General features: G+C 47.8%; 1 pseudogene; it reads left to right on the top strand.

Moving 5' to 3' along the window:
* The first annotated feature begins 212089 nt into the window (after window positions 1–212089).
* Window positions 212090–213887, top strand: LOC147114997 (uncharacterized; annotated as a pseudogene).
* The last annotated feature ends 74471 nt before the right edge of the window (window positions 213888–288358 follow it).

Here is a 288358-nt window from a genome sequence, read left to right as displayed (position 1 = left end):
AGAGCTGCTCTTTGGTTATAATAAGGATCCATACTGAGAACTGTGCTATGTCGATCATTTGCTGGTACCTTAGATAAAGACCTACGTATTTATCCTCCAAGAGAAGTCAAAGATGTGAGAGCACAGAACAACTTTCCCATGTATCAGTTCAGCCAAATAACCAATAAGCTGCCATCCCTCTCTTTACATGTATATTTGCACTGGCATGCATTGCCTTAGTACTTATGCAGCACCATTTGCAAAGGGTGGACAGAAAAATAATTATTAAACTCAATTTTATTTTTCAGAGATGAAACCTTTGCACAATCTAATATATTCTGTGGCTGTAGTGCATGAGAATTTGTGATGCTCAAGAAGCATTAAGTTATCAAGAATTTAGAATTAGCAATCACATTGTGACAAGAGAAGCAGCTCTCTATTTTATTTCCTACAGTATTAAAATGGCTAGAGTTAAAATTAAAGTTGTCCTTCATTATGCAATTTCAAAACAGAGTCCTGGAAATGAATTGTCTACAAGCTCAGGTTGACTAATCTGAAAATTAGTTTGGATACAATAGCCCCGATTCTACCTCAGGGCTGGAATTTGGGGGGTGGGGGCATCAAAGGCAGGCAGAAAACCACCCTGATCTTGTCAGCATGAGGCCCAGGCTATTTTAACTCCCAGGCCTCATCGGTATGCTACTGGTCAGATTCCCACACGAAACCAATGGGAAGCAGCAGCTGGCCAGTGGACGGAGCACAATGTTGGGCTGTAAAGGAAAAGCCATAATTCAGAAAGATACACCATCCTATGAACAGATTTCTGATATTATTAATACATGACATGCTGGGTTTAAAAGTCTAGAAAGTCTTGGCGACACAGGCTGTGTCAATGCAGGCTTCTGAGATAAAATGAAGTGTTAAAACAAGTAGTAAACACCACACAAGCTTTTGAAATGGGAATTGATTGTTAATACTAAGACAATGGCTCTATTGAAACAGCAAGTTGCAGCTTCCAGAATGTCTGCAGTTTGGAACCAGCACAATAGCTATGCCCAAGTAAAGTGTTAAAAACTGACACTTTGAACAGAAACACAGAATATTAAAAAACCATGTGCCTTTGATATAAGTAACATCAAATGAAAGACAGGAAACATAAGTCAGTAATATAACCAACTAAGGTGGCTAGGAAAACAAACACCCAAGTTGAAGTGTTTTTGATTTACATGTTGTAAAAGGTGCAAACAGAAAACTTTGAAAATATGACTTCAATAGATGACACCAAGCAATCACATGGTTTTTGTATTGAAAATGGAATAGTTAGTAGACACAATGGGCAGGATTTTCATTGGGCCGTGGAGGCGGGATTGGAGGCGTGTGGGGGGTTAAAATCCCAAAATCGGGGAGCATGAACCCATCCCGCCCCCAACCCGCCTCCATGCCAGTTTCAAAGGAGGCGGGTACCCGACCCGTACTGGGACCTGCCTCCCCGAGGGAGGAAGGGGATTAGTGCCAATTAACTGCCTGTTAACAGGTAGTTAACAGGCAGTTTTTAGCCTAATCCCTATTTTCATTGGTCAAATGTGGGATTCCCGACGGCTCCAAACCACGCCAAGTTAGCGAGGCGGGCCGTCGGGATGAAGGGCTTGGAGGGGTCGAGATGTCCGGTGTTCATGTGAGTGATGGGTGCATGAGTTCAGAAGTAAGTGTGTTTGGTGTGTGTAAAGTGTTTAAAGAAGTTTTATTTACCTTTACAGCCTTCCTTCCTTCAGGTCTCGGGAGTCCTTCATCTCACCGGCACAGAAAGCAGAATGGCCGTGAGCTGTCAAAAGTTCCAGCATTCAGCTTTCTGTTCTGGGGAGATCTCTAAATCATCCTGAGAGGAAGGAATTAACCTGGAGTACAGATTGTCAGTGTTTGACAGCTTCAAAGAGATGTCAAACGCTGATATTTCATCTGTCAAAAGCTCTTGACAGATGAAATATCAATCTGTGTCGTCACCTGTTGCCGGGTGGCCCTTAATTGGCCTGCTGAGCCCGCTAGGCGGGCTCAACAAGGTCAATCAAGTCAAAATCGCGTGGGTTGGCTAGAACTCGATGGAGGTGGGACTACAACCCCGAAAGTTGTAGTCCCACCTCCTACCCGCCTCCTCAATGAAAATCCAGCCCGACGTCTGCTTTCAAACAGCAGAGCTGATTTAGAAATTGAATGGAAGACCTTCGATAAAAATGACATCAAAGAGATAAATCTATTGTAGCCATTTTGATACGTTTTGAAACATCTAAACAACAGACTGCAAGCTAGCAGCTAAATTAACAGTAAGATAAAAAAGAGTCAACAGAAAGAATGACTAGAGATAATTAGCTTACATCAGCAGAAAACTTCAAAGGATAAACCACTAAAAAAAGGTATAAAAATAGAGCTTTTCAGATGGAAAGTCAGAAGTTGCTGGAAAGGGCAAGCGATTATCAACTTCAAAGGTATGCTCTGTAAGTTTTTAATTCTTTGAGTCTCGGGGATCAAAAAGGTACTTTTAATTTGATTTTGTGGATATTCTGGATTAAGAATAATAGAAATGTAAAAATGTACGAAGTTAAGATTTAAGAATAAGGATCTCTGAGAATAAGAAATGTAAGCTATTTGTATTTTGAACTGTTAAAGTTGCGATTGACTCAACAGCTGTTAACTCTATGTCGGCTCTTAAATAAATCTATATATTTTTAGAATTGTCTCAAGTAGTATTTCTGTAGCAAACTCACAAACTCAATTTCTGTACACGCTTTTGTAAGGAGCTGCAGAATTCTGGGGGTGGGGGGGGGGGGTTCCGGACCCTCATAATAGCCAGAAGGTTACAGTCTAGTTAAACTTATTAAAAGTGCTATCTGGAGGACGGTAACATCTTTACATCATTCCTTTCCTTTAGCGAGAGATAGCCTGGACCTTTAGGCCCAATTAAGCATCTTAGGGAATTCAGCTATCTCTAACTTTAGTTGAAGGTGAACGTCTGGGGAATACGCCTGGTCTGGGGTAGCCCAAAAAGGGCTAGGACTAGTTTATATCCCTTCAGGACAGCAGGAGGCCACCAATGGGGATCTGCAGGAAAGGGGTTTTGGGGGGGTTTCTATTGATCGGCGGGGACCAAGGGCGAGCCAGAGCAGGGGATGTCGAAACTTTCCTTGTGGGACACAAAGGAGCACTCCTGCTCCTCTCACCCTCACAAGGTAAGTTAGAAAAAGTTAAAAAGACTTATCTCTTTTGGGACCCTTCTGGCTCTGGTTTCTCTTGCCACTAGCTTTACCTGGCTGGAAAATGGTTTCTCCACTCAGGCCCATGGTTACAATAGCAGTCGAGTCCTGATGACATCAGCATTCCCCACCCCAAATGCAGCTTGTGGGTATTGATGGTACCTTTCTCTGACACGCCATGGAAAGAATAAAAAAGAAGATACAGAGAGAAGAGCATAAAGAAGAGTTCAAGGGAGAGAAGCAGCAGAGAAAAGAGACAGTAGCATTAGAGGAAAGACAGAAAGAAACAGCAACACAAAGACATGCGAGAGGAAGATAGCCTAGTACATATGATAAATAATAGTAAATGCCATCTGATTGTTGGTAGTCTCATGCAGGAAGGGAGATATAACCTTATAGCTGTACCATGGCCATTGTTTCTTGGTAATGTTGAAGATGGTTCTTGGTAGTTATGGTGGCCTTTAATATCCACTGGCATTAAAACTCATCCAATACTGGGTAGTGCAAGAATATGAGTTTATGCCCTCAGAAGTATTTGCTGATGCTCATGCTCTCTCAACTGTTAGTGATGCTGCAGTCCTTCAATGTCACTGTTCAAGTTGGCCATAATTTGTGCCAGCATTGGAAAACCTCTTGAGTACTGCTGCTGTGTCCCCAGATAACTTGACACTTGAGCTGACCAAGTGCTTGTTTTCTACTAGCGTTTTCCCATTAATTGGATTTCGGCATCAATCAATGCTGGCTCACTCTTGGTAGTCTCGGAGTTGGTGTTGAAATCCACTCGGCATTGCTACATCTAGCTTAGAATCCTAGAATCCTAGAAATTTACAGCACAGAAGGAAGCCATTTGTGCCGGCCGGCCGACAAAGAGCTATTCACCCTAATCCCACTTTCCAGCACTTAGTCCGTAGTCTTTTAGGTTACGGCACTTCAAGTGCATATCCAAGTACTTTTTAAATGTGATGAGAGTCTCTGCCTCTACCACCCTTTCAGGCAGTGAGTTTCAGACCCCCACCACCCTCTAAGTGAAAGAATTTCTCCTCAAATCCCCTCTCAACCTCCGACCAATTACTTTAAATCTATGCCCCCTGGTTATTGACCCTTCTGGTAAGGCCCCTCATAATTGTATACACCTCAATTAGGTCTCCCCTCAGCCTCCTCTGTTCCAAAGAAAACAACCCCAGCCTATCCAATCTTTCCTCATAGCTAAAATTCCCCAGCCCAGGCAACATCCTTGTAAATCTCCTCTGCACCCCCTCTAGTGCAATTACATCCTTCCTGTAATGTGGTGACCAGAATTGCACGCAGTATTCTCGCTGCGGCCTAACTAGTGTTTTATACAGTTCAAGCATAAGCTCCCTGCTCTTATATTCTATGCCTCGGCAAGTATCCCGTATGCCTTCTTAACCACCTTATCTACCTGTCCTGCTACCTTCAGGGATCTGTGGACATGCACTCCAAGGTCCCTCTGATCTTCTGCACTTCTCAGTGTCCTACCATTTATAATGTATTCCCTTGCCTTGTTAGCCCTCCCCAAATGCATTACCTCACACTTCTCCAGATTGAATTCCATTTGCTACTGTTCTGCCCACCTGACCAGTCCATTGATATCTTCCTGCAGTCTGCAGCTTTCTTCTTCATTATCAACCACACAGCCAATTTTTGTAACATCTGCAAACTTCTTAATCATACTTCCTACATTCAAGTCCAAATCATTGATATATACCACAAAAAGCAAAGGACCCAGTACTGAGCCCTGCTAATCCCCACTGGAAACAGCCTTCCAGTCACAAATGCACCCTTTGACCATTACCATTTGTTTCCTGCCTCTGAGCCAATTTTGGATACAACTTCCCGTGGTGTATGTAACCTGTTCCACCTTAAGAGAACTACCTTAAGAGATGTACTACTTTCTCTTGGCTGCTGTATACTGTAATACCGGTGGTGACCACACCGGTATATAAACGTTGTGTAGGGATTTGCTGGGCAGTTCAGCCCTGACCTCCAAATAGTAAAGACCTGTTAAAAGTTATTCTTGTGGTCTGTGTCCAGTGATTTATAATAAGCATAACTGGGACACACAGACTTAACACTTCCCACTTTGCCTTGGATCCCATGGGCTTTTACTTTCGTGACCAGTCTGCCATGCGGGACCTTATCAAAAGCCTTGCTAAAATCCATATAGATTACATCAAACGCACTACCCTCATCGAAACTCCTTGTTACCCCCTCAATACTTCCTTCTATTGTTTGTAGACTCAAGTTAAGTGCCGTCTGATCTGAACGAAGCTCACAGGTCTCCAATCTGTGGCATTTCCTTGATGGAATGGCTACAACTTTAGGCTTTACTGCAGAGGGATCATTTAAAAAATGTCCTCTTCTGGTTGGGAAGTCACAGGCAGCATGTGACCGAACTTCTGCTATGTGTGCCTAGAGAGCAAGGCACTACATTAGGAGCATGACTTCAACAAAATAGCCCTTAGACATTTCTCTCATGCTCAGTGCTAACAAGCACTTCCATAACCAAGCCCTAACTCCCTAGTGTGACCATACAAATTCAATGTCTGATATAGTAGCATTGTCCCGAAACCCTTACCATAAGTATTTAGTTTACTAGATATCATATGAGTCTTTGCACAATTTCCTAGATATTGGATAGTAGTGTAGGAATCAACGGATTCCTATCTAAATCACTGAGGTCGAGTCAGTTCAGTAAATTAACCAAATTTAATTAAACTGGTGAACAAAACAAAAACATGCAGGAGCAACAGCAAACAGGTCTATACAGTAGCTTGTTCCACGAGGTCTGAACCCAGAACCTCCCACCTCTGACGTCATGACGTCATCACGTTTCCCACCACTCGGGGCACCACGTGACCAACGTGATGACGTCATCGCGTTGTTTCAGGGTTTTTACAGAAAGCTTGTTTACACTCAGCAAACGGACATAGGTGCTGTAACATTGCTTTAAAGACAGTTATTCATTTGTACAGGAGTTCATTGGTGGTTTTACCACAGTAGAAGAATAAACATTTTATTGGACTGTTGCTTAGGGTTTAAACTGGAACAGGATTATCAAAATAACAAATAAGCGATAGCAAACGACAATATTGCATTTTTTTTAAAGAACTTTTAGTTCATGCTCCCACTTTGGACACAAAAATAACAAAATATGTGACAGTTCACTAGTTTGCTGATAATACTAAACCTACACTAACATCTGTACTGAAATTCTTAAACATGGGGATGCATAATAACTCACAAAGCTTCATGAGACCATCTCTGTATGAGCTGCAGTATAGTGATGCAAAAGAACTGAGGAGCAGGGACTCAATCTCAGGAGAAAATAGGGTGATTGACAAATAACTGTCATGCACATTTGAACACATCGGGCACGATTTTCCCATTGGAGGCGGGTTGGAAGCAGGTTTCGGATTGGATGGGTTCCAAACCCGCCTCCACTGTCAGGTGGGAAAAAATTGCGATTTTCCCCTAATTGGCCAGTTACTTTCAGAAGTATGGGTTCCCCTGGGCCAATTAGTGTTTTGGGACTGAAACTCACCTCTGCTGACGTCACTTATCCAGCTTCATTTAAGGGCTGCTTGCTGCCTTGGCTCTTCCACTGTTTTTTGGTTGATGCTGCACCACCTCCAAACTGTTATCTCCCTGAAGAATGGCCAGCTCCAAGGCAAGGGCCTCCCCGAGGTTCTTGGATGAGGTGCTGGGTATGCTGGTTGAGGGAGTGCGAGCCAGCAGAGAGGTGCTCTTCCCCTCATCTGGGAGGAAGAGGCCTCCCAAAGAAACCAAGGCTGTCTGAGTACAGCTGGCAAGGGATATAACCTCCAGATCAGTGTGCAGCAGTGCAGTAAAAGATTCAATGACCTTGTAAGGTCAGGCTAAGTGAGTATACCTTCAGCTTGACCCTCCTTCTGCTCCCTTTCTCCTCTCATCACCAGCACTCTGCATTGTCAACCTCCTCCTCTACATCCCACTTTACCCTTGCAGCCCTTGCACCCTTCACCATCCCTCTCACTCTATGAACCCAATCACTTCACTATTCGACTATGCTGCCCTCACACTCCCTTTCAATGTTATGCAATGACAACGACTAACAACGCACAGGGAGGACCCTTGGACATGGAACCTCACTCCATCTTTGTCTCCTTCTAAGCATCTATGTTCTGGACTCTGCACTCACTCCATCATTCTCACTCCAACTCCACTTGTCTCCCTCACTGCAGGAAAAGAGAGCCCACAATAGAAGGGAAAGGGCGAAGACAGGAGGAGGGCCACCTTCCCTAGCCATTCTCACCCAGGCTGAAGAGACGGCCCTGGACATCGCCGGCGCAGAGGTGGAGGTGGAAGTGGGGGACGGACAGATGGGCAAGGCAGAGCAAGCTGGTGACAGAATAGTTTTGCCTCTCTCTCATTTACCCTGCTTGAGTGACTGAAATGGCTGCTGGTGTACATTATTAGAATGCCACTTGAGCATCTGCACTATTGCATGTGCATGCCACACTTCCATCAAATGTCTAACCCATGCCTTTACTCCCCAACAGGACCATCCACGGAGCCCCACCCCACTGTCAACGAGGAAGAGGCTGAGCAGCAAGACTCCTCAGGGGAACCTGCAACCTCTGAGGACGCAGCGTCAGCAGAATTAAGCGCACCCAGCAGCAGCGCAGATATGCACAACTCGGTGGGACCTTTGGGACATAGAGTAGTGTTGTCACCATGTATCACACCTCACAGGTGAGCATCAGCAGGTGGTCAAGACAGGGACAGCAGTGGAGAGTCCTCGTCGGAGGTCGCAGGACTCTCCTAGCATTGCTCTGCTGCATGTGGACCCTGTGCCTCTGGGTCCATCGAGAAGGAGAGCGGTGCTGGAACTCCAGGAGCAGGTGCAGGAGTTTCTGACAGGTTTTGTCTCCAGGGTCACTGTGAGTGTGGAGAGGATGGAGGAGTCCAACTCTAACATGAGCAGTGCCTTTGTGGAGGCAATGGTGCATCAACGCACCACCACGGATAGGATGGCAACCTCCGTGGAAAGGCTGGCTACGGCCATGAAGGAAATAAGTCGCCAGAGTCAGGAAAACATGGTGAATGTTCAGAATAGACTGACATCTCTGGAGGAGTGATGGGCAGCGATTGAGCAGAGAAACCAAAGCTTCATGGAAGTCCTTTTGAGTAGGACTGCCAGTGCAGATACGGGCCCCCATGGCCCCCCTGATGTGCAGCAAGGTTCTCTCAAGCCATTTGCAAGCGCTGAGGTAGACCTGACCCATGAGAGGGAAGTTGGTGACAGAGTACAAGGAAGTGGGGGCTCCTCTCCAAGCACTCACACTTCCATGCCACTGCGTAGCCCTTGGTCAGAGCCCCACCAGAGTCCGTACCTAACTGAGATGGGCGTCTCAGCACCTGCACTGCCGCAGGATGAGCAGACATTTGGTGAGTCCTCTCAGAAACCCAGAGGATGCCCGCCAAAGGTATTGAAGCAGGAGCAGCATGAAAGTGAGCAAGGGGCCTCCAGTTCTGCTGAAGCCACAGGGGGAGCACCATGTAGGAGCACGCGTAAGAGAAAAATAAAGCACCATTAGTCATAGGGGTAGACACTTGGGTGATTGTTTCTGTTTATTGATGAAATGCCATCCCTGTCTGAATATATTAAAATGAGGTGATGGCAAACTGTTGGCATAATGGCATCTGTTATTTTGCCTTAGGCAGCTCTACATTGCGGGGTCCGCGACACTTGCATGGTCAGGTTGGTGGTCAGAATGAAAGGAGGCCAGAGAGACATGTCCATTTTCTATCATGTGTTAAGAAGGAGCCAAGCACATGTGCACATTGGGCAACCTATGCAAATCTGACCAGGATGAGTGCATCCCTTGCATCACGGGCAGCCATGTGCTCGCGTGCTGCTGCTGGTCGATACGCTGCTGCTCAGTCCTCCTCCTCCTCGTCCTCCTCCTCCTCTTCATCCTCCTCCTCCTCCTCCTCCTCATCTGAGGAGGCTATGAACTGAGCCATTTGCACATCAGGAAGTTGCAAGCCACGACGCTGTGCCATGTTGTGAAGTGCACAGCAGACCATGATCATTCTGGAGACCTTGGCTGCTGAATACTGCAGGGCTCCGCCTGATCTGTCAAGGCATCAGATTCACATCTTCAGCAATCCAATGGTTTGCTCGATGATGGACCTGGTCAAAATGTGGCTGGCGTTGTAGCTCTCTTCAGCCTCGTTAGCTGGCCTCCTATTCGGTGTCATTAGCCACTTCTTCAGGGGAAGCCCTTGTCACCAAGGACCCATCCGTTAAGTTGGTTTGGCGGATTGAAGAGCAGAGGAACACTAGAGTTCTGCAGGATGAACGAGTCATGGCAACTACCACAGAACTTGGTGCAAACATGCAACATCCCCTTCTTGTGGTTACACACCAGCTGTACGTTGAGGGAGTGGAAGCCCTTGCAGTTGACAAAGATAGCTGGTTTGTGGTGGGGTGCCCTAAGGGCCACATGTGTGCAGTCTATGATGCCCTGCACCATTGCCAAGCCTGCCTATTTGCAAAGCCAAATGAATGCGTGGTTACACTTGCTTGATCCCTTGAGAAGTGGATGTAATTGTGCGCCTTTGCGAAAATCGGTAACCTGTGTGATGCAACTGTGGGCGGCCGACTGAGAGATGCCGCTGATGTCTGCTGATGATCCCTGGAAGGAGCCTGAGGCAATAAAGTTGAGTGCGGTGGTGACTTTGACGGTCACTGGTAAGGGGTGTCCACCAACTCCTCTGGGCTCCAGGTGTTGGTGCAGCAGTGCGCAGATGTCTCCGACAACCTCTCGCGAAAGTCTCAGCCTCCTTTGGCACTGCTGCTCACTCATGTTGAGGTAGCGCATCCTCTGTCTGTAAACTCCTGTATCTCCTGTGGTGACGTGCTTCTATGCGCTGGCGACTTCTGCCCTGTGCAGCATCAGGTGGGTGAGCAGAAGGTTGGCGCTCCTGCTGCTGTTGCTGCTGAGCTGCCTGGTTCTGCTGCTGCTGTGGCTGCTCCTCATCCAAATCTGAGGTCCATGGTGAAAGGAAATAAATGGTTCCCATGCTGCTGGCAGATACCTCTGTTGGGGAAGCGCTCAGTCCAAGCGGGGAGAGGGTCTTCCAAGGAGGTCCCACAGTTGAGAGATAGAAGCTGCAGCACCTCTGACTTCGGTAGGCCTGCTAAAAGTGCTGAAAGACCTTTGGAACAAAAGTTCTGCCACCTGCAACTGCTCCCTGATGAAAGCTCCATTTTAATGGTGGAGCTGCAGCTGTGAGGAGGCCACCCACTTGTCAACCCTCCAGGATTAGCTGGCGTGGTTTAGGAGGGTCGTGCAACATGCACAAAATAACAAAGGCTTGTCAAAATAGGATTATAGAGGCCCTTAACGGCTATTTAAGGGTCTTAACTACCTCTCCTGACTGATGGAGGCGGGACTGAATTGCACCCATGAAACCCGCCTCCGGCAAGATTGCGCGGAGACTGGTTGGAGGCGGGTTCCGAACCCGCCCTCACTTTTTGCGATTTTGCCAAATGTCCCACCTCCAAACCCGCCTCCTCGGGCCTGGGAAAATCGCCCCCATCTATTCAGAAAGAAACACTTCCTAAAGTACCTATTTGTAGACTGATAGCTAAACAGAAGATTATCAGGGAGAGTTTTGATTAACACTGATGGCTTTGCAATTAAAAAACATTAACATATTAAGACCCTCTGGACTCTGTCTGGCTCAACTGACCATTCATAGAACGAGATAAGTAACCAAGGTTGCAATTAGCACAGCAAGTTATGAAGTTTTCCATTTCATCATATTTGCTTTTTGAGTTTGCTGGCAACTTTGTATAATCAACTAGATGAACATTCCCTCTTATAAATAAATATTAAGAGAAAATGTTGACTTTCTTATGATTTGAAATGTGATGATCTCTTATTTTCATCATAGGGACCTTAACACATACCCTAAGCAGTTGCCATGTTATTGTAGTCCACACTAACTCTAACAACTAATCCCTTACCCTTGTGGTGTTTTTCCTAACCTGGAGAAGTTGAAGGGAGAGTACCTTCAGTCCACGATTTTCACTCTCTCAACATGCACTTTGTTTAGGCTTTTTAACAAGGTGGCAATTGTTGGATCCGTGGTTCAGTGGATAAATAATTACACGGATGCTGTACATAAACAAATAACAGGTCTTTACTGGAGGAGGGTAATCTCTAGACTGGGGTACAGAGGCATGCGCACAGCTTATATACCGGTGTGGTCACTGCCGGTACTACAGTATACTTGAGCTGTAAAAAGTAGTTCTGACTTAAAGCACATACACTACAATTCCTCCCTTTTTAGATTAATAATACCCCCTTACTATTCAAATAACAATTATATTTTTACATGTACATTCAATAACAAAAGTCCATTTATAGATTCAGTCTTTGGGGCAGCTTCCTGACCCTTTCGGGATAGCGCCTTTCCGGAGGTTCTTGTTCTTGGTGCAGAGGCGATTCTGACCCCCTTTCATCGGGTAGTTCATCGGGTTCCACTGCTACTGGGTCTGAAGTAAATGCTACCGGTATGTCGGGTTCATCCCCAGGTACTCGAGACATGGGGTTGACGCATTCCTGTGATGCTAAGATCTGATCGACGTGGCGTCTCACAATGTTCTCCCCGACATCCACTGTGTACATTAATGGCCCCTGCCTTGTACATATCGTTCCGGGTTGCCACTTCTCTGTTCGATAGTCCCGGGCCAAGACTGGTTGCCCTACATTAAAGCTCCTTGTCGGCTTCTCGTTGATGTGCTGGAATTGTTTGTCCTCAACATTTCTTCGCACATTTGGTCTAAGCAAGTCCAGACGAGATCGCAACCTTCGGTTAAAGAACATCATGGCCGGGGTTTGGTTGGTAACTACATGTGTCGCGTTTCAGTAGGCTAATAAGAAATTGTCCATCTTATGCTGTAGTGGAATTTCCTCGTCGCACATGGCCTTTATTGCCTTCTTAAAGGTTTGTACGAAACTCTCAGCCAATCCATTGGTGGCTGGATGATACGGGGCGGATGTGTAATGCCTTACCCCATTCCTTTTCATGAATTTTTGGAACTCTTCGGATACAAACTGTGGTCCATTATCAGGGCAGATCGGCTCTGCCAAACCGTTTCTGGCAAATATGGTCCGTAGGACTGCGATCGTTTTCTCTGTAGTGGTTGAAGACATCTTTATCACCTCAGGCCACTTTGAATGAGCATCCACTGCTATTAAGAACATTGAGTTCATGAATGGACCTGCAAAATCAATGTGCACCCATTGCCATGGAGAGGAGGGCCACTCCCATGGGTGTAGAGGGGCATGTGGTGGTGCATTTTGGACCTTCTGGCATCCTAAGCAGCTCTTAGTTCGGTCTTCGATGTGTTGATCGATTCCCAGCCACCACACATAAGCCCTAGCTAGGCTTTTCATTTTCACTCCCCCCAGATGACCTTCATGTAGCTCATTTAGCACTCTCTCCCTTAACTTGGGTGGAATCACCACTCTGGATCCATACATCACTGTCCCCTGGCATACTGACAGCTGTTCTCTTCTGGATGAGAATGCTGGCAACAGTGAGTCGCCATGTGTTGGCCATCCCCTCACCGTCAATTCATATACCCGTGACAGCGTCGGATCATTGCGGGTCTCCTTCTATATATCCGCGTTTGTTACTGGCAATCGTTCAATTATCGATGAATAGAATATCTCGATAGGGTCCACTGCTGGTGCTTCCTCCACAGTAGGCAGTGGCAGGCGCGATAGCCCATCAGCGTTCCCATGCTGTCTCGTGCCTTTATATTCTATTTCATATTGATTCGCCCCTAGAAACAGGGACCATCTTTGTAACCGCTGTGCAGTCATTACTGGCACGCCCTTCTTAGGATTAAAGAAGGAGACAAGTGGTTGGTGGTCAGTCAGCAAAGTGAACTTCTGTCCATGCAGATAGTGGTTGAATTTTTTTACTCCCCATATTAGGCTGAGGGCCTCCCTGTCAATCTGGGTGCAGTTGTGCTCGGCTGAGGTTAGTGACCGAGACGCAAAGGCTACTGGCCTCTCCAACCCATCTGGGAATTTGTGCGACAGCACCGCTCCAATGCCGTAGGGTGATGCATCACATGCCAACCGAATCGGTAGTGCTGGGTTGAAATGGGCCAACACCTCTTTTGATGTGATCAATTCTTTACACTTCTGGAAAGCTCGTCTATGTTCGTCATCCCACTTCCATGGTACCCCTGTTTGCAGTAGGGTGTTCAGCGGGTGTAATACCGTAGACAAATTTGGTAAGAACTTGTGGTAATAGTTTACCAGCCCGAGGAACGACCTCAGTTGTGACACATTTTCCGGTGCTGGAGCCTTGACTACTGCCTCAATCTTGTCAGGGGACTTATGTAACCCCTCTTCGTCGATGACGTGGCCGCAATACGAGATCTGTTTCTGGAAAAACTCGCACTTGTGGCGATTAGCTCGTAGCCCATATTCCTTTAATCTGGCGAGCACCTTCTCCAAGTTAGCGAAGTGATCACCGTCATTTTCGCCCGTGACCAAGATGTCGTCCAAATAACACTGGGTCCCTGGAATCCCTTGCAGGACCTGATCCATCGCCCTTTGCCAGATAGCCGGAGCCGAGGCTACTCCAAACACCAGCCGGTTTTATTGATAGAGACCTTTATGGGTGTTGATCGTAAGGTAATGTTTCGAAGCTTCTTCTACCTCCATTTGCAAGTACGCCTGGGCTAGATCAATTTTTGTGAAGCGTTTACCACCAGATAGCGAGGCGAAAATATCCTCAATTCGTGGAAGCGGATATTGTACCGTGTGAAGGACTGGGTTCACTGTCACCTTAAAATCCCCACAGATGCGGACCTTCTTTGGTTCCCCAGGCGTATTACTCAACGACCTCTTCATCACAGGACCAATGGGTGTAGCCCACTCGCTCCAGTCCACTTTGGACAGTACTCCTGAACGTTCCAACCCTTCCAGCTCTGCTTCAACCGCTGGTCTGATCGCATAAGGCACTGGTCTGGCCTTCAGAAACTTTGGGCTTGCATTATCCTCTATTTTAATTGTTGCTGTTATTCCTTTTAGTGTTCCTAGTCCCTCCTGAAACACTTCTTTTGTGTCAGTTAGCATTTTTGACAGTCGTCCAGGTGTGATGTCGTCATCCTTTTTGGCCTCCACCTTCAGTGCCTGTATGGAATGCCAATCTAAATGTATCTTCCAGATCCATTCACGTCCTAGCAGTGGTGGTCCTCCATTTGGCAATACATATATATCCATTTTAGGTATTTCCTGACCTTTATATGTCACTTTCACCCTTATTTTTCCTTTGGGGTAGACTTTTTGCCCCGTATATGTCTTCAGGACAATCTCTGTAGCTTTCAAGGGTATATGTGAAAATAGCCGCTTGTAGTCTCTTTGATTTATGGCTGTTAGAGCTGACCCTGTGTCGAATTCCATTTCCACTTGGACTCCGTCTATCTTGAGTGTAACCCAGATAGTCTGGTGATCCTCCATTTAGGTTACATTATGTAGTTTCAGACAACCCAGCTCCTTGCTTCCGGAGTCTGTGTCACTTTTCTGTTCGCCTGAACTACTGTCCATCACCTGGTGTACCTTTTTGTACTTCTCCTGTGGCGATTTCTTACTGTTGGTTTTCTTCCCAGACCTGCAGACTCTTGCTATGTGTCCTGCTTTCCCACACTGTCTGCACACTTGGTCCTTGAACCAACAATCTTTCTGGTCATGTGTTGTTCTGCCGCAGCGATAGCACTTCCCTTATCCATAGGACATTTCATTGGTGCCATATTCTTGCGGTCTCCGTTGTATCTCTGCAGCGCCCCTTGCGGCTGCTTCGTGTGATACTGCCATACTGAAAGCTTTTGTCCAGCATAAGATCCTTTTCTGATAGAAGCCGTTTCTGGGTTCCTTCACTTTGTAGCCCACACACAAACTTGTCCCTTAACGTATCTGCTAGTCCCGCTCCAAACTGGCAGTATTTCGATAGCTTGCGCAGTTCCATTAGGTACTCAGCATTGCTTTCGTCTTTGTGTTGGTTCCTTTTATGGAACTTAAATCGTTCTGCTATCAGCAGCGGTGTGGGGTTTAAGTGGTCCTGTAGGATTTCTACTATGCTTTCAAAATTCTTGTTTACCGGCTTCTCTGGGGTTATTAGATTTTGCAGTAACCCATAAGTTTTTGCACCCATGGAATTTAACAGAACCAGGGCAGCACGGTGGCATAGTGGTTAGCACTGTTGCCTCACAGCGCCAGGGACCCGGGTTCAAATCCAGCCTCGGGTGACTGTCTGTGTGGAGTTTGCACATTCTCCCTGTGTTTGCGTGGGTTTCCTCCGGGTGCTCCGGTTTCCTCCCACAGCCCAAAGATGTGCGGGTTAGGTTGATTGGCCATGATAACAAATTGGCCCTTAGTGTTAGGGGGGATTAAATACGTGGGGTTACGGGGTTACGGGGATAGGGCTTGGGTGGGATGGCTGTCGGTGTAGGGACCGGGTGCTAGGGTTTGGATGATCAGCCACGATCTCGTTGAATGGCGGAGCAGGCTCGAAGGGCCGAATGGCCTACTCCTGCTCCTATCTTCTATGTTTCTATGTTTATTAGCATCTGGCACTTCATTCGCCCTGCAGTACACCTCAATACGTTCCACATATGTCGCCCAATCTTCGACTTCATTGTCGAACGTAGAGATACTGCCACTCTTCGGCATCCTTGGTTGTGCGTTAACTATCACCAATGGCACCTCCCGCGCTTCCCCTTCTTCTCCGCTGCGGCTTCGCAAAATGGCGTCTCCCGCGTTCTTCCTTCTTCTCCGCAGCTCAATGGCGCCTCCCGTGCTCTCCCTGCTTCTCCGCGGCTCAATGGCGTCTCCCGTGCTCTCCCTGCTTCTCCGCGGCTCCATGGCATCTCCCCTTGCTTTGCCCCGCAGACCGTGATCCCTGACTGTGCTCTGTGCGTTCTTCTCTTGATATTTGTCGACGCCGCTCAGTCTAGAACCCGACTGTTTATTACCCTCTCTCTCTCCGGTTTGCAGTATTTTTCCTCGGCGCCGCTCGGTGATCAGCCCCCGGCTGCGCCCTGCTCTCTTCACCCTCTTTCTTACCCCGTCGACGCTGCCCGGCTCTCTCTCTCTGCCGTCGGCCGGCTCCAGCCGCCGCTGCTCGGGAAGGGTCTGCTCTGGACCTGTCGTCGGTCTCTTACTGCTCGTTGTGGCTGGGGAACCAAGCCCGGCTCTCTACAGCCTCCCCAGCAAAGTTGGATCTCTGCCTGACTGCTGGGCGGTTGCTCACGGTCGACGCCCGTGTTCCTGGACTCGACTATTTTTTTTGTTGTTTTTTTTTTGTTTTATGTTGCAGGTAGATTCGCATCAACACTCGTCGCCACTGTTGGATCCGTGGTTCAGTGGATAAATAATTACACGGATGCTGTACATAAACAAATAACAGGTCTTTACTGGAGGAGGCTAATCTCTAGACTGGGGTACAGAGGCATACGCACAGCTTATATACCGGTGTGGTCACTGCCGGTACTACAGTATACAGGAGCTGTAAAAAGTAGTTCTGACTTAAAGCACATACACTACAGCAATGTTAGAATAGAAAGATTCTAAAATTGATTTATCTTTCTTGGTCAAGTATGTTTGTTTACTTCTTTCTTTGGCCTTCATATTCAGAGAAAGTAAACGTACTGGTAACAAAAAATAAATTATCATTGGTAAATAAACTCACATATATGTTATATAAAAATAACAGTTGCTGCTCAACCTAGTGCTATTTCTTAACCTGCTTAATGTTTTACTGGTATTTTTGGGATACCACTGATTGTACAACTGGACAAAATGAAGATATGGGCAAGACTAAGAAAGTAGGACTTATTACCTTATGACAGCTGTGGAGGATTTCGGTAATAGTTAAGAATTTATGTAGAGATTTCTCTTTTAATCATTTTGTTTATTTAATTTTGCAATCTAATTCTTCATCTATTAAACAAATCTGTCTTGCTATAAAGTTCATTCAACATGAGTTACAAATTTTACAAATTGGACAGTTATAAGGAACATTGGTGAGTAAGATTAGTGTCAATAAATTTCATACATAGTAAGCGTGGTTGTATCATACAGAAATTTGTTGATTCAAAAGGGGTCACTGACTAGAATAATTTGGAATTCAGAGCTAAAAATCCAATATTAATGTCAACATATATTCAACTTTTCATTATTGTTTAATAGTTCTGGTTTCCTATTGTTAGAGTTAGTGAGGACTACGCTAACATGACAACTGAATAGGATAGGTCAGGATCCACATGTACACTGGCGACACCCAGCTCTATCTCACCATCACCTCTCTCGACGTCTCCACTGTCTAATTTATCACATTGCTTGTCTGACATCCAGTACTGGATGAACAGAAATTTCCTCCAGCTAAATATTGGGAAGACCGAAGCCATTGTTTTTGGTCTCCACCACAAATTCCGCTCCCTAGCCACTGACTCCATCCCTCTCCCTGGCAACTGCCTGAGGCTGAACCAGACCACCTACTCTCACCTCTGTAACATTGCCCAACTCCGCCCCTGCCTCAGCTCAACTGTTGCTGAAACCCTCATCCATGCTTTTATTACATAAGAACATAAGAAATAGGAGCAGGCCTATTTGGCCCTTCGAGCCTGCTCCGCCATTCAATAAGATCATGGCTGATCTTCTATCTCATCTCCAATTTCCTGCACTATCCCCATATCCCTTGATTCCCTTAATATTCAAAAATCTACCTCTAGACTTGACCAATCCAACGCACTACTGGCCAGCCTCCCATGTGCCATCCTCCATAAACTTAAGCTCATCCAAAACTTTGCCGGTATCCTAACTCCCAACAAGCCCTGTTCACCCATCACCACTGTGCTTGCTGACCTACATTAGCTCCTGGTTAAGTAAAGCCTCAAGTTTAAAATTCTCATTCTTGTTTTCAAATCCCTCCAATGCCTCACCCCTCTCTATCTCTGTAACCTCCTCCAGCCATCGTCCGAGATCTCTGCACTCCACCAAATCTGGCTTCTTGAGCATCCTCGATTTTAGTTGCTCCATCATTGGCGGCAATGCCTTCAGCTACTGAGGCCCTAAGCTCTGGAATTACCCCCCTAAATCTCTTTGGCTCTCTACTTTTACCAAGCTTTTGGTCATCTGCCCTAATATCACCTTATGTGGCTCGGTGTCACATTTTTTTGATAACGCTCCTGTGAAGCACCTTGGGATGTTTTACTACGTTAAAGGTGCTATATAAATGCAAGTTGTTATTGTTGTAGTTGACTTTTTTAACTTTGACAGAGTTGACCATAAACTACTACTCAAGGAGCTTAAAGATCGATTCTCAGGCAGTCTTTTAAAAATTAAACAGTTACAAAGAATGATGATTATAATACAATTTTTATTTGTGTTAAATGTTTGAACAATTTTGCTTGAGCACGGAATGCTGATACCAGAGCAACAGGCTTGATGACATAACTGAGCCCAACATGGTAGACAAACAAGGTTAGAGATGACTGTTATTGTTTAAAATGAGTAGGCTAATGCCTCCATTAAAATAGTAGAGAGGGAAATTTGATAAGCATTCATGTGATAACATCAGCCACAGTCATTTCCAGGCCATGGTCATTGACATTGTATACTTCAACAATTGTTTTGTTTTGTCTATGTATGCTAATTAAACGCTATTGCATGGTCAGACTCGGAGACTACCATAAGGATGTCATCAGCAGTGCAACAATGGCCCAGAAATTCCGTTCGCAGCCCTCCCACGGGCAGAGGGCTGCGATTTGGAAAAACCTCCACCTGGACCGGAGGGCTCCCGGGAGGCGCAGAGTTCCATTGCTGTGCCTCTCCAAACTGCCGGTGTGCAGGGCACGCGTATCCCAGGGGCACAGGTAGTTCACAGTGTCCCTGGGATCATGTGGGCCATGGGGAGCCAATCAGAGCAGGGAATCTCCATTCATAGATTTGACAGGAAGACCTGTCAAATCTATGAATAGAGATCACCCCCAAAACATAAGTAAAACTTCAAATACATTTAAAAAAAAAACACATTTTTAAAATGACTATAAATTACATAAATTAACTATTTCAAACAAAAATTTAAATTTTTGAAAAAAATAATTAAAGTTTTTAATGGGGCTAAAAATAAACTTACCTTTCTTTAAAGTATTTAAAAATGATAAATCAGTGGAAAAACATTTTTTTTACCTTCTTCAACTCTTAGCCTGGTAAAAGCAAGCTTTGCGCCTGTTTTTACAGGCACAAGAATTGTAAATGTTTTCTGCAGGCGGAGGGTCTCCAAAAAACAGAACTCTCCACCACAGAAGCCCTGCTCCAGGGCAGGTGTCTGATCTGTCAGGAGCTTTCTTGACAGATTGGAAATGCCAGTTTCCAACGCATGCATAGTGCATGCCTGAAACCGGCATTTCCGATGTCCCTACGGGTGTGTACACAGCGCATACTCACCCGTAGGGATCGGAATTTCTGCTTCATAATATGACAATAATCACTGATATTCTTGCAAATTATGTAAGTGTTCAAATATGTATATTTCAGAGGTATAAAGCATGCGGATTTGAGGGCCTATATGAACTCATGGAGGATAATGTGAATTCTAAGTAAATATAGAAATATATATGCTATCCATCGCTTAGACAAATATTATGGTCTAGTGCGTCATCAGAGCTCACTTATTATTGAAAGTGAAGTTTGAGTCTAGGCTCAATTATATTTTGTGTGACATAATATTCTCTTCCATTCTCCTGTTCTGTTCCTCAGTAACATCAACAGTGTTTCACAGAATCACAGAATCACAGAAACCCCACAGTGCAGATAGAGGCCATTTCGGCCCATCGAGCCTGCACCGACACATATCCCACCCGATCCCTGTAACCCCTACACCAACACATATCCCACCCTATCCCCGTAACCCCACGTATTTAATCCCCCTAACACTAAGGGTCAATTTATCATAGCCAATCAACCTAACCCGCACATCTTTGGACTGTGGGAGGAAACCGGAGCACCCGGAGGAAACATACAACCCATGAATGTAGAACTAACTGTTACTAAAAATATTATATTGCATCCATGATTTTCTCAGATACTGCAGTATCCTCCAATGCTTTGACCTACTGATTGTCATATTAGTCTGCATCTGTTTCTATAGCACTGAAATGCTTCCCAGCCACACAAAACATGAAGCTATAGGCTTTCATTTGCAGCTAGTATATTGGCAGGCCAGGTGAGAGCCACTGTGTACATTGGAATTGCACAAAGACCTCAGTGTTAAAATTCAAATGTTCCATTTTGATTATATTCCTGAAATGTTGACTGTTTTGTTGCTTTTCTAGCAGTTATTTGGGATTGTTGCATCTTCAAAGTGAGGCAGATTTGTGAGGCATAATATGTATGCTGAACAATAGTGAATATTCCCTTTCTAACTCTACTGTAGCTGGAAACTGAATGGTCATAATTACTCCCATTTCTCACCCTTTAGAGCCTAGTGAAGATCAGGTTCCTGTGACTGATGAATTGATAGAGCCATCTGAATTAAAAAGTTGTATAATGGAATAATAAGTCATTCACATAATTTTTGATCTGAAGATGAGATTTATGTTGGGTGAGGAGTTCACAGAATCACAGAAACCCCACAGTGCAGATAGAGGCCATTTCGGCCCATCGAGCCTGCCCGACACATATCCCACCCGATCCCCGTAACCCCTACACCAACACATATCCCACCCTATCCCTGTAACCCCACGTATTTAATCCCCCTAACACTAAGGGTCAATTTATCATAGCCAATCAACCTAACCCGCACATCTTTGGACTGTGGGAGGAAACCGGAGCACCCGGAGAAAACCCACGCAAACACGGGGAGAATGTGCAAACTCCACACAGACAGTTGCCCCAGGCCGGATTCGAACCCGGGTCTCTGGTGCTGTGAGGCAACAGTGCTAACCACTATGCCACCGTGCTGCCCGAGTTGAAGAAGTTTATCTTTATTGGGTTTGTCAGGATGAAATGCTACAGCTAGATAAATTTAGGAAGGTCAGTTGGTGGGAGCTGGTAGTTATTCCATGGCTGGATTACAGTGATCCAGAGAAGTTACATTCATTTTGACTTGTGTTATGATAGTACTGAGGTTTCCCTTTGGCCAGCAATCATTGATTTCACATGGCTAATAGTAGGATCTCCTTTTAGTCCTATTCAACTTTTATCCAGAGTGAGTCCATATTATTCTATATAGTGTTGAATATACTAAGAAATTAGACCAGTGATTTATAAGATAAAATATTGCTGGGTAGAGGTGCATCTCCTGCTTGCACTGGATATCTAGTAGCTCAACTGAGCAGGATGAGGATAGGTGAAAATGGATACCCTCTGTCATGAACCCCTTTGAAGAGGAAGCCAAGGCAGGGGAAGTGCTGCAAGATCCATCACCAATACCAATAATGTAGATTTGTTTTAACAATTGGTAAATGATCTCATAAATGCTTCTCTCAGACCGTTTCTTTCAAGTACTCTTAAAAGCACCCTGGGAATATATTAAGTCAGGCATTTTGTTTACTGATATTCAAAAATATATATAAATTATGTATGGGCATGAATAGAGCCTGTTTGATCTCAGTAATTAATTATGGGAGGATATTATCTAAGCACAATTTTGGCTGGAACTTTACAGTCCCAAATTATCATGGAACTTTGTACAGGGACAATTTAGGAAATTTGCTATTTTAAGATAAGGGAGATTTAAAATTCCTGCCAAGTATTCAGAGTCATCCTCACTGTATCATTGAAAAAAAAGCTACATTAGTTAGGGAGGAGGAGTTTTTAGACTGAAGGTTTTATGAAGTTTAATATGAAAGCTAACTTGTTCTGGAGCCTCCAAGGTCTAGGAGGAAAGTCATGAATGACCTGCTGTAGCGAGACCTATGCATGCACTGATATGTGATATGCTTCCATCTCACAAAAAAGCACAAAAATGTGGTCTATTTTTGAAAATTCAGCAAAAGTGGTCAAACCCATCCCTAAAAGATTTCTAAGTTAATTTTGTCTTTACGATAGTAAGATTCATTGTTTAAAGATTCAAAATTGTCTGATTTGGCAGAATCATCAAATAAAAATCTCCAAAATGTATAATTTGAAAATGGTGAAAGGGAGTGATTAGTGGTGCTGTCAGTTTGATCTTCATGTGGGAGCGAGGGGTGCTAAGCAGCATTCTGATCTTATGGATAGATCTTGGACAGGGGGCTGTGATTTCTCTGCCAAGAGGAGCGGGTACAAATTTTACTAGTTGGCAGGTAGGCAAGCAACAAATGGATTCTAGCCCTCTTATCCTGTTGGAGAATAAAGATCAGTACAATCCTTAGATAAACTTTTGTTCCTCTCCTGCTAAACTGGTAATTTTAAATAAATGTTCCACAGGAGTGACTTGAGATTGTGAGACTTGAGTGTGAGGGCTGAAATTTCATGAGTCTCACACAAAACAGGTAGTATTTGACAGATACGCCATTGGGGAGGGCAAGAGACAGAATATTTATAGTGACAGCTTGGAGCAGCGTAAAGCCATCCAAAAAACAAATCTTTTTAATCAGCCACTCATACCTTTGACTTGTCATTATTTGTTTTAAATGCATTTTTAGCAACTCATCGCAATTCCAATAAAATATAAAAGCACAATAGCTTGGCAACATAATTTTTATGCTTTTCCTCTGGTAATATTCTCAATTTGGTCAGCCAGTCCGCTATTTAATGTGCCTTTCTTTACTGTAGCATTCAGAAAATAAAACTTAATGTAAAAGTTGGAGAAAATGGAAGGCAAAAATAAAAACCTCCTTCTCAGCCTTTTTTTCAACAGAAACTCTCAATATGAAACAAAGATAATGGCCTAGAAATTCTGTATAGCCACTTTTGGGACGGTAAAGTCGGGCGGCCGCTAAAGTTTGCGCCCGGCGCAAAGTGGAGGCCACTTCGCCGATATTCAGTAGCTTTGGCCAAGGAGTTTGCTCGAGCGCTAAAACTGGCGATGCACGGCTATCTTTAGGCGCTAAGCCGGCGGTGCAGAGTGATACCGCCGAGGCCGGGCGCAGCGCAGGTGCGGTCATTTCTTGATTGACAGCAGACACCCTGGCGCCGGCCAGCTCTTAAAGGGGGAAGGGTCGAGTTCGTCTGCTGCCACGCCCTGGATACTGCAGCCCTCCAGCTAGGCCTAAACACTGCTGCTGGAGAGAAATAGCGCCAGGAAGGATGCAGAGGGTCCGTGAGTGAGCGCAGCGTTTCTCTGCCCATGATTTAAAGGTGCTGGTTAGGGCTTTGGAGAGGAGACGCCATATCTTGTTCCCGGACAGTGGCAAGAAGCCTGCCACCAGGGTGTACAGAAAAGCCTGGAGGGATGTCGCCCAGAGGGTCACAGCCACCTGCGATGTCCCCAGGACTGGTGTCCAATGCCGGAAAAAGTTTAACGACCCCACTCGGATTGTCAGGGTGAGTACCCTTTCCAGTGTCCTCCTCATCCTTGCATGTGCACCTCACATTATGGGCAAAGGGACCTCAAAGCCCTAATAGCCAGCCCTCATCCAGCAGCTATGGCACTGGCATGAACATCAATTGCACTTTCTGCACTTTACACACTGGCCAAGCTATTCGACCATGGGAGGCAGTGCATACAGCAACAGGGCACCACACTGGCCAAGCTATTCGACCATGGGAGGCAGTGCATACAGCAACAGGGCACCACACTGGCCAAGCTATTCGACCATGGGAGGCAGTGCATACAACAACAGGGCACCACACTGGCCAAGCTATTCGACCATGGGAGGCAGTGCACACAACAACAGGGCACCACACTGTAATTAGAGGCCGTCCTTTCTCTTGCAGGCCAAGCTGGCCCAGAATCTGAGGAGCCGGACTGACACCGGGGGAGGCCGTCCCCATTTCCAGCAGCTCAGTGACCTGGAGGAGTGCATGGGTCGACTCATGGGTGGCCGGCTGATTGGCCCCGTTGCATGTGGAGATGCCGACCCTGTGCTGGGCCCCAATGGTAAGGACATCACCTTTTGGACCTCTCTCGTTCCCCTTGGGCTTCAGATCTACATCCTTTGCCACTGTCCGACCAATGCGCTGAATGCCACCACTCATGCCTCCCTCGCTGACGCCCTGTCCTCACTCTAAAGCTACTCTTGTGCCTTCCTGCTTTCAGCTGGTGAGGAGGAGGTCCCTGAAGCTGCCAGTGACAGTCCCTCGGAAGAGGAGGATGAGGAGGGGCAAGAGGAAGGCGGCCCATCGGGGGAACCTTCATCCGCGCCAGGGGATGGCAATGGAGGGGACACGTCTTCCCTGGAGGAGAGCCAGGGGGAAGTGTCGGAGGGGGGTGTAGCTCCTGTGCCCAGTGGCGTCCAGCAATGCAGGAAGGGTCGGCCAGCTCGGCGGCCTCCTCCCCAGAGGGGGGAGGTGTTGCAGGGGAGTGTAGTTGCTGGGTCCAGTGGCGTCCAGCCACGCGGGAAGGGTCGGGCAGCTCGGCAGCCTTCTCCCCAGAGGGAGAGTCCGGCCTCCAGTCTGGAGACGGTCCTCGCCCAGGAGGTGCGCCTCCTCGATAAAATGTCCGCGGACTCGGATCGCCGGCACACCGAGTTCATGGGGGTTGTGGCACGGTTGCCTGAGGCCATCGAGTCCCTGGCTCATAGTGTGTCCGATTTCGGGGCCTCACAGGCCAGGGGTTTCAAGCAACTCGGGGCAGCACAGGCCAGGGGTTTCGAGCAATTCGGGGCAGCACAGGACGCAAGTCGGGCCGAATTCAGGGCAGCACAGGACGCGAGTCGGGACGACTTCAGGGCAGCACAGGCAGTGAGTGGCCAGTTGATCAGTGGTGCCGTGCAGTCACTGGCTGGTCTGATGTGGGCACAGACCAGGGCAGTACGGGCACTCACTGCTGCCACACTCGTTGTGTCAGCCAGGCATCGCCAGGGCACCCGCCGCGCTGCAGCAGCACAGCGGTCTGGCCTTCAGCAGATTGCTGCGCATGCTGCAGTGCCAGCCCGGCCGAGTGCCAGTGTCTCAGGCGAGCAGAGAGCGCCTGGCATCAGCCAGCTTGCCCCCATTGCTGCAGCCGCCACTGCCACTCCCCCAGTGAAGCTGCCACGAGCTGCTGGAGAGACTGATGCTGCCCAGCCACAGCTGCAGCAGTCAGCAGCCGGCCCCTCGAGGGCCAGAGCTCGTCTAGGCCGACCCCCAAGGGCATCTGCCATCACGCCATGTGCCCCTCAGGAGCCTTCCCCCAGCCTTGCAGCACCCACAGGGCCCAGGTTGAGGCGGAGCAGCAGGTCGGCCAGGGGCCGGAAAAGGCTGGACAAGGACTCGCCCTCTCGGCACACAAAGTAGCGGGTGTTGCCAAATGTTTCTTTATATGGGGTGGTTGTGTTGTCTATGGGGGTGGTTGTTTTGGTAAGGCTGAGGGTGAAGGCCATTTGGATGGAAAAGTTTTGTTATTCCTCCCCAGGTTGTGGGAGTGAGTCATGTGTTTGACTGTTTTTTGGGGGTGTTGTCTGTTTTTGGGTTTCATGTGGGAAGGGCCCTGAGTTTGTTCAATAAAGCTTTTTCTTTATTCAGCTTGTCCATGTTTGATGTTTGAAGTGGTTGTTGCGTTAACCGGCTGAGGGCTTGCGGAGCGGCTGCATTCATGTCCCTTCATTGCCACAAGCCATTCCCTGACAGGGGGCCTAGAAGTGTCGTTCAATAAGCCGCCGACGGACGGCCCTTGGACCTTGTGGCTCCCTCCTGGGCTGGTACTCCGCCTCCTCCTCCTCCTCATGGTCCTCCTGCTCCTCCTCCTGAGGTGGTGGTCCAACGTGAGGTGGCAGTGCCTGAGTCCTGCGGATAGCCAGGTTGTGCAGCATGCAGCAAACGACGATGAACTGGGAGACTCTATCCGGCGAATACTGCAGAGATCCGCCGGAGCGATCCAGGCAGCGGAACCGTTGCTTGAGGACGCCAATCGTTTGCTCTATGATGTTCCTTGTGGCTTGATGGCTTTCGTTGTATGCCTCCTCAGCAGGGGTCCTGGGCGCGCGGAGCGGGGTCATGAGCCATGTACACAAAGGATAGCCTTTGTCCCCGATAAGCCATCCTCTTGGGGGAGGCTGTGCCTGGAACATGTCAGCCACAGTAGTCTGGCGCAGGATAAATGCATCGTGGCTGCTGCCTGGAAAGCGGGCATTGACAGCTAGGATGCACTGCCTGTTGTCACACACCAGCTGTACATTGAGGGAATGGTAGCCCTTCCGGTTGCGGTAACCCTCGGCATTGTCGATAGGTGCCCGCAAAGCCACATGCGTGCAGTCAATGGCGCCCTGCACCATGGGGAAGTCCGCGATCCTTGCAAATCCGACTGCACGCTGCTCCTGCCTCTCCAGGGTCATGGGGAAGGAGATGAATTGGTGTCTCCTTGTGAAAAGGGCATCGGTGACCTGCCGGATGCAGCGATGCACGGCGAACTGGGATATGTTAGCTATGTCCCCAGCAGCGGCTTGGAAGGAGCCGCTTGCATAAAAGTTCAGAGCCACCATGACCTTCACTTCCACCGACAGAGACGTCCTGCACATCAGCTGTGGACGCAGATCTCTGTGAAGCAGCTGGCAGATCTCTGCAACCACCTCCCTTCTGAAGCGCAGCCTCTTAACACACTGCGCGGCAGTCATGGTGAGATAGGACACCTGCTGGCGGTATTCCCTGAGTGGGTAAGGCCTACGTTGCCGACGCCTGATGCCCCCTCTGCGTCTAGGCATGGCTGCCCCTCTCACACAGCGTCTGCGAGCCCTTCGCACATAATGCTGGAACTGAGGGTTGGCACCCCATGCAGCCCCCATAATATACTGGCAAACAATGAAATCACAATGAGGCAAATTGCCAAGCTCTGGCCAGAAGCTAAAAATACCTCTCCTATGTTGGGCCAAATCAGTAAGGTCTCTTCCTTGGTCTCTGTCCAGAAATCCGTTGCACAAAAGTCATTGCAGCAAAATGGCTGGCCTTTATAGTTCAGTGTAAGTGCCCTTTAATTAGCGCTCCCCGAGGCCCGCAGGGCCTCTGCTGCATTCCACTTCACAGTTCTTAGCTCCGCCACGCCCACATTGGGCGGGCGCGACTGAAGTTCCGGTTTGGGGCGCACAAAGGGCGTTGCATGACGAAATGACGTCATAAGCTGCGCGCGCAGCTGAGCGCGCGCAAACACTTTGCGCCAGCGCTAAATGTCTACTGAAGTTGGGCGTAGGCGCAGATCGCGCTGCGCCCGGCCGCTAAGTGCCTAGCGCTCGAAGTCTACTCCTCTTAAGGCGCTAACGGCTGGCGCACGCAACTGAATTTCTAGGCCAATGTTTTTCAAGTGCTGAGCTGTTACTGTGATGACAGGAGCCAGAACAATGGAAGTGAAGATTTAAAAATAATTTTATTATTAACATTTTACTACAAGACCATGATTGGAATGACATAGCACATTTCTAAGCCCTCTCTAGGGACCTGAGCACGTAATCTATACTGGCACTTCAGCGCAGTACTAAGGGGTTGCTGCATTGTCAGAAACACAGACTTTCAGATAAGACATTAAGGCCTAGAAATTCACTGGCGCCCCTGTTGGGGCGCCAGTCTCGCCAGGGCGCCGGAAGTACCACCCCGGAAGGAGTCGCGAATGCCCGCCGGAAATTCAGTTTCAGCGCCCCAAACGGAAGCGCGGCACTACTCGAGGCGCCCGCATCCCTCTTGGGGTGCTGCAACTGAAAATCGCAGCACAATGTGCCGCAGCGCCACATGCTGAGGCACGGCGCGCTGCGGTACTGCAGGCCTTCCTCCCCTTCTTAAAGGGGAGGGGCCTGCTGCAGCGCGATCGGTAATCGCGAGTGCTGGCAAAAGAGCCTGGCACCGAGGAGAAGTGCCCGGCTCTTGGGACACAGCCGGCACAATGCGGGGGGGGGGGGGCTCAGGAGGCCGGGGACGGCAGCGCGAAGAGGTGCTGGCAGGCGGCCAGCAAAAAAAATGGCCGGCGCGCACCTCAGCGCCTCTACCGCCGCAGGTAGGCCCCCCTGAACTGGTCGCAAATTACCACCGGTGTTAAAGCAGGGGGCGCTACCAAATTTGGCGATCGGGGCGGCAGCGGCAGTGGTCATCGGTGGCGGCGCAGCGCTAACGGCTAGCGCTGCCATTAGCGCCCCGCTAAATTTAGCGGGAGGCGTGGCCAGTGGCGCAAAACCCACTAAGTGCCCTCTTTGGGCGCTAACGGGTAGTGCAGCCCACTGAATTTCTAGGCCTAAGATAAGGCCCCATCTGTCTACTCAGGTCAACATAGAAGATTCCATGGCACTATTTGAAGAAGAGCATGGAAGTTCTCCTGTTGTCCTGACCAACATTTATCTCAAACCAACACTACAAAAAACAGATTAACTGCACATTTATTTAATTGCTGTTTGTGGGACTTTGCTGTGTACGCACTGGCTGCCATGTTTGCCTACAAAACAACAGCGACTACACTTCCAATAACACTTTATTGGCTGTCAAAAGCTTTACTATGCACAGTGCAAGATTGGGGCGAGTGAATCGGCAGCCCACTTTACACTCTGCTCACTTTACACTCTGCCCACTTTACATTCAGCCCATATTACACTCCGCCCACTTTACACTCTGCCTACTTTACACTCAGCCCATTTTACACTCAGCCCATGTTACACTCTGCCCACTTTATACTCCGCCCATGTTACACTCCACCCACTTTACACCCTGCCCATGTTACACTCCGCCCATGTTACACTCCGCCCATGTCACACTCCACCCGCTTTATACTCCACCCATGTTACACTCCACCCAATTTACACTCTGCCCATGTTACACTCCGCCCATGTTACACTCCGCCCATGTTACACTCCGCCCATGTTACACTCCACCCACTTTACACTCCGCCCATGTTACACTCCGCCCATGTTACACTCCACCCGCTTTACAATCCATCCACTTTACACTCCACCCACTTTACGCTCCGCCCATGTTACACTCCACCCGCTTTACACTCCGCCCATGTTACACTCTGCCCACTTTACACTCCACCCATGTTACACTCCACCCACTTTACACTCCACCCACTTTACACTCTGCCCATGTTACACTCTGCCCACTTTACACTCCACCCACTTTACACTCCACCCACTTTACACTCCACCCACTTTACACGCTGCCCATGTTACACTCTGCCCACTTTACACTCCACCCACTTTACACTCCGCCCATGTTACACTCTGCCCTTGTTACACTCCGCCCACTTTTCCGTCCACCCACTTTACACTCCACCCACTTTACACTCCACCCATGTTACACTCCACCCACTTTACACTCCGCCCACTTTACACACCACCCACTTTACACTCCGCCCATGTTACACTCCACCCACTTTACACTCCGCCCACTTTACACTCCGCCCATGTTACACTCCACCCACTTTACACTCCACCCACTTTACACTCCACCTATGTTACACTCCACCCACTTTACACTCCGCCCACTTTACACTCCGCCCACTTTACACTCTGCCCATGTTACACTCCGCCCACTTTACACTCCACCCACTTTACACTCCACCCACTTTACACTCCACCCACTTTACACTCCGCCCACTTTACACTCCGCCCACTTTACACTCTGCCCATGTTACACTCCACCCACTTTACACTCCGCCCACTTTACACTCCGCCCACTTTACACTCTGCCCATGTTACACTCCACCCACTTTACACTCCGCCCACTTTACACTCCACCCACTTTACACTCCACCCACTTTACACTCCACCCACTTTACACTCCGCCCACTTTACACTCCACCCACTTTACACTCCGCCCATGTTACACTCCGCCCACTTTACACTCCACCCACTTTACACTCCACCCACTTTACACTCCACCCACTTTACACTCCGCCCATGTTACACTCCGCCCACTTTACACTCCACCCACTTTACACTCCACCCACTTTACACTCCACCCACTTTACACTCCACCCACTTTACACTCCGCCCATGTTACACTCCGCCCACTTTACACTCCACCCACTTTACACTCCACCCACTTTACACTCCGCCCATTTTACACTCAGCCCACTTTACACTCCACCAACTTCACAGTCCACCCACTTTAACATAAGAACATAAGAAATAGGAGCAGGAGTAGGCCAATTGGCCCCTTGAGCCTGCTCCACCATTCAATAAGATCATGGCTGAGCTGATCCTAACCGCCAATCCACTATCGCCACTATCACAGAACCATCTCCTGAATCTAACAGAATTAGACACACGAAATAGGAGCAGGATCAGGCTACACGGCCCCTGGGCCCACTCCGCTACCCACAGGGCCATGACCGATCCGAACCTAGACTCATGTCCAAATTCCTGCCCGCTCCCCGTAACCCTTAATTCCCTTTACTTCTCGGAAACTGTCTATTTCTGTTTTAAATTTATGTAATGATGTAGCTTCTACAGCTTTTTGGGGCAGCATATTCCATGGACCTACCACCCTCTGAGTGAAGTAGTTCCTCCTCATCTCAGTTTTGAAAGAGCAGCCCCTTACTCTAAGACTATGCCCCCTAGTTCTAGTTTCACCCATCATCGGGAACATCCTCCCCGCATCCACCCGATCCAACCCCTTCACAATCTTATATGTTTCAATAAGATCGCCTCTCATTCTTCTGAACTCCAATGAGTAGAGTCCCAATCTACTCAACCTCTCCTCATATGTCCATCCCCTCATCCCCGGGATTAACCGAGTGAACCTTCTTTGTACTGACTCGAGAGCAAGTATGTCCTTTCTTAAGTATGGACACCAAAACTGTACGCAGTATTCCAGGTGCGGTCTCACCAATACCTTGTACAACTGAAGCAATACCTCCCTATTTTTATATTCTATCCCCCTAGCAATGAAAGCCAACATTCCATTGGCCTTCTTAATCACTTGCTGCACCTGCATACTAACCTTTTGAGTTTCGTGCACCAGGACCCCCAGATCCCTTTGTACTTCAGTACTTTCCAGTTTCTTGCCATTAAGATAATAACTTGCTCTACGATTTTTCCTGCCAAAGTGCATAACCTCACACTTTCCAGTATTGTATTCCATCTGCCAAATCTCTGCCCACTTACTTAGCCTGTCTATGTCCCCTTGCAGGTTTTTTATGTCCTCCTCACTCACTACTTTCCCTCCCATCTTAGTAACATTACACTCCGCCCACTTTACACTGTGCCCACTTTACCCTCCCCCTATTTTACACTCTGCCCATGTTACACTCTGCCCACTTTACACTCCACCCACTTTACACTCCACCCACTTTACACTCCGCCCACTTTACACTGGCCCACTTTACACTGCGCCCAGTTTACACTCAGCCCATGTTACACTCCGCCCACTTTACACTCCGCCCACTTTACACTCCACCCACTTTACACTCCCCCCACTTTACACTCCATCCACTTTACACTCCGCCCATTTTACACTCCACCCAGTTTAAACTCCGCCCACTTTACACTCCGTCCATTTTACACTGAGTCCATGTTACACTCTGCCCACTTTACACTCCACCCACTTTACACTCCACCCACTTTACACTCCGCCCACTTTACACTGCGCCCACTTTACACTCCGCCCAGTTTACACTCAGCCCATGTTACACTCCGCCCACGTTACACTCCACCCACTTTACACTCCACCCACTTTACACTCCGCCCACTTTAAACTCCACCCAGTTTACACTCCGCACACTTTACACTCCACCCACTTTACACTCCGCCCACTTTACACTCCACCCACTTTACACTCCACCCACTTTACACTCCGTCCACTTTACACTCTGCCCATGTTACACTCTGCCCACTTTACACTCCACCCACTTTACACTCCACCCACTTTATACTCCACCCAGTTTACACTCCGCCCACTTTACACTCTGCCCACTTTACACTCTGCCCATGTTACACTCTGCCCACTTTACACTCCACCCACTTTACACTCCACCCACTTTATACTCCACCCAGTTTACACTCCGCCCACTTTACACTCCGCCCACTTTACACTCCGCCCACTTTACACTCCACCCACTTTACACTCCGCCCATTTTACACTCCGCCCACTTTACACACCACCCACTTTACACTCCGCCCACTTTACACACTGCCCACTTTACACTCCTCCCACTTTACACTCCGCCCACTTTACACTCCACCCATTTTACACTCCGCCCATTTTACACTCCACCCATTTTACACTCTGACCATTTTACACTCCATCCACTTTACACCCCGCCCACTTTACACCATCGGCAAAGACAAATTTCACCCCAATGACTAATTTGTCTGTTTACCAATATAATTTCTTGCTTGCAACCATTATGGTCAGAATTTTTACCTTGGAGTTGGGTTGGGTGCGTGCGGGCTGCATAGCGGATCAGGAATGCAATGTTCTGAGCAGCGCATTGTTCAGAGCGCCTTTAACTTAATGGCCTCAATTGAAAGACTCATGCATGTTTCCCAGCCCTATTAAATGATAGGGGTCTGATGACATCATTGATGACTCATTTCCAGCACTGATATTCAAAGCAGCCTTGCACTCAAGTAATTTGAAGGTTGCTAGAGCAGGGTGGAACCTGACAAAGGCCTGAGTACAGTTATAAAGTAGCAAGGATGGACAGCCAAAGGCAGAGGGGTGCACCATGCTTCTGTGATTCATCGCTGCATACGCTGGTGGAGGCAGTCAGAGCACGCAGGGAGGACCTCTTCCCTGCTGATAGGTGAAGAAGACTTCCACAAGAGTCCAAAAGAGCTGAGGAGGTCAGCAGCAAGGATGTGGTGAGGAGGACCTGGATACAGTGCAGGAAACAAATCAATGATCTCATGAGGTCAGGAAAGGTCAGTGCAAGGCCACACTCACCTTCATCCTGATGTGCCTGTCAACACATCCACTTCACTCTGCCTTCCCAAGCCTACTCCTGCACATCATTCCTCACACCAACATACCTTACACGTCCACCCATCCCTCTCTCTCTATGTACATACTCACATTCCCATCTGACTAACCACCCCTCACACTCACCCTCATCCTCATCCTAATGCAATCATAGCAAGTAACACCACAGAAGGAGGCCATTTGGCATTGGCAGCCCACTCCCTCATAGTCACCCTCTACATATGTAATCTATCCATTCCTTACACTCGTTCCATCACTCTCACTCAAACTTCTCTTCTTTCCCTTCTTGCAGGAGAAAAGAGCCCAGAACACACAGGAGGGACAGAGAACATGCGGTGGCCCTCCAGTCTTCACCCAACTAACAGCAGCAGAGGAGGGGGCTCTGGAGATCATGTGAATTGGAGAGATGATGGCAGAATCATATCTCATACAGCCACATGGTATACAACAGTCACTCATATGGTGACTGATGCCAGCAACCAGTGAAATACTATCATGTGCATAATGGTAACATTACCCATTCTTATTATAACACCTCTAATTCATCTCTTTACTCTCCCACAGGTCCATCAACTGCCCCACCCCCCTGCCCGCTGTCCAGCTGGAGGAGGAAGACAACTCCTCAGAGGAAACTCCAGCCTCTGAGGGTGCATCAGCAGCAGACCCAAGCGCACCCAGCACCAGCGCAGATACGCACACCTCAGTGGGTCCCATGTGAGATAGAGTAGTGTTGTCACCTGGTGTCTCACAATTCTCAAATGAGCAAGAGCAAATGATGTTGACAGGGACAGGAGTGGAGACTCCTCGCCAGGGAGCGCAGGATGCTCCAAGCTCTGCTGAGCTACATGCAGACACTGAGCCTTGGGGGCCACCGAGAAAGAGGGTGATCTTGGAGGGGCAGCAACAATTGTAGGAGGCTCTGGCATCTTTTGCAGCTGCAATGTCTGCAAATGTTCAGAATATTGGAGGAGTCCATCTCCAACATGAACACCACCATGTTGCAGGTGATGGCGACAATGTTCTCCTCCATGGAAAGGATGGCCACCTGCATGGAGCAGCTAATGCGCCAGTCACATGAGCACATGCTAGCGGTGGACAACAGATGGTAGGCGCTCATAGACTTCCTCTCGAGGAGGTATGTAAACATTGACTTGGGCCTTCATCGCCCCACTGATGTGCAGCAAGGTGCGCTCCAGCTCCTTGCTAGCATGGAAATGTGGGTGGCCCATGACAGGGGACATGGAGAGGGGACATGGAAGTGGGGGCTCTTCTCAAAGCACTCACACTTCTCCCCCCCATTGTCTACGCCCTCAGTCAGAGTCCCACATGCTTCCTCAGATTCCGATGGTCGAGTCTGCCTCTGCACAGTTGCAAGAGGAGCAGACTTTGACGGGGACCTCACAGGCTCCAAAACCCAGAGGACATCCGCCAAAAGTGTCTAACCAGTCACAGCAGGGAAGTGAGCAACCTGCCTCTACCTCAGGGGTTGTACCTTGTAGAAGCACTCAGAAAAGAAAAATGACACGAAAGAAGATGCACAAGGGTATGCACGTATGTGTATCAAAAAATGTTAGTGGTAAGTTTCAGTTATTTTGATTACACACATAAATGTTTTTCTTTGCACCACTTTCTGATCTTGTCCATTTTTGCCTCAAACCTTGGAAGTGGCTTTGTCACTTGTAGTGAATGGTGAGACATTACTTAATCTTGAGCATTGGGGCTTTGGGTGAGAGGAATGGCTTGGTGATTGTAGGGATGTTTCATGGTGTTGTTGGGCGGGGGGTGGGGGGTTCGTAGTACAGCATGTCACAGCCATGTGGCTGCATTGGAGCAAGTTAAGTAAATCTGGCCATGATGAGACCATCCCGGGCCTCCCGAGCAGCAATGTGTACCACTGCTGGTGACATCTCCACCTGAGGTTCCTCCTCCTCCTCCTCCTCCTTGTCTTCCACCTGTTCCTCCTCCTCCTCTGAAGATGCTGTGTGCTGTGCGTCTTGCTTCTCCTGCAGCTCCAATCCTCACAGCTGCGCCATATTGTGCAGTGCACAGCAGACAACGGTGATTCTGGAGACACTGGCTGGTGTGTATTGAAGGGCTCCTCCAGATCTGTCAAGGCATCTGAAGCGCATCTTCAGCATGCCTATTGTTTGCTCTATGACACATCTGGTGGAGATGTGGCTCTCATTATAATACTCCTCAGCCTCAGTACTTGGCATCCTCAAGGGTGTCATGAGTCACATTTTCAGTGGATAACCCTTGTCTCCAAGCAACCAGCCGGTAAGTCTGTTTGGAGGTGTGAATAGCTGAGGGAGGGTGGACTGGTGCAGAATGAAAGAGCCATGACAGCTGCTAGGGAATCTGATGCACACTGTAGAGGGTGGCGTGTGGTGGTGTTTGGCGCGTACACCCAGTCAGTTATGCCTCTGACTGTTTTGTGAGCGGTTCGAATCGCTCCCACGCCCCTGGGTTCTAGACACCGGACTTAGGTACAAGGCGGCGGTACAGAGAAGACTCGAGTAGACAGGTGGTTGGATGTAAGCAAAAACCAAGATTTTATTGAAGAGGAAAAACTGATACAACCTTATGGAAAAATTACTAGTGTACACTTCTACAGGCAAAAATACAAAAGAAGAATATACAGGGAATGGGGAACACACGGCACATCGAGGGAAAACAACTATCTTAACAATCCCCTTATCTTTATCCCACCCCCTATACCTAACTATGTTAAGCTATGAGGGGTCAGAACTTCATGCTCACCAATCAAAAGGGTTTGTTGGACTCAAAACAGCAGTTGGGTTCCGGGTTCGCTCTTGGTGCTTTCTGGAGCCTGCTTTCGTCATGTGGCCTCCGAGCGCTGCAAGGGCGTTGTCCAGGTTCCAGTACCCCAAAGTTAAAGTCTCTGTTTGGGTACTTTACCTTGCAGGGATGATTCTTCGTCGCCAGCCGACAGATTGAGTTGGTGTGCAGATATTCGAAGGTCGGCTGAGGCTGAAGGCCCGATAATTCGAAGCCTCCCCTCAGTTCGTCTCCTCAGTTCGCCTTCTTCAGCCGGTCTTCCTCAGGTGGCCTTCCCTCCGGTGGTCTTCCCTCCTCCCCTCGTTGTGTCCTGCCTCGCCTGGCCTGAATTGTCCGTGTCCGCCCGACCCGGTGCCGGGGTGATTCCAGATGAAGTGGGGAAAGGCACGGGCAAAGGCCAGGGGGTAAGCGCGGGACAGGGGAAAGAGCAGCAGCCACGAGGGCGAGGGGCCGAAGAGCAGCAGCACCAGGACAGCACAGCACACCACCCAATACCGATTGCTACCCGGGGGCCTTCAATTATACCTTTTTCGAAAACCCTTATCTGCGCGCCAAATCAGGTTAGTTCTTTGTCTTAATTTTGGCGGGCTATTTTAAATAATGGTAGCAATCCATACTAACTGTTTTTAGATGGCCGGTAATCGCATCTACCGGCCCGATAATTGACTTGTATTGTCATGAAAGTTCCTTGATGGGCCTGTCCAGCCTCGATGGCTCTGTTAATCTGTTTCTGATAATATATGTAGACTGCTTGATGGCCTTAACTATAGGCCTAAACTGAATTTAGATTTGTCTCCAATTCGATCTATGCAGAATTCAGTGTCCTGTCTGGTTCCAAAATACAAAGTCTCTCTTCACAGAAACCTGCAGCTTGGGTTTCGATCCACAAGCTGTCTGCGTTGCAGAGTCCATTTTAAAATCCCACAGGCTTTCTGCCACGAGGCACGGACGCCATCTTGGGTACCCATTTTTGATTGAAAATGTCCACGCAGGGTCCCGTTTATTAATAACAGCCTTCGGGGAAATGCAGAAATTTTGCAAATCTTACTTTCCCCCCGTGATACTAAAACTTGCTTGAAGTATCATACTTTTAAGGTGAGCAAAATTTTCCTGACCCGCCATAGTCAACCTTCCCCTGTAATTACCTATCTAATATACCCACGACCAATGCACTTCCCATTCCGCGAAAATGTAGTGTACATCAGCATACAGAGAGTAAAATTACAGACTTTACAAGTATGGAGGGGGTCCAACACCCCTGCACCACTTGGTACACATATCTTTATTAAACCGCGTCGCAAAAAACAACAAAAAAAAACCTTTATTAAAAATAACAAACACAAAGAAACGACAATCATTTACTTATAATACAGGCAAAAAACTTAAACCGGCGTAACTCCCTCCACCTTTACATAATGTTCCTTTCAAATCCTCTGGTTTCGGAATTCTGACCACCGACCTTTTCCCTTACACTGGATACAAACTAAATACAACACTACCCCTAACTGGCAAACCACGAGAATGTGGGAAGCCAGTCTGATCCACGAAGGGACCTCGATATTGCTGAAAATGTTCCACCAGGGTGGAGTCACAATATCCAATATCTTAGTCCCTATCTCTACTGTTTTCTGTTCGAGTGTATAAAAATGTTTCAGCGAAACTATAACGGCTTTGAGTATTTTGGTCAGATGTTCAGGGAGAGGGGGAATTTCATAGTCAAAGTGCGCTACGTACTTTTGCAAATTCGTAAAATTCTCCTTCACAGTGAGGTGAACAGTGGAGGGTTCAGGAATGGGGACAATTCGCTCCTGGGCCACTTGAACTTCTGCCTCGGGTTTACAACAAAAACTGCTGTCACTAACCGGACACCAGCTATGCTGTCCATCCTGGTAGTGGGACGCGCTGGTGGTGACACAATATGTCCCACCTCCTATATATGCTACCTGCGGGGGAACATGGCCTTGTGTCATTGCCTCCATGATACAATTTATAGGCTTCACGTCAGCAGCTCTGAACCCGCACTGCGGTTTTGAAAAGGCATTCAAGTGCTGGGGACACAGGATTATGTGTGCTCCCCGGCTCCGGCACCCTGAGAGGTCAGTACCTGTCATAGCGTGCTCCCACTTAATGACGTAAGGAGGTAAGAGCCCTAGAAGAATGGTGCAAGTACAACAACCTCTCCCTCAACATCAGCAAAACAAAGGAGATGATCGTGGATTACAGGAAGCGGCAGGGGGAGGGACACTGCCACAGGCCGCAAGGCTCTACAGATGTGAAAGCTGCACAACACACTATAGGAATTAAACTACCTGCTGTGCAGGATATCTACCCCGAGAGGTGCCGGGGGAAGGCCCTGAGAATCATTAAAGACGTGAGTCACCCCAGCCACAACCTCTTCGCCCTGCTCCCGTCCGGTAAGAGATACCGGCCTAGAATTTCGCTATCGCCGCGCCAGGTCTTTAGCGCCCGAAATTTAGCGCTCGCCCGGATTCCCGTAGCGCCCGCCTGAAATTCAGTTGCAGCGCCCCAAGACGGAGGCGGGCGCTATTGCAGGGTTTGGCCGCCTCGCTTGGGGCGCTGAAAGTCAATTTCAGGCGTCCAGCTGCCGCTGCGCCACCCGATGTGGTGCGGCAGGCTGGGGTACTGCAGGCCTCCTCCTTCTCTTAAGGAGGAGCTGCCTGCAGCCGTGAGATCGCCGCTGGATTCCCCCGGCAAATGAGCCCGGCACCACGGAGAAGTGCCGGGCTCGCGGGGGTCAGAGACCAATGCCGCGGGGGGGTGGTGTGGGAGTCCGGGGAGGAAGGAGCGGCCAAGCGGCCGCCGGGAAAGCGGCCGGCCGCACCTGCACCTTAACGCCCCTGCCTTTCGGAGCTGCAAGGCCCCGTTTTACAAACGCTCCTTGCGCCTGCTACGGGTGAGGCGGCGGCAACTGAATTTGGGCATTGGGCCGGCATCGCGTTGGAACCGGGGCGCTGCGCACACCGATGACGTCATCGGTGCCGGCACAGCGCTACCGGCTAACGCCACCATTTGCGCTACACTGAATTCCAGGCTACCAACAGCGCTGGCGCTAAAGTCCTCTTTAGGCGCGAAGTGGGCGCTAACACCACTGAATTTCTAGGCCACCGAAGCATACGGTCTCGTACCAACAGGTTTCAAAACAGCTTCTACCCGCAGGTCATAAGACTCATGAACGATTAATTTATTATTATTTATTACTGTTGTTTTATTTATTATTACTGTCTTTCTATTAGTATTTCTATTAGTATTTTTATCATTGTTATGCCATATTTATTCCAATGTTGGGAGGACTCGTAAAAATCAACATTTCATTGTGCAGTACACACGTCTGCTGCACATATGACAAATAAAAATTGAATTGAACTGATTTGAATTGAATTGTAAGGTGGGACTGCTGTGAAACGAATGTGTGCACCCCCTTGAATGACTCCAATGTTCTCCACCCTGTATACCGGTGCAGGTCGCGCTGTCCTACCCATGACCGGCATCCTAACTACTACTCCCATGATTGTGTGGTTGGACCGCCCACAATCCACGGGGACTGGGTAGGCTTCGGAGGCTAGCCGGAGTTGGCACGGGCTCAATGCATTCTCAAAAGGGTGGAGGGCTGCGAGGTGCTTGTTGCTAATCCAGGAGGGGACCAAACCCTGTTTTAAATCCTCCAGATTACTGCGACCCTCGCCCAGCAACCACGCCCCGTATAACACGCACACCTCATTCTGCGCAGCCTGGTCAGAAGCATTTCTGTCCTCCCTTATGAGAGCATTTACCGTCTTTGCGTGCTTTTCCAACTCGACTATGATCTCTTTTAAATGGACCGTCATGGCCTGGTCCTCATGCAACTCCGAGCCCACTACCTTGTTCTCATCCAGTAATATCCTTTTTAACTGTGTTTTTAAACCGTTTATCTGGGTCTGTAGCTCTATGTCATCCAAGCTGTTGATGACAGAGGACCCAGTATTAAACGCAGTAAAAACATCATTCCATACTCCTCTTCTTTGCCTCCCTGCATTACCCAAAAACTCTCTGTGTGTGGTGTAGAGTTCAGCCTTGTCCACGTGGGCAAAATCAAACTCGTAAAACTTCTTGGACATGTCCTTTAATAGGGCCTGGTATAGCTGCTCTGTTTCTTTGGGGCACCACTCCGGTAAATGTACCTCTGTGAGATTCAAAATCACGGAGGCTACCGCGTAGTGTACCCCCTGGTACAGCATCTGATCGGTGGGGACTAATACCAACCCATTCCCCGGTCCCTTGGTGGTGGTGGGGCAACCTTCCCTGGGTAACCTCGCCGCCTGCGCCGTGGGCAAGGGCTTACGGGGGCGGGTTACCAGCTCAGTGGCGTTGACTGGGATCTGGGAATATGGGACCGCACACACCTTCCGGCTGGCATCCCACCTTATCCCCTTCCCGGTGTCGTGCCACTGCCGGTGGAACATAATGGATACGCCTGCGGGGCAGACCGTCTCTGACCCCCGCATACAGATGTAAATCCCTTGACCCGGTTCCCACCACTTGTCCCAACACATGCTTAGTCCTCCATGAGTCCCGGTAATCGTCCAATGGGTGTTGTTTCCCAACCGTTCCCACTCGACTTCAGGGTTCCTCATGTCCTTGCTCAACTTCCTGAGCCACCACCACCTATCCAGTGGAATGTGTCCTTTACACGTCAAACATATTCGCTGTCCAACAGTGACGCTGACCCTCGTGGTACCGACTCGTACCCTGGGGCACAGGAGGGAGGCTTCACCGTACGTGAATCCGGTTTGGCTGGAGTACTGAGACAAATTGGACCCCAGCTATCCTGGCCACCTTCCCTCGTGGAAGTAAACGGCGGTCTCCTCCGCATCCCGTTCACCGCTCCCATCGATCACCAGGGGCGCCTTGTCCCCCGAACACCCGTAGATGTGGGAGTCCTGGACGTCGCCCCTCCTCTCCACACTCATCCCGATCAGGGCGAATAGGATCACGATCCATTCCATTCCGAAAATCTTTCTGCAAAAAGATGTAAAAGAACATGCAGCCAGGTCCCAAAGAGATTCTCTGGCTTGGTGAAGCATGGTCGGGTCCCGCGACCTCGACCCAAATATACACTCTTAACAGATTACTTAACTTAAAACTACCCATCACCTTATTTAACTTAAATTATAAACACCCAAAGTTAAGCTAAATAATCACACTTTACTTAAAACTTAAACTGAACCTAAAACTATATACATGCGCCGCCAGTCTCCGGGCGGCCAGGCTAATCCCTGGTCGGACTGTGGCTCGCCGCTACCCCCGGTGTGACCGCACCGTCCTTGACTGTTGGTCACTCGCAGCCCGTGGCTGCTGGCTGAGGACCTGTGTCCTTCGACCTTTCCCTGACTCGAGGGGCGGCCCTTGGTAACTGGAGAGCTGGTGACCATGGCTTTCTCGGCTGGGGCGTCTGTGGGGACCTTCGAGGGGCTTTGACGGGTGGGGCTTTCTGGCCGCTGGGCCTTTTACCCGAACCGCTGCTCCCCCAGGCTTGACCCCTCCCGAACCTGGGCTGGGGGCAGGTAACTTTTCGCAGCCTGCTGCCGCGAGCTGATAGTCTCCGCCCCCAGGACCCATGGCTGGGTCCGGGGCGGTGTTTTCGCCCTCAGGTCCCTCCCCCTCGTCTGGATCCCAGAAGAGTGGGGGAGTGTCCCATCCGATGGGCGGGATGGTCCCTCCCTTTAAGCAAGCCACAGCGCCTGCCTGTGCAGTCTGTGAACTCGCTCCTGCTGCAGGCTGAGGATCTTTATCCTCAGACCTTTTCCCAACTGGCTGCTTTCCCCTTTCAGGTGTAAACAGCTTACACTGCTTTCTCGGCTCGAGCAGCAATCGGTTACTCCGATGCTGCCTTCCCATGTTCCCAGCCGCCTGCCCATGGACCTGCTTCAGGTGCTCAAAGAGGTTTCGGGCGAACCTGTCCCGGTTTACCTCCCTGAGCTGACCCTCCGTGAGCACCGGGGCTAGTACATGGGTGGGGGTCCACATAACCCTGCCAGTCATTAGCTCGTACGGGGAATACCCCATGCTTTTAGACTGGCTGGCCCGGATCCCCATCAAAACCAACGGTAGGACTTCGGCCCACTTACGGGGTGAGTCCACCGTTTCCTTTCTTACCTTTCTTTCAGGGTCCGATTCATGCGTTCTACAATCCCCGATGACTGGGGGTTGTGGGCCACGTGCCATTTTCCTTCAATGCCTAGCAGCATCAGGGTGTTCTGCATCACATGTCCGGTGAAGTGACTCCCATGGTCGGACTCCACATATTGTGGTAGCCCCCACCTCGAGAGCACTTCCCGGACCAGGATCCTGGCAGTACCCAGAGCTGTGGCAGTTCTGCAGGGAAAAGCCTCTACCCACTTGGTGAACACGTCCACCAGAACTCGGCAGTACTTATAGCCTCCCTGGGCGGTGGGCAGGGGCCCGATATAGTCGACTTGTATCGACTGCCATTGTCCCTCTACCCTCCTGACGTGTCCCATAGGGACCTTCCTTTTGTGGGGGTCAGGGTTGTTCGCAGCGCACACGAGACAGCCTGCACAGAACTCGCGGACATCGTCCCTGAGTCCCGGCCACCATCCCTCCTGTTCCACCCATTGCCAGGTGGTCTCAGGCCCGGGGTGTCCCGCTCCTGGACCCCCATGGGCCAGTTGAAGGAATTCCCTCCAGTGCTGCTGCGGCACAACCCACTGTTCCCTCTGGAACAGCATACCCTCTTAAACGGAGAGAGTCACTGTGCCGTACGGACCTTCTATCTCCTTTCCCTCAGCTATGGCGCCGAGGACTGCTTTGAGGGCGGGGTCTTGGGCTTGGACCGTCTTAAGGTCCGGGGCTAACGCTACTCCTACACTCCCTTGGGTCCCGTCCCTACCTCTGACCGCCACCATGGGTCTGGATCCAAATGGGTCCCAGAAAATGCCTGTGCGGGCACCCTCCTTGGCGAGCATGTCAGCCTGCTGGTTGCCTTGGCCGCGGGGTTCTGTGGAGCAATGGGCCTTCACCTTGTGGATGAAAACCTCCCCTTCCTCCCCCACTGCTGCCAGGATCTTTTCCAGCAGGGGCTTTACTGTGAGGGGTCTCCCGTCAGCGGAGGTATATCCGCGGCGGGACCAGATGTCCAGGTACTCCGTGCACGAATTGCACGTGAACATGCTGTCCGAGCAAATCGTGTAGGGGGTGGGGAAGATTTCGGGGTTTGTAACGACGTACACTACCACGGACAGTTCAGCCTGCTGGGCACTCATGGTGCTGGAGAGCTTAATCGCCAGGGCAATGTTTGCCGCTGGGTCGTAAACTCCACATCCCGTGAGACGCTCGCCAGCAGATACCATGCTGGAACCAGCTACATAGATCTCGCGGCCTGTGGGATGTATCCCGGCCCGTAAACCTATGTTTACTTCCCAAACCCCTTCAATGGAACACCGGTGGGCTGTTCCAGGATATACCATGTTGGCTGCGAGCTTTGGCTCACAGAGACCCTTCACCTTCAGATCCATCTGTGAGAGGAGCAAGGTCCAGCAGGCAATGCGGGCACTGCTCACTGTCCCATCCTTGATCCTCCCATCCAGAAGCATCTGGGTGGGTGTGTGATGGGTGAGGAGGGTGATGGGAGAGGTGCCTGTGAAGATCAATGATCTTTTCACAGCCCAATGTGTGGCCAAAAGATGCCGCGCATAATTGGAATAGCTCCTTTCCACATCTGTGAGTATCCTGGAGGAGTAGACCACCGGCCGCAGCCAGCTGTGCCGTTCTTGGAGCAGCACAGCAATGAGGCTATCCCCGCTGGCTGCTACCTCCAGGAATAACTCTTTCCCCCCATCTATGGCCCCTAAAGCTGGAGCGGTCTGCAAGTCCTTCTTGAGCCTGACAAATGCTGCCTGGCAACCCTCATCCCAAAGCCACTCCACTCCCTTGTGTAGGAGTCGGAGCAGAGGGGCTGCTGTGGCTGCATCGTCTTCAATGAAGTCTCTACAGTACCCGGTTAGCCCTAGGAACGACCTCACACCCGTTACTGTGTTAGGGACCGATAGTTCTTGTACTGCCTCCCTCCTAGCCTTATCTATGGCCCTCTCTCCAGCACGCATGGTCAGACCGAGGAATTTCACCTCTGGCTGGCCGATCTGCAATTTCTTGGGATTTACCTTGAAACCCTTCTGTCCTAACAGCTCCAGCAGTTCGGCCAATAGTGGGCCATGCTCCTCTTTCGAATCAGTGAACAGGAGCAGGTCATCCACATATTGAACCAACTGTCTAGGCTGGCTAAAATCCTTCAAACTGTCGGCCATGCACTGATGGAAAATGCTGGGGCTGTTGTGGAAGCCCTGTGGCAAACAGTTCCACGTGTACTGTTGCCCTTTAAACGTAAAGGCAAACTTGTACTGATCCTCCCTCCTTACAGGGATGGACCAAAACCCATTGGAAATATCCAGCACCGTGAAAGTGGTCGCGGATGCTGGAATACTCCCGATGAGGTCAGCAACTGCTGCTACTGTGGGTGCGCAGGCTGGGATGTTGCTATTGAGCACCCGATAGTCCACCGTGGCCCTCCAGGAATTGTCTGGCTTTCTGACCGGCCATAACGGAGAATTCACGTGGGTAGCTATCGGTCTCAGAACTCCCTGCTGTACTAACGAGGACATGGCTGCTTCCATGTCTGTTTCTGCTTCCCTGGGGAAGTTATACTGTTTCTGTGGTCGGGCCATGGGGTCCCCGTCTACGCTGACCTCAAACCCTGTGACCCTCCTGCAGTCGTGTTTGTGATTGGCAAATGTGGGCAGGTGGGCCTGCACAAATGCCTGGAACTCTGGTGGGGTGTTGCTGACCATGAGCCTGAGGTTATAATCCTCTTTGGGCTTCATGGTGCAGAGGGTCCCCTTCCCTTCCTTTCCCGGGATTACTACGATCTCTCCGTTCTTTACTTTACCTGCCCCCCAAAGGCAGTAATTCCTCAAATCCACCAGGATCCCGTGACCTACGATAAAATCAGCCCCCAGGACCCCTCTTCCATCCTGCACGTCCATTTCATCAGGACACACATTCACTTGGAGCGGAGCGGCCCTATCCAAATGGCGAGCGGGATGGAAACTGAGCCGGCCTGTTCCCTACCCGTGAACCCCGATAGACTGTATGGGACCCCGCTGGAGAGAGGTGAGGTGATGGGGTTAGCTGAGTAGGTCACGGTGCGCGATGCCCCCGTGTCCAACAGATAGGTCCCCGTCACCTTTTCCACTTCCATCTCCAAAAGGAGTCTTCTCCACTCACCATATCAGAGCGAACACAGAAAAGCAGGCAGCGCTGGCTCTAGTCACGGCTGTGGGTTGGATGGGGCTGATGGGGTGAGAGCACCGGTGGCGGCTGCTACTCTCCCCTGGCCAGTCAGTAAGGACCTCATGGCATCCAAAAGTGACTTGACCTCTGCGGGAGGGATCCCTACCCCCGCCTTTTTGGCTGGGGCTGTGGGATGCTTTCCCTTGTTGTCCTTCCAAGCGTTTTTGCACTCCTTCTGCCAGTGACCATCATTCCCACACCCGTAACAATTGGTCTTGGAGTTGGGGGGTTACTCCCTTCCTGGTGCCACTCTTTCCTGCTCTGCACTCCTGGTTTTATCTCATGCACCTTCTCCTTGGGTGGGTGTGCATCAGCTCCCCTACCGTTCTTGTAAGCCAGAGTGAGCTGCCTAATTACCGTGGGTTCTGTGGTTTGGGGATCTTTGGGGTCGAACCAGGCTTCTGCTTTGGCCCGGACCTGTGGCAAGCTGTTCACCACCAGGCAACGGAGCCAATGCGTCAGGGAATCCCCGTTCAGGAACGTCCGGCCTGGCATCCCCGGGCAAGCTTTCCGGTACACCGGCCACAGCCGGTCCGCAAAAGCCTGCGGAGTCTCCCCAGAAAGCTGGATCGTCTTCTCCACGCGGGAGCAGGGACTTCCCTCATCCATCCCCATGGCCTCTAGAACCGCATCTCTAAGCTCCTCATACCCGCTCTGCCCCCTTTTACACTTATCAGAGAGGGATTGGAGGAGATTACTCTCCAGGGAGAATAGCAGCACTTTGGCCTTCTCAGCGTCACCGCAGTCATTGATGCTGGCGGTCTGCTCTATTTCCCTGAAGTGGATCGAGGGGTCTCCCTTTGCAGAAAGCTTCAGGACATGGTTGACCATAACCCTGAGCTGTTGGGTGTCGAAGGGTAATACGAACTGGTTTTGGAGGGGTCCCTCAATGTTGCCATTAGCGGGTGGGCCGAACCTCCGATGCCGCGCTGGGCACATCGGTCCTGGCTCCGGCCTTTCGGGCGGGGTTTGCTCTACCTCCGCCTCCAACTCTGGCTCCACTTCGGGTTCCACCCCCGGTTCCACCCCTCCTTGCTGCCAAACCTCGCTGAAACTTGGCGCTTACGGTTGGTGGCCGTGAGGTCTCCTCTCTCTCAACCGGGTCATCCCTGGGCACCACCGATGACATTGGGACTGTCTTCCCCTCGTTCCCCATAAAATCTGCCTGGCCTGCCTTTGGGCTTATGAAGCATACCATTGCTTTTGCCTTCAGGAGGGCCCGGCTCAGATTTTCTATCCTTTCTCTACAGGGGCCGTGGTCTGCCTCCTCAAACCCCTGTTCACTTGCTAGCTTGTAAGCAGCTTTTACCTCCTGCGCTTTCTCTTCCTGTTCCCTAATCTGCCTTGCCAAGCGGGTGTTTTTCTCCTGCAACCTTAACTCATTTCCCTTGGCCTCGGTGACTTGGCACCGTAGGTATTCCAACTGGGCCTTGTGTTCTCCTACTAAATGTACTCTCTCTTGGTTCAAAGCTTGCAAAGCTACTAATAACTTCTCCCCTGCAAGAGCCTTATCCTGGATCTCCAGGGCTGACTCCCTTAACTCGACTGCTTGTGCTGCAACAAACCCGTCCAAGAGCTGGACCTGCTTTTTAAAGCACATCAGCCAAACTGCCTTCTCTAAGGACTTCTTGTGTTCCTTTCCCTCTGTCCACTTAGCTGCTGCATCTATTGGACGTCCAGCCCTTAACAGAGTGGTGATCCACTTCTTAGTGACATTCACCTTGCTAAACACATAATCAGAAATCCTTTCCTCCATCACGGTTCGCTCATCCGAACCATTGTCTACTGTATCGCAACATTGTTGCCGGTGTCCTGCCGCGGTCACCATTTCTGTAGGGGGTGGCGTGTGGTGGTGTTTGGCGCGTACGCCCAGTCAGTTATGCCTCTGACTGTTTTGTGAGCGGTTCGAATCGCTCCCACACCCCTGGGTTCTAGACACCGGACTTAGGTACAGGGCGGTGGTACAGAGAAGACTCGAGTAGACAGGTGGTTGGATGTAAGCAAAAACCAAGATTTTATTGAAGAGGGAAAACTGATACAACCTTATGGAAAAATTACTAGTGTACACTTCTACAGGCTAAAATACAAAAGAAGAATAACTATACTTATACAGGGAATGGGGAACACACGGCACATCGAGGAAAAACTATCTTAACAATCCCCTTATCTTTATCCCACCCCCTATACCTAACTAGGTTAAGCTATGAGGGGTCAGACCTTCATGCTCACCAATCAAAAGGGTTTGTTGGACTCAAAACAGCGGTTGGGTTCGGGGTTCGCTCTTGGTGCTCTCTGGAGTCTGCCGTCGTCACGTGGCCTCCGAGTGCTGCAAGGGCGTTGTCCAGGTTCAAGTACCCCAAAGTTAAATTCTCTGTTTGGGTACTTTACCTTGCAGGGATGATTCTTCGTCGCCAGCCGACAGATTGAGTTGGTGTGCAGATATTCGAAGGTCGGCTGAGGCTGAAGGCCTGATAATTTGAAGCCTCTCCTCAGCTCGTCTCCTCAGTTGGTCTTCTTCAGCTGGTCTTCCTCAGGTGGCCTTCCCTCCGGTGGTCTTCCCTCCACCCCTCGTCGTGTCCTGCCTCGCCTGGCCTGAATTGTCCGTGTCCGCCCGACCCGGTGCCGGGGCGATTCCAGATGAAGTGGGGAAAGGCACGGGCAAAGTCCAGGGGATAAGCGCGGGACAGGGAAAGAGCAGCAGCCACGAGGGCGAGGGGCCGAAGAACAGCAGCACCAGGACAACACAGCACACCACCCAACACCGATTGCTATCCGGGGGCCTTCAATTATACCTTTTTCGAAAATCCTTATCTGCGCGCCAAATCAGGTTAGTTCTTTGTCTTAATTTTGGCGCGCTATTTTAAATAATGGTAGCAATCCATACTAACTGTTTTTAGATGGCCGGTAATCGCATCTACCGGCCCGATAATTGACTTGTATTGTCATGAAAGTTCCTTGATGGGCCTGTCCAGCCTCGATGGCTCTATTAATCTGTTTCTGATAATATATGTAGACTGCTTGATGGCCTTAACTATATACCTAAACTGAATTTAGATTTGTCTCCAATTTGGTCCAATGCATAATTCAGTGTCCTGTCTGGTTCCAAAATACAAAGTCTCTCTTCACAGAAACCTACAGCTTGGCTTTCGATCCTCAAGCTGTCTGCGTTGCAGAGTCCATTTTAAAATCCCACAGGCTTTCTGCCATGAGGCATGGATGCCATCTTGGGTACCCCTTTTTGATTTAAAATGTCCACGCAGGGTCCCGTTTATTAATAACAGCCTTTGGGGAAATGCAGAAATTTTGCAAATCTTACAACACATGTATAATCATCTTTCTTTGGTTGCAGACAAGCTGCACATTGAGGGGGAGGAAGCCCTTGCAGTTCATGAACACTCCTGGGTGATGAGGGGGTGCCTTCATGGCCACATGTGTCCCACATTACAACAGTGACTCCACTTCAAAAGTACTTCATTGGCTGTAAAGTGCTTTGAGACGTCCGGTGGTCGTGAAAGGTGCTACATAAATGCATGTCTTTCTTTCTTTCATGTGTGCAGTCGATGACACCCTGCTCCTGTGGGAAGCCAGCCAGAGCCGCAAAGCTGAGTTCACACTCAATAACACTGGCCTCATCAGTGGCAAAGTTGGTATAATTGGTTGGCTTGTGAAACGTGGCATCGCTCACCTAGCTGATGCATCTGTGTGCAGCCAACTGCGAAATCCTGCAAGTGTCTGGTGCAGATCCCTGGAAGGAGCCTGAGGTGAAGAAGTTGAGGGCAGTGGTGATTTTGACAGCCACTGGTAAGGAGTGTCCACCAGGACCTCTGGGCAGCAGGTCTTGTTCCAGCAAACTACAAACGTCTGCGATGATCTGATGCGATAGCCTGAGCCTCCTGAAGCACTGCTGCTCAGTCATGTTGAGGAAACTCATCCTCTGCCTGTATACTCTGTGTTGGGGGTATCGCCTCTGGTGCGCTGCAGCCCTGTGATTACCCCTCACTCCTGTGGAGCATCAGGTAGTTGAAGAAAAGGCTGCTGTTGTGGTTGTTGCTGTTGCTGGTGTTGATGATCATTTTGGTGGTGGGTCTCATCTTGGTCCGATTCTGAGGACCAAGGTGAGACAGTATAAGCAGCATCCATGCTGATGTAGTAGATGGCAGATAAAGTGGTGATCAGAGGGCCAATCCCTCAATGTTGTAATAGTGAGTAGCAATGTGGTGAGAGTGGCTTCCGAGGTTTCAAAAATGGCCTGCAAGCTGCAGACACCGAAATCTGTGGACAAAATGAAGTGAGCAAGAGCTTTTCCATGAGGCAAGTAATGAGGTGTAATGTTGCAGTATTTAGGTGCTTTTCCCCGCTCTCAATGAATGAACTCGCCAATGGCCACTGAGCTTCCGCTTCCCCTTCACAGGTGAGGTACCTGAGCTTCGTGAATCCCGTGCTCCTGCAGTTAAAGTCAAAAGTTGGCGTTAAAATCACTCTTAAGGGTCTCTCAACAAGCACTTAATGATTTCAATGAGTTCGCCCACCTCTGCCGATTGGGTCCTTATCGTGCCTTCAAAGCCGCGAGACGGCGGGATGATGGTGGGTTCCTGATGCACCTACTATTTCTGGGATTTTTACTGCTGACCCACCCCCAAACCCGCACACTCGGCAACAGGAAAATTCCGGCCTAAGTCTCTGATAATACTGGATGGTAGAAATTACTGTAGGTGTTAGAGTTAATACCTGCAATATTTCAGCATTAATAAACAACAACTTTCAAGTGCTCTAAAGCACACAATTAAATCTTGTGTTGCTATCGCGACCAAATTGCTGCAGTGAGGAAGCGGATGCAGTCATTGTTACACTCAAATCATGCATTAAACCAATTTAATGGACTAAAGCAGGGATTACTGCTTGTTGTTCACTCACAATAAAAGCCCTTGCCAACCTTATTGTGGATGATTGAAGTGACATCCTGGATTTGACAGAAACCTGACTCACAGGTGGTGACATGTTACCTTTACCGAAGCCTCTCTGCCTGGCTATGCTTTCCAATACCTCCCCCGGCCAAACCACCATGGTGGTAGCGTGGCCCATATCATCAGCTCACTCCTTGGTCCCCTACTCCACTTCTCCTCCTTCAAGTATCCCACTCTGTTCCACCTCTCTTGCCTCGACTTTACAATTCTCATTGCTTGGACTTCTCCCAGCCTGATCCCAACTTCTTCACTGAGATATCCTCCTTCAACCTTTGCACTGAGCAACTCTTCAACCTCAATCATTTCAATCTCTATCTCAGCAGCCCCTTCCCACTCTCATCTGAATACCTGTCGTCTCTAAACCTCTTTGTCAAAATAAACTCTCCTAATCATATTCATGGTGATCATCCCACCCTTGACATCTACCATGGCCTCACTACTCCAGGGAGGAAAAATTGAGTCGTGCCCCCTTTGGGGCGCTAACTTCGCCGGGGCGCTACTTTTAGTGCCACGGAAACATTAGCACCCCCACGGCCGAAATTCATCGGTAGTGCCCCAAGAGGGAAGCGGGGCGCTACTGGAAGCGCACCACCTCCCTCTTGGGGGCGCTACAAGGGAATATCGCGGCACTATGTGCTGCAGCGCCATGTGCTGTGGCACGTCGCGCCATGGTACTGCCGACCTTCCTCCACTTCTTAAAGGGGCGGGGCCTTGCACAGAGTGACCCGGGGCCCTGCTGGGCCACCAGGTATCGGAGTGCCGGCAAAAGAACCTGGCACTCAAGAGAAGTGCCGGACTCACGGAACGCGGCCAGCACTCCGCGGGGGGCGCTGGTCAGGAGGCCAGGGACAGCAATGGGGGTAGGTGCTGGCAGGCGGCCAGCAACAAAAATGGCCCCCCGACACCTCGCCTTTAATTAGTGCTGCCCTGGCTGCAGGTAGACCCCCCTGACCCCGCCGGACATTATGTCAGGGGCGCAACCGAAGATCGCGGCCTGGGCCCGAGAGGGGCGCTGCATATGGCGATGACGTCATCGCCGGCGGCGCGACGAGGCGATAACAGTTATCGCCGCCGCTAACCTCCTGCTGAATTGCAGGAGGCATTGGCAGCACCGTGCCCGGGCGCTAGTTGCTTTCCACCCCGTTACCGCCCTCTTAAGGTGCTAATGGGAGGCGCAAAGCAACTGAATTTTTCCCCCCAGTAGTTTTAATCACTGACAAGACAATCTCTGACCAATTTGTTGTATCCCTCACTACCTACATCCTACCCTCTTCCTTTTGTGTCCACCTCAGGGAAAAACTCCGTCCAAAGTCTGTTACAACTGTATTTTCATACACCCAAATAACTAGCTTTTAGTACTGCATTCACCACGATACTTCTGGAGCTATCAATTTGCTCAACCACTCCCTCACCTTCCATGTTGTTGCCCTTGTCTCTAGAAAAACCTTAACTATCTCCCATCCCGATCATTCCCCCTGGTTTATCCCCCTGTCTTCACTCTTTAATGACCAATGGGTGCAGACTTGAGCATACCTGGCTTAACTATCCATCACCAGATCTGGCAGGACCACAGGGTGCTCTATCGGGCCTCAGTCTCCTCTGTTAAAAACACCCACTACTGTAGAATCATCCTGGAGAGCAAAGATAATCTCTGGACTTCTTAAATCCCACCCCCCTTGCTCCCCCCACCCTCACCATAAACAATAAGCACGAGGACTTGAAATGTTAACTCTGTTTCTCTCTCCACGGATGTTGCCTGGCCTGCTGAGTTTTTCCAGCGTTTCCTGTTATTATTTCGGATTTCCAGCATCCGCAATATTTTGCTATCGCTTGGAGTTGGTTGCTTGGCTACCTGCTCAGGCTTCTTTTATGGTGAATGTGTTGATCGGCCTTAAAGTGGCAAAAACCTAACTGAAGAAAAAGAATGAAAGAAACTTAATTATTAAATGTTTATTTAGATGTAAGTTAAAATTCACGTACTAGATAAACAGGCTGTAAAACATGCACCAAAAATTATTGATTTAAATTAATTAAACTTTTGGGCAACAGATCAAAATCAGTAGTTGTTTATTACTTTGATTACTTGAATTTACAGATTCAAGCCAAGCCAAGCATCCTTAAAACCACTGACATCCCTTTTAAACATACTAAATAGAGCTCTGATTTATCACTTTGGAACCAGTAAATAATTTCGCTATGGAGCAGATCTGCGGGTATCTCCGTGTAATCATCTGCAAATCTTGCCCTTTATTTTCACTGTGAACCAGCACATGACTGTAGCCTCAAGTGTTACTGCCATTAATACTGGCCGGGAAATTGCGCCAGCCGTTAAGGCCGGTTTGGAAGAAGAAATGGCGGCCGCCTCGCTTCCGCCCACTTCTGGCGGGTCCTGCGGCGGCCATAATTTTGGGCATTGCCAGCACTGCCATTGCCAGCGCTTGCTGCAGAAATGGAAATGAAGCAGATCGTGACTCACGATCTGCCATGTTTGGACATCGCCACTCCATTTATCGCCCTCTCCTAATCACAAACAGCTGTACATGAGTTTGGCAGCAGGAAAGACCCCCCCACCAGCGTTATTTAAAGGTATCACCAACAAGTTGCAGCTGACTTGCTTTTTGATTTCTACTGGCTCTGTGTAAGTTTGTGTAAATGTTTGGAGCTTTGTACGGTTATTTAAAGTTGCTGAGGTGACAGGGAGTGTTGCTGCTGTGAAGGAATAAGCAATATACCTATTCAGAAAAATACACCATTCTATGAAAAAATTCTGGCCATATTAAAACGTGACAAACTGGGTTTGGGAATCTGGAAGCCTCAACAATCTAAAGCTGTAAACAGCATACAGGCTATTGAGATAAGATAACTTGTTGACACTGAATCAATAACCTTGTTGAAACAGGAGGTTTGGAGGCTCCTGATGTCTGAATCTTTGGAAAGAAGACAATGGTACACCCTGTTAAGGTGTTTTAATTTACACGTCGTAAAAAGACACAAACAGAAGATCTTGTTAAAAATGACATCAAATGAAACACAGGAGATACGATTCTGTGTTGCAACCAGCTGAGGTAACTAAGAATTGCATAGATCACCCTGGTTGAGGTGTTTTAATTTACATGTCGTAAAAAGACACAAACAGAAGACCTTGGTAAAAATGACATCAAATTGATGCACCCGCTGTTACACCGTTTTTTATGATGAGCTTCGAACACCTGAGGTAGAGACATAGGAGGAGAAATTCGGTTGTTAGCGTTACCCGTTAGCACCTTAAGAGGGCGATAAGTGGGGCGCGAAGCGGCTAACGCCCAAGCGTGGTGAGACCTGCGCCTCTCGCGAAATTGAGTGGACATTTAGCGGCGGCGCAAAACCGCAACACCAGCTCAGCTGCGCGCGCAGATCCTGACGTCATTTCATGGTACAACGCCCTTGGGATGCCCCAAACCGGAACTTCAGTGGTGCCCCCCTCCTTTCCACCTGGCGCTCCCAGCGACTGGTTGACTGGAATGGTTCCCAGTCGCTGTGGGGCTGGGGGTCGTTATTTAAAGGGGGCTCTTCCTGGCTTCTTTGTGGTAGCTGTTTTTGGACCACTCCTTCTGTGAGAGAGAGAGAGATTTGCAGAGAGACAAAGGGAGCGAGCTTTCTGCATTGAGTCAGCGCTCGCAGAGGAACTTCTGGCTTCGGGCCAGAACTTTGTAGTTGGTTTGATTTTTCACTGACATAACCTTGAGTGGCCACATACTATGGGGGCTGCAATGGGTGGAAACGTTGGATTTCTCCATTGCATTGAGAGGGCTCAGAGACGCCGAGAGAGAGTGTCAATCATGGCCAGACGGAGGAGGGCCAACAGGCGTCGGCACAGGAAGCCTTACCCTCCCAGGGTTTTCCGCCAACAGTTCTCCTACCTCAACATGTCTGAGGAGCAGTGTTTTCAGAGGCTTCGATTCAGCAGGGAGGTGGTCACTGAGCTCTGCCACCTGCTTCAGCCAGATCTGCAGCCTCAACTGAGGAGCAGGACGTCTCTGTCGGTGGCAGTGAAGGTGACAGTGACTCTCAACTTCTATGCCATTGGCTCCTTCCAATCCGCTACTGGGGACATTGCCAATGTCTCCCAGTTCGTGGTGCATTGCTGCATCCGTCAAGTCACGAATGCCCTCTTTAAAAGGAGACGTCAGTACATTTCCTTCCCCATGACCCTGGACAAGCAGCAAGAGCGCGCAATGGGATTTGCAAGAATAGCGGGCTTCCCCATGGTCCAGGGCGCCATTGACTGCATGCATGTGGCTTTGCGGGCACCGCAAGAGAATGCTGAGCCTTACCGCAACCGGAAGGGGTTCCATTCGTTGAACGTCCAGTTGGTGTGTGACCACAGACAGCTGATACTAGCTGTCAATGCCCGCTTTCCAGGCAGCAGCCACAACGCCTTCATCCTGTGCCAGACTTCTGTGGCAGACCTTTTCGAAGCCCCAGCTCACCCAGGAGGCTGGCTTCTTGGGGACAAGGGCTATCCTCTGTGCACCAGGCTGATGACCCCGCTCCGTGCACCCAGCACCCTGCTGAAGAACGATACAATGAGAGCCATCAAGCAACCAGGAACATCATTGAGCACACAGTCGGCATGCTAAAGCAATGGTTCCGCTGTCTGGACCATTCCGGGGGAGCCCTTCAGTACTCACCTGAGCGAGTCTCCCATTTTGTTGTAGTGTGCTGCATGCTGCATAACCTGGCAATCCTCAGGACTCAGCCAGTGCCATCAGACACTGGAGCACCAGCAGAGGAGGAGGAGGAGGAGGAGGAGCACCAGGGCGGGAGGGAGACACAAAGTGCAAGGGCCGTCCGTCAGCAGCTTATTGCAAGTCGGTTCTAGGCCCCCTCTGAGGGAATGGCTTGTGCCATTGAAAGAACATGAATGGAACCATTCCGCAACCCCTGAGCCAGTCAAGGCAACAAATAGTTCAAAGAGCAAACATGCACATTATGAATAAAGTCACTTCTTTATTTAACAAACTGTGTGCCCTTCCCGCATGACAAAGTAATAGAGAGAAACCCCCAAAAAAGCAGTCAGACACATAACTGGCTCTCACAACCTGGAGACAATGAACAAAAGAGTAAACAAAAAATGACCATGATCCTCGGCCTTCACTAAAAAAATTAACAGCATTTTGCCACACCCCCTACTTTTTGCCCTTCGAGGGTGATCTGCTTTGCTTGCGAGATTGGCCCCTTCCCACCCTGCAGCTCCTCCGCAATGGGACCCCAGTGGCTGCAGCAAGGCTGGGGGAAGGCTGCTGAGTGTCAAAAACTGAGTCGACAGATGCCACTGAGGGACGGCCTGGACCAGCTCCGGGCCTGGCTGCTGACTGCTCCAACGCTGCATGGGCAGCAGCAGTCTGTCCTACGGGTGCTGGCAGCTGCAGTGGAGAAGTGACAGTGTTGGCAGCCATCCTGACAGAGGACAGGCACTCCCTGGTCGGACGACACACTGGCACTTCCACGGGGCAGCACTGCAGCATGCAGAGCAATCTGCGAGGGCCCCGGCGATTCGTGCCCGATCCAGCGAGGATGGCAGCAGTCAGTGCTCGTGTGGTCTCAAACTGCTTCTGCATCAGACCAGCCACTGACTTCATTGCACCACTAAGCAGTTGCGTGGAAGCCGCCTGTGCTGCCTGAAACTCCTGCAGACTCCTTGCCAGTGCTGCACCGAAGTCCTGCAGACTCCTTGCCTGTGCTGCGCCGAAGTCCTGGACACTCCTTGCCAGTGACTCAATGGATTCGGGCATCCTTGCCACTGCAGCCATGAGCTCAGTGTGCCTGTGCTCCGCCTGGGCACCCATTTTAGCGAGGAGCCGCACCTCATCTGTGCTCACTGTAGCAGGACTGGATGCCAGACTCTCCCTCCGGGGAGAAGGCCGCCGAGCTTCCCTACGCCCCCCGCGTTGCTGCAGCCCTCTGGGCCCCGGAGCTTCACCCTCCTCAGACCCTTCCCCCCTGCTCCCCTCCAGGGAAGACGTGTCCCCATTATGGCCATGGGCTGCCTCGGCTGAGGGTGGCACTGATGGTCCAGCTTCCTCTTCCTCCTCGCCTTCAGAATCACTCACAGTGGCAGCTTGAGGGCCTGCCTCCTCACCTGGTGAATCAGCATCTGAAAGCAGGGAGGTACAAGAGTTGCTTTAGCGTGCAGACAGGGCGGCAGCGAGGGGGGCATGAGTGCTGCAATGCACTGTATTGGTTCAATAGTGGCAAAGGATGCTGGTGTGAGGCACAAGTGGAAGGAGAGAGTTCAAAAAGGTGATGACCTTACCATTGCTGTCCAGAATGAGGTCGGCATCTCCAGTGGTGACGGGGCCAATCATCCGGCCTGCCATAAAGCACTGGACTCGCTGCTCGAGATCGCTGAGGTCTTGAAGGTGAGGCCGGCCTCCCCCAGTCCATTGCTGCTGCCTCCTGTTATGGGCCAGCTTGCCCTGCAAGAGAAAGGACGGGCTCTGAGTACAGTGTGAAGCCCTGATGTTGGATGCACTGCCTCCCATGGTGGAATAGCCCTTACAGTGTGAAGCCCTGATCTTGGCTGCACTGCCTCCCATGGTCGAATAGCCCTTACAGTGTGTAAAGTGCTGATTGTGCGTGTCAGTTTCATGGAAGGCCCATAGGTGTTGGATGAGGGCTGGGTATTGGGGCTTTCAGGACCCTTTGGCCATAAACTGAGGTGCACATGCAGGGATGAAGAGGATACTGATAAGGGTACTCACCCTGACGACCCGAGTGAGGTCGTTGAACTTCTTCCTGCATTGCACAGGGGTCCTAGGCACCATGCTGCTGGAGGCCACTCTGTGAGCTACCTCCCTCCAAGCTTTGCAGTAGTCGGTGGGCAGCGGCCTCCTGCCACTGTCCGGAAATAGGATAGATCGCCTGCACTTGGCCGTGCCAACCAAAACCTGCAGGGCCCCCTCACTGAACTGCGCTCGCTCCCTGGCCCTCTCCATGGTCCTAGGCATTACAATGTGGCAGCAGGCCTGTCCAGGCCGAGAATCAGGGCTCCGATGTGCAGGGTGTGGCTGCAATCCAAGATCGACCCTCCCCTTTAAGAGCTGACCGGCGCCAGCGTGTCTGCGTGCAATCGCTAACTGGCCACACCTGCGCTGCGCCCGCCCTCGGTGGTAGCGCCTCACTTCTCTGGCTTAGTGCCTTAGGACAGTCATGCAGCGCCTGTTTTAGCGCTCCAAGCACCTTCTGGGGCGAAGCACGTCAATTTAGCTGTAGGTGGCGATAATTTGTGCTGGGCGCTAAATGTCGCGCCCAAACGTGGCGATATTGAATTTCTCCCCCATAATTCTTAATGCTACCAGCTGATCTAACTGTAAGAATAGCAGAAGTCAGCAGAAAAATGACTAGAGATAATTAGCTTACATCAGCAGAAAACTTCAAAGGAAAGACCACTGAGAAAGGATATAAATATTGAACTTTCAAATGGGATGATAGATTCGTGGTAAAGGGGCAAAGCGATTCTTGGCTTCAGAACTAGTTCTGTAAGTCTCCAACTCTTTGTACCTTGGGGATCAGGGTATCAAAGGTATTTGATTTTGGTGGATATCCTGGAATAAGACTAAGAACTTTAAAACTGTAGAGAAGTTAAGATTTCTAATAAGAATTGTAAAGCTTATTCTTTTTGGAACTGTTAATGTTGCGATTGAAACACCTACTGTAATTACATGTTGGTTCTTTAATAAATCTATATATTTTTAGAATTGTCTGACATAATACTTCTGTATCAAACTCACGAACTCAATCTCTGTACGCTCTTTGGTGAGGAGTTGCAGAATTCTGGGGGAGTTTTCAGGACCCTCATAATATCTGGAATGTTACAGTCTAGCTAACTTATTAAAAGTGCTACCTGGTGGACGGTAACATCTTCAGGTTGTTCCTTTCCTTTAGGGAGAGATAGTCTAGACCTTTAGACCCAATTAAGTGTCTTTAGGATTCAGCTACCTCAAACTTTAGTTGAAAGTGAACATCTGGGGAATACGCCTGATCTGGGGTAGCCCTACAGGGGCTGGGACTAGTAATAATCCCTTCACTGCAAGTGGAGAATGACTTGCTTCTGATTTAAAGGGTTCCGCTCACACCACTTGCTCCCAGTCATGGGGGCTCTACTTGCAGTCTCCCTCGCGCTCGACAGGGAGATGGAGCAGAGGCAGTGAAGAAGAGGACAAAAACGAATATTGCATGGTGTCTGCGCCACTTTGAACGGGTGCGGGCACATAGCACTTTGCACTGCCTGCACCCGTTTTCGGGCCTTATCCAATTTCTAGGCCACTGCCATAACTTTATTGGTTCAAACAAAATGCACAAAAAGCTATGTGGATATGGGCCATAAGAGCTCGATGTAGTTTCTCAGCAAGTGATTTTCTGCACGATGTATATTAACGCCCTTATTGTTATTATTTATTGAACAATATACGCAACTGCCACATATATGTGAATGTGTCTGCACTGAATTAGCTGATCTTAGTTCAGACAGCCACAGGGACACTATGGTTGCCCAAGCCCTCCTGGGTTAAGCAAGAGAAAATCAGCGGAGTTCCATTCCTGATTGGTAACCAATGATTCCTGCAGAGTTAAGAATCAATGGCTTCTGGAAGGGACATGAGTTAAGTTGCAGTGGAAAATGTGAGAAAAAGTGAACAGAATGACAGATAACTGTGGAAGTCAATAGCTGGCCTTCAAAGTGAGAGTGACTTCCAATGACTTCAGCCTGTAATTTAGGCTGGCATTGTTGTGCAGTACTGAACTGAGATATTGCTGCACTGTTGGAGATGAAGGGCTGGATTTTACTTACTGAGATGAGTTGGGGGCGGGACTGCTGCCTTCCGGGTTCTAGTCCCACCCCCAGCAACGTCTGATGAACAGACGCTATTTTTCCCTGATTGGCCTTGTTAAGCCCACCCTGCGGGCTTGCCGGGCAATTAAGGGAAAGCCGATGTCAGATGACGTCAGTTGATGACACTTCACCTGCCAGTTTGCTTAAAGGCATATGCACCACACTTGTTTGACAGATGAATTGTAAGATTGGGAGCCGAGTGGAAGACCTGCGAGAGGCACAGAATGAGTGAGAGGAGGAAAAAAGAGCGCGGAGAGGAGGCCTGGGACCGGAGCTGAGTGGCAGATCTGCGAGAGGCAGAGAGTCAGCGAGAGGAGGATAAAAAGAGCGTGGAGAGGAGGCCTGGGACCGGAGCTGAGCGGCGTACCTGTGAGAGGCACAGAGTCAGTGAGAGGAGAGAGAGAAGTAAAAAGTAATCAAAGTGTGACGTCAGCAGAAAATAGGTAAGTGATTGGTTGGTGAGTATTTTTCTCTTTCTCGCTTTTTACCGAACTTAAGTTTTGTGGTTTATAGTTGTTAAGATCTCTGTTGTGTAGCGGGGACTGCTGGTAAACAAGGGCCCTTGAGTATACCATTTAATTGTAGTGTAATTGGTGGGATTGATTTGATATAATTTAATTTGAATTAATTAAAGGGAAAGTCATGGCAGCACAGCTCGGCTCCATGGTATGCTCCTCCTGCACTATGTGGGAAATCAGGGACACTTCCTGTGTCCCTGATGACCATGTGTGCGGGAAGTGTAACCAGCTGCAGCTACTGGCAGATCACATTGCGGTGCTGGCGCTGCGAATGGATACATACTGGAGCATTTGCGATGCTGAGGACGTCGTGGATAGCACGTTTAATGAGTTGGTCACACCGCAGGTAAAGGCGGCACAGGCAGGAAGGGAATGAGTGACCGGCAGGCAGAGTAGTAGGCGCAGGCAGGTAGTGAAGGGGTCCCCTGTGGCCACCCCCTTCTCAAACAGATATACCGCTTTGGATATTGTTGAGGGAGATGGCTTATCTGGGGAAGACAGCAGCAGCCAACTTCCTGGAACTGTGGGTGGTTCTGCTTCACAGGATGAGAGGAAAAAGAGTGGGAGAGCTACAGTAATAGGGGATTCTATTGTAAGGGGAATAGATAGGCCTTTCTGCGGCCGCAAACAGCACTCCAGGATGGTATGTTGCCTCCCTGGTGCAAGGGTCAAGGATGTCTTGGAGTGGCTGCAGGGCATTTTGGAAGGGGAGGGTGAACAGTCAGTTGTCGTGGTGCATATAGGTACCAATGATACAGGTAAAACCGGGATGGGGTCCTAAAATCTGAATATAGGGAGTTAGGAGGTAAATTAAAAAATAGGACCTCAAAGGTAGTAATCTCAGGATTGCTACCAGTGTCATGTGCTAGTCAGAGTAGAAATAGAAGGATATTTCAGCTGAATATGTGGCTAGAGGAATGGTGCAAGGGGGAGGGATTCAAATTCCTGGGACATTGGAACCAGTTCTGGGGCAGGTGGGACCAGTACAAACTGGATGGTTTGCACCTGAGCAGGACCGGGACCGATGTCTTCAGGGGAGTGTTTGCTAGTGCTCTGGGGGAGGGTTCAAACTAAAATGGCAGGGGGTTGGGAACCTGTGCAGGGAGACAGAGGAAAGGGAAACAAGGATAGAAGCAAAAGACAGGAAGGAGAAGAGCAAAAATCGCAGTCAGAGAAATCAAGGGCTTAAATCAAACATGACCACAGTAAATAATAATTCTAAAAGGTCTAAGAGTGTTAAAAAACAAGCCTGAAGGCTTTGTGTCTTAATGCGAGGAGCATTCGTAATAAGGTGGATGAATTAGCTGCGCAAATAGATGTAAATGGATATGATATGATTGCGATTACGGAAACATGGCTCCAGGGTGACCAAGGCTGGGAACTCAACATCCAGGGGTATTCAATATTCAGGAAAGACAGGCAAAAAGGAAAAGGAGGTGGGGTAGCATTGCTGGTTAAAGCGGTGATTAACACAATTGTAAGGAAGGATATTAGCTCTGATGATGTGGAATCTGTATGGGTAGAGCTGAGAAATACCAAGGGGCATAAAACGTTAGTGGGAGTTGTATACCGACCCCCAAACAGTAATGCGGATGTTGGGGATGGCATTAAATGGGAAATTAGAGATGTGTGCAATAAGGGCACAGCAGTTATCATGGGTGACTTTAATCTAGATTGGGCTAACCAAATTAGTAACAATACTGTGGAGGAGGAATTTCTGAAGTGTATACGGGATGGTTTCCTGGACCAATATGTCGAGGGATCAAATGAGATCAGGCCATCTTAGACTGGGTATTATGTAATGAGAAAGGAATAATTAGCAATCTTGTTGTGCGAGGCCCCTTGGGGCGGAGCGATCATAATATGATAGAATTCTTTATTAAGATGGAGAGTGATGTAGTTGACTCAGTGACTAGGGTCCTGAATTGAAATAAAGGAAACTACGATGGTATGAGGCGCGAGTTGGGTAGGTTGATTTTGGAATGTTACTCAAAGGGTTGACGGTGGATAGGCAATGGCAAACATTTAAAGATCGCATGGATGAACTACAGAATTTGTTCATCTCTGTTTGGCATAAAAATAAAACAAAAAAGGTGACTCAACCGTGACTAACAAGGGAAATTAGGGATAGCATAAGATCCAAGGAGAGCACATATAAATTGGCCAGAAAAGGCAGTAAACCTGAGGGTTGGGAGCAGTTTAGGATTCAGCAAAGGGGACAAAGGGATTAATTAAGAGGGGGAAAATAGAGAATGAGAGTAAGCTTTCAGGGATCATAAAAACTGACTGTAAAAGCTTCTATAGATATGTGAAGAGAAAAAGATTGGTGAAGTCAAGCGTAGGTCCCTTGCAGTCAGAATCAGGGGAATTTATAATGGGGAACAAAGAAATAGCAGACCAATTAAATACATACTTTGGTTCTATCATCACAAAGGAGGACACAATTAACATCCCAGAGATGTCGGGGAATATAGGGTCTAATGAGAGGGAGGAACTGAATGATATCAGTATTTGTAGGGAAATGGTGTTAGGGAAATTGACGGGATTGAAGGCCGATAAATCCCCAGGGCCTGATAATCTACATCCTAGGGTGCTTAAGGAAGTGGCCCTAGAAATAATAGATGCATTGCTGGTCATCTTCCAAAATTCTATAGACTCTGGAACAGTTCCCATGGATTGGAGGGTAGCTAATGTTACCCCACTATTCAAAAAAGGTGGTAGAGAGAAAACGGGACAATTATAGACCGGTAAGCCTGTCATCGGTAGTGGGGAAAATGCTAGATTCCATTATAAAAGGTGGAATAGCAGAGCACTTGGAAAACAGTGACAGGATCGGACAAAGTCAACATGGATTTACAAAAGGTAAATTGTGCTTGACTAATTTACTGGAATTTTCGAGGTTGTAACTGGTAGAGTAGATAAGGGAGAACCAGTGGATGTAGTGTATTTGGACTTTCAGAAGGCTTTCGATAAGGTCCCACATAAGAGATTACCGTGTAAAGTTAAGGCACATGGGATTGGGGGCAAGGTACTGACTTGGATAGAGAACTGGTTGGCAGACAGGAAGCAAAGAGTTGGAATAAACGGGTCTTTTTCTGAGTGGCAGGCAGTGATTAGTGGGGTACTGCAGGGATCGGTGCTAGGACCCCAGCTATTCACAATATACATTAATGATCTAGATGAGGGAACCAAATGTGATATCTCCAAGTTTGCAGATGACACAAAGCTGGGTGGGCATTTGTGCTGTGAGGAGGATGCTGAGAAACTCCAGTATGATTTGGACAGGTTGGGTGATTGGGCAGATGCAGGGCAGATGCAGTATAATGTGGATAAATGTGAGGTTATCCACTTTGGTGGCAAACACAGGAAGGCGGGATTATTATCTGAACGGCAATAGATTGGGAGAAGGGGAAGTGCAAAGAGACCCGGGTGTCCTTGTGCACCAGTCGCTGAAGGTAAGTATGCAGGTGCAGCAGGCGGTTAAGAAGGCAAATGGTATGTTGGCCTTCGTAGCAAGAGGGTTCAAGTACAGGAACAAGGATGTCTTGCTGCAGTTGTACAGGGCCTTGGTGAGACCACACTTTGAGTATTGTGTGCAGTTTTGTTCACCTTATCTGAGGAAGGATGTTCTTGCCATGGAGGGAGTGCAGCAAAGATTCACCAGACTGATACCTGGGATGGCAGGAATGACGTATGAGGAGAGATTGGGTCGATTGGGCTTATGCTCGCTGGAGTTTAGAAGAATGAGTGGGGGTCTCATTGAAACTTATAAAATTCTAACAGGACTAGGCAGACTAGATGCAGGAAGGATGTTCCCAATGGCGGGGAGTCCAGAACCAGGGGTCACAGTCTAAGGATAAGGGGTGAGCCATTTAGGACAGAGATAAGGAGGAATTTCTTCATCCAGACAGTGGTGAACCTGTGGAATTCTCTACCACAAAAGGCAGTTGAGGCCAATTCATTAAATATATTCAAGAAGGAGTTAGATATATTTCTTAAGGCTAAAGGGATCAAGGGATATGGGGAGACGGCAGGGACAGGGTACTGAGTTTGGATGATCAGCCATAATCTCATTGAATGGCGGAGTAGGCTCGAGGGGTCGAATGGCCTACTCCTGCTCCTATCTTCTATGTTTCTATGTCAGTGTTTGACAGCATTGAGGTGTGTCAATCACTGTACACAGGTGAGCCCTTGAACCCAGGCTATCCAATTACTCTCTCCTTTGGATAAAACAGATGGCAGCTGCAGCTGAGATTGCAGAAGCTATCTGTCACTTCTCCTGATGAGATGAGGCCACACAAACACTTCACAGCTTGTCACCTGCAGAAATATCTAACCACATTAAAAATGACTTTCCCAACATTTCCTTACCTCTGATAGTAACCATTGTCCCATTGCATCCTTCACACCACTTCTGCAGCTGTCATCCAAACATCAACATAACAACAGACCCATGCCTCACTTACCCTGGCAGGGTTCTCCGATGTCGGGAAGCCCGCAGCAGCAATCGAAAAATTGGGAAAAGCCTCTTAACTGCCTGTTAACTATCTGTTAACAGGCAGTTAAGTGGTTATAATCCACTTCCGCCGTTAGGAGTCGGGTCCCTGTGCAAATTGGATCCCGACTCCTGGGATGATTGGTTGGAGGCTGGTTGGGAGTGGGTTCGGGATCTGCTCCCATTCTTTTTGACTTTCCTAGCAGTCGCGCCTCCAAACCTGCCTCCTCAGGGCTGGTAAAATCGAGCCCAAAATCTTTTAGATGAAATGTTAAACCAAGTCTGCTGCCTCAGGTGGATGTAAAAGATCCCACTATACCATTCGAAGAAGAGCAGGAGAGTTTGCCTCATGTCCTGGCCAACATTTATCCTTCAAGCAACATCTAAAACTGATGATCTGGTCATTTATCTCATTGCTGTTTGTGAGATTATGCTGTGTGCAAATTGGCTACCTCATTTTATGCATTACAATGGTGAATACACTTCAAAAGGACTTTATTGATTGTAAAGCACTTTGGGATGGCCAGAGGTCATGAATGGTGCTATATAAATTCAAGTTATTTATTTTCTTTGAGGTGAAACACAGAGGACATTTCCACAGGCATATAGACACAAGGTGAGAAGAAGTACATTTACTTAGAAAGGCTACAAAGCAAACTCAGTAGACACACTTAGCACTCATTCAATAAAGGGATCATTTTATTAATTTGTGTTCCTGGCATGGAGCTTTACCCACTGGGAGTGCATATTGGAAACTCAGCCATGCACCCACTCACAATTTTCTTTCCATTACAGTTAATAAATGGTGGTGCCCTGGGGAGCACGCACCTGAATTTCTGATAAACCATTTTTTTCCAGCCTCTTTTGCCTAGGCATAGAAGCAACAGTAGATTCAGGTCATGGCATTGGCTGCAGTGGTTATAGTTAAAGATGACAATCAAACTGCATGCATGAAGAGAGTATCCATCGACTGAAGTCCCAGGCCCAGCCTCAGTTCCTTTACTGAAAGCTCTGACTAGCCTTAAAGACACCTTGGGCTCCAATATACAGCAGCCTCTCAATATGCTGGAGAATCGGATTGAGAAAACTATAATGCAGGGCTTCAACAAATTCCTTTCTGCCCATTAGTCCACTCCCTCACAGATCACTAGGCATGTTGAAAGAGTCCTCAGCAGCAGAAGAATGGCAAGAGCTGGCATGGATGTTGGAACCGTCTCTCAGGGCAACACTACATCGCCCCACCCAGCCTCCCCGCTCAAATGATTCATGATGTGCTATGCTGGAGACAGTAGCATTAGATGTGACAGCAGCATTTGCAGGGCCTTCTCATGTCCTAGCACAAGGAGCGCCTCTGTGCTGAAAGGTGCACACTAACATCCAATAGCCAGCCAACACATTTCCTGCACCAGGGAATTGTTTATAAGCTGCACTAGGTTAGCTGGTAGGAGACATGCACCATACACTTTCACAAATGAAAAGTACTGGTGTAAAACACATTAAACACACATGCATCTCATAGTATAAGGGAGAATAAATGGGTTTATTTTATTTCAACTGTGTTCAGAGAGTTCACCTGGTAATTGCTGCAGCAAAACAAAATTCTACAGCTACTGATGACAATCCCCTTTCAAATAGCTGAATGTGCCATCAATGCAGTGTTCATTTTAAATGGGTGCTCAATGACTTTGACACATTCCTGGTACTAAACTTAGGAAGTGGTGCCCCTAGTCAATTCACATAATTTGTTACCTCTTAATGAGTGTAACACATGATGTTTGCGATCATCCTTTGTAGTATAATCACAGCCTGACCACCGCATATTGATTTCTGTGCATTGGACAGTAACAGGCCAAAGTCCTGCTCACTCGATTCTCCACTAGTGTTGCCAACCCTACAGGATTGCCCGGGAGTCTCTAGATATTGAAGATTAATTTCCTGGACTCTGCTGCGAGTAATCCAGAAGAAACATCACAGGGGCATTAAAACACTGTTTTTTTTCATTTTCTTTCAACATTTTTGTTTATTAGTTATAGAAATATTGGAAATAGGGAAAAAAGGTCGTTTGACTGGGCAGGCCGGTTGGAGGCAAGAGATCATCAGATGACACCTCCAGGAATACGTCCAGCCAGAGTTGGCAACTCTATTCTCCATCCCTATTCGCCCGATTGACATCAGTATTGCAGGAGCACATGACCACATAATTGGCTCTTGTGTAAAAAGTGAACATAATCGTGCTGTAAAGTGATTTGAAATGGCAGCACTAAATCTCAGACTGAAAATATTAAAATCTGTACTGCTGTATTTTTCACGGCTGGAACAGTACAGTACTTTAGTTTCATTTTAATTAGGATAATGCCATCTGTGCATTGGTTGATACTGTACAGTACAGCACTATAACACATTCATCATTGTTAGAAATGTTGCATTAATTTTGATCATGTTTATGATTTGGAGCACTATAAACAGTCTTAATATAGCATTCTGTAGTAGTTTGTGGAAATTTGTTTCTAACATTTTTGCTGTAGACGTTTTTCTGAGAAAATAGAAAATGTGATAACAATGAAATAAAACCTGCCCCCAAAAAAGTTCCATTTTACAGTCTATCTTTGTGCAATCTTTCATGTAAGATCAATAGAGAAAGTTTCTGAAAAGACCTTGATAGCTCCAGTGGGTGAATATTTGGAATAACATAACTGGATTCAGGAAAGAAAGGCAAGGCACAGAATTCCTGGGGTGGGGAGCAGGGTGTATTTGTGGCAAATTAGCGGTATGTCAGCTCGACTTTGGCATGGGATTTCCACCTTTTTTTGTGCACTCCAAAATTCTGCCAGAAGTGAGGCAGACACTTCTTGCATGCGCCCCCCTCCCTCACCATGCATAGATTTAAGTAGAAATTACAACATGGAAACAGGTCATTTGACCCAACTAGTCCAGTTTTTATCCTCCACAAAAGCTGTAGTCCTAATCACATGTGGCCACCCTGTTCCCATATCCCTTTATCCACCTTCCCATCAACCTACTATTTAACCTATTCGTAAAAGTTGGCATGGTATATACTCCAATCATTAACTCTGGAAGTGCATTGCACAACTTCAATTGATAGGCATCAGGCTGGTGGTGCCTGAAGCAGAGGTGTTCTCATATATTAATGCAGGCTGGATGTGAGACATTCAGGTCTAGATATAACAGATAGGTCAACTTGATGGATAAACAGCCCTGTCATTGTCAAAGATTACCTATACTGTTCCTCAGATGCACTTTCAGACACTTAATGGCTGGATTTTACCAGCCCCGAGGAGGCGGGTAGGGAGGCGGGACTGCCGGGAAAGTGGCAGAATTTGGGGGCGGGCGGCAAACCCTGTTGCCAGGAGGTTGTAAGCCGTCCTGCCCTGGGTCCCATCTCCTTGGAGGCAGGAAGGGATTAAAAACTATTAACTGCCTGTTAACAGGTAGTTAACAGGCAGAAAATAGGATTATCCCCATTTTTCATTCTGAGGTGCGGGCTTCCTGATCTGGGGGAACCCCACCAGGGTGTAGAAGGTGAGTAGGAGGTCTGCGGGGGTCAGAGGGGTCTGAAAGTGTGATGTAGAGGTGAGTGATGGGAGCAAGTGTGGAGTGGTAAGTACATGAGGTGAGTGTAAAGTGTTAGAAAATGTTCACTTACCTTTGTTTCTACCTGCAGTCTTCAGCCACTGTGGAGCCGGAGTCCCCTACATCTCCATTGTAGAGATCACAGGCTGGCTGTTGCATCCTCCGATCCAACAGCCAGCTGATTTCTGCGAAGTAGAAAGGTTTGATGAGACCTGAACACAAGGACTCATCAAACTACACAGAATGTCAGTGTTTGACAGCTTCACAGAACTGTCAAATGATGACATTTCTTCTTTCAAAAATTCTTGACTGATGACACGTCATACGTTGACGTGCTCTGTCACTGACTTCCCCCTAATTGGCCTACTGAGCCCGCCGGGCGGGCTTAACAAGGTCAATCAGGGGAAAATCCCACTGGTTGGCCAGAAGCTGATGGAGGCGGGACTGAAACCCGGCAAGCAGCAGTCCCGCCTCCAACACATCTCCATTGATAAAATCCAGCTCTTTGCTGCTAAAGGTGTCATTTTATTCAATTCATCCAGCATGGTACAAAGAAAATCAAACTATTAGATTATTATGTCAACAACAACAACGTATATTTATATAGCCCCTTTACCATAGTAAAACGTTCCAAGGTGCTTCACAGGAGTGTTACCAAACAATATTTGATGCCGAGCCACATAAGAAGATATTAGGGCATAAAAACAGAAAATGCTGGAAATACTCAGCAGGTCAGGCAGCATCTGTGGAGCTTTGTACAATCATACCTTTTGTCATTTAATCACTCCTGCCTTCCACCCTATCACAGAACTTCCATTTTGTTCTTTCTTCCCCTCCCTTCTTTCCCTGCCTCTGCACTTGCTTAAAATCTGTTACATCTCTAACTTTTTCCAGTTCTGACGAAAGGTCATTGACCTGAAGCGTTAACTCTGTTTCTCCCTCCACAGATGCTGCCTGACCTGCTGAGAATTTCCAGCATTTTCTGTTTTTATTTCAGATTTCCAGCATCCGCAGTATTTTGCTTTTGTAAGATATTAGGGCAGATGAGGAAGGTTTTAAGGAGCATCTTAAAGGAGGAAAGAGAGGTAGAGAGCTGAAGCGGTTTAGGGAGGGAATTCCAGATGTTAGGGCTTTAGTAGCTGAAGGCATGGCTGCCAATGGTGGTGCGATTATAATCGGGGATGCTCAAGGGACCAGAATTGGAGGAGCACAGATATCTCAGGGGGTTGTAGGGCTGGAGGAGATTACAGAGATAGGGAGGGGCGAGGACATGGAGGGATTTGAAAACAAGGATGAGAATTTTAAAATCGGGGCATTGCTTAACCAGGAGCCAATGTATGTCAGCGAGCACAGAGGTGATGGGTGAAAAATACTTGGTGCAAATTAAGGCATGGGCAGGAGAGTTTTAGATGACCTCAAGGTTATGGAGGGTAGAACGTGGGAGGCTGGCCAGGCGTGCAATGAAATAGTAAAGCCTAGAGGTAACAAAGGCATGGATGAGGGTTTCAGCAGCAGGTGAACAGAGCAGGGGCGGAGTTTGGCAATGTTACGGAGGTGGAAATCGGCGGTCTTAGTGATGGCGTGGATATGTGATCGGAAGTTCATCTGGGGGTCAAATATGATACCAAAGTTGTGAACTGTCTAGTTCAGCCTCAGGCAGTGGCCAGGGAGAGGGATGGAGTCGATGGCTAGGGAACAGAGTTTGTGGCGGGGACCAAAAACAATGGCTTCGGTCTTCCCAATAATTATTTGGAGGAAATTTCTGCTCATCCAGAACTGGATGTAAGACAAATAGTCTGACAATTTAGAGACAGTGGAGGGACAGTGGGGAAATAGGAAGGGGCCAAGGATAGATTCATGTTTATTAAGTCCCTCCGCAACATCCTGGTTCACTCTTCCATCACCCCCAACACCCGCTCCCCTTCCCACAGCACCTTCCCATGCAAGCACAGGAGATGCAACACCTGCCCATTCACCTCCTCCCTTCCCACCATTGTGGGCCCCAAACATTCCTTCCAGGTGAAACAGCAATTTACTTGTACTTCTTCCAATTTACGATATTGTATTCGCTGATCACGATGCGGTCTCCTCTACATTGGGGAGACCAATCGCAGATTGTATGATCACTTTGCTGAACACCTCCATTTAGTTTGCAAACATGGCTCCGAGCTATCGGTCACTTGCCACTTTAATTCTCCATCCCACTCCCTCACTGACCTCTGTGTTCTTTTCCTCCTACACTATTCCAATGAAGCTTAACGCAAGTTCAAGGAATAGCACCTCATCTTTCGATTAGGTACTTTATAACCTTTCGGCCTCAACGTTCAGTTCAACAACTTAACAGCAGGTGCTGGTGATGATTCTGCTATTCCCATTTACACCTCTTCTAGACGCATCTTTTATTTCTTTACTTGTCCCATTACCACCCTTTTTGCCTTGCACCATCATCCCTATTGTCATTTAATCACTCCTGTCTTCCACCCTATCATAGATTTTCCCTTTTGTTCTTTATTCCCCTCCCCCCTTTCCGTGCATCTGTACTTGCTTAAACGCCATTACATCTGTAACATTTTTCAGTTCTGATGAAAGGTCATCGACCTGAAACATTGGCTGCGAATTTCCCAGCGGTGTCGGGATGGTGGCGGGAGAACTGGTTTCCAGGATTCATTCACGATCCTGGCTGCAGCCGCTCTGTCAAAGGGATTTTCCCTTGATTGGCTTTGTTAAGCCCGCCCTGCAGGCTTCCCAGCCAAGTAACAGGAAGCGAGTCTGATGATGTCATTTGATGAGATGTCATCAGCCGATTTCCTTAAAGGGACCACGGCCACATTGAGTTTGACAGTTGTTCTGTCAGTGTTTGACAGCATTGAGGTGCTGTAAACACTGACAATCACTGCACAAAGGTGGATGCTTGCACCCAGGCTCTCCAATGACTCCCTCCATATGCTTATGGAGGGAGTCACAGCGCACAGGGAGGTTCTCTTCCCTTCCAAGGGTGGAAGAGACCTCCCCGGGACACCAATGCCGCCTGATTGCACATTGCACAGGAGGGCAAAAGCAGGGATGTCGTCAGGGGTCCATGGCTGCAGTGGCGCCAACCTTTCAATGATCTCAGTAGATCACGAAATGTTACTGTAAAGCCACACTCAAACTCACCCTGCTGTGCCACTCAACACATCCCCATCACTCTGCCTTCCATACCCTTCTCCTGCACACCAACTTACCTTGCACCTCCACCCAACCCTCTCTATCTCCATTATCACTTCCCTATCTCACTAGCTACCCCTCACACTCACCCTCATCCTACTGCAAGCATACCAACTAACAACACACAAGGGTAGGCACTTGAGAGGTTTAGCCAATGCCCATGTGAAGTTTCTGGTAATGTGTTGTCATACAGTGAAATCTATTTTTCCAACACTGCCCCTTATTGGACAGATCTGAGCGCACCTTGAGAAGTGTCTTACTGAGTTCCGGTGAATGTTGAGACATAACTTCTTCCCCCCCCGCCCCGCCCCCCGCTATAGTGATTAGTGTGCATGGAATGGCTTGGACATTAAAGGGATGCTTCACGGTGCTGGTGTGGGATGGTGTCAACCTGGCACATCATGTGGCAGCCAGGATTAACTGCATCAAGTGAAGTAAATTTGGCTATGGTGATGCCATCGCTGGCCTCCCGGGCAGCAATGTTGTCAGGGGCTGATGCCCTGTGTCCTCTGCAGCATCAGGAGATGGCAGAGAAGGTTGGTGATGTTGTTGGTGATGTTGATGTTGGGGCTGATCATGGAAGGAATCAAAGGACCAAGGTCTGATTTTTTCAAGGGCACTGATGTTGCTGGAATAGATGGCAGCTGCAGGTGAGATGACAGAAGCGATCTGTCAATGGTGAGAGAGGTTGTTCCAATGAGGTGACACTGGACATACAGTTGCCTCTAAACACTTGCAAGCTAAAGAAATCTCTTATGTATTACAAAAGAAGTTACCAAATGTTTCTGCGCTCTGATACTGACCATCTGCAACATGGCATCCTTTACACCACTTCTGCAGCTGTCAGCTTATCAGAAACATCAGGACAGACACTAATCACGCCAGGGTGAACATAACATAAGAACATAAGAAGTAGGAGCAGGAGTAGGCCATACGGCCCCTCGGGCCTGCTCCGCCATTCAATAGGATCATGGCTGATCCGAATCTAGACTCACGTCCACTTCCCTGCCCTCTCCCCGTAACCCCTAATTCCCTTATCTGCTAGGAAACTGTCTATCTCCATTTTAAATTTATTTAATGTTGCAGCTTCCGCAGCTCTCTGGGGTAGCAAATTGCATAGATTTACTACCCTCTGAGTGAAGAAGTTTCTCCTCATCTCAGTTTTGAAAGGGCAGCCCCTTATTCTTAGATTATGCCCCCTAGTTCTAGTCTCACCCATCATGGAAACATCCTCACCTCATCCACCCAATCAAGCCCCCTCACAATCTTATATGTTTCGATAAGATCGCCTCTCATTCTTCTGAACTCCAATGAGTAGAGTCCCAACCTACTCAACCTTTCCTCATACGTCAACCCCCTCATCTCCGGAATCAACCGAGTGAACCTTCTCTGAACTGCCTCGAGAGCAAGTATATCTTTTCTTAAATATGGAAACCAAAACTGCACGCAGTATTCCAGGTGTGGCCTCACCAATACCCTGTATAACTGCAGCAAGACTTCCCTGTTTTTATACTCCATCCCCCTTGCAATAAAAGCCAAGATTCCATTGGCCTTCCTGATCATCTGCTGCACCTGCATACTAACTTTTTGTGTTTCATGCACCAGGGCCCCCAGATCCCTTTGTACTGTAGCACTTTGCAGTTTCTCTCCATTTAGATAATAATTTGCTCTTTGATTTTTTCTGCCAAAGTGCATAACCTCACACTTTCCAACATTATATTGCATCTGCCAAATCTCTGCCCACTCACTTAGCCTGTCTATGTCCTTTTGCAGGTTTTTTATGTCCTCCTCACTCACTGCTTCCCCTCCCATCTTTGTATCGTCGGCAAACTTGGATATGTTGCACTCGGTCCCTTCCTCCAAATTGTTAATGTAGATTGTAAAGAGTTGGGGTCCCAGCACTGACCCCTGCGGAACACCACTAGTTACTGATTGCCAGCCCGAGAATGAACCATTTATCCCAACTCTTTGTTTTCTGTTAGATAGCCAATCTTCCACCCATGCCAGTATATTACCCCCAATCCCGTGATTTCTTATTTTGATCAGTAATCTTTTGTGTGGAACCTTGTCAAATGCTTTTTGGAAGTCCAAATACAGTACATCCACTGGTTCCCCTTTATCCACCCTGTATGTTACATCCTCAAAGAATTCGAGCAAATTTGTCAAACATGACTTCCCCTTCATAAAACCATGCTGACTCTGTCCTATTAAATTATGTTTATCCAAATGCTCTGTTACTGTTTCCTTAATAATGGACTCCAACATTTTGCCAACCACAGATGTTAGGCTAACTGGTCTATAGTTTCCAGCTTTTTGTCTACTTCCCTTCTTAAATAAGGGTGTACATTAGCAGTTTTCCAATCTGCCGGGACCTTTCCTGAGTCCAGGGAGTTCTGGAAAATAAACACCAATGCATCCACAATCCCTACCGCCACTTCTCTCAAGACCCTAGGATGTAGGCCATCAGGTCCGGGGGATTTATCCGCCTTAAGTCCCATTATTTTACTGAGTACCATCTCCTTAGTGATTTTAATCGTGTTTAGCTCCTCCCCCCCCCCATTGCCCCCTGTTTGTCCAGTGTTGGGATATTTTTAGTGTCCTCTACTGTAAAGACTGATACAAAATATTTGTTCAGCGTCTTTGCCATCTCCATGTTCCCCACCACTAGTTTCCCGGTCCCATCCTCTAAGGGACCAACGTTCACTTTAGCCACCCTTTTTCTTTTTATATAGCTGTAGAAACTCTTGCTATCTGTTTTTATATTTTTTGCTAGTTTACTTTCATAATCTATCTTCCCTTTCTTAATTAATTTTTTAGTTATTGTTTGCTGGCTTTTAAATGCTTCCCAATCTTCTATCCTCCCACTAGATTTGGCTACTTTATATGCCCTTGTTTTCAGTCGGATACTATCCTTTATTACTTTACTAAGCCACGGATGGCTGTCTTTTCTTTTATTCCCCTTTTTCCTCAGTGGAATATATTTACCTTGAAAGATGTGAAATATCTCCTTGAATGTAGACCACTGCTCTTGTACCGTCTTACACTTTAATCTGTTTTCCCAGTCCACTTTAGTCAATTCTACTCTCATACCTTCATAGTCTCCTTTATTTAAGCTCAATATGCTGGTTTGAGATCCAACTCTCTCATCCTCAAACTGAATTTGGAATTCAACCATATTATGGTCACTCATTCCAAGGGGATCCTTTACTAGGACATTTTTTATTAATCTTGTCTCATTACACAGGACCAGATCTAAGATTACCTGCCCCCTGGTTGGTTCAGTTACATACTGCTCAAGGAACCCGTCCCTAATACACTCTATGAACTCTTCCTCAAGGCTGCCATGCACAATTTGATTAGTCCAGTCAATATGAAAGTTAAAACCCCCATGATTATAGCTGTTCCCTTATTATAAGCCCCAACTATTTCCTGATTTATACTCCGACCAACAGAGTTGCAACTGTTAGGAGGCCTCTAGACTACGCCCACTAGTGACTTTTTCCCTCATTATTCCTTATCTCCACCCAAACTATTTCACTATCCTGATCCTTTGACCCAATATCATTTCTGACTATTGTAGTGATTCCATCCTTGATTAACATAGCAACCCCACCTCCCTTTCCTTCCTGTCTGTCCTTCCTAATTGTCAAATACCCTTGTATGTTTAGTTCCCAGTCATGATTATCTTGCAGCCATGTTTCCGTAATGGCCACCAGATCATACCCATGTGTAGTTGTTTGTACCGTCAACTCGTCAATTTTGTTACGAATGCTGTGTGCATTCAGATAAAGAAATTTCAAATATGTTTTCTGACAATTTATTCCTGCTTTTACCCCTTTTACTACTTTACCTTTACCATTATACATTCTGTCCCTTCCTGATATGCTCTGGTTTTTAATTCCCCCACTGCTACCTTGCTCTATTGCCTTCTCCGCTGTCATTTTTATTTGTCGCTCTCTTAAAACCTCCCCCCAACTAATTAGTTTAAAGCCCTCTCTACAGCCCTAGTTATTCGATTCGCCAGGACTCTAGTCCCAGCACTGGCCAAGTGAAGTCCGTCCCAACAGAACAGCTCTCTCCCGTCCCAATACTGATGCCAGTGTCCCAGGAAGCAAAACCCATTTCTCCCACACCAGTCTTTGAGCCACGCATTTAACTCTCTAATTTTATTTACCCTAGCCAAATTTGCATGTGGCTCAGGTAGTAATCCAGAGATTATTACCCTTGTGGTTCTGCTTTTTAATTTGGCCCCTAGCTGCTCAAACTCCCTCAGCAGAACCTTCTTCCTTGTCCTATCTATGTCGTTGGTACCAACATGGACCACGACAACTGGATCCTCCCCCTCCCACTCCAAGTTTCTCTCCAGCCCAGAGGAGATGTCCTTAACCCTGGCACCGGGCAGGCAACACAGCCTTCGGGACTTTCGCTCTCGGCTGCAAAGAACTCTATCTATCCCCCTAACGATACTATCCCCTACCACTACAACATTTCTTTTATCTCCCCCCACTTGAATGGCCCCCTGCTCCACGGTGCTGTGGCCAGATTGCTCATCCTCCCCGCAGTCCCCGTTCCCATCCTCACAGGGAGTAAGAGCCTCAAACCTGTTGGACAAGAGCAAGGGCTGCGGCTCCTCCAACACTACCTCCTGGATCCCCGTACCTGCCTCACTTCCAGTCACACCATCCTGACCCTGGCCACGGACTACATCTGAATTAATTAATCTAATTGGTGTGACTACCTCCTGATACACAGAGTCCAGGTAACTCTCCCCCTCCCTGATGTGTCTCAGTGTTTGAAGCTCGGACTCCAGCTCTTCAACACGGAGCCGGAATTCCTCGAGCAGCCAACACTTACTGCAAATGTGATCACCGTGAGCATCAATGGTGTCCACCAGCTCCCACATATTGCAGCAGCAACACATCACCTGATCTCCCATTCTATGTAATTAATTAAATTTATTAATATTATTCTTAAATACCCTCTGCCCCGATTCTAGATGATGAATATCGCACCTTAGAAACTATAAACCACAGAGTTTAAGCTTAAAAAGAGAGAAATACTCACCAACCAATCACTTACCCGCTTTCTGGTGACGTCACACTTGGATTACTTTTTACCTCTCTCCTTCGCTCTGAGTTCCAAGATTGGAGATTGGTCGGCCTTACCTGGTCTCTGGGGCCTTTATACAGCCGCTCAGCGCACGATTCCCGCCGATTCTCGCACTGAGGCCTTACCTGGGTCTCTGGGGCCTTTATACAGCCGCTCAGCTCGTGATTCCCGCCGATTCTCGCACTGAGGCCTTACCTGGTCTCTGGGGCCTTTATACAGCCGCTCAGCCCGCGATTCCCGACGATTCTCGCACTGAGGCCTTACCTGGTCTCTGGGGCCTTTATACAGCCGCTCAGCCCGCGATTCCCGCCGATTCTCACACTGGCGTGTTCCCTGAACAGTGGGTAACCCATGGGAGAGAACATAAAATTGGAAGGAAGCCTCAAAATAGTATTAAACTTGCTCTTAATAAGCCATTTAATGAGCTCAATTGTCTCCCTCGCTGCTTGGTGCCAGGCCAGTTCTCCGCCAACACCTGGGAGACTCGCATGGAGGCGGGTTGGCAGCGGGTTTCCTACCCGCTGTCAATCATAATGACTTTAACCTCTGACCTGCCTCCAAACCCACCCTCTGAGTGCCGGCAAATTCGCGGCCGTTCACGCTGTTTCTCTCTCCACAGATGCTGCCTGATCTGCTGAGTGTTTCCAGCGTTTTCTGTTTTTATTTCAGATTTCCAGCATCCGCAGTATTTTACTTTTGTTTTCGACTATTAGAAGTCAGCATTCTCCACTAAAACATTCAAAGCAATTGGTAACCAGAGAATAGCTGCTGCTCTGGTGTAAGTAAGAGAGATTCAGCCTTCTTTTGCCATTGGTTCTGTATACTTCAAAGGAGTGTGGATGATATTCCTGTGAAAAGGCTGTTTGCCTGTCAGCCTCATAGCCAATAGCTAAATTGTGTTTTTAAAGTAATTGCTTGTATAGCTGAGGAGTCAGGCTAGACCGAGTTTAAAGCTTATTTTTTGAGAGAGAATGTGTGGCTTCTTTGTTTTTTATGTACCAAGGAGGATACAGACAATTATATCTCACTGTGTTATACAGTTTACTGGTCAAGTATCGATCTTATATATAACTAAATTAGTGGGCCAAAGCCTGCATCTCCAGTTCTCTTTTCAAAGAAAGGAGAATCATGTGGCAGCACATGGTACATTCCTGTAAGCAGTGTGCAGAGTAATATTTCTTTGTTATAATCCCTGGGTCATGTTATCATTTACCTAGATATTGGAAAAGAAAGGTGCACTCTGGATCGAATGCACGATCAAATGGATTGAAGTCTGCTTACAGGAGCGACCATCAACACTGAATCCGAGAAAATATCTACTGTACAACCCAAAAGCATGACTGGGAGGTCCCCCAGCAGTTGGCCTTCGTACCCTTGTTATTCTTAATATCTAGTTGACTTGGAGAAGAATTGAGAGAACAAAAGCTCCAAATGGATAAAATACAAAGCAAGGCAAATAAGAAGGAATAATCTAACCAGATTCAGGAAGATTTACATCATTTAGCCAATCAATCCAATAGGGAGCACGATGGAATTTGGTGTTGTGAAGTGCAAAATAACTTATATGGCAGCAAAAAGGGAATATGTGTTAAATGGAACAGTGGTACTGTGACTGGGGTGCTTGAGGTGATTGTGGTGGTGGTGGTTGTGGGGGGGAGGGGTGAGGGGCGTTGGTATAGAATGCTTAATTCTAGGAAACCATCAGCACAGTGGCAGCTGTGGCGCAGTTGGTAGAACTCTCGCACCTGAAAGTTGTGAGTTCAAGGCCCACTCCAAAAACTTGAGCATAAAAATCTAGGCTGATACTCCAGTGGAGTACTGATGCACTGACAGAGGTGCCGTCTTTCAGATCAGATCAGATCAGATCAGATGTTGAACCGAGGCCCGTCTGCTCTCTCAGGTAGACTTAAAAGATGCCATGGCACTATTTCATAGGAGAGTTATCCCCAGTGTCCTGGCCAATGTTTATCACTCAATTAGCATCAAAAAACAAATTATTTGGTCATTATCACATTGCTGTTTGTGGGAGCTTGCTGTGGGATGTCTGGTGGTCATGAAAGGCACTATATCAATGCAGGTCTTTCTTTTCTTTTCACATTGATTAGCGGTAGGAAGAAAAATGTATAAGGTACCGGGTTGCTTTTACTCTGAAGAGGTGTTATTGGTGCATAAGGCATTGGTCAGCCCATATCCAGAATAATGCAATTTTTGTCATTTAAAAAAAAATCATTTATGGGATGTGGGTGTCGCTGGCAAAGCTAGCATTTATTGCCCATCCCTAATTGCCCTTGAGAATGTGGTAGTGAGCCGCCATCTTGAACAGCTGCAGTCCGTGCGGTGAAGGTACTCCCACAGTGCTGTTAGGGAGGGAGTTCCAGGATTTTGACCCAGTGATAATGAAGGATCGGCAATATACTTCTAAGTCAGGATGGTGTGTGACTTGAAGGGGAACTTGGAAGTGGTGGTGTTCCCATGCACCTGCTGCCCTTGTCCTTCTAGGTGGAAGAGGTCGCAGGTTTGGGAGGTGCTGCCGAAGAAGCCTTGGCGAGTTGCTGCAGTGCATCTTGTAGATGGTACTGCCTCATGGTACGCAGGTGGTGGAGGGAGTGAATGTATAAGGTGGTGGATGGGGTGCCAATCAAACGGACTGCTTTGTCCTGGATGGTGTTGAGCTTCTTGAGTATTGTTGGAGCTGCACTCATCCAGGCAAGTGGAGAATATTCCATTACACTCCTTACTTGTGCCTTGTAGATGGTGGAAAGGCTTTGGGAAGTCAGGAGGTGAGATACTCGCCAGAGAATACCTAGCCTCTGACCTGCTGTTGTTGCCACAGTATTTAAGTGGCTGGTCCAGTTATGTTTCTGGTCAATGGTGACCCCCAGGATGTTGATGGTGGGGAATTCAGTGATGGTAATGACGTTGAATGTCAAGGGGTGGTGGTTAGACTCACGCTTGTTAGAGATAGTCATTGCCTGGCACTTGTGTGACGCAAATGTTACCTGCCATGTATCAGCCTAAGCCTGAATGTTGTTAAGTCACACACCATCCTGATTTTGAAATATATCGCCGTTCATTCATCGTCACTGGGTCAAAAACCTGGAACTCCCTACTTAACAGCTCACGGACTGCAGCGGTTCAAGAAGCGGGCTCACCACCATCTTGTCAAGGGCAATTAGGGATGGGAAATATGTCCACATCCCATGATCGAAAAAAAAATTAGGGAAGGAATTGATAAAATTGACCTAAACAAATTGTTTACTATAGTGAAGACTTCAAATACCAGAGGACACATGTTAAAAATTAGGAAGATAAAATCTAAAAAGGAAATCTGGAGGAACTTTCTCACCCAGAAGGTAATAGAATTGTGGAATAATTTAGCAGGGAAGGCTGTTGAAGTGGGCAGTATAAATGGATTGAAGCGACAAATAGGTATCTTTCTTGAGAGAAAGTTCAAAGGGTCTCGTGAAGTAGTGGGCAAGTGAGGTTGGTCTGAGAAAAAGGTACAGGCTGGTTTGGGCCAAATGGCCTTTCCCTGTAAATACAATGGAGCTAAAATTCTTCAGCGTTTTGACCGGTTTCTTGCCCTAACTCAGGAGACCAGCAGAATCTTCTAGAAAATGGCATGGACCATGTTGCATCGGGAGTCCACTGTTTCTGGGAGCTTCCTACCCCTTACAAGGCAAATCAGAGAGAGGGGTGAGGCTAGGGAAAGGGGACTTCCTAAGGGGGGATTTCCCATTCCTTTGGCTTAGTCATGACCTGACATTTTAATGGAGGCTGCTATGCTGAGTGAGTTGAGGTGTACCAGCTTCCAGAAATGCAAATGTCGGCCCCACCAGAGAAATGGCCTGGACCCCGAAGAAAAAGATCAGCCCCTTTACATAGAGGGCTACAAAGACTGTAACCAGGGTTTGGGAAGGGGCAGTGGCAAGTTCTGCTGGGTGCCAGAGTTTCAAACTACCATAGTCAGGCCGGTGATAAGCCAGAAGCGACTTGCTCCCTGAACACACAGTAATCACAGACACGGTTAAGATAATTGCACAGTGCATAATCAAAGATGTAGGAAATGTAATGAGACAGGGCATTTTGAAATAGGCTGTTTAATATGGCAGTGATCACTAGTGATAAATCACATGATCAGGGGTCATTCTTCTTTGGATCAGTTATGTATGATAATGACACAGACAAATCATAACAGGTAAACTTCGAGACAATTGGTAAGACTGTAAATCTTAAGATTGATATTGGTGGACTTTGACAAATATAAAGCAGGTCTGTCTTGTTTTTGTTTGGTAGCTGTCTTTAAATCAGGCGTAATTAATAAGAGTGTAAAAGACACCTGCACTGCCCCTGCTATGTTATTACATATGTTGCAAAGTTTGTTGTTATCGTCTCCCTGGTAACAGGCTTGAGAGAAAGTCTGACACATAACTCCAATATATCTTCTTCTTCTTAGGCAGTCCCTCGGAACCGAGGATGACTTGCTTCCACACTAAAAATGAGTTCTCAGGTGACTGATGAGTCCAATATGGGATCTACAGTCTCTGTCACAGGTGGGGCAGACGGTGGTTGAAGGGGCAGGTGGGTGGGGTGCTTGGGTTGACGTGCGCTACTTCCGCTGTTTGCGCTTGGCTTCCGCTTGCTCCCGGTGAAGAGACTCGAGGTGTTCGGCGCCTTCCCGGATGCTTCTCCTCCACTTTGTGCGGTGTTGGGCCGGGGATTCCCAGGTGTCGGTGGGGATGTTGCACTTTTTCAAGGAAGCTTTGAGGGTGTCCTTGAAGCGTTTCCTCTGCCCACCTGGGGTTCTCCTGCTGTGTCGGAGCTCCAAGTAGAGCGCTTGTTTTGGGAGTCTCGTATTGGGCATGCGGACAATGTGGCCCGTCCATCGGAGCTGATCGAGTGTGGTCAAAGCTTCGATGCTGGGGATGTTGGCCTGAGCGAAAACACTGACGTTGGTGCGCCTATCCTGCCAATGGATTTGCAGGATCTTGTGGAGGCAGCATTGGTGGTACCTCTCCAGTGCTTTGAGGTGCATGCTGTACATGGTCCATGTCTGAGAAGCATACAGGAGGGCGGGTATCACTACTGCTCTGTAGACCATGAGCTTGGTGCTGGGTTTGAGGTCCTGGTCTTCAAACACTCTCTTCCTCAGGCGACCGAAGGCTGCATTGGCACACTGAAGACGGTGTTGGACTTCATCATCGACGTCTGCCCTTGTTGGCAGTTGGCTCCCGAGGTATGGAAAGTGGTCCACGTTGTGCAAGGCCTCGTCATGGATTTTGATAATCGGGGAGCAGTACTGTGTGGCAGGGGCAGGTTGGTAGGGGCCTTTTGTCTTACAGATGTTTAGTGTAAGGCCCATGTTCTCGTATACTTCGGTGAAGGTGTTGACGATGGTTTGGAGTTCGACCACAGAGTGTGCGCAGATGCAAGTGTCGTCTGCATACTGTAATTCGATGACAGAGGATGGGACGACATTGGATCTGGTCAGGATCGCAGCTTGCATGTCGTCATGAAGCAGGCGGAGGATGGTGACAAACTTTTGAGGGCAGCCGAATTTCAGGAGGACACTCCATAATCCCTCACAATTGACAGTGTTGAAGGCCTTTGTGAGGTCAAAGAAGGCCATGTACAGCGGTTGGTGCTGTTCCCTGCATTTCTCTTGTAGTTGACGCGCGGTGAAGATCATGTCCATTGTGTCCCTTAGTGGGCGGAATCCAAATTGCGACTCTGGGAGGAGCTCTTCAGCCACTGGGAGAAGGCAATTGAGGAGGATTTTTGCGATGACTTTCCCTGTGGCAGACAGCATGGAAACTCCTCTGTAATTACCACAATCGGACTTGTCATCTTTCTTGAAGATGGTCACGATTACGGCATCTCTGAGATCCCCTGGCATGCTCTCCTCCTTCCAAATAAGAGAAATTAGTTCATGTATTCATGCCAATGGTGCTTCTCCGCCATATTTTAGCGCCTCGGCGGGGATTCCATCTGCTCCTGGGGCCTTGTCGGTTGTCGAATGGCCTTTTCAACCTCATGCCGGGCTGGGGTTGTGCTGAGGTGGTGGCTTCCCGACGGCTCCAAACCACGCCAAGTTAACAAGGCGGACCGTCGGGCTGAAGGGCTTGGAGGGTTTGAAATGTCCGGTTTTCAGGTGAGTGATGGGTGCATGAGTGCAGAGGAAACGTGTTTGATGTATGTAAAGTGTTTAAATAAGTTTTGCTTACCTTTACTTACTAATGCAGGCTTCCTTCCTTCAGGTATCGGGAGTCCCTCATCTCACCGGCACAGAAAGCAGAATGGCCACGAGCTGTCAAAAGTTGCAGCCTCTGCTTTCTGTTCTGGAGAGATTTCTAACCGAGTCTGTGGAGAAGGACTCAAGTTAGAAGTCAGATTGTCAGTGTTTGACAGCTTCACAGAGCTGTCAAACGCTGATATTTCATCTGTCAAAAGCTCTTGACAGATGAAATGTCAATCCCTGATGTCACCTGTAACCGGGTGTCCCTTAATTGGCCTGCTGAGCCCGCTGGGTGGGCTCAACAAGGTCAATCAAGGGAAAATCGCGTGGGTTGGCCACAAATCAATAGAGGTGGGACTACAACCCAAAAAGTGGGAGCCCCGCCTCCATCACGTCCCTATTGACAAAATCCAGCCCAGAGTCTCAATTAAGGAGATCTTCGAAGTGCTCCTTCCAGGGGCACTGACTGCCTCTCTGTCCTTGATGATTACCTCTCCATTCTTGGCCCACAGTGGGGTAGGACCTTGGGTGCTTGGGCCATAAGTGGTCTTGACTGCGCTAAAGAATCCACACGTCGTGGTTGTCGGCTAGCTGCTGGATGATCTCCTGCGCTTTCTCCACCCACCATCTGTTCTTCAGGTCGTAAGTTTTTTGTTGGACCTCAGCCTTCACGCGTCTGTAGAGCTGCTTTCTTGCTCTCGAGCTCTGTTGCTGTTTCCAGATCAGGAATGCCTTGCGCTTGCGGCCTATTAGCTCCTGGATCTCCTGGTCATTCTCGTCGAACCAGTCTTGGTGTTTCCTGGTCAAGTGACCGAGCGTCTCTTCACAGGTGCTGATTATGGAGGCCTTGAGTGCAGACCAGGCGCTGTGGGCACTCTGGGTTAGATTTTTCCAGGCCCGAGGAGGCGGGATTGGAGGTGTGTGAGGTGGTAAATTTGCAAAAAATGGCGGGCGGGCCTGATCCCGCCTCCATCCCGCCTCCGAGCAATTTTCCCAAGAGGCGGGATAGGCCCTTAAGGCCCTTAACAACCACTTAATTGCCTCTATAATCCCATTTTGAGAGGACTTTCTGATTTCAACACTTTTCCCATGTGCTGTACGTCTCCTTTGGAACATGCCAGTGTATCCTGGTGGCATCACAAGTGGATTGCTTACTAACAGCTGCAGTTCCACCATTAAAAAGGAGTTTTCAGCAATCTTCATTTGCAGGTGGCAGAACTTTTTTGTCTCAGGTCTGGGGGAATTTTTAGCAGGTCTACTCATTGTTGTGGAAGTTTGGAGCCTGATACCCATCTCCAGTGTGACCTCCTGGGAAACCCCTCTCGCCACCTTGACTGAGCACTTCCTCAACTGAGGTATATACCAGAAGAATGGGGACCATTTATTTCCTTTCCTCCTGGACATCAGATTCAGATGATGACCAGCCGCAGCAGCAGCAGAACCCTGAACAACAGCAGCACCAACTGCAGGAGCAACAGCAGGAGCTCCAAGCTGCTGCTCACCCACCTGAAGCTGCACAGGCCAGAAGGCGCCAGCGCATGGAAGCACGTCGGCGCAGGAGATACCCCCAAATCAGGGTCTACGGACAGAGGATCAGTTACCTCAACATGACTGAGCTGCAGTGCCAAAGGAGGCTCCGACTTTCGCGAGAGGTAGAGGGTGACATCTGCGCAATGCTGCAGCAAGACCTGGAGCCCAGAGGAGCAGGTGGACACCCCTTACCAGTGGCCGTCAAAGTCGCCACCGCACTCAACTTTTTTGCTTCAGGCTCATTCCAGGGATCAGCAGCAGACATCAGTAGTGTCTCCCAGGTGGCCGCACACACTTGCATCACACAGGTAACCAATGACCTCGTTGCCATTGCGCACAATTACATCAATTTCTCCAAGGATCAAGCAAATGTAACTGTGCGTGCGGTTGGGTTTGAAAACCTGGCAGGCTTTCCAAGGGTGCAGGGCATCGTTGACTGCACACATGTGGCCCTTAAGGCACCCCATCACAATCCAGGTATTTTTGTCAACCGCAAGGGCTTCCACTCCCTCAATGTACAGCTGGTGTGTGACCACAAGAAGGAAATTTTGCATGTTTGCGCCAAGTACCCTGGCAGTTGCCATGACTCCTTCATCCTGTGCCAGTCTAGTGTGCCTCCGCTCTTCAGTCCACCAGACCAACTTTTCAGATGGCTACTTGGAGACAAGGGCTATCCCCTGAAGACATGGCTAATGACGCCGTTGAGGAGCCCATCCAACGAAGCTGAGGAGAGCTACAACTCCAGCCACATTGCCACCAGATCCATAATCGAGCAAACCATCAGCTTGCTAAAGATGCGCTTCAGATGCCTTGATAGATGAGGTGGAGCCCTGCAGTACTCAGCAGCCAGGGTCTCCAGAATCGTTGTGGTCTGCTGTGCACTTCACAACATGGCACAGCATCGTGGCTTGCAGATGCCTGAGGAACAAGTGGCTCATCACATAGCCTCCTCAGATGAGGAGGAGGAGGAGAGTGACAACGAACAGTTTGCAGAGGCGCATCAACCAGCGGCAGCAGCATGTGAGCACATTGCTGCCCGGGATGAAAGAGACGCACTCATCTTGGCCAGATTTGCTTAGCCTAGCCAATCAATCACTTTTGCCTCGCAGCTTCTTACCAGAGCATCGACAATGGCCAAGAACCTGTGGATTCATATCATTCTGGCCACCATACTGATAATTGCAAGTCACCCTAAGCCCTCAATGTGGAAGTCCCATTTGCGAAATGACACACGCCACAACTTCAACAGTTTGCCAGCAGAATTTTTTATCACAACAAGCAACTGATGGCATTTCAAAAATAAACACATTACACCCAAGTGATTACCCTTGTGACTACTTGTGCATTATCTTCCTCTTACGCGTGCTCCTACGTGGTGCTTCCCCTGTGACTTCAGCAGATGTGGAGGCCCCTTGCTCAATTTTTTGCTGCTCCTGCCTCGACACCTTTGGCGGGCGTCCTCTGGGGTTGCAAGCCTGTGAGGGCTTGGCAACAGTCTGCTGCTCCTGTGGCTGTGCAGGGGTTGAGACGCCGATCTCAGTTGGGTGTAGACTCCAGTGGGGCTCGGACCGAGGGCTCTGCAGTGGCATGGTCATGTAAGCGCTTGGAGTGGAGCTCCCACTTCCTTGTTGTCTGCCACCAACATCCCTCTCATGGGTCAGCCCCACTTCAGAGCTAGCAAGTGGCTGGACAGCACCTTCCTGCACTTCAGGGGGGCCATGAGGACCCGTTTCTGCGCTGGAAGTCCTACTACAGAGGACTTCCATGAAAGTCTGGTTTCTCTGCTCAATAGCTGACCATCACTCCTCAAGAGATGTCAGTCTATTCTGAACAATGACAATGTTTTCACGACCCTGGCGACTAAGCTCCTCCATGGCCATAGCCACTCTCTCCTCTATGGTAGCCATCCTTTCCACAGAGGTTGCCATCCTTTCCGTGGTGATGCGTTCATGCGCTAACGCCTCCACAAAGGCTATTTTCATGTTAGCGATGGACTTTTCTATTCGTTCCACACTCGCAGCGACCCTGGAGACAAAACCTGCCAGAGACTCCTGCACCTGTTCCTGGAGTTCCAGCACCGCTCTCCTTCTGGATGGACCCGGAGGCACAGGGTCGACATGCAGCTGAGCTGAGCTGGCATAGTCCTGCACCCTCGAGAGGACTCTCCACTGCTGTCCCTGTCTCTACCATCTGCTGATGCTCACTTGTGAGCTGTGATACACCAGGTGACAACACTACACTATCTCGTGAAGTTCCCACCAAGGTGTGAGTGTCTGCGCTGGTGCTGGGTGCGCTGAATTCTGCTGACGCTACACCTTCAAAGGTTGCAGCTTCCTCTGAGGATTCTTGAAGCTCAGGCTGTTCCTCCTGGACATTGGGGACGGGGGCTGTCGATGGTCCTGTGGGGGAGTAAAGGAAAGATTTGGAGATGTGAGGTAAAGTTTGCATGCATATTGAATTGTGCAGATGATCATAAGTCAATCTGTTAGAGCATCAGAATCATTATCAGTCACTCATGCAATGTCAGTGGGAGAGATGCCAAACTATTCTGTCACCAGCTTGCTGTGATGCACCCGTCTGTCTGTCCCCCACTTGCGAATTTTCCTCGACACCGGCAATTTCCAGGGCTGCCTCCTCTGAGGTGGTGAGCTGGGCTACTGAGGATGGCCCTCCTCCTGTTCTCGCTCTTTCCTTCTTATTGTGGGCTCTCTTTTCCTGCAATGAGGTACACAAGTGGAGTTTGAATGAGCATGAAGGAGTGAATGTAGAGAATCCATAGCATAGATGCTTAGAAGGACACAAAGATGGAGTGAGGTGGCAAGACCGAGGGCCCTCCCTGTGTTGGAAGTTGTTTTCATAGCATCACAGCGATAGGGAATGTGAGGGCTGCATAGTCGAATAGTTAAGTGAATGTGAACATACAGAGCGAGGGAATGGGTAAGGGTGCAGGGATATCAGTGTCAAGTGGGATGTGGAGGAAGAGGTTGGCAAAGGTGAGTGCTGTTGAGCAGAGGCGATGGGGATCAGATTGAGGGTGATGGGAAAGTCATACTCACTTTTCCTGTATGCAGAAGGTCATGAAACCTCTTCCTGCACTGCAGCCAGGTTCTGCGGCACATAGACATTGAGTTGACCTCCTGGTCACTTGCATCCACACAGCTTTAGTCTGCTGGGGAGGCTTTTTCCTCCTTGAGGAAGGGAAGAGCACCTCCTTATTTGATCTTGCTCCCTGCACCAGAGCTTGCAGGGCGGCGTCATTGAACTGTGGAGCACACTTTGGCCTACTGCTGGACATAGCTGCTGAATGAAGCGATCACAGCAATGGCCATAAAGTTTGCAGTCTCCAGAAGAAGCAAGGCTGCTTGTAGGCCTTAAATCCAGCAGCATTGATGACATCATCGGAAGCGACTTTCTGTATGAAAAGACTCATTGGGCCAGGGGTTTCCACACGCTGGAAATCATGTGCCCAATTAGGGGAGAATCGCACTTTTTTTCCCACTTCACATCGGAGTCGGGTTCCTGACACGAAAACCATCTGACACACCCCCAGCCCGCCCCAGTTGCAAAATCTGTGTCTCTGAATTACAGGGAGTCATCCGGTTGGTTGTGAGGCGCATGCTGAATATCTCCAACACTGTATATGCAGACTTTGTGATTAGTTCAGTTATAGATATGAGACCCTGTTATTTTTTGAATGAGGCTGGTTGATGGGTATTGAAATAAGTGAATTGAGAGCAGCCCTTTGTGTGGGGCTGAGGCAACTTGCAGGGAGCATGGGCTAAAAAATATTCCCCAATCTCCTGCAACCGATTTACAGGGCACCCAAACTTCTGACAGGCGATTTGGAGGTAAAGATTTATGCCAGAAAACCAGCGAGTGTGGTCTCATTTCAATATTTAAATTATCTGTTAAAATGTTCCCTGCTAAGTTTCAAATCTTTGAGCAAGGTTTCCCTGATAGAGTGAGCTTTGTCGATAAAAAACAATGCGTCACAAGTTCCAGGACCTGGCTTACACAAGTAGACTTCTAAAGGGCAGATAATGGATTCTGTTCCAGTCCAGTTAAAAACAAAATGTCAATTTTCACTTACCTCTTGCTCCATGTATTTTTTTTGATTGAGTTGGCTAATCCTCCACTTTTAGCTTTTATTTTGGCAAAACTCTTCTTATTCTTGATTGCTGCTGGCATTTAACAGCTTACAAACAGGGTATTCATTTGGAAGTTCTGAATGCGTGGCACAATCGAGATCAGGAAGAGGAGTTCATGAGGGGCCAACTAATGCAGGTATAATGAAAAGTAAAATCAGGCGGGGCATACAACGGGCCGTCGATCCTATATCACCCGTTTCTCACCATCGGCGAAACTTAAAATGACCACCATCGTATTAATTCATGTCAATCAAATAACTGACTGTAAAAGCTGTTAATGAATACTTCCTTTCAAGATTATGATTTTACAGTGTTTACAGGTAAAATAACATAACTTCAGCATTGCAAGCTATATTTCCTCTACAACATACAGTTAGTTAAACATTGTGGCGAAACAAATTACTTTTCAGAAACAATCAGTTCTTTGAGTTCAACTTGTATTTATTTGTTTTTGCTCTACCTTAGGGGAGCCCATAGACAATGTTTAAGTGTTAGAAATCGTTCCAATTTACACCAAATATACCGAAGCATTTTGTACCTTTGCATTGGTTTTGATGTTCCAAAATTCCCTAGATTCTAGAATGGTCCCAGCAGATTGGAAGGTAGCAAATGCTATTCAAGAAAGGAGGGAGAGAGAAAATGGGGAACTACAGGCCAGTTAGCCTGACATTAGTCATCAGGAAAATGCTGGAATCCATTGTTAAGGAAGTGGTACCAGGGCACTTAGAAAACCATAACATGATTAGGCAGAGTCAACATGATTTTATGAAAGGGAAATCATATTTGACAAATTTATTCGAGTTTTTTGAGGATGTAACTAGCAGGGTAGATAAAGGGGAACCAGTGGATGTAATATATTTGGATTTCCAAAAGGCATTTGATAAGGTGCCACATAAAAGGTTATTACACAAGATAAGGGCTCTTGGGGTTGGGGGTAATATAGTAGCATGGATAGAGGATTGGTTAACAGACAGAAAACAGAGAGTAGGGATAAACAGGTCTTTTTCAGGTTGGCAGGCTGTAACTAGTGGGGTGCTGCAATGATCAGTGCTGGGGCCTCAGCTATTTACAATCTACATCAATGATGTAGATGAAGGGACCGAGTGTAATGTATCCAAGTTTGCTGATGATACAAAGCTAGGCGGGACAGTAAGCTGTGAGGAGAACACATAGGGCTGGAGTTTGCCAGCCCCGGGGAGGCAGGTTTGGAGGCGGGACTGCCGGGAAAATGGCAGAATTTGGGGGGCGGGTGCTCAACCCACCCTCAACCCGCCTCCATGCCATCTTGCCAGGAGGCGTGTAGCCGACCCGCGCTGGGTCCCGCCTCCTCGAGGTGGGAAGGGGTTTAATGCCAATTAACTGCCTGTTAACAGGTAGTTAACAGGCAGTTTTTTGGCTAATCTCTATTTTGAGCTCTGAAGTGTGGGCTTCCCAACGGCTCCGAACCTTGCCAGGGTCAGCGAGGCGGGCCGTCGGTCTGCGGGGGTTGGAGGGGCCGAGATGTCCGGTGTGCAGGTGAGTAATGGGTGCATGTGTGCAGAGGTAAGTGTGTGAGGTGTGTGTAAAGTGTTTTAATAAGTTTTGCTTACCTTTACTTCTTCCTGCAGGTTTCCTCCCTTCAGGTCTCGGGAGTTCCTCAGCTCACTGGCACAGAAAGCAGAATGGCCGCTGAACTGTCAAAAGCTGCAGCCTTCTGCTTTCTGGTCAGGAGAGCTCGCTAATTGAGTCTTGAGTAAAGACACAACTTAGAAGACAGATTGTCAGTGTTTGACAGCTTCACAGAGCTGTCAAACGATGACATTTCATCTGTCAAAAGCTCTTGACAGATGAAACGGCACTCGCTGATGTCACCTGAAACTGGCTTTCCCTTAATTGGCCTGCCAAGCCTGCTGGGCGGGCTTAACAAAGTCAATCAAGAGAAAATAGCGTGGGTTGGCCACAAGTCGATGGAGGTGGGACTAAAACCCAACAAGTGGCAGTCCCGCCTCCAAAAGCTCCCCATTGACAAAATCCAGCCCAAAGAGTCTAACATTTAAGCAGTGTCTATGGGCTCCCCTAGAGTGGACAGTAAGGTAGCAGATGGAGTATAATTTAGGGAAGTGTGAGGTTATTCACTTTTGTAGGAAGAATACAAAAACAGAATATTTTTTAAATGGAGAGAAACTTTTAAATGTTGGTGTTCAGAGAGATTTGGGTGTCCTCATGCAAGAAACACAGAAAGTTAGCATGCAGGTACAGCAAGCAATAAAGAAGGCAAATGGCTTGTTGGCTTTTATTGAAAGGGGGTTGGAGTATAAGAGTAAGGAAGTCTTGCTCTTGTACAGGGCCTTGGTGAGACCACACCTGGAGTACTGTGCACAGTTTTGGTCTCCTTATCTAAGGAAGGATATACTTGCCTTGGAGGCGGTGCAATGAAGGTTCACTAGATTGATTCCTGGGATGAGAGGGCTGTCCTATGATGAGAGATTGTGTAGAATGGGACTATACTCTCTGGAGTTTAGAAGAATGAGTGGTGATCTCATTGAAGCATACAAGATTTTGAAGGGGATTGACAGGGTAGATGCTGAGAGGTTGTTTCCCCTGGCTGGAGTGTCTAGAACTAAGGGGTCAGCCATTTGAGACTGAGATGAAGAGGAATTTCTTCACTCAGAGGGCTGTGGATCTTTGGAATTCTCTGCCCCAGAGGGCTGTGGATCTTTGGAATTCTCTGCCCCAGAGGGCTGTGGATCTTTGGAATTCTCTGCCCCAGAGGGCTGTGGATCTTTGGAATTCTCTGCCCCAGAGGGCTGTGGATCTTTGGAATTCTCTGCCCCAGAGGGCTGTGAACCTTTGGAATTCTCTGCCCCAGAGGGCTGTGGATCTTTGGAATTCTCTGCCCCAGAGGGTTGTGAACCTTTGGAATTCTCTGCCCCAGAGGGCTGTGGATCTTTGGAATTCTCTGCCCCAGAGGGCTGTGGATCTTTGGAATTCTCTGCCCCAGAGGGCTGTGGATCTTTGGAATTCTCTGCCCCAGAGGGCTGTGGATGCTGAGTCATTACATTTATTCAAGGCTGAGATAGATTTTTGGACTCTAGGGGAATCAAGGAATATGGCGATCAGGCAGGAAAGTGGAGTTGAGGTTGATGATCAGCCATAATTTTATTGAATGGCGGAGCAGGCTCGAGGGGCCGTATGGCCTACTCCTGCTCCTATTTCTTATGTTCTTATATGTGGCAGAAACTTGGCACACACTGATTGTATACTCGTGAAACCTCTCCCTTTCAGCAAGCAATGTTACAATGGATTTGCTGGTGGGAGGTTTGTTATTTCCTTTAGAAAGCTGCCACAAAGGTAATGGTTAAGAAGTTCAAAGATAGAGATTTTTTTTCTGTGAGGCTGTCTGAACTTTTCATTGGAAAGGAAACCATCTCCAGATTACCTTGAGGAACATTTTGTAGGATCTAGGGAGTAAGAATCCAAATGTACAATAGTCTATCATCGCCAATCAAATCCTACCAAAATGGTAAATAGAAATAGCAGGATTAACACAGCCTACCTGAATGAAAATTGTAAGTGTTAGATCCGTGGTTTAGTGGATAAATAATTACACGGATGCTGTACATAACAAATAACAGGTCTTTACTAGAGGAGGGCAAACTCTAGACTGGAGTACAGAGGCATGCGCACAGCTTATATACCGGTGTGGTCACTGCCGGTACTACAGTATACAGGAGCTGTAAAAAGTAGTTCTGACTTAAAGCACATACACTACAATTCCTCCATTTTTAGATTAATAATACCCCTTAATATTCAAATAACAATTACATTTTTTACATGTACATTCAATAACAAAAGTCCATTTATAGATTCAGTCTTTGGGGCGGCTTCCTGACCCTTTCGGGATAGCGCCTTTCCGGAGGTTCTTGTTCTTGGTGCAGAGGCGATTCTGACCCCCTTTCATCGGGTAGTTCATCGGGTTCCACTGCTACTGGGTCTGAAGTAAATACTACCGGTATGTCGGGTTCATCCCCAGGAACTCGAGACATGGGGTTGACGCATTCCTGTGATGCTAAGATCTGATCGACGTGGCGTCTCACAATGTTCTCCCCGACATCCACTGTGTACATTAATGGCCCCTGCCTTGTACATATTGTTCCGAGTTGCCACTTCTCTGTTCGATAGTCCCGGGCCAAGACTGGTTGCCCTACGTTGAAGCTCCTTGTCGGCTTCTCGTTGATGTGCTGGAATTGTTTGTCCTCAACATTTCTTCGCACATTTGGTCTGAGCAAGTCCAGACGAGATCTCAACCTTCGGTTAAAGAACATCATGGCCGGAGTCTGGTTGGTAACTGGATGTGTCGCGTTTCGGTAGGCTAATAAGAAATTGTCCATCTTATGCTGTAGTGGAATTTCCTCGTCGCACATGGCCTTTATCGCCTTCTTAAAGGTTTGTACGAACCTCTCAGCCAATCCATTGGTGGCTGGATGATACGGGGCGGATGTGTAATGCCTTACCCCATTCCTTTTCATGAATTTTTGGAACTCATTGGACACAAACTGTGGTCCATTATCAGAGCAGATCTGCTCTGGCAACCCGTTTCTGGCAAATATGGTCCGTAGGACTGCAATCGTTTTCTCTGTAGTGGTTGAAGACATCTTTATCACCTCAGACCACTTTGAATGAGCATCCACTGCTATTAAAAACATTGAGTCCATGAATGGACCAGCAAAATCAATGTGCACCCGTTGCCATGGAGAGGAGGGCCACTCCCATGGGTGTAGAGGGGCATGTGGTGGTGCATTTTGGACCTTCTGGCATCCTAAGCAGCTCTTAGTTAGGTCTTCGATTTGTTGATCGATTCCCGGCCACCACACATAAGCCCTACCTAGGATTTTCATTTTCACTCCCCCCAGATGACCTTCATGTAGCTCATTTAACACTCTCTCCCTTAACTTGGGTGGAATCACCACTCTGGATCCACACATCACTGTCCCCTGGCATACTGACAGCTGTTCTCTTCTGGATGAGAATGCTGGCAACAGTGAGTCGCCATGTGTTGGCCATCCCCTCACCGTCAATTCACATACCCATGACAGCGTCGGATAATTGCGGGTCTCCTTCTCTATATCCGCGTTTGTTACTGGCAATCGTTCAATTATCGCCGAATAAAATATCTCGATAGGGTCCACTGCTGGTGCTTCCTCCACAGTAGGCCATGGCAGGCGCGATAGCCCATCAGCGTTCCCATGCTGTCTCGTGCCTTTATATTCTATTTCATATTGATTCGCCCCTAGAAACAGGGACCATCTTTGTAACCGCTGTGGAGTCATTACTGGCACGCCCTTCTTAGGATTAAAGATGGAGACAAGTGGTTGGTGGTCAGTCAGCAAGATGAACTTCTGTCCATGCAGATAGTGGTTGATTTTTTTTACTCTCCATACTAGGCTGAGGGCCTCCCTGTCAATCTGGGCGTAGTTGCGCTCGGCTGAGGTTAGTGACCGAGACGCAAAGGCTACTGGCCTCTCCAACCCGTCTGGGAATTTGTGCGACAGCACCACTCCAATGCCGTAGGGTGATGCATCACATGCCAAATGAATTGGTAGTGCTGGGTTGAAATGGGCCAACACCTCTTTTGATGTGATCAATTCTTTACACTTCTGGAAAGCTCGTCTACGTTCGTCATCCCACTTCCATGGTACCCCTGTTTGCAGTAGGGTGTTCAGCGGGTGTAATACCGTAGACAAATTTGGTAAGAACTTGTGGTAATAGTTTACCAGCCCGAGGAACGACCTCAGTTGTGACACATTTTCCGGTGCTGGAGCCTTGACTACTGCCTCAATCTTGTCAGGGGACTTATGTAACCCCTCTTCGTCGATGACGTGGCCGCAATACGAGATCTGTTTCTGGAAAAACTCGCACTTGTGGCGATTAGCTCGTAGCCCATATTCCTTTAATCTGGCGAGCACCTTCTCCAAGTTAGCGAGGTGATCACCGTCATTTTCGCCCATGACCAAGATGTCGTCCAAATAACACTGGGTCCCTGGAATCCCTTGCAGGACCTGATCCATCGCCCTTTGCCAGATAGCCAGAGCCGAGGCTACTCCAAACACCAGCCGGTTGTATTGATAGAGACCTTTATGGGTGTTGATCGTAAGGTAATGTTTCGAAGCTTCTTCTACCTCCATTTGCAAGTACGCCTGAGCTAGATCAATTTTTGTGAAGCGTTTACCACCAGATAGCGAGGCAAAAATATCCTCAATTCATGGAAGCGGATATTGCACCGTGTGAAGGACTGGGTTCACTGTCACCTTAAAATCCCCACAGATGCGGACCTTCTTTGGTTCCCCAGGCGTATTACTCAACGACCTCTTCATTACAGAAACGATGGGTGTAGCCCACTCGCTCCAGTCCACTTTGGACAGTACTCCTGAACATTCCAACCCTTCCAGCTCTGCTTCAACCGCTGGTCTGATCGCATAAGACACTGGTCTGGCAATAAGAAACTTTGGGCTTGCATTATCCTCTATTTTAATTGTTGCTGTTATTCCTTTTAGTGTTCCTAGTCCCTCCTGGAACACTTCTTTTGCGTCAGTTAGCATTTTTGACAGTCGTCCAGGTGTGACATCGTCATCCTTTTTGGCCTCCACCTTCAGTGCCTGTATGGAATGCCAATCTAAATGTATCTTCCGGATCCATTCATGTCCTAGCAGTGGTGGTCCTCCATTTGGCAATACATATATATCCATTATAGGTATTTTCTGACCTTTATATGTCACTTTCACCCTTATTTTTCCTTTGGGGTAGGCTTTTTGCCCCGTATACGTCTTCAAGACAATCTCTGTAGCTTTCAAGGGTATGTGTGAAAATAGCCGCTTGTAGTCTCTTTGATTTATGACTGTTAGAGCTGACCCTGTGTCCAATTCCATTTCCACTTGGACTCCGTCTATCTTGAGTGCAACCCAGATAGTCTGGTGATCCTCCATTTCAGTTACATTATGTAGTTTCAGACAATCCAGCTCCTTGCTTCCGGAGTCTGTGTCACTTTTCTGTTCATCTGAACCACTGTCCATCACCTGGTGTACCTTTTTGTTCTTCTCCTGTGGAGATTTCTTACTGTTGGTTTTCTTCCCAGACCTGCAGACTCTTGCTATGTGTCCTGCTTTCCCACACTGTCTGCACACTTGGGCCTAGAAATTCAGTTGCGTTCGCCAGCCGTCAGCGCCATAAGAGGAGTAGATCTCGAGCGCTAGGCACTTAGCAGCCGGGCGCAGAATGATCTGCGCCTACGCCCAACTTCAGTAGACATTTAGCGCCGGCGCAAAGTGTTTGCGCGCGCTCAGCTGCGCGCGCAACTTATGACGTCATTTCGTCGTGCAACGCCGTTTGTGCGCCCCAAACCGGAACTTCAGTGGCGCCCGCCCAATGTGGGCGTGGCGCTGTTAAGAACTGTGAAGTGGAACGCAGCAGAGGCCCTGTGGGCCTCGGGGAGCGCTAATTAAAGGGCACTTAGACTGAACTATAAAGGCCAGCCATTTTGCTGCAATGACTTTAGTCCAACGGATTTCTGGACAGAGACCAAGGAAGAGACCTTACTGATTTGGGCCAACATAGGAGAGGTATTTTTGGCTTCTGGCCAGAGCTTGGAAATTTGACTCATTGTGATTTCACTGTTTGCAAGTATATTATGGGGGCTGCATGGGGTTCCAACCCTCAGTTCCAGCATTATGTGCGAAGGGCTCGCAGACGCTGTGTGAGAGGGGCAGCCATGCCTAGACGCAGAGGGGGCATCAGGTGTTGGCAACGTAGGCCTTACCCACTCAGGGAATACCGCCAGCAGGTGTCCTATCTCACCATGACTGCTGCGCAGTGTGTTAAGAGGCTGCGCTTCAGAAGGGAGGTGGTTGCAGAGATCTGCCAGCTGCTTCACAGAGATCTGCGTCCACAGCTGATGTCCAGGACGTCTCTGTCGGTGGAAGTGAAGGTCACGGTGGCTCTGAACTGTTATGCAAGCGGCTCCTTCCAAGCCGCTGCTGGGGACATAGCTAACATCTCCCAGTTCGCCGTGCATCACTGCATCCAGCAGGTCACCGATGCCCTTTTCACAAGGAGACACCAATTCATCTCCTTCCCCATGACCCTAGAGAGGCAGGAGCAGCGCGCAGTCGGATTTGTGAGGATCGCGGACTTCCCCATGGTGCAGGGCGCCATTGACTGCACGCATGTGGCTTTGCGGGCACCTATCGACAATGCCGAGGATTACCGCAACCGGAAGGGCTACCATTCCCTCAATGTACAGCTGGTGTGTGACCACAGGCAGCGCATCCTAGCTGTCAATGCCCGCTTTCCAGGCAGCAGCCACGATGCATTTATCCTGCGCCAGACTACTGTGGCTGACATGTTCCAGGCACAGCCTCCCCCAAGAGGATGGCTTATCGGGGACAAAGGCTATCCTTTGTGTACATGGCTCATGACCCCGCTCCGCGCGCCCAGGACCCCTGCTGAGGAGGCATACAACGAAAGCCATCAAGCCACAAGGAACATCATAGAGCAAACGATTGGCGTCCTCAAGCAACGGTTCCGCTGCCTGGATCGCTCCGGCGGATCTCTGCAGTATTCGCCGGATAGAGTCTCCCAGTTCGTCGTCGTTTGCTGCATGCTGCACAACCTGGCTATCCGCAGGACTCAGGCACTGCCACCTCACGTTGGACCACCACCTCAGGAGGACGAGCAGGAGGACCATGAGGAGGAGGAGGAGGAGTACCAGCCCAGGAGGGAGCCACAAGGTCCAAGGGCCGTCCGTCGGCGGCTTATTGAACGACACTTCTAGGCCCCCTGTCAGGGAATGGCTTGTGGCAATGAAGGCACATGAATGCAGCCGCTCCGCAAGCCCTCAGCCGGTTAACGCAACAACCACTTGAAACATCACACATGGACAAGCTGAATAAAGAAAAAGCTTTATTGAACAAACTCAGGGCCCTTCCCACATGAAACCCCAAAACACACAACACCCCCAAAAAACAGTCAAAAACATATCTCACTCCCACAACCTGGGGAGGAATAACAAAACTTGTCCATCCAAATGGCCTTTATCCTCGGCCTTACCAAAAGAGCCCCCCCCATAGACAGCACAAGCACCCCCATATAAAAAAACATTTGCCAACACACTCTACTTTGTGTGCCGAGAGGGCGAGTCCTTGTCCAGCCTTTTCCGGCCCCTGGCCGACCTGCTGCTCCACCTCAACCTGGGCCCTGTGGGTGTTGCAAGGCTGGGGGAAGGCTCCTGAGGGGCACATTGCGTGACGGCAGATGCCCTTGGGGGTCGGCCTAGACGAGCTCTGGCCCTCGAGGGGCCGGCTGCTGACTGCTGCAGCTGTGGCTGGGCAGCATCAGTCTCTCCAGCAGCTCGTCGCAGCTTTGCTGAGGGAGTGGCAGTGGCGGCTGCAGCAATGGGGGCAAGCTGGCTGATGCCAGGCGCTCGCTGGTTGCCAGAGACACTGGCACTCGGCCGGGCTGGCACTGCAGCAAGCGCAGCAATCTGGTGAAGGCCAGGCCGCTGTGCTGCAGCAGCGCGGCGGGTGCCGTGACGATGCATGCGTGACACAGCGAGTGTGGCAGCAGTGAGTGCCCGTACTGCCCTGGTCTGTGGCCGCATCAGACCAGCCAGTGACTGCACGGCACCACTGATCAACTGTCCACTCGCTGCCTGTGCTGCCCTGAGGTTGTCCCGACTCGCGTCCTGTGCTGCCCTGAATTCGGCCCGACTCGCGTCCTGTGATGCCCCGAATTTGGCCCGACTCGCGTCCTGTGATGCGCCGAATTGTTCAAGACCCCTGGCCTGTGCTGCCGCGAGTTGTTCGGAACCCCTGGCCTGTGAGGCCCCGAAATCGGACACACTATGAGCCAGGGACTCAATGGCCTCAGGCAACCGTGCCACAACCCCCATGAACTCAGTGTGCCGACGATCCGAGTCCGCGGACATTTGATCAAGGAGGCGCACCTCCTGGGCGAGGACCGTCTCCGGACTGGAGGCCGGACTCTCCCTCTGGGGAGAAGGCCGCCGAGCTGGCCGACCTTTCCCGCGTGGCTGCACGCCACTGGGCCCAGCAACTACACTCCCCTGCAACACTTCCCCCCTCTGGGGAGAAGTCCGCCGAGCTGCCCGACCCTTCCCGCGTGGCTGGACGCCACTGGGCCCAGCAACTACACTCCCCTGCAACACTTCCCCCCTCTGGGGAGAAGGCCGCTGAGCTGCCCGACCCTTCCCGCGTGGCTGGACGCCACTGGGCACAGGAGCTACACTCCCCTGCAACACTTCCCCCCTCTGGGGAGAAGGCAGCCGAGCTGCCCGACCCTTCCCGCGTGGCTGGACGCCACTGGGCACAGGAGCTACACTCCCCTGCAACACTTCCCCCTGGCTCTCCTCCAGGGAACACATGTCCCCTCCATTGCCATCCCCTGGCGCGGATGAGGGTTCCCCCGATGTGCCGCCTTCCTCTTGCTCCTCCTCGTCCTCCTCTTCCGAGGGACTGACACTCGCAGCTTCAGGGACCTCCTCCTCACCAGCTGAAAGCAGGAAGGCACAAGAGTAGCTTTAGAGTGAGGACAGGGCATCAGCGAGGGAGGCATGAGTGGTGGCATTCTGCGCATTGGTCGGACAGTGGCAAAGGATGTAGATCTGAAGCGCAAGGGGAACGAGAGAGGTCCAAACGGTCATGTCCTTACCATTGGGGCCCAGCACAGGGTCGGCATCTCCAATTGCAACGGGGCCAATCACCCGGGCACCCATGACTCGACCCACGCGCTCCTCCAGGTCACTGAGCTGCTGGAACTGGGCACGGCCTCCCCCGGTGACCGTCCGGCTCTTCAGATTCTGGGCCAGCTTGGCCTGCAAGAGAAAGGACGGCCTCTAAGTACAGTGTGGTGCCCTGTTGTTGTGTGCACTGCCTCCCATGGTCGAATAGCTTGGCCAGTGTGGTGCCCTGTTGTTGTGTGCACTGCCTCCCATGGTCGAATAGCTTGGCCAGTGTGTAAAGTGCAGAAAGTGCAATTGATGTTCATGCCACTGCCATAGCTGCTGGATGAGGGCTGGCCATTAGGCCTTTGAGGTCCCTTTGCCCATAATGTGAGGTCCACATGCAAGGATGAGGAGGACACTGGAAAGGGTACTCACCCTGACAATCCGAGTGAGGTCGTTCAACTTTTTCCGGCATTGGACACCAGTCCTGGGGACATCGCTGTTGGCTGTGACCCTCTGGGCGATTTCCCTCCAGGCTCTCCTGTACACCCTCTTGGGAGGCTTCTTGCCACTGTCCGGGAACAAGATATGGCTTCTCTTCTCCAAAGCCCTAGCCAGCACCCTTAAATCATGGGCAGAGAAGCGCTGCGCTCGCTCACGGGCCCTCTGCATCCTTCCTGGCGCTATTTCTCTCCAGCAGCAGTGTTTAGGCCTAGCTGGAGGGCTGCAGTGTCCAGGGCGTGGCAGCAGACCAAGTCGACCCTTCCCCCTTTAAGAGCTGGCCGGCGCCAGGGTGTCTGCTGTCAATCAAAACATGACCGCACCTGCGCTGCGCCCGGCCTCGGCGGTATCAGTCTGCACCGCCGGCTTAGCGCCTAAAGATAGCCGTGCAACGCCAGTTTTAGCGCTCGAGCAAACTCCTTGGCCAAAGCTACTGAATATCGGCGAAGTGGCCTCCACTTTCCGGCGGGCGCAAACTTTAGCGGCCGCCCGACTTTACCGCCCCAAAAGTGGCTATACTGAATTTCTAGGCCACTGTCCTTGAACCAACAATCTTTCTGGTCATGTGTTGTTCTGCCGCAGCGATAGCCCTTCCCTGTTCCATAGGTCATTTCGTTGGTGCCATATTCATGCGGTCTCCGTTGTATCTGTGCAGCGCCCCTTGCGGCTGCTTAGTGTGATACTGCCATACTGAAAGCTTTGTCCAGCGTAAAGTCCTTTTCTGATACAAGCCGTTTCTGGGTTCCTTCACTTTGTAGCCCACACACAAACTTGTCCCTTAACGTGTCTGCTAGTCCCGCTCCAAACTGGCAGTATTTCGATAGCTTGCGCAGTTCCGTTAGGTACTCAGCATTGCTTTCGTCTTTGTGTTGGTTCCTTTTATGGAACTTAAATCGTTCTGCTATCAGCAGCGGTGTGGGGTTTAAGTGGTCCTGTAGGATTTCTACTATGCTTTCAAAATTCTTGTTTACCGGCTTCTCTGGGGTTATTAGATTTTGCAGTAATCCATAAGTTTTTGCACCCATGGAATTGAACAGAACCAGTGCTTTCTTAGCATCTGGCACTTCATTCGCCCTGCAGTACACCTCAATACGTTCCACATGTCGCCCAATCTTCGACTTCATTGTCGAACGTAGAGATACTGCCACTCTTCGGCATCCTTGGTTGTGCGTTAACTATCACCAATGGCGCCTCCCGTGCTTCCCCTTCTTCTCCGCTGGCACAAAATGGCGTCTTCCACGCTTTCCTTCCTTCCCGCGCTCGCCCGTCTTCTCTGCTGCGGCTTCGCAAAATGGCGTCTCCCGCGCTCTTCCTTCTTCTCCGCGGCTCAATGGCGCCTCCCGCGCTCTCCCTGCTTCTCCGCGGCTCAATGGCGTCTCCCGCGCTCTCCCTGCTTCTCCGCGGCTCAATGGCGTCTCCCCTTGCATCGCCCTGCGGACCCTGATCAGCCCGTGATCCCTGGCTATGCTCTGCGCATTCTTCTCTTGATATTTGTCGACGCCGCTCAGTCTAGAACCCGGCTGTTTCTTACCCTCTCTCTCTCCGGTTTTGCAGTATTTTTCCTCGACGCCGCTCGGTGATCAACCCCCGGCTGCGCCCTGCTCTCTTCACCCTTTTTCTTACCCCGTCGATGCTGCCCGGCTCTCTCTCTCTGCCGTCAGCCGGCTCCAGCCGCCGCTGCTCGGGAAGGGTCTGCTCTGGACCTGTCGTCGGTCTCTTACTGCTCGTTGTGGCTGGGGAACCAAGCCCGGCTCTCCACAGCCTCCCCAGTGAAGTTGGATCTCTGCCTGACTGCTGGGCGGTTGCTCGCGGTCGACGCCCATGTTCCTGGACTCGACTATTTTTTTTGTTTTTTTTGTTTAATGTTGCAGGTAGATTCACATCAACACTCGTCGCCACTGTTAGATCCGTGCTTTAGTGGATAAATAATTACACGGATGCTGTACATAACAAATAACAGGTCTTTACTGGAGGAGGGCAATCTCTAGACTGGAGTACAGAGGCATGCGCACAGCTTATATACTGGTGTGGTTACTGCCGGTACTACAGTATACAGGAGCTGTAAAAAGTAGTTCTGACTTAAAGCACATACACTACAGTAAGGATTGGGATCTATATTTGCCAAAGTTTGCTTTTACCTGCAGTACAGCAGGACATCAGAGTACTTGAATGAGTCTGGTTCAATGAAACCAGGAGAGTTTTGTTTCCCCTCTGGATAGAATACTACAGGCTGAGATGAACACAGTAATTCAAAGCAGAAGGAAACTGAGCAGGGACTAAAGAAGAAAAAAACGCTTAGGTCTTCCACATCCTGCCAGTGAAATATTCTCGGAGGCGCAAACAGTCATAAGAAGGTACAGATTGTTTGGAGATTCATTTTTTGTTCCTATATGTTACCTTATCAAAAACCCATGGATACTACAAATCTGTTACAACTTTGGCAGGTTTGCCTTTCACTAGTTCTTCACTTGTTATAGGAAATATACTACCAAATAAAAGTGATTTTTATTTTCTGTAAAAGTCTCTTTTTCAGTATATAGTTGAAAATAATAAGGGGATGGCCTTTCGTGCATCAGTAAAATTCCCACCAGCTTTCCACCTTGTGGGAAATTGAATTTTGGCCATGTGATTTCTGGCCATGTGAATTATCTGGCTCATGGTTACATGGGCAGAAATCTTTCCACACAGTATTAAAATTCACCAATTTAGCTGGGAGATTTAATCAGCTTATGAGTTGATGCGATCATTCACTATGACTTCATCATCTCTTCTGCCACTGATGGAATTTAGAACTAGTCTGAACAGGTTTAAAATGCAGTCAGGGTATCTTCCCCGCAGCCCCCCGCTCCCCCAAATATACCATTACATAAGAGGTCCCATACTGCCGGCAGAGCTCCACCCTCAACCAGTGCATGTCAGATAATTGAGGTGTATAAAATTATGAGGGGCCTAGATAGAGTGGATAGGAAGGACCAATTTCCCTTAGCAGAGAGGTCAATAACCGGGGGCATAGATTTAAAGTAATTGGTGGAAGGATTAGAAGGGAGTTGAGGAGAACTTTTATCACCCAGAGGGTGGTGGGGGTCTGGAACTCACTGTCTGGAAGGGTGGTAGAGGCAGAAACCCTCATCACATTTAAAAAGTACTTGGATATGCACTTGAAGTGCTGTAACCTACAAGGCTACAGACCAAGAGCTGCAAAGTGGGATTAAGCTGGATAGCTCTTTTTCGACCGGTGCCGACACGATGGACTGAATGGCCTCCTTCTGTGCTGTAAATTTCTATGATTCTATGCTTCTATATTGGTACTTGGGTTTCTAGTGGATGCCAACATTAGCTTCGGCATAGCTCTTGTGGAACACTCTGAGAAAGAATGAAGCATGTGCTGGTTCTTGATGTATCATGTAAGAACATAAGAACATAAGAAATAGGTCAGAAGTCACATAACACCAGGTTATAGTCCAACAGCTTTATTTGAAATCACAAACTTTCGGAGCGCTGCTCCTTCTTCAGGTGAAGTGGAGAAATGCATAAAGACACAGCTTATATAGTCAGAGAATCATGTCAGATGTTTACAGGTAACCTTTCCAACTGCCATTTATCACACCTCGGCAGAGAGATAATCACAGCAGTCAAAGGTGTGAATGGTGTCCAAACAGGTCAGTCAGGGAAACATTACATCAAAGAACAATGAGGTGGGGTCACAAGGGGTCAAATATTGCAGATGCTGGGGTCTGTATGAAAAACAAAAAAACAGACAAAAAACATTTTTTTTGGCTGGAAATCACAGCAGGTCCGGCCGCATCTGTGTAGAGAGAACAAGCCAATGTCGACTCGAGTCTGGATGACCCTGCATCAGGTGGGGTTACATGTAGCGTGACATGAACCCAAGATCTCGGTTGAGGCCGTCCTCATGGGTGCGGAACTTGGCTATCAGTTTCTGCTCGACGATTTTGCGTTGTCGTGTGTCTCGAAGGCCACCTTGGAGAATGCTTACCCGAAGATCGGAGGCTGAATGTCCTTGACTGCTGAAGTGTTCCCCGACTGGGAGGGAACACTCCTGCCTGGTGATTGTTGCGCGGTGTCCGTTCATCCGTTGTCGCAGTGTCTGCATGGTCTCGCCGATGTACCATGCTCCGGGGCATCCTTTCCTGCAACGTATGAGGTAGACAACGTTGGCCGGGTCACATGAGTATGTACCATGTACCTGGTGGGTGGTGTCCTCACGTGTGATGATGGTATCTGTGTTGATGATCTGGCATGTCTTGCAGAGGTTGCTGTGGCAGGGTTGTGTGGTGTCGTGGTCGCTGTTCTCCTGAAAGCTGGGTAATTTGCTGCAAACGATGGTCTGTTTGAGGTTAGGCGGCTGTTTGAAAGTGAGTAGTGGAGGCGTGGGGATGGCCTTAACGAGGTGTTCGTCATCATTGATGACATGTTGAAGGCTGCGAAGAACATGGCGTAGTTTCTCCGCTCCGGGGAAGTACTGGACGACGAAGGGTACTCTGTTGGTTGTGTCCCGTGTTTGTCCTCTGAGGAGGTCTATGCGATTTTTCGCTGTGGCCCGTCGGAACTGTCGATCGACGAGTCGAGCATCATATCCCGTTCTTACAAGGGCGTCTTTCAGTGTCTGTAGGTGTCCATCGCGTTCCTCCTCGTCTGAGCAGATCCTGTGTATTCGCAGGGCTTGTCCATAGGGGATGGCTTCTTTAACGTGGTTAGGGTGGAAGCTGGAGAAGTGAAGCATCATGAGGTTGTCCGTGGGCTTGCGGTAGAGTGAAGTGCTGAGGTGTCCGTCTTTGATGGAGATTCGTGTGTCCAGGAATGAGACTGATTCTGAGGAGTAGTCCATGGTGAGTTTGATGGTGGGATGGAACTTGTTGATGTTATCGTGTAGTCTTTTCAGTGATTCTTCGCCGTGGGTCCATAGGAAGAAAATGTCGTCGATGTATCTGGTGTATAGCGTTGGTTGGAGATCCTGTGCAGCGAAGAAGTCTTGCTCGAACTTGTGCATGAAGATGTTTGCGTATTGGGGTGCGAATTTGGTCCCCATGGCTGTTCCGTGTGTTTGGGTAAAGAACTGGTTGTCAAAGGTGAAGACATTGTGGTCAAGGATGAAGCGGATGAGTTGTAGGATGGCGTCTGGAGATTGGCTGTTGTTGGTGTTGAGTACTGAGGCTGTCGCAGCGATGCCGTCATCGTGGGGGATACTGGCGTAGAGTGCCGAGACGTCCATCGTGGCGAGGAGTGTTCCTGGTTCAACTGGTCCGTGGGTGCTGAGCTTCTGTAAGAAGTCTGTAGTGTGGACTATTGCAAAGAAGTATACCGACAACTGGACAACCAGGAACACTACAGACAGTTACCCGCAGATCCGACCAAAGAACACACCCGCCAACTCAACAGACTGATCAAAACCTTCGATCCAGACCTTCAAAGCATCCTACATGCTCTCATCCCACGTACTCCCCACGTGGGAGACTTCTACTGCCTCCCAAAGATACACAAAGCCAACACACCTGGACGTCCTATCGCATCAGGCAACGGAACCCTGTGTGAGAACCTCTCTGGATATGTCGAGGGCATCCTGAAACCCATCGTACAGGGAACCCCCAGCTTCTGTCGCGACACTACAGACTTCTTACAGAAGCTCAGCACCCACGGACCAGTTGAACCAGGAACACTCCTCGCCACGATGGACGTCTCGGCACTCTACGCCAGTATCCCCCACGATGACGGCATCGCTGCGACAGCCTCAGTACTCAACACCAACAACAGCCAATCTCCAGACGCCATCCTACAACTCATCCGCTTCATCCTTGACCACAATGTCTTCACCTTTGACAACCAGTTCTTTACCCAAACACACGGAACAGCCATGGGGACCAAATTCGCACCCCAATACGCAAACATCTTCATGCACAAGTTCGAGCAAGACTTCTTCGCTGCACAGGATCTCCAACCAACGCTATACACCAGATACATCGACGACATTTTCTTCCTATGGACCCACGGCGAAGAATCACTGAAAAGACTACACGATAACATCAACAAGTTCCATCCCACCATCAAACTCACCATGGACTACTCCTCAGAATCAGTCTCATTCCTGGACACACGAATCTCCATCAAAGACGGACACCTCAGCACTTCACTCTACCGCAAGCCCACGGACAACCTCACGATGCTTCACTTCTCCAGCTTCCACCCTAACCACGTTAAAGAAGCCATCCCCTATGGACAAGCCCTGCGAATACACAGGATCTGCTCAGACGAGGAGGAACGCGATGGACACCTACAGACACTGAAAGACGCCCTTGTAAGAACGGGATATGATGCTCGACTCGTCGATCGACAGTTCCGACGGGCCACAGCGAAAAATCGCATAGACCTCCTCAGAGGACAAACACGGGACACAACCAACAGAGTACCCTTCGTCGTCCAGTACTTCCCCGGAGCGGAGAAACTACGCCATGTTCTTCGCAGCCTTCAACATGTCATCGATGACGATGAACACCTCGCTAAGGCCATCCCCACGCCTCCACTACTCGCTTTCAAACAGCCGCCTAACCTCAAACAGACCATCGTTTGCAGCAAATTACCCAGCTTTCAGGAGAACAGCGACCACGACACCACACAACCCTGCCACAGCAACCTCTGCAAGACATGCCAGATCATCAACACAGATACCATCATCACACGTGAGGACACCACCCACCAGGTACATGGTACATACTCATGTGACTCGGCCAACGTTGTCTACCTCATACGTTGCAGGAAAGGATGCCCCGGAGCATGGTACATCGGCGAGACCATGCAGACACTGCGACAATGGATGAACGGACACCGCGCAACAATCACCAGGCAGGAGTGTTCCCTCCCAGTCGGGGAACACTTCAGCAGTCAAGGACATTCAGCCTCCGATCTTCGGGTAAGCATTCTCCAAGGTGGCCTTCGAGACACACGACAACGCAAAATCGTCGAGCAGAAACTGATAGCCAAGTTCCGCACCCATGAGGATGGCCTCAACCGAGATCTTGGGTTCATGTCATGCTACATGTAACCCCACCTGATGCAGGGTCATCCAGACTCGAGTCGACATTGGCTTGTTCTCTCTACACAGATGCGGCCGGACCTGCTGTGATTTCCAGCCAAAAAAAATGTTTTTTGTCTGTTTTTTTGTTTTTCATACAGACCCCAGCATCTGCAATATTTGACCCCTTGTGACCCCACCTCATTGTTCTTTGATGTAATGTTTCCCTGACTGACCTGTTTGGACACCATTCACACCTTTGACTGCTGTGATTATCTCTCTGCCGAGGTGTGATAAATGGCAGTTGGAAAGGTTACCTGTAAACATCTGACATGATTCTCTGACTATATAAGCTGTGTCTTTATGCATTTCTCCACTTCACCTGAAGAAGGAGCAGCGCTCCGAAAGCTTGTGATTTCAAATAAAGCTGTTGGACTGTAACCTGGTGTTGTGTGACTTCTTACATTTGTCCACCCCAGTCCAACTCCGGCATCTCCACACCATAAGAAATAGGAGCAGGAGTCGGCCATTTGGCCCTTCGAGCCTGCTCTGCCATTCAGTAAGATCATGGCTGATCTTCTACCTCATCTCCACTTTCCTTCACTATCCCCATATCCTTGATGTAACTGAGAAGGAAACTGTAAGGTTTGAAACAAAGAGCTGCTGGAACATGCACTCCATTATCAGGGATCGGTGCCTATCTTGATTATGCTACATAAAGCCAAGCAGTTGCTGCGGAAGCTCTGCACCTCCAACTGGTGATGATGTATGGTGTGTACCCATCCTGTCATCAGAAGGATGGTGTCAATGGTGTCAATTCATTCACACATTTTATGGTTGAATTGCGCGGCTTGCCATACAGGTACCTGTATGGCAAGCCACGCAATTGGCCTGCTCCTGCTCCTATTTCTTACATTCTTATGTTCTTACATGATACATCAAGAACTATATATCAAGCACTCAATACCATATTTGTCAGTTGTATAATGGCCACCTATCTTCCTTGGGGAGAGATAAGCAGGATCACCATTGGGTTGAAATGGCCCCTGGATGACATGATGGAGGATTTGAACCAAATTGATCCTCTGTGGCAATCTGTGATAATGAGCCAAGCAGATCTGTAATATTCTAGAGCATGGTTGATGATAAACCAACCATCCTGCCTCATTGATGGGACCTAGAGGATGGGTCTGTCATCAAGAGCTGAGACTCTTGCCTCTGGCTCCAGATAACCTTGTAAGGCAATGCCCAAATGGAGAGGGTGGCTGTAACTAAACAAGCAGCAGGAAGATTGCCAATGCTTAATAGGGCTTTAGCTGGTAAATTTTAGAAGTACACCTATGAATAATTGTTGGCGACAAAGCCTTGGGACTTGCCAACCCAAGCCAAGATCTCTGTGCTTTGGAAAGTTGGGTGTGTTGCTACGGGGACAGAGTGTGCACTCAACATTAAATAAATGAAAAGTTTACTGTTGTGGTTTTCTTAGTACTTTGGTCAGAAGATCAACTAACCAGGTAACCCAAAAAACTACTTGAAAAAGAGCACTTTTATAAAATGTACTTTAAATAATTTAATGTTATGACAAATGTGCCTGTATTTGTGAAACATAAAATCCAAATGATGTTAATGCGTAAATGAAGGTAGGAATGCTAGTAAAAAATGGAACAACAGAAAACAGATGATTCCAGAAATTCTTTATTAATCATACAACAGCTCCTCTGGTGAGTCATTGGTAAAGCTAGTGTGTAACTGAGCATGCAGACCAGAAGGCTCCAGTTTTATTCCCAGTCTGTGTTGAGTTAGCTGATCTCAGCCTGGGTGGAACTAGAGGGTTTACAACTGACTTTAGAAATATTTGTCACGGTTTTCATTCCTAATTGCTATTCAGTGACTGCTGGAAAGCGTGAGTTTGGAGATCTCGATTTAATAAAGAGACACAGGAGAATTACGGAAAAACTTTTAGGGCTTTAAAAAAAAATGAGCAAAAGTTAAATAAAGCTGCATCCACTACATAACTATTGACCCCTCATATAACAAAACATCCCTGTATGCAATAAGATACTTAAAGTATTAAAACACAATATAAATCAATGCAATTTCAAATTTTAACTATGAATGGTATTTTATTTAACTGAAAAACAGTTGACGTAGAAAAATTAAAATACTGGCCTAGAAATTCGGTGGGCTGCGCCACCAGTTAGCGCCTAAAGAGGGCACTCAGTGGCTTTAGCGCCACTGGCCACGCCTCCCGCGATATTTAGCTGGGGCGCTAATTGCGGCGTTAGCCTGTTGCGCTGCGCCGCCACCGATGACATCATCGGTGTGCGCAGCGCCCCGCTACCGCCCCGATTGCGATATTTGGTAGCGCCCACCTCTGTAGCACCGTTCGCAAATCGCGCCCAGTTCACGGGGCCTACCTGTGGTGGGAGTGCAAATTAAGGTGGAGGTGCGGGGCGGCTCCGTCCCCGGCCTCCTGATCTCCCCCCGTGGCAGTGCCGGCTGTTTTCCAAGAGCCCGGCACTTCTCCTCGGTGCCGGGCTCTTTTGCTGGCACTCGCGATCTCTGATCGCGCTGGTGCAGGCCCCTCCCCCTTAAGAATGGGAGGAAGGCCTGCAGTACCACAGTGCGCCGTGCCACAGCGTGTGGCGCTGCGGCACGTTTCACTGCGATATTCAGTTTCAACGCCCTAAGAGGGACGCGGAGCGCCTCGAGCAGCGTCCCATGTCCCTCTTGGGGCACACAAGCTGAATTTCTGGCGGTCGCAACTGCTCCGATCGCAGCGGTAATTCCGGCGCCCAGGTGAGCTGGGCGCCCCGTTTGCGGCTCCACCAAATTTCTCCCCCACTGTGTATTAACATTTCAATAAAACAATTTACAGACTTTACATCACACTATGGGGATCTGTGAGAAAAATCTTCATGGAAGGAATTTTCATGAGGAAGTGACATAACAAACTTAGAACCACCTAGTGAAACCCTGACACCACCCTCAAAAATGGTCTTCAGCTAATTCAAGTGAATGGGGACATCTAGGTGCAGTAAAGAAGTGGATTGCTGGTGGTGAAATTGGTCTCCGGCAATAGCACTAAAAGGGCAATAGCAAATCAACAGCCTGGAAAGCCAGTGAAAAGAAAACTGGCCTGGGTGTAAAATGGGCTGCTGATTTGCTATCACTCATTTTGCAGGAGACCAATTTCCTCCCCCCCACCCCACCTAGCTTTCTCATGCTGTACAGACACCTCCTTCTCTATGGAATGTCATCGCTTGCTACTATTCTGAATAAGAAATAGGAGCAGGAGTAGGCCATACGGCCCCTCGGGCCTGCTCCGCCATTCAATAGGATCATGGCTGATCTGAATCTAGAATCACGTCCACTTCCCTGCCCTCTCCCCGTAACCCCTAATTCCCTTATCTGCTAGGAAAATGTCTATCACCATTTTAAATTTATTTAATGTTGCAGCTTCCACAGCTCTCTGGGGTAGCAAATTCCATAGATTTACTACCCTCTGAGTGAAGAAGTTTCTCCTCATCTCAGTTTTGAAAGGGCAGCCCCTTATTCTAAGATTATGCCCCCTAGTTCTAGTCTCACCCATCAGTGGAAACATCCTCACCGCATCTACCCGATCAAGCCCCCTCACAATCTTATATGTTTCGATAAGATCGCCTCTCATTCTTCTGAACTCCAATAAGTAGAGTCCCAACCTACTCAACCTTTCCTCATACGTCAACCCCCTCATCTCTGGAATCAACCGAGTGAACCTTCTCTGAACCGCCTCGAGAGTAAGTATATCTTTTCTTAAATATGGAAACCAAAACTGCACGCAGTATTCCAGGTGTGGCCTCACCAATACCCTGTATAACTGCAGCAAGACTTCCCTGTTTTTAAACTCCATCCCCCTTGCAATAAAAGCCAAGATTCCATTGGCCTTCCTGATCACCTGCTGCACCTGCATACTAACTTTTTGTGTTTCATGCACCAGGACCCCCAGATCCCTTTGTACTGCAGTACTTTGCAGTTTCTCTCCATTTAGATAATAACTTGCTCTTTGATTTTTTCTGCCAAAGTGCATAACCTCACACTTTCCAACATTATATTGCATCTGCCAAATCTCTGCCCACTCACTTAGCCTGTCTATACACATAATGAAAAGAGATTTGCTTAATTCATTTGGACTGTGCATCGACTGAAGGAGTGGGCCATACATAATGGGGCAGTAATTCCTCCCCAAACGCGTGAGTACGGGAGGGGTACTCATGCGTCTGGCCGGAGGAAATGCCGGTTTTCAGCATGCACAGCGCATGCGCTGAAAACCGGCATTTCCTCTCCTCTAACCCAAGAGTTGAAGAGGCTAGCGCGTGCGCTGTAGGGGGCAGCGCGTGCGTCTTGGATTTCCTCTGTTTTGGGGGATTTGCGCATGTGTAAAGGCCTCCGGTCTTTACGCTTGTAAAAAGCACAGGTAAGTATTTATTTTTACAGGTAAGTGGTGTTTTAGTGCAATTTAGAATTTTCTTTTCCACAGGTTTATTATTTTAAAGAATCTACAATAAGGTAAGTTTAGTTTTAGACCCTTTTTATTAAAAATTTATTTTTTTCAAAAAAAAAATCATTGTTTAAATTATTTTTTTAAACTTATTTATACTTAATTTAATGATTGGGATGTTTTTTAAATTTTTATTTAAAGTTTAAATAGTGTTTTGGGCCCCCGTAGTTTTCATGAGTTTGACAGTTCTTACTCTCAAACTCATGAATGAACCTACCCCTCCCCTGATTGGTTGTACAGTGCTCACCTGATCCCAGCCGGCACATCGCACTAACTACGCCGCTGGATCAGGTAAGCACTGCGCGCTGACATCTGAACCGGGCCTGTGACAGGAAATGCAAGCAGGCCCGGGCTTCAGATGTCAGCGCGCAGGGTGAGTGCAGATCGGGGGCTTGCACGCGCGGCAAGCCCCCGACACCAAGTTCTGGGCCATAAAGACGTTGCAAGAATTTTGAACTTGCATGAAGACAAGTTATTGTGCAATGAGAAAATACATTTGCTATGAAAGACCAATTGCAATGTATTATGTCCGTGTATAATTGAGACACGGACTGCAGGAGTTGGTTATAACAGGTCTTTACTGAATGGAGGCAACCTGGAACTACTATGCAAATGTTACTACACAGGCTTATATACAGGGGTGGTCACTACTGGCACTGCAGTATACAGGGGCTGCAGAATATAGTTCCTTCTGCAAAGTACATATACTACAATTCCTCCCCTTTTAGCTAAACAGTACATAACATTCGATTAACAATGAAATAACATATTTACAATTACAGTTGCTAGATACATTAGTTGAAGTTAAGCAATTATAAGTTCAGTCTTTGAAGAGGCTTCCTGATTCTGTCTGGATAACGCCTCTTTGGGGTATCAGGTTCTTCTGGCAATGTTGAGTCGGGATCAATGTCGTTGTTTGGTTCGTCTGCTTCCAATATCACCGATTCTGAGGTAGATGCAATTGGTACTTCGGTTTCATCGCCAGGTGTATCAGATCGTGGTGTGGAGTTGACGTTTCCCAGTGACTCTAGAATCTGGTCAGCATGGCATCTTACAATACTCTCTCCAACGTCCACGGTATACATTAGAGGTCCTTGCCGTGTACAGATCGTTCCTGGCTGCCATTTCTCTGTGCGGTAGTCCCGGGCCAAAACTGGTTGACCTATCTTAAAACTCCTGGTCGGCCTTTCATTCATATTCTGAAACTGCCTGTTCTCCACATCTCTTCTGATGTTTGGCTTAACCAAATCCAAGCGGCATCGTAGTCTTCGATTGAAGAACATCATGGCTGGAGTTTGGTTGGTAACCGCATGTGTCGCATTCCGGTAGGCAAATAAGAAGTTATCCACCTTGTGCTGTAGGGGTATATCTTCATTACACATTGCCTTGATAGCCTTCTTGAATGTTTGAACGAACCTCTCGGCCAATCCATTAGTGGCTGGATGATATGGGGCGGATGTGTAATGCTTAACACCATTGTTCTTTAAGAACCTCTGGAACTCTTCAGACACAAACTGTGGTCCATTGTTGGAGCAAATCTGTTCAGGCAGCCCATTCCTGGCGAATATGGTTCGTAAGACTGTGATAGTTTTTTCTGTGGTGGTTGAAGACATTTTTATTACCTCTGGCCACTTTGAATGTGCATCCACCGCAATTAAAAACATCGAGTCCATAAATGGACCAGCAAAATCAATGTGCACCCTTTGCCATGGAGATGAGGGCCACTCCCATGGATGTAGAGGGGCTTGTGGTGGGGCGTTTTGGACCTTCTGGCATCCTGTACAGCTCTTGGTCATCTCTTCGATTTCTCTATCGATTCCCGGCCACCACACAAACACAATTGTAGTGTATGTGCCTTTAAGAGCCCCCTGTGTACTGTAATGCCGGTAATGGCCACTCGGGCTATATAAGCCTGTATATTGTGTTGTATCAGTCAGTTCACCTCTAGACTTTGTTCAGTAAACACCTGTGAAACCAACTCCTGCCTTCAGTGTCTCTATTAACACACGGACACAACAGCTCTGGCTAAGTTCTTCATTTTTACCCCTCCCAGATGACCCTCATGAAGCTCATTGAGCACTCTATCCTTCAATTTGGGTGGAATTACTACTCTGGATCCACACAGCAAGGTTCCTCTGTACACTGACAGCTGTTCTCTTCTCGGCGAGAATGCTGGCAGCAGTGGTTCGCCATGTGCTGGCCATCCCTTCACCGTTAAATCATAGACCCAGGAGAGTGTCGGGTCATTTCGTGTTTCCTTTTCTATGTTTGCATTCGTCACAGGGAGACATTCGACTATGGTCGAGTGGAATATCTGCACTGGATCCACTGCAAGTTCTTCTTCCACCGTCAGCAACGGTAGGCGTGACAATCCATCAGCATTCCCATGCTGTTTAGTTCCTTTGTACTCGATGTCATATTGGTGTGCCCCTAGGAAAAGGGACCACCTCTGTAGCCGTTGTGCTGTCATTATCGGTACGCCCTTCTGAGGGTTGAAAATGGAGACAAGAGGCTGATGATCGGTTAGTAGAGTAAATTTCTGACCGTGCAGGTAGTGATTGAACTTCTTCACCCCCCACACCAGGCTGAGGGCCTCTCTGTCAATCTGGGCGTAGTTACGCTCGGCTGAAGTTAACAAGCGTGACGCAAAAGCTATCGGCCTCTCTGAACCATCAAGGAATTTATGTGACAGTACCGCCCCAATGCCGTAGGGAGATGCATCACACGCCAGTCTTATCGGTAGTGATGGGTTGTAGTGAGCCAATACTTCTCTTGAAGTGATTAGGTCTTTACTCTTCTGAAAGGCCCACTTACATTCATCGCTCCATTTCCATGCTACTCCCGTTTGTAGTAGGGCATTCAGTGGGTGCAGAATTGTGGACAAATTCGGCAAAAACTTATGGTAGTAATTCACCAATCCGAGGAATGACCTCAGTTGCGACACATTTTCAGGTGCTGGAGCCTTAACTACCGCTTCAATTTTGTCAGGGGACTTATGTAACCCCTCTTCATCAATCACGTGGCCACAATACGATATCTGTTTCTTAAAAAACTCGCACTTGGGGCGATTGGCCCGTAGCCCATGTTCACGTAGTCTAGTGAGCACCTGCTCTAGGTTGGCAAGGTGTTCACTGTCATCTTCACCTGTCACTAGGATGTCGTCCAAGTAACACTGAGTCCCCGGAATTCCTTGCAGGACTTGTTCCATCGCTCTTTGCCATATCGCCGGAGCTGATGCTACTCCGAATACCAGTCGATTATACTGGTAAAGACCTTTGTGAGTGTTTATCGTGAGATACTTCCTAGAGGATTCTTCAACCTCCATCTGCAAATACGCTTGTGCTAGGTCAATTTTTGTAAAACGCTTCCCTCCAGATAGTGAGGCGAAGATATCTTCTATCCTTGGAAGAGGATATTGTACTGTGTGAAGGATTGGGTTCACCGTCACCTTGAAGTCCCCACAGATGCGGACCTTCCTTGGCTCCTCAGACTTATTGTTTAACGTTTTCTTCATGACAGGAATGATGGGTGTCACCCACTCGCTCCAGTCTACCTTAGATAACACGCCTGCATTCTCCAGATTCTCCAGCTCTGCCTCGACGGCTGGGCGAATTGCATATGGTACCGGTCTTGCTTTGAAAAACTTGGGAATTGCATTCTTTTCTATTTTTATCAAGGCGGTTACGCCTTTACGAGTTCCCAGTTCTTGTTGAAATACCTCTTTGGCGTTAGCTAAGATTGTTGACAATCGTCCAGGAGTGACGTCGTCATCCTTTTTACCAGCCACCGTCAGTGCCTGAATGGAGTGCCAGTCTAAACTTATCTTTCTGATCCATTCACATCCCAATAACGGTGGTCCACCATCTTGCAGTATGTACAGATACAATTTCTGTCTTTCCTTGCTGTTGTATTCGACAGGCACCCTTATTTTTCCTCTGGGGTATACTTTTTGCCCCGTATACGTCTTCAAGACAATGGATGTCTCTTTCAAGGTTATGTGTGAGAATAGCCGCTCATAGTCTCGTCGATTCATGACGGTTAGAGCTGATCCTGTATCCAATTCCATTTTGACTTGGGACCCTGCTATCGTGAGGGTGACCCAAATGGTTCGGTGATCCTCTTTTGCGATTACGTTGTAAAGTTTGAGACAGCTTAGTCTCTTGTTCCCGGATTCACTATCGCTCATCTGGTCTTCGGAACTACTGTCCATCATCTTTTGTACTGTCCTGTACGGTTCCTTAGTAGCCTTTTTGTTGTCGTCGGTCTTCTTCCCAGACCTGCAAACTCATGCAATGTGTCCCATCTTTCCGCATTGCCTGCATATTTTGTCCTTGGACCAGCAGTCCTTCTGGTCATGGGTTGTTCTGCCGCAGCGATAACATTTTGCAAATCCCCGTGTCATTTCGTGGGTGCCGTATTCCTGTGGCTTTTGCTGTATTTCCGCAGCTCCCCTTGCTGCTGCTGCGTACGATACTGCCACGCTGAAAGCCTTATCTAGCGTCAGCTCTTTCTCTGAGAGTAACCTCTTCTGGGTTCCTTCACTCAGGAGTCCACAGACAAATTTGTCCCGTAAGGTATCTGCCAGTCCTGCTCTGAACTGGCAGTGCTTTGATAGCTTGCATAGTTCCGTAAGGTAATCAGCATTGCTCTCATCTTCATGCTGATTTCTCCTGTGGAATTTAAATCTTTCTGCTATCAGCAGCGGTGTAGGATTTAGGTGTTCCTGTAGGATAGCAACAATTTCGTTAAAACTCTTCGCCTTCGGTTTGGCTGGAGTAATCAGGTCCCGCAATAGGCCGTACATTCTTGCGCCCATTAAGTTTAGCAGTACCGATGCCTTTTTCTCATCGGCTACTTCGTTTGCCTCGCAATATACCTCGACTCTTTCCACATACATGGTCCAGTCTTCTATTGCATTATCGAAGGCAGTGATATTGCCAGTCTTCGGCATCTTGGAAATCTAAAATGGCGCCTCCCGTGCTTTGCCTTCTTCCCCGATTTAACAAAATGGCACCTCCCGCGCTTTGCCTTCTTCCCCGCTGGATTAAGATGGCGTCTCCCACGCTTTCTGTCTTCTCCGCTGTTGCTAACGCCGCTCTCCGCGGTTCCCGTGGCAAACTGCAGCTCCTCGCGGCTTTCTGCACGTTTAATTTTTATTATTTCCCCGTCGTCGGAACAACCCTGCGGGACTCTTGCCTCCCTCTTCTCGGGTCCATACGCTGACCGGCTTCGTAGCACCGGCCGCGTCCTGTGTGCTCCACCCTCTCTCTCTCTCCTCTTCCCGACAACGCTGCTCGGCCCCGTTGCAAAGCCACCCGCTTGAGCTCTAGACCGCCGTAGCCCAGGAAGGATCAGTGTACTACCTGCCACCAGCCCGATTAGCTGAAGCACCATCGACAGGATAACCAAGCCCCGCTCTCGACAGCCTCTCCTGCAAATCTTCAACTCCGCTGACTCAGAGGCGGATGTCCACGGTCGACGCCCGTTTCTTCTGTTTCTTTCTTCCTTCTGGCCTCGACCTCTGATAACTTCGCTTCAGGGATGGATCCCCATGAGGTGGTGCAGACTGTAGGTAAGTTCGTATCTGCTCGTCGCCAGTATTATGTCCGTGTATAATTGAGGCACGGACTGCAGGAGTTGGTTATAACAGGTCTTTACTGAATGGAGGCAACCTGGAACTACTATGCAAATGTTACTACACAGGCTTATATACAGGGGTGGTCACTACTGGTACTGCAGTATACAGGGGCTGCAGAATATAGTTCCTTCTGCAAAGTACATACACTACACAATGCTTATCATACAATATGTAATGCTAATAGCTCAGACTTTAGTACATGAAGTAACAGAACTTGGATTTGATAGCAATGTGAGATTTAGCAGAATTTCTAGAGTCAGATCCCCATCTCTGGAATTTGGGTTGAGTTCATTATGCGACCTGAGGAGCAGGTAGAATTTTCACCTCACTGCACTTCTGGTTGTGTTATTGTGCTGTTGGAATTTCTATCCTATGATATTTAGACTAGCAAACACAATTCTTAGCAGAATATAATAGGAGCATAAAGTAAGCAATTCTAAAAGTGGGACTGGGTGGCGAAGTTGGAGCTCCGACATTTTGTGTTGTGTGTTTGCAATTGCCATTCACCAGAGAATTAAGTTCTGGGCTCAGCTGTGTCATCAGAATAAATTAGTTTGCCAAAATACTTACGTGGGTGGAACAGAGCTAGATGAAATTTAAATGGTAGTGTAAACTATTGCCCATAGGAAGAAAAGAAATGGGTCGCACATATATTTCTGAATGGTATCAAAATAGCTAAAGGTAAAATTAAAAGAACGCTAGGGATATCAACAACCTTGACACTTAGCATATTCAAACACCAATCACTATATTTAAAGGGAGAAATCTGGGAGCAATGCTGAAAGCACAATATCATTGGTTTCATATTACCAGCCTATTTCCATCAATTTTTATATTCATCTCCGTTGTTGTTGCTGCTAAATACTGATGGATCAGAGCTCTCTAACTTATTTCCCACATATATTTGCATATAAGGCAACCTATGTATAAGGTAATCCCTCTACAAGAGTCAACATTACAACTGTACCATATGCATTACCTCTCCAGCTCCCTGTCTACCACTCTCCTTTCTCAGGTATGCTGTTCCCCTATCTCTAATATACAGGGATTTCTAAAAAGCAAATTCCACTTATTGAATTTTAATAGATAGAAAGTAAGTTCAAAAATGCTATCAGATTTTGCAGGTTTCCTCTCCAGATGATGACATACAAGTAAACTTTTGTTTTGAGGATCAGGAGGCGGTCTATTTCAACACAGAAGAATCTATGACCCTGATATTTATGGGAAGGCAAAGGGGTTGCTGGATAGTGTGGTAGCATGTGAAAAACCTGGCAAGGCCAGGGATGTTGAGGCCCTGCTGATTTAACAGCAGGCCCTCATTTAAATGCCTGCTGCAGACTCCCGCCCAGCAGACAGCCAGTTTGACAGCCTAGCCGGCCGGCGTGAGCTCAATAAAACAGCAGGAAGCTGCAGCCAGGGATCTGTGGGGACGGTCCCCAACAATTAGTGTGGGGGGAAACTCGGGGCCAAAATCTGGGGAGGGGGGCAGGCATTTCAGAGGTAGGGGCCACGATCGAGATGGAGGGGAGGCTGAGGTCAGGCCATGATCAGCGGGAGGGGGGTTCTTACCACGATCTGGGGGAGAGCGGTAGCCAGGCTCAAGGGAGGCCCATGGCTTCCTTGTGAGGCATGGAGTGGTGCTTCACATTGAGAAGGTAGTGGGATCAGTGGGGGTAAGTGACTCCATTTATTTTAACTGCCCGCCCATCCGGATTCCGCCAGGTGGGGCCAGTTAAAATCGGTGCAAATTCCACATCCTGCTATTCCAGTGGGTTGAGACACATCGTCAATCAATGAGGCATTGGAGCTCTCTGTGGTTTGTTAGTTTGGTTTTGGTGAAGCTTTTGGTAGATTGAGGCTTGAGCTGAGAATTTCACATTGATGGGAGAAGAGGACTGCAAATTTCTAATCTTAAAAAAGTAAGCCACCCCTTTAGTATTTTATGGCTTTTATTTAAAGTTTTGCAGTACTTGCAGTGTTTGGGTAGAGTGGCTAAATATGTTACATGTGCCATTGTAAATCAAGACAGAGATCGACAGATTTTTGAATATTAAGGGAATCAAGGGATATGGGGATAGTTCAGGAAAGTGGAGATGAGGTGGAAGATCAGCCATGATCTTATTGAATGGCGGAGCAGGCTCGAAGGGCCAAATGGCCTACTCCTGCTCCTATTTCTTATGTTCTTATGTTTTTATGTTATGTTCTAATATATGTACAAGTTGATAAAGTTTCTTCAGCAGAAGTTAAGGCCCTGCTCCTTTGTTCAGCTTTTTTCTCAATGAGGACAGTGGGCAGCATGACTTTCAATTTGCACAGTTTATTTACCTGTTTAAAAGTCCTCAGAGATGGCCTGCAGCCAAAAGGCTTAAATCAGCTGTGGATAGGCCATCACACTCTTTTGTATAAGTTAAATGTATATACAGATAAATAGATAGAAATTTGTTTCTTCAGTCTGTGGCTGGCACTTGCTTAATGTTTGGGTCCAGTTGCTGTGCTGTACTTGCTCTGGCAGAGCACTGTAACACAAGAACAATAAGCCAATACAGAACTGTGCCCAGAATTGAATGCAGTACTCCCCAGCCACAGCAGTGATCCTTACTGACATATAAAATAGGCATCCAATTTGTCCACTAAAAAGGGACATAAATTTCTGAAATAAATTTTGTCCACCAAATTTCCTAAATAAATATATTAAATATGGTAATTTAATGAATTACTATATTTAAGGAATTTTATAAATCAATCAGCTCCTCACTACAATTAATAATCAACATAATGCCTTCATTTATTAATTTATAACTGCGCCTCTGTTATTACCATTTTATCTATGAGCTATACCACACTAGCTCAACTTAATTTCCAGTAGTAATGGGGTCCAGAAAGAGGGGTCATGGATACAAAATTAAATGTAAGAGATTTTGAACAGAGAAACTTCTTTACACAAAGAGTTGTGAGGCTGTTTGTTCCAGGGTTAGTGGTGGACGCAGAAACTATGTCAACATTCAGGATTAGTTTGGATATGTGGATGAAGGAAAATGGGTTGAAGGGATTTTGGAACAGGGTGGGTAAATGTAATTAGAACTACTTGTTCGCGTGAGAGTAAATACCGACATGGGCTGGTTGGCCCAGATTGTCGGTTTCTGTGTTGTAACGTCTATATGTATATATGTTACCAAAGAAAAATCCCTGGCACAGGAAGTGTGCCAGATAAATTAAGGACAATTCCCAGGAACCAACATTCTTCCTGTCTTCCCCATAATGTATGCACAGAGCACATCTGCACAGCTGCCCACCCACCCCTCCCAATCCACCCACCCCTCCCCGTCCCCCCACCCCTCCCCCACCCCTCCCCACACGCCGACCCAGCCCTCCCTGCCCCCACCCCTCCCCCCCACCTCCCCATTCACCCACACCCCCCTTCCACCCACCCTTCCCCTCCCCACCCCCCATCCCTCCCTGCCCATTCCCCCCACCCCTCCCCATCCACCCACCCCTCCCCATCCCGCCCACCACTCCCCACCCACCCCTCCCCGTCCACCCACTGGACCCCTCCCCGCCCGCCCATCGCTCCCCGTCCACCCACCCCACCCCTCCCTGCCCCTTCTCCCCACCCCTCCCCACCCACCCCTCCCCATCCACCCACCCCATCGCTCCCCGCCCACACCCCCCACTCTGTCCACCCACTCGGCCCCGTCCACCCACCCCACCCCTCCCCACTCACCCAACCCTCCCCGTCCACCCACCCCTCACCTCCCCGCCCACCCAACCCTCCCCGCCCACCCACCCCACCCCATCCACCCACCCCTCCCCGCCCACCCACCCACCCAACCCTCCCTGCCCACCCACCCCTCCCCTCCCCATCCACCCACCCCTGCCCGCCCACCCACTCCATCCACCCACCCATCCCCGTCCACCCACCCAACCCTCCCTGCCCACCCACCCCTCCCTGTCCACCCACCCCACCCCGTCCACCCACCCCACCCCGTCCACCGAACTCTCCCCGCCCACCCACCCCTCCCCATCCACCCACCCCATCGCTCCCCGCCCACATCCCCCACTCTGTCCACCCACTCGGCCCCGTCCACCCAACCCACCCCTCCCCACTCACCCAACCCTCCCCGTCCAACCACCCCAGCCCTCCCCACTCACCCAACCCTCCCCGTCCACCCACCCCTCCCCGTCCACCCACCCCTCACCTCCCCGCCCACCCAACCCTCCCCGTCCACCCACCCCACCCCTCCCCACTCACCCAACCCTCCCCGTCCACCCACCCCTCCCCGTCCACCCACCCCTCACCTCCCTGCCCACCCAACCCTCCCCGCCCACCCCACTCCATCCACCCACCCCTCCCCGTCCACCCACCCCTCACCTCCCCGCCCACCCAACCCTCCCCGTCCACCCACCCCTCCCCATCCACCCACCCCTCACCTCCCCGCCCACCCAACTCTCCCCGCCCACCCACCCCTCCCTGTCCACCCACCCCTCCCCACCCCGTCCACCCACCCCTCCCCACCCCGTCCACCCACCCCTCCCCGTCCACCCACCCCTCCCCACCCCGTCCACCCACCCCTCCCCGTCCACCCACCCCTCCCCACCCCGTCCACCCACCCCTCCCCGCCCACCCACCCCTCCCCTCCCTGCCCACCCACCCCTCCCCGTCCACCCTCTCCTCCCCGTCCACCCACCCCTCCCCTCCCCGCCCACCCACCCCACCCCGCCCACCCACCCCACCCCGTCCACCCACCCCTCCCCATCCACCCACCCCTCCCCGTCCACCCACCCCTCCCCGTCCACCCACACCTCCCCACCCCATCCACCCACCCCTCCCCGTCCACCCACCCCTCCCCATCCACCCACACCTCCCCGTCCACCCACCCCTCCCCGTCCACCCACACCTCCCCACCCCATCCACCCACCCCTCCCCGTCCACCCACCCCTCCCCATCCACCCACCCCTCCCCGTCCACCCACCCCTCCCCGTCCACCCACACCTCCCCACCCCATCCACCCACCCCTCCCCTCCCCGCCCACCCACCCCTCCCCGTCCACCCTCCCCTCCCCGTCCACCCACCCCACCCCGTCCCCCCACCCCTCCCCGTCCACCCACCCCTCCCCGTCCACCCACACCTCCCCACCCCATCCACCCACCCCTCCCCACCCACCCCTCCCCGTCCACCCAACCTTCCCTGTCCACCCACCCCTGCCCGCCCACCCATCGCTCCCCGTCCACCCACCCCGCCCCATCCACCCACCCCATCCCTTCCCACCCACCCCTCCCCTCCCCGTCCACCCACCCCTCCCCTCCCCGCCCTCCCACCCCTCCCCTCCCCGCCCTAATGAGCTGGATACTTCACAGCTGCAACTGCAGTCTAAAAGTTGCACTCTCACATCTGTTCAATTTCAAATGTCAGAGGTTGCTGATTTCACAATTGGGGAGATACATTCTGTCTTGAGGCTGTAAGTGTGTGGTGTTATCTCTATATGCACTGTCGCCTCCTTGGAGCAAGCTCTCTCACCATTGACAGATCATTTCTGCCATCTCAACTTCAGCTGCCATCTATTCCAGCAACATCAGTGCCCTTGAAAAAAATCTCACCTTGGTCCTCTGAATCCCTCCACAATCAGCCCCAACACCAACATCACCAGGCATACCAACATCACCAACAACAACACCAACCTTCTGCGCAATCACCTGATGCTGCACAGGACACAGGGCATCAGCACCCGACAGCATTGCTGCCCAGGAGGCCAGTGATTTACTTCACTTGATGCTGTACGCCCTGTCTGCCACATGATGCACCAGGTTAACACCACCCCACACCAGCACCATAAGACATTCCTACAATGACCAAGCTGCTGCTCCTTTCACACTTATCACCATTGCGGGGGATAGCCTTGTGTCTAACCATTCACTGCAACTCACAAAGACACTTTCAAAGGTGAACACAAATCTGTACAATAAGGCAAAGTGTTAAAATAAAGATTTCAATATTTGACAACACATTAACAGAAAATGTACATGAACATTGCGTTACACACCCAAGTGCCTACCCTTGTGTGTTGTTAGTTGGTATGATTGGACTAGGATGAGGGTAAGTGTGAGGGTGGCTAGTGAGATGGGGAAGTGATAATGTAGATAGAGAGGGATGGGTGGAGGTGCAAGGTAAGTTCAAATCATCGATCAAATCAAATCAAATCAACTTTTATTGTCATTGTTAGTGCACAAGTGCAGTGATGTAATAAAAAGTCTCACGCATCAACGAACTTTAAAGTAAGCTTTAAACAACTTATAATTATACCATATACAAGAGCGGTCTTCACCATGCCTCTAGGAGAAGCCCTTTTACTATACTGAGCAGTTCAGTATTTATACTAGTCCAAACACAGGAAGTGACGTATGCACAGGAAGTGATGTATGCACAGAGTTCACAGTTCACAGGAAGTGATGTGCACATAACTTCCTCCGGAAGTTATTTATTATTATTACATTCTTCCCTCCTGCGAGATTAGAAGGCTGTGGTCTTCCTTTTATTCCGCAGCCGCCGAACGAGGAAGAGTCGCACCCGTTTAGGTTCCCATCGTAGAGGGTCACTGGTCCGTTTACATGCTGTTGGCCATTGGTCAGAGCCTGTGTGGCCTGGATTACCCTGTGAAGGGTCGGGGAGATCATGGCTTCGTGTACGAGCCCCAATAGGTGCAGAGTTGGTCTGTCTCTGTTCAGAGGGAGGTGCAAAGCTGGTCTGTGGCGGATCAGTACTTTGGTGCGCGGTACTCGGAGGGTCGCAACTTTGAGTACGGGGTTCTACCGGCACCAAGCTAGTTGGTGTCAGATCAGGATCCTGGAGAGGGGTACCCGGTAGGTTCCAAGAGGCTCCTGGTAAAATACCATCACTTGATGTCCCACTAGGTCCTGGTGGGCAGGGAGCCAGATCCCGTAATGATACGGTAGATTCTCGGCCGTCGGGATATCGTATGTATGCATAGGTGGGGTTGGCATCGGTTAGTTCGACCTCATCTACGAGAGGGTCATTTTTAGACGTCCGAACGTATCTTCGGAGTAGTACAGGTCCAGGAGTAGTTAGCCATGATGGGAGGGATGTCCCATAAGATGAGCAACGCTGGAATCCAAAGAACCGCTCATGAGGTGTAGTATTTGTGGCTGTAGAAAGAAGGGACCGTATAGAGTGCAATGCATCCGGAAGCACTGCTTCCCATTGCTGGTTTGGTAGGCCCCGAGATCTTAAAGCAAGATGTACGGAATTCCAGATGATACCATTATACCTCTCTACCTGCCCATTTCTGATGGGATGATATGGCGTCGTTTTGCTTGTAGCAATTCCCCGTTCTGAGAGGTAGTCCTTGAGTTCCCTTGACATAAAGGATGGACCCCGATCCGAGTGAATGTAAGCCGCCATGCCACAGAGAGAAAATACCTGCTCAAGGCAGCAGATTACTGTGGACGCCAGCATATTGGAGCAGGGGAAGGCAAACGGAAAACGTGAATATTCATCAATCATGGTGAGCAAATATGTGTTCCGAGTTGAAGAGGGCACTGGGCCCTTAAAATCGATGCTAAGTCATTGCATCAGTTGGGTTGCGTGTATGAGCATACCATCTGAGGGGCGGAAGAACTGAGGTTTTAATTCTGCACAAAGCCGGCATTCTGAGCACATTTTCTTTACATCTCCAGTAGAAAAAGGGAGATTCCGTGATCATACGAAATGTAGCATGCGCGTAATGCCAGGATGACACAATCCATTATGGACATCTATGAGAGTAGAGGACGACATAGTGGAGCAGAATGCTCGTGTGAGGGTATCCGGGGCCACATTCTCCTTGCCAGGTCGATAGTGAATGGTGTAACCAAGAGAGGCCAGTTCCATCCTCCAAAGCTGTATTTTATTATTCTTAATTTTGGTTCGTTTTCGATTATCGAGCATGAAGGCGACTGATCGCTGGTCCGTGATTAATGTAAAGTGCTGGCGAGCTAGGAAATGGTTCCACTTCTGTACCGCCTCTATGATGGCTGTGGCTTCCTTCTCAACTGGAGGATAATGTAGCTCGGCACCTTGTAAGGTCCTGGACATAAATGCTACAGGACGACCTTCCTGATTTAGAGTAGCCGAGTTCGCCACCTCCGAGGCATCACATTCGACTATGAAAGGGAGATTCTCATCGATGGAGTGAAGAGCCGCTTTCTCCAACTGTTTTTTGAGAAGGTTAAAGGCTGCAACAGCCACTGTTTCCAATGGAAATGATCTAGCATGCAGCAACGGTTGGATTTTGTCTGAAAAATGAGGAATCCATTTAGCATAGTATGCAAACAGACCGAGAGCCCGACGTAAAGAAGCAGGATTCTTAGGTGACGGGAGCTCTTGGAGCGGGCGAAGTCTTTCTGGGTCTGGCTTAATGATACCATTGCCTACGCAGTAGCCAAGGATGTTGATGGTCGGTTGCGACTCAACAGATTTAGATTCATTCAAAGTTAAGTTATGGTGATGGAGAGCATCCCGAAATTTTTGGAGGTTGGCGTCGTGTTCCTGTTGATCGTGACCTGCAATAGTAATGTTATCAAGATAGGGAAAAGTGTCCCTTAAGTTTTCCTGCTTAACCAGGCCATCCATTGCCCATTGGAAGACAGCCACTCCATTAGTAACCCCGAATGGGAGGCGACGAAATTGGTACAGCCGTCCATTAGCCTCAAAGGCCATGTACTGCTTATCTGAGACCTTCAAGGGTACCTGATGATAGGCACTTTTCAAATCGTAAGTTGAGAACACTTTGTATTCGGCCAGTTTATTAACCATATCATCAATGCGTGGCAATGGGTAGGCGTCCAAGTCAGTATATTGATTGATGGTTTGCGAATAATCAATGCATAGTCATTGTTTGTGAGGTTTTAGAGGGTTCTTGACGATGACGATTTGAGCCTGCCAGGGCGACGAACATGGTTCGATGATATCCTCTGCTAAAAGTCGAGAGATTTCAGCCTCAATAAAAGATTGGTCTTCTTGACTAAAGCACCGCGATTTCGTTATTATTGGTTTGCATTGAGGAGGAATACTGGCAAATAATGAGGGTTCATCAAGTGAAGCTGCTGATAATGCACAAAACAGTAATTTAGACAGTATATTAGAAATAGTAAGTCCAGGTTTGGATCCGCCGAACTCAATGGTGAGTTTCTTATGCTGTTTTTGAAAATCCAGCCCTAAGATGAGATCACTACATAAGTCCTTGAGCACCGAAAGTCGGGTGGAGGGATACATGCGACCATTAAGTGTCATATCAATAATACAAAAGCCGGAGATTCTGGTATTAAGTGATGACTGAGCCATCGCAATTGCCTGGTCCGATGGGAAGATATGTAGTTTCAATTTCGCAACAATCTGTTCTCTAATGAAACTATCAGTACTTCCTGAGTCAATTAAGGCATCTAAGGTATGCCCATTAACTGAAACTTTTGTAGCTGCATGAAACAGGTTCTGTGGGCAAGCAGCTGGCTCCTGTGCTATCCTGCCCTGCCTCCTTTCTACTCGTGTCCAGTGTCTCATCATGTGCAGATCCTGCGTCTAAGCTATCCTCTAAAGTATGTGGAGTGTCAGTATCTGAGCTGGTGTGAAATCGAGTGGCGGTGCGGAGTCTTCAACATCACTGCCTTCTTCCTCTTCCAGTTCTTGCTCCTACATCACTGCCTGGCCAGGTTGCAATACTTGGGTATCTGAAAGGAGAAAGACACAAGGGTAGGGTTGTGGTGAGGGGAGGGGGAACGCAAGAGGTGCAGCTTGTGAAACACAAGAAATTGTGGGATGAGGGGGAAGTGGGAAGTGAGAAGAAGGATTAGGTATGAGGATACCATCATCTTCGATTGTTTCAGCCCTGCCACTGGCCACAGGCTGAACGATGGCCGCTCCAATAGTGGCAACCACCATCTCCTCCATCGGGGTAAGGTCATGCAGCCATGCCTGTCCCCCACCTGTTAACTCCTGCTGCCATCAGTTATGCACCAGCTTGTCCTGCAAGAGAGAAGAAAGTGTGTCAGTGAGTGTGGTGCGATGTGTTTTGGGTGATGTGCCTGTTGAATGGACAGGAGGAGATGCAATGCCACAACCTTGGCACAGGGCTTTGCGTAGAGCTTGGAGAACATCCTTTCCAGTGTGTGCAAGCTGTGAGATGTGGGTGTGAGGCTTGCAGCATTGGTAAGTGTGTGCAGGTGAGGTGAAGTTATGAATGTGAGTCGTGTTTGGTAGAGATTGTTGGTAGGTTAGTGATGGGGGTTGGGTGCATTGAGCAGTGTGTGAGGCTAGTGGTGCAGTTGGTGGAATATGGCACTTGAAGATGAATTCACTGACCTTGACCACTTGTGTGAGGTCATTGAACTTTTTGTGGCACTACATCTCTTCCTGTCCACCTCCTCCACCAAGGCCTCAAGTATCTGAGAACCTTGGAGCATGCTTTCTCTACAGTTGCACCATAATTCAGTATTCTTCCAGGTCAGACTCTCTTCCCCAGCCACTTCCAACACCTGCTCCAGCTAGAATGCACCTCCTCTTTAAGAGGCACAGGCTGGCTTTAACTAGTGCAGGCTAGCTTTAAGTGGTGCTAGCCTCACATGAACTTGGGCCCCCTGCTGAGGCACGCAGCCACTGAGCAGCATGTTTAGCACTACCTCAACGCTGATATCATATAACTTACCAAACAGCACGAACTTCGCTTGCCGCCTGCATCGGAAGCAATGGGTGTGTGTTAATCGTGCATTGCGATCCCCCCAACTGTTTTTGGGGGCAGGGTTTAACAGACCAAAAGGGCCCTCTAGCATGCAGGTATCTTGTGTGCTTGCTAGTTGTTGCTTGCCACATGTAATGGGCCACAGGGCAGCTGTATGGTAAGCATATACAGTATGCTGTGTGAGCTATGGGGGCAGTTTGTGGTGGATGGATGGTATGTGGCCACCAGATGGAGACAAAGTCCCCCTCTCACTCCAATTCAGGTGAAGGCCACACCCACCTCCAACACACCTGAGACAAATCTACCCATTAGCTCAGGAGTTCAAAAGGCAAACTAGTGCATCCCTTCAGGGCCAGTACCTGAGGAGAAAGCCAAGACAGCTGTTGATAACCAGCTTGCAGCTGCCACAGAGAGGTCGACTATTGAACCCGGGTGGAATATTGTTTAGTTCTGAGAGCCTGATATGATCCCTGGACCGGCTGAGAAAGATCCAGTGGTAAAGTAACCCTGGCATATTGTTTTTTGGAGGAAATTGATTTAAGGACTGCCTTCCTAACCACCCGGGGCAGGTGATGGTTTTGTTCTTCATTTTGTTTTTTTGAACGTCGTATGTTTTTGGATTTTGACAGACGTGAACCTTTTTCCCCGTTTTCTAAAAATAAAGCACAGCTAACTGCTGTATTTCATTTACCAATCTTGTGACTGTGCTTGTGTCCTCCACGCCCCCCGCATCAACACACCCTTTGGTCTAGGTGGTGGTTGATTACATATGGTGGAGAATTCTGGCTTTAGCCCTCTGGTGGCTGGGAGGACAAAGCACACATTGTTGAAAACCCTTTGGTGGAGCGATGGAGGCCCTTTTGTAGCAGTTTATCAGGGCCAGTATGGCCCAACATGAACAAATACAAAATTTTTTTGAGGAACAGTGCCGTGGCAATGAGCTGCTGAGGGAAAATCTACTGGAGCGGCTAAATGCCTCAGCTGATCAACCTCCCACCAGCACCCTCCAACCCGATGTGCCAACCAATGCAGCTGGGCTTTACATTCCCAAAATGACAGAGGAGGATATCATAGAGGCCTACCTACAGGCCTTTGAGAGGACTGCAAAGAGGGAAAAATGGCCTCCAGATTGGGCCGGGCTCTTGGCGCCTTGTCTCATTGGTTCCGCCCAAAAAGCGTATCTAGACCTGGACAGCGACGCTGCGGCTAACGGTCCACCAATGAACTGATTCGGGTTGCAGCAGGATGGCTCCAACCCGACCAATTGACTGTGACCCAAGTAATGGAACGGCTGGTTGTCGACAGGTATTTACGTGCCCTGCCCTACGAAATGAAAAGAGTGGCAAGTCAGGCTAATCCCCAAACAGCTGATCAACTCGTTGGGGTGGTCAGAAACTGAATACCTCGGGTTTACAATTGGCAGAGGTAATGTTAAGCCACAAGTGAGGAAATTGGAGGCTATCCGAAATTGGCCCAGGCCTGTAAACAAGAAGCAAGTAAGAGCATTTCTGGGACTGACTGGTTATTACCAGAGATTTATTCCTAATTTTGCTTCAATAGTGTCTCCCCTGACAGACTTGACGCAGAAGCGCAGATCCAACATGGTGCAGTGGTCTCCTGAAGCGGAGGGGCTTTCACTACCCTAAAGGAAGCCCTTTGTTCTGGACCGATACTCGTGACCCCTGACTTTTCAAAGGAGCTGCTTGTCCAAACGGATGCCTCAGACACAGGTTTGGGAGCGGTCTTATCCCAAGTCGTGTCAGGTGAGGAGCACCCTATTCTATACCTCAGCAGAAAAATGCTCCCGAGGGAACAGCGGTATTTCGTCATGGAAAAGGAGTGCTTGGTCATAAAATGGGCTCTGGACAGCAAGTATTACCTGCTCGGGTGACAATTCACTCTGGTGACTGATCATGCCCCACTAACCTGGATGGCACGCAACAAGGAGACCAATTCAAGGGTTACTAGGTGGTTCCTGAGTTTACAGCCATTTAAGTTTACTGTTGTTCACAGGTCTGGTACCCGCCATGGGAATGCTGATGCCCTCTCCAGATGTGAGGCCCTTTGGTCTGCCTGCGCCCCTTCCCAGAGGTCGGAGCTGAGGGGGGGGATATGTGAGCTATGGGGGCGGTTTGTGGTGGATGGACGGTATGTGGCCACCAGATGGAGACAAAGTCCCCCTCTCACTCCAATTCAGGTGAAGGCCGCACCCACCTCCAACACACCTGAGACAAATCTACCCATTAGCTCGAGTTCAAAAGGCAAACTAATGCATCCCTTCAGGCCAGTATCTGAGGAGAAAGCCAAGACAAAGCCAAGACTGCTGTTGAAAACCAGCTTGCAGCTGCCACAGAGAGGTCTACTATTGAACCCGGGTGGAATATTGTTTATTTCTGAGAGCCTGATATGATCCCTGGACCGGCTGAGAAAGATCCAGTGGTAAAGTAACCCTGGCTTATCGTTTTTTTGGAGGAAATTGATTTAAGGACTGGTTTTGTTCTTCATTTTGTTTTTTTGAACGTCGTATGTTTTTGGATTTTGACAGACGTGAACCTTTTTCCCCGTTTTCTAAAAATAAAACACAGCTAACTGCTGTATTTCATTTACCAATCTTGTGACTGTGCTTGTGTCCTCCACCACCCCCACCCCCGCATCAACACACCCTTTGGTCTAGGTGGTGGTTGATTACAGCTGATAAAACATCATTATACCAGTGCATTTGTGAAATACGTGAACAGTTGCCACCACTCTACATCTCTCTCAATTCCATGAAATGTTTCCATATTAATTAAAATTTAAGGTGGAGCCATTGTCAAATGCTTTATGAAAGCGTAAGAATATAATCCAGGTCCACCTTCCACGAGTGTGTGAAACTGAGGCCACAATTTTGCCAGCACTCAGAGGGCAGGTTTGGAGGCAGGTCAGATGTTAAAGTCGTTTTGATTGATAGCGGGTTCCGCACCCACCATCAACCCACCTCCAAACAACCTTCCCAAGTGTCGGGTCCCTGATTTGCGAATGGACCCGACACCTAGCGGCGGGAAACAGATTAAAAGCAATTAACTGCCTATTAGCAGGTACTTGTCAGTAGTTTTCAGGCTGTTTTTCAATTTTCCAGCTTCTGGGTTGGGTTTCACGACGTCCGAACAACACGTCAGTTAAGTGTGGCGTGTTGTGTGTCTGGTCTGATGTTTGTGGAATGATGACAGCTGCAGAAGTGGTGTCAAGGATGCCATGTTGCACATGGTGAGTTTTAGAGCAAAGAAAATGTTGCTTACTGCATTTTTAATACATATACAGATTTCTTTAGTTTACAAGTTTTTAAATCCAACTATATGTCCAGTGCCACCTCATTGGGAGAACCTCTCTCAACAGTGACAGATCGCTTCTGTCATCTCACCTGCAGCTGCCATCTATTCCAGCAACATTGGAGTCAATGAAACAATCAGACCTTGGTCCTCCGAATCCTTCCACAATCATCCCCAACACCAACATCACCAACCTTCGCCACCATCACCTGATGCTGCACTGGACACAGGGCATCAGCTCCTGACAAAATTGCTGGCCGGGAGGCCAGCGATGGCATCACCATGGCCAGACTTTCTTCACTTGATGCTGTAAACCCTGGCTGCCACATGATGCATCAGGTTGACACCATCCCATACCAGCACCGTGAAGCATCCCTTTATTGTCCAAGTCATTCCATGCACACTCATCACTATGGGGGGGGGGGGGGGAGATGAGGGCGGAGTTATCACTGGAAATCAGTAAGATGCTTCTCAATGTGTGCTCAGATCTGTCCAAGGGGCACTTTTATAAAAAAGAGATTTCACTCTATGACAACACATTACCAGAAACTTCACATGGACATTGGCTAAACCTCTCAAGTGCCCACCCTTATGTGTTGTTAGTTGGTATGCTTGCAGTAGAATGAGGGTGAGTGTGAGGGGTGGCTAGTGAGATGGGGAAGTGATAAAGTAGATAGAGAGGGTTCGGTGGAGGTGCAAGGTAAGTTGGTGTCCTGGGGTGGTCTATTCCGCTCTTGGAAGGGAAGAGAACCTCCCTGCGCACTGTGACTCCCTCCATAAGCATATGGAGGGAGTCACTGGAGAACCTGGGTGCAAGAGTTCACCTTTGCGCAGTGATTGTCAGTGTTTTCAGCACCTCAATGCTGTCAAACACTGAAAAATCAACTGTCAAAATAAAATTGTGCATGGTCCCTTTAAGGAAACTGGCAGATGATGCATCATCAACTGATGTCATCAGACCCGCTTCCTGTTAATTGGCTGGTAAGTCCGCAGGGCCTGCTCAACAAGGCCAATCAAGGGAAAATCACGTCTGTAGAGCGGAGGCAGCTGGAGGCGGGACTGGAACCCGGAAACCAGCTGACCCGCCCCCATCTCGACACTGAGGAGAAAATCACGGCCTGAGAGTCTGTCTAGCAATTCAGAGATAGGAGTAAGCCATTAGGTTTTACATGCCTGATCCATCATTTTGTTAGCCATGGATATCTTTTTAATCCCAATTCCTTCTTTCTCTACATTCTTCATTACCCTTATTTCCCAACTAAGAATCTATCTATATTTTAAGCATTTCAATTGCTTCTGCATCTACATCTGTAGTTTTTAGACAGATGCCATTTTTCAATTCTGCCCAGTGGCACCATGACCTATTAGCATCAATTTTGTAATTTCTATCTTGTTTTGATGCTAACTGTGATTATTTGTACTGCTGGTAAAATAAATTATTGAATTGGAATATGCCACGTTAACAATTCAATAGTAAATATATGCTCTTAATGTCAGAAAATTGTCAAACGACTTCTTCAGATTAACAGCCCAAAAATAGGCTCATCTGTGATGCTGCCCTAAACTTAAACCACACTGTTGTTAAGATCTTTTATAAGGCTGTATTGTAAAGTTAAGCAACATGTAAGCAGTACTAACCTTCTTGAAACAAGTATTTTTTTCTCACCTGCTCTCAGGTTCGATGTACAAGTAGGACAGCATTGACTCCTTCAGCCACCTTTGTCCAGGCTCTTCAGACACAACTGTTCATTAGAGGATGGCCCTAAACACCAAAGATGCTTACCGTTTCCATTCTCTTCCCCCTCTCCTCCCCTCCCCCCTCCTTCTTGCAACAGAAGGACTTTGTTCAGCCAATCCAGCAAGATCCAGGACCAAGCTCTTTTGTGGATTTGTGACAAAAAGGAAAGGACTCTGCCTGATATTGCCCTGTTGTTTAGCAATTTGCATGGGAATTATCCTCATAGCAAGCATACCTTTTCCAACACCTCTTACAGGAGGACCTGGATTCAGTAGCTTGCGATAATTAAGCTTGTTACACAGTATTACACTTGGACATTTAGAACAAAGAGGTAGGTAGTGCATCACAAACTTTTCCGCATGGGCACTTCCACCACACTGAAGGCCGATGTCTGTTCGACAGCTGATGAGGAAACTATGAGGCTTGGGACTATAATTGTTGCAAGCTGTTGCCTGATGGCTAGTTATAAGAAATGATGCTGATATATCTAAATTGTCTTGTAAAAATGCAAGTATTGAAGCATCCCAACAGTAATTAATAGAACTACTGTTCATTGCAGTACAATATACAATTTGATGGGGTACATAATGGGGTCGATTTTAACTGAGCCGTGAGGCGGGCTTTGAGGCATGCAGGGGGTTAAAATCGCTAAAACTGGCGGGCGGGACCCCCCCCCACCTGGTTCCCGACCCCGAGTCCCGCCCGGTTCCCGACCCCGAGTCATTTTAACCCAGGCATGTCTGATGGTCCCGAATCAGTCCCGCCTCCAACAGGCGGGACTGGTCTTTAAGGCCCTTAATCAGCAATAATTGGCCTTTATAATGCCATTTTAACAGGCCCTTGCATTTTTAACCCTTTTCCCACGTAAAACACGCCTGGCGGGGATCACACCTGTGAAACCTGGCGTGAGCACTATTGGCTTGCTGACTATCAGCTGCAGGTCAACCATTAAAGAGATCTGATCAGTCATCATTTGCAGGTGGCAGGACTGTTGTTTCAGGCCTGGGGCAACTTTTACCAGGCTTAACCACACCTGTGGAAGGTTGGAGCCTCACACACATCTCCAGTGTGAACTCCTGGGAAACCCCTCTCGCCACCCTCACTCAGCGTTTCCTCAGCGGAGGCATATGCCAGAAGCATGGGAGCCATTTTTTTCCTTCCCTTCTTGGCATTAGAGGAGCTCGAGCACCAGGCGTGGCAGCAGCAGAACCAGGAACAACAGCAGCAGCAACAGCAGCAGCAGCAGGAGCGACAGGCTGCTGCTCACCCACCTGAGGCAGCACAGGCCAGAAGGGGCCAGTGCATGGAAGCCCATCGGCGCAGGAGATACCCCCCAGAGGGTCTACAGACACAGGGTCAGCTACCTCAACATGACTGAGCAGCAGTGCCAAAGGCGGCTCCGACTTTCGCGCCAGGTAGTGACTGACATCTGCGCAATGATACAGCAAGACCTGCTGCCCAGAGGACCAGGTGGACACTCCTTACCAGTGGTCATCAAAGTCACCACCGCACTCAACTTTTTTGCCTCAGGCTCATTCCAGGGATCATCAGCAGACATCATCGGCATCTCCCAGGCGGCCACGCACACTTGCATCATGCAGGTAACTGATGCCCTCTTTGCCCTCGCGCACAATTACATCCATTTCACCAGGGATCACGCAAATGTGACGGCGCGAGCGGTTGGATTCGCTCATCTGGCAGACTTTCCAAGGGTGCAGGGCATCATTGACTGCACACATGTGGCCCTTAGGGCACCCCATCACAATCCAGGTATTTTTGTCAACCGCAAGGGCTTCCACTCCCTTAACGTTCAGCTGGTGTGTGACCACAAGAAGGAGATTTTGCATGTTTGTGCCAAGTACCCTGGCAGTTGCCATGACTCCTTCATACTGCGCCAGTCTAGAGTGCCTCCACTATTCAGGCCGCCAGACCAACTTCACAGATGGCTACTTGGAGACAAGGGCTATCGCCTGAGGACTTGGCTAATGACGCCATTGAGGAGGCCAGCCAACGAAGCTGAGGAGCGCTACAACTCCAGCCACATTTCCACCAGATCCATAATGGAGCAAACCATCAGCTTGCTGAAGATGCACTTCAGATGCCTGGATAGATCAGGTGGAGCCCTGCAGTACTCAGCAGCCAGGGTCTCCAGAATTGTCGGGGTTTGCTGTGTACTCCACAACATGGCACAGCGTCGTGGCTTGCAGATTCCTGAGGACCAAGTGACTCCTCACATACCCTCCTCAGATGATGATGATGATGAGGAGGAGGAGGAGGAGGAGGAGGAGGAGGAGGGTGAAAACGAGCATCCTGCAGAGGCCCATCAACCAACGGCAGCATTACGCGAGAACATTGCTGGCCGGGATGCAAGGAACGCACTCATCCTGGCCAGATTTGCTTAGACTAGTAAATCAAACTCTTTTGCCTCGCAGCTTCTTACCTGAGCATCGACAGTGGCCAAACCCTGCGGATTCCTAGCTATTTGACCAGCATCCTGACAACTGCAAGTAATCCTAAGCCCTCAATGTGAAAGCCCCATTCGCGAAATGACACATGCCAGAACTGCAACAGTTGCCATCAGAATTTTTATGCACAAGAACCAACTGATGGCATTTTTACAATATACACATTTCCCCCAAGTGACTACCCTTGTGATTACTTGTGCTTTATTTTCCTCTTACACGTGCTCCTACGTAGTGCTTCTCCTGTGACTTCAGCAGATGTGGAGGCCCCTTGTTCACTTTCCTGCTGCTCCTGTCCCGACACCTTTGGTGCGCGTCCCCTGGGGTGGCGAGCCTGTGAGGGCTCACCAGCAGTCTGCTGCTCCTGTGGCTGTGCAGGGGTTGAGACGTCTATCTCACTTGGGTGTGGACTCTGGTGGGGCTCTGACCGAGGGCTCTGCAGTGGCATGGAAGTGTGAGCACTTGGAGAGGAACCCCCACTTCCTTGAGGCCTGCCACCAACCTCCCTCTCATGGGCCAGCTCCCCCTCAGTGCCTGCAAGTGGCTTGAGAGCACCTTGCTGCACATCAGGGGGGCCATGGGGACCCGTATCTGCAATGGCACTCCTACTCAGAAGGACTTCCATGAAGGTCTGGTTTCTCTGTTCAATAGATGCCCATCGCTCCTCAAGAGATGTCATTCTATTCTGAACACTCACCATGTTTTCCATACCCTGGCGACTAACCTCCTCCATGGCCGTAGCCCTCCTCTCCTCTACCGTAGCCAGCCTTACCACGGAGGCAGCAATCATTTCCACGTAGGTAGCTATCCTTTCCGTGTTGATGCGTTCATGCGCCACTGACTCCACAAAGGCTCTGCTCATGTTCGCTATGGACTCCTGCATTCGCTCCACACTCGCAGCGACCCTGGAGACAAAACCTGCCAGAGACTCCTGCATCTGTGCATGGAGTTCCATCACCTCTGATCTTATGGATGAACTCAGAGGCAGAGGGTCGACATGCAGCTGAGCCGAGCTGGCAGAGTCCTGCGCCCTCCGACGAGGAGTCTCCACTGCTGTCCCTGTCTCCACAATCTGCTGATGCTCAATTGTGAGCTGTGATACACCAGGTGACATCCCTACTCTATGTCCCGAAGGTCCCTCCGAGGTGTGAGTGTCTGCGCTGGTGCTGGGTGTGCTTATTTCTGCTGACGCTGCACCCTCAGAGGTTGCAGATTCCTCTGAGGAGTCTGGAATCTCAGGCTCTTCCTCCTGCACAGTGGGGACGGGGACTCTCGATGGTCCTGTGGGGGCATCAAGGAAAAGGTTAGAGATGTGATGCCAAGGTTACATGCATATTGCATTTTGCAGATGATCATAAGTCCATATGATGTAGCTTCAGAATCATTATCAGCGACTCATGCAATATCAATGAGAGATGGAAAACTTTTCTGTCACCAGTTTGCGGCGGTGCATCAGTCTGTCCTTCCCCAACTTCCGCATCTGTATCAGCCCCAACAATCTCCAGGACGGCTTCCTCCCAGGGGGTGAGCTGGGCTAATGAGGGTGGCCCTCCTCTTGTCCTGGCTTGCTCTCTCCTGTTGTGAGCTCTCTTCTACTGCAATGAGGGAGACAAGTGGAGGTTGAGTGAGAATGAAGGAGTGAGTGTAGAGATTGCATAGCATAGATACTTAGAAGGAGACAAAGATGAAGTGAGGTTGCAAGACCAAGGGCCCTCCCTGTGTGTTGTCAGTTGTGTTCAAAGCATCAGAGTGAGAGGGAGTGTGAGAGCTGCATGGTCGAATAGTTAGGTGACTGTGAGCATAGAGAGATAGCGAATGGCTAAGGGTGCATGGATGTAAGTGTCACGTGGGATGTGGAGGAAGAGATTGCTAAAGCTGAGTGCTGGTGAGGAAAGGCAATGGGGATCAGATTGGGGGTGATGGAAACTTCACACTTACTTTTCCAGTGCGATGAAGGTCATGGAATCTTTTCCTGCACTGCATCCAGGTGTGCCGTGTGAGCCCCAAGGAGTTGACTTCCCCAGCCACCTGTAGCCACACAGCCTTGGTCTGACTGGGAGGCCTCTTCCTCCCTGAAGAAGGGAACAGGACCTCCCTGTGGGCCCTAGCCCCATCCAACAATGCCTGCAGTGATGCCTCATCAAATTTAGGCACAGTTCTTGCCCTCCCACTGGCCATTGTTCCTGCAGGCTCCTGTGCCATCATAAGGGGAAAGCTTGGAAGCCTGCAGAGGAAGCAAGGCTTGCTGTGGACCTTAAATGCAGCAGCAATGATGACATCATTGTATGGGGACTTGCAGTCATGAAAAACCCATTTGCAAAGGCTTCCCACACGTTGGAAATCAATTGGCCAATTGAGTTAAAATTGCATCAATCTCGCACATCCATTTAGATTCGTGTGGGATCACGAAATTCGGGGAACCCAACAATTGCCCGCACCTGAGTTAAAATCGACCCCAATGTGTTCAGAACAATAATGGCAATGCACTCACACATTTTATTGTGAGTTGTAGTGCTCCCCATGCTGCTTGAGCGGACTTATTGGTATTTGTTCCTCTAGTGAGGACTGAAACCCATGTTTGTCAATTGCTTAATAATCAATGAGTGCCTATGGTCTGGGGGTGGGGTGGAGTGGGGGTGGTGAAGTGTAGGGGAGTAAACAGAGCCAGTGTTAGGACTGTGCAATTCATGCAATTATATGGGGCAGTGAACCAGTTAGGGGCCCCCAAGCAGATCCAACGAGAGGACACCTATGCAAAGGTAACAGCTGATCCCTAATCAATTTGAAAATATCTTTATATTACCTATTGCAAACATCCCTTTTCACAATCATATGCATGTGGATTTGACACCAGATTAAGTAGGCAGTATTTATCATTGTCTAATAAGATGTAGGGGCCCTGTAATGATCAGTAACATGTCATTCTAGAATGGTACACTAGGTGGAGCTGTATGTTTAGTAGGGGGCTACCCACAAGGCAGTAGTCAAGATGGATGCTTGTACACTAGTCCACGTGGCTGAATAAATGACTAGCTCAAGCTAGCTGTTCATAATGAAAACGTCTATTTATTTATGAACATAACATGGTACCAGGATTGGTAATATCTGTTGAATATTGTGAAACGCGACATGGAGAATTTGAAGCCACCGGAGGGTTTGAAACTCACGGGGAATGTCGACTGCAATTGGCGGACTTTCAAACAACAATTCGAACTCTACATTGCTGCCATCGGGTTCGGTACGATGCCAGATGCAAGGAAAATAGCGTTACTGCTCATGGTTGCAGGCCTGCAGGTGATAGAGGTATTTAATACATTTGTATTTGATCAAGAGGAGGACAGAGAAAAAATGGACGATGTGCTAAAGAAGTTTGATACATATTGTTCTCCCAAAATGAACGAGACCTATGAGAGGTACGTGTTCTGTTCACGGACACAGCAGCAAAATGAGACTTTTGATAGCTTTGTGACCGATCTGAAACTGAAAGCACAGACATGTAATTTCTCTGAACTGAAATCATCCATGATTCATGACCAGATTGTGTTTGGTATTCATGATAAAAAAGTCAGGGAACGTTTGTTGAGAGAAACCGAACTAACATTGGAGGATGCTGTGAAAATATGCCATGCCAGTGAGCTAGCTCAACAGCACGCGAAGACTTTCAGTGAAATTAATAATAATGCGACTGTAATGAGTGACTGTGCTGTTGTTGGTGCTGTGTCCTACAAGGGGAAGAAACATGGGCAGAACAGAAATGCAAAGCAATCGGAGGATGGAATTTTTAATTGTAAACGCTGTGGTTACCAGCACCAGTCACAACAATGCCCAGCGTTTGGAAAAATGTGCACAAAATGTAATGGAAAGAATCACTTTGCCAAACAATGCTTTTCAAAAGTAAAAACAAAGAAAGGGCAACAAGTCAATGTGATTGAGGACACTGATTTAAGTGAGACATTTTTTGTACGAATGGTGTCATGTGACAATATTGAAAAGGATACAGAAAATGTGCAGCCCTCAGGAATGGACAATGCTGAACATAAAGTTAATGCAGTAAAAGAGGACAAATGGATGATGCCACTGCAGATAAATGGAGCATTAGTTACATTGAAACTGGACACTGGGGCAAAAGCAAACTTAATCAGTATGTGTGACATTAGCAATATGAAATAAAAGCCCAAAATACAGAAAAAGTCAGTACTACTGAAGAACTATAATGGACAGAAAAGAGATAGCTTAGGTGTATGCAAACTTAAAGTGACAGTCAAAGACACAGACATGTTTTCTGTTGTGGCTGAAGGACTTGATTCACTACTAAGTGACAAAGCTTGTGAGGACTTAGAACTGGTCAAGAGAGTCTACCGTATAAACTGTGCCATAAGCAGACCAGATGACTCAGTGGATTCTGTAGTGAGTAATTTCCAGGATGTGTTCAATGGATTTGGAGTTCTACCATTCACTTACAAGATCCAGCTAAAGGAGGATGCTCAGCCAGTGGTACATGCTCCACAGAGAGTTCCAGCACCCCTGCATGACCGGCTCAAGAAAGAACTGGACAGAATGACCACACTAGGAGTCATCAGGAAAGTCGAAGAGCCAACAGACAAGGTTAACTCCATGGTATGTGTAAAGAAAAAGAACAATGATCTAAGAGTATGCATGGATCCAAAGGACTTAAATGCAAACATAAAACGTGAAATCTACCAGATTCCCAAGCGAGAAGAAATCACCAGTGAAATGTCAGGTGCCAGATACTTCACAAAGCTCGATGCCTCACAAGGATTTTGGCAACTAAAACTAGATGAAGAGAGCACCAAATACTGTACCTTCAACACATCATTTGGCAGGTATTGTTTCCTCAGAATGCCTTTCGGGATAATATCTGCATCTGAAATCTTTCATAGAGCGATGGAACACATAATTGAAGGTCTGGAAGGAGTTCGGGTCTATGTTGATAACATCATCATCTGGGGCTCCACACTGAAAGAACACAATGAGAGACTGACTAAAGTGCTACAGAGCATACGCCGGAATGGACTGAAGCTCAACAAAGCCAAGTGTCAGTTTGGCGTCCAGGAAGTTACTTTCCTAGGAGATTATCTGGTAAAGGAATAGAGCCAGATATGGAAAAAGTAAACACCATACTCAACATGCCCCGACCCACTGATTAAAAAAGGAGTGCTATTCATCATGGGGATGATAAACTTCATTGGAAAGTTCATTCCTAACTTGTCAGCCAAGACAGCCTGTCTGCGAGACCTGCTACATAAAACAAGTGAGTTCGCATGGACAGAAAGACATGAACAAGAGTGGATGAACCTCAAAACAGTGCTGACAAAAACACCTGTACTCACCTTCTTTGACCCAACAAAGAGAATCAAAGTGTCAACGGATGCATCAAAAGATGGCCTAGGCGCGGTCTTGCTACAAGCAGAGGGTGAAGATTGGAAGCCTGTTGCCTATGCCTCCAGGTCTATGACTGATTCTGAGTGTCTAGGCTTGGTAGTTGGACTAGAAAAGTTCCATGGCTACATATATGGACTTCCCACCTTCACAGTTGAGACAGACTGCTGCCCACTGGTTGCCATCATAAAAAAAAATCTGAATGAGATGTCTCCAAGGATTCAACGACTCATGATGAAGCTGCAAAGATATGACTTTGAACTGATCTACACACCAGGCAAACACATAGTGTTAGCAGATGCGCTATCCCGAGCACCCACAATGAGTCATGTGACCTCTACTGAGGAAGACGTGGATGGTCATGTGAGTATGGTCACTGCTGCGCTGCCCGTGTCAGACACAAAATCAAAGCAAATAGCAGAAGAAACAGTAAAAGATACAGTGTTACAAACAGTAATAGAGAACATTCACAATGGTTGGCCAAAAGGTTCCTGTCCAAAGTACTATCACATTAGGTCAGAGTTGAGTGTCGCAAGTGGACTATTACTAAAACAGAACAGAATAGTAATTCCACAGGCTCTACGTAAAGACATGCTCAAAAGGATTCATGAGGGACACCTCGGAATTGAAAAATGCAAAAGGAGAGCAAGAGACACTGTTTATTGGCTTGGCATAAATAAGGACATTGAGAACATGATAGGCATATGTGAGACATGTCAGAAACACCAAAACAAACAAGCAAAGGAACCAATGATAGTAGCTGACTTACTAACAGCACCTGGGCAAAAGGTTGGTATGAACCTTTTTCATTTGAATGGTAAAGACTATCTATTAGTGATTGACTACTATTCTAACTATCCTGAGATGGCGCTGCTCTCAAGCACAAAAGCAAGCAGTGTCATAATGCATGTTAAATCCATCTTCGCCAGACATGAAATTCCCAGGATTGCCGTTAGCGACAATGGTCCATGCTTCAACTGTAAGGAGTGGCAACAGTTTGCAGCACATTATGACTTTCAACACATCACATCCAGTCCTCTATATGCTCAGTCAAATGGTAAGGCAGAGAAAGGTTTTCAAGTTCTCAACAGCTACTGAAGAAAGCAACAGAAAGCAAGTCTGATCCTTATCTCACCCTGCTGAGCTACCGAGCCTCCCCTTTAGGCTGGTTCTTCACCTGCCGAGCTCCTAATGGGTCGCAAGTTGTGCACCACGCTACCCTGCTGTGCAAAAGAAAAGCAGAGTAAGGGACTGAGACAGAGACTTCAACTGTTAAAGCTAAAACAGAAATCACACTATGACAAGTCATCTAAAACTCTGAAACCATTGACAAGGGATGATGTTGTCAGGATTGAGGATCCAGATGCATGGAACAGGAAAGCTACAGTTCTTGAGGAAGTAGGACCAAGGTCATACACTGTTAGAACTGAGGAAGGACAGATTCTCAGGAGGAACCGCCGTTCTCTCCTGAAAACACAAGAAACTATCCAAGAGCAAATCGATGACAATGCCGCAACTGAATCTTGTCACTCACCACCAGAACAATCTAACACAAACACACATACAGGCTCTCATGAAAACACATCAGACTTACCTGTGCTGAGAAGATCCACACGTGAAATAAAAAAGCCTGATAGACTTAATCTTTGAGTACAAAGAAAACTATAATAAAAGAATGAAAAGCTTAGAGTTCATAAGGTACAGCTTTGAAAATGTGTTGACTGTTGTGAAGATGTTTATGTCGTTATGATTGATTGATATTGATTGATATTGATTTTGTTTAACCTCTAAGGAAGGGGGATGTAATGATCAGTAACATGTCATTCTAGAATGGTACACTAGGTGGAGCTGTATGTTTAGTAGGGGGCTACCCCATCAAGATGGATGCCTGTACGCTAGTCCACATGGCTGAATAAATGACTAGCTCAAGCTAGCTGTTCATAATGAAAACGTCTATTTATTTATGAACATAACAGGCCCCAAACCGAACTGTTGCATGGGGCCCCCACAAGGCAAACGCAGCTCCTGAGAGTGAGCAGGCTTTCTTTTAGGTCCAAGTCACTCCAAGACGATATGCCCAGTGATGGGAGATTCAAATTGAGTTGATCCTCTGTAATCTGACTGGATAATCTGATACCTGAAAAAGGCAAGTCGTCCATATTCCAAGACATTGCTGTTGATGGACCAATCAATTTGCCTTATTGATGGGAGCTGGTAGAGTAGACTCGGGGGCTGTGATTATTTCCATGTGGGGTTCTGCTTTAAAGTCATGGACAGGTACAGAATATAATCAGTAAGACTAATGGAATGCTAGCCTTTATATCTTGAGGACTAGAATACAAGGGGGTAGAAGTTATGCTGCAGCTATACAAAGCCCTGGTTAGACCACATCTGGAGTACTGTGAGCAGTTCTGGGCACCACATCTTAGAAAGGATATATTGGCCTTGGAGGGAGTGCAGTGTAGGTTTACCAGAATGATACCAGGTCTCCAAGGGTACAGTTACGAGGAGAGATTACACAAATTAGGGTTGTATTCCCTGGAATTTAGAAGGTTAAGGGGTGATCTGATTGAAGTTTTCAAGATATCAAGGGGCACAGATAGGGTAGATAGAGAGAAACTATTTCCACAGGTTGGGGAGTCTAGGACTAGGGGGCATAGTCTAAAAATTAGAGCCAGACCTTTCAGGAGTGAAATTAGGAAGCACTTCTACACACAAAGGGTGGTAGAAGTTTGGAACTCTCTTCAGCAAATGGCGATTGATGCTAGATCAATTGTTAATTTTAAATCTGAGATTGATAGATTTTTGTTAACCAAAGGTATTAATGGATTATGGGCTAAAGGCGGGTATATGGAATTAGGTCACAGATCAGCTGTGATCTCATTGAATGGCGGAACAGGCTCGAGGGGCTAAATGGCCTACTCCTGTTCCTATGTTCATATGTTCCTATGTTTTCCATTCTTCCTACCAAAGTGGATAATTTCACACTTCCCCCCATTATACTCCATCTGCAACCTCCTTGCCCAATCAATTAATTATATCTCTTTGCAGCTTCTTTGTGTCCTCCTCACAGCTTAGTTTTCCCCTTAGCTTCGTATCATCAGCAAACTTGGATATGTTACTCTCGATCCCCTCATCTAAGTCATTGATACAGATTGTAAATGGCTGAGGCCCAAGCATTGATCCTTGCACACCCCACTAGTTACACCCTACCATCCTGAAAATAACCCATTTGTTTCTACTCTCTGTTTTCTGTCTGTTAACCAATCCTCAATCCATGCTAATATATGTAATGAGAAAGGTTTAATTAGCAATCTTATTGTGCGAGGCCCCTTGGGTCGGAGCGATCATAATATGATAGAATTCTTCATTAAGATGGAGAGTGAAATAGTTGACTCAGAGACTAGGGTCCTGAATTTAAATAAAGGAGACTATGATGGTATGAGGTGCGAGTTGGGTAGGATTGATTGGGGAATGTCACTCAAAGGGTTGACAGTGGATGGGCAATGGCAAACATTCAAAGACCGCATGGATGAACTATAGAATTTGTTCATCCCAGTTTGGCATAAAAATAAAACAAAAAAGGTGACTCAACCGTGGCTAACAAGGGAAATTAGGGATAGCATAAGATCCAAGGAGAGGACATATAAATTGGCCAGAAAAAGCAGTAAACCTGAGGATTGGGAGCAGTTTAGGATCCAACAAAGGAGGACAAAGGGATTAATTAAGAGGGGGAAAATAGAGTATGAGAGTAAGCTTGCTGGGAACATAAAAACCGACTGTTAAAGCTTTTATAGATATGTGAAGAGAAAAAGATTGGTGAAGTCAAGCATAGGTCCCTTGCAGTCAGAATCAGGGGAATTTATAATGGGAACAAAGAAATGGCAGACCAATTAAATACATACTTTGGTTCTGTCTTCAAAAAGGAGGACACAAATAACCTCCCAAAGATGTCGGGGAACATAGGGTCTAATGAAAGGGAGGAACTGATAGAAATCAGTATTTGTAGGGAAATGGTGTTAGGGAAATTGATGGGATTGAGGGCCGATAAATCCCCAGGGCCTGATAATCTACATCCTAGGGTACTTAAGGAAGTGGCCCTAGAAATAGTAGATGCATTGCTGGTCAACTTCCAAAATTCAATAATCTCTGGAACAGTACCCATGGATTGGCGGGTAGCTAATGTTACACCACTGTTCAAAAAGGGTGGTACAGAGAAAACGAGTAATTACTGACCGGTACGCCTGACATCGGTTGTGGGGAAAATGCTAGAGTCCATTATAAAGGATGTAATAGCAGAGCACTTGGAAAAAAGTGACCGGATCGGACAAAGTCAACATGGCTTTACAAAAGGTAAATCGTGCTGGACTAATCTACTGGAATTTTTTGAGGATGTAACTGGTAAAATAGATAAGGGAGAACCAGTGGATGTGGTGTATTTGGATTTTCAAAAGGCTTTCGATAAGGTCCCGCATAAGAGATTAGCGTGTAAAATTAAGGCACATGGGATTGGGGACAAGGTATTGACTTGGATAGAGAATTGGTTGGCAGACAGAAAGCAAAGAGTTGGAATAAACGGCTCTTTTTCCGAGTGGCAGGCAGTGACTAGTGGGGTACCGCAGGGATCGGTCCTTGGACCCCAGCTATTCACAATATATATTAATGATCTGGACGAGGGAACTAGATGTAGTATCTCCAAGTTTGCAGACGACACAAAGCTGGGTGAGCATGTGTGCTGTGAGGAGGATGCCGAGAAACTCCAGTATGATTTGGACAGGTTGGGTGATTGGGCAGAAGCATGGCAGATGCAATATAACGTGGATAAATGCGAGGTTATCCACTTTGGTGTCAAAAACAGGAAGGCAGATTATTATCTAAATGGCAATAGATTGGGAGAAGTGGAAGTGCAATGAGACCTGGGTGCCCTTGTGCACCAGTCGCTGAAAGTAAGCATGCAGGTGCAGCAGGCGGTTAAGAAGGCAAATGGTATGTTGGCCTTCGTAGCGAGAGGGTTTGAGTACAGGAACAAGGATGTCTTGCTGCAGTTGAACAGGGCCTTGGTGAGACCACACCTTGAGTATTGTGTGCCATTTTGGTCGCCTTATCTGAGGAAGGATGTTCTTGCCATGGAAGGAGTTCAGCGAAGATTCACCAGGCTGATACCTGGGATGGCAGGAATGATGTATGAGGAGAGATTGGGTCGATTGGGCTTGTACTCGCTGGAGTTTAGAAGAATGAGAGGGGATCTCATCGAAACTTATAAAAATTCTAACAGGACTGGACAGGCTAGATGCTGGAAGGATGTTCCCGATGGTCGGGGAGTCCAGAACCAGGGGTCACAGTCTAAGGATAAGGGGTAAGCCATTTAGGACAGAGATGAGGAGGAATTTCTTCACCCAGAGAGTGGTGAACCTGTGGAATTCTCTGCCAAAGAAGGCAGTAGAGGCCAATTCATTAAATATATTCAAGAAGGAGTTGGATATATTTCTTAAGGCTAAAGTGATCAAGGGATATGGAGAGAAGGCAGGAACAGGGTACTGAATTTGGATGATCAGCCATGATCGCATTGAATGGCGGAGCAGGCTCGAGGGGCCGAATGGCCTACTCCTGCTCCTATCTTCTATGTTTCTATGTTTCTATTACCCCCAATCCCATGAGCCCTAATCTTGTTTAACAACCTATTGTGTAGCACCTTATTGAATGCTTTCTGAAAATCCAAATATACTACATCCACTTATTCCCCCTTATCTACCTCAAAATACTCTAATGGATTTTTCAAAGACGATTTCCCTTTCATAAAGCCGTGTTGATTCTGTCTAATCATATTGTGATTTTCCAAGTGACCTGTTACCATGTCCTTAATAATAGATTCTAACATTTTCCCTACCACTGATTTCAGGCTAACTGGCCCATAGTTCCCTGTTTTCTCTCTTCCTCCTTTCTCAAACCACGGGGTTACATTTTTTACCTTCCAATCCACAGGGACCATTCTAGAATCTAGAGAATTCTGGGAGATCAAAACCAATACATCCACTATCTATGCAGCCACCACTTTTAACATCCTAGGATGTAGGCCATCAGTTCCAGGGGATTTGTTGGCTTTTAATCCCATTAATTTCTCCAGTACTTTTTCTTTACTAATATTAATAACTTAAGTTTCTCACTCTCATTAGACCCTTAGTTCTCCACAATTTCCAGTGTGTTCTTTGTGTCTTCCACTGTGATTACAGACACAAAAGGCTCGATTTTCCAAGCCCCGAGGAGGCAGGTTTGGAGGCGGGAGTGGTGGGAAAATTGCAGAACCGGGGGGCAGGAACCCATCCACCCCCAACCCGCCTCCGTGCCAATGTCCCAGGAGGCGGGTACCTGACCTGTGCTGGGAGCCGCCTCCCCGAGGCGGGAAGGGGATTAGTGCCAATTAACTGCCTGTTAACAAGTAGTTAACAGGCAGTTTTTTGCCTAATCCCTATTTTTGCCCCAAAGTGTGGGCTGTCCAATGGCTCCGAACCACGCCAAGTTAGCGAGGCGGACCTTCAGTCTGCAGGGGTTGGAGGGGTTGAGATGTCCGTTGTGCAGGTGAGTGATGGGTGCATGTGTGCAGAGGTAAGAGTGTGAGGTAAGTGTAAATTGTTTTATTAAGTTTTACTTACCTTTACTTTCTCCTGCAGGCTTCCTTCCTTCAGTTCTCGGGAGTCCCTCAGCTCACCGGCACAGAAAGCAGAATGGCCGCTGAACTGTCAAAAGCTGCAGCCTCTGCTTTCTGGTCTGGAGATCTCTCTAACTGAGTCTGAGTAGAAGGACTCAAGTTAGAAGACAGATTGTCAGTGTTTGACAGCTTCACAGAGCTGTCAAATGCTGATTTTTCATCTGTCAAAAGCTCTTGACAGATGAAATGTCAATCGCTGTCATCACCAGTAACCAGGTGCCCCTTAATTGGCCTGCTGAGCCCGCTGGGCGGGCTTAACAAGGTCAATCAAGGGAAAATAGCATGGGTTGGCCACAAGTCGATGGAGGTGGGACTAAAACCCAAAAAGTGTGAGTCCCGCCTCCAAAAGCTCCCCATTGACAAAATCGAGTCCAAAATATTTGTTTAACATCTCTGCCATTTCCATATTCCCCATTATAATTTCTCCTATCTCTGCCTCTAAGGGACTCATGTTTACTTTTGCTAATCTCTTCCTTTTTACATACTTGTAGAAGCTCATACAAACTGTTGATAGCAAATTATGGTGCAATGAAGAACAATGCAGGAGATTAGAGAAGGCCACATAGACAAGTAGGAGAATTGGTAGAGATGTGGCAAATGCACCTTCATGAAAATAAATCTTAAGTGGTACGTTCAGATAAATATACATTCTAAATAGTAAAATTCTCAATGGAGTGGAAGACCAGAGAGACCTAGGGGTAGAGATACACAGATCTAAAAAGAAAGAAAGACTTGCATTTATATAGTGCCTTTCATGACCTCAGGAAGTGCTTTATCACCAAAGAAGTACTTTTGAAATGTAGTCGCTGTTGTAATGTAGGAAACGCGGAAGCCAATTTGTGCACAGTAAGGTCCCACAAACAGCAATGTGATAATGACCAGATAATCTATTTTAGTGATGTTGATTGAGGGATAAATATTGGCCAGGACACCGGAGATATTGCCCTTGCTCTTCTTCAAAATAGTGCCATGGGATCTTTTACATCCATGTGAGAGGGCAGATGGGGCCTCGGTTTAACATCTCATCCAAAGGATGGCACTACCAATAGTGTAGCACTCCCTCAGTACTGCACTCGAGTGTCAGCCTAAATTTTTGTGCTCAAGTCTCAGGAATGGGACTTGAAGCTACAACCTGGCTGGAGAGTCTAGAAATAACAACAGAAAATGCTGGAAAAACTCAGCAGGCCAGGCAACATCCGTGGAGAGAGAAATAGAGTCAACGCTTCAGGTCGAAGCCCTTTGTCAAGACTGAAGAAACACAAGAAATGAAACAGATTAAAAGGCCAGTTTGGGGGCTGGGGAATGGGGATGAAAGAACAAAAGAGAAGCGAAGAGACATTAAGAGGTATTCAAAATGAGACGAGATGGTGACAGGACTAGAAAAGAGACAAAAGACGGCTCTAGATTAGGTGTGAAATGCGCTGGCAGAATGAGAGACAGCTGCCATGTGGGAGAGAAAAAAAGGGGGGAAGGGCACAAAACAAAGGTGTGGATAAAAAATATATATAAAAATGCAATAGGGGCCGAGGTTATGATCTGAAATTGTTGAACTCGATATTGAGTCCGGAAGGCTGTAAAGTGCCTAATCGGAAGATGAGGTGCTGTTCCTCGAGCTTACGCTGGGTTTCCGTGGAACAATGCAAGGGCCCGAGTACGGTGAGGTCTGAGTGGGAATGGGGCGGTGAATTAAATGACAGGCGACCGGAAGCTCGGGGTCACCCTTACAGACTGAACGGAGGTGTTCCGCAAAGCGGTCACCCAATCTGCGTTTGGTCTCCCCAATGTAGAGGGGACCACATCGTGAGCAGCGAATACAGTATACTAGATTGCAAGAAATACAAGTAAATCGCTGTTTCACCTGGAAGGGATGTTTGGGGCCCTGGACAGTGGGAAGGGGGGAGGTATAAGGGCAGGTGTTGCATCTCTGGTGCTTGCACGGAAAGGTGCCAGGCAAGGGGGAAGGGGTGCTGGGGGTGATAGAGGAGTGGAATAGGGTGTCTCGGAGGGAGCGGTCCCTACAGAATGCTGAAAGGGGAGGTGAGGGGAAGATGTGTTTGGTGGTGGGCTCACGTTGGAGGTGGCGGAAATGGCGGAGGATGACCCGTTGAATGTGGAGGCTGGTGGGGTGAAAGGTGAGGACAAGGGGAACCCTATCTTCGTTCTGGGAGGGAGGGGCAGGGGTGAGGGCAGAAGTGCGGGAGATAGAACGGACACGGTTGAGGGCCGTGTCAACCACGGTAGAGGGGACTCCTCGGTTGAGGAAAAAGGAAGATATGTCGGAAGCACTGGTGTGGAAGGTGGCATCGTCGGAGCAGATGCGGCGGAGACGGAGAAACTGGAAGAATGGAATAGAGTCCTTACAGGAGGTGGGGTGGGAGGAAGTGTAGTCGAGGTAGCTGTGGGAGTCAGTGGGCTTGTAGTGAATGTTGGTCAATAACCTATCCCCAGAGATGGAGACGGAGAAGTCGAGGAAGGGAAGGGAAGAGTCGGAGATTGACCATGTGAAGGTGAGGGAAGGGTGGAAATTGGAGGCAAAGTGAATGAAATTGTCTAGATCAGGGAGAGAGCAGGAAACAGCACCAATACAGTCATCAATGTATCGGAAAAAGAGGTGAGGGAGGGGACCCGAGTAGGACTGGAACAAAGAGTGTTCCACATATCCCACGAAAAGGCAGGCATAGCTAGGACCCGTGCGGGTACGCATAGCAACACCTTTGATTTGGAGAAAATGAGCGGAGTCAAAGGAGAAGTTGTTCAATGTGAGAACAAGTTCAGCCAGGCGGACGAGGGTGGTGGTGGATGGGGACTGGTTGGGCCTCTGTTCAAGGAAGAAGCGGAGCACCCTCAGGCCATCCTGGTGGGGGATGGAGGTGTAGACGGATTGTACGTCCATGGTGAAAAGGAGGCGGTTGGGGCCAGGAAACTGGAAACTGTTAAAGTGGCGGAGGGTGTCAGAAGAGTCGCGGATGTAGGTGAGAAGAGACTGGACAAGGGGCGAAAAAATAGAGTCGAGATAGGAAGAGGTGAGTTCCGTGGGGCAAGAAATGGCTGAAACAATGGGGTAGATTTTCCTGAAGCTGTCGGGAAGGAGGCGGGACTACAACTTTCGGGTTTTAGTCCCGCCTACATCGACGTCTGGCCAATCTGCGCGATTTTCCCTTGATTGACCTTGTTGAGCCCGCCCAGTGGGCTTAGCAGGCCAATTAAGGGCCACCCGGCAACAAGTGAGATCACAGACTGAAATTTCATCTGTCACGAGTTCTTGACAGATGAAATATCAGTGTTTCACAGCTGTTTGAAGCTGTCAAACACTGACAGTCTGACTTCTAACCTGAGTCCTTCTACAGAGACTCAGTTAGAACTGTCACCGGCAATGAAAGCTGAAGGCTGTCACTTTTGACAGATCGCAGCCATTTTGCTTTCAGTGTCGGCTGAGTGATGGACTCCCGACGCCTACAGGAAGAAAGGCTGTTAAGGTAAATACAGGTAATTTAAACTTCTTTACACACTTTAGACACACCAAACACACTTACCTTTGCACTTATGCACCCATCACTCACCTGAACACCGACATCGCGACCCCTCCAAGTCCTTCAACCCGACGGCCCGACTGCTCTAACCTGGCGTGGTTTGGAGACACCGGGAATCCCACACAACACCCTTCAAAATAGGAATTAGGCTAAAAACTGCCTGTTAACTATCTATTAACAGGCAGTTAATTGGCACTAATCCCTTCCCGCCTTGGGTCGGCGGGTCCCAGTGTGGGGCAGGTACCCGCCTCCTCTGAAACATACGTGGAGGCGGGTTTTGGGCGGGATGCTGTTGGGACCGCCAATTTTGGGATTTCCCCCCCCCCCACACACCTGAAACCCCGCCTGATGGCTCAAGGAAAATCTACCCCGATGGGTCTACCAGGGCAGTCCTGTTTGTGGATCTCGGGAAGGAGGTAGAAGCGGGCTATGCAGGGTTGGGGAACTATGAGGTTGGTGGCCATGGGGGGAAGATCTCCAGAGGAGATGAGGTCAGTGACAGTCTTGGAAACGATGGCTTGATGCTCGGTAGTGGGGTCATGGTCCAGGTGAAGGCAGGAGGAGGTGTCGGAGATTTGGCGTTCAGCTTCAGAGTCTGGAACTAGGGGACATAGGGTGCGATCTTGCCAGCCCTGGGGAGGCTTGTAAGAATTCGCAATAATTTACAGTTCTGAAGATCAATTTTTTGATTAAAGAATCCCTGGGCGTTGTGCTTTTAAATTTCCAGGGATAAAAATGGCTGTCATACCACATGGCCGAAGACAAAGAGGCTTGGAATGCAGCTTTCTGTGTCTGGAAGTAAGGTTCAATGAAGCTGCCAACCAAAGGGGTGTCCCCACCTCCCCCCTGCAGCAGGACAATCGATGCCTGTTTATAAAACGTTACCACAGGACAATGCTTTGTTTACAAAGCAATTGAATGCTATTAGCATTTGTTTGTATATCAAGTGGATACATCTAAACTGCAGAAGAGACTTTTGTATCTTGAATGGGATCCGTTTAAGAATTGAATGGGTCTAAATCACTTAGCATTCTGGACAATAGAGCAGTTGTATTTCCCTTTTGTTTCAGCCCAGGGAGCTCCGGAAGACACACTAACCCAGTTTAACCACTATGAGTTAGCCAATCACAGCTTTCTCTTGTGTATTGGACTCTTTGGGCAGAGAATTTTGCACACAGCCCTTGCAGGGCAGAGCGGCAGGACCTCACCAGGTATAAAGATAGCTGCTGAGAAGCTATCTCGCTCTTTACTTCGCTGGACCACAGGTGAGCAGGGTGTTCTGACTCCTCGGCAAGGCAACCTAGCAGGAGTTTGGGGTGGTGATTTGAGGGTAATTGCTAAGATTGTTTAAGTAACATTGGAGCCATTTTATCCCTTGTTTTCGCCGTCTGCAACCTCCTGTTATATAGTTTTACTGTAATTACTGTGTTTGTGTGGCATAGTTTAATCTTTTGATTGTAGTTTACTTAGGTAATAAAACTTGAATTTTCTCTCATCCAAACCACTTGTCCGTTTTAAAATCATTAATTATAAGTTCCTCCACTCAGAACTGAAAGAGGGGTAGCGATTTGAAACCGCTGTTTGTAAATTGGTTTAGAGTGCAGCAGCAAAAGGCTGCTGGCCAGGTAAATGACCATAAACCAGTTAAAAGAAATCCCCCCTTACAAATGGCAAGCCACGTAGGAGTGGAGGCAGTTTTTGATTTAATAAGTGCTCTGGATCTGGAGAAAGCATCAGCTATAGTTTCTCTCATTGTTTTAAGTATGTGGGTAGCCCTGCGGATGTTAGCAGCAGCATGTAGGCTGACCTATCGGGGTATAGGTGGCTGGGTTAAGAAGGGTGTGAAGAGAAAGCAGGAGGAGGTTAAAGATGCCAAGAATCGGGAGTCCCAGCTTGAAAAATGCCAGGTGGAGGTAGAACGCCTCAGAGAGGTGTATGAGGCCAGAGCTAGTGGTATGAGGGTGCGGGAGAATGCACGCCTCACACTAGAGGTCACGAAATGCCAGGCATTTATAGAGTGCCTTGTGCAGGAAGTCACAGAGGCTAGGGACTGTGAGATGAGGCTACAGGAGGAAATCGCACACCTCACCCAAGAAGCTAGCGAGAGAAAAAGCCATGCAAAGAACGAGATAGAATTCCTAAAGTACCAAATTATAGAAGTAAAGAGGAGCGAGATGAGACTGCGGGAAGAGAATGCCCGCCTCACCTCAGAAGAGACAGAGCAGGAGGAGAAGTTTAGGGAAGTAAAGGCAACTTATAAGCTGGCCTGCGCCCTAAGGTTTGAGGAAGCAGATCATAGCCCCTGTAGGGCAGAGATAGAAAGCCTTAACATGGCTTTAAATGCATCAAAAGGGATGATTTGTCTGATCAGCCCGAAGGCAGGTCAGCTGGACTTTACTGGCAGCCCAAGTAGAACCATCCCACAGGCAGCACCCAGAACGGTGCTGGATTGGGAATTAGAGACCCCAAGACCGCAGCCCACAGCTCCGAGTCTTGAGGAGCTCCGGCAGCGAGGAGAGGTGGACAATGGGGTGGTAGGAGATCACCAGCAGGTCCCGCTAGGCAGGCGGGGCCCAGGACCAGTGGACCCCCTCCAACAACAGGGGTACGGTCCGCCCATGAGGAGTGAGCCTGAGAATAGGAATCCTCAGCCCACAGCAAGTTCGAGTTCACAGGCAAGCACTGTGGCTTGTGTGGGGGGAGGAGCCATTCATGTTCAGAGTAAGCTGTTTAAGCCAGGGAACAGGGAAGGAGAGTTCTGGGACCCCTGTAGAGCAGGTCCAGTAGCAGAAATCCGGGACAAGGGAGGCACACAGGGGATAGTTTTGGCCCCAGAAAAAAGGCAGGTCCAAAATTCCCCAGTTAAAGCCACCTGGGTGAGGGAACATGAGTTTGCTGTCCATGCAAGTTCAAGTTCACCGCCTGTAAAGACAGGCACTGTGGCCTGTTTAAAGGGACCAGCTTCCCAGCCCGCTTCTAGAGTGGTCCCCCCCATGATGTGGGACCCTGGGGGGGGGGGGGCAGGGATAGCAATCCCTCTTGCAGGAGACATAGGGAGGGAGCTGACACCAGGTTTTAAACATGGGGAGGAAAATTTCCAGCCACCAGCAGCGGGTGGTGAGAGTATACCTGCCCCCAGCACAGGAGTGGGCAGGGAAGAGCAGACAAACCCAGAGAGAGATTTGCACCGGCAGGCTGCCAGGTACATTATACAGTGCAGGCTGTTGGCACCTGGGGGAGAAGGTTCCCAGCCAGCTGGGGCTGTGACCCAAGCTCAGGGTCTGCCAGCCAAAGTTTCCCCCATAGAGACACCCCTCAGAAGGTCTCAGCGGGTGCCCCAGCCTAAGAAAGCATGGTCACCCACTTTACAGTGGAGTAGGGCGGTCTCCCGAGCGAGGGAGAAGCCATAAGCTGCAAGGGACCAGAGACAGGAGGCAGTGCAGCTTCGCTGCAGCCAGCAGCAATCTGCGACAGTGCCAGAGATTCGCCTGGCCGTCCGGAAACGGGCGGCATTTGTATTATAGCTATGTGTATATAGCTTGTTTTAAGGTGTATTTTAAGTTTTGTTGATATAACTAGTTTTAAGTTTAAGTTCAAAGAGTTTAAGTTTACATGTGTGCCAAATGTTTGTATTTTTGGTCCGAGGTCGAGGGACCCGACCATGTCTCCACCTAAGGCAGCAGGTCAGTGAGACCTGGCTGCATGTCCTTTTAAGTTTTTGCAGGAGATTGGACAAAGAAGCTGCCCCATTCGCCCAGCCCGAGCTGGGCATCGAATGAAGATACGGATACGGAATGTTGGGGATCAGCTCGCCACTGGTCGAATCCAGGAGACCCCGCAGCGATCTTCAGGAAAAACCGGACAGGGTCCGGAGGAACTTGCCTACTCCTCCTACGGGGAGGAGATGGCCCCAGCTGGGTGGGGCACGGCCCCAACCCAGCACTATCCTGACCGAAGTTCACTTGCGGGAGACCTCGCTGTTGAGGAGTCACGATGGGGAAGCGCGGGCGCCTTGAGATAGGGATGCGTTCCCCGGGAGTGGGTGGTGATGGCCCGGGAAAGATTGTAGTAGAGGAGGGGGAGACCCAAAAGTCGCGTGGGTGCGGTCGGGGAAGGGAGGAACTCACCCGGGGGCCCACGGGCAAAGTGAGGGTAAGTGTGGCTGGGAAGGATGAGTGGGTGGCCGGATCAGTGTGGGGCCAGGGAGAGCCGCCACACAGGCACCCATCATTTTCTACAGCCAGTCGAGGGTAGACAGGAGGGGGAAAGACTGGGAGTCGAGATCCCATACCCCCCGGTCTCGGTCTGTGCCAGGGAATTTTAAACATGAGGGGTACCCCGCCTCCACACAGGGACAAGGGAACGGCTCGGGGCTGGCAGAGCAGGCTGGTCTGTAAATCCATTCTGCCTGTTTTAAAGTTTAAGACGATCAAAGGGGGGTGGAAGGTACTTTTACTGCCTGAGTGGGAGGAGCAATGCCCACTCGAATTTCGCGACCCATCATCGGCACGTAATGATCGGGGTTCATTTAAGCATGTTGTTGAATGATTTTTTGTATTTTGTGTTGCAGCCCCAAGTTGAGCAGAGGCATAGGATCCTCTCCGTGCTTGGGACCAGTTTGTGACAACTCCAAGTTGAGCAGAGGCGTAGGACCCTCTCCATGCTTGGGATCATTTTGATTACATTGTGTAACTAAGATTGCAACATTTTGTAATAACTTATGATGTAAAAAAGTGATTGTAAATTTGGTTTACACTGTATAATTTTACAAGCGTGTAGGGGTATGAGACCCCTTATTGAAAACTGAAGTATCTGTAAGATGCCTACTGTACCATGTTTTTTTTTCTTGAATTTAAGGGGAATAGACGGGACGGGGATCAGTGGCAGATAGCTATTAGGTAAATACAGGGGATGGTTGTTTGTGAGGGGTCAGAAATTATTGCTCATTTCTTCAAGAGGATACTACAAGCAAGCTGGAAGTATCCAAGGGCGGACTGTAAGAATTCGCAATAATTTACAGTTCTGAAGATCAATTTTTTGATTAAAGAATCCCTGGGCGTCGTGCTTTTAAATTTCCAGGGATAAAAATGGCTGTCGCACCACATGGCCGAAGACAAAGAGGCTTGGAATGCAGCTTTCTGTGTCTGGAAGTAAGGTTCAATGGAGCTGCCAACCAAAGGGGCGTCCCCACCTCCCCCCTGCAGCAGGACAATCGATCTCTGTTTATAAAACGTTACCACAGGACAATGCTTTGTTTACAAAGCAATTGAATGCTATTAGCATTTGTTTGTATATCGAGTGGATACATCTAAACTGCAGAAGAGACTTTTGTATCTTGAATGGGATCCGTTTAAGAATTGAATGGGTCTAAATCACTTAGCATTCTGGACAATAGAGCAGTTGTATTTCCCTTTTGTTTCAGCCCAGGGAGCTCCGGAAGACACATTAACCCAGTTTAACCACTTTGAGTTAGCCAATCACAGCTTTCTCTTGTGTATTGGACCCTTTGGGCGGAGAATTTTGCACACAGCCCTTGCAGGGCAGAGCGGCAGGACCTCACCAGGTATAAAGATAGCTGCTGAGAAGTTATCTCTCTCTTTACTTCGCTGGACCACAGGTGAGCAGGGTGTTCTGACTCCTCAACAAGGCAACCTAGCAGGAGTTTGGGGTGGTGATTTGAGGGTAATTCACAGAATCACAGAATCACAGAAACCCCACAGTGCAGATAGAGGCCATTTCAGCCCATCGAGCCTGCACCGACACATATCCCACCCGATCCCCGAAACCCCTACACCAACACATATCCCACCCTATCCCCGTAACCCCACGTATTTAATCCCCCTAACACTAAGGGTCAATTTATCATAGCCAATCAACCTAACCCGCACATCTTTGGACTGTGGGAGGAAACCGGAGCACCCGGCGGAAACCCACGCAAACACGGGGAGAATGTGCAAACTCCACACAGACAGTCACCCGAGGCCGGATTCGAACCCGGGTCCCTGGCGCTGTCAGGCAACAGTGCTAACCACTATGCCACCGTGCTAAGATTGTTTAAGTAACATTGGAGCCATTTTATCCCTCGTTTTCGCCATCTGCAACCCCCTGTTATATAGTTTTACTGTAATTACTGTGTTCGTGTGGCATAGTTTATTCTTTTGATTGTAGTTTACTTAGGTAATAAAACTTGAATTTTATCTCATCCAAACCACTTGTCTGTTTTAAAATCATTAATTATAAGTTCCTCCACTCAGAACTGAAGGAGGGGTAGCGATTCGAAACCGCTGTTTGTAAATTGGTTTAGAGTGCAGCAGCAAAAGGCTGCTGGCCAGGTAAATGACCATAAACCAGTTAAAAGAAGCCCCCCCTTACAGGCTGTTTCAGAGGCGGGACTGCCAGGAAAATGCAGAATCTTGGGGCGGGTGCTCATCCCGCCCCCAACCCGCCTCCGTGCCATCTTCCCGGGAGGCGGGTAGCAGCCCCGCGCCGGGCCCCGTCTCCTGGAGGTGGAAAGGGGATCACAGCCACTTAACTGCCTGTTAACAGGTAGTTAAAAGGCAGATAAGAGGATTATCCCCATTTTACCCACACAAGTGCGGGCCTCCCGAAGGCTGCGAACCTTGCCAGGGTCACCGAGGTGAGCAGTGGGTGTGCAGGGGTCGGAGGGGTGCAAAAGTGCGCTGGGAAGGTAAGTGATGGGTGCAAGTGTGGAGAGGTAAGTATGTGAGGTAAGTGGAAAGTGATAGAAAATGTTTACTTACCTTTGTTTCTTCCTGCAGGCTTCAATCGTTGGGGATGCGGAGAGTCTTGCATCTCCGCGGCAAAGATGACAAATGGCTGCTGCATCCTCCAATGCAACAACCATCTAATTTCTGCTAAAGAAAGAGGTTTGATGAGTCTTGAACACAAGGACATGTAGGAATTAACGAATTCCTACAAATAACGGAGATCGACACAAGAGAACAATCAAACAGGTCTTTACTCAAAGGAGATGCCATGAGGACTGACTGGGCAGTCCTGTGGTTTGCGACGTGACGTCATCGCGTTTGCCTGCGTTTTCCCATGCTCTTAAAGGGGCCACGCCCCGTACATGCCAACTCTATATACAAAACACAGTAATGCCTAACACAATGGTACAGGTTTAGGCTGGTGTTAGAACATCGTTAAAGAGAATTATATACAGTTAGCCAGAGTCTTTCAGTGGTTCTGCCACATGCGCCCCCCCAGAATTTGCTTTAACGGACAAAGTCAAACGGTGAGGGGGTCTGACAAGCCTATCAGAACGACTCCTGTACTCTCGAGGCGGAGGCTGCTGGGGGCTGGCGGTCTAGCGGGCGGTCGCACTTGGTCTGCCGTAACGATGACGGGTGGCCAACCCCGTCTCGGCGGTTGTGCTGTCTCGACGGGGCGGTCGAGGTCCGAATGTGCTGGCTTTAAGCGGTCGACCGAAATGTGGTCCGGTTTACCACCAACATCTACCGTGAAGGTTTTGTCCGCTGCTTCCAACACGTGGAAGGGACCGGTATATGGGGCCTTGAGCGGATCCCTATGTGCGCCATGGCGAATAAAAACGTATTCAGCCTTGTGAAGCTCCGTGGGAACGTGCGACCTCTGCGGCCCGTGGTGCAAAGTGGGCACCGGTGCGAAACATCTGGCCACCTCTTGGTGACTAGCAGGCTGGGCAGACGCGGACCTTTGCTCCGTCAATGTTGGTCGGAAGTCCCCTGGGACCCGCAGCGGCTGACCATACACAAGCTCCACTGATGAAGAGTGAAGGTCTTCTTTTGGGGCCGTGCGACGGCCCAACAGGAACCACGGTAGCTTGTCTGCCCATCCAGCGTCCTGGAGGCTGGCTCTCAGGGCGGCCTTCATTGACCGGTGGAAGCATTCACAGAGGCCATTCGCCTGTGGGTGGTAGGCTGCGGTGTGGTGTAGTTTGACACCGAGTCCTTGGGCCACTGCATTCCAGAGTTCGGAGGAAAACTGCGGTCCCCTGTCTGACAAAATATCAGCGGGTACTCCAAAACGGGCGATCCAGGAGGAAATGAACGCCCTGGCCACGTCCGCCAAAGTAGTGGATGACAGGGGGACCGCCTCTGGCCATCTGGTGGTGCGGTCAACCATGGTCAGGATGTGTGAAAAACCATGGGAGGGTGGGAGTGGTCCTACCAGGTCCACGTTGACGTGGTCAAAACGTCGCTCCGGAACTGTGAAGGTGGCCAACGGAGCTTTGATGTGGCGATGTGGTCCAGTCGCGGACATCTTTATGCATGCCATGCCATACAAATTTCGCTGACATCAGTTTCTGAGAGGCCTTCATTCCAGGGTGTGACAACCCATGTATGGCGTCGAACACTTTGCGGCGCCAGACGACCAGCACGACAGGGCGAGGATCCTGTACGGAGACGTCACACAACAGCGTGGTACCTGCCGAATGGAGCTTGACGTCGGCCAACTGGAGGCCAGTGATGGCCGTTCGGTAAGCTTGGACTTCCGGGTCTGAGGCTTGGTCCGCTGCCATGAGGGCGTAGTCGATGCCCAAATGAACCGTATTGACGATCGCGCGGGAGAGGCAGTCTGCCAGCAGGTTGTCCTTACTGGCCACGTGCCGTATATCCGTGGTGAATTCGGATATGTAGGTCAGTTGACACTGCTGTCGGGCTGACCACGGTTCGGCGGTCTTGGACATTGCAAAGGTCAGCGGCTTATGGTCCACAAAAACGGTGAAAGGACGTCCTTCCAGAAGGAACCGAAAATGGCGGATGGCCAGAAAAAGGGCGAGCAACTCCCGGTCGAACGTGCTGTATGCTCTCTCGTTCTGCTGTAGTTGACGGCTGAAGAATGCCAACGGCTGCCACGTCCTGTTCACCCACTGCTGTTGCACGGCACCGACTGCGTAGTCCGACGCGTCGGTGGTGAGGGCGATGGTGGCTCCTGGCAGCGGGTGCGCCAGCATAGTCACGTTGGCTAAGGCGCTTCTGGTGTCGGCGAACGCTCGGGCCATGTCATCCGTCCTGTCTACCGGGTTCTTGCCAGTCTTGCCCTTGAGGGCCTCGTACAGGGGCTGCATGAGTAGTGCCGCCTTAGGCACGAAATGGTGGTTAAAGTTTACCATGCCTAGGAATTCCTGCAGGGCCTTTATGTTCTGCGGGTGTGGAAAGGATGTCACCACCTCTACCTTCGAAGGTAAAGGAACCGCTCCCTCTGAGGTGATGCGATGCCCCAGGAAGTCAATTTGGTGCAGGCCAAACTGACACTTGGCCGGGTTGATAATCAGGCCGTGTTGGCTGAGGCGTCGAAAAAGGGTGCGTAGGTGACAGGTATGTTCTTCCTTAGTAGGACTGGCAATCAGAATATAATCCAGGTAGACAAAGAGGAACTTGTGGTCCCGCAGCACGGAGTCCATCAGGCGTTGGAAAGCCTGGGCGGCATTCTTTAACCCAAGCGGCATCCGTAAAAACTCGAAGAGGCCGAATGGGGTGATGACTGCAGTCTTCTGGATGTCTTGTGGATGAACTGGGACCTGGTGGTAGCCCTGGACGAGGTCAACTTTTGAGAACACGGTGTTCCCTGCCAAATGGGCAGAGAAATCCTGGATATGGGGGATCGGGTACCGATCCGGAGTGGTGGCGTCGTTTAGTCGTCGATAGTCGCCGCATGGCCGCCATCTACCGCCAGGCTTCGGGACGATATGGAGGGGTGAAGACCAGGGACTATTCAACTGGCGAATAATCCCTAACCGTTCCATGGTTGCGAACTCCGCCTTTGCGACCGCCAGCTTGCCAGGTTCTAGGCGCCGGGCCCGCGCGTAGACCGGGAGGCCGTTGGTGATGATGTGGTGTTCCACACCATGTTTCGTGGCTGTGGAGGAGAACATGGGTCTTGTCAGGTCGGGGAATTCGCTGAGCAGGCGAGCGAACTCATCAGGAGTCGGGAACACACAGGAGACGGTCCGTGACGTAGTGTTACTGCGGTAACACGGAAGAGAATTAAAAGTTGCTGCGTTGATCAGCTGCCGGTTCCTAACGTCGACCAGGAGGCTATTGGCGCACAGGAAATCCATGCTGAGGAGGGGCTGGGAAACTTTGGCCGTAACAAACTCCCAGTGCAAACGTTGCCCCCCGAGGCACAACTCCACTCGCCGTCTGCTGAAGGTCCGAATTGTTCCACCATTGACCGCTTCAAGGGCGGGGCCGTGATTCCCCGTCTGCACATCGAGGGCGGACGCGGGTAAAATGCTGCACTGCGCTCCGGTGTTGCACAGAAAACGATGACCGGAGAGAGTATCAGTGGTGAAGAGCAATTTTCCTGTGTTGCCGATCGCCATCGCGGCCGCGGGGTGCCCGTTAGACCCATTCCTCGGTCATCGCAGTGTCAGTCGCTGTTTTTTTTTGGGAAAACTGCAGGGAGGGCGGCAACGCTTCGCTTTCGCGCCGAACTGCGCATGGTAGAAACACAGCCCAGCAGGCGGACGAGCTGGGGCGGTGTCTGCGGGGGATGGGTGCCTCGTGGCGGCGCAGTACTGCCGAGTTACAGCGAAAATTTTGTCAGCCTCCGCAGCGAGTGTTGCGCAGTCTTCAGTTTCAGGTCTGGCCAGGGCAGCTTGTACCTGTTCAGGCAGTTGGCTGAGGAAAATCTCGCGGAATAGGAAACATTCCCGTTCTGAGCCCAGGAGTGTGAGCATTTGGCTCATCAACACTGAAGGCTTGGAGTCCCCGAGCCCAGGCATAGCGAGTAATCGACGGGCGTGCTCCGATTTTGTGAGCCCGAAAACCTGCAGTAACCGCGCTTTGAGGGTTTCATACTTGCGCTCCGTTGGGGGGTTTTCGAGGAGGCTGACGATCCAAGGGGCGGTAGAGCTGTCAAGTGCAGAGACCACGTAAAGATACTTGGTCTGATCCGCATCGATATTCCTCAGGGCGAACTGGGCCTCGACCTGAATAAACCACGAGGGCGCTTGCTGCTCCCAGAACTGCGGTAGCTTTAGCGAAACGGCGTTTGCTTCCATGCTGTGCTCTTCTTTTGTGAAAACATTCACAAAAACGGGGTCACCAATGTAGGAATTAACGAATTCCTATGAATAACAGAGATCGACACAAGAGAACAATCAAACAGGTCTTTACTCAAAGGAGATGCCATGAGGACTGCCTGGGCAGTCCCGTGGTTTGCGACGTGACGTCATCGCATTTGCCCGCGTTTTCCCGTGCTCTTAAAGGGGCCAGGCCCCATACATGCCAACTCTATATACAAAACACAGTAATGCCTAACACAATGGTACAGATTTAGGCTGGTGTTAGAACATCGTTAAAGAGAATTATATACAGTTAGCCAGAGTCATTCAGTGGTTCTGCCACAGACTCATCAAACAACATAGAATGTCAGTGTTGGACAGCGTCACAGAGCTGTCAAACGATGACAATTTGACAGATGAAACGTCATACGCTGACGTTCTCTGTAACCGGCTTCCACTTAATTGGCCTGCTAAGCCCGCTGGGTGGGCTTAACAAGATCAATCAAGGGAAAATAGCGTGGGTTGGCCAGAAGTCGATGGAGGCGTGACTAAAACCCGACAAGTTAGAGTCCCGCCTCCAAAAGCTCCCCATTGGCAAAATACAGCCCATAATCTCAGGTTAAGCGGTCAGCCATTTAGGACTGAGATGAGGAGAAATTTATTCACTCAGAGGGTTGTGAATCTTTGGAATTCTCTAACCCAGAGGGCTGTGATGCCCAGTCATTGAGTATATTCAAGGCTAAGATTAATAGATTTTTTTGGGGGAAAATTCAGTTGGTTTGTGCCTCTCGTTAGTGCCTTAAGAGGGCGCTAATGGGGCACAAAGCAACTAGCGCCTGTGTACGGCGATGTTTGCGCTGCTCACGAAATTAACTAGACATTTTGCGGTGGCGCTAAACACTACCGCCACGATCTCCTGCGCCGGCAGATCGTGACGTCAGTCGAGTGTGCAACACCCCGGTAGCACCCCGGACCGGATATTGAGTGGCGCCCCCTGCCTTACTGCCTGCCACTAGCAACGACAGGTTGAGGGGAGCGTTTTGCAGTCAGGAAGGGACTGGGGGAGCACTAGTTAAAGGCGAATGCTTCCTGCCTTATTTTGTTGGTGACATTTTTGCACCACGCATTCTAACAGAGAGAGAGACTTCTGGAGAGATTCAACGCTGTGTGAAAGAGTTTTGGGTACTGAACAGCACTTTGCAGGTTCATTTTGATTTGCCCTTCCTTGTATCGATTTAGAAGAGACTGTGGGGGCTGCACTTTGAGCTCTTTCCCTGGGCCTCTCCATTGTTCTTTCCAGCAGATTTGATGTACAGGTCTCTCCAGGCCAAGATTCAAGGCTGCAATGAGCAGGATGCGGATGGAGAGCAAGATCAATCCTCCCCTTTAAGAACTGGCCGGCGCCATTGTGTCTGTGTTCCATTGCTGACTGACATCACATGAGCTTCGCCAGCGCTCTGAGGTAGCGCCTCGCTCCTTGGCCTTTGCGCCTTAAGACAGGTGTGCAGCACCTGATTTAGCACTCCAATCACCTCCAGGGGCGATAAAAGCCAAGTTTGCAGACGGAGGCGATAATTAGCGCCATGTGCTAAACTTTGCACACGGCCGATAATCGCGCCCCAAATGGGGTGATACTGAATTTTTCCCCCTTGGACTCTAGGGAATCAAGGGGTATGGAGATCGGGCGGGAAAGTGGAGTTGAGGTCAATGATCAGCCATGATCTTATTGAATGGCGGAGCAGGCTCGAAGGGCCGTTTGGCCTATTCCTGCTCCTAATTCTTATCTTCTTTTGTTCTTCTGACTCAGAGGCGAGAGTGCTACCAACCGAGCCACAGCTGACGCACAAAAGCAAGATTGCAGGTGGAAAAAACATAAAAAGGACAAATTAAATTTTGGGCTTTATATTTTAGGACATTCATAAAATCATAGAAATTTATTGGCTATATTGACTATAAAAGCAAGGAACTTATAATGAATCAGTACAAGAAATCATTTGCAGTATTGTATCATTTTGGGCACTCCATTATGGAAAGGATACTGGAGCCATGGAAAGGATTGTGTGTAAATTGATTAGAATGAGCGTTTAGATGTGAGGCTTTAGTCATGATGAGGGTCTTGAAAAACTAGGATTGTGCTTATTGGAGAAAATTAGGCATGTGGAGGGGGGAGAATTCTAATAGAAGTGTTCAGAATTATGAAAGGGTTTGAGAGAATAAATAGTGAAAAAAATATTTCCACTAATTGATGATTCGTAACAAGGGGACATAAATTTAGGATTACATCTAGAAGCACAAAGGGAGAGATAGAAGAAACTTTATTGTACAAAGGGCTACTACAATATAAAATACATTACCACGAATGGCTACTGAAGCTGATTCAATCATACTGTTTGAGAGACAGTTAGATAAACAATTGGGGGATTAAAATCTGCGGCACTTCCAGTGCCCTGGGCACCAAACCATTCGGGGGCCCTCCATACCCCTGCACAATCGTTTCCCGCAATCCCCATTAATTACCTACCCCAATGCAGAAGCCTGAGCAGATGCTGGAACTCACAGATGTTGACAGGTGGCTTCTTGTTCCAATAGGATCGGGAGTGGGGAGGTTGAGGTCCTCAGCTTCAGCAGGCCAGCTGCCTATTGGACATAACTCGCCACCTCTGGCAGGGGCCCCCTGTTTGGCTGGGGTCCCTGTGCATGGGTCCTGTATGCCTGTGCGTTTATGTGCCCCTGGGTGCACTCACCATAACTCCAGAGGGACTGCACTGGAAGGGCTAGAAATCTGGCCAGGAATTGGCTATTCCAGATCCCAACCATATGTAGGATATTCCACAGGCCTTGGAAGGGCCAGAGCCTGTTCACCCCATACAAGGCCACCGATGTAGGATGGGGAGGGGACTCCCAACACTGGGAATTCCTGTATCCCTGGTCAAATAGGGACCAGGCCTATCAGGCTGCCAACAGATGGTTTTGGGATCCACTTGGGAGTCCAGGTTGGAATCTGAAATCTAGAGCTCCAAAGTAAAAGGGGTGAATTTTTAAAAGTTCATATTTAAATGCAGCCCCCTTATGAAGAACGATGCATGGGGAAGTTGACTGTATTTTCTGGAGGGACTCTGATACCCTCACCGCCATTCACTCTTCTGCCACAGTATGTGGCCTTATTGGTGGGGTGCCCACAATTCCTATGCAAATTAAGAGCCATCTCTCTGACCCAACAAACTTTTTGAGGGTCAGTGGCAGAGGTCTTGGGCAGGAGCTTACCACCACGCATCCCCTGCCCTGCCCCCCCTACCCCCCACCCCCCCACCACCCCCTCCCATCCCTTCCCTGGATTTTTGGTGCCTTGAAATATTCATGGGTACAGGGAAAGAGCAGAAAAATTGCACTAGAGTAAATAGCTCCATTATGGGGTTTTCAGTGCACAATTGGTTGAAGTAGCCTCCTTCTCTCCTTAAATTTGAATGATTTAAACTGATATTTTCATATCAACAGCATCTGGGATTAAAATGAGAACAGTTTATCTATGTTCAGAATGCCTTTGAGGTGAACTGACCTGACCTGTCATGGGCTAGGTTGACAAGTAATAGTGTTCCTGGACCCACATTTTCTTCTGGAATATGAAACACCACCAGGAAAGTTGATACCATTATTCAGGAGACAGTTTGCTAATAGGCTGCTTTTCTGAATTGTTCAAAGTGCCGTGGCTGGCTTATGGCATATAATGAAAATGGTTTCAGTATGGAAAAAGAATGAAACATTGACATATACAGCCACTCAGGCTAATTGATTCATTTATATTCCTTTACAACATGATTAGTCACTAGTAACTATATTCTGAGCCTCCACATTTGCAAGAGACATGCAAAATACTGTTACTTAATAGGTGTCCAACAATTCTTTTTAATATAGATTGCATTACTGTACTGTAAATTCAATAAAAAGAGGTACCTTTTATCTGTAGAAAAAATGGCTAATTATCTGTGTCCGTTGCCAAATGATTGCCCTTGAAGAGCACTGTCCATTAGCAGATTGTCATTCTACATTCTTCAAAAATAATGTACTGCTCCTCAGGCCCTTTCTTATTGCAATCCTCATTCTAGAATGTGGGCACATTCCAAAGGCAATCTGAATATTACCAATCACATCCTAAAGTGACCCTGGCCAATACTGCTTCCAACTCACTTTCTGGGTAAATTATTGTAGTGTGGCGACACGCCACCACTGGACATAATCCGCTCACGGCGGCACAGACAGTCTAAGCAGAAGCCCCCAGCCGGGGGCCCTTTCCTCCAGCAACTTGTTTCCCGCAGGGACAGGCTGCCGGGAGCACTTCCTGTCTGGGAAGTATTTAAGTGGATGCGCGGGCTTTTCTAGTTCCTGTTTGTCATGTGGTTGGAATAAAGCAGTTGTGTTTTCAATAGCTCTGGTCTCGACTCCCACGTTTGCCGCGGTATCTCAACACTGGTGACCCCGACGCTCAGGACGAATCCTAAGCTAGCATGGCGGATACAAACGCAGTCACGGTTAAATTACCAGACTTTTGGGAGAACCTCGCCGAAGCCTGGTTCGTTCAAGCTGAGTCCAGATTCCGGCTGAAAGGCATTACAGTCGACGCCACGAAGTACGACTACCTCGTCGCCTCGCTCACCTACGCTACAGTCCCCAAGGTTTGGGCAGCGCTGCAGAATCCACCAACAGAGGGCAAGTACGAACATCTGAAGGCTGCGCTACTTAAAAAATTTCAAACGTCCTCTTACCAGCGCCACTGCCAACTCCTGGACCTCCCCGGCCTTGGTGACGCTTCACCATCAGACCTGCTTTCCCACATGCTGTCCCTCTCAGACGACAAAAACCCTGGCGCCCTTTTTCGCACGCTTTTCATTCGGCAGCTCCCCGCCAGCATCCGCCCGCTCATTGTGGAGTCTGACTCCACGGACCTGAATGATATAGCCGAAAAGGCCGACCGGCTGCTCTCTGCACAGGTCGCTCGCGACATCGCGCCCGACCTCACGGCAACGACCACGCGGTCTTCCCGGGCCGCTAGGCCCGACCGCCCTACCACTCCGGGTCACTGCTACTACCACACCCGTTTTGGCGCTAGGGCTCAACGCTGCACGCCACCGTGTACCTTCAAACCCCCCCCCGCACCGGGCCCCGCGATGGCCGCGGGGCAGAAGGAGCCCCTACTGTACGTCACTGACGACAGAACCAACCGCCGATTTCTGGGCGACACAGGGGCCCAGCACAGCATCACCCCCGCCTCCGCCCTCGAGATCCAACGCGGCACACGGGGTATCACACTGGCTGCAGCCAACGGCTCTGAAATCCGCACATATGGCACCCGCATGGTCACGCTCGACCTCGCGGGCCGCCGCTACCGCTGGGAGTTCCTCACAGCCAAGGTCCTCTGCCCACTCATCGGCGCCGACTTCTTACGCGCCCACGGCCTCCTTGTCGACATTCCGAGGCACCGCCTCTTCGACATCAACACTATGGCCCCCATCCCCGGCGCCTTTACCCCGGCCTGTTCGGCCGGCCTGACGACCTACTGCCTCGCCAGAGCCACGGACGACTACTCGGCACTCCTAGCTGAGTTTCCCGCCCTCACTAACCCGACCTTTTCGGCCAAAGACGCCAAGCACGGTGTGGAACACTATATCCCCACCACCGGCCCCCCAGTTTCTGCCCACGCCCGCAGACTCAACCCGGCCAAGCTGGAAATCGCGCGGGCCGAGTTCACCACCATGGAACAACTCGGCATCATCCGCCGCTCCAGCAGCCCTTGGGCCTCGCCCCTCCACATTGCCCCCAAGCCCGGCGGAGGCTGGCGCCCTTGCAGGGACTACCGCCGCCTCAACGACGCCACCACCCCCGATCGATACCCGGTGCCACACATCCAGGACTTCTCGGCCCGACTGGCCGGACGGACCGTCTTTTCCAAAGTCGACCTGGTGCACGGTTACCACCAAGTCCCCGTACACCCCGCGGACATCCCCAAAACGGCCGTCATCACCCCATTCGGCCTGTTCGAGTTCCTGAGGATGCCCTTCGGCCTCAAGAATGCAGCACAAGCTTTCCAGCGCCTTATGGACTCAGTCCTCCGGGACCTGAACTTCCTATTCGTCTATCTAGACGACATTCTCGTGGCCAGCTCCTCCAAACAGGAACACCTCGAACACCTTCGCATCCTGTTCGGGCGCCTAGCCCAACACGGGCTCATCCTCAGCCCGGCGAAGTGCCAGTTTGGCCTAACCGAGATCGATTTTCTCGGTCACCACATCACCCCTGCTGGGGCCGTCCCCCTGCCCAACAAGGTGCAGGCCGTCCAGCAATTCCCCCGCCCCACAACCATCAAGGGCCTCCAGGAGTTCCTTGGGATGGTGAACTTCTACAACAGGTTCATCCCCAGAGCCGCAGCCCTCATGAAGCCCCTATACGACTCCCTCCGAGGAAAATCCGGCAAGATGGACGTAGCCTGGACCACTGAGATGGCAGCCGCCTTCGACGCCACCAAAAACGCGCTCGCCGGCGCCACTCTGCTCGCGCACCCGAGGGCCGATGCCCGGGTCGCGCTCACCACCGACGCCTCCGACCACGCGGTCGGGGCCGTGTTCGAGCAGTGGGTCAATGGCACGTGGCAGCCACTTGCCTTCTACAGCCGCCAACTGCGCCCCCCGGAGGTCAAATACTCCACTTTCGACCGCGAGCTTCTCGCACTCCACCTGTCGGTCCGCCATTTCAGGTTCCTCCTGGAAGGCCGTCCCTTCACCGCGTATGTGGACCACAAGCCACTCACATACGCGATGGCCAAGCACACCGAACCCTGGTCCGCTAGGCAGCAACGCCAGCTCGCGGCCGTCTCCGAGTTTACTACGGACATTCAGCACGTCTCCGGTAGAGACAACGTGGTCGCCGACTGCCTTTCCCGTCCCGCCGTCTGTGCGAATCACCTCGCGGTCGACTACGCACAACTAGCAGCGGCCCAGCTAACGGACCCAGACCTCCTCTCGGCGGCTACCAGCCTGCCAGGGCTACACCTAGCCAAGGTCGCGCACGGGCCTGAAGCCACGGCAGTCACGTGCGACGTCTCACTCGGCCAACCCAGGCCGGTCATCCCTGAGACCTGGCGCCGCCGCGTTTTCGATGCGCTCCACGGGCTCTCTCACCCGGGTTCCCGCGCATCCGTCAAACTCCTCTCCAAGCGCTTCGTCTGGCGCGGCCTCAGCAGAGATGTTCGGACTTGGGCCACCTCCTGCCTCACCTGCCAACGGGCTAAGGTACAGCTGCACACCAAAGCACCCCTGGGAGACTTCGAGGTACCCAGCCGTCGCTTCGACCACGTACACGTCGACATCGTCGGTCCCCTGCCGCCATCGCAAGGCCAAACTTATCTCCTCACGATGGTCGACCGCTACACACGCTGGCCTGAGGCAGTGCCGCTGACCTCCACCACCACTGCCGACATCGCCAGGGCGTTCGTTAACACCTGGGTTGCGAGGTTCGGCGTACCGGCCGACATAACCTCCGACAGAGGCGCCCAGTTCACCTCCGAACTCTGGACGGCCACAGCACGCAACCTCGGGGTGATGCTCCACCGCACCACGGCGTACCACCCGCAGGCCAACGGACTTTGTGAACGCTTCCACAGGTCACTCAAGGCCTCACTCCGCGCCGGCCTGCAGGACAGTACCTGGACTGACCGCCTACCGTGGGTGCTACTCGGCTTACGCACCGCGGTCAAGGAAGACCTCCAGTCCTCGGCAGCGGAATTAGTCTACGGACAACCGCTGCGCGTCCCAGGCGAATTCCTTCCGGAGCCTACCAAGCCTTGGTCGGCCGAACAGCAGCGGCTCGACTCTTTCTCTTCCGCTCAGCAGTTCGCCCCACTTCCGGTCAACCGACACGGCGAACTCGCACCTCACGTCCCGCCAAATTTACAGCAGGCGCGCTTCGTCTTCGTGCGACACGACGCGCACCGCGGGCCCCTGCGACCCCCGTACGACGGTCCGTACAAGGTACTACAAACCGGGGACAAGGTCTTCAAGCTGCGACTCGGCGACAGGGTCGAGACAGTCTCCATCGACCAGCTCAAACCAGCACACACAGAACCAGGGGAACAGGTCCCCGTGGCCCAGCCTCCAACTAGAGGCCGTCCCCCCGGCAAGCCAGCACAGCCGGCGGCGAACCGCCCGACCCAACCAACCAGACCGGCGACCACTCAGAGCCGCTGCGGCAGAACCATTAGACCACCGTCACGACTCGTCCACTCCTCCTAAGCGGATTCTGGGGGGAGCTCTGTGGCGACACGCCACCACTGGACATAATCCGCTCACGGCGGCACAGACAGTCTAAGCAGAAGCCCCCAGCCGGGGGCCCTTTCCTCCAGCAACTTGTTTCCCGCAGGGACAGGCTGCCGGGAGCACTTCCTGTCTGGGAAGTATTTAAGTGGATGCGCGGGCTTTTCTAGTTCCTGTTTGTCATGTGGTTGGAATAAAGCAGTTGTGTTTTCAATAGCTCTGGTCTCGACTCCCACGTTTGCCGCGGTATCTCAACAGTCGCACATTTTACACGGAGAATTTATAACAGATTCAGTGGTTTACTGAAAAAAAAACCTCTAAGTGACACTGGTCTACATGACTCATGAGTCTGAAGGTTAAGCAAGTTCTGATGAAAGGTCATCGACCTGAAACATTAACTCTGTTTCTCTCTCCACAGATGCTGCCTGACCTGCTGAGTATTTCCAGCATTTTCTGTTATTATTTCAGATTTCCAGCATCTGTAGTATTTTGCTTTAGGTTAAGTAAGTAATGTTGGATTATGAAATAACAACAGAAAGTGCTGGAAGCACTCAGCAGGTCAGGCAGCGTCAGAGAGAGGAGAATCAGAGCCATTGTTTCAGGTCGAACCCTTCGTCAGAACTGCAATGCTGGATTATGACTGGCTCACACCACTTTTTTTAGTAATACAGTAAGCCCCATCGTGTATTTAACTTTCCGTACCACATCTTTATGTGGCTATGATTAGCACTTTTTATAAATAAAATGAAATATAGTAATTTTTCTGTAATAGTTTAGATGGACATACATGCGCTAAACTGGATTGCTAACAATACAGATGTGCTGTCTATGATTCTATCCATTTGTGTAGTTGCTGGCAGTTAAGAAAGAGCTGTAAAGGTTTGCATATAGCGAGCAAGCTGCGGAAGAAAGAGAAACGAGAAATGAATACCAGATCATGTAGAGCAGTGAGAAAGGAAAATAGCAGCTCAGGGAGAAGGCAACTTTGAGATGTGGAGAAGGCTGTAAGTCATAAAAATACTGGCAAGAGTGGAAAAGACAAGGGCCTTAAATTTCCTTGGATCAGAAAAAGCAGAAATCATGGTGTTTCCTGATATCTCTGAGACATTCTATTGAACTTGCATTTATACAGCACTTTTCACGACCTCAGGATGTCCCAAAGTGCTTCACAGTTAATGAAGTAATTTTGAAGTGTAGCCACTGTTTGTAATGTAGGAAATGTGGCAGCCAATTTTGCGCACAGCAAGCTCCCACAAACTTCAATGTGATAATGACCAGATAATCTGTTTTAGTAATGTTGGTTGAGGGATAAATGTTGGTCAGGTCACCAGGGGTAACTCCCCTGCTCTTCTTTGAAATAGTGCCATGGATATTTTACATCCACCTGAGAGGACAGGTTTAATGTCTTACCCGAAAGACGGCACCTCCGACAGTGCAGCACTCTCTCAGTACTGCACTGGAGGGTCAGCCTGGATTTTGTGCTCAATTCTCTGGAGTGAGGCATGAGAACCTTCAGCTCAGAGGTGAGAGTGCTACCAACTGAGCCACAGTATGCTTCCTGATAGGCCCATAACAGAACCTACTGTCGAGAGCAGGCACAGGTTCAGTTATGGGTCTCTTAAAGGCGCAAGCGTTTGCTAGAGGGGATCGATTACCTTACTCTGAAGGCAGAATGGCTGTGCTGGGAGCAAAGACTTTTGTGCCATTTTTTTCTTCAGACCAGAAAGACTTGAGGGCACCTCAAGACGAGTGGCTATGCGCCACTTTGCCTTCTGGTAGGTGTATTAGGGCAGGGGCCTTGATATGCCCTTGTAGGCATGATACAACTGCCCTGGTTATTCAACTGACTCTGTCCCTGGGATGCAGGATGGGGTCTTTGTTTGGGTCTAGAGTGGACAGGGGTTCTACTCTGTCGCAATTGCACCAGTGGAGTGGGCCCCCAGGACTTTTGGGGCAAAAATATGGAATAAAAAAGCCATTAGGCCCATTGAAACTGTTTTTTCCAACAGACCATCTTTAACTTACAATATCATCCACCCTCTCAACTAATTGAATTCTTGATGGAGGTGAATTACCCAAGTATAGCTTCTAAAGCGGCAACATTTAGAGACGTCTCGCTGACTCTCGAAGGTTGAGTCTGAATGAGCCTGGAAATAATGCAAGCACAATGGATTGCGGCATAATTAAAGTATCATGGCTGCTTCCTGGGTAGCCAGCATTGACGTGCATCATGATATTTCTATGGTCAGACACCATTAATTGAAAAGAAATCCCTTTTGTTCACGCAGGTCAAGTGGCTGATGTGAGGAGCTCTGATGCCAACATAAATGCTATCTACTCCACCCTGTACTCCTGGGAATTCTGCTACCTAGGGAAAGTTCTGTGCCCTGTCTCTAACATTTTTTTACATTCCGTTTAATCTTAATCTTGCTAAATTTTGCATGCACCAAAATAACTGAATCGGTAAATAGATTTGCCTAACTAACAATAAAAAAATTAATTAATTAAATAGAATGGAGCAGGTGATGTGTTACTGTTGCGAGATGTGGAAGCCGGTGAACCCCATTGAGGCTCACAGTGATTACGTCTGTGACAAGTGTCTGCTGCTACAGGAACTCCAGCTCCGTGTTGATGAGCTGGAGTCTGAGCTTCAGACACTGCGACACATCAGGGAGGGGGAGAAGTACCTGGACTCTGTGTATCAGGAGGTGGTCACACCTATGAAGTTAAGTAATTCAGATGTAGCCCATGGTCAGGGACAGGACGGTGTGACTACGAGTGAGGCAGGTACAGGGATCCAGGAGGTAGAGCTGGAGGAGCCGCAGCCCTTGCTCTTGACCAACAGGTTCGAGGTTCTTACTCCCTGTGGGGACAGGAGCAGGGACTGCAGGGAGGATGAGCAACCTGGCCACAGCACCGTGGAACGGGGGGCCATTCAAGAGGGGGTAGTAAATTGAAATGTTGTAGTGGTAGGGGATAGTATCATTAGGGGGATAGATAGAGTTCTCTGCAGCCGAGAGCGAGAGTCCCAAAGGCTGTGTTGCCTACCCGGTGCCAGGGTTAAGGACATCTCCTCTGGGCTGGAAAGAAACTTGCAGTGGGAGGGGGTGGATCCAGTTGTCGTGGTCCATGTTGGTACAAACGACGTAGATAGGACTAGGAAGCCGGTTCTGTTAAAGGAGTATGAGCAGCTAGGGGTCAAATTAAAAAACAGAACCTCAAGGGTAATAATCTCTGGATTATTACCTGAGCCACGAGCGAATTTGGCTAGGACAAATAAAATTAGAGAGTTAAATGCATGGCTCAAAGACTGGTGTGGGAGAAATGGGTTTTGCTTCCTGGGACACTGGCACCAGTACTGGGGCACGAGGGAGCTGTTCCGTTGGGATGGGCTTCACTTGGCCAGTGCTGGGACTAGAGTCCTGGCGGATCATATAACTAGGGCTGTAGAGAGGGCTTTAAACTAACTAGTGGGGGGGAGGTTCCTAGAGAGAAAATAATAAAAATGACAACAGAGAAGGTCATAGACTTAGGTAGCAGTGGGGAAATTAAAAACCAGGGTGTGTCAGGGAGGGGCAGAAGGTATGGAGTAAAAGGTAAAGTAATAAAAAGGGCAAAAGCAGGAACTAAGTGTCACAAAACATATTTGAAAGTTCTCTATCTGAATGCACGTAGCATTCGTAACAAAATAGACGAGTTAATGGCACAAATAACTACATATGGGTATGATCTTGTGGCCATTACAGAAACATGGCTGCAGGGTGACAATGCCTGGGAATTAAACATACCAGGTTATTTAACGATCAGGAAGGACAGGCAGGAAGGAAGGGGAGGTGGGGTGGCTATGTTAATAAAGGAAGGAATCACTGTAATACAGAGAAAGATATTGGGTCAAAAGATCAGGATAATGAAACAGTTTGGGTGGAGGTAAGGAATAATAAGGGGAAAAAAACACGAGTGGGCATAGTCTATAGGCCTCCGAACAGTTGCAACTCTGTTGGACGGAGTATCAATCAGGAAATAGTTGAGGCTTGTAATAAGGGAACATCTATAATTATGGGGGATTTTAACTATCATATTAATTGGACAAATCAAATTGGGCAGGGCTGCCTTGAGGATGAGTTCATTGAGTGTATTAGGGATGGGTTTCTTGAGCAGTATGTAACTGAACCGACCAGGGGGCAAGCAACCTTAGATCTGGTCCTGTGTAACGAGACAGGATTAATTAAAAATGTCCTAGTAAAGGATCCCCTTGGAATGAGTGACCATAACGTGGTTGAATTCCATATTCAATTAGAGGGTGAGAAGGTTGGATCTCAAACAAGCGTGCTAAGCTTGAATAAAGGAGACTATGAAGGTATGAGAGCGGAATTGAGTAGAGTGGATTGGGAAAATAGATTAAAGGGTAAGACGATACATGATCAGTGGTGTACATTTAAGGAGTTATTTTACAACTTCCAAAAAAATATATTCCACTGAGAAGAAAAGGGTGTAAAAGAAAAGACAGCCATCCGTGGCTAAGTAAAGAAATTAAGGATAGTATTCGACTAAAAACAAGGGCATATAAGGTAGCCAAATCTAGTGGGAGGATAGAGGATTGGGAAAACTTTAAAAGACAGCAAAAGGTAACAAAAAGATTGATTAAGAAAGGGAAGATAGATTATGAAAGTAAATTAGCAAAAAATATAAAAACAGATAGTAAGAGTTTTTATAGTTATATAAAAAGAAAAAGGGTGGCTGAAGTAAATGTTGGTCCCTTAGATGATGAGACCGGGAAAATAATGGTGGGAAATATGGAGATGGCAAAAACACTGAATGAATATTTTGTATCAGTCTTTACAGTAGAGGACACTAAGAATATCCCAACACTGGACAAACAGGGGGCTATTGGGGAGGAGGAGCTAAACACGATCAAAATCACTAAGGAAGTGGTACTCGGTAAAATAATGGGACTCAAGGCGGATAAATCACCTGGACCTGATGGCTTACATCCTACGGTCTTGAGGGAAGTGGCGGTAGGGATTGTGGACTCTACTCATTGGAGTTCAGAAGAATGAGAGGCGATCTTATTGAAGCATATAAGATTGTGAAGGGGTTGGATCGGGTGGATGTGGGGAGGATGTTCCCGATGATGGGTGAAACTAGAACTAGGGGGCATAGTCTTAGAATAAGGGGCTGCTCTTTCAAAACTGAGATGAGGAGGAACTACTTCACTCAGAGGGTGGTAGGTCCATGGAATATGCTGCCCCAAAAAGCTGTAGAAGCTACATCATTACATAAATTTAAAACAGAAATAGACAGTTTCCTAGAAGTAAAGGGAATAAAGGATTATGGGGAATGGGCAGGAATTTGGACATGAGTCTAGGTTCGGATCGGTCATGGCCCTGTGGGTAGCGGAGCGGGCCCAGGGGCCATGTAGCCTGATCCTGCTCCTATTTCGTGTGTCTAATTCTGTTAGATTCAGGAGATGGTTCAGTGATAGTAGATTGGCGGTTAGGATCAGATCAGCCATGATCTTATTGAATGGCGGAGCAGGCTCGAGGGGCCGATTGGCATACTCCTGCTCCTATTTCTTATGTTCTTATTGTCATATCTACTCCTTTGCAAGGAGGTAGGAGCTAACTCGCAGCAGAGTCTCCCTTTGTTGCCTGACACAAATTGCTATGTTCAGTGCTTTGCTCCTTGCCCATGCATGGCTGAAATCCTGAACTGTGCTCTCTCACTAGACCATGCACCACCAGCAGAGCCTTGCTGGTTCGAGGTTTATATTCTATGGGGGCCATTTTATGTCTGTCCACATCAGGAATTCAGGGGATTTGTAAAATTACTGCTTGTATCTACTTTTCTTAAAGTTATAGGCTGGGAATTTTTGCTTCAAATGAATGGGTGGAAAATCATGAGCCGAGAAACAGAGGCAGAAAATCTCCATCTCACTATTGTAATTAGATAAAACAGCTGATAATAGTACACCGTTTACAAACAGAATCTTCTACAAGCTGTTGTGCTGTGGACAGATTTAATTGTAATATTGCAATTTTTCTTTACCTAGAAGGTGGCATTTTCTATTTTTCACGATTCTTTGACTTTAGCTTGGTTATTTCTCAATGAAATAGGTATCAGTTGCGCTATTTGAAATATATGAGTATAAAATACTATCCTGTGACCCTGAGCAAAATGAGGATACAGGATAATACACTATGATTACTGGTAAATCTGGGCCTAGAAATTGAGTGCCCTTAGCGCCGATTTTGCGGCGCTAGAGGGCCTAGCGCTGCATTTGGCGCCGGCGCCGAAATTGCCTGGGGCCCTTACGCCGCGGTAGACCGGTAGCGCTGCGCCGGCACCGATGACGTCATCGGTGTGCGCAGCGTCCCGGTTGCCATGCCGACGGGCCCCAGCGCCGAAATTCAGTTGCGGCCGCCTCGCCCGTGGCAGCCGCAACTAAGACTCTGGCAACCGAGTCTTCCCCGAGTTAGCGCCGGCGCATTAAGGTCGCGCGGCGGCCGGCCGCTTTCCCGTCGGCTGCCTGCCCGCACCTCCCTCCCCGGACTCCTCCACCCCCCCCCCCGCGGAACAGATGCGTCTGGCCTGCAAGCCCGGCACTTGTCCGAGGTGCCGGGCTCATTTTTTCAATAATTGAACGGACAGCGGGCGGGTGCAGGCAGCTCCTCCTTAACTGAAGGAGGAGGCCTGCACTTCCCCAGCCTGCCGCACCGCATCGGGTGCCGCAGCGCCGGATTAGCGCCGCAATTCGGCACTCAGCGCCCATTGGGAGGCGCTCACGCCCGCCAGTAGCGCCGGCAGCCGTCTGGGCGCGGCGCTACTGAATTTTTGGCGCGCGCAAGGGAATTAGCGCCGGCGCTAAATTTCCGGCGCTAAAGCCCTGGCGCGGCGTCAACTCAATTTCTAGGCCCTGGTCCCCTTAATATATACAACTAAAATCAAGATTTAGGAAGGAATTCTATATTGTGGGGCTTGGGGTGGTTGAAGGTGCAGCCACCAATAGTAGGGCAAAGGGGATGAGGATTTATAACAGGCCAGAGTCAGAGGAACAGCATTCGTGGAGGGTTGTAACTGGATAAAGAGGGGCAAGATCCTGGAGAGTCATTAAGGACAGTAATTATGGGTGAGCAGATCTTTGTGTGTGTTAGGACATTGGCAGCAGAGTTTTGCATGAGTTGGAACTTATGGTATGTGGAGGCAAGCCAGAAAACCATTGGAGCAGGTAAGGCTGGAGGTGGAAAAAGTATGGATGAAAGTTTCTGAGACAGTTGGGCTCAGGTAGGGACAGAAGTAGGCAATGTTAGGTGGTCATGATGGAAGGAAGTGATCTTTGTGATGGAAAGAATGTGGGGTCAGAAGCAAGGACAGAGGGATCAAGGGTGTGTATTTTGAGGAGAGGGGTGCTGATGGCAGATTGGAAAGGGAGGGGGACAGTACCTGAGAAGAGAGAGCCATTAACAACATCAGCTAACTTGGGGGCCAGGAAGGATGTTGGTTGGTCAGCAGTTTGGTGGGAATAGAGTCGAGAGAGCAGGAGGTGGGTCTCATGGACAAGATGAGTTCAGAGAGGGTATGAGGAGAAATAAGAGAGAAACTAGAGAATGATGCCAGTTCAGGGCTAGGGCAGGGGGAAATCTATGGGGAAGTTTGGCCCAGTGGGCTAAGGGGAGGGGGGGAAGCGGGATAGACAGCTGAACGGATGCTGTTGGAGGTGAGGGTTGAGGAGGCAGGAGAGAAGGGTTTAAGAAGACGGTTTGTAGTGGAGAAGTGAAGCCAGGGGTTATCTTTGCATTGCAGGATGATCCTCAAATAATGAACAGTTTTGGCAGAGGACAGCAGGACCTGATAGTGCTTTATGTGGTCCAGCCAGATCTGGCGATGAATGCTTAAACCAATTGGCCACCATAGACGTTCACGTCTGCGTCCCTTGGACTTAAAGGAGCGGAGATAAGGGCCATACCAGGGAAAATGACCAGGGTGAGAGAAAGTGATGGTTTTAATGGAGAAGGGCATCAAAGGTGGAGGTGAGGATGTGATTGAGCAGATCAGTAGCTGCAGAAATGTTGTGGTGAATGGAGGGCCAAAGGCTGGACAGTTGGTGATTTGAAAGTGCAGATGTAAGTGGGGGAGAATTTTTCCAGGGGTGGACACAGAAGGAAGTGGGGTTGGGAGGGGGAAGGGGAATGTGGGTGGAGAGGGATTCAAGGAAGTGATCAAAGGTGGCCTTATCTGTGGTTGACATGATGGGAGTAGCGAGGCCACATGAGATGGCCAGGTCAGGGGGGCTGCCATGTGTAGTGTATGTATCCGTCTACCTTTAAGAAAACCATTGTATGTAACCGTTCACCTTTAAGAGAACTATTTTAGGTGTGGCACTACTTTGTTGGCTTCTGTATACTGTAATACCGACGGTGACCACACCGGTATATAAGTGCTGTGTCAGGATTTATTTGGCAGATTCGCCCTGACCTTCGAATAGTAAAGTCCTGTTTTAAGTTACTCTGGTAGTCTGTGTATTAATTAACTAAACAACTCACAGACTTTACAGTGGCGACGAGTCCGATCGTACCCTGCGGCAACAATACTTCCGAAGCAGTAACGAGCGTCAAGAAGAGGCAACCGCCCTCGTCGTTCTGCTGGGAGAAAACTCGAGGCTGCAGAACTAGAAAGGAAGAAGAAGTTAGAGACAAAGACTTCCATCAGCAACAGGCACTGACTGTCCCTTCTGCTACGGTGAGGAGTGAGCCGATCAGCACGAGAAGCAAGGCGGCCACGGTGACTGTGAGTAAGGGAAAGTAAAAAGAATAACCGAAGGATAAGGGCAGTGCACTCGACCACGGTCGAGGGGGAAAGGAGCCGGGCAGAAGTCGGGTCCAGAGGCGCTGAGACTGGGGCAGCGTGGAGCAAGGAAGCCGCGGTACAGACAGGCTGGGGGACGCAACGGCGTCGTGAGACAGCTAGACCGCGACCGGCGAAAAAGGCCGGGCAGCGACCGAAGCCACGAAGCGCTGCGACCGGGAGCGTAGGCGCGGGAAGAGATAAACTCAGCCACAGCCGGGGAGGGAAGCACCGGACTGCGAGAGGGCTGGGAGGCGCGATTGGGAGCCGAGTGAGCGGGAGAGGCAGAGCCGACCAAGGGGGAACTGAGCAAGAGCCAGTCCAGCGGCTGAAACTGTTCTCCGTCAACGGGGTGTACCCAGCGCCGGTAGAGCCGAGCGAGCGGGAGAGAGACAGAGCCCGAGCAAGGGGAACCGAGCGAGAGCCAGCCAGCGGCTGAAACTGTTCGCCGTCAACGGGGTGTACCCAGCGCCGGTTGCCCTGCCGAGAAAAGGGAAAGCCTGAAGCCGACGCGCAGGCTGTGAACCTGAAAGCCAGCGGCCGTCGCCCGTGGGGAAAGTGTACCCCTCCCGCTAGGGAAGAAACGCGGGAAGCCGCCATTAGGTGGGGAAGAAGACAGAAGCGGGAAACCGCCATTGAAGTGGGCGGGGAGAGAAGATAAGCGCGGGAAACCGCCATTTTCGCGGGAACCGCCATCTTGGAAAAAAAAATAAAAGAAAATTTAAAGAAATAATTCGTGGTGTTATCAGGAAGAGAGGAAGATGCCTAAGCGTGGTAACATCAACGATTTTAATTCCGAGGTAGAAGACTGGGCCACGTATGTGGAACGCATTGAGATCTATTGTGAGGCCAATAAAATAGAAGAAGATGACAAAGCTATAACCTTGCTAAACTCGATGGGCGCGAAGACATACGGGCTCTTGAAGCATCTACTAGCACCAGCTAAACCGGCGGATCAGACTTTCGATGATATTGTGACTGTTCTGAAGGATCACTTGAACCCCACACCGTTGATGTTGGCGGAACGATTCAAATTCTATGCGAGAACGCAAAGGAAAGAAGAAAGCAACGCAGAATACTTGGTCGAACTGCGTAGACTAGCGAAACACTGCCAGTTTGGAGGGAATCTGACAGAGGCATTGCGAGACAAGTTTGTGTGCGGGTTGTCAAAGGAAGGAACGCAAAAGCGACTACTCGAAGAGAACGACCTTACACTTGACAGGGCTGTCCTTATTGCAGCATCGCACGAAGCCGCAGCGAAGGGAACTGCGGAAATGCAGCTAAAGGCAGCGGCACTCAGTGTGGATCAAATTACCTCGAGTACAACAAAATGCTATCGTTGTGGGAAGACAACACACGACCAGAACCAATGCTGGTTTAAGAACCAGGAATGTAGGAAATGTGGCAAACTGGGTCACATAGCTAAGGTATGCCGGTCAGGGAAGAAGACCAACAACCAAAGGAAGCCATCACAGGAAAAGTACAACAAGGTACACAAGGTGGCTGAGAAGAGTTCAGACGAACAGAATTCGGACTCAGACCCAAACGGCCAGGAGCTGGGCAGTCTGAGAATTCACAATGTGAGTAAGGAAGCTGACCTACAAACTATCTGGGTCATGCTAAAAATAGCTGGAGTCCAAGTGAAAATGGAGTTGGACACTGGATCAGCTCTATCAGTCATAAATCGAAGGGATTACCACCGGCTATTCTCACATATACCCTTAAGAGATACCAAGTTCGTATTGCAGACATACACGGGGCATAAAGTATACCCCATGGGGAAGATAAGAGTCAAGGTGAGAGATGGGGGTAAAGAACACCCAAGAATGAACTTATACGTACTACCTGAGGGAGGACCACCACTTCTGGGACGGGAGTGGATCAAGAAAATAGACATGGAATGGCACTATCTAAAAGCCATAACGAGTGAGGACTCGGTGCAGACAATCAGCTCAGATTCTGAAACGGATGACGATAAGACCAACCCAAATATGAAAGACAAGGCTAAAATGGACTTGGCGACTAAGGTTGGAAGAACGAAGGCATGCATAAAGGCTTATGCTCCAGAGAAGAACAAAGTTTCAGAACAGAACTCCACCGAACAACGACAACATAGTTTGACAGAGAATTCTGAGTCTGTTCAGTTTACGGACATATCCATGACTGACGAACACCGAGCTCGGACTCAACTTTATTTCAAATTACGACAGCAAGTAGAACAAGTGAGTTACTGTCTCGAACAAGAGATCAAAACAATGAAAAAGTTCTATGACACCGAATGGGAGAATCTGGAAAGACAACAGAAGCAGCTAGCTCAAGCAGAGAGCGACCATAGAGCCATTGTGACCAATTACCGATCACATCTCCCTTATGCTGTTCAGGAGTTAGAATATTTGCAGGAAGGAGCAAATGAAGAGGAATCTTCAGGAAGCCAGGATTTTATTCCCATTCTTCTCTACGACTCCTTACAAGCAGAGTTTGAGAAGTTGAAGGAACAGTATGAACAGGCCCAGGCTACAATCCTGGAGTGGATTAACTCGGCAACCTCCGAAAAGCTAGTTTCAGTAGAAGCATATGAGCAACTAAAGGTTGAACATGAGCAAGAAGTCCAAAGGCTGCAGGAAATTCTTGATGAGCTCAAGGCCAAGACAGACTCATCGGTAGAAGTTCCATCCATAGATGAGAAATTAGAGGTGAAAGACATGGCAGAACATGAAAGACAAGATGTCCAAGAACTCATAAAAATATTGAAGGAAACCCAAGACAAATATGAGGCGGCAATGACCGAGGTTCAACAACTTGAAGAACAGATTCAACTGGGAATCCTTTCAGTGGAAGAAAAGGAAACTGTAAGAAACACAGAGACTGTAAGAATGGCCCCTGAACATGAGCTAGAGAGCATCAAGGCGCAACTTCTCCGAGCGCTGAAAGCCAAAGTACAAGAGGAAAAGAAGGTGAAAGCATTGGAGGAAAAGGTGGATGAAATGGAGAAGACTCTGATCCACAGTGTTCCCGTGGAAGAGTTAACGGTCAGCCAACTCCTTCATATGCTGAGGGACAAGACTCTGCAATGGGAACAATCTGAACACGAGCTTCAATCTTCAAAGGGAAGGAGTTCGGAGCTCTCAAAAGTTATGGAAATAGCTGAGGTTGCAACACAGATTTTACTGGGATGCCAAAAGTACGCTGAATCACGTCTATGTGAACAACAGAATGTTGAAACAGCTGCTCCAGTAGAAGGATTGAATAGCCCAATCAATCAATCCCCGATGGAAGGGGAAGTATTGAAATCACAAATGAGGTCATTAGTGAAGGATTTGCAGGAAACCCAGGAAGAGCGGGATGAATATGAACGCATGAAGAAGTCTCTTCAGGAAAGATGTCTAGGGAGGGAACAACAGTCGGCTAACGTCCAGTTGGGTAAGGGAGAAGTAGCAGGCCCTCTCGCTAGACTAGTTCAGGACGACACCGAATATTACCATGACCTGTTGAGTGACACGGAATATTACGAGGACTTGGTCTGCCCAGCTTGCGATGAAAACTCCCAAAGTGCAGAAATCAGGATGAAGCACTTAAAGTCTAAGGAACATAGGGAGATGGTGGCGCTACAGCTGGCAGCTGATAAGGGAGCCCCGAGAGTCTCCAAGAAGCAGAAAAGAAAAAGACGAAGCAGAAGGTGATAACCATCTAAATCATTATCACTTCTACCAGATCATGTACGTGGGCCCTACGAAGGGAGCCAAATCAGTTGGCAAGTAGGAAAAATTACCAAGGCAGTCCAGCTGTTTGTAAAAGTCAGCACTGCTGGTTCAGCAGGACAGAAGTTCAAGCTGTTAAGTCAAGGGAAAGACTATTGGATGAGTCACGCTAGCAATGTGAACCGGCTACACCACAGAGATGTTGTTCGGACCGAGTCAAGACCAGAGACTGAATCTGTGAACTGTTCCCGCAGAGACTGAATCTGTAAACTGTTTCCCGCATAGATTATACCTGTGAATTGTTTTACATGAAGTTGAATATATGTTATGTTTAATGGGGGACTAAGTATGTTGTAAGCTAAAAAGGGAGGATTGTAGTGTATGTATCCGTCTCCCTTTAAGAAAACCATTGTATGTAACCGTTCACCTTTAAGAGAACTATTTTAGGTGTGGCACTACTTTGTTGGCTTCTGTATACTGTAATACCGACGGTGACCACACCGGTATATAAGTGCTGTGTCAGGATTTATTTGGCAGATTCGCCCTGACCTTCGAATAGTAAAGTCCTGTTTTAAGTTACTCTGGTAGTCTGTGTATTAATTAACTAAACAACTCACAGACTTTACACCATGGATATGGGTAGGGGAGTTAATATGGAAGGAGAGATTTAAGGAGGATAGGAGGGCAGTGAACCAAGAGGAGGGGGAGCATGATAAGTTGAGATGGAGGTTGAAATCACAGAGGATGAGAAGTTGCTCGGTGCAGTGGCTGAGGGAGGAAAACAGTGAAGATATCTCGGTGAGAAACTTGGCTCTCAGATTAATACCCACCTCTTTAACTAAGCTTCTGTTTGCCCCATCTAATATCTCTTTCTTTGGTGTGCATCCATTTTTAAAATTACTGCATCTCTATCAAGCACTTTGGGACATTTTCTACATCCAAGGCACTGTATAAATGTAACTAGTAGTAGTAGTAGTTGCTGCAGTATTTCTCGTGACTACTTTAGGTGGCCAATCTAATTCACAGTATTTTGCCCCCCACAAATACAGCTGCCAGTCAAACATATACTTCAAAATAAATCCACAGGATGCTGCTCTTTGAACTGAATGTTTTGACTCCCTACCGAAGCCCAAAGCATTCTATTGCATTGCATTGTTGCTTTGGCACTTCAATCATGTTCTGTTTGCAACAGCATTTTGGAATCCAATGAATGAGGCAATCAGCCACAGAATTACAAATGACATATGCATGTCCTATTGATGTCCATCAGACAACCCATCTGGGTCCTGATCTATTGTGTATTGAATGAGCTAACTATTTCCTGTAAATGTATATGAGGTTTTAACATTGCAAAAGAAAATCAGGCTGAGTGCAAAACTGCCTGCCGATTCGCTATTGCCTGTTTTGAGGTACTGCTCAAAACAAATTTATACCCCTTACAAGTCTATAACTGAGTTGGCCTCTTCGACTAAGGAGCTGATTATTAATGTATGGCCTACAGGCGCCAGGCTAGATTAGGTGGTTATTTGAAAATATGGGCTGCAGTTTGAGGTAACCACCATTTATTGCCCGTCATACAAAGCCTTTGTGTCACTTTTATTGCTTACTGTTTTTCAGTTTTTCTTTGCCATTATCTTAGTGCTCACCACATAGACTGAATAAGCGTGTTCTTCACAGATACAATTTGTAATTTAAAGGATTTATTATTAATGTTTACACTGAATACTCCCCGATCTGACACAACACATATTTCTACTTTTTTGTCAGTAAACCAAATATATAATTGTCTATGTTTGAACTGTTTATATATTTGTACCAAAATAAAATAAAAGCAAATTTGTAAGCCTTACAATAAGAGGAAATCTGAGACATGGGTTAGCTACCAAAAACCTGTAAAACAAGTCGGCTCTGAAATACTGCTGGTGTTATGGTACAGTTCACTTCTTTAACAGTGGGTTTAAAGGTCACTGAGGATAACCTGGATAACTGGAGAAATACAAGTCATGGGATTTCACATTGTTTTCACATGCAATCATCTTATGTTTTCAAAGAATTAAAATAGTTTTGTCACAGTGTAGGTTCTGTTTATTTGCTTTCTGTTGTAACAGTCTTTACCTCAGTTTATGTTACACTTTATCATTTGGTGATAAGGCTAGGAACTTCACAGGTGCTGACAGGATCATTTGTGCCGATGAAAGAAATGCATTCCGAGATCCAGAGCAAGCTTTGGTAGTACATGGTATGAAAGCAAAGCAGAGGAAGAAAGCAATTTTGAAATAACATATCACAAACTGCTAGAGAGGAAAGAGAAGCTGACAGTGAGAAAGGTAATAAACCAGACAAAAACATCAAATGCCGAACATGGCTAGTCGACCATTAATTAAATAGAAACACCATTGTACTCTCACTCCCCTGAAAACGTTGGTACTTCTAGAATTCTTGGATACTGAAAAAAACCCTGCAGTTTTGATATGTAATTTAAAGATATTTAGTGAGCTCACTACCATCATTGCATACATTGTAAACAAAACAAAAATGACCATTTTCCATATTAATTTCTAGGCTAAAATTCATAGTTTTCGTCAGCACAATGCTTATAAAATACATCAATAGAAATCAAATGTGGCCCTGAAATTTTGATAAGTAGGCTAGTATGCTAATTTTAATGGTTTAAACGTGAAGCTCATCTGCAAATGTGATGCAGGAAAAACAGAAATGACCTCTTGAGGTAAGATGTCACTGGAAAATTTTCTGCTTTGATATTTGTGATCAAAGGGCTGTGCCAAGAGAAAATGATAAAAACTCCATCTTATTTATATATGGAGAAAGGAAACCTAAAGGTCACAGAATGATAATTTTTCCAAGTTATGTTAGTCTGTAGTGAGCTTTGAAAATATCACTGTACTTTTTAGCAATTATGTGTTGCTTTTAAATAGAAATATACATTTCTGATTTAAAATGAGCGTAATACACAGATGCCAACCTCTAAAATGAGGTTTACTTTAAAAAGAAACAAAATAATAAAAACAGGGTAATTAAATAAAATTGAAAAGGCAAATTCTTACCATAAATACTGTGAGGTTTTATTTAAATCTAATATGACAACGTTAATCAAATTTTTAGTCACAAATAAAATCTAATATAATATAAAGATGATGCTTTAATTGGATTAACAGACATGTTAACTGAACCTCTCAGATTTCATATTAATTGTGTTATAGTAACACTCCAATCTCATACTGTGGCTTTACCAAACACAAATAATTATATGTTATTGGACTAGCAATCCAGAGACCTGGACTAATAATCCTAGAAATGTGAGTTCAAACCCTACAATGACAGTTCGAGAATTTGAAATCAGTTTCAAAAGAAAATCTGGAAATAGAAAGCTGGTGTCAGTAAAAAATGACTATGAAGGTGCTGGATTGTTGTAAAAACCCAACTGGTTCACTAATGCCCTTTCGATAAGGGAACCTGCTTTCCTTACCCGGTCTGGTCTATATGTGACTCCAGTCTGAATACACTGCTCCTGGCTTAAGTGCACGTAGGATAAGTGCTCCCTGAAGACGCCAGGTGGGTAAGGCCTCCTGTTGAGGCCTCCTCCTCCTCCTCCTCCCTCTGTGAGCAGCTCATCTTCGCTGCCTCAGCTCCATCTCCCTGTAATGCTGCAGCGCAAGGGGGACTACAAGTAGAGCCCCCATGACTGGGAGCAAGTGGTGTACTCAGAGGCCTTCCTTTAAGAGTCAATGCCTTCCCAATGTCCTGCAGCACTCTCTGCACACTTTACCAACTTTTTAAATGTCTTACCAAGGCACTATTCAAATAAACTGTACAGGAACCAGTACAATACCAAAAAGCAACTTACCTCAAAGGAAGAGGAAGAGGAATGCAGGAGCAGGAAGAGGAGGAAGAGGAAGGGAGGAGGCAGGCAGGAGATCCCCATTCTGGACAGGCTGTCCATGAGCGCATCATCAGACTCCAGTTCCAATGAATGAAACCCCAGATCCCAGTTGCTCAACATCTCCCCACCTTTCCATCCCTCTATCACGGAACATCACAACATCCTCTTGGGTACAAGGCTGAAATGAAAGCCACCACGAAACAAACATTCCAAACATAATTTATAAATAATTATTTTGAATCTTACATAACAAAGTCAACTAATCACCCTTGTGCAATCCTTTAGTGTCTGTCTATTGTGTTCGTTTGCCTATTCTAGTGCTCCTTGTGGCGGCAGCATGGCTGGTGGAAGGCTGCTGACTTTCCATGCAAGACACTGCAGATGGCCTTGCAGGACGACCTCGAGCAGCTCTGGGCCTAGAAGGCCCGGCTGTAGAGTACACCAGCTCAGCATGGGCGGCCGCAGTCTGGGCTGACTGGCAGACAGGCAGCAGCAAGGGCACTGGCAGAGTGGCAGTGGTGGGAGGACAAATGCTGTCATCCTGACAGAGGACAGTAGCTTCTTGCTCCATGGAGCCACTGCCACTCCCCCAGGGTGGTGCTTCAGCATTCCTAGCCATCTGTTGGAGGACAGATTGCTGGACTGTTGTGAGACCTGCAAGCCCCTTTCCACACCTGGAAACCCAGCCATAATGGCAGCAGTCTGAGCTTGCGCGGCAGCAAACAGACTGCATGGCAGAAGTCTGAGCTGCCACTGCAGCACTCAAAAGTTTGGTCGCTTCCACTTGTGCTGCAATGGAAGCTGCGAGATGGCCTCTCACACCCAGCATCATGGTTGGGTCCACGAGTGCTCTAATGGAGTTGCCCATCACTTCCATCCTGGAAATCATGGGCTCCAAACTCCACGCAAAGCCCCGCGCAATGTTGGAGGCGGACTCCATGCTACTTGACATTGACAAGAAGCTCTCTGGCAGGCCTGCTATTGCACCAAGCAGTTCTGTGTGCATGCCCATCACCCTTCTTCTGAAGGCTGCCTCATCAAAGATCTCATCTGAGTCCTGTGAAGCAGAACTTGTGTGCAAACTCACCCTCCGGGGAGCTGGGACCTGCGCTACCTTTTCCCCTGGCCTGGCTGCAGCCCACTCATGCCCAGTGACTCAGTGTGTGCAGATCCCACCTCTGTACTTCCCTCTAAAGTTTGTTCAGTGCCATTTTCTGAGCTGCTGCCTGGAAGTGTCAGTTCGAGTGATGGTGCCTCTTCTTCTGCATCACTCTCCTCCACTAGTTCTTCTTGCACAGGGTCGGCTGCTGGCAGTTCTTGGGTATCTGGATCTGCTTCTGGATCTTATGGTGACCTCCAACTTCAACATCATCTTTCTGCCCCGCAACCGATTCTGCACATCTCCTGGATCTTCATTCCCATGGAAATAACCTCCATCCTCTGACTCTTTACTCTTCAAATAGCTTCTGGATTTCAGTCACCCGCTACACCCATCTCCAAACTTGGACAACAGTTCGTCGATGCACCATGCTGTCTCCACCCTATCTACGTTAACTTTATCCCACCACGGGACCTCTGACATTAGCTCTGGACTCCCTCCTATTGTTTCCTATCTACTCCCTGTTACTACCAGGATATATGTATTCGAATAAATGCTACATAACCAGGCCTATGTAACTTGAGCTTTTGCCTGTGTCCATTCGCGTCCACATTTTGGCTGCTGCTCCAGACCCAAGCTGACCACTTCTATTTCCACTTTTTTCTCCCCCTTTTCTTTTCTCTCTACCCTTCCTTGACCGCTCTCTCTTGTCGTCATGCCTCCTTTCATTTCTCCCCTCTTGGGTACTCTGCCCTTCCAAATTCCTACCCCAACCCTTGATTATTCTTTGACCTTCCCGCTGTCCTGCTGCTGTCCCAGGCTTGACTCCCTCTTAGATAGGACTACAGCTTCCCTCTGTGCCTCTCTTGGCATCCTCCGAAGGGCCCATCGAGGCACTTGTCACTGCCTCCTTACGAGCAGCAACACCAACTATCCCACCCTACTCGCTCGCTGAACTTCCCGCGTGCCCACCCGCTAGGGGCTAATCTTGCCAATCACTTCCCCGTCCAACTCACCCCTCCCAGCACTGACCCTGTGGTCACAGGCAGTGGGTCAGCCATCACCGACCCTCTCCGCATCTCCCTCCAGAATGTCCATTCACTTGTGAACAACGCCCTTGCCATCCATAAGCTTATTGTGGATGATTGCATTGACATCATGGCCTTGACGGAAACCTGACTGAGGGGTGATGACACCTTCCCCCTAAATGAAGCCTCCCCACCTGGCTATAGCTTCCACCACTTGCACAACCCAGACTGTTGCAGTGGCAGTGTGGCTCTTATCACCAAATCACACCTTGGTCTGTCCCCCTATTCCTCGGGCACTTTCTCCTCCTTTGAGCATCTCACCTTGTTCCACCCCCTCACCTCTTAGTTGAAATCCTTGTTCTCTACCACCCACCCAAGTACCATAAAAATGTTCTCACCGAGATATCTTCACTGTTTTCCTCCCTCAGCCTCTGCACCAAGCAAATTCTCATCCTCGGTGAATTCAACCTTCATCTCAATTCATCATGCTCTCTCCTCTGAGTTCACTGTTCTCCTATCCTCCCATAATCTCTCCCTCCATGTAAACTCCCCAACCCATAGTCATTGCTACCCCTTTAACTTGCCATCTCAGGTGGCCTCACTACTCCCCTCATGTCAATCACAGATAAGGCCATCTCTGACCAATTCCTTATATCAATCTTCACCCACATCCCTCTTCCCCCTCCCAATCCCACTTCCTTCTGTGTCCGCCCCTGGAATAAACTCTCTCCCAATTCACTTACAAATGCACTTTCAAAATCCCAACTGTCCAGCCTTTGGCTTCCATTCACTATGACATTTCTGTAGTCACCGAACTGTTCAACCACGCCCTCACCACCACCATTAAAACCATTACTCTCTCTCAGCTTGGCTGTTCCCCCGGTAAGGCATTCATCTCCGCTCCCCTAAGTCCAAGGGATGCAGACTTGAACGGATATGGCGGACAACTGGTTTAGCCATTCACCACCAGATCTGGCTAGAACACATAAAGCACTATCGGGGTCCTGCTCTCATCTGCCAAACTGCTCACTATTCCGGGATCATTATGGAACACAAATAAGCCCCCGGCTTCTTTTCCCTACTGCAAACCGTCTTCTTAAACCCCTCTCCCCTGTCTCCTCCACCCTCACCTCCAACAGCAAGTGTGAGGAGCTCATGGACTTCTTTGTCTCTAAGATTGAGACCATCGGATCAGCTGGCTCTGCCACTTCCCATTCTTCCCCTAGCCAACTAGGCCAAAATTCCTCTAAAGTTCCCCCCTGCACTAGCCCTGAAGTCGCCTCATTCTCCAGTTTCTCTCCGATTTCCCTTCATGCCCTCTCCAAGCTCATCTTGTCCATGAGATCCACTTTCTGCTCCCTCAACCCCATTCCCACTAAACTGCTGACCACCCAACTTCCTTTTCTGGCTCCCATGTTAGCTGATATTGTTAACTGTTCGCTCTCCTCAGGTACTGCCCTCCCTAATTCAAATCTGCCATCATAGGCGCTCTCCTCAAAAAAACAACCCTTGACCCCACTTCCAACCTCCCCTTCCTCTGCAAAGTCCTTGAACGTGTTGTCGTCTCCCAAATCCGTACCCATCTTTCCTGGAACTCCATGTTTGAATCCCTCCAATCGGGTTTCTGCCCCTGCCACAGTACCGAAACGGCTCTTATCAAAGTCACAAATGACATCCTATGTGACTATGAAAAAGGTAAACTATCCCTCCTTGTCCTTCTCGACCTGTCTCTGCCTTTGACACAGTTGACTACATCATCCTCCTTGTGATAATAATAATAACTTCCGGAAAGTTATGTGCACATCACTTCCTGTGAACTGTGAACTCTGTGCATACATCACTTCCTGTGCATACGTCACTTCCTGTGTTTGGACTAGTATAAATACTGAACTGCTCAGTATGGTAAAAGGGCTTCACCTAGAGGCATGGTGAAGACCGCTCTTGTATATAGTTTAATTATAAGTTGCTTAAAGCTTACTTTAAAGTTCCTTGATGTATGAGACTCTTTTGTTACATCAATTTAAGCAACTTAGTATTTACACTCACAAATACTAGACCTTCGGACAAACTCGGAGTTAAGGGTCCAGGGAACCACCCATCATGGAAAACATCCTTAAACCTACTCGTCTGGACTTGGACCCAAACGCACCAGCAGCTGGCAGGGTATGGAAGCATTGGTACCGTACTTTTGAGAATTTTCTTGATGAATGTAAAGCGGATGCTTCTACTAAATTGAGGATACTTATCAACTATCTGACCCCAACAGTGTTTGAATATGTTGATGAATGGGATAATTACGATGAGGTGATCCGGGCACTTAAAAAACTATATGCCAAGACCGCAAATGAGGTCTATGCTAGACATCTACTGGCCACAGCCCGACAAGGGCCAGGGCAATCGATTAACGAATTCCTTCAAGAACTTCGCAGGCTCAGCGCAGATTGTAACTTTCAGGCAGCCTCGGCTGAGCTGCACCGCGAAGAAATGATTCGTGATGCTTTCATCTGCGGGATTGCCTCTCCATTTATACGCCAGCGTCTACTAGAAAGTAAAACACTTGAGCTACAAAAGGCTTTTGACCTGGCTTGTTCTCTGGATTTGGCAAAGAAAAATGCAGACCTCTATCAGCTGCCCAGATCTCGATCTGCTGCTGTAACTGCAACCAGACGATTCAAGTGGCCTCAGGTGAACCCTATCATGGAGGAATCTAATCCTGATAATACTTCTGATGAAGAAGAGGAGTATGACCCCACTTTAGCAGCCTCTTGGCAATCTAGGAAGGAATGCTTCTTTTGTGGAGATTCTTTTCACCCTAGGAAATTCTGCCCTGCTCGCAATGCGATCTGCAGTCATTGCGATAAAAAGGGACACTTTGCAAAAGTTTGCCAATCAAGAGCCTCTACGAGGGCCTATCCAGCTAAGACCTACCGAACTGCCCCATTTAGGGCCTATTAAGATGCACCGGCTAGGGCCTATCAAGCTTCCTCTTGAGCTCTCTCCCGAAGAAGCACACCTAGAGTTTCAGCCACTCTCTGTGCAACCACACCAATTACAGCTGCTTGCCCACAGAACCTGTTTCATGCAGCTACAAAAGTTTCAATTAATGGGCATACCTTAGATGCCTTAATTGACTCAGGAAGTACTGATAGTTTCATTAGAGAACAGATTGTTGCAAAATTGAAACTACATATCTTCCCATCGGACCAGGCAATTGTGATGGCTCAGTCATCACTTAATACCAGAATCTCCGGCTTTTGGATTATTGATATGACACTTAATGGTCGCATGTATCCCTCCACCCGACTTTCGGTGCTCAAGGACTTATGTAGTGATCTCATCTTAGGGCTGGATTTTCAAAAGCAGCATAAGAAACTCACCATTGAGTTCGGCGGATCCAAACCTGGACTTACTATTTCTAATATACTGTCTAAATTACCGTTTTGTGCATTATCAGCAGCTTCACTTGATGAACCCTCATTATTTGCCAGTATTCCTCCTCGATGCAAACCAATAATAACGAAATCGCGGCGCTTTAGTCAGGAAGACCAATCTTTTATTGAGGCTGAAATCTCTCGACTTTTAGCAGAGGATATCATCGAACCATGTTCGTCGCCCTGGCAGGCTCAAATCGTCATCGTCAAGAACCCTCTAAAACCTCAGAAACAACGACTATGCATTGATTATTCGCAAACCATCAATCAATATACTGACTTGGACGCCTACCCATTGCCACGCATTGATAATATGGTTAATAAACTGGCCGAATACAAAGTGTTCTCAACTTACGATTTAAAAAGTGCCTATCATCAGGTACCCTTGAAGGTCTCAGATAAGCCTTTGAGGCTAATGGACCAATTTCGTCGCCTCCCATTCGGGGTTACTAATGGAGTGGCTGTCTTCCAACGGGCAATGGATGGCCTGGTTAAGCAGGAAAACTTAAGGGACACTTTTCCCTATCTTGATAACATTACTATTGCAGGTCACGATCAACAGGAACACGACGCCAACCTCCAAAAATTTCAGGATGCCCTCCATCACCGTAACTTTACTTTGAATGAATCTAAATCTGTTGAGTCGCAACCGACCATCAACATCCTTGGCTACTGCGTAGGCAATGGTATCATTAAGCCAGACCCAGAAAGACTTCGCCCACTCCAAGAGCTCCCGTCACCTAAGAATCCGGCTTCTTTACATCGGGCTCTCGGTCTGTTTGCATACTACGCTAAATGGATTCCTCATTTTTCAGACAAAATCCAACCCTTGCTGCATGCTCGATCATTTCCATTGGAAACAGCGGCTGTTGCAGCCTTTAACCTTCTCAAAAAACAGTTGGAGAAAGCGGCTCTTCACTCCATCAATGAGAATCTCCCTTTCATAGTTGAATGTGATGCCTCGGAGGTGGCGATCTCGGCTACTCTAAATCAGGAAGGTCGTCCTGTAGCATTTATGTCCAGGACCTTGCAAGGTGCCGAGCTACATTATCCTCCGGTTGAGAAGGAAGCCACAGCCATCATAGAGGCGGTACGGAAGTGGAACCATTTCCTAGCTCGCCAGCACTTTACATTAATCACGGACCAGCGATCAGTCGCCTTCATGCTCGATAATCGAAAACGAAGCAAAATTAAGAATAATAAAATACAGCTTTGGAGGATGGAACTGGCCTCTTTTGGTTACACCATTCACTATCGACCTGGCAAGGAGAATGTGACCCCGGATACACTCACACGAGCATTCTGCTCCACTATGTCGTCCTCTACTCTCATAGATGTCCATAATGGATTGTGTCATCCTGGCGTTACGTGCATGCTACATTTCGTACGATCACGGAATCTCCCTTTTTCTACTGGAGATGTAAAGTAAATGTGCTCAGAATGCCAGCTTTGTGCAGAATTAAAACCTCAGTTCTTCCGCCCCTCAGATGGTATGCTCATACACGCAACCCAACCAATGCAACGACTTAGCATCGATTTTAAGGGCCCAGTACCCTCTTCAACTCGGAACACATATTTGCTCACCATGATTGATGAATATTCACGTTTTCCGTTTGCCTTCCCCTGCTCCAATATGCTGGCGTCCACAGTAATCTGCTGCCTTGAGCAGGTATTTTCTCTCTGTGGCATGGCGGCTTACATTCACTCGGATCGGGGTCCATCCTTTATGTCAAGGGAACTCAAGGACTACCTCTCAGAACGGGGAATTGCTACAAGCAAAACGACGCCATATCATCCCATCGGAAATGGGCAGGTAGAGAGGTATAACGGTATCATCTGGAATTCCGTACATCTTGCTTTAAGATCTCGGGGCCTACCAAACCAGCAATGGGAAGCAGTGCTTCCGGATGCATTGCACTCTATACGGTCCCTTCTTTCTACAGCCACAAATACTACACCTCATGAGCAGTTCTTTGGATTCCAGCGTCGCTCATCTTATGGGACATCCCTCCCGTCATGGCTAACTACTCCTGGACCTGTACTACTCCGAAGATACGTTCGGACGTCTAAAAATGACCCTCTCGTAGACAAGGTCGAACTAACTGGTGCCAACCCCACCTATGCATACATACGATATCCCGACGGCCGAGAATCTACCGTATCATTACGGGATCTGGCTCCCTGCCCACCAGGACCTAGTGGGACATCGAGTGATGGTATTTTACCAGGAGCCTCTTGGAACCTACCGGGTACCCCTCTCCAGGATCCTGATCTGACACCAACTAGCTTGGTGCCGGTAGAACCCCGTACTCAAAGTTGCGACCCTCCCAGTGCCGTGCACCAAAGTACTGATCCGCCACAGACCAGCTCTGCACCTCCCTCTGAACAGAGACAGACTGACTCTGCACCTATTGTGACTCGTACACGAAGCCATGATCTCCCCGACCCTTCACAGGGTAATCCAGGCCACACAGACTCTGACCAATGGCCAACAGCATGTAAGCGGACCAGCGACCCTCTACGATGGGAACCCAAACTGGTGCGACTCTTCCTCGTTCGGCGGCTGCAGAATAAAAGGAAGACCACAGCCTTCTAATCTCGCAGGAGGGAAGAATGTGATAATAATAATAACTTCCGGGAAGTTATGTGCACATCACTTCCTGTGAACTGTGAACTGTGAACTCTGTGCATACATCACTTCCTGTGCATATGTCACTTCCTGTGTTTGGACTAGTATAAATACTGAACTGCTCAGTATGGTAAAAGGGCTTCACCTAGAGGCATGGTTAAGACCGCTCTTGTATATAGTTTAATTATAAGTTGCTTAAAGCTTACTTTAAAGTTCCTTGATGTGTGAGACTCTTTTGTTACATCACGCCTCCAACGCCTTTCCAATGTCATCCAGTTGGGTGGGACTGCACTTGCCTGGTTCCATTCTTATCTATCTAATCATAGTCAAAGAATCACTTGCAATGGCTTCAGTTCCCGCTCCCGCATCGTTATCGCTGGTGTCCCCCAAGGATCTATGCTTGGCCCCGTCCGATTTCTCATCTACATGCTGCCCCTCAGCAACATCATCCGAAAACACAGCGTCAGTTTCCACATGTATGCTGATGACACTCAGCTCTACCTCACCACCACTTCTCTCGACCCCTCCACTGTCTCTAAATTGTCAGACTGCTTGTCCGACATCTAGTACTGGATGAGCAGAAATTTCCTCCAACTAAATATTGGGAAGACCGAAGCCATTGTCTTTGATCCCTGCCAGAAACTTCCTTCCCTAGCCACTGACTCCATCCCTGTCCCTAGCATCTGTCTGAGGCTGAACCAGACTGTTCGCAACCTTGGTGTTATATTTGATCCTGAAATGAGCTTCTGACCACATATCCGTGCCATAACTAAGACCTTCTATTTCCACCTCTGAAAAATTGCCTGATTCAGCCCCTGCCTCAGCTCATCTGCTGCTGAAACCCTCATCTATGCCTTTGTTACCTCTAGACTTGACTATTCCAATGCACTCCTGGCTGGCCTCCCACATTCAACCCTATGTAAACTTGAGGTCATCCAAAACTCTGCTGCCTGTGTTTTAACTCGCACCAAGTCCCATTCACCCATCACCACTGTGCTCGCTGACTGTAATGAAATCTGTTTGTCTTGGTCCTGTATTCGTTTTGCACTCATGTATATTACCCTCCCCCACTGTGTATAGTTTCACTTCCTCTTTCCCGACTAACCTGGGAGGTTCCAGGTCTTGGCTCTTGGCTCCGCCTCTGACTTCTCTTACATAAAGACCTCAGGATCTGTATGACTCATTCCTGTGAACCAGTCGGCGTGTTGAGATGTTAGCTCTGATCTTAGTGATTAAAAGCCAACTTGTTTAAGTCTATAACTTCTAGTTTTGTGGTTATTGAAGGCCCATCACTGACCTATATTGGCTCCCAGTTAAGCAACGACTCAATTTTAAAATTTTCATTCTTGTTTTCAAATCCATCCATGGGCTCGCCCCTCCCTATCTCTGTAATCTCCTCCAGTCCCACAACCCTCTGAGATAACTGTGCTCCTCTAATTCTGGCCTCTTGAGCATCCCTGATTTTAATTGCTCAACCTTAGTTGGCCATGCCTTCATCTGCCATGGCCCTAAGCGCTGGAATTCCCTCCCTACACCTCTCTGCCTCTCTACCTCTCTTTCCTCTTTTAAGACACTCCTTAAAACCTATCTCTTTGACCAAGCTTTTGGTCACCTGCCCTAATATCTCATGTGGCTCGGTGTCAAATTGTGTTTTATAACGCTCCTGTGCAGCACCTTGGGACATTTTACTATGTTAAAAATTCTAGATAAATACAATTTGTTGTTATTACTACTATCTGAAAGGAGAAAGGCACAAGGGTTCAGTTGCGGTGATGGGAGCGGGGGAAAGCAAGATGTGCACACTTACACCATCAGCCGCTTGTAAGTGAGAAGAGATTTTCCGCTCGCCACGGCTTCAGTGAGGGCACCTTCAATTATCTCCAGCGCAGTCTCCTCCAGTGTAGTGAGGTGTGCATCTGTGTTTGCCCCCACCTGTCTGTTGCTGCTCACACTGGTTGTGAGTGGCCTCAGCCTGCAAGAGAAAGGGAAGTGTGTCAGTGAGTATGGTGCAATGTCCTTGGGTGACATGCCTGTCATGGTTGAATAGCTAACATTCTGTGCTAGATGTGAGATGGTGGTGTAAGGCTTGAAGCAGTGGTAAGTGTGTGAGGGTGTGGTGAAACTATGATTGTGAGTATGAGTGATGATTGCTAGAGATTGTTGGTAAGTGAGTGATGGGGGTGTGGTGCATTGAGCAGTGTATGAGGCTTGTGGTGCAGATGGTGGGATATGGCATTTGATGATGCATTTACTCATCTTGCCACTAGTGTGAGGTCATTAAACTTCTTCCGGCACTGCATCCAGGAAGGATGTTTCTGATGGCCGGGGAGTCCAGAACCAGGGGTCATAGTCTAAGGATAAGGGGTAAGCCATTTAGGACTGAAATGAGGAGGAATTTCTTCACCCAGAGAGTGGTGAACCTGTGGAATTCTCTGCCACAGAGAGCGGTGGAGGCCAGTTCATTAAGTATATTCAAGAAAGAGTTGGATATATTTCTTAAGGCTAAAGGGATCAAGGGATATGGGGAGAAGGCAGGGACCGGGTACTGAATTTGGATGATCAGCCATGATCTCATTGAATGGCGGAGCAGGCTCGAAGGGCCGAATGGCCTACTCCTGCTCCTATCTTCTATGTTTCTATGTTTCTATGTCCTGGCGGCAACACACGTGGCACTGACGGCTTGCGCAATCTCCTCACACTGCCTTCTGACGGTGTGACTCGAAGGCCTCCTGCCCCCCTGCGGGTAGAGGACCTGTGTCCTTCTATAGACCATCTGGACCAAGGCCTCCATTGCATCGTCAGAGAAGCGAGGTGCACTTTCTCTCCCCTGTTGTGCCATTGCTGCAGCTACAGTGACAATGAGGTACTTCTGCAACAAAGCACCTCCCCTTTAAGAAGTGCAGACAGCCTTTCACTCTGCAGACAAACTTTAATTGGAAATCAGACTATACCTGATATTGGGCCTCCTGTTTTGCACTGAGCCAACCGGCAGAGCGTTTAGCGCTGGGCTCAGCGCTACAATCATCACGAATTTTGCATGCTGCTTGCACTACTTTCAACAGGCAAGGGCAGATTGCGCATCATCATCCCCACTCCCGTTTTGAGGCCTAATCCAATTTCGCCCCACTGACTTGTATTTTCGGAAGTCAATAATACTTTACTATTCAAGCCGCCACTCAATGGGCTCGAATTTCATCGGGCCGTTGAGGCTGGATTGGAGGCGTGTGGGGGGCTAAAATAACAAAAACTGGTGGGCGGGCCCAACCCCACCTCCATCCCGCCTCCAAGCAATTTTCATTAAATCGTGTCGACTGGTCCCGTCTCCGTCCCACCTCCAAGAGGCGGGATAAGCTGTTAAGGCCCTTAACAAGCACTAAATTGCCTCTATAATGCCATTTTGATAGGCCTTGGTGATTTTAGCCCTTTTCCAACCTGAAGCACGCCTGCTCAGAAACACGACAGTGAAACCTGGTGGGAGCACAATTGGATTGCTGACAATTAGCTGCAGCTCCACCATTAAATAGGATATTTGATCAGCCATCATTTGCAGGTGGCAGTACTTTATTGTCTCAGGTCTGGAGGAACTTTTAGAAGGCATAACCACAGCTGTGGAAGTTTGGAGCCTGACACCCATCTCCAGTGTGACCTCCTGGGAAACCCCTCTCGCCACCTTCACTGAGCGCTTCCTCAACTGAGGCATATACCAAGTAATCCTAAGCCCTCAATGTGGAAGTCCCATTAGCGAAATGACACACGCCAGAACTGCAGCAGTAGCCATCAGATTTTTTATTTAAAGTACAGGAGACTTTGATTTATCTGGAGGTTATATGTCCGGAATACTCGATCTAACGGCAAAAATCAGGAGCCGTTTTCTATAAGTTTTTTTAGTTCTCGTTGCTTTTAATTTCCCAGTCAGGCACTGCAAGGTCTGTAGCTATAGCAACAGCTTCAGCTAGAGACGCTTGCAGCTGCAGCCGACTGTTTTGAAGCTGTTGCTAAGCAACAGGGTTTGTTGATTCACACGGAGCTTTTCAGTTCTGTATCTCTCAACATTAACGCTGGTATGTCCGGCACTTTTGATGGTACGGCACCAGCTCGGTCCCGTCAGTGCTGGATATCAGAAAGTTTCCTGCACATCTGATGGCTTTTTAACATTAAACATCAAATTTCACCCAAGTGACTACCCTTGTGACTATTTGTGCAGTATCTTTCTCTTATGCGTGCTCCTACGTGGTGCTTCCCCTGTGGCTTCAGCAGAAGTGGAGGCCCCTTGCTCAGTTTCTTGCTGCTCCTGTCTCGACATCTTTGGCGGGCGTCCTCTGGGGTTGCGAACCTGTGAGGGTTCACCAACAGCCTGCTGCTCCTGCGACTGTGCAGGGGTTGAGACGCCGATCTCAGTTGGGTGTGGACTCTGATGGGGTTCTGACCGAGGGCTCTGCAGTGGCATGGAAGTATGAGCGCTTGGAGAGGAGCCTCCACTTCCTTGATGTTTGCCACCAACTTCCCTCTCATGGGTCAGGTCCCCCTCAGCGCTTGCAAGTGGCTTGAGAGCAACTTGCTGCACATCAGGGGGGCCATGGGAACCCATATCTGCACTGGCAGTCCTACTCAGAAGGACTACCATGAAGGTCTGGTTTCTCTGTTCAATAGATGACCATCGTTCCTCCAGAGATGTCATTCTATTCAGAACACTCACCATGCTTTCTGCACTCTGGCGAATTATCGCCTCCATGGAGGCTGCCATCCTTTCCATGGTGATGCGCTCATGCACCAATGACTCCACAAAGGCTCTGCTCATGTTCGCAATGGACTCCTCCATTCACTCCACACTTGCAGTGACCCTGGAGACAAAACCTGCCAGAGACTCCTGCATCTGTTCCTGGAGTTCCAGCACTGCTGATCTTGTGGATGGACCCAGAGGCAGAGGGTCAACATGCAGCTGAGCCAAGCTGGCAGAGTCCTGCGTCCTCTGATGAGGACTCTCCACTGCTGTCCCTGTCTCCACAATCTGCTGATGCTCACTTGTGAGCTGTGATACACTAGGTGACAACACTACTCTATCTCGCGAAGGTCCCACCGAGGTGTGAGTGTCTGCACTGGTGCTGGGTGCGCTGAATTCTGCTGACACTGCGCCCTCAGAGGTTGCAGCTTCCTCTGAGGAGTCTGGATGCTCAGGCTGTTCCTCCTGGATAGTGGGGACAGGTGCTTGCGATGGTCCTGTGGGGAGTAAAGGAAAGTCAGAGATGTGATGCCAAGGCTACATGCACATTGCATATTGCAGATGATCATAAGTCCATCTGTTAGAGCTTCAGAATCATTATCAGCGACTCATGCACTGTCAATGAGATGGAAAACTATTCTGTCACCAGCTTGCTGTGATGCACCCGTCTGTCCATCCCCCACTTGCACATCATCCTCCACTCCCACGATCTCCAGAACCGCATTCATCCAGGGGGTGAGCTGGGCTACTGAGGGTGGCCCTCCTCCTGTCCTCACTCTTTCCCTCTTATTGTGGGCTCTCTTTTCCTGCAATGAGGGAGACAAGTGGAGTTTGAGTGAGAATGAAGGAGTGAATGTAGAGAATCCATAGCATAGATGCTTAGAAGGAGACAAAGATGGAGTGAGGTGGCAAGACCAAGGGCCCTCCCTGTGTGTTGTAAGTTGTAATTGCATCACAGTGATAGGGAGTGTGAGGGCTGCATAGTCAAATAGTTAGGTGAATGTGACCATAGAAACATATAAGATAGGAGCAGGAGTAGGCCATTCGGCCCCTCGAGCCTGCTCCGCCATTTAATGAGATCATGGCTGATCATCCAAATTCAGTACCCTGTCCCTGCTTTCTCCCCATATCCCTTGATCCCTTTAGCCTTAAGAAATATATCTAACTCCTTCTTGAATATATTTAATGAATTGGCTTCAACTGCCTTCTGTGGGAGAGAATTCCACAGGTTCACCACTCTCTGGGTGAAGAAATTCCTCCTCATCTCTGTCCTAAATGGCTTACCCCTTATCCTTAGACTGTGACCCCTGGTTCTGGACTCCCCGACCATCAGGAACATCCTTCCTGAATCTAGTCTGTCTAGTCCTGTTAGAATTTTATAAGTTTCAATGAGATCCCCTCTCATTCTTCTAAACTCCAGCGAATACAAGCCCAATCGACCCAATCTCTCCTTATACATCATTCCTGCCATCCCAGGTATCAGTCTGGTGAATCTTCGCTGCACTCCCTCCATGGCAAGAACGTCCTTCCTCAGATAAGGCGACCCAAACTGCACACAATACTCAAGGTGTGGTCTCACCAAGGCCCTGTACAACTGCAGCAAGACACCCTTGCTCCTGTACTTGAATCCTCTCACCATGAAGGCAAACATACCATTTGCCTTCTTAACTGCCTGCTGCACCTGCATGCTTACCTTCAGCGACTGGTGCACAAGGACACCGAGGTCTCGTTGCACTTCCCCTTCTCCCAATAGAGAGAGAGGGAATGGGTAAGGGTGCATGGATGTCAGTGTCAAGTAGGATGTGGAGGAAGAGATTGCTAAAGCTGAGTGCTGGTGAGGAAAGGCAATGGGGATCAGATTGAGGGTGATGAGAAATTCATACTCACTTTTCCAGTGCGCAGGAGGTCATGAAACCTCTTCCTGCACTGAAGCCAGGTTCTGAGGGTTATTGACAAAGAGTTGACCTCCTCTGCCACCTGGATCCACACAGCCTTGGTTTGCTGGGGAGGCTTCTTCCTCCCTGAAGAAGGGAAGAGCACCTCTTTATGTGCTCTTGCTCCCTCTACTAAAGCCTGCAGGGCAACATCATCAAAGCGGGGTGCAGACCCAGGTCTCTGGCTGGCCATTCTTCCTGCAGGTGCCTCTAACATGCAAGGCCAAAAGGTTGGCAGTCTGCAGAAGAAGCAAGGCTTGTTGCAGACCTTAAATGCAGCAGCAATGATGACATCATCGGAGGCAACTTTCAGACTGGAAAAACTCATTGGCCATGGGTCCCCACACGTTGGAACTCAATTGGCCAATTAAGTTAAAATGGCATCATTTTCCCACATCGATTTATAATCGGGTGGCTAACACAAAATGCAGATTACACGACCTCAGCCCGCCTCAGTATCAAAATCCAGCCCAATATGTTCATTCATTTCTTCCCTGGAATAATACATACTAGATATCCTTTCCATGAGCTCTGGATGGAAATTGTGCTCTCAAACTGCAGCGATATGAATGTAAAGTAAAGCTTTACTAATGGCAGTGTTGTGTGAAAGCTATAAGATCTTGAACTCACTCACTAGCATGGTGACAGGAGGAAGTGTCTTATCTGGAGATATTGGAACAAGTTATTTCCCCAACAAAAAGTATGGCTGCAGATTAAGTTCTGACAAAAATGTATATTTTTTATAAACTAATCAATCCAGTTTAGACCTTTACTGTGCTAAGGTTAGAAAACTTCTAATTTGACTAGGAAAATCAGGCTTTCCATCACTTATTTTAACCTCCTCCCCACTCAAACCACACCTTAAGAATGCACATGTGTAGAATTGCACGCATGCACAATGGGGGCAATTTTGACTTTGCACGATCATGGAAAACAAGCAATATTGAATCAGCTGCTCATTGTACATCTCTCCCAATTTTTCATCTAGATTAATGGGCATAATATTTGGCAAGCTCCCTTGTGGACATGTAACCTCCCTGCCTGACTTTCCTCCATATGCGCCAACCAGGCTATCTTTTATGGCCAAGCAGGAAAGAGAAAATCTGTGTCATTCAATTCTTGAGCTTAGATTTGAATCTAGCTCAGAGACTGAAGGAGTGATTTTGGCCAAATACTTTAGTCGCTAAAGAGGTAAAGAAGTGGCCACGATGGGGTCTTAAGCTGTAACGCTGGTTTAGCCTGTGTTTAACGCAGGGCGCCATCTTGGTAAAGGAGTTGAAGCCAGTGCTAGGAACGGCCACCCGAAGTATTGTTAAGGGGCTGTTTGACAATTAAATTATCTGCTAGCAGCCATTAAAGAGGCTGCACAGCATTTTGGTGGATAACGCATAATTTAACAGCCTCTCCTAACAGCGACCAGCTGAACAGAAGTAAACAAGTTGTTGTTGAGGATTGCAAGCCCTACTTATAGCCATGCTCAGCTTTCACTGTTCACTTGCTGCTGGAGATCGACTGACAGAGGAGAAATGAAAAAGAAAATAAGAGGGGCAAAGAGAGGGTATGAGAATAGAATGGCAGCTAACATAAAAGGTAATCCAAAAGTCTTCTATAGACATGTAAATAGTAAACGGGTATTAAGAGCAGATGTGGGGCCAATTTGGGGCCAAAAAGGAGACCTGCGCATGGAGGTAGAGGGTATGGCTGAGGTGCTAAATTAGTACTTTGCATCTGTCTTCACCAAGGAAGAAGATGCTGCCATAGACATAGTGAAGGGGGGGATAGAGGAGATACTGGGTGGGATAAAAAAAAGGAGGTACTAGAAAGGCTGGCTGTACTTAAAGTAGATAATTCATCAGGACCAGATGGGATGCATCCTAGGACGCTGAGGGAAGTGAAGGAAGAAATCGTGTAAGTACTGGCCATATTATTCCAATCCTCCTTAGAAATGTGGGTGATGCCAGGGGACTGGAGAATTGCAAATGTTACACCCTTGTTCAAAAAAGGGTGTAAAGATAAACCCAGCAACTATAGGCCAGTCAGTAGTGGGGAAGCTTTTAGAAACAATAATCAGTGACAAAATTAACAGTCACTTGGACAAGTGTGGATTAATTAAGGAATTGTTAAAGGCAAATGGTGTTTAACCAACTTGATCGAGTTTTTTGATGAGGTAACAGAGAGGGTTGACGAGGGCAATGCGATTGATGTGGTGTACATGGATTTCCAAAAGGCGTTCGACAAAGTGCCACATAATAGGCTTGCCAGCAAAGTTGAAGCCCATGGAATAAAAGGGACAGTGGCAGCATGGATACGAAATTGGCTAAGTGACAGGAAACAGAGTAGTGGTGAACAGTTGTTTTTTGGATTGGAGGAAGTTAAACAGTGGAGTTCCCCAGGGGTCAGTTCTCGGACCACTGCTTTTCTTGATATATTTTAATGACTTGGATGTGGGTGTACAGGGCACAATTTCAAAATTTGCAGATGACACAAAACTTGGAAGTATAGTGAACAGTGAGGAGGATAGTGATAAACTTCATGAGGACACTGAAAGGCTGGTGGAATGGGCGGACACATGGCAGATGATATTTAACGCAGAAAAGAGTGAAGTGATAGATTTTGATAGAAAGAATGAAGAGAGGAAATATAAACTAAAGGGTGCAATCCTAAAGGGGGTGCATGAACAGAGAGACCTGGGGTATGTGTGCACAAATTGTTGAAGGTGGCAGGGCAGGTTGAGAAAGCAGTTAACAAAGTTTACGGGATTCTGGGCTTCATAAATAGAGGCATAGGGCTCGAATTTCTAAGCCCCGAGGAGGCAGGTTTGGAGGCGGGAGTGGTGGGAAAATTGCAGAATCGGGGGGCAGGAACCCAACCCGCCCCCAACCCGCCTCCGTGCCAATGTCCCAGAGGTGGGTATCTGACCTGTGCTGGGAGCCGCCTCCCCGAGGCGGGAAGGGGATTAGTGTCAATTAACTGCCTGTTAACAGGAAGTTAACAGGCAGTTTTTTGCCTAATCCCTATTTTTAACCCTGAAGTGTGGGCTTCCCGATGGCTCTGAACCACACCAAGTTAGCGAGGCGGGCCGTCGGTCTGCAGGGGTTGGAGGGGTCGAGATGTCCGTTGTGCAGGTGAGTGATGGGTGCATGTGTGCAGAGGTACAAGTGTGAGGTAAGTGTAAAGTGTTTTAATAAGTTTTACTTACCTTTACTTTCTCCTGCAGGCTTCCTTCCTTCAGTTCTCGGGAGTCCCTCAGCTCACCGGCACAGAAAGCAGAATGGCCGCTGAACTGTCAAAAGCTGCAGCCTCTGCTTTCTGGTCTGGAGATCTCTCTAACTGAGTCTGAGTAGAAGGACTCAAGTTAGAAGACAGATTGTCAGTGTTTGACAGCTTCACAGAGCGGTCAAATGCTGATTTTTCATCTGTCAAAAGCTCTTGACAGATGAAATGTCAATCGCTGTCATCACCAGTAACCAGGTGTCCCTTAATTGGCCTGCTGAGCCCGCTGGGCGGGCTTAACAAGGTCAATCAAGGGAAAATATCATGGGTTGGCCACAAGTCGATGGAGGCGGGACAACAACCTAAAAAGTGGGAGTCCCGCCTCCAACACATCCCATTGACAAAATCCAGCCCTTTGAGTACAAACGCATGGAAATGATGATGAACCTTTATAAAACACTGGTTCGGCCCCAACTGGAGTACTGTGTCCAATTCTGGGCATCGCACTTTAGGAAGTATATGAAGGCCTTAGAGAGGTGCAGAAAAGATTTACGAGAATTATTCCAGGGATGAGGGACTTCAGTTATGCGGATAGACTGGAGAAGCTGGGGTTGTTCTCCTTAGAGCAGAGAAGATTGAGAGGAGACTTGAAAGAGGTGCTCAAAATCATGAGGGGCCTGGACAGAGTAGATAGAGAGAAACTGTTCCCATTGGCAGGAGGTTCGAGAACCAGAGAACACAGATTTAAGGTGATTGGCAGTAGAACCAAAGGCAACATGAGAAAAAACTTTTTTACTCAGCGAGTGGTTAGGATCTGGAATTCAATACCTGAAAGGGTGGTGGAGGTAGACTCAATCACTGCGTTCAAAAGGGAGTTGGTTAAGCACCTGAAGGAAAAAAAATTGCCAGGCTACGGGGAAAGGCCGGGTGAGTGTGACTAGCTGAAGTGCTCTTGCAGAGAGCCGGCATGGGCTCGACTAGTCGAAAGGCCTTTTTCTGTGCTGTAACCATTCTATGATTCTATGATTCTATGACTAGACTACTCTTGAAGAGGACTTTTGAGACACATCGGGAGACTTTCTGAGACACTTTGTTAATACTTCACTAACACTCTGTCTAAGTTTTTCCCGAATATTCTCTGAGGACTTCACCTAAAAAGAGTGAGTGCTGTGCTACTCCACCTTATTGGTTACCTTACAGGAGTCACCAGGAGAAAGGGTTACCATTTGGTCATGGGCATCTTGTTAGGGGTCCCCCTTGCTCTGCATGAAGATTTAGAGTAGGAGGTGAGGCCAGGCAGATTAGCACCAGCTACTGCAGGACAGAGGGACAGGGGGACGAAGAGGGCTCTCAGAAGGAGGCCCTATCCATCCAGTGTATTCAAAGAGCAATACTCCTACATTCACATGACCCAAGACCAGTGCATGACGAGGCTGCGCTTTACCAAGGAGATCATTACAGAGAACGGTGGCCTCATGGAAGGAAGACATTTCTAATGAGATAGCCATTCGTCCCACAGATCTTTAAGCCCCAATGCAATGTGTATGGCTGACTACTAGGTGACATGGGATACCCGCTGATGCCATGGCTCATGACACTCCTGAGAAGCCCTCAAACACCAGCTGAGCACTCATACAATGAGAGACACTCAGCCACCAGGAATGTCATTGAGCAGACCATTGGGGTCCTGAAGTACTCGGCCGAGAAGGTGTCCACATTCATGGTGATTTGATGCATGTTCCACAACCTGGTGATAATGAGAGATCAACCAGCAATTGTGCCAGAGAGTCTAGCTCAAGAGCCACAACAGCAGGAGGAGGAGGAGGAAGAGGAGGAGGAGGAGGAAGAGGAGGAGGAGGAGGGAGGAAGAGGAGGAAGAGGAGGACCAGCAGGACCAGGGGGAGCATCAGAGGCTTCCAGGTAGTCAGGCCGCACCTAGGAGGGATGCTCGACGCCATTTAATTCAACAGCGCTTTTGAGAGACATGCTCCACCATCAGACTCTGGAGCACTGTGGCCACATGATGTACCTTTCTCAACTTAAGACCATCAGGCAGTCCATCATCTTCACTCAAGGCTTTCAACCACTTCCCCACAATATTCAAAACCATCAATTCCATCACGACCCAATTACCATCATCACTGTTTATATGCATCAAAAACAAAATATGTAAACATGACAGAACAAACATCACTTAAAAATATTAAACTATTCACCCTGGTGCTTACCCTTAGTGGCTATATAGAAGTGCTCTTGCCTACTCTGATGCTTCTACAAAGTACAACCCCAGTGGTAGCAGCAGGCGAGGTGGAGGCTGCCGAGAATCTGAAGAGGGAAGTTCAGATGTCCTCCTGGGACACCCTTGAGAGGCTGTGGGCCGTGATGGCCCCGCCTCAGACTGCACCATCTCAGCACGGGCTTCAGCAGTCTAGGTCGCCTGGCTGACAGGCAATGGCAAGGGCAATGGTGCAGTAGCGGGGGAGGGAGCAGCAATGCTGCCATCCAGAGAGAGGCCAGTAGGTTCCTGATCCATGATTCCCACACCACTACCTCGGGGCTTCTGTTAATTCTGCCCAGTGATCTGCTGGAAGACAGATCTCTGGCTATTGGAGACAATCTACAAGCCCCTTTAACCGATGGCAGCTGCCTGAGCTTCCATTGCAGCTGTTGACATTCAATTGAAGCTGCAATGACTGAAGTGGAAGCTGTGACCTCAGTCCTCAGATGCTGCATGATGTCGGGCTCCACAGGTTGCTAGCTGGAAGTCACCAGCCTTTCCACACTGGAGGGGATTGGTTCTAGGCTCTGCGTCCAGGCACGGACCGAGGTGGAGGTGGAGGTGTACTCCTCCATCCCCCTAGGCATGGCCTGTAGGCTTTTAGGCAGGCTCTCCATTGCACAAAGCTCTTGGTTTGTTGCACCCATCAGCCTTCTTGTGAAGCTTGACCCTGCAAGGTCCTCATCTGACTCCTCTGCAGCAGAACTAGTATGCAGCTTTGTCCCCGGAAAGGTGGCACCTGTGGTGTCCCTTCCACCCTGCGTGGCTGCTGCCCACAAGTGCCCAGTACGTACCACAGTGAGGAATCCTCTTCTAATCTAGCCTCCGCCTTGTGTGTGGCGCTGAGCTGGTGCCTGCGACAGTGGTAGCCATTGACGCAGCGCATTGTTCCTCCTTCTCCACCTCCTCTTCTTCCTCCGGGGAGGCACAGTGGCTGTTTCTCTTCCTGAACCTGCTCCACGGGGCGAGGTGCATCTTGTTCCTGGGAGCCTGCATTAATAAAGCTGGAAGTGTTAGGGTGCAGCGCGTGTGGTCACTATAGGAGGATGTGTGTGATGAGACCATATGGAGGTTGGGAGTGAGGATAGCTTTGGGTGATTAAGGATCAGGAATAGTTGAGCATCTACAAGGGAGCTGCAGTCACCACATACCTCTAGGCGAGGTGCCCCCTGCTCTGCCTCTGGCCACGGGGTCAGCCACTCCCCTCCTGATCACAGCCAGCATTGCCTGCTCAAGCAGAGTGATATTGTGCTTCATGTGCTAATTGTGCCTGGAAGAGAAAGATTGGTGATTGTAAATGAGTTTATTGGCAGCTGTATTTGTGTGCGATACCTCACATGGTTGAAGAGCTGTGAGATGCGTCTGAGGTGTGAGTATTGCCTATGGAGAATGCAATAGTGTGAGGTGTGTGAATGTCAATGTATAGTTAGATGGTGGATGAACTGTGTGAGGTTGTGATGCTGGTGATGGTGGTGCAGTTATTGATAAGTGTGTTCATGAGATGGGACCTTACCTTGACCACTCGTGTTGTCATTAAAGTTCTTGCGGGACTGGAGCCATGTCCTGGGGCCAGGGCTCTTGGGCGATCTCGTCAAAAATGCGGCGCATCAGCTGCCTCTGTGTCCTCCTTCCCCCCCTGCAGGTAGATGACATTCCTCCTCCTCTCTACTTCCTCCACCAGGACCTCCAGTGCCACATCAGACAACCTGGGTGCCCTCTCTCTTGCTCCTCGAGGCATCATTCCACTCCCAGCCATCGCACTCCACACCTTCAGTGGAAGTGGGTGCGAGGAGCCCACAAATACAACTCTACGAAAATTGTGTCTAATCACCACTTGCGTGCTAAAACTGCAGGTTTCTGGATAGCGCCTGCAGGCACGTTCAAATCATGATAATCATCAATTAACCTGAAAATTGCGTGCTAAATCTGGACTTTCAAATAGGCGTTTCTTATTAGCACTGCACCCATTTAGCGCTTGTTACCACCCTTTGGCCAAAATAACCCCCTGACAATCTTCATTCCAGCTATAAACGGTCATAAAAGGATTGAGCTTTTGTTATAATCTAGTTTCCAATGAATATAATTCCACAGTAAAAAATCATCAATGATTCAATACTAGTTGAAGGAAAAGAATGGTTTTAAAAAATATATTATTTCATGTGCAATATGCCTAGGCAGGACTATGTATGTATTTTCTCCCTGCAGACATTTTGCTTCCTTTAGACGTCTTGTATTACTCACCTTAGGACAGATTGGAGGCCATAAGCTGGAGTGTCCACAGAGCAAGTGGCTCCATACTTTCACATGCTGTTCAGCTACTTTTACAATTGTTGAGCCCAACAGAAGGCATCTGAGACTGACAAATTCAGTTCCCAACCATTGCTGGTTGTTCCAATGCTTCTGATTAGGACTGAGGACTGAAAAGGCATGGGTTGTTGTGGAGCTTACTACTTCTGGAGCAGGTAGCTGAAATACTACTCTGTGCAGTCAGGTGACCTGGCTGACCGCTTAGCACTGGGGTGGAGAAGGTGCATAGTTCAGGGCTGATGAGACTTGTAGTATTTAGAAAACTAGCTGGTGGAAAGGGATGCTAATAATCTAGTTCAGAAAATAGGTTAAATATATTCCTTGTATTATATGCAATGCTTAAGTAAAAATTATTTGTGTTCATGATTTGATGCTTTTGAATTTCTGTTGGTATTTTCTTTTTAACTATGCATATATACACACAGAACAGAGGGTTAAATCTTCATTTCAGATGAGGTTTTGTGCATCAGGAGTGCTGGGGTGGTAATCTGGCTCTTTATATAACCTGCCTGATTTTCATTCCATTGATTTCAATCAGCCGAGTCTATAAAGGGTGTGTGGTCCACCCTAACAGATTACTGCCTCGGTGGTGAGGGCGAAATAAAGGTGAATTCCTGATATTCAACGCAAAGCTCTGCCCCATGAGCATTAAAGATGAAAATATGCCCTATATGGTATGAATAAAAGTAAGTCTGTTCGGGCATTCCTCCAGCAAGTCACTGCTTGGAATTGTCACCTTCAGCCAAAAGTCGATTAGTAACGTTGAGCTAAGCTATAGCAAAGCTGTTACTGTGTGCAAAGAGAAAAAGTAATTCTGGATCAGTGCCATCTCTCTAGTCTAAGTGCAAAGAAATAGTTGTTTAATTACTTTCTGTGCCACAATTGAGAGAAAGAATTAAAATAAGGCACCTTTTCACCTAACTAGAGCTATCTTCAGTCATTGTCAATTCAAAGACAAAGGATTTAAGTCAGCATATAGTCAGCAATCATATAAAATCATTTTATCAATGCAGTACAAGTAATGAAGTCTAATGACAGTTATTACTGTGATGAGTGTGCAGCAAGGGCAAAAGAATCTCCATTAGAGGTGCAAGTCTCATTTGTTACAAGCCTCCGTAATACTGCAACATATTTTACCCAAGCAAAATCAGTCCTGAGGTTTCTTTTTTGAAGATAATTGCAGAATATATCAACAATAATGCAGAATACATTAAAGAAATCAGAAGAAGTCATCGCTCTGTCTCATCGGTCAGTGATGCATCATATTTTAGTGCAATAGTCTTTCATGAATGCCAATTGTTCCCTCACATCACAAAGGCAAGGCTGATGCATTCAGAGAGCTGGCTCCTAGTATTGCTTCATTTTCTAAAGTTAAGAGAATTTAGCACAGGAGTATAATTAATAAATAAGAGTTGCTGACATTTTGTGGCATGGCATACAAAAGAGAACTCTACTATGCAGTATTTACACTCACACCCATAACCCCTGGGGCATAATTATCTCTATGAATGTAAAAGCAGATACTGTTTTCAGCACTGAGGAAGAACAATAACTCTCAAAGAGCAACAGACACACAGCAAGTTATATAAAGCTTTTCCACGTGTGAAATAATATACCTATCACACAGTGCTTTGTGTGATCCTTTGTTTATTGCATATTTATATAGTTTTGTATGCTTTAGTGCATTAAAGTAGAAGAAAAAAAAGATTTGAATGAAACAATTCCTCTGGAAAATTGTAATCGTTGCCAAGGTAACATAGATCAGAGTCTAGAGCTAAGAAAGCTCTAAAATGGAAAATACAAATAATGGCAAATGGGTCTCTAAAATCCAAGGCAGAAATAGATACAAAGCCTGTATAAATATACAGAGGGCATACTTAACAGAATTTGTTTTTGAAAACACATTCACACCGCACATGTAATATTTTTGCAGGTCTGTTGGCAGTCTAGCAGATACAAGATCCAACAGTAGTACTGTATGAGGTTCACTCTGTCTATCAGCAAGTATGATGTGGAGATGCCGGTGTTGGACTGGGGTGGACAAATGTAGGAAGTCACACAACACCAGGTTATAGTCCAACAGTTTTATTTGAAATCACAAGCTTTCGGAGCGCTGCTCCTTCGTCAGGTGAAGTGAAGAGAAGCATACAGGCACAGCATATATAGTCAGAGAAAACTGCCAGATGATTACAGGTAATCTTTCTAACTGCCCTTTATCACACCTCGGCAGAGAGATAAGCACAGCAATCAAAGGTGTGAATGGTGTCCAAACAGGTCAGTCAGGGAAACATTACATCAAAGAACAATGAGGTGGGGTCACAAGGGGTCAAATGTTGCAGATGCTGGGGTCTGTATGAAAAACAGAAAAAAAACAAAAAACTTTGCTGGAAATCACAGCAGGTCCGGCCGCATCTGTGCAGAGAGAACAAGCCAACGACGACTCGAGTCTGGATGACTCTACGTCAGGTGGGGTTACATGTAGCGTGACATGAACCCAAGATCCCGGTACTCATGTGACTCGGCCAATGTTGCCTACCTCATACATTGCAGGAAATGATGCCCCGGAGCATGGTACATCGGCGAGACCATGCAGACACTGCGACAACGGATGAACGGACACCGCACAACAATCGCCAGGCAGGAGTGTTCCCTCCCAGTCGGGGAACACTTCAGCAGTCAAGGACATTCAGCCTCCGATCTTCGGGTAAGCATTCTCCAAGGTGGCCTTCGAGACACACGACAATGCAAAATCATCGAGCAGAAACTGATAGCCAAGTTCCGCACTCATGAGGACGGCCTCAACCATGATCTTGGGTTCATGTCATGCTACATGTAACCCCACCTGATGTAGAGTCATCCAGACTCGAGTCCGCGTTGGCTTGTTTTCTCTGCACAGATGCGGCCGGACCTGCTGTGATTTCCAGCAAAGTTTTTTGTTTTTTTTCTGTTTTTCATACAGACCCCAGCATCTGCAACATTTGACCCCTTGTGACCCCACCTCATTGTTCTTTGATGTAATGTTTCCCTGACTGACCTGTTTGGACACCATTCACACCTTTGATTGCTGTGATTATCTCTCTGCCGAGGTGTGATAAAGGGCAGTTAGAAAGATTACCTGTAATCATCTGGCAGTTTTCTCTGACTATATATGCTGTGCCTGTATGCTTCTCTTCACTTCACCTGACGAAGGAGCAGCGCTCCGAAAGCTTGTGATTTCAAATAAAGCTGTTGGACTATAACCTGGTGTTGTGTGACTTCCCACATTTGTCCATCCCAGTCCAACACCGGCATCTCCACATCATGGCTACAATCGACACCACAAACTGCCGGCTCAAAGTGGAGAGGATCTCCAAGAAGATCGCGCATATAGACACAGACATCAAGTTTCTACAGAGATGCAAGAAAGCAGACAAGATCCCGAAAGGGCTACAGATCACAAACCCATTCAAGTCGACCTACAACACAGACTACGCTGAGAGACTCTGCCATCGTACCTCTCGCACACTCCTCAACCATGTCGTACAGCAGCTCTACAGCAGACGCCGCAACCTCAAAACCAAGATAGAGTCCATGTTCTCAGCTTGGGCTCAGGACACAGCAGACCAGCTACGAGACACCGCCAAGCAGACGAGGCAACGGAACTACACTGCCTACATGCACACCAAGAACAGGAAGCTTGAGAAACTCGGCATCACCACCAGCAGCAACCAAGCCTCCCCCGGTACCATGGTTGGAACCACAGGGAAGTCCATCGTCAACTTGTCCAACTACACCCTTCAACCAGACGAAATCGAAGTTCTCAGCCGAGGGCTCAATTTCTGCCCCACCACCAAAATGGACCCCATCAGCCTCGCGGCAGACACAGAGGAATTCATCAGGAGAATGAGGCTCTGGGAATTCTTCCACAAATCCCAAGATGTCAGCAGCGAACCCAATGAGACAATCAATGATCTGGAACAGCAGACAGAGGGATCCGTGATGCAGCACCCAAAGAAGAAAGAGTCAAATTGGACCCCTCCAGAGGGCCAGTGCCCTGAGCTTGATATGTATGCTCAAGCTGTCAGGAGATGCATCAACGTCAGATTCATCAGCTGCACTCACAAGACTGTCCAGAATGTCGCCCGAGCACAACGCAGTGCCATCCACGCTCTCAAGGCCAACCGCAACATCGTCATCAAACCAGTAGACAAAGGAGGAGCCATCGTCATACAGAGCAGAATGGACTATTGCAAAGAAGCTTACTGACAACTGGACAACCAGGGACACTACAGACAGTTACCCGCAGATCTGACCAAAGAACACACCCGCCAACTCAACAGACTGATCAAGACCTTCGATCCAAACCTTCAGAGCATCCTACATGCTCTCATCCCACGTACTCCCCGCATGGGAGACTTCTACTGCCTCCGAAAGATACACAAACCCAACACACCCGGACGTCCTATCGTATCAGGCAACGGAACCCTGTGTGAGAACCTCTCTGCATACATCGAGGGCATCCTGAAACCCATCGTACAGGGAACCCGCAGCTTCTGTCGCGACACTACAGACTTCTTACAGAAACTCAGCACCCATGGACCAGTTGAACCAGGAACATTCCTCGCCACGATGGATGTCTCGGCACTCTACACCAGTATCCCCCACGATGACGGCATCGCTGCGACAGCCTCAGTACTCAACACTAACAACAGCCAATCTCCAGACGCCATCCTACAACTCATCCACTTCATCCTTGACCACAAAGTCTTCAGCTTCGACAACCAGTTCTTTACCCAAACACACAGAACAGCCATGGGGACCAAATTCGCACCTCAATACACCAACATCTTCATGCACAGGTTCGAGCAAGACTTCTTCGCTGCACAGGACCTCCAACCAATGCTATACACCAGATACATCGACGACATTTTCTTCCTATGGACCCACGGCGAAGAATCACTGAAAAGACTACACGATGACATCAACAAGTTCCATCCCACCATCAAACTCACCATGGACTACTCCTCAGAATCGGTTTCATTCTTGGACACACGAATCTCCAGCAAAGACGGACACCTCAGCACTTCACTCTACCGCAAGCCCACGGACAACCTCACGATGCTCCACTTCTCCAGCTTCCACCCTAACCACGTTAAAGAAGCCATCCCCTATGGACAAGCCGTGCGAATACACAGGATCTGCTCAGACGAGGAGGAACACAATGGACACCTACAGACGCTGAAAGACGCCCTCATAAGAACGGGATATGATGCTCGACTCGTCGACCGACAGTTCTGACGGGCCACAGCGAAAAATCGCATAGACCTCCTCAGAAGACAAACATGGGACACAACCAACAGAGTACCCTTCGTCGTCCAGTACTTCCCCGGAGCGGAGAAACTACGCCATGTTCTCCGCAGCCTTCAACATGTCATCGACGATGACGAACACCTCGCTAAGACCATCCCCACGCCTCCACTACTCGCCTTCAAACAGCCGCCTAACCTCAAACAGACCATCGTTCGCAGCAAATTACCCAGCTTTCAGGAGAACAGCGACCACGACACCACACAACCCTGCCACGGCAACCTCTGCAAGACATGCCAGATCATTAACACAGATACCATCATTACACGTGAGGACACCACCCACCAGGTACATGGTACATACTCATGTGACTCGGCCAACGTTGTCTACCTCATACGTTGCAGGAAAGAATGCCCCGGAGCACGGTACATCGGCGAGACCATGCAGACACTGCGACAATGGATGAACGGACACCGCACAACAATCGCCAGGCAGGAGTGTTCCCTCCCAGTCAGGGAACACTTCAGCAGTCAAGGACATTCAGCCTCCGATCTTCGGGTAAGCATTCTCCAAGGCGGCCTTCGAGACACACGACATCGCAAAATCGTCGAGCAGAAACTGATAGCCAAGTTCCGCACTCATGAGGACAGCCTCAACCGGGATCTTGGGTTCATGTCACGCTACATGTAACCCCACCTGACGTAGAGTCATCCAGACTCGAGTCGTCGTTGGCTTGTTCTCTCTGCACAGATGCGGCTGGACCTGCTGTGATTTCCAGCAAAGTTTTTTGTTTTTTTTCTGTTTTTCATACAGACCCCAGCATGTGCAACATTTGACCCCTTGTGACCCCACCTCATTGTTCTTTGATGTAATGTTTCCCTGACTGACCTGTTTGGACACCATTCACACCTTTGATTGCTGTGATTATCTCTCTGCCGAGGTGTGATAAAGGGCAGTTAGAAAGATTACCTGTAATCATCTGGCAGTTTTCTCTGACTATATATGCTGTGCCTGTATGCTTCTCTTCACTTCACCTGATGAAGGAGCAGTGCTCCGAAAGCTTGTGATTTCAAATAAAGCTGTTGGACTATAACCTGGTGTTATGTGACTTCCTACATTTATCAGCAAGTAGTTTGCTATTTTAATTAAATATTACTGTATTTGTTTTATTGCTTGTCAATTAGTATGTTTTACTATTAAAAAACAAAATTAATAAATGCAGTGAACCATATTTGAATACCTTTGAACAGTAATGTGCACACAGCGCAGAAGGAACTTAATGCCTTATTTTCAAAACATAAGAGGATAATTTTAATCTAACCTACCCGGTGGGAAACTGATGGATTGGTTCTCATTTTATACTGCGCCTGATTTACTTTCTATTGACTTCAATGGAAAGTAACATTGGAATGGTCAGCCAATCCGATCCTGTCAGATTCCTGCCAGATGGATTAGGATAAAATTAGATTAAATTATAACTTATATTTTGGCCTCATTTTATTCTCCTTTGTGCCCCCACAAGGCATGACAAGTTGGTGGGCAAATGACCATCACCAATAGAATGCTTACACCAGTTACTTGGTTGACAAGAGAGGCCTGGGACAACTTGCTCTGCAAGAAGTACAGCTGTACAGAGATCAGAATGCACTATCGAGACTGTAGTGTATGTGCCTTTAAGTCAGAACTACTTTTACAGCTCCTGTATACTGTAGTACCGGCAGTGACGACACCGGTATATAAGCTTTGCGCATGCCTCTGTACCCCCAGTCTTGAGACTACCCTCCTCCAGTAAAGACCTGTTTATTGTTGATGTACAGCATCCGTATGATTATTTAATAACAGCATATCCACTGAACCACGGATCCAACAGTGGCGACGAGTGTCGATTCGAATCTACCTGCAACATAAAAAAAAATATAGTCAAGGCCAGGAACGCGGGCGTCGACCACGAGCAACCGCCCAGCAGTCAGGCAGAGATTGAACTTCGCAGGGGCAGCTGTGGAGAGCCGGGCTTGGTTCCCCAGCCATGACGAGCACCAAGAGACCGACGACAGGTCCAGCGCAGACCCTTCCCGAGCAGCGGCGGCTGGAGCCGACCGACGGCAGAGAGAAAGTTGAGCAGCGTCGACGGGGTAAGACAGAGGGTGAGGAGCGGAGGGCGCAGCTGGGGGTTGAACACCGAGCGGCGTCGAGAAAAAGAAAACAAACCGGAGAGAGAGAGGGTAAGGAAACAGCCGGGATCTAGACTGAGCGACGTCGAAAAATATAAAAAGAAGAACGCACAGAGCACAGCCAGGGCTCATGGGCTGAACAGGGTCCGCGGGGCGAAGAAAGGGGAGCGCGGGAGATGCCATTGAGCCGCGGAGAAGGAAGAGCGCGGGAGGCAGCATTTTTAGAAGCCGCAGCGGAGAAGACGGGCGAGCGCGGGAAGGAAGGAAAGTGCGGGAGACGCCATTTTGTGCCAGCGGAGAAGAAGGGGAAGCACGGGAGGAGCCATTTGTGACAGTTAACTCACACCCAAGGATGCCGAAGAGTGGCAGTATCTCTACGTTCGACAATGAAGTCGAAGATTGGGCGACATATGTGGAACGTATTGAGGTGTACTGCAGGGCGAATGAAGTGCCAGATGCTAATAAAGCACTGGTTCTGTTAAATTCCATGGGTGCAAAAACTTATGGGTTACTGCGAAACCTAATAACCCCAGAGAAGCCGGTGAACAAGAATTTCGAAAGCATAGTAGAAATCCTACAGGACCACTTAAACCCCACACCGCTGCTGACAGCAGAATGATTTAAGTTCCATAAAAGGAACCAACACAAAGATGAAAGCAATGCTGAGTACCTAACGGAACTGCGCAAGCTATCGAAACACTGCCAGTTTGGAGCGGGACTAGCAGATACGTTAAGGGACAAGTTTGTGTGTGGGCTACAAAGTGAAGGAACCCAGAAACGGCTTCTATCAGAAAAGGACCTTACGCTGGACAAAGCTTTCAGTATGGCAGTATCACACGAAGCAGCCGCAAGGGGCGCTGCAGAGATACAACGGAGACCGCAAGAATATGGCACCAATGAAATGTCCTATGGAACAGGGAAGTGCTATCGCTGCAGCAGAACAACACATGACCAGAAAGATTGTTGGTTCAAGGACCAAGTGTGCAGACAGTGTGGGAAAGCAGAACACATAGCAAGAGTCTGCAGGTCTGGGAAGAAAACCAACAGTAAGAAATCTCCACAGGAGAAGTACAAAAAGGTACACCAGGTGATGGACAGTGGTTCAGATGAACAGAAAAGTGACACAGACTCCGGAAGCAAGGAGCTGGGTTGTCTGAAACTATATAAGGTAGCCGAAATGGAGGATCACCAGACTATCTGGGTTACACTCAAGATAGACGGAGTCCAAGTGAAAATGGAATTGGACACAGGGTCAGCTCTAACAGTCATAAACCAAAGGGACTACAAGCGGCTATTTTCACACATACCCTTGAAAGCTGCAGAGATTGTCTTGAAGACGTATACGGGGCAAAAAGTCTACCCCAAAGGAAAAATAAGGGTGAAAGTGACATATAAAGGTCAGGAAATACCTAAAATGGATATATATGTATTGCCAGATGGAGGACCACCACTGCTAGGATGTGAATGGATCCGGAAGCTACAATTAGATTGGCATTCCATACAGGCGCTGAAGGTTGAGGCCAAAAAGGATGACGACGTCACACCTGGACGACTGTCAAAAATGCTAACTGACGCAAAAGAAGTGTTCCAGGAGGGACTAGGAACACTAAAAGGAATAACAGCAACAATTAAAATAGAGGAAAATGCAAGCCCAAAGTTTCTGAAGGCCAGACCAGTGCCTTATGCGATCAGACCAGCTGTTGAAGCAGAGCTGGAAGGGTTGGAACGTTTAGGAGTACTGTCCAAAGTTGGACTGGAGCGAGTGGGCTACACCCATTGTTCCTGTAATGAAGAGGTCGTTGAGTAATACGCCTGGGGAACCAAAGAAGCTCCACATCTGTGGGGATTTTAAGGTGACAGTGAACCCAGTCCTTCACATGGCACAATATCCGCTTCCACGAATTGAGGATATTCTTGCCTCGCTATCTGGAGGTAAACACTTCACCAAAATTGATCTAGCCCAGGCGTACTTGCAAATGGAGGTAGAAGAAACTTCGAAACAATACCTTACGATCAACACTCATAAAGGTCTCTATCAATACAACCGGCTGGTGTTTGGAGTAGCCTCGGCTCCGGCTATCTGGCAAAGGGCGACGGATCAGGTCCTGCAAGGGATTCCAGGGACCCAGTGTTATTTGGACATCTTGGTCACGGGCAAAAATGACGGTGATCACCTCGCCAACTTGGAGAAGGTGCTCACCAGATTAAAGGAGTACGGGCTAAGAGCTAATCGCCACAAGTGCGAGTTTTTCCAGAAACAGATCTCGTATTGTGGCCACGTCATCGATGAAGAGGGGTTACATAAGACCCCTGGCAAGATTGAGGCAGTAGTCAAGGCTCCAGCACCGGAAAATGTGTCACAACTGAGGTCGTACCTCAGGCTGGTAAACTACTACCACAAGTTCTTACCAAATTTGTCTACGGTATTACACCCACTGAACACCCTACTGCAAACAGGGGTATCATGGAAGTGGGATGATGAATGTAGACGAGCTTTCCAGAAGTGTAAAGAATTGATCACGTCAAAAGAGGTGTTGGCCCATTTCAACCCAGCACTACCAATTCGTTTGGCATGTGATGCATCACCCTATGGTATTGGAGCGGTGCTGTCGCACAAATTCCCAGACGGGTTGGAGAGGCCAGTAGCCTTTGCGTCTCGGTCACTAACCTCAGCCGAGCGCAACTACGCCCAGATTGACAGGGAGGCCCTCAGCCTAGTATGGGGAGTAAAAAAATTCAACCACTATCTGCATGGGCAGAAGTTCACCTTGCTGACTGACCACCAACCACTTGTCTCCATCTTTAATCCTAAGAAGGGCGTTCCAGTGATGACTGCACAGCGGTTACAAAGATGGTCCCTGTTTCTAGGGGCGAATCAATATGAAATAGAATATAAAGGCACGAAACAGCATGGGAACGCTGATGGGCTATCGCGCCTGCCACTGCCTACTGTGGAGGAAGCACCAGCAGTGGACCCTATCGAGATATTTTAATCGTCAATAATTGAACAATTGCCAGTAACAAACGCGGATATAGAGAAGGAGACCCGCAATGATCCGACGCTGTCGCGGGTATATGAATTGACGGTGAGGGGATGGCCAACACATGGCGACTCACTGTTGCCAGCATTCTCATCCAGAAGAGAACAGCTGTCAGTATGCCAGGGGACAGTGATGTGTGGATCCAGAGTGGTGATTCCACCCAAGTTAAGGGAGAGAGTGCTAAATGAGCTACAGGAAGGTCATCTGGGGGGAGTGAAAATGAAAAGCCTTGCTGGGGCTTATGTGTGGTGGCCGGGAATCGATCAACAAATCGAAGACCTAACTAAGAGCTGCTTCGGATGCCAGAAGGACAAAATGCACCACCACATGCCCCTCTACACCCATGGGAGTGGCCCTCCTCTCCATGGCAACGGGTGCATATTGATTTCGCTGGTCCATTCATGGACTCAATGTTCTAAATAGCAGTGGATGCTCATTCAAAGTGGCCTGAGGTGATAAAAATGTCTTCAACCACTACAGAGAAAACGATTGCAGTCCTATGGACCATATTTGCCAGAAACGGTTTGCCAGAGCAGATTTGCTCTGATAATGGACCACAGTTTGTGTCCGACGAGTTCCAAAAATTTATGAGAAGGAATGGGGTAAGGCATTACACATCCGCCCCGTATCATCCAGCCACAAATGGATTGGCTGAGAGGTTCGTACAAACCTTTAAGTAGGCGATAAAGGCCATGTGCGACGATGAAATTCCACTACAGCATAAGATGGACAATTTCTTATTAGCCTACCGAAACGTGACACATGCAGTTACCAACCAGACCCCGGCCATGATGTTCTTTAACCGAAGGTTGAGATCTCGCCTGGACTTGCTCAGACCAAATGTGCGAAGAAATGTTGAGGACAGACAATTCCAGCACATCAATGAGAAGCCGACAAGGAGCTTCAATGTAGGGCAACCAGTCTTGGCCCATGACTATCGAACAGAGAAATGGCAACCTGGAACGATATGTACAAGGCAGGGGCCATTAATGTACACAGTGGATGTCGGGGAGAACATTGTGAGATGCCACGTCGATCAGGTCTTAGCATCACAGGAACGCGCCAACCCCATGTCTCGAGTACCTGGGGATGAACCCGACATACCGGTAGCATCTACTTCAGACCCAGTAGCAGTGGAACCCGATGAACTACCCGATGAAAAGGGGTCAGAATCGCCTCTGCACCAAGAACAAGAACCTCCGGAAAGGCGCTATCCCGAAAGGGTCAGGAAGCCGCCCCAAAGACTGAATCTATAAATGGACTTTTGTTGTTTAATGTATATGTTAATTGTTATTTGAATATTAGGGGTACTACTAATCTAAAAGGGGAGGAATTGTAGTGTATGTGCCTTTAAGTCAGGACTACTTTTACAGCTCCTGTATACTGCAGTACCGGCAGTGACCACACCGGTATATAAGCTTTGCGCATGCCTCTGTACCCCCAGTCTTGAGACTACCCTCCTCCAGTAAAGACCTGTTTATTGTTGCTGTACAGCATCCGTGTGATTATTTAATAACAGCATATCCACTGAACCATGGATCCAACAGAGACCTCACAGCTATGAGTGATTTCCTACCATTTCCTGGTACTGCACCAGTGGAACATGGCATTGACCTGACTGCTGGCCTTTATTTTTCAACTGAAGAGCACAATAGCATATGATACTTGTGGATCAAACATGTGGAAGCCAGATGAGGACAAGCACCTCCAGCACAGATTGTTGGATATAATCAGGAACTTACAGACATTGAAGCCACTTATAGTGACCCCAGTCCCCTCTTGCAAGAAAGCTTTTAATACCATTACTTCTTCTCTTGCTTTCAAATACTGTTGATGCTTTCGTGTTTTTTTCATTCTACATTTCTTTCTAATTCTCTCATTTTTTACTACTCTTTCTTAGTTTTCATACCATTTATTTCTTTATCACTGCCTCATTTATCTTTCTTTCTATTTAATTTCTAATTTCATTTTTCCACTTTTCATTTTTTTTGGTCCATTTGCTTTAATTTATTTGGGAGTGATTTTCCGGGTGTCGGGTATGAAGGCTCTTTTATCCAGTTATTTTCCATGTAAGCTGCATAACTGGCTGTACAATCAGCAGCAGCCTGGTGCTGAGTTAGGTATCCAGTCATGGCTCAGCTACAATCATTACAGTTTAGCACCTTAACTAGCAGGAAGTGTCCACTTTAACCTACAATACACCAGACAGGTGGCAATCCAGACAATATGATTGGAAAATTGCAACGTAGTGGTATAGTAAAACACAAGCAGTATGCATTATTGTCTCAGAAATTTCCCTTATCAAGGAGGTACTGGAGAAGAGGGCTGCAAGCTTCAGCACGAGAGCACCTCCAGTCCCACACTACACAAGTCAGTGGGTAGGCTTTTGAGGAAATAACCAGATGATTGAATACCAGTTCCACCAACTTTAAGCTGGTATATTTCAACCATTATTCACCATTCAATGTCAACCAAAATTGCCCCATAGAATGTCACCAACAACTTGGTCATGTCTTTTAAGGTTGTGCCTCATCAAGCAGAAGGAAAAAACAGAGCCTTAATTTTTGCTAAACAGAGCCTTAAATTTTGCTAAACTTACTAACATTGCTCCCTTCCATTTGCCTAGTCACATATGATATAATGACACTACCTTAACCAGCAGCGTTATCACTTTTTGTTAATTGAGCTATTTGTGCACATTTTCATAAGATACCAATTGTAAACATAAATATGGTTAAAAATTGCACAAATTAAAAATCAGCTAACAAGTTGGTAACTTCCAGTAAAGTCACAGGTCATAGTACTGTATACTGCATTCTTTAGGTTTCAGTGTATATATTTCCCTCAATTATTCTATTTTCAATCCAAGCTATGCATAACTTGCATTTATATAGTGCCTTTAACATAGAAAAACACTCCAAGGTGCTTCACAGAGGCGCAATCAAAAAATAGATGTTGAGACAAAGAAGGGGAGATTACAAACATAGAAACATATGACAAGATAGACAGGAAAAGACCAGCTGGTCCACCGAGCCTGTCCCAAACAGTCATGTTGCAGCAACACATTGGGACTCCCAAATTTCAAAAACCACATCCAGGAAATCAGTGACCATGAAGTACGTACCAAAGTCCTATCTATCTTCTGTACGCAATGATATTTGCCACAATGAGGAACCTTCTGTCTCTTTTTGAACTGTCGCAGTAAATCCATAATTACTACTCGAGCCGGAAACTTGTTCCAAGTGTTGACAACACTGCTTAAAGAAACACCTCATGATGTCTAACCTAGTCCTATGCTTGCATAGCTCATAGGTATGACCCTTCATTTTCCCTATTCTATTTCATACAACTAGTCTGTCTACACAGACGCAGTATAGTCTCTTCATCATTTTAAATACTTTAATTAATTCTCCCCCAGTGTTTACACTTTTCTAAAGTACAAAAAACTACTTTCTAAACCTATCATGATAACTAGGAGATTTTAAGCTAAGGATCATTTTGGTAGCCCTCCATTGAACTTTTCCCAGGGCTTCAATATCACCCATTATGTGACGAGACCAAACCCGGACATAGTATTCTAAATAAGGCCAAACAGGGTCTTGTTCAAGGACACTAAGAATTCATTTAGACGCACTTTCGGGTACAGAATTGATGTTGTGCTGGGAGAATGTGACAGAAGCTGGAGGTCCGAGGCTTTCCCAAAATTGGGCATCAGGCTCATCAGTATATCTCCGACAAGCTGCGACACAAAGCAGGCATCCAGAAACAGCTTACCTGTTAAACCAGGACCAATTTGGGCCTTGTTAAGTCTGTGTGTTATATTGAGAATTAATACACAGACCACAAGAGTAAACTTTAACAGGACTTTACTATTCGAAGGTCAGGGCGGAACTGCCCAATAAATCATTACACAGCACTTATATACCGGTGTGGTCACCGCCGGTATTACAGTATACAGCAGCCAAGATAAAGTAGTGCAACTCTTAAAATAGTTCTCTTAAAGGTGGAACGGTTACATACAATAGTTCTCTTAAAGGTGGAACGGTTACATACACTACAATCCTCCCTTTTTAGCTTACAATATACCTATTCCCCATTAAACATAACATCATAACATATATACCCAACTTCATGTAAAAACAGTTCACCGATTCAGTCTCTGCGGGAAACAGTTCACAGATTCAGTCTCTGCGGAGGCGCCTCCTGCGCTTCCTGACTCGGTCCAGATAACGCCTCGGTGGTGTAGTAGTTCTCGGTGGTGTAGTAGGTTCACGTTGCTGGGGTGACTCACCCAATAGTCCTTCACTGGACTTAACAGCTTGAACTTTCGTAACTTCAGAACCAGCCTTGCTGACTTCTAAAGGCTCGAGTACCTTGGGAAGTTTTCCTACTTCCAGACTGATTTGGCTCAGTTCAGAGGGACCACGTGCGTGACCTGGAAGGGGTGATAATGGTTCAGATGAGTCATCATCTTCATCATCATGGGACAACTCACATGAATATACTAGATTGCTGTCCTCCTCAGTATCTACGTCCTCCAAATGGTTTATTATTTCTATTTTTGGAGCTTCAACTGTGAGTGTGGCTGCGGTCTGTGCATTACTTGATTTGCAGCTATATTCACCAGAGTCTTTGGGTGTGAGATTTTTAATGGTAAGTTCTATCACATTCTTATTTTGTTTAAATTTGTAACGGTCAGAAGATTCGATTAAGCTCTGGTCTTTGTACCATCTGACCATCTTGGGAGTAAGTGTAAACTCACAGCTCAAAGTAGCAGAATGCTTCTCTTCCACTGTAATGTTCTGTAGTTCTTTGACTACCTTTGACGGAGGCTCTTTAATAGTCAGCCTTGCCTCAGATTTTGATTTCCCTGCAATAAACTGCAGCAAGCCGGTCATCTTACAAGTTGTTTTTTTCAGAGTGAGACGATGAATAGTGCCACGATGCTCAATGTCCACATCTTCAGAAGCATGAAGAATTTCACCATTTAGTATCCATTTTGGAGACTTCACGTCAGCAACTGAAAGCTCGCACTCAAAAATGGCGTCACTTGGCTCTGACACTTCCACATCACATATGGGTTTCACAATTTTAACTGGCAATTCTTTAATTCGAAGCAAAGCTCTGGAAGTAGCGCTTTCAGCAACAAACTTGATCTCTGCAGCATCTTCAGTTTTTGCCTCTGCCACCACTTCCTTGAGTGACTTATTACTGCTGACACTGCTCACAAAAGGGTGCTCTGTCTTCTTAGCTTTCAACTGATCGATGAATTTGACATATTCCCCTTCTTGCTCAGCTTTGATTCATTTGGCCTCATCGCGCAGACGGTTTGTGTGTTCCTGTTCCATTTCCTCAATCAGCTGCTTCTGTTGTCTTCCCAGATTCTCCCACTCTGTGTCAAAGAACTTTTTCTTTGCATTCATTTCTTGCTCAAAACGGCGAATCATTTGTTCTAATTGCTGTTGTAATTTGAAATTGAGTTGAGTTCGAGCCCGGTGTTCCTCAGAAATGTGCATGTCTGTAGACTGGACAGACTCAGAATTCTCTGTCAAACTATGTTGTTGTTGTTCAGTAGAATTCTGTTCTGATACTTTGTTCTCTCCTGAAGCATTCATGCTCTCCTTCGTTTTTCCATCATTAGACTGCAAGTCCATTTTAGACTTGTCTTTTGCACCTGGGCTGATCTTACCATCATCAGTTCCAGAGTCTGAGCTGATCCTGTGTAGGCGGCAATCTTCCTTGCCGTCAAAGAAACTGCACGGCTCGAGTCTTCCCTCGCGATCGGACGTGATGACAGTTCTGGTGAAGTTGTAGTCGTATTCCATATCCTCGTCAGAAGACGTGCTTGGATCATCGGCTCCATCTACCTGCCCTTGAGCTGACTGCTCTCCTCTTTTCTTCCCCGAAGGATCTCGGCAGAATGGAAAATTCTCTTCACCATATGACTTGCCACCATAAAAGGGAGTCAACCCGAAAAATGTAGTTGAGTGGGCCCGGGCACTGCGTCGGGGGTACCTCCTTTTGTTTGAATCATTATCCTGGGCTTTGTTCCCGTCACCATCCTCCTGTGAAGTCTGGTTTCCGCACTGCAGCACGTGCTTCTGAAACAGGTTTTTCACCCTTTGTTTGTAGACTTTGTTGCACGTTGGACACCTCAGGACTTCCCGCTCATTTTCTGGACTTTCCGTCATTGCTTTTAGGGGGTGCCAGTCCATATTTATTTTCCTGATCCACTCCCGTCCCAGAAGTGGTGGACCTCCCTCAGGTAGTACATATAAGTCCATTCCTTGGTGCTCCTTGCCCTTGTGTCTCACCTTGACTTTTATCCTTCCGATGGGGTATACTCTTTGCCCCGTGTATGTCTTTAATACTATCTTCGTATTCCGTAGGGGAATATGTGTGAATAACCTTTTGTAATCTTGCTTATTCATGACCGTCAACGCCGATCCGGTGTCCACTTCCATCTTCACCTGGACCCTTGCTATCTGAAGTGTGACCCAGATAGTTTGTCGGTCAGCTTCCTTACTCACATTGTGAATTCTCAGACTACCCAGTTCCTTGCTGTTGGAGTCTGAGTCCGAATTCTGTTCATCCGAACTCTTCTCAGCCACCTTGTGTACCTTGCTGCACTTTTCCTGCGGTGACTTTTTTTTGTTGCTGGTCTTCTTTCCTGACCGGCATACTTTAGCTATGTGACCAAGCTTGCCACATTTTCTACATTCCTGGTTTTTAAACCAGCATTGGTTCTGATCATGTGTTGTCTTCCAACGATAACATTTCGTTGTACCCGAAACCATTTGATCCACGCTGAGTACCGCTGCCTTCAGCTGCATTTCCACAGTGCCTCTCGCTGCGGCTTCGTGCGATGCTGCAATAAGGACAGCCTTATCAAGTGTAAGATCGTTCTCTTCGAGCAGTCGCTTTTGTGTTCCTTCCTTCGACAACCCACACACGAACTTGTCTCTCAGTGCCTCTGTCAGATTTTCCCCAAACTGACAGTATTTCGCTAGTCTACGCAGTTCAACCAAGTACTCCGCATTGCTTTCCTCTTTCAGTTGCGTTCTCGCATAAAATTTAAATCGTTCCGCTAACATCAGCGGTGTGGGGTTCAAATGATCCTTCAGGACAGCAACAATATTAGCGAAAGTCTGATCCGTCGGTTTAGCTGGTGATAGAAGATACTTCAATAGCCCGTATGTCTTCGCACCCATTGAGTTTAGTAAGGTTAGTGCTTTATCATCATTTGCTATTTTATTTGCCTTACAATATATCTCTATGTGTTCTTCATACGTGGCCCAATCTTCCACATCGGGATCGAAATCGTTGATGTTACCACGCTTAGGCATCTTTGCAATCTTTTTGAGAAACAACGATGAATTTTTTTCTTTAACTTTTTTTTTCAAAAATGGCGGTTTCCTGCGCTTGTCTTCTTCCCCGCCTCCGAAAATGGCGGTTTCCCGCGCTTGTCTTCTTCCCCGCCTCCGAAAATGGTGGTTTCCCGCGCTTGCCTTTCTCGCTCGGTCTCGTTCTCCCTCGCTCGCTCGGTCTCCCTCGCTCGGTCTCGGTCTCCCTCGCTCGGTCTCCCTCGCTCGCTCGGTCTCTTCTCTCTCCCGCTCGCTCAGTCTCGCTCACTCGGGCTCTGTCTCTCCTGCTGGCTGTAATGGCGATTGCCGTATTGCTGCGTTCGCCCTCCCCAGCGGTTTTCAATCATGCCTCCCAGCCCCTATTGCAGTCCGGTCCTTTCCCCCCCCGGCTGCGGCTGAGTTCTCCGTGGTTTTTTTTAATTTTTTTTATTTTCTCCCGCGCAAGCGGTTCTCGGTCGCTGCGCCTCACGGCCTCGGTAGCTGCCCGGCCTTGTTTACCGGTCGCGGTCGAGCTTGCTCTCGACGCTGTTGCGTCTCCCAGCCCGCTTGCAGCCCGGTCTCTCACACCGGCTGCGTTTGCTGCTTGTAGCCCGGTCTCTCACACCGGCTGCATTTGCCTTCACCGCGGCTTCCGTGCCCTACGCTGCCCCAGTCTCAGCGCCTCTGGCCCCGACTTCTGTCCGGCTCCTTTCCCCGGCCGTGGTCGAGTTCTCCGCCCTTATATCCTCCGTTTTTTTTTTATATTCTCCCCTACTCACAGTCAACGTGGCCGACTTGCTTCTCGTCGCTGATCGGCTTACCCACCACCGTGATAGAAGGGACGATCACTGCCGGTTGCTGCTGGAAGGCTTCGTGTCAGAATTCTTCCTTCTTCCTTTGCTCTGCAGACTCGAGTCTTCTCTCAGCAGAATGACGAGGGCGGATGCCTCTTCTCGACGCCCGTTAAACTGCCTTGGATGTATCTCTGCCGCAGGGTAAGATCGAACTCGTCGCCACTGTTAAGTCTGTGTGTTATATTGAGAATTACTACACAGACCACAAGAGTAAACTTTAACAGGTCTTTACCAGTTGAAGGTCAGGGCGGAACTGCCCAATAAATCATTACACAGCACTTATATACCGGTGTGGTCACCGCCGGTATTACAGTATACAGCAGCCAAGATAAAGTAGTGCAACTCTTAAAATAGTTCTCTTAAAGGTGGAACGGTTACATACAATAGTTCTCTTAAAGGTGGAACGGTTACATACACTACAGGCCTCTGCAGCAGAGTGCCTCAGATAGATTGTGGGGGATGCTTGGCTTTATGGTGGGTCTGATTTTATTCATTTCGTGTTAGTTTAATTGATTGAAGAAAGTATGGCTCTGCAGCAAAGACTGGCTGATTGGATAACTGCTTGATTTCAGTTTAGGTGGAACTTCCCTGTTTTGGAATAATCTGGAAGTGACAATAATAGTTAATCTTACAGATTGTTCCGAATATAGATTAATGCACTCTATAAGATTATGATGGCAGTATGAATAAGAACAACAGTTATCTTGGCATGCACAGCAGCTTAACACGTGAACTTGCATTCTGTTCTGATGGACACAAACTGCAGATCTGACTCTAAAACCAAAAGTCCAAATTTAGTTGATTGCTCATCCTTTGTAATCAAGGAATGACCATTTGACATGACTATATGACATGATCACATCAAAAATTGGGTTTATCATAGCACGTTAATTCTAATAGAGCTCTCATTATCTTCTTAATTAAAAATTTCTCAAACATGTATAATAATAGTGATAAACTGAGCAATTCTCCAATGACCTTGGCAATAATGACCCCCATTTGCTGAATAAAAGACTGCAGTGTCTATTGAACATGAAGTCACTATTTAAAGGTGCAGTCATCAAGAAAATGTTTCTGACAAACCTTTTTTAGGAGGGGATAGACCCACAAGAGCCCTATGCCATTTTTGTCATAATAACAACTGTACACGGCTCAAAGCTTATAGGAAAATTGCAGGTACAATTATCCATCCATTGAAATTTTCTATTACATATCTATTATATATTAATATGTGAGGCGTGTGTTTCACTGAAAACTCATTATAAGTACCTGAAGTACTTGTTCCTCCTTTGCTGCTGCAAAAGGTATTTTCAATGTTAAAGGTGTATGTTTCACTGTCATAGGCTCTGTCACACACAATAGCTGCTATTGAATCATAGAATCATAGAAATTTACAGCACAGAAGGAGGCCATTCGGCCCAGCGTGCCTGTGCCAGGTGAAAAAGAGCTATCCAGCCTAATCCCACTTTCCAGCTCTTGGTCGGTAGCCTTGCAGGTTATGGCACTTCAAGTGCATATCCAAGTACTTTTAAATGTGATGAGGGTTTCTGCCTCTACCACCCTTTCAGGCAGTGAGTTCCAGACCCCCACCACCCTCTGGGTGAAAAAAGTTCTTGACGCTCTTCTAATCCTTCTACCAATTATTTCAAATCTCTGCCCTCTTGTTATTGACCTCTCTGCTAAGGGAAAATGGTCCTTACTATCCACTCTGTCTAGGCCCCTCATACTTTTATATACCTCAATTAAGTCGCCCCTCAGTCTCCTCTGTTCCAAATAAACAACCCCAGCCTATCCAATCTTTCTTCATAGCTAAAAATTTCCAGTTTTGGCAACATCCTCATAAATCTCCTCTGTATCCTCTCTAATGCAATAACATATTTCCTTTAATGTGGTGACCAGAACTGTATGCAGCATTCTAGCTGTGGCCTAACTAGTGCTTTATACAGTTCAAGCATAACCTCCCTGCTCTTATATTCTATGCCTCAGCTTAATAAAAGGTAAGAGTCCCATATGCCTTCTTAACCACCTTATCTACCTGTCCTGGTACCTTCAGGGATCTGTGGACATGCATTCCAAGGTCTCTCTGTTCCTTTACACTTTTCAGTATCCTACTATTTATTGTATATTCCCTTGCCATGTTAGCTCTCCCAAATACATTACCTCACACTTCTCCGGATTGAATTTTATTTGCCACTTTTCTGCCCATCTGACCAGTCCATTGATATCTTCCTGCAGTCCACAGCTTTCTTCCTCACTATCAACCACACGGACAATTTTTTTATTGAAGTCTAACTCATTGATGTATACCACAAAAAGCAAGGGACCTAGTACTGAGCCCTGTGGAACCCCACTGGAAACAACTTTCCAGTCACAAAAACATCTGTTTTTTTGCTTCCTGCCACTGAGCCAATTTTGGATCCAACTTACCACTTTCCCTTGGATCCCATGGGCTTTTACTTTTCTGACCAGTCTGCCATGTGGAACCTTGTCAAAAGCCTTGCTAAAATTCATGTAGACTACATCAAATGCACTACCGTCATCAACCCTCCTTGTTAACTCCTCCAAAAATTCAATCAAATTAGTCAGATATGACCATCCCTTAACAAATCCATGCTGACTGTTCTTGATTAATCCGTGTCTTTCTAAATGATGATTAATACTGTCCCTCAGAATTTTTTCCAATCATTTGCCCACCACCGAGGTTAGGCTGACTGGCCTGTAATTACTCGGTCTATCCCTTTCTTCCATTTTAAACAATGGTACAACATTAGCAGTCCTCCAGTCTTCTGATAGCACACCTGTAGCTAGAGAGGATTGGAAAATGATGGTCAGAGCCTCCGCTATTTCCTCCCTTGCTTCTCTTAGCAGCCTGAGATATATTTCATCCAAGCCTGGCGATTTCAAAGACGCTAAACCCCTTAATGCTTCCTCTTTCCCTATGTTTATCCCATCTAATATTTCACACTCCTCCTCCTTAACTGTAATGTCTGCATCGTCCCTCTGTTTTGTGAAGACAGATGCAAAGTAGTCATTAAGAACCATACCCATGTCTTCCACCTCCACACATAGGTTACCTTTCTGGTCTCTAATAGGCCCTTCTCTTTCCTTAGTTATCCTCTTGCTCTTTATGTATTTATAAAACATCTTTGGGTTTTTCTTGATTTTACTTGCCAATATTTTATCAGCCCTCTCTTTGCTTTCCTAATTTCCTTATTAATTTCACCCCTGCATTTTCTATACTCCTCTAGGCTTTCTGCAGTATTTAGCTGACATAAGCTTCTCTTTTTTGCCTTATCCTATCCTGTATGCCCCATGACATCCAGGGGGCTCTAGATTTAGGAGTTTTTCTATTGGAGAGGATATAACCTCTTGACTGATTACCACAGTTCCATAAATCGCTTGCAATGTTTTCCAGAAATGTTTTCAGCTGCCATTTCTTTCCAATAACTGAAATTTCTATTGGCCAAGCTAAAGCCCTGAATTTAACCACTTCAATGGAGCTGAAAATGGGACAGCGTGTAAATTGTGAATCCAACCCAAATGCACCCTGCTGTCACCAGAAGCGTTAGGATAAAGTCAGGGCCTAAGGGTTTCAACAAAATAACAAGGTCAAAATCTGCATTTTTGCACTTGGTTATACTTATCTGCTGAATTGCCTTTTGTGTTTTTTTAATGCCTTCATTAAGGCTTTTACTTGAAGTCCTCAGCCAAATGCCTGGGTTTGGACATTTCTGGTCAAATTTTTGTATTTAGTGTATATTGGATGGACAGTGAGTTGCAAACTTTAGGGGCACAGAAAAATATTTCTGTGCTTCAGTAATTATTGAATGTATTGGAATGCTTCCACAACATGAAATAGAGTATAGAGAAGTTCACTACTAACTTGGCATCAACACTTTGCAGTTAACCATGGAGTGTGTGGTCATCTCAATGGACACTGCAGTAGGGCCATGCTTGCAGGAGCCTCTGGCAGCAGTGGTAGCATCTCTGAGGGTTGCTCATATTGGGGCCCTGCAGGCTTTTGGCTCCACCAGCTTCTCCACCGTGGACAGGCTAGGAGATAGAATGGATAGCGGCTTCAGTGTTATCTTGGATGCCTTACAGTTTGCTCTCAAGCTGCAGCCTGATGGCAGTGACAGTTGTGCAATGAGAATGCAACATGTTGCCTTCTCTCAAATGGCAGTGAATCTGTACCTTTCAACCAATGCCTGCGCTGTAGTCAAAAAGTCAGTTGGGCCAGATTGGCCTGGTAGGACACTGAGTTGCTGCAGTCTGTAGTGGGCCCTCTCAGGCCCAAGTTCCTAGACGTCGCTGACCACTAGCTTCTCCATCTCCCATGCTGAACTCATTGGGGGAACATCTCTTAGGTGCACTAGTTAGGTAAGGGAGCACATCAAACAGGCACCAGGGGCTCACATCTGGGTGATAATAAGTGTGTAAGCATTTGTGTAAGTAAAATGATAAACCTTTTTGAAATCTTGGAGTGCAGAGAATATTCCTGTAGCAGCTAGTGATCCTGCAATGCTAGTTGACACAAATATTAATGTTGGTCTTGGGGTGTATGCAGTTTATTCAAGGGTGGAAGGGCTGAAAGAGATGTTGGACATGGCTATTCATGCAGAGAAGCAGGGATTGTTCAGATGAAGGACAATTCAGCTGCCAAGTGTGGGTTTCTGAAAGGAGTCATGAGGCAAATGTGCAGGAGATAGCCCTTGTCCCCAAGCAGCCAGCCTCTCACTTACTGTGCATGGGCACAGATTGGGAGGGATGGAGGATTGCTGCAAGATAAAAGGAGGCTGCAAGGAAAGCGACCACAGACCTATATGATGTGTTGCTGGTGATCATACACCAGTTGCACATTAATGGAGTAGAAGCCCTTGAGATTCATAAAGGCAATGGGGTCATGTGAAGGAGCTCTGAGGGTGATGTGGGCACAGTCAATAAGATTCTGAACTTGGAGAAAGCCTGTAATCTGTGCGAACCACGGAGCCCTATCCTCTGCTTCCAGTTGTCCATGGGGAACATGATGAAAGCATTTGTTCCAGCAAGCTTGGTCACCCGATTAACGTAAGCATGAATGGCAGACGGACTGATGTTACTGATTCCCCTGTGGAAGCCTAAAAGGAGTCAGAGGCAAAGCCATTCAGGCTGCAATGACCTTGATTGCAACAGGTAATGCTATATTAGCTGTGGCAGTTGGCTGCAGAGCTTGTTGCAGGAGGTGACACAACTCTGTGACAACCTCCCTAGAGAAGCACAGCCTCCTAATGCAGTGCTCCTCAGAGAACTGCAGGTATGTTGTCCCAGGCCTATAACCTCTGTGAGGAGGGTAAGGATTCCTGCAAGCTCGACCCCTTCTATTTGGTCTCCTTGCACCTGTAGCACTGTTTGCTCCTTTCTTCTGCTTCTACTACTTCTCCTCCAGCCAGATTGGAATTACCAGACGGACTCCAATGAAGACAAAAGTGCGTTGACAGAAGGCCCTTAAGCTTTTGTGGACAGGTTGAGGAACTGATGGTAGCAAAGCGGGTCTAAATGAAAATGGCATCAGGGTTCTAACTTTGTCATTTGACCCCAATTTGTATATATTAATGAGGCAATCCTCAGATATATAACGGGAACTCTGACTGCCTAAATGAGATCAGCTCAAAAATTGCAACGGGCTTCCCTCCAGCGGTAAGTTGGTGGTTAATTTCTTTCTGTAATTTTGGTCTCATTGTTAGGTGTACATGGGCAGTAGAGACAAAATTCGTCGCTGATATTTTTGCATAGATCCACGATCCTTTGAGCTGAATTTGAATTCTGCAGTCTGAACATATGCGTTGTGCCTAATTTTCCAGGATGTATCAGCATCACGATGGTGAATTCGAGCAGTTTTTGTTCAAAAGTTTGTCAACATTATTTGAAGAAAGCTGGAGGACAAATTTCAACGGTCGAGTACGTCCTTGGAGCTGCTCCCTCTCCATTGCTGTAACTTCAGTGGAAGTTTATAATATTTATAAGAAGTATTTTCGTGAACAAAGGAGTAACGTATATCCGTGCATGTGTGTGAGAGAGATTAATAAAAACAGATTACTGATTACATACCTGTTGTAGCTTATGTTTTGTGTTCTATAAATTTCAGAAAGTCCATTAAGCTCATAGAGACAGTGTTCTTCCTCTGTAATTGTTTATTGCAGTTGAATTTTGAAGCAAAAATCCTTCAGTTATCTCATCTGCTTCTCTTTCTTCTTATCCTTTTGCACCCACATTACTGGTCAGCAAGTAATGACATGAAACCATCGTGTCCATCCTTATACTGAAAATGACATGAGAACACTTCTGCTCAGTATCTCATTCTAACCTCTCTTCTTTTCCTTCTCTACCTGAAGAATAAGCAGAAGAGAGGAAGAAGAAGCAGGCTCCTCTGCTTCTGCACATGTCATCAATTACACTCCCTCCCAAGCACTAGCCAAGAGATATCCACCTGGAGGGCAATAGAAAGTGAGCCAGGAGAGAAAGAACAAATGGGCAGGAGGAGCTGAGGGTGGAACATAAGGAAGAGGTTGCGGATTGGAAGGTCAGGAGACATCACCACTCAGATGAAGAGCCTGAGCACCCAGATCTCACAGATCCTGCTTTTAAAAGGAGGCTTGCAGAGCATCAAGAAGACATGCAGGCACTGGGGTCTCCTTTTCAAAGCAGATTTCAGGTGAGGTGGTACTTCTTCCCAACCATCCAAACTGACCCCGACCTTGACCCATTTCTTTGGTTTGTGAGTCATCAGAGAGGCATCTCGGGCTCCTGGTGGTATTTCTGCTTCCAAGAGTGAGCCCGCCAGTGTGAGGGTACAATCTATTGACAGAGGTACAGTGGGGACACTGCTGCAACATCAGAAGAGGTGGTAGGAGATTTTAGGAACATAAGCACCACAAAGATGGCATTACTGCACCCAATGAAAGCCTTGGCTAAGACTGATGCCTTCAGCAGATAAGTACTGGGCCTAAATTAGAGGGAGGGGAGGCTGCTAAAAGGCCCTGTCACTCTTCTGGGGTAATTCAGGGCCTTTACTGCTGCTTCCCAGACCTACTGGCACTGTCCACAAGGGGGCCTCTGGAAGCAACAGTAAGTGGGGTGGATGGGAGGGAAATCCTCTGTGGGGCCTGCTTCTCATCCTCTCTCCCCCCTCTGCTGCCATTTGCATGCGTTGGTCAGGGAAGGAGTGACCAGCAGTGGTCCCAATAGGGACAAGGGGAGGGAGATTTTGGGTGGGATTGCAAAGTAGAATTCCAGCCATTGTTTTTGGTAAGGCTTGGGAGTGGGTTTCCTCCGGTATTTTGAATGAGAGCTCTGTGACTTGATACACACAGGGAAGGATCTGCAGATGATGGTATATTTGTGCAGAGAAGGGGGATGGTGTACACAGGACTGTTCACTTTCTGGCCAGATGTGGAAGTTACAAGAAGACTTATTCTATAGGTGTAGCACAAATGTCTGCTGCAACCAACAATAGCTGATCTTCCACGTCCTCTTCAGGCTGCTGCCTGTCCTCTTGATGCTCCTGCTTGCTTTCCACCTCCTCAACGCACAACCACACAGGTTGGGACCCCAGGTTCACTATAATGCAGGGCGCCCCAGATCAATCCAGGCAACTGAAGTGCACTTTCAACATTCCAAGTGTGTGGTCTATGACAACACCGGTGGAGGAATTTACCTTAATATAGAGGTGTTCAGCTGGTGTTCTGGGACAGCGCACAGGTTTCATCAGCTATGGTTGTTGTAGAAGAAAGCCTTGTTCTCCGAGGATCCATCTAGACACGTGTTTTCCTGGATTAAAGAGTGCTGGCACAGTGGACTGGTGTAAAATTAATGCATTATGGCAGCGCCTAGGAAAGTGAGCATTCACTTGCATGATGGTGTTGTTGGTTGAGAAGGAGCTGCACATTCAGATAGTTCATTTCCCATTGATGTACATGATGGCGATAATCAATGGAGCACATAAGGTCAAGTGGGTAGAATCTTTAATTCCTTGGACCTTGAGGAATTCTGTTAATCTGTCACATTGCAGTGCCCTGTTATACTGCCACCAGTTGTTCACAGAGAATCTATATGGCTAGAGTTAAGAAATAATAGAGGTGCCATTACATTACTAGGTGTATTCTATAGACCACCAAATAGTGGGAAAGATATGGAGGAGCAAATTTGCAGAGAAATTACAGAGAGGTGCAAGAACTATAGAGTAGTAATAATGGGGGACTTCAACTATCCAAATATAGATTGGGATCGTAATAGTGTTAAGGGCAGAGAAGGGAAGAATTTCTGAAGTGTGTTCAGGAGAGCTTTCTTGATCAGTATGTTTCCGGCCCGACGAGGGAGGAGGCATTGCAGGATCTGGTTCTAGGGAATGAGGTAGCTCAAGTGGAGCAAGTGTCAGTAGGTGAACATTTAGGGAACAGTGATCATAGTAGCATAAGGTTTAGATTAGCTATGGAAAAGGACAGGGAGCAATCTAGAATAAAAGGGGTAAAAATTGGATACTGCCCCCTTTGGGGCGCTACCTTCGCCGAGGCACTAATTTTAGCGCCCTGAAAAAATTAGCACCCCCGTAGCCGATTTTCCCAGGTAGCGCCCCGAGAGGGAGGAGGGGTGCTACTGGAAGCACCCCACGGCCCTCTTGGGGCGCTGCGAGCCAATATCATGGTGCTACGTGCTGCAGCGCCACGCTCTGAGGCATGTCGCACTGCGGTACTGCAGGCCTTCGTCCCCTTATTAAAGGGGAGGGGCCTGGCGCAGCACATTCTGGCACCCAGCTGGGCCACCAGGGATCGGGAGTGTCGGCAAACGAGCCCGGCACTCAAGAGGAGTGCCGGGCTCACAGAGAGCAGCCGGCACCCCCAGGGGGGGGGCTTCATGGGGGCCGGCGACAGCAACGGGGGCAGGTGCTGGTAGGCGGCCGCAACAAAAATGGCTGCCCGCCACCTCCCCTTTAACTAGCGCTGCCCGCGGCCGCAGGTAAGCCCCGCTGACCCCAGTGGACATAGCGTCCGGTGGTAAGTCAGGGGGCGCCACCCATTATAGCCGGGGCGCTCCGCTAACGGGAGGCGCAAATCAACCCAATTTAGCCCCCAAAATGTTTAACTGGGGGAAGGCCAATTTCAGTGGGATGAGAAAGGATCTGACCCGGGTAAACTGGAATCAAAGATTGGCAGGCAAAACTGTAATGGAACAATGGGCTGCCTTTAAAGAGGAAATAGTTCAGGTACAGTTGAGGTACATTCCCACTAGGGGGAAAGGCAGGGCAACTAAAGTCAGGGCTCCCTGGATGACGAAAGAGATAGAGAATATGATGAAGCAGAAAAAGAGCGCGTATGATAGATGTCAGGTTGCAAATACATCTGAGAATCAGGCTATGTACAGAAAGGTCAGAGGAAAGGTGAAAAAGAAAATAAGAGGGGCAAAAAGGGGGTATGAGAATAGAATGGCAGCCAACATAAAAGGTAATCTAAAAGTCTTCTATAGGCATATAAATAGTAGAAGGGTAGTAAGAGGAGGGGTGGGGCCGATTAGGGACCAAAAAGGAGACCTATGCGTGGAGGCAGAGGTACTAAATGAGTACGTTGCATCTGTCTTCACCAAGGAAGAGGTTGCTGCCACAGACATAGTAAAGGGGAAGGTAATGAAGATACTTGACAGGATAAAAATTGATAAAGAGGAGATATTAGAAAGGCTGGCTGTACTTAAAGTAGATAAGTCACCAGGAACGGATGGGATGCATCCTAGGATGCTGAGGGAATTAAGGGAGGAAATCGTGGAGGTACTGACCATAATATTCTAATCCTTCTTAGATACAGGGTGGTGCCAGAGGACTGGAGAATTGCAAATGTTACACCATTGTTCAAAAAAGGGTGTAAAGATAAACTCAGCAACTACAGGCCAGTCAGTTTGACCTCGGTAGCGGGGAAGCTTTTAGAAACAGTAATCAGGGACAGAATTAACAGTCACTTGGACAAGTGTGGATTAATTAAAGAAAGCCAGCACGGATTTATTAAAGGCAAATCGTGTTTAACTAACTTGATTGAGTTCTTTGATGAGGTAACAGAGAGAGTTGATGAGGGTAATGCAGTTGACGGATTTCCAAAAGGCGATTGACAAAGTGTTACATAATAGGCTTGCCAGCAAAGTTGAAGCCCATGGAATAAAAGGGACAGTGGCAGCATGAATACGGAATTGGCTAAGTGATACGAAACAGAGAGTAGTGGTGAACGGTTGTTTTTCGGACTGGAGGAAGGTATACAGTGGTGTTCCCCAGGGGTCAGTTCTAGGACCACTGCTTTTCTTGATATATATTAATGACTTGAACGTGGGTGTACAAGGCACAATTTCAAAATTTGCAGATGACACAAAACTTGGAAGTATAGTGAACAGTGAGGAGGAGAGTGATAAACTTCTGGAAGACATAGACAGGCTGGTGAAATGAGTGGACACGTGGCAGATGAAATTTAACACAGCAAAGTGTGAAGCATTACATTTTGGTAGAATGAGGAGAGGACTTATAAAATAAATGGTACAATCCTGAAGTGGGTGCACGGACAGAGAGACCTGGGGGTATGTGTGCACAAATCGTTGAAGGTGGCAGGGCAGGTTGAGAAAGCAGTTAAAAAGGCTTAAGGGATCCTGGGCTTCGTGAAGAGATATAGAGTACAAAAGTGTGGAAATTATGATGAGCCTGTATAAAACACTGGTTTGGCCCCAGCTAGAGTACTGTGTCCAATTCTGGGCACCACACTTTAGGAAGGATGTGAAGGCCTTGGAGAAGGTGCAGAAAAGATTTACGACAATGATTCCAGGAATGAGGAACTTCAGTTACGTTGATAGACTGGAGAAGCTGGGGTTGTTCTCTTTGGAGCAGAGGAGATTGAGAGGAGGTTTGATAAAGGTGTTCAAAATCATGAGGGGTCTGGACAGAGTAGATAGAGGGAAACTGTTCCCATTGGCAGAAGGGTCGAGAACTAGAGGACACAGATTTAAGGTGATTGGCAAAAGGCAACGTAAGAAAAACTTTTTTACACAACGAGTGGTTAGGATCTGGAATTCACTGCCTGAAAGGGTAATGGAGGCAGGCTCAATCACGGCTTTCAAAAGGGAGTTGGATAAGTATCTGAAAGAAAGAAATTTACCGGGCTACGGGAGTGGGACTAGCTGAAATGCTCTTGCAGAGAGCTGGCACAGGCTCCACGGGCCGAATGGTCTTCTTCCGTGCTGTAACCATTCTATGATTCTATGATAAATGGATGAAATTGCTAGCTCCAGCAAACAATATGGGGGTGATTTTTGCCGAATACTTTAGGCACTAAAGAGGTGGCCAAGATGGGGTCTTAACCTGAAATGCCGGTTTAGCCCATGTTTAGCGCAAGGTGCCATCTTGGTAAAGGAGTTGAAGCCAGCGCTAGGAACGGCCGCTCGGAGGCTAGTTAAAGAGCTGATTTCTATTTAAAATACCTGCTAGCGTTCATTAAAGAGGCTGCATGGCATTTTGATGGCTAGCACTTTAACTAATGCCCTCTCCTAACAGTGACCAGCTGTTTGGGAGTAAACACAGCGTTGATGTTGATTTCAAGCTCAACTTAAAGGGATACTCCCCACTTAAAGGGATACTCACCATTTCATATTCATTGCTGCTGGAGCTGTGAAGAGGACCTCTGAAACACACTGGGAGACTTTCTGGGACACTTTATCAAGACTTCACCAACACTCGAGCAACATTTATTCCAGAAATTCTCTGAGGACTTCATCTAAAAAGTGTGAGTGCTCCATCTTATTGGACACCTTATAGGAGTCACCAGGAGAAACAGAGTGTTTGGTCATGGTGTTGTGTCTGTCAGTAGTAAGACACAAGACTGCAGGAGAACGGTACAACAGGTGTTTACTCAACGTGGCTCACTCTGGAACTGAACTGTACAGATTACTACTCAGTGCTATATACAGGTGTGGTCACTGCCAGTACTACAGTATACATGAGCTGTAAAAAATAGTTCCCCCCTTAAAGGTATATACATTACACATGGGCATCTTGTAGGGGTCGCCCTTGGTCTGGACAAGGAATGGGAGGAGGACACGATGCCAGGCAGAGCAGCACCAGCTGCTGCAGGATAGAGGGTCAAGGGGGTGAGGTGGCATCCTTCCCCTTCCCTTGTAGGTCCAGGACATCCCTCCTCCTCAGGACATCCTCCACCAGGACCTCCAGTGTCACATGTGTGCAATGCTGATTTGATGCCTGTGCTGCCATTTTGCAGCTCAATGGTCCAGCCAATGCCCTCTCTTAAGTTTGCACAGCTGAACAAGCGATAAGCAGGAGGAAAGACCCTCCAACAGCGCTATTTAAAGGGATCATCAAATAATTACAGGTTAGTTGCTTGTTGATTTTTTTGGCTGTTGCTACAATTTTATACATTTTTGGTTCCACCATATTTGTTTCAAGTTTCAAACGTCTACAGGGAGTGGTGTGGCAGGTGCTGAAGTGCTTTTTGCTGACTTCAAAGCTGCTGCACAAACCAGTTGATCCCAGATGTGGGTGCACTAGTAGGCCTTTCTCTTGGAATAGAACATGAGTGGGGGAATGAGCAGAGGCCACGCAGAGCTGGACAAGCTGCTGGAAGAGGGAGGAGGAGGGGGGGCGAAGGGCTCTCAGCAGGAGGCCATATCGCCCAGGGTGTTCAGGGAGCAATTCTCCTACCTGAAGCTCAGTGAGGAACAGTGTGTGAGACGTCTGCGCTTCAGTAAGGATGTCCTCACTGAAATCTGCCACCTGCTGCAGCCACAACTGCAACCTCAGAGCAGGGCAAGGATCGCATTGCCAGTGGCTGAGAAGGTGACCAATCTTTTATGCGTCTGCCTCCTTCCAGGTTGGTGCTGGAGAGATTAACATCTCAGTTTGCCATCCACTGTTGTGTAAGGGAGATGACTAAGACTCTCTATTCAAAAACAGCTAACTTAATTTCAATCTCTCTTGCCAGAGACAAGAAGGCGGAGCGAGCACAAGGGTTCTCTAAGATTGCTTTGCAGGTGCCGCATATCAACTCTGCCATATACCAGAACCGAAAGGGATTCCACTCCCTCAACGTCTAGCTGGTGTGTGACCATAGGCAATGCATCATGCAGGTCAATGCCCGGTATGCTGGCAGCAGTCACGATGCCTTCATTCTATGGCAGTTCGCTGTGCCAGTTGCATTTCAGCCACCGTGGCAAACCAAAGGCTGGTTACTGGGCGACAAGGGCTATCCGCTGACACAGCTCATGACTCCGGTTTGCAACCCCTGCCCGCGTGTGCAGCATACATATAATGATGCCATTCTGCCTCAAGAATGTGATAGAGCAGACCATTGGCATGCTGAAGCAATGATAATGCTGCCTGGACCACTCTGGAGGAGCCCTGCTGAGCGGGTGTCAATATTCGTGGTGGTATGCTACATGCTGCACAACCTTGTCATCATGAGGGACAGCCCTTGCCACCAGCTATCAGGCGATAAGCTTGAGGAGCAGGAACACAAGGAGGAGGAGGAAGAGGAGGCGGAAGAGGAGGTAGAGGAAGTGAGGCAGCCCCTTTCTGCCCAGACTGTATGAGAACTAATTTGAGTGCGATGCCAGTAAACCCAACCCCAATTCTCCATTCACCAACAGTCCCACACTCCTTACTTTCCCTCAGTCACTGACCATCACATCGTCCTCTTGGCCACAATGCAAAAATAAGTGTGCCATATTGCATACAAAGATAAACTAATCAACCTTGTGCATTCCCTTTGCTTGTTCTGGTGCTCCTATGGAGTGGTATCCCAAAGGCTGCAGCATGGCTGGTGGAAGGCTGCTGACTTTCAGTGGAGGAGACTGCAGATGGCTTTGGAGGATAACTTCGAGCAGCTCTGGCCCCAGAAAGCCCAGCTTCGGACTCTACCATCTCGGCATGGGCGAAGGTGTGTGCTGCCTGCATAACAGCCAATGGACGTGGGGTAATCGCGCATCGTGATCCCCGCTCCGAGAGCTATTCGTGTTTAGCTCCCATTGTGTTCTCTTTAGAATGGGAATAAAGGTAGATGATTAAGCAGTTTTCAGTAGCAAATAACAAAAAAAGACCAAAATCAGCTGATAAATAAGTTTACATTGAATCCTTGGAAAATACCTATTGGGCCCTTTAACTCACTTCCTCCTTTTCTGTAGCTCCTACTAATGCTAGACACTCAGTTTATCAGGACTGAGCAGAAAATGGGACTTACGATGCTTTCCCGTTAGATAAGCCTGCCCATTTTAGGCCAGATGCTTCACCCACCCATTGGAAATTACAGCGGAAAATGAGCTGAGCGCTAAACCAGGATTACAGATCTGCACTCCATTTCTGTCCCTCCTGCATGTATACTGGATGGTAAGAAAAGGAAAACCCAGGCTTCATACACAAAATGGGATAAAACATCATTTGAATCAGAAAATTAATGAGCACAACTAGAAAGTCTTGCATTTATATAGTGCCTTTCATGACCTCAGGATGTCCCAAAGCACTTTACAGCCAATAAAGTGCTTTTGAATTGTAGTCACTGATGTAATTTTGGGGCACACAGCAGCCAATTTGCACACAGCAAGGTCCCACAAACAGCAATGTGATAATCACCAGATAATCTGTTTTTAGGTGTTGGTTGAGGAATACATATTGGCCAGCACACCGGTAGAAAACCACTGCTCTTCTTCGAATAGTGCCATGGGATCTTTTATATCCTATTGAGAAGTCTGACGGATTCTCGGTTTAACATCGGTACCTTCGGCAATGCAGCACTCCCTCAGTACTGCACTGGAGCCTAGATTTTGTGCTCAAGTCTCTGGCGTGGTACTTGAACCTACAACCTCTGACTCAGAGGTGAGAATGCTACCACTAAGCCATGTTTGATACCAAGTTTATCATAGATTAAGATACAGATAAGTAGATTGATGGATATCTGGATAACTAGGTAGATAGATGAGTAATAGGCATCTTCATTGTTTCAACAAATGCAAAAAGCTTCATTGTACAGAGATGCAGTATTTGTACCTTCATCGAAGTCCTTAAGGTTTTCATAAGGATTTTAAAATCAGATCTAGAAGCCTATCTTATGAAGAACTCTGTTATTTCAAAATTCACAGAATTCAAATTTTTTCATCAATTGCAAGTGTTCATTCCAGCCTAGTAAAATAAATAATGCCTTCAGAAAGTAATGGGATTTATGCTCTCTGGGTCCTCCCCACAGAACCATGGTTATTTTTTACATCAATCAGTCAGGTATGATGATAACTCAGTCTCAGATGCTAGAAATAAATGAATAATACATGAAGATGGTATTTGAGTCCCAGAAATCATCTGAGAGGTCAAGATCTTTCTTTACCATGAACTTTGTAAGAGGTGTAGAGCAGGAACAGGAGCAAGAGGTTAGGTACTTGACCAGACACTACACTTTGGCTTATAAACTCAACAGTGGCTTCCCAAGTAAGTAGGAAACAGATCATTCAAGTACTTTCTATGGTTTTAGCTTTGTGTTCTACCCTTAATACTAGAGGAGCTGAGTGCCAGAAAATGCAGGGAGGAAAAGTTAGCATTCTAAACTTAAACCTACTGATAAGCTAGTATTTTGTATTGATTTTTTTTCTTGAAGCCCATAATCTGGAAAGCTTGTAACCGTAAGGTAAATATCATTTTATTTGCTAAAATAGGCTTAGATTGGATTGAGATGAAAAATTCTGGACTGCCCGAATAAAGACTGAAAGCAGCAATTATCGATTATTGTTTTCAGCAGTAACAAGGCCATTAAAAACAGTCGGCAAGCAGGGTTAGGATCATTTTGACCAGACAGTTGCATTCGGAGAAATAATTTTGCTCTAGGGAGGAAACATACAAGTTACTTATAGTACTTTTTTTAACACTCAAATTGCTGCATATGCTAAACAGAATTTGGGAAGCAGTGGTCTGTTTCACTTACCAGCAGAACTTTATTGTTCAGGAATTCACATTTGCAGCTCTTGTTTCATGATATAAATATTAGGACAAAGTAGTCCGGCAATGCCTCATTTTAAAATTCTCATCCTTGTTTACAAATCCCTCCATAGCCTCGCCCCTCCCTATCTCTGTAACCTCATCAAGCCCTACAACCCCCCGAGATCTCTGCGCTCCTCCAGTTCTGACCTCTTGTGCATCCCTGATTTTCTTCGCTCGATCATTGGCAACCATGGATTCAGCTGCCTTGGCCCTAAGCACTGAAATTCCCTCCCTAAACCTCTTTGCCTCTCTACCACTCTCTCCTCCTTTAAGACGCTCCTTAAAACCTACCTCGCCTGTCCTAATATCTCTTTATGTTGCTCAGTGTCAAATTTTGTTTGATAATTAATCCTGTGAAGTGCCTTGGGACGTTTCACTATGTTAAAGACACTATATAAATACAAGTTGTTGTTGTAGGTAAAACACTTGCACATTGGAGTAACTCGAGCGCTCTCACTTTCTCTAAATTCTCAAATAAAAATTGAAAAGGAGAAGAGGCTGAAATACATACATTTATTTCACTAGTGCTTCATTTTTTAATGACACAATGCTGTTTTATTGAACTCAAGGTTAAAATATCTTATGTTAAAACAGAATTTTTTGAGTGACACTCATTATTGATGTTTTTGCTTTCTATATGTAATTTCATGCCTGTTTTTAAATTTATATTAAGAAACATTTGGCAGAAAGGGGAAATGAATAAAAGATACAAATGCACAAAGTGATCTGAATAATATCAGAGAACAAAGTTTGGAGTCTAAATTGGAATGAATTCCTAAGTCCATCTTGTCTTGGAGTCTGTTTCATATCCCTCTTTGTTGAGCACATCAAAAGCTCTTGCTGATATTTCTTTTCTAGATCACTCACTTTGAATTGTTTTAAATTGTCATTCTGCAGTGACTTGCACAGCTAGATACACAATATGTGTTTGCACTTTCTTTCTTGGAACTGAAATGGTAATCATCCACATTTTTTGGTTTATTCATTTTACTTAACCCTAAAGTTTCTACACTTGTGTCTCCTTTTAGCTGAACCAGTGTTTTCTTATCAACAAAAGTTAACAGGAAAGTGCTATGAAGCAAACATTCTACTTGTTCCATCATTTACTGCAGTAATCTGGTGCTTTACACTGTATCACTAATAATATGCAGACCATAAAACATTCAGGTTGTTAAAAATAAGTCAGAGCTTTCCTCTGCCCAGTTGCAATGAAGTAGCACACCCTCAGAAATACATGAATTACAATAGGGGAATGTTTCATCTATTCCACCGCTATGCATTTGATTGGAACACTACATGATCTAATGTGCACTTCAAATCTGAAACCTATCATACCAAGGCTATGCTGCAGATTCTTTTATCCACCTCTGCATATTCTGTGGCACTTTCGCTGCATTTTTTTTACACATCTTTGAATTTTCCAATGTACTTTTACATATATAATTGGATTGTAGTATGGTAGAAGGCTGTGACACAATCTCCCAGTTCAGATAACATTAAAAACTATCAGATGCTTGTGTCATCTGAACCCTGGGAATGTGGAATGAAACCCCTCACTCCAACTGAGTTGTTACTTTCTATAGAATATGTAGTGGTTACAGTGATATCAGCGCGGTCCACCATTGTCTGTGAGTTGTCCACCTTGATAATCTTCTGAACATGCTGTATTTACTTCAAATGATAATGCATGAAGATGATAACAGTTCTCATGTCACAGGACAATTAATAGTGAAACACTGGAATAAAACATAAAGTGGTGGTTGAGGCATGCTATTCCAGCTGAGCCTGCTGGATACCACATTGCAGTAATTTTTGTGATAGTCTATGTTTATCATTTCATTTATATTGTATTACTTTGTGAATCTGTATGGTTCGTTGGGCATAAAAATAAACTTCTCTCATAGGCAGCCTTAAACGGCGCAAAAGAAAGATGAAATTATGGAATAAATTAATTAGGATTCCATGCCATCAATCGGACCTTGACTATCCTTTTTGGACTGAAATGGCTGGCGTGTGTACCGTGCATGCTACGACCTGTATCAGCTGGTGGCCGAGCCGAAGACGATCCCAAAGGAAAGTTTCTCTTTCTTTTTGTGAAGCTGGGAGCAGCAAGAGGGCACCTCCTGATTTCACAAATCGGCTTCCTCCCCCTCCCGGGATCGAGCTGCCCCGCCCCCTCCCGTGATCGAGCTGCCCCTCCCCCTCCCGGGATCGAGCTGCCCCCGCCCCCTCCCGGGATCGAGCTGCCCCCGCCCCCTCCCGGGATCGAGCTCCCCCTCCCGGGATCGAGCTGCCCCTCCCCCTCCCGGGATCGAGCTCCCCCTCCCGGGATCGAGCTGCCCCGCCCCCTCCCGTGATCGAGCTGCCCCTCCCCCTCCCGGGATCGAGCTGCCCCCGCCCCCTCCCGGGATCGAGCTGCCCCCGCCCCCTCCCGGGATCGAGCTCCCCCTCCCGGGATCGAGCTGCCCCTCCCCCTCCCGGGATCGAGCTCCCCCTCCCGGGATCGAACTGCCCCGCCCCCTCCCGTGATCGAGCTGCCCCTCCCCCTCCCGGGATCGAGCTGCCCCCGCCCCCTCCCGGGATCGAGCTACCCCCTCCCCCTCCCGGGATCGAGCTGCCCTTCCCCCTCCCGGGATCGAGCTCCCCCTCCCGGGATCGAGCTGCCCCCGCCCCCTCCCGGGATCGAGCTGCCCCCTCCCGGGATCGAGCTCCCCCTCCCGGGATCGAACTGCCCCGCCCCCTCCCGGGATCGAGCGGCCCCTCCCCCTCCCGGGATCGAGCTGCCCCTTCCCACTCCCGGGATCAAGCTGCCCCCTCCCGGGATCGAGCTGCCCCTCCCCCTCCCTCTCCCGGGATCGAGCTGCCCCTCTCCCTCTCCCGGGATCGAGCTGCCCCCTCCCCCTCCCTGGATCGAGCTGCCCCCTCCCCCTCCCCGGATCGAGCTGCCCCCTCCCCCTCCCGGGATCAAGCTGCCCCCTCCCCCTCCCGGGATCGAGCTGCCCCCTCCCCCTCCCGGGATCGAGCTGCCCCTCCCCGGATCGAGCTCCCCCTCCCTCTCCCGGGATCGAGCTGCCCCTCCCCCTCCCTCTCCCGGGATCGAGTTGCCCCTCCCCTCACTCTCCCAGGATCAAGCTGCCCCTCCCTCTCCCGGGATCGAGCTGCCCCTCCCCCTCCCGGGATCGAGCTGCCCCTCCCCCTCCCGGGATCGAGCTGCCCCTCTCCCGGGATCCCCCTATCTCCCCCTCCCCCTCCCGGGATCGAGCTGCCCTGCCGCCTGCCTCCAATGCACCTGCCTTATTTGGCCATAGTCCTACTGTGCCACATGATATTTCGGCAGCCCCGAGCTCGAAGCCGGTTGCAGCCCACTGTTCTGATGCAAATAACTCTGGCCTGCAAAACGAACCAGGTCGCCCGCCCGCCTGATGTGCACTCAGGAGGAAACGTCACCCCAGTAGCGTTTTATAGCACTTAAGGAAGCCATTCGGCCTGTTACAACCTGTTCCAGCTCTCTGAGAGGTTAATGGATTCGGTGTAAACTCTTCAGCGCAGCTTCAAAACATTAAATAACAACAGAAAACGCTGGAAAAACTCAGCAGGCCAGGCAGCATCCATGGAGAGAGAAACAGAGTTAACGTTTTAGGTCTGGGACCCTTCATCAGAACTGATCAGAAGTTCTGATGAAGGGTCCCAGACCTGAAACGTTAACTCTGTTTCTCTCTCCACGGATGCTGCCTGGCCTGCTGAGTTTTTCCAGCGTTTTCTGTTGTTCTTTCAGATTTCCAGCATCCGCAGTATTTTTCTATTCAAAACATTAAACTAGCTTTCTCTTTCAGATTCTGACTCATAGAACCCTGATTAACTTACTCCATAATTTTGTCTTTCTTTTGCACCCTTTAAGGTTCCCTATGACATATGTTAATTTATATGCCCAACTATACATATGAACATAGGAACAGGATTAAGCCATTTAGCCCCTCAAGTCTGTTCCGCCATTCAATGAGATCATGGCTGCCCTGTGACCTAACTTCATATACCTGCCTTTAGCCCATATCCCTTAATACCTTTGGCTAACAAAAATCTATCAATCTCAGATTTAAAATTAACAAATGATCTGGCATCAATTGCCATTTACGGAAAAGAGTTCCAAACGTCTACCACCCTTTGTGTGTAGAAGTGTTTTTTAATTTAACTCCCTGCAAATTTGCTCCTCTACCGCCCTCTCACTATTTGGAGGCCTATAGAACACCCCCAATAGTCTTATCATAGCCTTTTTGCACCTCAACTCTAACCAAATGGATTCTGTCCTTGTCCCCTCAAGAACATCCTCCCTTTCCAACACTACAATGTCTTCCTTAATCAGCACTGCCACCCCACCTCCCTTTTTTCCTTCCCTATCTTTTCTGAACACTTTGTACCCTTGAATATTAAGTGCCCAGTCCTCACCGTTTTTAAGCCACGTTTCCGTTATTGCCACATCATATTGCCACATGGCTGATTGTGCTTGTAGCTCACCAACCTTTTTTACCACACTTTGTGCGTTTACGTACTTGCATTCTAGACCCATTTTTGAATTTTTCGTAGTCTTTCTTAGCCTGCTCCTATCTAATATAGTACTATTTCCGCCTCTAGTACTAATTTCTTCTCTAGTACTATCCAACACACTCACTTATTCATGCATCTTATTCCATTTTTCTTCTCCTATATGCTGGTGCCCATCCCCCTGCCAAGCTAGTTTAAACCCTCCCCAACAGCACTAGCAAACCTCCCCGCGAGAATATTGGTCCCGGTTCTGTTGAGGTGTAACCCGTCCAGTTTGTATAGGTCCCACCTTCCCCAGAAATGGTCCCAATGCCTCAGGAATCAAAGCCCTCCCTCCTGCACCATTGTATTCTAGTCCTCTAGATATAAAGGCCAGCATGCCATTTCAAAGGGGTTGGAGTATAAAAGCAGGGAAGTCCTGCTACAACTGTAGAGGGTATTGGTGAGACCACACCTTGACTACTGCATACAGTTTTGGTCTCCTTATTTAAGGAAGGATATACTTGCATTGGAGGCGATTCACTAAGTTAATTCCAGAGATGAGGGGGTTGACTTATGAGGAAAGGTTGAGCAGGCTGGGCCTATACTCATTGGAATTTAGAAGAATGTGAGGTGATCTTATTGAAACATATAAGATACTGAGGGGGCTCAACAAGGTAGATGCAGAGAGAATGTTTTCCCTCGTGGGGAAATCTAGAATGCAGGGGCACAGTTTTAGAATAAAGGGTCACCCTTTTAGAACTGAGATGAGAAGGAATTTCTTCTCTTAGAGGGTTGTAAATCTGTGGAATTCTCTGCCCCAGAGAGCTGTGGAGGCTGGGTCATTAAATACATTTAAGGTGGAGATAGACACATTTTTACAAAATAAGGGAATGAAGGGCTATGGGGAGTGGGCAGGGAAGTGGCTTTGAGCCCAAGATCAGCCATGAATTTATTGAATGGCGGAGCAGGCTCGAGGGGCCAAGTGGCCTATTCCTGCTCCTATTTCTTATGTTCTTATTAGCCTTTTTGATTATTTTCTGTACGTGTTCATGATATTTTAATGATCTATGTACCAGGACCCCCAAGTCTCTTTGGACGTCCACTGTTTTTAGCTTTTCACCATTTAGAAAGTACCCTGTTCTATCCTTTTTAGGTCCAAAGTGGATGACCTCACATTTGCCTACATTGAAATCCATTTGCCATGGTTTTGCCCGTTCACTTAATCTATCAATATCCCTTTGTAATTTTAAGCTTTCATCTACACTGCCTACAATGCCGCCTATCTTTGTGACATTGGCAAATTTAGATATATGACTTTCTATGCCATCATCTAAGTCATTAATAAATACTGTGAATAGTTGAGGCCTGTGGGGGGTGGCGGGTGTGGCGCGTGCGCCCAGTTAGTTATGCCCCTGACTGTTTGTGAGCGGTTCGAATCGCTCCCACGCCCCTGGGTTCTAGACAGTGAAGACAAGGTGTCCACGCCATGATGAATATGCTGGCGTTCAATGCCTGGCTAGTAAAATCTAAGCAGTAAAAACTGCTAATCGCCGGACTTAGGTATAGGCAGCGATACAGAAAACTCGAGTAGACAGGTGGTTTGGATGCAAGCAAAAACCAAGATTTTATTGAACAGGAAAATTAATACAGTCTTAAAAGAAGTTACCACTATAACATTACAGGCAAATACACTTATACAGGGAATGGGGAACACACGGCACATCGAGGGAAAACAACTATCTTAACAATCCCCTTATCCTTACCCCACCCCCTATACCTAACTAGATTAAGCTATGAGGGGCCAGAATTCATGTTCACCAATCCAAAGATAAAAGCCAACTGTTAACGAGTGCGAGTTTTGAAGTCTGGTTTCTGGTCCTTCTAGGTACCTCGTCTTCAGGGGTGCGGTGCTGGGTCAGCTACTGCGACACACCTTCTCCCCTCCACTACCGTCGTCGTCTCGGCTCGATGGGTTCTCCTCTTCTTCTCCCTCGGGCGATCGTCAGCGGTAACGTTACATCGATGAGGCGATTAGCAGTTTTTACTGCTTAGATTTTACTAGCCAGGCATTGAACGCCAGCATATTCATCATGGCGTGGACACCTGCCTTTATTTGCAGTGTTCAACAAGATACTTGTCTTCACCGTCCTTAAGGACTCTCTTCCCCAAGCGTCAGCTTATAACCAGGCGCTTGGTTTAATTATCGATACGTTTTTCGCTGCCCTGCACTGCCCTTATCGAGTTATTATCGTCTTCTTCGTCTCCACTCGTCTCGTCGGACTACTATACGAGTCCTGGGCTACCTGCTCAACTTCATCTCGCCCCTTTCTGCGGCCTGGGCATCCTGGATGGCTGTGGACTTGGGCCTCGCTCCCCTTCCTAGCAGTTGGTATGGTGTTTCTGGCTACTGAAAATCTGCTCCGGGGAGAGAACCCGCCATGAGGCCAGGGCACGAGTACAAGCGGCAGCCCAAGAGGCTGGAGCCACGGGAGCAGAGTCAAGGGCAAGAGCAAGAGAGCGAGCTTGCTACCCGGGGCCTTCAATTATACTCCTTTCGAAAATCCTTATCTTCGCGCCAAATCAGGTTAGTTCTTTGTTTAAACTATCCCAAGTTTAAGACAATGGTAGCAATCTACACTGACGGTTTTTAGATGGCCGGTAATTGCATCTACCAGCCCGATAATTGACTTGTATTGTCCTGAAAGTTCTTTGATGGGCTTGTCCAGCCTCGATGGCTGGGTTTAATCTGTTTCCGATTATGTATGCAGACTGTTTGATGGCTTTAACTATAGGCCTCACTGAATTTAGATCTGCCTCCAATTCGGTCTAATACATAATTCAGAGTCCTGTCTCGTTCCAAAATACAAAGTTTCTCTTCACAGAAAGCCTGCAGCCTTAGTTTCGATTTCTCCCAAGCTGTCTGCGCTGCAGAATCCATTTTGGAATCCCACAGGCTTTGTGCCACGAGGCACGGACGCCATCTTGGGTACCCTTTTTAATTTAAAATGTCCATGCAGGGTCCCTTTTATTAATAATAACCTTTGGGGAGATGCAGAAATTTTGCAAATCTTGCAGGCCCCAACACAGATCCCTGTGGGACACTACTGCCAATTTGAGTACCTGCCCATTATCCCTACTCTATGATTCCTTCCGTTCAGTCAATTTCCTAACCAGGCCAATAATTTGCCTTCAATTCCATGGGCTTCAACCTTAGTTAACAATCCCTTATGAGGGACTTTATCAAATGCCTTCTGGAAGTCCATATATATAACATTCATAGACATTCCCCTGTCCACTACGTTAGTCACCTCTTCAAAAAATTCAATCAAGTTCCTCAGGCATGACCTACCTTTCACAAATCCGTGCTGGCTTTCTCTGATCAGCTGAAAATTTTCAAGGTGCTCAGTCACTCTATCATTAATTATAGACTCTAGTAATTTCCTGACAACAGATGTTAGGCTAACTAGTCATAATTCTCTGGTTTTCCTCTCTTGTCATTCTTAAATAGCAGAGTGACATGAGCAATTTTCCAATCTAAAGGAACGGTTCATGAATCGAGAGAATTTTGTAAGATTATAGTTAGGGCATTTGCAATGTGCTCTCATACTTCCTTTAAATCTCTGGGATGGAAACCATCTAGTCCTGAGGATTTGTCACTCTTTAGTGCCGTTATTTTCTTCATTACTGTTATTTTGCTTACGCTAATTTTGTTGAGTCCCTGTCCCTGATTCACTATTAGTTTCCATGGATCTTCCTCTACTGTAAATACTGACAAAGTAATTATTCAACATGTCCACCATTTCCTTATTATCATTGACAATGTCACCGTTATTGGTTTTCAAGGGGCCAACATTGCTCCTGACCAACCTCTTTTTCCTAATATAATTGTAATATTTTGTGTGTTGATTTTGATAGCCCTTGCAAGTTTCTTTTCGTACTCCCTTTTTGTAGCTCTTGCTATCTGTTTGTGGCCCTTTGCTGTTCTTTGTATCTTTCCTATTCACCAGGATCTGTGCTATTTTTTGCATTTTTGTATGCTTTTTATTTTTCGTTTTATGCTGTCTCTTACCTCTTTAGTCGTCCATGGCTGGTTTTTTTGGCAAGTGGAGCTCTTGCCCCTCAGGGGTATAAACTGGTTCTGTATCACCTTAAATTATTTTTTGAACATCTCCCACTGATCTTCTGTCGTTTTACCCATTAACAGATTTGTCCAGTTTACTGTGGACAGTCTCTGACTCATCCCATTGAAGTCAGCCTTACCTAAATCTAGAATCTTCATAGTGTTTGAAAGGGAGAAATGCGAAACAGCTATGTTGAACTTGATCATGTTATGATCACTATTAGGTAAATGTTCACACACGGTTAGGCTGTTAACTAAATCTGGCTCATTATTCATTACACATTATTCATTACTAAATCTAATATGGCATGCCCCCTTGTTGGCTCCAGGACATATTTGTTATGTCTGACATTTGGTGATAGGTACTCGATTGCCTTGGCCTGAGCACATGGAGTTTGATAGTGCTGTTATCATTGTATTGTGTATAGGTATTCGATTGATTGTGCCTGGAAGTGTGTGGCAGCCATCTACAAAGCAGCATGAACTGAACTCACTGACGGTCTCTGGATTATCTTTGCAAACGCAACATTTGGTGACAAGGATGGCTGAAATCTCTCTTCCACCACCTCCTCCCTTCCTTGCACTACCCGGTGAGCCCCCGATCCCATGGGTTCGCTGGTTACAGTCCTTTGAAACCTACCTCATTGTTCTTGGACTAGAAACTGTGAGTACGGCTCGGAAAAAGGCACTGTTATCCCATTGCTTGGGAGCGGAGGCCAGCGTGTTCTTGGGACATTATGCACAGCAGACTCAATCCAAACATATGATGAGGCTGTGGCTCTGTTAAGCACACACTTCTCTGCACCACAAAGTGCCCTCCTGTGGCGATTCATTTTTAGACAGCGTCATCAACTCCTCGGCGAGTCAGTGCATCAATACGTGGCTAATTTGAGGGGGTTAGCTAGCTCGTGCAAGTTCGGTGCATTACAAGATGAGATGGTGCGTGATCAACTAATAGAGCACACAAACAACGTGAGAGTGCGTGAAAGACTGTTACTCGAGTCCGACGATCTGTCGTTGTCACAGGCAGTCAACATTGCCTTTCAAGTGGAGTCTGCAGCCGAATGTGCAGCGAAACTAGCACACACACCCAGTGACAGCGCCCTTGGCCCCGACAGCTCTGACACGGTAATGCTTGTGCGACGGCAGCAACGCGCGATACCGCGGCAACAGTGTGGAAACTGCGGATCTCGTTCACATGCTACCAGAGCGCAGAATTGCCCCGCGCGTGGCCAAGCCTGTCGCAATTGTGGAAAACAAAATCACTGCCAATGTCTGCCGCTCTGCCCTGGTTGCTACAAATGAACACTCTCAGTCCTCAAGCACTATAATTCACAACGTGAGCTCTGGGCCAGTAGTGGCTTTCAAATCATGCACAATTAACCTGAATGATGTGTGCATTCCGCTGTTGTTGGATACCGGTGCCAGCGTCTCACTGCTGAATGTGGACACATTCAAATGCTTTTTCAGCTCCCTGCCACTCTCTGCGCCCTCCACTACCCTTTGCGGGTATGTTAATTCAAAAATTGGACTAGTGGGCTCAGTCAACCTCACAGTACGCTATGGAACAAAAGTTTTGCCAGATTTTTGTTTTCATGTGGCACGCCAAGGAGCTAACCTGATGGGGCTGGATCTTTTCACTGACCTGGGTTTTTCTCTCTTGGACACCGGCGGGTCTGCGATTCTGCACGTCGCCTCACTGTGGCGCCAAACATGGCCAGCACTCTTCGAGGGTCTGGGCTGCCTGACTGCCTTCACCCACCAGCCCATGGTTGACTCCACCGTTACCCCTGTCATTCAGCCACTGCGCCGCATCCCGCTTGCTCTCCGTGATGGGGTCACAGCTGAACTAAAGCAGCTACTGGAAGCTGGCATCATCGAACCAGTTGATGCCTCCCCATGGGTCTCCAACCTGGTGGTCGCAATGAAAAAGTCAGGTGGTCTACGCGTCTGTGTCGATCTTCGAGCAGTGAATAAGGCCGTAATCCCTGACAAGTATCCACTGCCCATGTCAGAGGAACTCACAGCGCAGTTCCATGGTTCCATCCTGTTCTCGAAACTGGACCTTCGACAGGGCTATCTATAGGTTCCCCTCCACCCCAGCAGCAGGGACCTCACTGCTTTTGTGACACATGCTGGTGTCTTTCGGTACACCAGGATGCCATTTGGACTTAGCTCTGCGCCCAGCTGCTTCCAAAAGGTGATGGCCTCTGTGCACGCGGGCATTCCTGGGGTGGCCATCTACCTGGATGACATCGTCGTGCATGGGCCCTCGGCCTCCACTCATGACGAACGCCTTCACAGAGTTTTCACAGCTCTAGCAAAACACAAGCTCACACTGAATGGCGAAAAGTGTCTTTGCTGTTTCAGAGATCGAATTTGTGGGGTTTCGGTTGTCGGCTGACGGTATATCCCCACTCCAGTCAAACGTGGATGCCATTCACAGCATCCCAGAACCCAGCTCTCCAGCACAGGTTGCCTCCTTCCTTGGCATGACTGGGTACTACCTGAAGTTTTTGCCCCAGTACTCAGCCACCACAGCCCCACTGCGCCAGCTCCTGCGAAAGGATGAGCCCTGGGTGTGGTCACAAGCCTGTACGGAAGCTGTTCGCCTCCTCAAATCACAGCTCACGTCGCCTCCATTGTTGGCTCACTTTGACGTCGCCAGCCCCACCCTCGTCACCTGCGACGCGTCCGCTGCAGCTGTGGGGGCGGTGTTATCGCAGATACAGAATGGAGTGGAGAAACCAATCGCCTTTGCCTCCCGAGCTCTTAGCCCCACCGAACAGTACTCAGTAAGCGAGCGTGAGGCACTGGCGTGCGACTGGGCATGTGAGCGGTGGCACCTGTACATGTATGGCCGTGCCTTCACCCTGTGAACCGATCACCAGGCTCTCACTGCACCTTCATCAGAGATGGCTGGCCTCGCAAGGTGCCTGAGGAACGGTCTGCCTACTCCAGAGTTAAAGAGGAGCTCTCCTGCTGGAATGACTCCTGTGTTGCACGTGGGCTTTGCACTGTGGTCCCAAGTGCCCTTCGTGCGCGTGTTTTATCCATGGCGCATGAGGGCCACTTGGGCATAGTGAAGCTCAAACAACGATGCCGAGATCTAGTGTGGTGGCCGGGTATCGACAGGGAAATCGAGGCCCTGGTCAAGGACTATGCAGCCTGCCTTGTAAGTGGCAAGACTGGCCACCAAGCTCCCCCACCCCTGCAACCCCTTGCCTGGCCCTCTCAGCCCTGGGAGCACCTGCAGCTGGACATCTGCGGGGAGATCCATGGTGTCCCCCACCATCAACGGTTCCTAGTGGTGACCTATGACCTGCACTCAAAATGGCCAGAGGTCACTGCCGTGGGCTCCGTCACCTCTCGGGTCATCATTGATATCCTTGAGTCCCTCTTCTCCCGCTGGGGGCATCCAAAGGCCAATACCACAGACAATGGCCCCCAAATGGTCTCTTCGGAACTCTCCTCTTACCTTGAGAGCAAGGGCATCCGTCACATTCGCACAGCGTATTACCACCCCGAGTCAAATGGGGGGGGTGGAGCGTTTTAACCAGACACTGAAAAATGGCCTCAGAGCACACCTATCCCAGGGGTGTGCGTTTGACAAGGCCCTCCTCCACACACTGCTGCACTACAGAGCCTCCCAGCATTCCACTACAGGGGTCTCACCCGCATCCCTCATGCTAGGCCGTGAGCTCATGCTGCCCCTTGGCAGGCTCCGCCCCTCGCTAGCTCAGAGTCCTGCTCCACCGGCTCAAGCCACAGTCGCTAGACAGCAGGAGAAGATGAAACTCCGCTTCGACCAGTCGAAGATGGCCAAGGCGCCCAACATCTCAGTCTCCGATTGGGTCAGAGTCCGCAGGCCTCACCACAATAATAAGATGGCGTCATTCTGGTCCTCCCCTCTCCAAATCAGCCGCCAACTTAGACCAGCCACTTTCTGCCTCACTGACGGCTCTTGGTGGCATGCCAGCCGCCTTCGGAAGGTGCCAGCACCCCGATGCGGGATTATACGGACCTAACCCCCAAGCCTTACCCCCAGAGTGGCGGGATGCACATGTGGCTCAGCCAGCCAACCCTCAAGCAGATGTTGTGCCTCAGCCTGCTCCTCACCAGTCCACACCTCGGCCTGTTCGTACATGTTCTCGCCCTGGCCACCTACAGGACTTTGTCACTACATTTCATGTTTGAAATTCTGTGAGGGGGGAGGAAATGTTTTGTCTGACATTTGGTGATAGGTACTCGATTGCCTTGGCCTGAGCCCATGGAGTTTGATAGTGCTGTGATCATTGTATTGTGTATAGGTATTCGATTGCTTGTGCCTGGAAGTGTGTGTGTGGCAGCCATATTAAAAGCAGCATGAACTGAACTCACTGACGGTCTCTGGATTATCTTTGCAAACGCAACAATATTGCTGCACAAATCTATCCCGGACAACTCAACAAATTCATTACCTTTCAGACAGGTGCTAGTCTGCTTATCCCAATCTATATGAAAGTTAAAATCCCCCATTAAAACCACTCTGCCTTTACTACACGCTTGTCTAATCTCTGCATACAGATTCACAAAATAATATCCTGAGTATTTCTAGCATTCTCTATTTTTATTTTCAGTTCCCGGCAACATGAGTTCAAATCCCACCATAGCAGTTTGAGAAATTGAAATCCGTTTAAAAAATATGGAAATAAAACAAAAGCTGGTATCAGTAAAAGTGACCATGAAGCTGTCGGGTTGTTGTAAAAACCCAACTGGTTCACTAATGTTCTTTAGGGAAGGAAACCTACCATCCTTATCCGGTCTGGCCTATATGTGACTCCAGACCCACACCAATGCCGTCTGAAGTGGCCTAGCAAGCTTTTCAGTTCCAGAGCTGCCACCACCTTTGCAGGGCAATTGGAGATGGGTAATAAATGCCAGCCTTGCCAGCAATGCCCACATCCCAAGAATATATATTTAAAACATTTGAGGCAAAGCTAGATGGCAACAGTTCAGTTGTCTTATAACACTAGGGCCTAGAAATTCAGTGGGCTGCACCACCCGTTAGCACCCTAAGAGGGCACTTAGTGGGTTTTATGCCACTGGCCACGCCTCCCGCTAAATTTAGCGGGACGCTAATGGCAGCGCTAGCCGTTAGCGCTGCGCCGCTATCGACGACGTCATCGGTGTGTGCAGCACCCCGCTACCGCCCCGATCGTGAAATTTGGTAGCGCCCCCTACTTTAACACTGGTCGCAATTTGCGACCGGTTCAGGGGGGCCTACCTGCAGCGGTAGAGGCGCGGATGTACAGGGCGACTATTTTTTTTGCTGGCCGCCTGCCAGCACCTCCCTGCGCCGCCGTCCCCGGCCTCCTGAGCACCCCCCCCCCCCCCCCGCATTGTGCCGGCTGTGTCCCAAGAGCCCGGCATTTCTCCTCGGTGCCGAGCTCTTTTGCCGGCACCGAGGAGAAATGGCACTGCGGCACGTTGTGCTGCGATTTTCAGTTACAGCGCCCCAAGAGGGATGCGGGGCGCCTCGAGTAGCGCCGCGCTTCCCTCTGGGGCGCGCAAACTGAATTTCCGGTGGGCGTTCACGACTCCTTCCAGGGCGGCACTTCCGGCACCCTGATTTGGGGTGCCAGTGAATTTCTAGGCCTAATTCTTTGTTTCAGTGCTGTGAACTTGCACCGTTTATCTCAGCTACAGAAGGATTGGCATTGTGCAAACCTATCTATCTCTAAAACCACTGAATAAAGAACACAGTTACAACCAAAGATTTGCGACAATTACTTTCGCTCTCCTTTACTGTAATATGTGGAGGATCACTATATAACATTAGAGAAACAACTTGGCAGTGTTGTTGTTCTTTTTAAATGTCTCTCTGAGATTATTTACTTTGGTAAAGATTTCCTCGAACACAGTTTGTGGTGCTGATAGAAGTTGTACTGAAAGCCCAGTTTATATTTTCACAGATGTCTAAAAAGCTGAGGATATGGTCATAGAGTACAGGCAGGTAAAAATCAATAGCCCACTGTCTCTAAGGCATCGATACAGATTAGGTATCGCAGCTAGGAAGCAGCTAGTGATCTCTGCTACCAACAGAGCTTCGTAAAAGTAATTTGGTTGTTAAAATTCTTTTTTCTGCATGGCTTTCAGGTCATAAAATGAGACGAGTGCCAATTTTTCCAGTGCCCTGCTTGTCTTTGTAACTGGAGAAATGCTCAAGTATCCTGGTGATTTCTCATTTACTCTGTGAGTACAAAGAACACTTGCATTTACAAAACATAGGCACTTATGGGGAGCAAGTTTCGGCAGAACACAAAAGCCATCATACTCAAAATGTATTTTTTAGGAGAGGAGGGTTGATTGAACATCAGTCCTCTCCAAGTTACAAGAAATTTTATTTTATCACATTGTGCTTAATTCTTTACCGTATTTCAAGATAATATCTATCCAGAAAGCATTTATTGGTGAAGAAAAGCCAGTAATGTTTTGTACTTTATTGTGACATTCTGTATGAATTTTTAAAAAATCTTGTCCAACTCAAAAAACAACACTGTTAGAAACTTTGGAGGGAATTCTCCTCCATGATCCCACCTAAAATCATGTGGGATTGCAGTGGAGAATGAGGGAAAATTAATTCAGTGAGGCTTACCACCAGCTCACTGCCCCGACTGGGATTTCCTTCTTCTTGCCACCCACCAGGACCACTGCTGCTCACTCCTGCCCCATCCACCTCAAGCAGCACCACTGCATGTCCCTTTGGGCCGATGGCATTCCGTCCTGAAGTGGAGAATACCTTTTTGAGCCTGTAAGAGCATGTGTTTGAAGAGACTGTACTGATTAGTACAGAGCCTCCAACATTGCTTATTAAGACGTTCTAACCAAATGAAATTATTGGTCATGTTGTCACTACGGACCAATCATATTGAGAGAATCAGTTACCGAGAAAATCAGTGCAGCCATAATGCATTCCCCACTCATTCCTCAACTCTCTTCTGATTCATTCGCTTCCCAGTCACCACTGCTCCAGCCCCACTCCCAGTACTTGCTACATTCTTTGTGTGTCATCCTGCCTCAAACCTGCTTTAAAACTTGTTCTTAGGCCTCTACTCCTAGCCCACAAGCAATGCTAGGGGAGATATACTGTGCGGCGGCCTGGTTACAGGGATGGGTGGGAGGAAATGTGCCCACTGCCTGCCTTAGATCCACTTAAAAATCTGTGAAGGGGTTTGGAAAATCTAGGCCAAAGTATCTTTATCTGACATGCTCTCATTAAAATGCTTGTTCACAGTTTAACTCTAGAAGCCATGTGATGTAACACCAGATGCACATACACACTAATATGTTAAGACAGACTGCAATGGTAGCCTTTCAATCTCCCTACACACACTAAACCTGGAATTTCCTGAAACCCTTCAGTGTAACTACGGTGTAAGAATGGTATTGTGCCATTTTTTTCTGAAGAAATTTGTGCATAACTAATTTATGCCAGATTTAAGCTGAAATATTGAGACGTGAGAATTTCCTCCAATTCCCGTGCCCTTCATGCGTTCGGAAGGACTCAGAGGCTGAAATGGCCTTCCTAATGGGCATATCCCTGTTCTGCATATAAGGAAGGGGAAGAGGAAGAGGAGCAGCGGGGCAAGAGGGTCTGAGAATGAGGCATCATGGCAGAAGTCAGCAGCTCACTCACTATTACTTCTGTTGGCGCCACTGCATTTGAGCTTGTTTTGTGCCAATTTTTACATTCCAGGTTAAGAAAACAAGTTCTGTTGGCAATTTTGCCATAAGTTCTGCAAAAATGGGGTCTAAATGTAAATAACCAGTATAACTGCCAAAATCTTGAGCTCCCCATGCTTCTTCTTACAAAAGTAATGACTGTGATTGTATTGCTGAACTGCAAGTGGGTCTGTCCTAGTTTTTGTAGTAATATTCTGCAATGGTAAGTTAGCTTGCAAGGAGCATTTTATTTCTTAAAACTCTGCATATTTGCAATCACATTTTACTCTACTTAACTTAGCGACATACAGTATATAAACCCAACATCACTTCATACTTTATCGTTTGGCAAATCATTGAGTTTTCAATTGTGAAACCGGGAATGTACAGCAGACTCTCACATCCTGTGAAAGGTGTGCAATTTCAATATTGGAAGAGAACTATAGAATTATAGATTTGCCATTTTGAATGCATCAATTGTCTTTTGTGCCACTGATCCCTTGCTTCTGTAGAGCAGCTATTCAATACAGATCTAAACCAAACAAAAGTGACACAGTCCTTGAACTTATACTGCGTGAACTTTAGCATACAAACATTTAATGCACTTGCATGAACTTCCTTTTTTTGCTACTTTAACAGGGGTATTAAACCCTACTTTAAATTGAATAACACCTCCATTAAAAAATTGGACAAAGCAATTTCATACAAATTCATTTACCATTTGTATACTCATATTTAATGTCATTTCAAGATAGTGAAACAAATTCATAATCGCCTGGAATTTCCATGGGGTTTTCTAGTGGCAGATTGACAGAACCAGAAATGGCACAAGATTCCTCCCTCAATGTTACATAAGAGCATAAGAAATAAGAATCACAAGTAGACCATTCAATAAGGTCATGGCTGAATTTCAACCTCAACTCCAGTTTCCCGCCTGATCCCTACATCCCTTGATTCCCTTAGCGTCCAAAAATCTATCGATCTCTGCCTTGAATATACTTAACGACTGAGCATCCACAGTCCTCTGGGGTAGAGAATCCCAATTACTATTGATGAAATAACTCCATCACTCACTTCAATGAGAAATTAATGGGCTAATGACAAGCATCCAATGCCCCCTTTTCTAGAGTGGCAATGGTAGGAACCAACTGCTGAGAGATCAAGAAAAGGGATAGGCTGGTCCATAAGAGGCAGGCCAACACAACTGCTGTCCGACACTTATTAGACTCATTGGCCTAGAAATTGAGTTTTGGCTTAGCCAGGGCTTTAGCGCCGGAAGTTAGTGCCGGCGCTAAGTCCCCCTGCGCGCGGCAAAAATTCAGTAGCGCCGCGCCCAAACGGCTGCCGGCGCTACTGAAGGGTCTTAGCGCCTGGAAAAGGGCGCTAACTGCCGTTTAGCGCTGCAATTCCGGCGCTGCGGCACCCGATGCGGTGCGGCAGGCTGGGGAAGTGCAGGCCTCCTCCTTCCGTTAAGGAGGAGCTGCCAGCACCCGGCCGCGGCCCGCGCAAATCTGTTTAAAAATGAGCCCGGCACCTCGGACAAGTGCCGGGCTTGCATCTGTTCCGGGGGGGGGGGGGGGAGAAGTCGGGGAGGGAGCTGCGGGCAGGCGGCCGGCGGGAAAGCGGCCGGCCGCCGCGGGGCCTTTAATGCGCCGGCGCAAACACATGTTGGACTCTGTTGCCAGAGTCTTAGTTGCGGCTGCCACGGGCGAGGCGGCCGCAACTGAATTTCGGCGCTGGGGCCCGTCGGCATGGCAACCGGGACGCTGCGCACACCGATGACGTCATCGGTGCCGGCGCAGCGCTACCGGTGCAACGCCGCTTTAGGGCCCCAGGGAATTTTTCAACTGGCCATAACTCTGGCGCTAGTCCCTCTAGCGCCTCAAAAGCGGCGCTAAGGCTAGTGAATTTCTAGGCCATTGTTTTGGCATGGTCACAAATCCTGCAAATTTTGCTCTTTTTGTTTCTCTCTTCTTAGAAGCAGAACTATGGAACTTCAGAGCACTGAGAACCATGGAAGGGGTCAGGCAGGAGAGCAGGGAGCAATTGGAGACAACCCTGAAGAGCAGAACTGCAGAGAAAGCAAATGGGAGTCCACGAAGTAGCTAAAGCCAGCAACGAAGTGTCGGAAGTTAAGGAGTGTTGGATTTTATGCCCATTTATTATGAACACATGGAAATGGTGGTCCAGAGTTGTCAACTTGCACCTGCCTGAGGCCTGCTGCACACCATATGGGTTCTTCACATTGGCTTTCAGACTTTGGGCCTGAGCTCAGTCGGGCCCTGGAGTACAGAGTGGGGGCAGGTTAGGTTCTGTATATTGACAGAGAAAGGTACACCTGGGTCAGCGCTGTTGACTTTGGATGGGGAGGAAGACAATGGAGCAATTGGAAGATGGAATGAGAAAATTTGTGGACAAGTTGATGATTCTATGAAAGATTACATTTTTGATGTGCTAATTATGTGATCAAGTTTATTTTTAAGGGTGTATATAGTGGAGGAGGTAAGGTATGTCAGTATTTGTTTTTTTGTAGAATGTGATTGCTTCAGTGAAAAAACTATTAACCAGAGATGTTCCTACAAAGATGGGTTTTGGATCTGATTGGTACCTACTAACATTGTCTGAAATTTGATTGGTTTTTGGATCTGATTGACTAAATAGACACATTAAAGGCTACAGTAATCTTTGCCATTTCATTGAGTGAAGTTCTGTGATATGATTGGTTAGAAGGACACTGGTTGCTGTTTCCACAATTGGCTTGAGCAAGAGACCCTACAGCACTGCAACACTATGACACAAAGACATGAAAGAAAGAAAGACTTGCATTTACATAGCTCCTTTCACAACATCAGGACATCCCAAATATGATGACCCCAGAAACCTTTGAGGGCACAATCCCAGCAGTTATGGAACTCGTGAAACTTTGGCATTTACTCTTCTAAATTGTGTGGTGTCAGTGGGAGAGGCCTATATGAGCAGGCTTCTGTGGAGAAAGCTGGCTGGGCCAGGGGTGGGGTGTTGGGAGACGCCCCCCAGAAAGTGGAGGATAATGGCTCCAACAGCACCCTATGTCAGTGGGCCACTTCAAAGATTGTGAAAATAACATTTCTGTCCTGGTCTTACAGGGTTCAGGCCCCGACCCTGGCCTGGATGCCCCCAGTGAAGCCCACCTGCACCCTTTCGGAGGCTTGATTGCCTCAAATCACTAAACTTATGCAAGGTATCAATGAGGCCTAGGAAGCAGGAACTCCCAGCTTAAATACACAAGATTAGGGCTCACAGAGTTGGGGGTAATATAGTAGCATGGATAGGCGATTGGTTAATGGACAGAAAACAGAGAGTAGGGATAAACGGATCTTTTTCAGGTTGGCAGGGTGTAACTAGTGGGGTGCCGCAAGAATTAGTGTTGGGGCCTCAGTTATTTACAATCTATATTAATGACCTAGATGAAAGGACCAAGTATAATGTATCCAAGTTTGCTGAAGATACAAAGCTAGGTGGGACAGTAAACTGTGAGGAGAATACAATGGGCTGGATTTTGATACTGGAGGCATGTAGGAGGCGGGACTACAACTTTTGGGGTTGTAGCCCTGCCTCCATCGAGTTGTGGCCAACCCACGCAATTTTCACTTGATTGACCTTGTTGAGCCCGCCCAGCGGGCTCAGCAGGCCAATTAAGAGCCACCCAGCAACAGGTGATGTCAGATTGACATTTCATCTGCCAAGAGCTTTTGACAGATGAAATATCAGCGTTTGACAGCTCTTTGAAGCTGTCAAACTCTGACAATCTGTACTCCAAGTTAATTCCTTCCTCTCAGGCTGATTTAGAGATCTCTCCAGAACAGAAAGCTGACTGCTGCAACTTTTGGCAGCTCGCGGCCATTCTGCTTTCTGTGCCGGTGAGATGAGGGACTCCCGAGACCTGAAGGAAGAAAGGCTGTAAAGATAAGTAAAACATCTTTAAACACTTTACACACACCAAACACACTTACCTCTGCACTCCTGCACCCATTACTCACTCACCTGAACAACGGACATCTCGAACCCTCCAAGCCCTTCAGCCCGACGGTCCGCCTCACTAACTTGGCGTGGTTTGGAGCCATCGGGAATCCCACACTTCAGGAATAAAAATAGGGATTAGGCTAAAAACTGCCTGTTAACTACCTGTTAACAGGCAGTTAATTGGCACTAATCCCCTTCCCGCCATGGGGAGGCGGGTCCCAGCACAGGTCGGGTATCCACCTCCTTTGAAACTGGCATGTAGGCGGGTTGGGGTGGGATGGGTTCGTGCCCCCCAATTTTGAGATTTTAACCCCCCACATGCCTCCAATCCCGCCTCCACGGCCCAATGAAAATCCTGCCCCAAGAGTCTGCAAAGGGATATAGATAGACTTAGTGAGTGGGCAGTAAGGTGGCAGATGGGAGTATAATTTAGGGAAATGTGAGGTTATTTATTTTGGTAGGAAGAATAGAAAAACAGAATATTTTTTAAATGGTGAGAAACTTTCAAATGTTGGTGTTCAGAGAGATTTGGGTGTCCTCGTGCAAGAAACACAGAAAGCTAGCATGTAGGTACAGCAAACAATAAGAAAGGCAAATGGCTTGTTGGCCTTTATTGCAAGAGGGCTGGAGTATAAGAGTAAGGAAGTCTTGCTACAATTGTACAGGGCCTTGGTGAGACCACATCTGGAGTACTGTGCACAGTTTTGGTCTCCTTATCTAAGGAAGGATATACTTGCCTTGGAGGTGGTGCAACGAAGGTTCACTAGACTGATTCCTGGGATGAGAGGGCTGTCCTATGATGAGAGATTGTGTGGAATGGGCCTATACTCTCTGGAGTTTAGAAGAATGAGAGGTGATCTCATTGAAACATACAAGATTCTGAAGGGGATTGACAGGGTAGATGCTGAGAGGTTGTTTCCCCTGGCTGGAGTGTCTAGAACTAGGGGGCATAGTCTCAGGATAAGGGGTAGGCCATTTAAGACTGAGATGAGGAGGAATTTCTTCACTGAGAGGGTTGTGAGGGTTGAGAGGGTTGTGAATCTTTGAAATTCTCTGCTCCAGTGGGCTGAGTCTTTGAGTATATTTAAGGCTGAGATAGATAGTTTTTGGACTCTAGGGGAATCAAGGGATACGGAGATCGGGCGGGAAAGTGGAGTTGAGGTCGATGATCAGCCATGATCTTGTTGAATGGTGGAGCAGGCTCGAGGGGCCATATGGCCTACTCCTGCTCTTACTTCTTATGTTCTTATGTAAAGAGCTCCTGCCCCTGTCACTGCCCTGAAGCAGGGGGACCATGCTTGAGGCAGGTGGAGCTTGCACCTGGAAACTAGCTACCATCTCCGAGCCTGGTGTATTCTGGTTCTGGCCTATATTCTGGACCTTCTGCTGCACTCCCACTAGAGTGATGGTGGTCTTGAGCCAGAAGAACTGCACATTTTCAATATTATAGGTGGTAAAAAGAGCAGTGCTGAACTGAATGAGGTTCGCTCTGTAAATGTCACATTGATTAGAATTACCATCAAGTGACACTAACTCTCGCACTAGAACAACATTGGGTTTATACTATTGATGCGCTAGGTGTGAACTACGATTTTTTACCATGCCAACCCTCTGGGAATTTTACACTGAATTAGCCAAGTTAAGGTTTGGATTAGAGCTTAGACAAAAAGTATAGCCCATCAGTGACACAGGAAACAAAAAGTGCCATATTATGTATTTATAGAACAACAAAGGGGATGAAAAACAAAAAAAGTATTTAAATGCCTCATTAACAGAATGCTCCTGTGAAGCCAATTTGGATGCTGAAGTTTGCATTAGATGTGGCAGAAAAATGCTGACTTTCATTTCCTGATTAAACAGAAACCTGTAGTCACTGCCAAACATTTTCTTGGAACATTTAAAAAAAGTGATGTTTTTGTAAATATAAGGGCCCCAACCATCCACAGGATGTCGAGTACATCCTACCATAAAGTGGGTGTGAATGCATCAGAAGGCCTGTGAATTAAACTGGAACCCAGATACACCTGGTCCCAGCATTTGCTGCTAATTTTAGTGAGGTCTTGTTTGGAACGGAACCTCCGTCCATCCAAACATCTGATGTGGTGTGTGGCCGGTGGGTGAAGGATTCCCAGTTTGGCAATTTCCTCTACTTCAGCCTGGGTGGCCAGTGCACCAGGTACAAGGCAGCATAAAATCCTCCTAGCTGGTGGATATGGTGCCCAGCCATGGTCTTGACCTGGACTCATAAAGGATATAGCCAGTGTAACTTGTACTGGAGTTATATTGGGAGACTGGTGGAACTCCCACAAAATTTCGGGGCCAATGTCTTTACACAGAGGGTAGTTGGAATTGTCTGCCGCAAAACATTGTTGAGGCAGAGTCCATAAATTCTTTTTTAAAAGGAAACGAGGCTGTTGCTTTAAACAAAAGGCGTGTTGCAGGATATGGGTAGAGTGCAGGGGGGTAAGATTGAACTAGTTGGCTCACAGGGGAAAAACATTGGCCAAGTGGCTTGTTTCTGTGCCATAACATTCTTTAATTCTAGGGTCAAGTTGCAGACACCATGGTTTAAATATTCCTTGGAAAATAGGTTAAGTAGCTGTTTCTCATTGTTGTTTATGTGCTGCTAACAAAATGGCAGGAACATTTGGTTTTGAAATGTGCAATTTTGTGGAATGTGTTTCATTAGTGGGAATGAAAATAAGCAGCCAATTACAGTAAACCTGTAATGCAATCCTTTAACATTTCTCAAACAGTTAATCAGTCACTTTACCAGTATAAATGGTGAGAAGTTCAGTAAGCTAGATGTAAAGCTCACAATCGTTTTGAAGAACGGCTGAGTGGGAAGTTTGGAAAGATTTGCACAGAAGTGGTCGGCCGCCAGTCATGTTAACAGAAGTTCTCTGCCATCTTTTAACTCTGCATTATTTCCATTTTAAACCACCTTGGGACAGTTTTACACTAAAGATTTGTTGGAGGAGGACAAGGATGAGTAACAGTAGGTGCTGCCCCTGAAAGACAACAGCAACAAAGGCCCTAGTACTGATAAATATGTGTTACAGTTAATCACAGAACAAGTTAGTGATCCTTATTCCCAACAACTAGCCAGTAGCCTGTGCAGTCACCCACCAATGATGGGGAGCAAAATCTCATCGGGCACATCAAGAACCAACATGCAGACATTCGCATCATACAAGAAGAAAAATCAATCAACCAAACTCATTAAACATTAGACCTAATGCACAGGACCACAAAATAAAATCAAACCTTGTCTGTCAGCGCGTGTATATTGAAAATTTGGGTGCGTGCTGTTCATAATTTTCTAGCACTTTGGTTGGAAAATCATGCACAGCCATGCCCTACTCGCCAACATGTAGTGTGGGCAGATGGGCAAGATTCCCAACAGCAACACAGACTTAGAAAATGACTCTTAATTTGTTCACTTTTAATATATCTTGCAGTCTGTCAAGCTTTCATTCTGCAGAAAATCAAAGTAAATTTAACAGTAGATATGAGATATGCAGCTCTCTACAGGTTACTGTTGTGCTTATGCTTCAAAATGTTAACCTTCATGAAGACTACCAACTCCAGGTCTTGACCCGGACTTAGAGGAGGCAGAATTGGACTCAATGGCTCCTGTTGTTTGGGTGCGATGGGTGTCATTCGGGGACCAAAGTGGCATTCGATGTGCATGCGCACAGTTCTGCCACGAATCGCGCCGGACGCCATCTTGGTGAGCATGTCTGCGCTTCAGTAAGGATGTCCTCACTGAGATCTGCCACCTGCTGCAGCCACAACTGCAACCGCAGTGCAGGGCGAGGACCGCATTGCCAGTGGCTGTGAAGGTGACTGTGGCCATGAACTTTTATGCATCTGATTCCTTTCAGACTGGTGCTGAAGTTTTGTGCAACATCTTGCAGTTTGCCATGCACTGTTGCCTGAGGCTCTCTATTCAAAGACAGCTGATTACATTCCATTCTTTCTTGCCAGAGACGAACAGGTGGAGCGAGCACGGGCTTCGCTAGGATTGCTGGCTTCCCCATGGTGCAAGGTGCTATTGACTGCGCACACATTGCTTTGCGGGTGCCGCATGTTAACTCTGCCATATACCGGAACCGAAAGGGATTCCACTCCCTCAATATCCAACTGCTGTGCGACCATAGGCAGTGAATCATGCAGGTCAATGCCCGGTATCCTGGCAGCAGTCATGGTGCCTTCATTCTGTGGCAGTCCACTGTACCAGCTGCATTTCAGCCACCATGGCAAAACAAAGGGCGGCTACTGGGTGACAAGGGCTATCTGCTGACGACACAGCTCATGACTCCGGTTTGCAACCCCTGCACACGTGTGCACCATGCATACAATGAGAGCCATGCTGCCACAAAAAATGTGATAGAGCAGATCATTGGCGTGCTGAAACAACACTTCTGCTGCCTGGACTGCTCTGGAGGAGCCCAGCAGTACTCAGCAAAGTGGGTGTCAAGATTCATGGTGGTCTGCTGCATGCTGCACAAACTCGACATCCTGAGGGCCACAGCCCTTGCCACCAGCTATTCAGTGAGCAGCTGAGCAGGAGGAGCATGAAGAGGAGGAGAAGGAGGAGGAGGAAGAAGAGGGAGAGGAGGAAGAGGAAGGGAGAAGGCAAACTAGACAGTCCCTTTCTGCCGGGGCTGTCTGAGAAGAACTATAGCAGTGCGAATCCAATAACCGCAACCCCAATTCTCCATTTACCAACAGTCCCACACTCCTTACATTCCCTCTGTCACTCACCATCACAGTGTCTGCTTGGCCACAATGCAAACATGAAAGCCACCACAAAATAAATATTCCAAACCAAATTTATAAATTAAATCATGCTGTATTGCATTCAAACATAAATTAATCAACTTTGTGCATTCCCTTAGTGCTTGTCCTGTGCCAAATTGGTGCCGGAATCCTCCATGCTCCTTGACATTGAACACAGGCTTTTTGGCAGGCTTCCCAATGCACCAAGCATTTCGTTGTGCATGCCCATCAGCGTTCTTCTGTAGGCTGCCCCATCAAACTCATCATCTGAAACCTCTGTAGCGGAACCCATGTGTGATCTCGCCCTCCAGCGAGCTGGCATCTGCACTATCGTTGTCCCCTGCCCTGGCTGCAGTGCATCTGTGCCTGGTGTCTCACTACATACCGATCCCGCCTCTAATCTATCCACTAAGATATTCGCAGTGTCAGTATCTGAGCAGGTGGCTGCGAGTGTGAAATCAAGTGACGGTGCTGTGTCTTCATCATCACTCTCTTCTTGGTGTTCCTCCACTGCCTGGCCAGGTTGCACCTCTTGGATATCTGAAAGAAAAAAGGCACAAGGGTAATGTGGTGGTGAGGGGAGGGGGGAAGTAAGAGGTGCATGGTTACACCATCTGCAGCTTGTAAATCAGAACAGATTATGTGATGAGTGGGAAGTAGGTTGTGAGAAGGAGGATTGGTATGAGGATACCATCATCTTTGATGGTTTCAGCCCCGCCACGGCCTCAGCAGTGGCCATTCTAATAATGGCCAGTACCATCTCCTCCATCGGGGTTAGGAAATGCAGGCATGCCAGTCCCCCTCCGGTTAGCTCCTGCTGCCTCCGGTTGTGCGACACCTTGTCCTGCAAGAGAGCAGGAAGTTTGTCAGTGCGTGTTGTGCAATCTGTTTGGGTGATGTGGCTGTCATGGTTGAAGAGCTGGCAGTGTGTGCAAGCTGTGAGATGTGGGTGTGAGGCTTGCAGTAGTGCCAAGTGTGTGAGGGTGAGGTGAAGCTATGAATGTTGGGTATGAGTCCTGATTGATCGAGATTGTTGGTAGGTGAGCAATGAGGGTGTGGTGCATTGAGCAGTGGCTGAGGCTAGTGGTGCTGTTGTTAGGATATGGCATTTGAAGCTGCTTTCACTGACCTTAACCACTCGTGTGGGCTCATTGAACTTCTTGCGGCACTGCATCCAATTCCTCAGGCCATGACTCCTGGCATCAACGGCATCGCGATCCCAGTGCCCATTTTCGAGGGCTATCCAATTTAGCCCCCAAATACTCCCTTTCTGATTTTCTTCTGCTCTGCTTCATTCTACATGACGTTTTTATGATTGTCCTTTAATAATAAAGATTTTTCTTTCACTTTTCCTTAAATTTCATGTAGCCATTTTATGATAGCAGCATTCCTCAAAGCAGCACTAAACACAAACAAATAGCTCATCCACACTTTGTACTGGAAGTCTACCACTGTTTATACACATTGGCCCGTATTTTCCGATCGGAGGGTTCCTGCGTGCGGATGCCTCCTATCGGGAAAAAATCTACGCCCTTACCTGAGGGCTCCCGAGGTCTGGCCATTTCCGATCCTGGGCCTCTCCACGATGAAATACGCAGTGCCCACGTATCCCAGGAGCGCATGCGGTTCACAAACGTCCCTGGATCACGTGGGCCATGGGGAGCCAATGGGAGAAGGGAATCTCCCTTCATACTTTTGACAGCTTAGACCTGTCAAAAGTATGAATGGAGATCACTCCAAAAACACATCAAAACATTCAATATTTTTTTTTTAAATCACGTTTTTAAAATTAGTTAACATTACATTAAATTAAATATTTTAAACAAAAATTTAATCTTTTGAAAAAAAATTCAAGTTTTTTACAGGGCTAAAAATAAACCTACCTTTTTTAATGTATTTTTAAATTATAAATGAGTGAAAAAAAATGTTTTAATAACTTTTTAAAACTCTTATGCTGGTAAAAGCAGGCTTTTACCAGGTGTAAGGTTTTTAAGGGATTTCAGCGGGCGGAGGTTCTGCAGAAAGTGGAACTCTCCACCCGCAGAGGCCCTTCTCTAGGGCAGGTGTCCGATCTGTCAAGAATTCTTGACAGATCGGAAATGCCGGTTTTCAGCGCATGCGCTTCGCATGCCTGAAACCGGCATTTGCGAGGTCCTTATGGGTGTGTACACACCTCGTATCCGTAGGCTTCGGAAAATACGGGCCATTGTGGCTGAAAATCTACAGTGGCTTCAACCCTGCAGTAGTGTGTGAATGTGCCCATCTGGGACCCCCAGTACTGACTTCACCACAAAGGGCCAACTTCAAGCAGCTGCCTGCCGAAGGAGATAGCATATTGTAGGATACTGTGCCAGTTTCAATGTGGGAGTAGGGGAGAAGGATAAACAATGTGATAATGTCTCCTCATCCTCTTCCAAATTTTTAATTAAAAGTTACTCAATTTTCAAGGGCCGAGGCCAGTGGTCCCCACAAGCACCAATCAGTAGGCTGGTACACCTGCTATCGCTGATCATGCCATCTAGCCGCTGATTTTGCGCTGAATTGCATCCAGGCCGGGGACGTGGGTACTCTGCCTTGGGAATACCTGCACCCTCCTACATCATTGGTCTTGTTTGGGCTGGATGATGGCTCCGCTCTTACAGGGCCTGTGGAATCTCCGATATAAAGCCAGGAATCCGCGTATCCAGGCTCAGGCTTAATTCATGGCCCTTCCATGCTGGAATCATGCCAGAGTCATGCCGGAATCACACCAGAGTCACGCCTGAGTGCGCTCGAAGGGCAACAGATGTTCAGTCCCATCTATGTTTTTTCTAAAATTATTGAGCAAGAGAAAATATGGCTCAAAGTGTTTTTTGGTTTGTTGGAATTTGTCAGAAAGTACTGCACTTGTGAATAATTCATGATTTACCAATGCATTATAATAATTCCTACCTTTATCACCTTAGTAAATGCAAGGACCTTCACAAAGATTAGTAACCATTGTATTTTATATTTATCATTTGTTTTAAATTTAGAAGTCGTAAAGAAATGCTCTTTGATGCCAGACAGAGAAAAAGTTAGATTAAAATGTTTCTTTTGGCTATTTAAGTGGAAACTTAATAACTATCGAGGAGCGTAGCGAATATTTATGAAGAAAAAAGACCAACTTAAGACTTAATCGACTACACACTAACAACAGTCCATGATGCAATTCTTGTCTTTCACAACTAACAGCTCAGTGTCCCATAACTTGTTTTCCAGAAGATTTTTATTGAATACCTGTCAAAGGTTACATGGTTAGGGCTCGCCCTTTTGATTGCATGAAAAGAAAAGTGGGCACCAGGTCACAATTACAAGATCAAACAAATCAGCCAATATAATAAATGAATGGTGCTAATGAAGCTTGCTTCACATGATACAAATGGGACTGAAATTTCTAAAATACGAAGTGCACAGAATACAAGGATGTGTTCATGATGCAGGGACATACAAAATTGAGCAAATATGTTAGTAAATGGCTATGCATGAATTCCAAGTGACTCCCACAGATGAGGGGCTTTGGTTAACAGACACTTTCACAGGGACCCTGCGGCAGTTTACAATGCTATCAACCCCCCGAGATTTTCATAACAGTCTTTGTCTTTCTTATGATCAGTTCTTCTTTACCCCTTTTCTATTCTTGAAATATCCATTATGTTTGTACCACTTTCATTATTTTTATTCTTCATTATTAATGCTCATAATTATTAGTTGGGAAATTGGCACAATTGAGCCCACCACGCCACTAACTGAACCTTGAGCAGCTCCACTTGAGTAATTTGTGGGAACTTACCCTCACTTCCGTAGGAAACTATTCTGATCATAAATGTTAGTTAAGACCAAGATTCTAATCGGGATTTCCCAGTTGAGAGTCAAGTACAGAAATGCTATAACTACTGGCGCATATTACATATATAGAGCAATTATTTATGATAATCTTATGCCAGGTGTAATCCATGATTCACTCAATAACACTGCAAACTTCTTTACCTCTGAACAGCACAGCCTATTCTTCAGTGCATTTTTACATAGAAACAGAGTAGGCCATTCGGCCCATCAAATAAAACTGTGGGGGTTAAATTTCACCACTTTGCGCCCGTTTTTTAAGGTTACACGGTGACCTGAGGTCCGAAAATGGTGTCTCCCCACCAGCATTATTTAAAGGGATCATGCAGGAGCCACAGGCAAATTGCTGGATTATTATTTTTGGCTGCTGCTTGATATTCTAGTTACTTCTAGGGCTATTGAAATATTCGGCAATTTACAGAGAGAGAGGTCCGGTTGCTCTTGCACTCCTGTGGCTATTATCTACGGCACAAATGATTTGCCTCCAGACATGGGCGGACTGGTAGGGCTACCTCTGGGAATTGAACATGACTGGGAGTATGAAGAGAGGCCACGCAGAGCAGGACGTGCTTCAACAGGAAGGTTGTCAGTGAGATCTGTCAGCTGCTGCAGCCACAACTGCAGCCTCAAAGCAGGGCAAGGACAGCACTGCCTGTGGCTGTCAAGTTAACCGCTGTTCTAAACTTCTATGCAATGGCCTCATTTTAGGCTTCAACAGGAGATATTAGCAACATCTCCCAGTTTGCAGTGCTCTGCTGTATCAAGGAGGACACTGAGGCTCTCTATACCAAGTGAAATACCTGCATCTACTTCTCAATGGCCAAAGATAAGCAGGAGGAGGGAGGATGAGGTTTCACCCACATTGCAGGCTTCCTCACGGTGCAAAGTGCCATTGACTGCCTGCTCATTGCATTGTGGGCTCTTCATGAGAACTTTGCAATCTTCATCAATAGAAAGGGATTCCATTCAATCAATATACAGCTGGTTTTTGACCACAGGCAATGCATCATAAAGATCTATGCCCGCTATCCGGACAGCAATCATGACACCTTCATTCTACGGTAGTCCATTGTGCCTCCTGTATTCCAACTAGCCCTCCAAGTCAAAGGCTGGCAATTGGGCAACAAATGTTATTCCCTCCTGACACGGCTCATGACTCCGGTCAGGAACCTGCATACACCTGCACAGTAGGAGTACAATGAGTGCTATGCTGCCACAAGGAGCACCATAGAGCGCACCATCGGCATCCTCAAACAATGCTTATGCTCCCTGGATGGTTCAGGAGGAGCCCTACAGTACTCAGCTGAGTGAGTATCCAGATTTGTCATGTGCTGCATGCTACACAACCTGGCCATCATGAGGGAATAGCCCTTGTAATGTATGTACCTTTAAGGGGTGAACTACTTTGTACAGCTCATGTATACTGTAGTACCGGCAGTGACCACACCTGTATATAACGCTGAGTAGTAATCTGTACAGTTCAGCTGCAGTCTGAGCCATGTTGAGTAAACATCGTTTGTACCGTTCTCCGCAGTCTGCGTCTGATTATACACGGACGTAACATTGGCGACGAGGCAGGTTCGAACCTACCTGCAACTCTGCATCTCCTCCCGGGGATTCGTTCCTGGAGATCAGTGGATTGGAGGTCAAGGCCAGAGACTCGGGCGTTGACCACAGGCAACCGCCCAGTCATCCAGCAGAGACTCGAGAATTGCGGGGGAGGCTGTCGAGAGCCAGGCTTGGCTTTCCAGTCGAGGTCGTCCAGCGAAACGGGCTGGCAACAGGTAGTGCGCGGACCCTTCCCGGACAGTGGCGGGCTAGAGCCCGACCGAGCGGCACAGCAAAGGGCCGAGCAGCGTCGACGGGGGAGAGAGAGAGAGGGCAGAGTGCACAGGGTGCAGCTGGTGTTCAGGGGCCGAGCAGCGTCAGAGAGAGGGAGAGAGAAGCGCGCAAAACATACAGGGCGCTGCCATTGCCACGAGAACCGCCGGGAGCAGCGTCGGCAGCAGCGGAGGAGGAAGGAAAGTGCAGGAGACGCCATTTTAAGCCATTGGGAGATGCCATTTTAAACCACACCCAAAATGCCGAAGAGTGGCAGTATCACCGCATTTGACAATGAAGTCGAAGATTGGACTACATATGTCGAACGAACAGAGGTGTACTGCAAGGCAAATGGGGTGTCAGATGACAAGAAAGCGTTGGTATTGTTGAATTTAATGGGTGCAAAGACGTATGGTCTATTGCGAAATCTAGTAACCCCAATGAAGCCAATGGAAAAGAGTTTTGAAGACATAGTAACGATACTAAAGGAACATTTAAACCCCACACCGCTGCTGATAGCAGAAAGATTCAAGTTTCACAAACGGAACCAGCATAAGGATGAAAGCAATGCTGAATATTTAACAGAACTGCGCAAACTATCGAAACACTGCCAGTTTGGAGCGGGACTGGCAGATACCTTAAGGGAGAAGTTTGTGTGTGGGCTTCAAAGTGAAGGAACCCAGAAACGGCTTTTATCTGAAAAGGACCTTAAGCTGGAAAAGGCTTTCAGCATTGCGGTATCATATGAAGCAGCAGCACGGGGCACTGCAGAGATACAACAGAGACCGCAAGAATATGGCACAAACGAAATGTCATATGGAACAGAGAACTGCAATCGCTGCGGCAGAACAACACACGACCAGAATGATTGCTGGTTCAAAGACAAAGTGTGCAGACAGTGTGGAAAAGTAGGACACGTAGCACGAGTCTGCAGGTCGGGAAAGTAAACCAGCAATAAGAAACCTACCAAAGGAAAGTACCAGAAGGTACTTAAGATGACGGAGAATAGTTCAGACGAACAAAAGAGTGATAACGACTCCGAAAGCATGGAACTGAGTTGTCTGAAACTCCATAATGTGATCACAACGGAGGATCACCGAACCATTTGGGTCACTCTCAAGATAGCAGGAGTCCAGGTAAAGATGGAATTGGACACAGGATCAGCCCTAACAGTCATAAACCGATGGGACTACGAGCGGCTATTCTCATACATACCCTTGAGAGACACAAAAATTATTTTGAAGACGTACACGGGGCAAAAAGTCTACCCCAAAGGAAAAATAAGGGTGACCGTTATATATAACGGTAAGGAAACACCAAAACTAGACCTGTATGTAATGCAAGATGGAGGACCACCATTACTGGGACGTGAATGGATCCGGAAAATACAACTGGATTGGCATTCCATACAGGCACTGACTGTGGCTGACAAAAGGGATGACAACGTCACACCTGGGCGACTGTCAAAGATCCTAACTGACGCGAAAGAAGTGTTCCAGCAAGGACTCGGAACACTAAAAGGCATGATAGCGATGATTAAAATTGAAGAAAACGCAAGCCCAAAATTTTTTAAGGCCAGACCGGTACCTTATGCGATCCGCCCAGCCGTCGAAGCAGAGCTGGAGAGTCTGGAACGTTCAGGTTTACTGTCCAAGGTAGACTGGAGCGAGTGGGCTACACCCATCGTCCCTGTGATGAAAAAGTCGTTGAGCAGCACGCCTGGCGAACCAAAGAAGGTTCGCATCTGTGGGGACTTTAAGGTAACAGTGAACCCGGTCCTTCACACCGTACAATATCCACTTCCGCGGATTGAAGATATTTTCACCTCGCTATCTGGAGGGAAACGCTTCACTAAGATTGATCTGGCCCAGGCATATCTGCAAATAGAGGTAGAAGAAGCATCAAAAAAATACCTCACAATCAACACCCATAAAAGTCTCTACCAATACAACAGGCTGGTATTCGGGGTAGCATCAGCTCTGGCTATTTGGCAGAGGGCAATGGAACAAGTCCTGCAAGGGATCCCAGGGACCCAGTGTTATTTGGATGACATCCTGGTCACGGGCGAAAATGACAGTGATCACCTTGCCAACCTGGAGCAGGTGCTCACTAGATTGCAAGAATATGGGCTCCGATCTAACCGCCCCAAATGCGAGTTTTTCAGAAAACAAATCTCGTATTGTGGCCACGTTATCGATAAAGAGGGGTTACATAAGTCCCCAGAGAAGATTGAGGCAGTAGTCAAGGCTCCAGCACCGGAAAATGTGTCACAACTGAGGTCGTTCCTCGGGCTGGCAAACTACTACCATAAGTTCTTGCCAAATTTGTCTACAGTACTACACCCACTGAACACCCTACTGCAAACTGGGGTGCCATGGAAGTGGAGTGACGATTGTAGACGAGCTTTCCAGAAGAGCAAAACACTAATCACATCGAAAGAGGTATTGGCCCATTACAACCCAGCATTACCAATTCGGTTGGCATGTGATGCGTCACCCTACGGCATTGGAGCGGTGCTGTCGCACAAATTCTCGGACGGCTCAGAGAGGCCAATAGCCTTTGCGTCACGATCACTAACCTCAGCCGAGCGTAACTACGCTCAGATTGACGGGGAGGCCCTCAGCCTAGTTTGGGGAGTGAAAAAGTTCAATCACTATCTGCACAGGCAGAAATTCACCTTGCTGACTGATCACCAGCCTCTTGTCTCCATTTTTAATCCGAAGAAGGGCGTTCCGGTGATGACTGCGCAACGGCTACAAAGATGGTCACTTTTTCTAGGGGCTCACCACTATGAGATTGAATATAAGGGCACGAAACAGCATGGAAATGCTGATGGGCTATCACGCCTGCCACTGCTTACTGCGGAGGAAGCACCAGCAGTGGATCCTGTCGAAATATTCCATTCGACTATAGTTGAATACCTACCGGTAACTAACGCTTGTATCGCAAAGGAAACCCGAAATGACCCGACACTGTCTCGGGTATGGCCAGCACATGGCGACTCACTGTTGCCAGCATTCTCGACAAGGAGAGAACAGCTGTCAGTGTGCCGGGGGACCTTGATGTGTGGATCCCGAGTGGTATTTCCACCCAAGTTAAGGGATAGAGTGCTCAATGAGCTTCATGAGGGTCATCTGGGAGGGGTAAAAATGAAAAGCCTAGCCAGGGCTTATGTGTGGTGGCCGGGAATCGATAAACAAATCGAAGACCTGACCAAGAGCTGCTCAGGATGCCAGAGAGTCCAAAATGCACCACCACAGGCCCCTCTACACCCATGGGAGTGGCCCTCATCTCCATGGCAACGGGTGCATATTGATTTTGCTGGTCCATTCATGGACTCAATGTTTTTAATAGCTGTGGATGCGCACTCGAAATGGCCTGAGGTGATCAAAATGTCCTCCACCACCACGGAGAAAGCTATTGCAGTCCTACGGACCATTTTTGCCAGAATGGCTTGCCAGAACAGATTTGCTCCGACAACGGACCACAGTTTGTGTCCGAAGAGTTCCGGAGGTTCTTGAAAAAGAATGGGGTAAGGCATTACACATCCGTCCCGTATCATCCAGCCACAAATGGATTGGCTGAGAGGTTCGTACAAACCTTTAAGAAGGCAATAAAGGCTACGTACAATGACAACATTCCGCTGCAGCACAAGGTGGACAATTTCCTGTTCGCCTACCGGAATGCGACACATGCAGTCACCAACCAGGCCCCAGCCATGATGTTCTTTAACCGAAGGTTAAGATCTCGCCTGGATTTGCTCAGACCAAACGTACGAAGAGATGTTGAGAGTAAGCAATTCCAGCACATCCATGAGAAGCCAACAAGGAGCGTCAATGTAGGGCAACCAGTCTTGGCCCGCGACTACCGAACAGAAAAATGGCAGCCAGGAACGATATGCACACGGCAGGGCCCACTAATATACACAGTGGACGTTGGGGAGAGCATCGTGAGACGCCATGCTGAACAGATCCTAGAGTCACAGGAACAAGTCAACCCCATGCCTCGCCCATACGTACCTGGTGATGAACCCGACGTACAGGTCGCATCTACCCCAGAAACAGTAGCATCGGAAGCTGATGAACCAACCGACGACAGGGGGCCAGAATTGCCTCCGCACCAAGAGCAAGACACTCAGGAAAGGCGCTATCCAGAAAGGATCAGGAAGCCTCCCCAAAGACTGAATTTATAAATAGACTATTTTCAGCTAATGTTGCATGTTAAAAGTGTTAATTGTAATTAGTTTGTTATTTAATTGTTAAATGAGTGTTATGGTACTGTTAATCTAAAAGGGGAGGAATTGTAATGTATGTACCTTTAAGGGGGGAACTACTTTGTACAGCTCATGTATACTGTAGTACCGGCAGTGACCACACCTGTATATAACGCTGAGTAGTAATCTGTACAGTTCAGTTGCAGTCTGAGCCATGTTGAGTAAACATCGTTTGTACCGTTCTCCGCAGTCTGTGTCTGATTATACACGGACGTAACAGCCCTTGCCACCACCTGTCAGCCGACAAGCTAAGGAGGAGGAGTAAGAGGAGGCAGAACAGGTGGATGCAGAGGAAGAGGAGGAGAAAGAGGCTGCAACCTAGGCAGCCCCTTTCTGCCAGGGTTTTACGAGATCAGCTCATTGAGGTGTGCTTCCACTAACCTCAGCTACACCTCCCCATTCACCAGCAGCCCCACACTCCTTACCTTTCCTCTCTTAATAGCCATCAAATCATCTTCTTTCTGTCAACACTCATTGGTACCTCCCTCACTTGACTGCAGATATAAAAAACAATACCAAATGCAAAAGCAAATCAAAATTTATCAAATGAATCTTTGCATATTTCATACAAAATGAAACTAATCACCATTGTGTATTTCCTTAGTGCCCTTCTTCCATGTGCCTTTGCTTAACCTACTGCTCATACGAGCTGCTTCCCCAGTGGCTGGAGCAGGAGAGGTGGAAGGCTGCTGACCTTCAATTGAAAAGACCGCAGATGGCCTTGGAGGACGATATTGAGCAGCCCTGGGCCTAGAGGATCCAGCTGCAGATGGCACCTTATCAGCATGGGCTGCAGCAGTCTGGGCTGGCTGGCTGACATGCAACTGTAAGGGCACTGATGGAGTGGCAGGGGTGGAAGCAGGTGTGCTGTTATCTTGAGAGACAACAGCAGGTTCATGTTCCATGGAGCCACTGCCATTCTCCCAGGGCAACACCTCAGCAATCCTAGTGATCTGTTGGAGAACAGATTGATGGACTGCTGTGATGCCCTGGCAGCCCCTATGAACTGTGGCACCCACAGCCATGATGGCAGCAATCTGAATTTCCACGGCAGCATTTTGTGCTGCGATGGAAGCTGTCAGATTGGTCACCAAACACTCCAACTTGGTGGGTTCCTCAGCTGTGCTAATCAAAGTGACCACCCGTTCCACATTGGAAAGAATGGACTTCAAGCCCTGCGCAAAGCCCTGTGCCAAGTTGGAGCTGGACTCCTCCATGCTCCTTGATATTGTGCACAAACTTCCCGGCAGAATTCCCAGTGCACCAAGCATTTCATGATGTATGCCCATCAACCTTCTTCTGTAGCCTAGCCCATTGAAGTCACCATCTGAGTCCTCTGCAGCAGAACAAGTGTGTGACCTTGCCCTCCAGCAAGCTGACACCTGTGGCATCCTTGTCCCCCTGCCCTGGCTCCTGCGCACTTGTGCCTGGTGACTCACCACGTGCAGGTCTCTGCTCTATCCTAGCTTGTAAGATCAGTCTCTGAGCTGGAGGCTGCCAGAGTAAGATCAAGTGACGGTGCATCTTCATTATCTCTCTTCTTCTTCCACTGGGTGAGGAGCTTCCCTATGTTGCATGTTGGCTGTAGGTGCCCTTGCAGTAGGTGCTACCACTCTGAAATTGCTTCCGTACTGACTGGGAGCTACTCTTGGTCATGGCCAGGCAGGTGCGCCAGAGCCTGCAGATACATTTGGTGATATGACGGTGGGGGTGAACAGTCCAGCACTAGTGCTAGCTGATCTCCCTGATGTACCTTGTACAACTTCAATCATGTAATACAGTATTTAGATCACTTCAGAAGCATCCCCTATTATTAATTTTACATTGATATGTCAACCAGTACAGGACAGCTTAGATAAGTAGCTTGTCACTCCCAGAGCTGCAGTGAAAGCTTATATTGTGAAAGCCCCTTTTCATATTTACTCATCTTTTACAACCTTTCTGTTAGAAATGTAAAACAAGTTGATGTTTCAATTGCAGGCTGCTTTCCAGTGATTTTTCAGATAATGTTCCATTTTCCTTTTTTTTCTACATAAACATCCCCTGAAAAAGCAAAAAATTAAAATGATACTGAAACAATAAAACAAAGCCACCAGCACTAAAGCACCAGGGAGACAATGAAAATAAATGACACAAAATCATCTCGGCCCCTTTAAGAGCTCCTCATGCTCTCCTTCTCCTCCCAGCTCCACATTCTGGTAAGTGTTACAAAAAGGCACCTTTTTGGTGGTGGCCTCCAGCAGTCTCTCTAAGGAGATTGGTTAGGCGAGATGTAGATCATGTTTTCTCGAACGCAGGTGATCCATTGCAGGCTGCGTTAAGGGCATGGGGGGCTCAAACAGGCGTGAAGCCCTTTTTTGCAAATGCAAAGAACCTAATGCCTGTTTCAGGCACAAGCCCTGGATGTCTTTGTTTCTGCCTTCACCAATATGATAGGCGGTGCTCTTCCAGCATGTAATTAGCGTGCACACCCCGCTCACCATACGTGGCTGCTTAGGCACATGTTTTGTGCCTCAAAATCGGGCATGGCACCATCAAATTTCTAGGCCCATGAGCCTGATAAATATTCACCAGAACCATGATACCACAGTTAAAGAGCCCTTGACTATAGTACCACAGTTAGAAGTTAATTAAAAATATTAAGTCATATATTGTCTTTAAGTACGATTAGTGTCTGATTTAAAGAACTATATTTCAGTACCATCACTTTGTTCACCAAGATCTACATGTATAGTATGAAACCACAAGGAAATCCCTTTGACATATCTCTATTCTCTTGCAAGTTCGACTTAATTTTTACATAGCGTGTAACAGCTAGTATGTGGTACCTTGTAGAATCTACAAAAATGTATCAATATTGCAGGATCAAATATTACAGTTTGTGCTAAGCCTAAAACAAAATTATTTTGTGGAAAATCTACATTACACAGCAAACCTGAAGTGCACAACATAGATAATCTGACATTTTTTCTTAAAAGTGCATCACCTGAAAAAGAATTACACCAAGTTAGTTAGACTTTTTCCCTCACCCTCCAACTCAAAAAAATTTCTGCCCCAATTTACTGGAAGTGCGAGCGAGGTCAACAAGGCATCTGGGATAACAACAGAAAATGCTGGAAATACTCAGCAGGCCAGGCAGCATCCATGGGATCTTGGTGAACAAACAGTATCTCTTTAACCAATGAGGTTTAAGGATTGGGAAAGAAACAGAAACAGTGGAGAAGAAAATAGAATTAATTCAATGTCAAATCAAGTACAGAAAGAGAAATAGAGAGGGAAAAGAAGATTGGATTAAGAGGGAGAAAAAAGAGATAGAAAGGAAAAGTTATAAAAAGTTTTAAAATTTTTAGTTTTAAAAATCTCTAAGAACAATTTACTACATGCAGGAATGAGACTCCACAGTTTAACTTGTTCCCTTTCTGGCCTGGAGCGGTTGACTGGCATTGCAGGAACATAAATCTCCTTATTAAAATGGTCCTTACACTGTTAAATACCAGCCCTAACTTTCAGCGGTGAGATTAATTGGTAATTAATGTGCAAATGCAGTAATTTCTTGAAACACCAGGCAAGGTTGAGTGCGACCTGCCATTTTTGCGAGGCTAACAGCGGAGTGGCGCAAATCATCCAACAATTTGTGGTGATTTACAACTCAAGGGGTATCTCTTCCTCGCCACAAGTTGCTGGATGATTTACACACTGTTAATAGTGTGCGCCATTAAACTCACCATTATTTTGCTAGCAAATTCTAGCTCAACAAGTATTCAGATAGAGAATCAGCAGTGCAGCAGGTACAAAGCACCAGATGAAAACAAAGCCTCAAGCTGCAACCTTTAGGTTCTCAGCAGTTCATCGCACATTATTTTAATTGTTGGTTACTTACTAAGTTACTAGTTTACTAGTTTAGTTACTAGTTTATTAGGATAATAATTTTAAGTTTGAGGTCCCTACTGACTGTTTTGAATTTTTTGTTGTTGCTCATAACCCGACTTAAGTCATCCATAAAATACATGCTTTGTAAGATGGCTGAAACATGTTAAAAATCAATTCATTTTATGTGATCTTCTTCCTGTCTGTACAAGGCAGCATCTGTTGTACTGCCAACGCATTGTCACTAAACTGTATGCACCTAACATACGGCTTTAATGATGTATTATTTTGATCTGATCTCTTCATGTTTTTGAGAGCCACTGTCGTTGTTCTTCATCCACTGTTTTAATGGAGGAGCATTGTCTGAGAAAATGATCAACAAAAGGATGTTTCCAATCTACTGTCAGCTCAAAATTGCATCTCAGTGAAAGTAGTGCCAGTCACGTCATGCCATTTCGCTAAGACAAGGTCTGGGGAGCGATGCAAAGACCACAATGGAGTCACGTTTCTGCCCTCTTTCTCTGGACTACACTGTACTGTCAGGATCTGTGACAAGAGGCTGAAGACTTTTGTTGTTCCTCGCTTGACAGGCCTATATTTGTACTGGACACATCTTTTGTTGGCAGCAGGTTCTACCATAGACAGGGATCAGGGAGAACACCATTATTCTCTGGTACTCTTAAGATCAAGTTACACAGGTAATCTTCTTGTCTTTCCTCTCCCCTACCTTTGGGTTGTTTCCAAGAAAAGGAAGAGGTGTTGAATTACTGTTTTTTGTTATTGTGCAGTGCTGTAACCTGAGCCCCTCACCTCCTTGATTATTTTGTGAATTCTTTAGGACTAATTGACAGGAAGCCTTTCATTCTTGATTTGTTCCCATTAGATGTCCATGTGCCCTTGAATAAACAGGTAAGATAATAACTTTAATTATCATTTTAATTAGCTGTATCTCAAAGCACCTGAGGTTTCAGTCTTTCTCATCTTGTCGTGTGACCCCTCTTGTCCCCCCGTCCCCCCCAGTCAATGCACAAAAACATGCACATGCGAACACACAGTTTGAAGATCCTAACCTTGGAGCTTAAAATATGTAATGTAAGTATTCTTCCTAATACCTCTCACAATGAACTCAAAGGTATCAGAAGCCCACAAGAGTCACAGCCAGCAAAAAAATGCCGCAGGGGATTTTGCCAATTATCTCATCCATGCTGCTTATAAAATATAAAAGTCCAAGGTCATTAAAAGGTAAAAGTACATAGTCTTGAAACAATGGTTAGTAAAGTAAAACCCAGAAAAAAAGTCACAATTTTTTTGTTAGCTTCAGTTGTTACTGAACAGGTATTTGTTTTCAGACAATATTTCTGATAATATTTTGTTTCCTATGATCTTAAATTGATCTGAAGGCATCTATAAGCAGGCTAAAGCAGAATCTGTCTTTTGATCCGAGGTGCAGATAATTGCCAGAGTGAAAATGGGTTTCTGATTATATAAGTGAATGCAGACAACAGAAAAGCTCCTTTAACACTTTCTGTGGGCCAACACTACAGGCTTAACTATTAGCTGGAGGATTTTCTTAAGACGTAAGAAAGAATCCGAATAATCCTGTCAATAGTTACTCTGAAACCCAGTGTGAAGCAGACAGATACAGAGTGACTATATTATGTGTAACAGGCAGCTACATTAATGACAATAATTAAAAATAAATGAAGGGATGCTTGATCCATATTGGAAGTTTAGTTCATCATACAAGTACACCGCTAACTTGTTGTAGTGGCAAAAAATCATGCAGCTCATTTGAAGAGTGGAGTGGGCTTTGTAAACTAAAGTGAACTGCATCTCTAATCATTCTGCCTTTTCCTTATACATACGAGAGCATGATTTCATAACTCACCTACCAAGTAAAAATATTATCTTTAGGCCAGTGTAGCAGAGATGGATTGCATGGCTAGGGTTTAGGCTTTTATAGGGAAAACAAATCTTAATAGTCCTGTTTTCTCATTATGACAGGGAACAAAGGCTAATCGTCACAAACCACTACAGTTTAGTAAAACTTGAAATCTGCTGAACAGTTGGACAAATCCATTAGGGTTTTATTAGCTCCTAAAAGAGTTATGTGATTCCCCAGGATCCAATCCTTGTCAATCAGGCATGGTAAATTGGATTCTTGAATAGGGAAATCCCTTAGGGAGCATAGACGTTATCTAGATCAGATGCAGTGATTTTTTCCCCTACTCTATGCTCACCAGGTTCTGTTCTCTCTTTAGTGAACCAATAAAACCATAATAAGTATTGATTAACCCATTACTGTGTATTATCCACTATCTTGTGCCTTGACTGTACTTAAGCACAGAATAACACCGTTAAGACTGTCCCTGTTATGGACCAAGTTACCTTGTAAAAGTTTCACACAATTTTTGATAAGGCAGATGGAGGTGAGTTGCATAGCTCTGAAATCCTTTATTGAAAGGGCATGGCCAGCTGGAAATGTGACAAGAAACCATAGAGACAAACTGAGAACCAAAATACATCTTTCCTGAATGATGCAGTCATCAGTATACAATAATTGTTCTAACTTGTGAGATTCTTTAATTCTAGGACTAATTGGGTAAACTTGACATTTACAGTAACTGCCTTCATTTTGTGTTTTATGTATCGTGTTCATTGTAGTAATTATATATTATTCAGCAGCTTTATTAGGATAATTCTGCTAGGATGTATAATGTTGCAGTATAGGTTTTCACTACATCTAAATAATGGACCTTTGTGGTCTGAGGCCCTAATTTGCCCCATGTGTCAGCTCTGTGCTGACGTGCAGTGCTTTCAAGGGTCTTTCTAATCAGTAGCTTGTTGGTGGCTCCTCTGAATTTACTTGTGAACACTGCTCAATACTGGGGATACAGAGATCAGCTGGCTAAATTAAGTTTGATTACAGAGGACAAGGTCATGAGTTGAATGGATACAGGTCGAAAGGAGGCGTCACTGCAGGCTGTTTTTTTTTTAACACTGCCTTGGATTAGCATGCGTTGTATTGCAAAAAATATTTTGTTTACCTGCAGGTTTAAAAGTGCTTTAGTAACGGAAAATAATCATTAGTACAAAGATTCATTCATATGACTAAACATGTACCCTGATGTATTCTCATTTTCAGCACAGTGTCATGTTTTTGTGTTCCGTGATCATTACTGAATACTGACTTGATCGAGTGATTTCCGATACATTGTCAAGATAAATTACGTTCACTTAATTAGATGTACAGGAAGTATAGCTGAAGCAGGGACAAGTATTAATTTAGGACTTTGCAGAAACTGACACGCCATCTTATGACCCTGAGGCTGTATTATTTGAGATAGCCCTTGATGGAAGGAAGTCTGTCTCCATAGCAATTACCCAAGTCTTTTATCAGTCATTTCTGGAAAGAAAATTAGAGCAATTGTGTCAGGATAGTCATATGGGCAGAAATTGCACACTCATTCTAACCACTTATGTCTCTGACTTTGTCCCTGCTTGATGGCTGCTTTTGTTCACGGCAGTTATGTGAAGCTTGATTGGACATGAGTAAATGTGGCACGCTGTGCTCACAAAGGACTGGCTTTGGCTTTTTCTCTTTCTACAAAAATAATTTCCACATTAGGCCTTGCCTTTTGTTTTATGGGCATAGTTATTCGCTAAACAATAGCATGACAGGTTTATCATTAAAAGGAGATGGGGTTGGGTTGGGGGTAGCAGCTAAGCCTAAGCATAGCTGATCAACAAAGATGAGCTTTTACACACTTATAAAGACTATTTTTGATCTATTCTATTGTAATTCATTCCATGCAGTAGGTTATATGCTGCAAGGGGAAAAACAATATTCAGATTAGGAAGGTTGTACATGTAGAGTAGTGGATGATTAAAAAATAAACTCGTAAGTATAATAGAAAAGGATCCATAAAACATAATCTAATGTTATGTTTGTTTTCATAAAGCTACATTTAAAAAATAGTTATCTTAAATCTGCATTGAGGATTCCTAAAATTTGTCTCCTTTATCTATATGCTTGTATTCTCAGAAACAAAGGCAAAACATGCAAAAGACCTTGTTGAAGCAGGTTTATTTTTAACACATGCATATATTGTTCAATATGAATAATAATCAAGTCAACTTTCAATTCCATTCTCCTTGTTTGAAAAATTTGCTATTAATTGTGCCCCCCCCTATAGTAGTAAAGAGTCTCCTGTACCTCATAGCTGGGTGAGGTACCTGCCAGACTAATCTATTCCCTGCTTGCCAGCCATAGTTCTTTACTCTATCTGTCTTAGCATATTGATTTCTGAACTGTCTTATTGGTTCCTAACATAATTATATCAGGAGTGGGTCTCTTAGTACAACTAATACATTTACACTATGGCATCCAGGGAAGCTTGTGTTTGTGCCATTGTTTTCAAGCTGCTGATTGGTTAAGTAAAATGCTGTTAACCTAAAATCATCAGAGTCAACACTACGTGGTGGATTATGGCATACCAATTTATTGCACAATGAACTGGAGCCCTTAAAAAACAGAAAAGGGAGACTATTGCAAAACATGTCACACAGTTTTGACTAACGCTTGTCTAATGCACGCTGCACTTAAAAAGCTACCAAGCAGTTTCTTTAATAATACACATTATATGCTTCCAATTATATTAGCTTTAATGAACCATTTATATGTGGAGTAGCTTTTACACATTATGTCATAAAGAAAGATTGTGGCCTATTTATTTCACTGTTCTTAATTGTTGTCAGAATGAGACCTGAAACTTGAAGACCTTATTTTTCAAAATCAGACCCAGAGAGGGGGGCACCAATTTATCACTTCTTTTTTTTCACCTATGCAGCAGCACTTGTGAAGGTCTGTTTTTTATTTAATTCTGAAGATTTTGTTGTTAATGGAAAAGCTGCCTTATAAATTAGGGAAGTGCTCAATTACTGGCCTGACAGGGATTGATCTAGTTCTGCTGTTGGTCACTACAGGTACTGGCAAGTGAAGACTAGCAAGAAACATAGTACAAGCTTAAGGCACATTACCATGCGGAGTATTCAGATTCACTTTCATTTGAAAAAGATGGCTAACCCATCTCATAAAATAGCACATTAGCTAAAAGCGATCTACAACACATTCTGAATTGTTATTAGATTGTTATTTAACCTACATTACATTAATAACAGGAAATTATACTGCACAATGGACTAATGTAATAAAGCAGCAATTATAACAGTTATGAACAATGAAGATGCCTTAAGTGGAAGGCTTTATGAAGTATGCCATCATTATCATGGTTTATCTGCTTTGTGAATTAAAGCTTTGTAATATAAAAGGTTCAAAAGTATATTACAATATAAGAATGGATGTAAATCATTATACTAAAAGTTAGAAAGATTATGTTTTTAACCTGAAAACATGTTCACCAGATGATTCTGCTTCACATTTCCAGCCTAAGCAACATGTTGGTGCTATATCAGATGATAGTACACATTGGATAAGGCCCGAAAACGGGCGACTATTCGTTCCAACGCAGGCAGCATGCAAACTTCGTGCTGCCTGCTAATTTAAATGACAGCATGTGCAGCCCTTTGCTAAACGCACTGTGAGTGGCTGCACGCCTTAGCAGGTGGCCAAGTTTGTGTGTGGCTAACACCAATTATAGCTAGCCTGTACTTCATAAAGTCAGCCTGTATCTCTTAAAGGGGAGATGCATTCTGGCTGCAGCAGGTACTGGAAGTCATTCTTAGAGGAGTGTATGACCTACAGGGAGCGTGAAGATGGCACAACATGGAAGTGAGAGGACTCCCAGATTTTCAGATGCAGTCCTCGAGGTCCTGGTGCAGGAGGTGGACAGGAGGAGAGGTGTTCTCTATCCACAGGGGGCCAGGAGGC

The sequence above is a fragment of the Somniosus microcephalus genome, chromosome 7 (genome assembly GCF_052327205.1).
Source record: "Somniosus microcephalus isolate GS21.2 chromosome 7, FLI_Smic_1.0, whole genome shotgun sequence".
NCBI classification, from domain to species: domain Eukaryota; kingdom Metazoa; phylum Chordata; class Chondrichthyes; order Squaliformes; family Somniosidae; genus Somniosus; species Somniosus microcephalus.
This window is presented reverse-complemented; position numbering and strand designations above follow the sequence as displayed.